We start from the raw sequence: 288,358 nt of genomic DNA, 5'->3' as shown, positions 1-288,358 counted from the left end.
AGGGGTAGATGCATATGTACATGAACATAATAACTTATAGTCTAACAAAATGAGTACTAGGAAGCTTGAACTCAAGTTGTCACGTGGATTAAGGTCAATCAGGAGAGGTAAATGAATGAAAAGAGTACGAGAGGGAAATGCTGTAGTATATGCTGTAGTCAATGTATATATGCAAAAGTGACACTAGGAAAACTGAGGGTATGAGTAGGATTGGGAGAGATGGGAGAAATGGGAGAGAATGATGAAAGGGATGAGTGACATTGATCAAGATGCACTGTACTCACAAACTGACAGGTTGGATTGAAACTCTTTTGTTATTTAAAGATAATTTTAAGGAGGAAAAAGGAGAAATAATAAACTTTATAAAATGTAAATCTCATCTTGGCATTGTCCTGTTTAAATTCCTTCCAGGAAAATATAAAGCCAGGTAATATGTGGTACATCCCTCTAACACAGAGATGGCCTTTATTTAGACTTCCAGCTTCATCTTCCCCCTTCTCTTCCTCCACCCTTAGATTATAGACATATTAAGTGCTTGTATGTATATAGGTATATTTGAGGGAGTATGCATATACATATACATCACCATCACTGCCACCAACATACCCACTCTAGAGATCTGCACAAACATGCCCCCAGAGGGATAAAGAACTCTGGGTCAGAGGTTAAGAAGGGGTATGTGGAATATAGGCTCCAAATATGACTTCTAGTGAGCCATGTTTTCTAGTGTCCACCTGCTTTCTAGTCCTCCACACTGTCTTCATGCTACCCCTGTGATCCATTTTCACTAGTGGAAGTGGCAAAAGTGATGTGTTAAAACTTCTGAAACATTCTCTCAAAAGATTTAAAGTTGCCTTCACCACTTAGCATACACTATCTTGAACCTAACCTGTACTGCTATGGAGAAGATCAAGCAATGATATAAAGAGGACAATTTAAAGTAAGACTCATTTCTTAGCCAACAATCCCAGATTAGCTTCAAGCAAACATCCAGCATCGCCTTTATCACCTTGTGAATGATACTATTTTGGACCTTTTACCCATCCTGGCAACTCAAGTGACAACACATGAAACAAATCTATCAAAGCCAATACACAGAATCATGAAAAATAATAAATCATTCCTGTTGTAAGTCCTGAAACTTGTCCTTATGCCCAGAAAGACCAGAAGCAAGATAATGCTAGTGTTTTGTTAAAATTACATGGATTAGCTTCTTGATGTTTTAGAGTTTTTTTCCCCTTTAATTTCCTTACTTCTTATTCTAGAATGAACACAATTAATTTTTTGGCCAGTCCTGGAGCTTGAACTCAGGGCCTGAGCATTGTTATTGGGCTTTGTCAAGTCTAGAGCTCTACCACTTCAGCCTCAATACCACTTCTGGCTTTTTTTTTCTATGTATGTGGTACCAAGGAATTGAACACAGATCTTCGTGCATGCTAGGCACACACTCTAGCACTAGGCCAAACTCCCAGCCTCCACAATTACTTTTGTAAGTAAACATTTTTTGTGTGTGAGTAGTGAGGCTTGAACTCAAGGCCTTAGAGCTGTCCCTGACTCTTTCTTTTTTTTCTCAAGGCTAGTGCTCTACCACTTGTGCTACAGCTCCACTTCCAGCTTTTTGATGATTAATTAATTGGAGATAAGAGTCTCATGGACTTTACTGCCCATGCTGGATTTGAACCATGATCCTCAGGACTCAGCCTCATGAATATTTAGGATTACAGGCATCCTGAAGAAGTAAATATTGTATAATTACAACTAGCAGTCCTGTGGCAGTTTGAGTATAGTAGGGGCCAGAAATCTGGATGTTCAGCTTGCTAGATGACTGACCTGTGCTGTCTCTGCACAGGTTTTATTTTTCTGAGCCAGTATAGGACTGGTAAAATGCCTTTCTGAATCATATGAGGCCAGACAGTAGCTAGAGGCTGAATAAAGGCATCTCAAGTTATTTTGAGGTTTGGAATCGAATGGAGAAAGCACTGACATAAATTCAATAATACAGAAAGACACTTCACTGAGAGAGGCTGGATGTTTTATGTTCTTATTCAGAAGAATAGCTGGGTATTTTGGGAATAAATTGAAAGCCTGCTAGTAAGGGAAAAATTAAACACAGAGCCAAATATGTCACCAGACTCTGGCATCACTCAGTCCTCATCCCTCTGTTACTGAATTTGTTTGTTAAGAGACATGTACGTAAAGCAAGCAAATGTTAACTTCCCAAGTAAATAAATGAGAACAATCATTGCACAATTTATATTATTTATGAGACAAGAATCTGTTCTCTTGATGAGATGATATATAGTTCACAAAGAAGCTCTACAGCAGCAAAACAATATAGAAGACTTGATGCAAAAATTCATTTACTAGGGCCAGGAGTTTGGCCTAGTGGTAGAGTGCTTGCCTAGCATGCATGAAGACTTTGGTTCAATTCCTCTGCATCACATACATAGAAAAAAGCCAGAGGTGGTGCTGAGGCTCAAGTGGTAGAGCTCTAGCCTTGAGAAAGCCCAAGGACAGTGCTTAGGCCATGAGTTCAAGTCCAGGACTGGCCAAAAATAAAAAAAATAAAAAAATTCATTTACTTATCATTTCCCAGAAACACATTACAAGTTAGAAACTGAACAAGGTATCAGTGGCTTGTGCTAAGATCTGAGGATCACTGCTTGAAGCCAGCCCAAGCAGAAAACTCCATGAGACTCTTATTTCCATTTAGCCACCAAAAAGCCAGAAGTAGAGCTATGGCTCAAATGGTAGAACACTAGCCTTGAGCAAATAAACTCAGGGACAATGACCAGGTTCTGCGTTCATGACCAGGACCCCCCCATACACACACACGCACACTCACAATTTAACATAACTACTTCACTCTTAAAAGGGAAGAAAAAGAGCTTTCTTCAGATTTCCTCTTTTCGCAAAAGAGAAGTGAATTTTTTAAAGTTTTTTTCTCGTCTGTTATTCCATTCATTTAGCAAGTGACAACTCAGTTTTGTCTAATCTGTTGGTTAAGTATAAACATTCAAATATAGTCAATGAGCAATGCTGGTGATAGCCTCCTCCACAACTTGATCATATTTGTTTTACAATATATAAATTCTATAAGATCCAAATTAGGCACAAGCAATTGTAAAGCCAAGTTCAACATTCAAAGAAAGACTGCAATCATATAAAATAACAGGCTATGCCAGGAATTGGTAGTTCATATCTGTAATCCTAGATCCTTAGGAGGCTAAGATTTGAGGACTGTAGTTTCTAGCAAGCCTGGGCACGAAAGTCCATGAAATTCTTATCTCCAATTAATCACCAATTTTTTGAAGCCAGAAATAGAAGTGTGGCTCGAAGGGATAGGGTTTGTCAGTCTTATGTGTAAAAAGCTAAGCAAGAGCATAAAGCCCAGAGTTCCAAACCCAGTCCTAGCACAAAATAAAGAAATAGTAAAACCAAAGAAATACTTTAACAGTTACAAGACAGATTACCATTTCTAAATTTGTGGCTTGGAAAAAAAAAATGTTGCTAAAACCTAATTGTTAAAGGAGATGGCCAAAGAAATACACAAAGGATAGCAATGGTAGACTCTCATCTCATACCGTGATAATGTGGATTTTGTTTTACTCTTCATGACTTCCTGAGAGCAAAAGTACTGTGTACTGCTTTTCATGTAATCAACCATTGTTTGAAAAGTCTGTCTGCTACCATGCAGAGAAGTAACAAAATGGTATTAATATGGGCATGTGTTCAGTTTCCAGCAAATCTCTGTGAAGGCCAAAGCCTATGCAAGTAGATTTCCAAAAGGTTCTATGAAACCATGCCTCAGTGACAGCTAAAAAGGCTGATAAGGAGGTGGGTGAGACATAAGGAATCTTGGAGAACATTTCATTTCTTAAATCAATAATGAAGACTTTATGGCATGATCATTTCCAATATAGTTACTATAGGGGTTCATTTCAAAGGGGCATAGTTCTAAATGATTCTGTAGACACTAATCTGAAGAAGCTAGACTATTCCAAAGTGAACCAAAATTAAGTCACCACTTACTCATATATTTACTGAATTCTTATTCTAGGCCATCTCCTATTACAGGAGCAGGGAAATAGCAGTGAACAGAACAAAGTCTCTGCTCTCACAGAGCCTACATTTTTAGTAGCTCAGTTGAAAATGGCTAAGAAAAGTCTTAAATGGCCCTATTGTAGGGATCTACTTGTGAGTGATGCCTGTAATGTCAATTGCATCAGCTATATTGGACTTCTAAGCATCTCTAAATTCCTGTGGATGTCTGTATCAAATTCAATGAGCATCCCCAAATCCTAAAATGCTATACTTTAGCTTCTGTGTAACCATTCTTCATCACTCTGAGGCGAACATGTGAGGCTCAGGATGGGTTAAGAAATGAATAGTGACTCCACCTTGTAGATCAGCCTCCTCAGCTTTGGCTAGAGTTTCTAGCCTCAAAAGAAGCCCTGAATATCCCAAGTCATTGGATAAGAGAGTCTGGTGCGGATAAAGGATGGCCAAGATGTAGAGGATGAACCTGAATTTGTACTCCGATTGGTTAGTTTACACCTAAGAGTATCTTTCTGTTGGCTTGTAAAATCAAGAACAGATGGTACTGACTGAGGAAAAAAAAGAGAGAGAAATAGAAAAGAGAGAGATGGAGACAGGCAGAAAGAGACAGAAATATAGGCAACACATCATGACAAAATAGAAAGAACCAAAGACAAAATATAAATAATTGCGCTGTTCAGGTTCAAGAATTTTATGATCTCTTGGAAATATGCATACTTTTTTGCCTTTTTAACTCCCAAAACACAAAATCCATGCTGAAAAGTAAAGCAACCTTAGTCAAAGCTGGTACACATAAGTGTAGTACTTTCTTTAAAAAAAAAAAACTGACCAGGGGCTGGGAGTGTGGCCTAGTGGCAGAGTGTTCACCTCGCATGTGTGAAGACCTGGGTTTGATTCCTTAGTACCACATACATAGAAAAAAAAGCCATAAGTGTTGCTGTGGCTCAAGTGGTAGAGTTCTAGCCTTGAGAAAACACAAGGACAGTTCTCAGACCCTGAGTTCAAGCCCCAGAACTGGAAAAAAAAATCTGGCCTGGCGCTGGTGGCTCACACCTGTGATCCTAGCTATTCAGGAGGCTGAGATCTGAGAATCAAGGTTCAAAGCCAGCCCAGGCATAAAAAACCATGAGACTCTTATCTCCCGTTAAACACCAGAAAACCAGAAGTGGTGCTATGGCTTAGTGATAGAGTACTAGTCTTGAACTGAAAGTCTCAGGGACAGTGCCCAGGCCGAGTTCAAGCCCCACACACAACAAAAAGTAATCTGTACCAGGATATGTCTTGAAGTACAATTAGTATAAGAAAGAACTGGTACCATCAGATTCTAATGCCCTTGAAAATTTCTAGAAGTCTGCTTTGGAATTTCTATAAAAATCTCAATCTACCTCTTCATCTTCCTCTAAATAACCTGATTTTCTTCAAGCACTAAAATCCCAAACACATGAAATAATTTCTTCTTCTATTTTGTTGTTTTCACATTTGCTGAGTTTTGAGCATCCATTTTTACTTTTTTTTACTCCACAAACAACTAGAAACTTTAGCCACATTATAAACTCAATTGTTTTATGGACCAGCTTTGAAACCTATCAACCATTTTTAATAAAATTCTGTAGGAAAATAAATTCTGTACTTCAGACAACTGACATACAAATGAACTTTGCGTTTTAAACCATCTGTAAATCAGCACTGACATGTTTGCGATTGATAAATGTCAGATGATGTTGCAAACAATAAATATTATTAGAATTCAGATGAAAAGAACTGTATAAAGATTCTGGAAAGGGTTTTATAGATAAGTAAGAAAGTGCAAGTATCCTAGCCAGGTTAAAAGTAAAAAAAAAATCAGCAAGAGTGAGGACATGGATGCAGGGATTGCCCAGTGTGTTGTTATGGTTTGGGTGAAATACATTGGATGGAATCAGATTACAGAGACAGGCAAGGATCTAGAATTTCAAAGCAAAAAAAGGAATTGTGGGGGCCAGGAGTTTGGCCAAGTGATAGAGTGCTTGCCTAGCATGCATGAAGATCCGGGTTCTATTCCTTGGTACTACATACATAGAAAAAAAAGCCAGAAGTGGTGCTGTGGCTCAAGTGGTAGAGCTCAAGCCTGGAGAAAGCATAAAGACAGTGCTCAGGCCCTGAGTTCAAGCCCAGGACTGAAAAAAAATGGAATTTTGCAGCGGACCTGAATTTATATGATCTCCCATGTTAGTACTCTCAACTTGAATACACAACAGTACAAAGATGTGTGTGTGTGTGTGTGTGTGTGTGTGTGTGTGTGTGTGTATATGTGTGTGCGCACATGTAACTCAAGACCCTTCACTCTAAACTTTTGTCCACCATTTTACTATATGCATTTTAGTAAATAATACCACCATCTAACACACCAGGCAAAAGTATGGTTCATTTTCTTTGATATCTTTCCCTTTATTCGTTTTTTAAAAATTTTTGCCAGTCATGGGCCTGTAACTCAGGGCCTGAGCACTGTCCTTGGACTTTTCTCAAGGCTAGAGCTCTACCACTTGAGCCACAGCACCACTTCTGGCTTTTTTCTATGTGTGTGGTACTGAGGAATTGAACCTGGGTCTTCCTGCATTTTAGGCAAGCACTCTACCACTAGGCCAAACTTCTATCCCCGCTTTTATTCTTACATACAAGCCATCTACAAATTCTGACCTGATAAACATATTCCATAGTAACCCATACTTCAATTAATAACAACAGTGCTATCACAATAGTTCATATTACCATCTCTGTTTCTCTGGCTCTCTATTTCTGTTTGTCTGTCTCTGTCTCTGTCTCTCTGTCTCTCTCTGAACTTAGGCTTTTCTTTTGCCAGTCCTGGGGCTTGAACTCAGGGCCTGAGTGCTGTCATTGGGCTTTCTCAAGGCTAGAGCTCTACCACTTGAGCCACAGCATCATTTCTAGGTTTTTTTCTGTGTATGTGGTAACAAGGAATCGAACCCGGGTCTTCGTGCATGCTAGGCAAGCACTCTACCATAGGGAAAACTCCTAGCACCTGAACCTGGGCTTTTAGTATACTGAGTAATCACTCTACCACTTGTATCCCCAGCCCTTTTTTATTCATTTTGCATCAATTTTGGGGCTTGAACTCATGGCCCGAGTTCACATGGGTAGTTTATTTGTTTGGGAGAGGTTTGTTTGGCAGTACTGGAATTTGAACTCAGGATTTTGGTCTTGCTAGTCAGACATTCTACTACTTGAGCCATGCCGACATCCTTTTTTGCTTTTGTTATTTTTCTATTAAGACATTGAATATTTTTTTGCCAGTCCTGGGTCTTGATCTCAGGGCCTGAGCACTGTCGTTAGGCTTTCTCAAGGCTATAGTTCTACCACTTGAGCAACAGCGCCGTCTGGGGGTTTTTTTCTATGTATATGTGGTACCCTAGGAATTGAACCCAGGTCTTTGTGTACTCTACCACTACATCAAACTCCCAGCCCCAAGGCTTTGAATTTTTACCCAGGGATGGCCTCTGATCATGATCCTCCTGATTTATCTCCCAATTAGCTGCAATTACAAGCAGGAAATAACCACACCTATCCTGGTGATGCTTTTGAATGTGAATTACATGATTGTAGAGCATATCTTAAGGACGATCTTGAAAAGATCTATGACACTTGGCTGTGAAGAAATATTTCAACTTTTATCATCTTCCACGCACAATTGAAGTCATTCTCAAATAGATTTTATTCTGGTCTTCTCAACTGCTGTAGAGTGTAAACTCAAGACAAGAGAAGATTTCTAGCTGGTCTCAAAGAGAGACTCCATGTTTGACAAAGCATACAGAATGACCCCTGCTTAGGAAATGCTTCTGAAGCTTTCTCTTTACCTTTCCTAAGGTCCAGTCCTTGTCCTTTCTATGTTCTTTTGAGAAATTATTGGAAGTGGGGCTGGGAGTTTGGCCTAGTGGTAGAGTGCTTGCCTAGCATGCACGAAGACCCAGGTTTGATTCCTCAGTACCACATACATAGAAAAAAGCCAGAAATGGTGCTGAGGCTCAAGTGATAGAGCTCTAGCCTTGAGAAAGTCCAAGGACAGTGCTCAAGCCCAGGACTGGCAAAAAAAAAGAAATTACTGGAAGTTACAGAGAGAGAAGGGAGCTGTAATAATTGTTTTCTGACTCAAGCTGGGCACCCATGGCTCAGACCTAGATGCCTATTGCTACTCAGGAAGCTGAGATCTGATGATCCTAGTTCCAAGTCAGCACAGGCAGGAAAGTTCATGAGACTTTTGTGTCCAATTCAACACCAAAGACCCCGAAGAAGAGCTGTGGTTCAAGTTGTAGAACGCTAACCTTGAACACAAATGCTCAGAGACAGAGCCCAGGTCCTGAATTCCAGCTTAAGGACCAAGACAAAAAAAGGGCAGACTTGAAAATGAACATTCTCAGATGGATATGGATATTATTTGTCTACAATCTAACCAATTTGCCAATTAGAAAAATATAATAGAGATGGATTTCCTGAATCGTTGAAAAACTACAGATTCTGCTCATTGGAACCACAGAAAAATGAACTCTATAACTAAAATTATTTTCAGAAGCAAACAGTAGAACCAACTACAAGCTATACAGTAAAGTTCGTAATTAATATCACTGAATGCAAGGCCCCTAGAATTCATGTAATCTGTATCTACAGGCTCAGAGTGTGATTCAGACATCAGAGACCAAATACAAAGTGGACTGAAAAAGTCTTTAGCTTTCCTGAGGTTACTAGTTAATAAATCTGAGATTCTGTTTGTTTATCCGTTTCCTGGCTTGTTTATGGACTGTGTGCCTTTTCAAAAATCTTAAACAGAATATAATAGAAAAAAATAACTCTTTGTAATGACATAAATAGCTGAGGCTTGAGGTTTGTGGTGACTGTGAATCTAAACTATACCATTATTCCAACAATGAGGAAAAAAAGTAGTGGATGTTTTTTTCTTTCATTCTTGTAAAGATAATACATCAGTTGAATACTATCAGGATGCTGTTACAGAGCTGAGAGGAAGCTGCTATAGAAAGAAAAAAACACCACAATGTTCATCTTTCAAAGCCTTCAACCTATCAGGCCCATTTTTAATGGCCCCAATGTATGGGCATGGAATTAGGTGCCTCTCTTGGTAGTATGAATTAATTCTTTGTAGCTTCCATTCTTTTGTTATGATAATCTCCTCTCACATGCTATCTTCCTATTATAAGCATGTTCCAACATATGAGACACATTTTAAAAATGTTCCCAAGTATATAAACAAAAGTATGTCAGATATGAAATCAGGTAATGGAAAAGGTTTTGTTTTTCAAAGATAAGTTACCCTAGACAGGCATTGGTGACTCACACCTGTAATCCTTGCTAGTCAAGAAGCTGAGATCTCAGGATGTTGTTCAACCCAGTCCAGGCAGTATAGTTTGAGACTCTCATCTCCAACTAACCACCAAAAAAGCAAGCCAAAAGTGGAGCTATGGCTCAAGTGGTGACTTTGAGCACAAAAGATCTGGGACAGTGCCCAGGCCCCGATTCAAACCCTAGGATCTGCACCCCACAAAAGACAAGGCATCCTCAAATCCCAATCCCCCTGTGATGATTACTTGTCTCTTTGTACGCTGAAGTCTCGAGTAAAGGTACTGGATGCAAATCTCAGTTCTGTCATGTAAGACTTGAGTAAAATTAATTCTATGTCTCAGTTTCTTCCTCTGGAAAATGGGAGAATAATAGTAACTATACTTTGGGTTTCAGAGACAAGAGAGTAGGAGGAGTTTGTTCCTTTTCTTTGGGGGAAGAGTGTTAAGACAGGTTCTCACAATGTAATCCAGGTTCACTACAAGCTCACAATCCTTTTGCCTCCAAATCCCAGGTGCGGATTATAAGCAGTGATATTTACTAGATACTATGCTGGAAATCAATTATACAGCTTATGGGGGTGGGGTCAGGAGGGAAAAGATTGAGAAATTCAGGGAAGCAGTGACACTGTCAAGAAATAAATTGACTCAATATGTGTCTCATATAACTGTAACCCCTGTGTACATCACCTTTACACTTATAAAAAATGTTCATAAAGGACTTAAAACAATATCCAGCACGTATAACCTTAATATTTGATACAGGGCAATTATGACTAGTCAGTGTCCTTAGGTTTCTCTTCACACATTCCATTTATTTCTTCAACATGATTCTCAGCTAATGTCTTATTTATCTTTGTAGTTTCAAGCATAAGGCTTGGCAAGAAATAGGTATCATAAATATCTATTTAGTATATATTAGTTCCCAACTTAATCCACAATTTCACCTTGAAAATCAAGCTGAAACAAACATGAATCATGTTTAACGGATGGAATTAAGCAAGCTACTGGGGAGCAATCATCAATTGCATTACTCATTAGTGGCAGGGTGATGTCTGCATATCCTAGAACCTGAGATAAGCTTCTTCTGTCTTCCCGTCTTTCTTTTATCATTCAGTCATTCCACAAATTGTAGAGGTACAGCACACAGAGCTTGCTATAGGAGTACACAGTAAAGAATTGCCTGGGAAAGGAGTTGGGTGTTGGAGGAAGGTTTCTCAGAGGAGATGGATTCATTCAGCAGCCACTGAAGTAAACATTTCAACAAGTAGGTGCATAATAAATGGCAGTAATAATATCATTACCTAAATAAATAATAGAAATAGAAGTTGACAGACATGACTTGATTGACAAATTCCTAGTAAAGTAGGTTAAAGGCAGGATCTTGGGACTTAAGAAATCATGGGATTTGCCAGGGCTTGAAAGTATAAGTTGTTTGTAAAAGTTAAATGATATGGGAGAAAAAAAATCTCTAGTATCGGAAGTCTGCTAAGTGCTAGATGTTTTATCTACGTTACTTCATTTAGATCCCAAAAGAATCATATGATATCACTATTTACTCCTGCACCATGGAAATCGTAGAGAAAAGAAGTGACATAAATGGTGACAATTAGTTAGACTTTAATTTCAGGGGCTCTTTCCAAACCAACTGGGAGCAAGCTAGCTGCTGGTGACTCACCCCTGTTATCCTGGCATCTTGTGAGGCTGAGATCTGAGGATTATGGTTAAAAGCCAGTCAGAGCAGGAAAGTCTTATCCCTAATTAATCACAAAAAGCCAGAAGTGGAACTGTGGTTCAAATGGTAGAGTGCTAGCCTTGATTAAAACACACACACACACACACACACACACACACACACACACACACACACACACACACAGACACGCACATATCCATACATCTGAGCAGCAAACTTTCACACAGAGATCATTATGTACCAAACATATTTCTTAGGGTATCACATTTATAAGGTTACTTAATCCTTTCAACACCTCCAATGAGGTAGGTACTGTTATCATTTACTCCAAAGATAATGAAAATAAGATGCCACAGACTTGAGAAATATAAGGGAAGGGTCAAGGTGTTGAGATGATGACACAGACCAAGATGCATTGTATACATAACTGCTTTATTAAATGGCAAAAAATTCAATACATAACCTAAAAATCAAGAAAAGCAAGGGAAGGGGTTGAAGGGTTGAAAGTCATAGGTGAGAATATTAAAAGGGGTGGAACTGATCAAGATTCACTGTATTCATAACCTGCTTCAGTGTATGAAAACTCCTTGGTACAACTACTTAAAGATGATAAAAATATTCAAAAAAGGATATGATTATAATTTTGTTGCCAGTCCTGGGGCTTGAACTCAGGGCCTGGGCACTGTCCTTGAGCTTTCTCAAGGCTAGCGCTCTACCACTTGAGCCACAGCACCATTTCCAGCTTTTTTGGTGTATGTTGTACCAAGGAATTTAACCCAGAGCTTCATGCATGCTAGGCAAGTACTACCACTAGAAAACACTGCCGGTCCTATGGTTATAATTTTTCAAAGTCCAACTGACTGCAGCAGCATATAGAATTCATCAGATGAAAGGAGGCCTCTCTGCTGTCTGTTGCAAGAATGGAAGGAAATTCACTGATTGGTAGCTATCTCCAGCTTTCCTGAGCTCGTATACTTTAAGTCTGTTGTCAATGTAGAAGGAACAAAAGAGGATATGATGAGGATTGCTGATGCTCAGAGAAGCGTTTCAGAGTAGGAAACCAGGAAGTCCTGGGTTTGAAAAGTTTGAATTTATTTAAACCTCCATTTCCCTTTTGGTTAGATAGAGGTAGAACATGGGCTAGGTGAGAGGAAGTATGGTGTTATTTATTCCTGGTCTTCGGGGAAGTGACCCAATTTAAGAAGTAAAAAGAATATTCTGGAATGGATATTCTGGAGTATTCTTGATTTGTTCTAATATGGGTTGTCAAAATCAGTGACTCCTCTTACCAATCCTCTTCCTATCCAATTTACGCTTCATTTCTGTTGCATAAATCATTTTTAACTAAGTAGCTGTTAGGTCATTAACATTTGTAATGATCCTTTGGAGACTATGTTTCAGCGATGTTTGTTGGCAGGTTTTAGTAGATAGGCAAGAGTGCCTTTATTGTGGCTCTAGCCTAAATTATATCTCTTGAAGGCACTTCTCTCTGACTTAGGAACACATCTTGAGCATGCCAGTTAGTTAACACATCCATCTCAGGTTCTCCCACATATTTTAAATTGAGCTTATCATGCCAAAACCACCAGTAAAATGATTGAGACATCCATGCTTATAAGAAAGGCAAAAGGCAATTGAAGTTGGCATTCTCAATATTATTATAAATAGGAAATGAAGCATCTGCACAATTCCCTCAAGTTTCTGATTTGCAAGGCAGTCCAGAGGGTGGTTTATAATAAGTCAGAGAGGTGCTATTCAAGCTATTTCTGCAGCTTGACTTTATTACACCTTCAATTAAATCAATGTAGTTGGTATCCACTCCCAATGGAGGTGGTAAAAGGTAGTTAACTTGGACAATTTCTGAAAGATAAAGGGCTTCTCTAATCTGTAGGAAGATAACCAACCATTGGCTGTAATGAAGTCTATGACAACTGTTGTGAGAAATGAGTGAGAAAGAAGTAAGAGAAGAAGAAGGGTGATGAGAGGCGCATAGAGAGAGGTGAGAATGAGTGGAATACTGAATAGCAAAGACTAGAGAAAGCTGAAGGAGTCAGGCAGCAGTGGCTCACACCTGTAATCCTAGCCACCCAGGAGGCTAAGATCCGAGGATCATGGTTCAAAGCCAGCTTGTGTGCAAAAGTTGAGACTCTTATTGCCAATTAACCACCAGAAACCTGGAAATGTAGCTGTGGTTCAAAGTAGTAGAATGCTATCCTTGAGCTGAAGATCCCTAAGTTCAATCCCCATGACCAACAAAAACAAAGAAAGAAAGAGAGGGGGGGGGGAGAGAGAAAGCAAACTGAAGGATGGAACAGCTGCTGATCAAGTCCTATGGCCCAGACTTGAGATATCTGAAAAGGTATTTAAACATTTTCCCACATTTTATTACCACCAATGAATCGTACAATATAATTTCATTTTCATATGATCATATATACATATAATGTACCTTGATCAAATCCACCCCCTCCACTCCTTCTTCAACTCTCTTCCCTTATTCCTATGGGAATCTCAACCTTCATTATTCAATTTTACGTAGAGATACATAAAGTATTTTGACTACACTCCCCCTTCTTCATCCTCTCCATTTGCCTCGTCTACTCCAACGAACACTCATACCCTAGACAGGAAAAGTTTTACAATTCTTGGCATTCATTTTTTTAAAGTACATATTCATTATTCAAAGAGGTCTGAAAAGGGTTTTTTTCCCACACTGGAAAATAACCAGCACAGTGAGAATATTTAAGAAGCTCATTGAGCATCATTATGGCTACAACTATTGAAGGCATGGATTGGGGAGGGTAAATCACGAGCTCCTGAATATGGTAATTATTTGAAGCAGTCAGGAGTGGAGGAAGATATAGAATCAAAAGGGAAATGCAACAATTTCTAGGAGAATAGAAAAAAAAACATGAAAGGTAGACTCAGATGTTGACAGGCTTTTTTTGCTGTTCAGTGTCACGTTCTCACGGGGGAAGAAAGACCTGCACAATCCTCAAGGTGAAAGGAAGACACACGCAGAATCACTGAGGGGAAGAAAACATCAGTAAACCATTCAAATGGTGATTTGTTGTCAGGATTAGATACCCAGTGATATAAGTAAATATTCACACAGAGACTGTGTGGTGGGAACATTAATAATTCATACACTGGGATGCTTCCCAGGGATCTATTTGCTATGATTCAAATCTGAGGCATGACAGAATTTGATGTAAGTCGGAGGCCCCCGGGACAGCTGCATGTTGTAAGGTTAGAAAGAAAGCTACAAAAAAAAAGAGAATCAGATACATTTTAGAACTACAGAATCATCAAATTGAACCTTCTCCTTGACAGATGAAGACACTGTGGCTTAGAAAAAAAAGACTCATTTCTCCACTGAATTACTGCTGGGACAGGTTTTTAGGCCAGGATCTCATATTCATGCCCAAACAATTGGTCTCTGACGCCATCTGTTTGGGTCCATAACTGAGGAGAACCTGGACGAAGAGACACTGGAACCAAATGCAATTTTCACCCCAACTACCATTTCCAGGAATCTGGAGGTGGAGAGACTCTGAAATGAATAATAAACTAAAGGGGGAAAATGCCTGTGAAAGAATGGTTTGGCCATTATAACAAGAGCAAAATGGACTCTTTAGAGCATTATCTGAATTAATTAAGTTGATGCAGCACCGAGTAACAGGCAGACAAAGTAATTATTCAGCATTACCTATAAATAAAAGGGACTTTTGGAGATATTTCTATGTATTCCACATTATATGAGGCTGAGAGATAGAAGTATTATACTTAACATGTTCTCTTAACGGTCTTTGTATCTGCAGAAGAAATAGTCCTTTTAACTACCAAAAGGACTGAATTTACCAGTTCAGCTCTCCTTTAAAATTTTTATCTCTACAATTCCTTTGTATGTTTACTCATAGTCACAAAACAGTATCTTATGCACTTAGGTTAGAAATTAGGGGCACTTGTTTGTTCAATACATATTTCCTGGTTATCTGCTATGTGGCTAGTACTGCACAAAACTGCTGGATATACCACTGGGATTACGATAAGTTCCTGGTTTTATGAAGCACAGAGTGTGGTGAGAGACACAGGCAAATAAACACAGAATTGCAGTCATATGTGATAATAAAAGTTATCATGGAGTGAAACACATCCATTGCTATTGGAACAGAGAATTGACTAATTGCATGCCTTTTAGAGGCAGAGAAGAGCTTTTGAGAGGAGACTATGGTTAAGCTAAGGACTAAAAACAAGTAGAAATTAACAAGGTAAAGGAAAGAGTAAAGAAAGAGGAAGCACATTCCTGGTGAAGGAAATAGCATGTAAAAGTCTCAAAGGAAAAGAAGCAAAAACATGGAAGTTAATGTTGATTAAGTGACAAATTGTGAATGTCCAACATTGAATATATTATAAGGAGAGAAAGGAAGAACTAAAATTTTTTTTTGCCAGTCCTGGGCTTGAGCTCAGGGCCTGAGCACTGTCCTTGGACTTTCTCAAGGCTAGAGCTCTACCACTTGAGCCTCAGCACCACTTCCGGCCTTTTTCTATGCATGTGGTACCGAGGAATCGAACCCGGGTCTTCATGCATGCTAGGCAATCACTTTAACCACTAGGCCAAACTCCCAGCCCTAAAATGGTTTTGAAGAAACAAAAACATTTTAAAATAAAATTGAAAAATAAAAACTGGGAGCAATTCTGAACCATTCATAATCAGGAAATTTAATTATTGTTTGTGGGTCCTGGGGCTTGAACTCGGACTGGGCACTGTCCCTGAGCTCGTCAGCTTTCGCTTTTTTGCTTCAAGACTAGCGAAGTTGCTGGTGCATTTGACTGCCACGATCTCCAGCATTGCAGTAAAGAAGGACTATTTAGGAGAACAGGATCCTATTAACAATGAAATTTGGAAATGTGTACCCATATTAAGCATCAACACACTGGCCAACAGTTTGTCAGAAATCATTGTTTCTGTTTCAGTTTATTGGAAGTCAAATATTAAAATGATTTTGACAACTGTTGGCCAGTGTGTTTGATGTTAATATGGGTACACATTTCCAAATTTATTGTTAATAGATTGTTTTAAAATGTCTTTTTATGCATGTGGAGATGTGGCTCAAATGACAGAATTCGAGTCTTGAGCAAAAAAGGAAAGCAAGAGCACAAGGCTCTGAGTTCAAACCACAAGACTTCAATACATAAAACAAAATGCATTTATTCACATATGTTATTAACACTGTATCACCTCCTCCACTAATGACAATACACAAGCTATATCTGCTCTAATCTTCCAATTTGCAAAATATACCAAAGTCTTTGTATCCCTGCTTCCTGTAAAGTTTTGTCATGCCCTTTTAGAGCAATTCTTCACTTCTTTTTCTCAAGGCTAGCGCTCTTCCACTTGAGCCACAGTGCCACTTCTGGTGTTTTCTGTGTATGTGGTACCGAGGAATCAAACTCAGGGCTTTACTAGGCAAGCACTCTACCTCTAGGCTCCCTTCACATTTTTTAAGAAGTTGCTCCAACAACTAAGCTTAAGTCACTGAAGAGCTCTCTTTATCTAACAGTTACATAAAACTTCTCATACCTCAGAAAGTATTCTAAAATCTCTACTTGCATTAACTCACTTTATCTTTACAATTCCTATTATTATTATAATTTTAATGAAACTGTCAGGCATAAAGGAATCATACAATTAATTACTCTAGGCTCAGCCCCTCCAAATCCAAGTCTTGATTGAGTAACTCCTGTACATGATTCCACTTAACTCTAAACACATTTCTAATTCAGCATTTATCTCTAGTCTTTTTTGTCATCGATTCCCACTGAACAACATGATATTTAGTGCTCTCTTTGTGTCCCAACACCTAGCACAAGGTATTGCCCACTAGATGCTTATTTGAACGAATTAATGGGTTAATGATGATGGTGAATCTACTAGAGGCAACAGTGGGATATGACTGTCAAGATTCTAATAGACCAGCACCTTTGACTAGCTTGCCCTATCATAGCTAGAGTCATTAAAAGCTCAGCCCTCCTCTCAGCCTGCACCAGTCCTAGTAAGGTATATACTACATTTTAAGTCAAAGATGACTCAAGAGGAAATGACATATATATTTATAAAGCATCAAAATGAAAAAAATTATTATTTGAAATTATTAATTGAAAGATCTATTCTATTTTCAAAGATAGAAAAAAGTATGAATCTTAACTCTGATGGAAATTAGTATCTCTATCCATAGTCCCCAGTACTTAGTGGGACCAAAAATAGTTTCTGTATAAACTCTGATTTACAAAACCTCCTGTTTCCCTTTCTTGTTTCCCATAACTTCTTTCTGTTAGCCCAGGCAGTACATAAATTATTTGTCTATCGGTGTGTATATCCATATCCTTTTTTACCAGTCCTGGGGCTTGAACTCAGGACCTGAGCACTGTCCTTTGGTTTTCTCAAGGCAAGAGCTCTACCAGTTGAGCCACAGCACCACTTCCAGCCTTTTCTATGTATGTGGTACTGAGGAATCAAATCCAGTACTTCGTGCATGCTGCATAAGCACTTTACCACTAGGCCAAACTCCTGGCCCTATCCATATCCTTTTCAATCATTGGATTCCTCTGATGTTTGGGTACACTCTAAACTCTAGAGTGGATGAAACTCGACCCAGATCTCTGAATCCTCTATCATCTGACAATAAGTTACAGTAATAAGTTAATTGTCCTAAAGTTCCTGGCTTTGAAGATTCCTCTACAATTTAGGCTTCTGAATTTCCATTTGTTTTTTTCTGATGTCCTGAGCTTGCTTCACTCATTGGACCCTGTGCAGTGAAACAGTTGGTGGCCCCTCAAAGGCTGGCCTCTACAGTGCAGTTAGTGCTCAGATCTGTTACAAAAAGAAGCCTCACAGCTGCAACACGAGCAGCTCCAAAAAATACTTCATCATGGCTTGAAGCCTGCTGCAATGTTAGAAGCACATTCACTCTTTGAATCAGCCTGTGGATTGTGTGTGTGTGTGTGTGTGTGTGTGTGTGTGTGTGTGTGTGTGTGTGTGTGTGAATGAATTATCTGTGGACATTCAGAGCCCTAGTTTACCCCTCCCCCCAGTTGCACAGGCTGCACCCAGGCGCCTCCACTCTCAACCACCAGGCTCCTCCCTCCCTTTGCCTACAATTCATGTGTGCTCAGGAAAATGCAAACTCATTCTAACATCAATCCAAGCAAAACAGAATTGGGCATAGAAGTGCTGTAAAGCAAATACTAAATACATCTTGAAGCCCAAAAGAAATGATTCCAAGCTTATCAGTACCACTGATAACCTCCATTAGTGCCTATTATTAAGAGTGGGCTGGATTCTCTGAAAGCACTCTAAAACACATAAAAAATGTAATCTGATGAAACCCAAGCAGGAATATACATGCTGTCCAGAGGTAGATTGTGTTTGATATCTAGCTGAGCATAGTGTAGAAAGCAGAGAACTAAACAAAAAAGAAAATCTGAAATACAAAGGAAATGGCCTGAAAGCTCACTGCTATTGAACAAATAAGACATGGATGTTAAAAAGGTGAGGGAGACAAAGAACTAATGAGCATGATAAAAGAAAAGAAAATGAAGGCAAGAAAGTAGGAGCAGGATCTCAGAATCTTTGAAAATAACAATAATGAAGATATGAAAGAAAACCAGCAATGTTGGTTGCTTGCTTCTGTAGGACTAAGAAATGACAGGGGCTCATGAGTAGAATACTACTTGGCTTGCCTGCAGCTATGAAGGGTGGTTCAGGGAAGTCTTTGAGGAGGAGTTGTAGATATTTGCATTCAGTTTCAACTGGCTCTACTTAGAAAGGATAAGTGGTGGAGAAAATGGTAAGAAAGAAGTGACAAACGAAATAAAAACCAGAGGAGTGAGCCTAAAAAAGCTGAGGGAAGGGAAAGGGGATGCTAAAAAGTACTACAGGTCCAGCTATTTTATAGGATGGAAGCCAATTAAGAGAGCTTTCATTCTTTGATACTGACACATTGTGAGCATTCAAGTAAACTCTTTGTAGCCTACTGCTGGAGGCATCTCTCAAGAGGCTCAGATCTGAGGGTCTGTTTAAAGCCAACCCAGGCAGACAAATGAGAAACTCTTCAGTTACAATTAACCATAAACAAGCCATAAGTGGAGCTGTGATTGAAGTGAAAAAACTAAGGGCAAGTGACCAACTCCTGAATTCAAGCCCCAGTACAAGCATGTACATACAAAAAAAAGTTATTTATATGAGTCAGAATGTGTATGTATACATGTGCATAGAAAATTGGAGAGGCAGCTGGAAATCCCCATAGAGAGATAAAAAAAACTTGATATCTCTGAAAGTTATGCCTATCTTCATGAAGGCTTTGTCCTCTGCATTATATCAAGCCCTTCTCAGGACCCCTGCCTATGGGCATATCTCTTGCTGAACCTAATTATATGGAACATTGTGCACTTATTGAGGGTAGACACACACAGCAGATGTACAAAAATAGAGGATGTAGATTAAATAAGAAAATATAGTACACTTTTTAATGCTCTACTCATTTTTTGCTTAGCCACATGAGATATTGACAAGTTTTCTTTAATTTAGGTAACAATATAGCGGTTTCTCAAAAATAAAACACCTGGCTGGGGGCCAGTGGCTCACACCTGTAATCCTACCTACTCAGGAGGCTGAGATCTAAGGATCGTGGTTCAAAGGCAGCCTGGCTCAAAAGTCCCTGAGACTCTTATCTCCAGTTAACCACCAGAGAACCAGAAGTGGCACTGTGGCTCAAGTGGTAGAGCGCTAGCCTTGAGCTGAAGAGCTCAGCGACAGTGCCCAGTCTGAGTTCAACATGACCAACACAATAAATAAATGAATAAATAAATAAAACATCTAAAACCATATTCATATTCATATTCTATATGAAATCCTATTTTGAATTTGGAGACTACTTTGACCAAGAAACTGTCAAGGTAGCAAAGGGGAGAGGGAGAACTTCCCAACAGTAATGGCTGAATAGTCATTACTTTGAAGACATGTAAATTCCTGCTTGCTTTTCCCTTCGCTCTTCTCCTCTCAGGCAACATTCAGATGCTAAAGATCACATTGGGACCAGAATATTCTACTCCTGTTGTGTGTTTGTGTGTGCTATTACTGTGACTTGGACTCAGGGCCTCAGTGCGGTCCCTGACCTTATTCTCTTGAGGCTAGTGTTCTACCACTTGGGCTACATTTCCACTTTCAGCTTTTTGGTGCTTAACTGGGGATAAGAGTCTCATGGACATTCCTGTGCATGCTGGCTTTGAACTGTGATCTTAAGATCTCAGGCTCCTGGGTAGTTGGGATTATAGGTGTGAGAAACAGTACCTAGCCAAGATACACCACTGTTAATCGATCTACCTTGGTAAAAAAAAAAATCCATTTTTGCTGCATGCAATGTATGACATCACATTTTAGGACACTATTATCTCTTTTTTTGTTGTACAAGTTTACTAGCTTGCCTTTGCAAAGTAATTATTTTTTTATAAAAGAATTTATTAACATTGATTTTACATCATATTTCAAATGACAATTTAACAAACAAGTATTCAAGAAAAGAATCTCTATATACAATCACTGGCACTAAAATAAATGTATCCTTTCATATTCTTATTAATTGGTTTCAATTCTGTTTGCATGGATTGCCAGCTTGCATGCTCTGAAAAGATTTATTTAGAAATTGGTTAACAGAAACAAGACTAAAGATGATAAAGATGATAATGGCATTTGCATAACCATCTAGTCTGTAAAGAGTCCTCCTTTAATTCCGTCTGCACACGTAATCCTCACAGCAGCTTCGTAAATTACTCTACCATTTTATAGATTTAAAACTGAAGTTTGTTGGGGGGGAAGTGTAGTACTGGAGTTTGAACTCGGGGCCTTTTACATGTGAGGCAGACACTCTACTAGCTGACTCATTCTCCCAGCCATAAAAATTGAAGTTTGAAAATGCTTTTTGCCAGCCCTGGGGCTGGGGCTTGAACTCAAGGTTTGGGTACTGTCTCTGAGCTTCTTTGGCCAAAGGCTAGCACCCTACCACTTGAGCCACCATGCCACTTTCGGCTTTTTCTGTTTATGCAGTAATGAGGAATCAAACTCAGGACATCACTCTACCACTAGGCCCATATTGCCAGGCCCTGAAATTGGAAAATTTTAAATGACCTACTGAGAAATGATAAATGTAGAATTTGAACCTGTACACACACACACACACACACACACACACACACACACACACACACACACACACACATCAACTCTGCCTATAAACTCTTGGTGCCTAGTCCTACCAGCAAGTACATCTTTCTATACCCTCCTAAGAACTATAATTTGAACCTCTTTGCTTTGGAAACCTGTCCATGAGGACTCTGAGGCACAGACTAGATAATTCTCCTGTCAACACGGCCTTTTTTTTTTTTAGTGCTTCAGCTATGTGGCTCATGTCAGGTTTGGTTGGATTAATATAATTTATTCAACTACTGTACTAAGCCTCATTTGAGCTCCATAAAGCCATTATGGAGATAATTTATAACGATGCCAAGCAATTTTATTAATAAATGTATTTATTTATTTAAGCATGATCAACCCATTACTCAGAGTGCTAACACACAGTAGGGGCCTCATAGCTGTCTCTAATAGGAGAGCTTCCTGTGTGACTCATTCCACCTTCTCTACCCGTTTATTAACATCTGTCTCGTCCTACATTTGATTTAAGTTCCATGGTCCGATTGGTTAAGCAACTCATCATAGTTGCTTGCCCAATCCAATTTCATGGTTCTGTCTGGTTATTTCTCTGGCTTAGAATACAGTGGGAAAAAAATCATGTTTTTTATGACTTAGTTTTGAAAGAATCTCAGCACTCTGACTCCTGATCTACCATCATGTTTTTCCCATGCAAACATGTAAGAAACTTTCAAAAGCACAGTGTTGAGTGAAATCAACCAGAAAAGCATATTACATTTTATATAAAGTCAAAACAGTCAAAAACCAAACATGTACTGCTTATATCACATTATCTGTTTGTATAGTGTATATGCAATAATATATGTACTATAAAATATACATTGTTTTGGAATACATAAAAGTATTTAGTACTCCAAGGAAACTATTACCATAGAAGAAAAGCTGTTAAAGATAATTGTTGCTGATTCACACCTATAGTCCTAGCTATTGAAGATGATGAGATCTGAGGATTACTGAGCCAAACTAAGCAGGAAGTCTGTGAAACCCTATCTCCAATTAACCAAGAGGCCAGATCAGATGTGAAGCTTTGGCTTAAGTGGTAGAGCATTAGCCTTGAGCAATAAAAGGTCAGGGACAGTTCCCAGCCCAGAGTTCAAGCCCCAGGATGGACAAAAAGTATTCATTAAAAATACTTTTTGAAAAGCTAAGTTTTTTAATTTTATTTAGTGGGTAGGGATGGGTTTTATTTGGTAAAGACATAGAAGAGATAAGACTTCTAATAGACTGGCAATGACCTTTTTGGACCTGTGTGGAGATCAGGTAGTTGTTTATTTCACAATAATTTAAAACCATACATTTATGTCTCTAGTATATTTTTATATGTATTATATGTACATAGTATATATATAAATATGTACAATTCAATATGTACTTCTTGTATATAACACATACACATATATACATAGACATGTGTATATATGTATATATAGACATGTGTATGTATATCTACGTATATGCACTATATTTTACACACACACACACACACACACACACACACACACACACACACAGAATGTTCAAAAACTTTGTTTTAACCAGTCCTAGTGACACATACCTGTAAATCCACGAGCTTAAGTCCAACCTAGGCTACAAATGAGTTTCAGGACAGGTTGAGCTGTATAGCCAGACCTTTTTTCTAAAGGAGAAAAGTTCTATTGCTTTCAATTGATGTAGTAAATTGAGTTTTTCTAGGCATATTGAGATGTAACAAGGGATTGTAAAGCATTGCTTTTGTATTGTGGGTCATGGGACTTGAACTCAGCCTGGGCACTCTCCCTGAGCTCTTCAGCTCAAGGCTACCGCCCTACCCCTGGGTCTGGGCGGTGTCTCTGAGTTCTTCAGTGCAAGGCTACTGTTCCACCCTTGAGCCAAGCCTCCCTTCCCATTTCCTAGGGATTAATTGGAGATAAAATTCTCAGGTTCTTTTGTGCCTGGGCTGGCTTTGAACTTTGATCCTCAGATCTCAGCCTTCTGAGTAGCTAGGATTACAGGCATGAGCAACCTCGTCTGGCTAAAGCATTGCTTTTTAAATATTTTAAAGTATTGGTTTGTCTTTATCATATCTAGAACAACAGATCAGTGAATGATGAAGACTTTTATCTTCAAAGCCCATAAAAATCTCTACCAACTGAACTAGTTCTTCGAGCAGATTCACAAGGATTAGTTTGAAGTTCCCAAAGCAATATGTACTTATATGCTTGGAACAATCTCTAGAAAAAAAATGGTAGTGTTGTTGTCCTTTATGATTATGTTAACAATGCTGCCACAGAAGAAATTAATATTCTAGTGTGGTCATTTCACTCCTCTCTCTCAACCTATACCTAGTCAGGGATATAACAATGGTAATAGAACTGGGTGCTGTAGTTCATGCCTGTAATCTCAGCACTTGGGAGGCAGAGGCATAAAGACTGGGAGTTAAGGGATCAAGGAATCAGCCTGAACTACATAACAAGTTTGAAGCCATCTGGAATGACCCTCCTGTCAAATAATAGAAATGATGACAGAGTTACTGCACTATTAATTATAGATATTTCTTGGTTTTAATGAATCACCTTTGATTGCTTGATGGAAAAGAACATGATTGTCAGGGAGAAGTATACATCATTTCTTGGTATAGATACAAGGTGTGGTCTACCTAATAATATACCAATAAATGGTTTCATTCATAACTCTCCTCTGTTCATTCACCTCTCTAACACTTGCCACATGCTACTTTGCCTACAACATTGTCCCCAGGTTTTTGGGTGTGTGTGTGGGAGTGGGTTGTGACAGTATTGGGGCTAACAGAGCCTTATGATCTTGCTTAGCTTTCTGATAGGCTGGTGCTCTACCACTTGAACCATACCTCTACTTTCAGCTTTTTACTGGTTAATTGGAAATAAGAGTCTCATGGACTTTTCTACTCAGTCTGCCTCTAAACCTCAGTTCTCAGATCTCAGCCAACTGAGTAGCTAGTATGACAGGCATGAGCCACCAGTGTCTGTCCCTATAAGTTTTCACCCAAACAATTTGAACGCTGCTCTCTGAACTTTGATGATACTCCTTCCAAGAAACCTATGGTTGCAGGCACCAGTGGCACATGCCTATAATCCTAGCTACTCAGTATGTGGAGATTTGAGGATCATGGTTAAAAGCCAGCCCAGGGGGCCGGGAGTTTGGCCTAGTGGTAGAGTGCTTGCATAGCATGCATGGAAGACCGGGTTCGATTCCTCAGTACCACGTACATAGGTGCTAAAGTGGTACTGATGCTCAAGTGGTAGAGCTCTAGCCTTGAGAAAGCCCAAGGACAGTGCTCAGGCCCTGAGCTCAAGCCCAGGACTGGCAAGAAAAAAAAGCAAAACCAAAACCAGCCCAGGCAGGAAAGCACATGAGATACTTATCTCTAATAAACTACTCAGAAAAAGCCAGAAGTAGTGCTGTGGCTCAAGTGGTAGAGTTGCTAGCCTTGAGCAAAATGAAGATCAGGGACAGTGACTAATTCCAGAATTCAAGACCCCACCACCGCTGGGGGGAGCAACCTATGGTTAAACTTGCCCCCATAACACTGAATTCCCAGCACACCCTGTACTTCCTCTTACATGACCCCAAGCACACTAGGTCATATTGGTTTGTTTAAGGTCTTGCTTACCATGATAGTCCCATTATCTGTCATAGGTTCTGGTATATAATGGGTGGTTAATGAAGAATAGCAAATGAATAAAGAAAAGAAAATTATGCCTTCTCCACCTGTGAGAGTCAGAACAAATTGCTGTTTCTATGTTTCATAGCACCTTGTTATAGGCTTCTATTCTAGGCTGTCTCATGTTATAACTACTTGCATACACGTTTCATGCTTAAAAGGGGACAAATAATTAACCCTATTTTATCTTTGTATTTCCCCTAGATTGTATCATCTTCCTTATTTTGGCAAAGAAAACCCCAATAAATGTTGAACTGAATTGAATTTCTCTTCTCTTTTGCCTGTCACATGGTTAATGATTAGTAATGATTGGTTCATGATCTATAAACAAAAACTTATCTGCACTAGAGAAATTGCTATTTAAAAGAACAGGTTACTAACTAGGGAAAGCAGGAAAAAAGGAATGTGCAATGTGAACAATTATCTCCTAGTTCATTTGATTTGTAATTCCAAAATTTCATAAGTAAGGTTTTGGGGGATTATCCTGCAAATATAAGCGTATTATTGTGAGTACGAGTGTGTGTGTGTGTGTGTGTGTGTGTGTGTGTGTGTGTGCATATATTCTGGCGCTGGGGCTTGAGCTCAGGGCCTATGCACAAGGCTAGCACTCTACCACTGGAGCCACAGTTCCACTTCTATCTTTTCCTTGGTAATTTATTGGAGATAAGAATTTCACAGAATTTCCTCCCAGGGCCAGCTTGAAACTGTGATCCTCAGATCTCAACCTCTTGAGTAGCTAGGATTACACCAGTGAGCTACCAGTGCCTGGCTTGCAATTACTTTAATTATGTGATTTTCCTGGTTTTACTCTTTGAGATAGATATAAATTAGGTACAATCTGAGTTAATTTTACGGAACTAAATGAGAAAACTCCAAGTGTGTGTTTTGTTTGCATACCACATATGTATGCAAACACACATAAAAATACACACATACACACTCACATGGAAAAACAGGTTACAAAGTAGACCAACTTCTTTGGTCTTAACTCCAAGCTGAAATGATCTAGCTAACTAAGATGAGAGGTACTCTAAATAGACAGACACTTTTGCAAACTACCAATTAAACTTAAGGCATGTATATTCAGTTTTTAGAATTTGTTGCTTACATGACATACTTTTCTAGTCACTCCATGGATCTCCCAGTTTTTATTCTTTTCCTTAAAGTCCATTTTACACACAGCTTGCCCAGTATTCTTAGAAAATGAAAATCATATCATGCATGTTCATTGATTATAATTATCCAATGACGTTGTACTACATGAGAACTCAATGTACACTTACTTTGGCCTCTGAACAATATCTCCAGGCCTGTTGTTCTCTAGTTATTTTTAGGTTAGACTCTCACTACTCACACACACACACACACACACACACACACACACACACACACACACACACACACACATCTGAGATGCCATTTGCCTACTTTTAGGTTTCCAATCATTCCTGGGATGACAGGAGTACAGCACACTACACTATCTGGTTTCTGTTTGTGGAGATGGAGTCGCTGATGGACTTTCTTATCTGGTACTTTGATCCTCTCAATCTCAGCCTCCCACAAAGCTTGGGATGACAGATGAATGTCAGTTTACTTCACTATGGATTAAGAAAGGTCTCACAAACTTTTCTGCCTCACAACATTATTCTCTCAGTGTCCATGTACGTAGGACTAAAGACCCAAGCCAAAAGAGCATGGCTATTTATTTTTACTATTCACATTGGTTCCAATTTTCTTCCTGTCCCCTTAAACGAAGCCACACTAATCCCACATCAGAAATCTGGAAAAAAGTGTTACAGTGTGGAAACCTCTTCCTTGAGATTTGTCATGGCATAATTTCTTTCTTTCTTTCTTCCTTCCTTCCTTCCTTCCTTCCTTCCTTCCTTCTCTCTCTCTCTCTCTCTCTCTCTCTCTCTCTCTCTCTCTCTCTCTCTCTCTCTCTCTCTCTGCTCTCTCTCTCTCTCTCTCCTCTCTCTCTGTCCTCTCTCTCTCTCTCTCTCTCTCTCTCTCTCTCTCTCTCTCTCTCTCTCTCTCTCTCTCTCTCTCTCTCTCTCTCTCTCTTTCTTTTTTTTGCAGCCCTGGGGCTTGAACTGAGGTCCAGAGCACTGTCCTTGGACACATTTTGCTCAAGGCTAATATTCTGCCACTTGAGCCATTGCACCGCTTCCAGCTCTTTCTATGTATGTGGCTCCTGAAATTGAACCAGGGCTTCGTGCATGCTAGGTGAGCATGCTACAACCAGGCCACGCTCCAGTCCGTGTCATGCTAATTTTTTCCACTCCTTTCTGTTCTTAAGTCAAATCCCTTTTCTTGACTATTGAAAGGAGCATCTGAGGGGCCGGGAGTTTGGCCTAGTGTAGAGTGCTTGCCTAGCATGCACGAAGACCTGGGTTCGATTTCTCAGTACCACATACATAGGAAAAAGCTGGAAGCAGTGCTATGGCACAAGTAGTAGAGCTCTAGCCTTGAGAAAGCACAAGGACAGTGCTTAGGCCCTGAGTTCAAGCCCCAGAACTGGCAAAAAAAATAAAAGTAACATCTGAAGGTGTGGTAGCACATACCTGTAATACAGCCCTCAAGATTACAAATTTGAGGCCATCCTGGGCCACATGGCAAGACCCTGTCTCAAAAATAAAGTACATATCACCATAAGTCATGGTGCTTGTTGCCCCGAAATACCATTATATACTTGTTTATTGTATGTCTTACTGTTTTAAAGAAATTATTTCAGAAAGGCTTTACATACTGGGGTACCCTCAGAAGGTACAATATAGTGCTTCATGTATGGAAATTACTTTATAAAAATTTATGAAATAAGCTATTGCAAAAAGTAGTTGAGTGAAGCCAGGTGCTGGTAGCTCATGTCTGTAATCCTAACTACTCAGAGGCTGAGGTCTGAGGATTATAGTTCAAAACCAGCCCCAGCAGAAAGTCCAATAGTCCATGAGACCCTTATCTCCAACTAACTACTAGAAAATGGCAAGTGGAACTGTGGTTCAAAGATAGGGTGGTAGCCTTGAGATGAAGAGCTCAGGGACAGTGCCCAGAGTTCAAACCCCATGACCGACAAAAAAAAAAGTAGTTGAGAGTACTGAGATGCAGTACTGAGTTAATTTAGTGACTTACCCAGGGCTGAAACTTACCCAGGGCTGAGCAATTCAATCAGATTAGACTTAATCCAATTTGATAAGTATCTGTAAGTCAGGCACTAGTGGATCATGTCTGTAATCCTAGCAACTCAGGAGGCTGAGATATGAGCATTGTGATTCATAGCCAGCCCTGGCAGAAAAGTCAGTGAGACAGTTTTCTTCAATTAACCACCAGAATACCAGAAGTGTCACTGTGGCTCAAAGTGATAGAAGGGTAGCCTTGAATGAAAACAGTGCCCAGGCCCAAATTCCACATTTGAAAAAAAAATATGTATATATATATGTTTTATTTATCACTGTTTCTCTAGAACTATGAAACTATGTCTGGCACATAGTAAATGCTCAATCAAAAAGAATGAATTACTGAATGCATTTCAAACCTACTGTGTGCAACGCTGAGATAGGAACAGCTGCTTGGAAATGGAATCATAGTAATGAGTAAAGCATCCCAGGAGCCATTTGTTGACTGCCAACAGGACAGAGGTAAAGGCCAGGTCTGGTCTCCATGACAACCATTCAATAGAAAGCATAGGAAGGAATCTATCTTACACCTTATCCCCAAGCCAATTAGGAGTTATAAGGAAAATGAGAAAATAGAGAAGCATTTTTCTGAGGCCCACATCATCACTTCTTGTCACTAACAGGGCTTTGTAGGGTAGGTTTTGAGGAGATGCTTCCCCATCAATCTTGTTCCCACTGGAATGCACTGATACAGAAGTGCATCACCGAGCCAGTTTCCCAGAAAGGCAATTCTTTGGGGCCTACCTGACTCACTACGGGGGAGCAGTTTCCATGGAGAAGTCTACTTCCTTTAACTCCATTAGGCCTGGGTAAAAGGTGGGGATGTCAAGGAGAAAGGAGCCTATTCTGGATTAAAGTTGAAGCTTGTAAATCAGAAGACAAACTCTGTGCTTACCCTCTAGGTCCTTTCAGCTACGTCTCTACTGCTGCCCTCATCATTATTACTAGTGAGCTCTCTCTCTCTCCCCCCTCTCCCCCCTCTCCCCCCTCCCCCCCCCCCCCCCCTCTCTCTCTCTCTCTCTCTCTCTCTCTCTCTCTCTCTCTCTAATTTTTATTGTTAGAAGTGATTTACAATTACATAAGTCAGGTAAAGAGTACAGACAATGGGAGCTGGGAGCGTAGCCTAGTGGTAAAGTACTCATCTAGCATGTACAAAGACCTGGGTTCAATTTCTCAGTACCATATACTTAGAAAAGCCGAAATTGGTGCTGTGGCTCAAGTGGCAGAGTGCTAGCCTTGAGAAAAAGTGTCCAAGGACAGTGCCAGGCCCTAAGTTCAAACCCCAGGACAGGCAAAAAAAATGATTACAGACAATGTCAAACCTTCCCTAGCTCTCTCTCAATTTTTCCTCCCATCCCTACCCACAAGTTGTACAGTTCACTTTCAACATAGTGTCTAGTGAGTACCACTGCTGCATTTATTCTCCCTCTCTCTTCCCTCTCTCTCTCTCTCTCTCTCTCTCTCTCTCTCTCTCTCTCTCTCTCTCTCTCTCTCTCTCTCTCTCTCTCTCTCTCTCGTCTATGTGCTTGCTCTCTCTCTCTAAGTCTTGGTCTCCCTCCCTTAGCTTTCACTCCCTTAGCTTGCTTGCTTTAGGATTACAGTAATGCAACTAGTATATGGCTACTAGCAGCATCTTTCTGGGAAAACATCATCAAATATGAAGGATTCTTTCACAAAGCATCAGCTCTGGACTCTCTGTAGCACAAGATACATTATTTCCATTCCTTGAAATTCCCCAAAGTAAGATAACAATAGCCTCATTTTACAAATGAGTAAACTGGGCTTCATGTTGGGTAGAAGTTTCAAAGCTCAGACCCTCGATCCGTATTATCTGAGCTAAGCCCACCAAGTGAGGGTACTGGAGCCTGGGCATTCCCTTAGCTTTTTCATTCAAAGCTAGTAGTACTCTACCACTTGAGCCCGTTTCACTTCCAGCTTTATGGAGGTTAATTGAAACAGGAGTCCCATGGACTTCCTGTTCAGCCTGGCTTTGAACCGTGATCCTTAGTTCTCAGCCTCCTGAGTAGCTAAGATTATAGGCATAAGCCACCAGTACACAGTCCAATGAACATAATCGACCTGAACAATACGGAGATAAGATTCAAACCCAGGTTAATATAGCACCAAAGCCCAAATTCCTTCTGTAATACTAGGGATTCTCAGATTTCATCTTGACACAGAATGGCACAAAACACATCTTTGTTGGTCAGGGAGCTTGAACTCGGGAGCTGGGTGCTGTCCCTGAACTTTATCACTCAAGGCTAGTGCTTTAACACTTGGAGCCCACAGTACCATTTCCGGTTTTCTGGTAGTTAACTGGAGATAAAGGGTCCCATGTACTTTCCTGCCCAGACTGGCTTTTGAATCTCCATCCTCATCTCTCAGCCTCTTGAGTAACTATGGATTAAAGCCAAGAGCCACTAGCACCAATAGAACACATTTTAAGAGACAAGTCACAGGCTTCAACCCCAGATCTTGAGGTCTGGGTAGGGCCTGAGAATTTACATTTCTAACAAATTCTCACCTCCTCATAGTCTTCTTCTGGATGTTGCTGCTACTCTGCAAATGATGTTAAGGACCACAGCACAAAACTTCTAATGTTCACTGTCAAAGAGCAAAAGTAGCTTGAAAGATTTCAGATGAAACTGAAGCATTCAGATGAATGCTTCTAGAAAAACTGGATTTTGAAATAGGAGCTCTTATGGAAGCTGAGATACTGCAACTCTACCTACTTAGAAAGCTAAAGGCTAGTTTTTTTAGTGTGTGTGTGTGTGTGTGTGTGTGTGTGTGTGTGTGTGTGTGTGTGTGTGTGTGTGTTTGCCAGACAGCACAGCTATTCTATGAAATACTAGAAAGCCGTGGGGAAAATCTGTTGACTGATCACTGGAGCCACACTAAAACAACCAGCCCCGAGAAGCACTTCAGGTTTTCCCAGCCTCAAACAGCCATATTGTTGGTGCTAGGACAGCTTCAAGCTCATATCTTGGGGATTTTGGAGCTAGTAGGAAATATGGAGTTTATATATGTGATTTTATAATCCACTTGACTTCTGCAGACTTTTCCTTTCAGTGAAGAACTATGAAATAGTACCTCACCAATAATTCATTTTAAAAAAAGGCAGTGTATCAGTGGCTCATGACTGTAAATCCTAGCTACTCAGAAAGCTGAGATCTGGGGATTATAGTTCAAAGCCAGCTCGTGTAGAAATGTCTATGAAACTCATTTCTCTAATTAACCACCAAAAGTTTGGAAATAGAGCTGTGAATCGAGTGATAGACTACTAGCCTCAAGGTAAAAAAAAGAAATAAAAATAAATGGCCCAAGAAACCACAGTGGTGGCGCTTAGCTTAGATAATGAGGATCAAGGGTCTGAGCTTTGAAACTTCTACCCAACATGAAGCCCAGTTTACTCATTTGTAAAATGAGGCTATTATTATCTTACTTTGGGGAGTTTCGAGGAATGGAAATACTGTATCTTGTGCCAAAGGGAGTCCAGAGCTGATGCTTTGTGAAAGAATCCTTCATATTTGATGATGTTTTCCCAGAAAGATGCTGCTAGTAGCCATATACTAGTTGCATTACTGTAATCCTAACTACTCAGAAGACTGAGATCAGAGCCTGAAAGTGTGAGAATGACTAGGGAAAACAACCCTAGAGGCTCCCTTCAGAATAACTAACAAAAGACAAGACTTGGACACGAGGTAGAATACCAACTAAAGCAAGCAAGCTAAGGAAGTGAAAGGCCTCCAGTTCAATCTCAGATACAGGGACAGGGCCCAGTTCCCAAGTTCAAGCTTCAAGCCTGAGGACTTTCATAAAAACATACAAACCAAAAGTGTCCAAGGACAGTGCCAGGCCCTGAGTTCAAGTCCCAGGACAAGCAAAAAAAATACAGTGTCACCCCTTGCCTAGCTCTCTCCCAATTTTTCTTCCCATCCCTACCCACAAGTTGTACAGTTCATTTTCAACATAGTGTCTAGTGAGTACCACTGCTGCATTTGTTCTCTCTCTCTTTCTCTTTCTCTCTCTCTTGCCTACGTGCTTACTCTCTAAGTCTTGCTCTCCCTCTCTCACTGATATCTGAGCTTGAACTGGAGGCCTTTCACTCCCTCAGCTTGCTTGCTCTCTTTCTTAGTCTTGCTCTTGCTCTCTCACTGATACTTGAGCTCACATCTGTAATCCTAGTTACTCTGGAAGCTGAGAGCTGATAATTGTGGTTCAAATCCATTCAGGCAGGAAAGTCCATGGGACTCTTATCTCCAATATACTACCACAAAAAAAAATTAGATAGCGAGCTATGGCTCAAGTGGTAGAGCCTAGTGACCAGAACCAAGGCTGATTCCATATGTTAGGTATTGTACAGTAATAAATATGTCTCTGTTCTGTTCTTAATCGCCATCACCGACATCCACTCCTACTCTAGACTCTCAATCATCTAGTTCTCTCTACACCATCACAGATATACAAATTTCAATCTCACAGTAGATGACCTTTCCCAAATTTGTCCCCTCAACAGTAGTTTCTTGACTTCGGCTCCTGAAAACCCAAATCTATCTGCTAGAATAATGCCTTAATCACAGTAGATCTTACCAACATGTCAATAATTCTGGACTCTTTCCTAAGTATCAGAAAGCTAGGGAAGATAGGGGCATAAAATCCAAACTTCTCAAGGGTATTCTGTCCTATTTTCATAGTGTGTGAATTCTTTGGGCAAAACAAAGTCCATGTGCATTTGCTACTCAGTATTATATTTACCTCTGCATTATTAATGTGAACATTTTCCATTACTGTTCCAAGTCCACAATATTGAATTTTGTGAACAATAGACTACTTCCGAGAGGATGAAAAACTTCCTCTCCCCTCCTTCCTTCTCCCTCTCCCTTCTCTCAACCATTCCGTCTCTCCCTCTCTCAATCTCTCTTTCATACTCTCTTGTTATATGTGAGCTGGAGATCTCTTCGTGTTCACTTGTAATCAGAACTTATCAACTGGAGACATGTACTAGAATCAGCCAGGGCTGGGAGTTTGGCCTAGTGGTAGAGTACTTTCCTAGCATGCACCAAGACCCAAGTTCGATTCCTCTGTACCACATACATAGAAAAAGCCAGAAGTGGTGCTGTAGCTCAAGTGGTACGGTTCTAGCCAAAACCGAAGGACAGTGTTCAGACCCTGAGCTCAAGCCCAGGACTGGCAAAAAAAGTTCTTAAAAAAATCCCAGATACCTGGGTCTTACATTATATCTGATGAGGCCCCAACAAGGAGTTATGGGCATATAGATGTTCAAAATCATGTATTTTTTGTTTCTAATGCATACGTTCAGTTTATCCAGTTCAAATCCTCTTAAAAATGGAGAACCTAAAGTATAGAGACACAAGGGTCTTGTTGAAGATTATACTGCAAGGTTGTGACAGAATTGATTCCCTAATACAATATTGATTTTGCCAATTAATTTCCTTTATTCACAGCTAGGCCACAATTGGTCTTTGTCTATATGGTTTACAAACTTAAATGCTCCCATAAAATGTATAAAAAGAAAGGATACAAAATAAAGGATAGGAAAAAAAACATGGAAAGGGGGAAAGAAATACAGTGGATTTGAAACCATTGACGGCTTTGGATGGGGATAAGAACTTGAGAATATATGATATTTCCAATACTCACTAACTGGACAGAATCTGTACAGAAATTATTGTGGAATCACACTGCAGGCACTACTGGGGATTTTGTGATCCCTGAGCTCAGTTGCTGTCATTTGTATTGCTATTAATCACCCTGGGTTGAGCTTTCATTCCCTAGTAGAATTTCTTCAATTGTTCCTAGATTGTATCATGTGACAGTGACACTCCACACTGAATCTCACCCAGTCTTCTTTCTCTGACAGGCTTCAAGCCATTCTACTTGTAAAGCCACTCAAAGAAGGTCAGAAACAGTGGCTTTATGGGCCCACTTACCTTAGTTTCTTTTTCAGATTTCTTCAGGAGAAGAGGGAGTTGAAAACCTTCAAAGTCTTTTCTGCAAACCCATCAATGACATTCTAATCTGGAGGAGGAGAGAATTTTAGCTGTCACAATTGTCTTTTGGAAATTGTATCCTAAAAGAAATCAACTTCTCGTAAATTCAAGTTAATGAAAAGTATCTGAAAGTTTATAAAGCATTTTTTGTCGGTCATGAGGTTTGAACTCTGGGCCTAGGCACTGTCCCTGAGCTCTTAAGCTCAAGGCTACTGCCCTACCCCTTGAGCCACAGTGCCACTTCTGGTTTTCTAGTGGTTAATTGGAGATAAGAATCTCACAGAGTTTAGTACCCGGGCTGGTTTTGAACTGCGATCCTTAGATCTCAGCCTCCTGAGTAGCTAGGATTACTGGTGTGAACCACCGTGCCTGGCATAGTAGCAATTTCTCAGCTATCTTATCCTTCTGCAAATAGCACCCGTGATTTCTGTCCTTCTGAGCTTTGATACAAGAGGCCACGAAATGATATTTATATAGCTTTAAGCATATTTCTTTTGAATCCCCATCTAATTACCACAGCATGTCACAAACCTTCTCAACTATACACTGAATCACATCACCCACCTAACTGAAATGAAATCCATCCTTAGTAAGCTCCCTAGACTTCTCTCTTTCCTCCACTTCTACTTAAGCATCTATTTCTATCAGTCATTATCTTCTCTACAATGAATGTACACAATCTATCCTTACCACATTCTGCCTTCTAACCTTAACACTCTCTTAGATCCTTATGTAATCAATAAATCTTTAAAATAAGACAGCACTGATGGAGCATATGGCACATTTTCTGATGTAGATTAAATGTGCAATAACAGCCTAGGTCTTCGCAAATATAGATAAGCATTCATGTGGGTGTAGGCACAATTAAACTATATGTACAGCATATCAACTTCATTGGCTTTCTTTCACTTACTGTTTAAGTCTTCATGCCATTTGACACCACTGACTGAAAATTTCTCTCCCCTGATTCTGGGGATACTACCTATTAGTGAAGTGTCTTTTTAAATTTTTTATCATTTTCTTCAAATAGTTGTACAGTGGAATTTCCATCTAACATATCAGTTTATGTAAATAGTACATTTTGATAAGAATCACTCTTTCCATCATATTCATCCTACTCATCTCCTTAAGTGTCCATGCATAAAGATTAGATTTCATATGGGTACGATGAGTATTATGGCTGTATTTGCCCATCATTCCTCCTTTCTTTCATCTACCTCCTTTCTTTTCAGTTCCTATCCATCTTAGTCAAGATGTGTTTCAGGACTCAGGGGGTGACCTAGTGGTAGAGTGCTTGCCTAGCATGTACGAAGCCCTGGGTTTGATTCCACCATACCACAGACACAGAAAAAAAGCTGAAGTGATGTTGTGGCTCAAGTGTTAGATTGCTAGCCTTGAGAAAAACCCAAGGACAGCGTCAAGGCCCTGGGTTCAAGCCCCAGGACTGGCAAAATAAAAGATAGGTTTCAGCTTCCTGTTAATTATTTTGTTGAACTTAGTTCAGTCTCATTATTTCCTTCTTTTTTAATTCATCTTTCTCCTATGGTCACCTATAAATGTGATTGCATACCAACATTCACAATAGAAATCTCTTTTTTCTCTACATGCTTTTTTTATAGAACACTACTATTCAAATAGTACTCTGTATCTGCCCATCAGCAAACTGCCAGTTACAATGAACCATGGTGAGATAAGGAGCATGTCTAGAATTTAAATCACTCACATCACTAGCACACAGATTAGTTCAGCTGGCTTAAAAAAAAACCCTAAGGATTCTAGTTAAAGAAGAAGTACACTGATTTGCATCCTATCATAAATGCCTCCTCTTGACATGACCTGGTGCTTTAATAAGCATTACCTTTGTGGCACCTCAGACTCTTGGTTTCAGTACCATCCCTATTCAAGAAAATTGCCCAATCTTTAAATTTATCTTCTCTCCAGAACTTGAAATCTACATCTTCAGCTGCCTGCTCAGTACCAGGTATCACAATAACAATGTAGATATTCCACTAGCTCTTTCAGTTTTACAAATCAAAAACTAAATTTACATCTCATGTTCTTTTTATAATCACATATATGCACAACTCCAAAAAAGTCTTTCTTTCATATAAATTCTAATATGCATAATATATAAATTCATTTTCCTTCTAAGCATTTTGGAATGTGTGTATACATCCACTTTGCATATAGCCAACAATTAAGGTCCATTCCTCTTTACAACAGAAATAACTATTGTTGATAGTTTGAGTTTTTATATCCTTACAGACTTTGTTTCCACACATATTCAAACATACATCAAATATGGACTTAAATACAGGGCCTCCAGGGAGCCTACTGGTAATGTGCGTGCCTAGCATGCATGAAGACCTGGATTTGATTCCTCAGTACACGTAACAGAAAAAACAGATGTGGTGTTGTGGCTCAAGTGGTAGAGCGCTAGGCTTGAAGAATGCCTAAGGAGAGTGTTCAGGCCCTGAGTCCAAGCCCCAGGACTTGCAAAAAATACAGGGCTTTAACTTCTCAGGAGGCTGAGAGCTGAGGATTAGAGTTCAAAGTCAGCCCCTAGCAGAAAAGTCCTTGCGACCCTTATCTCCAATTACCCAGCCAAAAAACTCTACAAGTGGAGATGTGGCTCAAGTAGTAGAGTAGCATCCTTGAGCAAAAAATCCAAGAAAGAACTTGAGGCCCTGAATTCAAGCACAACACATCTAAGAGAAAAAAAAAAGAAAAGAAAAGGCATTTTTATTTAAAACAAAACAAAACAAAACAAAAGCAAAAACAGTTAATCATGGGACCGGGAGTTTGGCCTAGCGGTGGAGTGCTTGCTTAGCATGCACGAAGACCAGTGTTCGATTCCTTGGTACCACATACATAGAAAAAGCAAAGAGTGGTGCTGTGGCTCAAGAGATAGAGTGCTAACCTTGAGGAAAGCCCAAGGACAGTGCATAGGCCCTGAGTTCAAGCCCCAGGACTGGGAAAAAAAAACAATCAAAATGGCAAAGAAGCACATGAGGTAATGCTTATCATTCCTAGCCATAAAGGAAATACAAATCAAAACAACTCTGAGATTCCAGCTCACCCCAGTTAGATTGGTCAACATTGCAAATCTGAACAACAACAAATGCTGGCAGGGAAGTGGGGGAGGGGAGGAGAAAGGAACCCTGTTGCCTGGTGGTAGGAATGTAAACTAGTACAACCACTCTGAACAGCAGTCTGGAGATTCTTCAAAAAACTAAACATAGATCTTCCTATGACTGAGTCATACCACTCCTGGGCAACTACCCAGAACATCACAAGCCAGAACACCAAAAAGACACTAGCACATCCATGCTTATGACTATACTATTCACAATAGCCAAGTTGTGGGAACAGCCCAGATGCCCTACAATAGATGAATGGATGCAAAAACCGTGGTACATATACACAATGAAATTTTATACAGCCATTAGAAAGAATAATATAATTTCATTTACAGGAAAAAGGATAAACCTAAAACAATCCTGTCAAATGACGTAAGTCAAGTACATAGAGAAAAACAGTACATGTTTTCTCTCATATGCAGAAGCTAGATCTAAAATATTGGGACATAATACATTATACATATCTCTAGGCATTCACACATAATGAGACCCAAGGAGGATAATCTTAGGAGCAGAACAGCAAAGCACAATGCCTGTGTGCATTTGATAATACAAAGTAATATTTATTGACATGAACTCCAGGAAATGGAAATAAGAGGTGTTTTTCTTCCTTTCTGCTTTTTTCCCCTTTATTTTCTGTTTGTCCATTTATATGGCCTTGAGTGTATAAGCAGAGGCCTAGAAAGTGGAGGGACAAAGGATGAACAAATGTAGCAATGATACTCACTGGACACTATGTTGAAAATGAACTATACAAAGTAATACACCATCTATCTGGCGAATATCATGTAACCCTTCTATTAATTACAATAACAAATATATGAAAAAAAGAAAATGAAAAATGAACTATACAATTTGTGGGTAGGGATGGGAGAGAAAAAGTGGGAGAGAGCAAGGAAGGAGGTGACATTGTCCAAAAAAATATACTCTTTTCCTGACTTATATAACTCTGTACATCACTTTTACAGTAGCAATTAAAATAGTTAATGCTATTATACTGCAACATTTTATTTTCAATTATTTCTACCAAATCATTAAAATATTCTGCAGATATTTTCATTCCAGTATTCTTAAATACAGAATTGCATTCCACAGAAAGACACCTATAATTTATTTACCTATTTCCTATTGATAAAAATTGTTGCAGAAATGTTGCTGTCTGTTCAGCAAACTACTGTATTTTCATTCTTGGAACATGAGAACTCTCAGGTGGAATTTCCTTCTGGAAACATGAGAATTCACAGGTAGATGAGCATGGAAGGTGGTGGTAATACAGGAAGGGTGAACCAGATTTCTAGCTTATTGTGAGAATCCAAGGATCCCTTTCCTCCTTTATCACATTAGACTATGATGTAAGCAGGCAGCCTATCTTTATTATGTTAAGTCACTGAGATTTTTAGGATTGTTAATTATGATAGCTGTCATTGCTTTTCTTTATGTCAGTACTATGGTTTAAACTCGGCCTGAGAGCTGTCCCTTAGCTTTGTCACTGAAGGCTTGTGCTCTGTCATTTGACTCACATCTTGAAACTTTTGGCATTTGGTGGTTAATTGGAGATTAAAAGTCATGCAGACTATTTTGTTCAGGTTGGCTTCTAATGACAATTTTCAGATCTCAGCCTCTTGCGGAGCTAGTATTACAGATATGAAGCACCCACACCTGGACACTATTCATTTTAACTTTTATTGAGAAAACAGATTGGATAGAAATCAAAAGCCTAGTTAAAGGAGGTGAAAGAGTGATTGCTCTAGGTAACATAGATTAATGACAATTTTAACATTTTCTTCTTTATTGCATTCATGATTCAACCAAAATGTCTAAGTCAACAAGAATAAGAGCACTGCTTATGCAGCTAAATGAAAAAACATAAAGAACAATATGCTTGAAAGTACATTTAAACACGATGAACAACCTGGGAAACATCCTCTAAAGTTCTTGAAAGCGTCAAAAGTTCTATTCAGAATTGCCACAAAAGTAATCATCTATTTCATTTTCAGGATCTCTCTAAGTACCAGCACTTAAAATCCACATCTCATACAAAGTGATAGGGTTATTTTGCTTAACTATTAATATTGCACATAATTTAACACAAATTTTTATAGCATATACTATTTCAGCTATGCCATGGGGCAAATTAAATTTATGGATATACCTATAGAGGAACATAAAGTTCCCCATAGTAAGTAAACCTCAAGTTCTAAGCAAGTGCCTTATGATTCAGGCTTTACAACAGCTATTTTTTTAACTATTCAGTATCTTTTCTTTTTAGGTGCTGGGCCTGTGGCTTGAACTCGGGGCTTAAGCACAGTCCCTGAGCTTTATGTATGCAAGGCTAATGCTCTACTACTCTGAGACACAGCACCATTTCTGCCATTTGGGGAATTAAACTTGGAGCTAAGAATTTCATGGGTTGGCAGGAGTTGGGCCTAGTGGTAGAGTCCTTGTCTAGCATGCACAAACACCCGAGTTCAATTTCTCGGTACCACATATGTAGAAAGAGCCAGAAGTGGTGCTATGGCTCAAGTGGTAGAGCTCTAGTCTTGAGAAAGCCCAAGAGCAGTGCTCAGTCCCGGAGTTCAAGCCACAGGCCTGGCAAAAAAAATAATAATCTCATGGGCTTTCCTGCCCAGGCTGTGTTTGAACCACAATCCTCAGATCCCAGATCCTTAAGATCCTCTTTAAAAATAAAATTAAAAAAGTAGAAGCCGGGCACGGTGGCTCACGCCTGTCATTCTGTCTACTCAGGAGGCTGATAACTGATGATCGCGGTTCAAAGTTAGCCCAGGCACTAAAAAGTCTGGGAGACTCTTACCTTCACTTAATCACTAGAAAACAAGAAGTGGCACTGTGGGTAGGGCAGTAGCCTTGAGCTGAAGAGGCCAGGGATAACATCCAGGCCCAGAGTTCAAGTCCCATGACCGACACACACAAAAAAGTAGACAACTCATTTCCAGAGAAAAAGATAGGCTTCAGATAAGAATGCAATTGAATGGCAAACGAAGACTACCTTCTCCATCCATAGCTCCTCTTTTTTTTACTAGTCCTGGGCTTGAGCTCAGGGCCTGAGCACTGTCCTTGCACTTTCTCAAGGCTAGAGCTCTACCACTTGAGCCTCAGCACCACTTCCCGCTTTCTTCTACGTATGTGGTACCAAGGAATCGAACCTGGGTCTTCGTGCATGCAAGGCAAGCACTCTACCACTAGGCCAAACTCCCAGCCTAGGCGCCACCTTTTAAAGGCTCCACTACATCCTCAATAATACCAACGTGGGGACTAAGCCTTTATCATGTGTGCCTTTGGTGGACATTTTGGATGTAAACCATCCCACTCAACTCTGTGACTCAGTTTCTTTGTATCCTGAAAACATGGTGATAAACTTACTTAACATAAGATGCTGAAGACAGCATCTGGCTCATCAGGATTATCTCATCTCATGACTTACTATCAATAAGAACTGTTACTGATAGTGAAAATCACTTACTCCTAGGTGTGTAAGAATAAAAAAAAAACAGAAGTTGAATATCAGTACCTGAGATGGCATATCGATTCCAGATTTTAGTTTTCTTAAATGTCTTGAAGAACCTTGTTGGAATCAGTGTTTTTTCCCTGATTACTTTTTAGTTTGATTTGAAGTTTTCATACCCAATAACGGCATATGGGAATAGGAATGCTCCCAGCATAGGGAAATGCAAATACTTCATAAGGTCTATTTGCCCTGCATGGTAATGTTCCTATTGCACTGATAGGACTTGACAAACATGTATGAGGGGACAGTGAGTCAGCAGATATTTCTCTCTAGAAGGAAACTCCAAAAATGTGATTAATTGATAAGCTTATCAGAAATAAAAGATATACTCATACATGTATGTTGGTATGAACACAGCACAATTCACAACAATCTTAATAACTAGTTTTGGATATACAGCATCTGCTGCTAATCATTGTAGCTGTGTATATCAGTGTACAAGGAACATTTAAGACATAACTCATTGGTATTAGAATATTTGTGTATCTATATTTCAAAGGAAAAATAAGAAAGTGAATGTGAACCTCACTCTTGAACAAAAAAGATTAAGGAGAATGGGTGGGCTCAAGTTAAAATCCCAGGACCAGCACACAAAAACATCAACATAAAAAAGATATGCGTATTCAGTCTCCACTTTCTTTTCCTCCAAATTTGTGTGCATCCCACTTGAAGTGAGCTTCTCCAGGTTTTATCTACTGAATATTCTCCCCTTAGGATCACTAATACTAACACATATTAAATCAAGTGGTCTATCTTGATGCATATTCAATATTTGACCCTGTGGACCAGACCTTCCTACTAATTTTCCTACCTTCTCTCTAAGCAGTCGTTGTTCCCCTTCATCAAATTCTCTCTCTACGCCCACCATTGATATATTAGTGTTTCCAGAAATTTTTTTCATAACAGCTTTTTCATACCAAGTGCAGACTCAGAGAAATCTTCTCTATTCTGTAGGCACAACCACTAAGTTGATGATACGTACATTTTTGTCTTCAACACGCACATCAATCCTTTACTTGAGATCCTAACTCACTCAACTGTCTACTAGATTTTTTTCTAGCTAATTTCTATTAATGACATTGTCATCTATCAAGCCACCTAATTTAGACATCTAAACTCACATAAAACCTTTTTTCTTCCCAGTAATGACATTGAATTGGTAACAGAAAACCTGTTATTTCTTTGGAATTTCTCCCTAACTCATACTCCTCCCCATTGTTCCCACTGTCGATTCCTTTGTTTGAATCTCACTTAGATTTTACAATATCCTTCTTATGTGACTTCTTGCATCCATTCTCACCTCCTTTTAAATGGCACTCGAGGTGGATGCCACTGCCTCTCACCTATAATCCTCAGGTGACTGAGATGTGAATATCGCTGTTCCAAGCCAGCCTGGGCAGGAAAGTTGGTGAGATTCTTGTCTGCAATAAACTACCAGAAGAAGCTGGAAATGGCACCTTTTTGAGCACAAATTGGCTCAGGAACAGTGTCCAGGCTCTGAGGTCAAATCTCAGGATGTGTATGTGGTGATGGGGGGGAATAACCCTACACTCGATGTAGTTGCCAGAGTGAGTTTCGTAAATTGTGAATAAAGCTATGCTTCTGCCCAAATAATGTTCATTTCTAAATCCACGTGCTGTAGTTTGACAAAGAAGGTCCTTCAAAATTACCCTATCTTTCCTTATTAGAAAACAATCACTTGACAACAATCCAGTCAAACTGATTTTTTTTTACAGATCCCAAAACACTCTATGCTGCTTTACATTTTGGGTAGCTTTGAATATGCAAAAGTCTGGGATGATTTTTCTCTTGTATATCTTTGAAAGGTAGCTTAAATGTTACTTTTTTGAGAACACTTGTCTGGTTCCCCTAGAACAAAGTTACACTGTTCTTCCTTTAAACTAGCAATTTGTCCTAGAAGTACTGTATACCTCCACAATTCCTATGAGGCTCTGATTTGAAGGAAGATCTGTATTGTGGAGCTGTAAATACATCAAATAAAAGCAACACATTTCATCTATCTTTCTGTCTCAAATATCTACTATATTGCCTGGTAAACAGTCTGAGCTTAAAAAAGTCAAATAAAAAGATGGATATATTTGGCTGTCTTGAGAAACACTATCTACACTGTGATCAAACATATACTCTGTTTGGAACACGTTGGTTCGTGGTGAATGTCTATATGAACTCTGTTCTAAGGATGCTCAGGGAAATAAATGAAGGCTTTATATCTGAAAACTATATTATTGAATTATATATGGCACTGTGATAGCTTCTTTTATTCTTTGGTATGTTCATTCTTGGCACTAAAGAAGAAAAGCACTAGCCTCTGGCTAGCAGTGGAGGTAGGAGTAGAGGGACAGAAGAGTGAGAATTAGCTGACTCCTTCAGTCTCATTCACACGTTTCAGTTTCCATGGAGAGAGCAAGCACACACATTTATTTGATGGCTTGATGTCGTCAAGACTACAAAATCTTCCCTCATCATTCTTCTCTCTATATAAGTCAAACTTCTTTTTTACAAACTCTATTCTGCAAATTACTCTCACCCCCATCATTTGTCACACACAAAAAAGAACTTTTCTCCAGGGAGAAAAGTCAATGATGTCTTAGTATGTAGTCAGTCAATCTAGAAAACTTTTTTCCCTCAAATTATAATACCTGAAGTATATCTTAGTGAAGCTAAATATAACACAGAAGAGGATTTATAAATGAGTGAAAATCCAACCAGAACTCAGCAGAACAAAAGTGGTTAGAGGAAAAGAATCTCAACAAGACACGGTCATAGCTAAGGTCACCAAAGAAACACGATTCCGTGGGAATCTTGATTTATTGATTGGCTTGCTTGTCAATGTCCAATATTCTCAGCTGTATTAATACTAAGAGGAGTATCCAGCGAGGATGTGAAAAGAGGATGGGCATTGAGTTAAATCCTCTGAACTCCATATGTTGTAGCCCCAACTTGTTCTAGGATGGTACTTGGAGATGGGACCGTTCGAAGGTATTTATAGGTTTAGAAGTGATATGAAGGTGAAACATTCAGGATGAGTCTTGTCCTTAGATGAAATGACACCAGAGGAGTTCTCTCTGTGTGTCTGTCTGTCTGTCTCTCTCAGTCTCTGTCTCTGTCTCTTTTCTTTCTGTGTCTATCTGTCTCTGTCTGTCTGTCTCCTTCTCTGTCTCTGTCTGTCTGTCTGTCTGTCTGTCTGTCTGTCTGTCTGTCTCTCTCTCTCTCTCTCTCTCTCTCTCTCTCTCTCTCTCTCTCTCTCTCGATCTCTCACATTTGAGGATACTGCAAGAAAATGGGCATCTGCAAGCTAGGGAGAAGGACTTTTCCAGAAGCTGACCATCCTGACATCTTTATCTCAAATTTCCAATTTCTAAGACAAGGAGGAATAATTGTCAAGAGATAGTAATTAAGTAATAGTTTAAGTCTTTCCCCTGGCATTTTGTTGAGATAGCCTTGTCTGACTATGATATTCACCTAGGCTAGATGAATGTTGCTACTCCAAGAAGTAGCAACATCGTATACATGAATAGAGCATGTATTTGCTATGTAATCTCACCATCCTCACTTCTATTCCTCAGGAAACTCAAGGAAAAGGCTCAGACTTCATTTAACTCACTTTACTCTACTCGTTTGTACTTCGTCTAAACTATGATCCTGTAAACCATATAAGATACTTGATTCTCGTGTCTTTTTTCCCTAAAATACCAGACTTTATCAAGTTCTCCAAGCCTTCTCCTACAAAAAAAGTGGTAGGGTAGAATATGGATATAGTTGGAACAAAAGTGGACATTTGTGGGAAGGTATGTGAGCATAAGAGAAGTTTTGAGAGGAAACACAACTCTGAAGGAAAGAAATAGAAAAGGTAATTAAGAAGCAGGAGAGGCAGTACGACTAAAGAGCGGCTGAAGATGATTACAAATGTGAAGTGGACAGAAAATGACTAGAAATAGTAACAGGTAATGTGCTGTGCTCTCCGGTCATTTATAGTGCTTCTGACACAATTTGTTAGTGAACCTTTTCTCCACCGAACTTCATTGATTTGGAATAGGATCCATTTGAAGGACTCAATGGGTAATGGACTACAGATAAGTATCTACCTCATAAGGCCATGAAAGCATACAAAAACCATGCTAAGCATGGAACTGCTTACTCCATAAATAAGAGTTGTTGTAGCTCTTGTTGTTTTAGTAGACATTATTAGTTAAGTTAGGTTTTGTTGATGATGTTAATTATGTTCCTAGCAATGTTAGATTTTCTTTGAGTTGGTCTTGTGGTGGCATCAATTTTAGAAGTAAGGGGAAACACACATATTTAAATAAGTCCTGGAAAATAACACGGGAACAAGCATGGGTGGCTCATCCTGTAATCCTAGCTTTTCAAGAGACTGAGATCTGAGGATAGAAGTTTGAAACGAGCCTGCACACACACACACACACACACACACACACACACACACACGCACATTAATAAGATTCTTATAGCAAATTAACCATCAAAAATTCACAATTGGAGCTGCAGCTCAAGTGGTAAAGGTCAGTCATAAGTGAAAAAGCTAAGGAGTAGCACGCAGGCCCTGAGTTCAAGCCTCAGTATCAACACTTACAAATCTACACAAAAAAGAGTAAGAAACAGATAAAATTTGCATTCTGTCTTCACTGTACCACTTAGGAGTTATCAGTAACATAGTAACATCTTCCTCTCTGGTCTCTCTGCCCACTGCTCTCCATCCACCATCAAACTCTGTTTCTCCTTTTAAATATCTCTGAATCAGCTGCCTTTTCTCTCACTTTCCTCTGTTACTGCTCTCTCTCATACTCTATTATTCAGACAAAGGGTCAGAGTAATCTTTTTAACATATAAATTAGGACATCTCAATTACCATAACAATTTGAACATATGCATTTACCTCTATTCCTTTGCCAAAGCTCACTCAAATGACAGTAATTTGGGAAGAGAGGGATAACAATGTAATTTTTGAAGCTACAAGATGGAAATGCAAGGGTAACTGACTTAGCAGACCTCAGGAAATTGGGTCCCAAAGTAGCAGAGGGAAAAGTTGATAGCAACACAATTTGCCACAAATAACCTCCAAAAGTCTTAGGAATTGGTGGTATCATTACTTCTGAAAGTAAAACTGAAACCGAAGAAGATAATATTAGTTACAATTTGAAATCAGGTATTGGGTGATGTCTCTGAGCAATTTTGCTCTAAGTTGGTGTTCTGCCATTTGAGCCATAGCTCCACTTCTGGTTGGGAGTTAACAGTCTCACAGAGTTTGCTGCCTGAGCTGGCTTTGAATCCCAATCTGCAGACCTCAGTCTCCTGTGTAGCTAGGATTAAGAGCATAAGTCATTGGTACTTGGCTGAAATTTTTTTTGCCAGTCCTAGAGGTTGAACTCAGGACAAGGGCACTATAATTGAGCTTTCTGAAGTCTAGTGATATACCACTTGAGCCACAGCACCACTACTGGCTTTTTATGTGTATGTGGATACTGAGGAATTAAACCCAGACCTTTGTGCATGCTAGGAAAGCAATCTCCAAGCCCCTGGTTGAAATTTTAATTAAATACTTCAACACCAAGGTATCCACAACTCCACAGTTGGTGAATTTTGCCTTAAACCCCATTAGATGTGAGGATTATTCTCTCTCAAGAGTAAAACAAGAGCTGGGTCCCATGATGCAACCCTGAATCTTGGCTTCTCAAGAGGGTTTGAAGTCAGCCAGTCAGAAAAATCCATGAGACACTTATCTCCAATAAACTACCTGCAAAAGGTAGAAGTGGCACCAGCCTTGAGAACAAAGATGCTCAGGTACATCACCCAAGCCCTGGGTTCAAGTCCTAGGACCAGAACAAAAAATTTGGTAGAGCACTAGCCAAAGGTCAAGTTCTGGTCTCAAACCAAAAAATAAAAAGACTAAAGCAGAAGGTCTCTGTATTAGGAAAATTTTGAATACAGCCAAGGAAGAAATATAATGTGGAAGACTTTACCACGTTCTCCTGAGTTTAATTCCAAATCTTTATTTCTCCTACAAGTAAGTTGTAGGGTAGAATGAAGATTCAATTGAATATAAACAAACATTTGTGGAAACATAACAGCAAAAGAGAAGTTTTGAGAGGGAACACAACTTTAAGGCAAGAAATAGAGAAGGTAATTAATAAGAAGGAGAGGCAATATGACTAAAGATCAGCTGAAATTCCCAGAATGCCATATCCCCTTGTCTTAAAGGGAAAAACTCAACGGAAATTGCATGTGATTCCTATCTTTTGATTTTTATGATTTTTTTTAAATTCACTCTCCTTAAATACAGGTGGGATGTTTACTTCTAATCTGCCAGAATATGGCCAGAGTGCTAAATTATATTGCACAAGGTTCTACCTTATCAGACTAAAGCCAGGGTTTAGTCTTGAAGACTTGGCAGAATTAGAGGCTATCTTAAAGAACCCTACCTAGCAAAGAAAACCTTGCCAGTGACCTTAAGAAACTTTGAATGACCCTTGAGATTGAGAGTTGTCTCTACCCAATAAATAAAAGTCAAGACCTTCAATCATATCCACGGGGAAATAAATTCTGGAAATGACCTGAATGATCTTGCAAGTATTGTCTGCCCCATAGACTAGCACTTGTAAACCTACTTGCTCATAAGGATTGAGTCTGGATGCCAACCCAGGCAGATAAATCTGAGAGGTCTTACCTCCAATTAACCAGCAAAAAGCTGAAAGGGAGAGGAAACAAGGGGCGGTAGAGAAATGGAGGGAAGGAGAAGAACAAATGCAGGACTGGTATTCAGTAGATACTATATGGAGAATGAACTATGTGACTTCTGGAAAGGGATGGAAGGAGAAGCAAGTATGTGAGGCTTTGAGTATAAGCCCCAGTACCAGCACCACCCCCAATACTCAGAAAATGGAATGAAAAGCCACCTGCATGGCTCTTTTCCATCACAAAACAGGCAGCCGTACATTCACTGCTTCTAGCTTCTAAGGTTCTATGTTTTCTTACAAGCTCCACAGATTCCCAGTAAATTTACTGCCTATTATGTTTGCTTTCAATGACTAATTCTAAAAGCATGTTTTCTTTCGCAAGTTAGCCATAACATAATGCATTTCTTTCTCTCTGGTGGGATTTGAGGATGCAGCTCAGTCCCTACATCGTTGTGTGCATGTCTTTGTGTGGGAAGATGCTCAGCTGTCAAAGAATCTCTGTGGATGCCATTGTCCTGTCATTCAGTATGTTGCTGTAAATGTTACCAGGTGACCCCTTTTGCTACCTTGCCATAGAGTCATATGATCCCTGAACTCCTGAAGCACAATGGGACAAATTTAAATTGTCAATGTATATTGCCACTACATTTATGGTAAGTTCTTATGCTACAATATAAAAATGAATACACTCAGAGTCAACAACATCCTTTTTAGCGGTTTTAGAAAATACTCATAAACATCACCAAGGATGACAAAGTATCTTGAAGAAAGATTCTGATATCAATGATAGAGACCTAAACCAACAAACCAAGATGAACCTTAATCATTATCCTCAAGGAGATAAGAGAAGATACTGCATTTATCAAATAACAACAAGATAATAGTAAATAAAATACTCAGAAAATAAAACTTGCTCGTAGAATTCTTGCTCTTGAAATTCTTGTTTTGTTATATAATGAAAAAGTACATGTTTTGTCCCAGGTTCCTAGAATAAAACTTGTAAACCCGCGAGTCCTGTGGCTTGAACTCAGGGTCTGGTCACTGTTCTTGGACATTTTTTGCTCCAGGCCAATGTTGTGCCAGTTGATCCACAGCACCACTTCCAGCTTTTTGTGAGTTTGTGGTATCAAGGAATCGAACCCAGGGCTTCTTGCATCCTAGGTAAGCACTCTAGCACTAGGTTTTGCTCCTAGCCTTGGCCTTTCTTATGTGGTAGACATGACTATTTTTTAATCCATGCTGGGCCTCTGGGACCATGTTTGGATTTATGCCAATAGGATGAACCAAGATGGATGCCTGAACAGTTTCAGGATGAGAATTGGCAATGGTGAAAACACCAACTTTTTCATGAGAGGATTGGGCCTTTCAACCTGGTGATATCAGCCCAAACTGATCCTTCCTCAGAGATCAGTTTGAGGTGATAGCATCAGATTTAGGAGGGAAAGAGGAATTAGATATAAAATCCCATCACATGGCCAATGATTAAATGAATCAAATCTAACAAAACCCCAGTGAAGGGTGACATTGATCAAAATACACTGTATTTATACATTGCTTTGTTAAATGGCAACTCCTCTGTACAACTACTTAAAGATAGTAGAAATAAAATAGAAAAGAAAGAAAACCAGTAAAAATTCTGGACACAAAGGCTTGATGTGGCAGGAGGGCACATCATGGAGAAAATACATGGAAGCTTCCGAATTAGGAGCCTCACAGACTTCGTCCTATGGGTATTTTTATTACACTAGTTCTGATTGTGTCTTTTCGATTGAAAGTATCTGCATAAGCCTACCACTTTGAGTTGTTCTTGGGAATTATGGAAGCCCCAAATTGACAAACCCCAAATTTGTACTCATTTGGTCAAAAGTATGAGTATCTTAGGGTTATCTAGGAACTGCAGCTGGCATCTGAAGTGAGGACAATCTTATTGGGAACTATGTCTATAACTAGCATGAACAATAAAATCTGAAACATACGTGAGTAGCAAATGTCAGTATTCCACTATTTTATGCAGAAAAGCTAAAAGATAAAACTAAGGAAGTCTTTCAAAAACAGAGCAAATGGTTCAAGGGTTGGAAAATAGGAAGCTAAAAAGGTAAATAAGTTGCAGGATCCATGCAGGAAATCTAGGAAAAGAATTACATGTATTCTAGGAAAAAATCAATATATAATTTAAGAAAATTTCTCAGAATTGACAGTTTTGAGAGGGAGAGAGCCCACACAATGCCCAGCACAATGGAAGAAAATAGACATGCATCAGAAGATGCCAATGCATTGCCTCAAAATTAAGTCTATAAGATATTCCAGAGGGAAAAAAGGCCTCAGATTTCTCAGAAAATTAGTGACTAATTGGAAATAAGAGTCTCAGGTCCTTTTGTGATCCAGCTGGCTTTGACCCATGATCCTCAAATCTCAGCCTCCTGAGTAGCTAGGTTTACCGTGCCCGACTGAAGATTGCTGTTTGAAGCCAATCCAAGCGAGGAAGTCTATGAAACACTTATGTACAATTAACTACCAGAAAACTAAACATGGATCTGTGCCTCAAATGGAAGGGTGGTAGCCTTGAGTAAAACAGCTTAGGGACGGGGTCCTGTCCCTGAATTCAAGCCCGATGACTTCCAAACTAAACATAATCCATGATTCAGTCTTGTATAATAAAGAAACTATCCACAGTATTACTGGTATAATTAGAAAAAAACCAAATATGCATTGTTAGACAATATTAACTTATTTTCCTGAAAATGATCATTGTATTGTGGTGAAGAAAAATAGTGTTGCTGTTTATGAGAGGTACTGGTTGAAGTACTTGTGAGTGGTGTGTTATGATCTCTGAATTTAACTTTGAAATGGCAGAGAGGGAGAGAAAATAGAGATGTTATAGATAGCAAGTAAATGGGGGAAATATTAGTGATTGGTGACTATTAGTGAACATTATATGAAAGTTCATTTTATTAATCTTGAAACGTTTATGAATGATTGAAATTTTTCAAATTAAAAGGTAGTTAGATCTGAGTGCTGGGAGCTCACATCTGTAATCCTAGCTACTCAAGAGGCATGCATACACACACACACACACACACACACACACACACACACACACACATTGGCAGCAAAAATTTGAATGCTGTTGTTTGTATGATAAATTTAATTACAAACTGTTTTGGGTGTGTTGTAGATTATGCAAATGGTAGATAAATTGACCAGAGTAGTCCTCCAGGCACTCTGTTTCTCATCATCCTATTTTTTTATCACATTTATCGTGTTCTGAAACATTTTTCTATGTATAGATTTGTTAGTTTAATATCTCTGTTGCTTAAGAACCTATTTCATAATGCCATTTGAGCAGGGATATTCTTTGTCTCACATATTAGTGAGTCCAAAGCATTCAAACAAGTGCCTTCCATGCAATAGACAGATGTCCAATAATTGCTTGTGGAATGAACAAATTAATGAATGAAGCAATTCCAAGAAACTCTGAAAGCAGGTAGCTGCGACTTTGCTCTTAGGGCCAAGTTAAAGCCCAGAGAACCAAATGGGGAAAAAACCTCACTATTTCAGAGAATTTCAAAGCTAAGAGGAAAGGGGAGTTTAGAAAGTTATAGCTTGTGGAGTGTGGTTGAGGCATAGCAGTGACCCCAAAGGTATTAAATAGAGGAGAACTTTAAACCAAAGGTGAATGATGGCAAGAAAGTCCTGCAACTGACTGCTTAATACTTTAATCTCCATCTAAGACAATAGAGTTATGTGACATCTTGTCCTCATAAGTCACTTCAATTGTTTAAGTCTTTTCTCCAGAAAAATTCCCTCTTGTAGCAGAACCAATAAATTGTGCATTTGGACCTAGCTCTCAGTAAGTGAAAACTGCAGAGAAAAAGAGAAAGTGCTAGAACACAGCAGGTGGTTTTTAGGAAAAACAAAAGAATCTTCCTCACAGCCAAGTCTGCCCATGAATCCATTTTTCTTAAATTTTTCTCTTCTTCTATCACTTTCCTCCGTTGGTTTGATGTTACAAGTAAGTGTTTGTGAAGAGTGGTGAGGTAGTAATCCTATACCAAAACTGTTCTTACTTTTCCTTGAATAATAAAAACACAGCTGTGTGAGGTGGCTCATACCTGTAATCCTAGCTACTCAGGAGGCTGAGATCTGAGTATCACAGTTGAAAGACACCCCGGACAGGAAAGTCAGTGAGACTTACCTAAAATTAACCACCAGAAAACCAGAAGTGGCTCTGTGGCTCAATGTGATAGAGCACTTTAGCCTTGAACTAAAGAGACATCGCCAAGATCCAGAGTTCAAGTCCCATGACCAACAAAAAATAAAATAAATAAAAATATGCTTTACCTATTTTGAATATAGGCACAAATATGCAGGCAGGTTTAAATATTTAGGATGGGTTGCAAGTATCTGCATTTTAATAATCTCACACAATTAGGGTTTTAAGACAAAATTCTTTCTATACTTTCTAAACATCATCTTTGAGATAATATTCTTCACCACACATATATTTGTAAATTGCCACACTAAATTCTATCGCTTCCCTTTATAAAAAAAAAAAAGAAGTATATGGGGTTTGGAATTTGGCCTAGTGGTAGAGTGCTTGCCTAGCATGCACAAAGACCCAGGTTCAATTCCTCTGTAACACATACATAAAAACAAGCTGGAAGTGGTGCAGTGGCTCAAGTGGCAGAGCTCTAGCATTAAAGAAAGCCCAACGACAGTGCTCAGGCTCTGAGTTCATGTTACAGGACTGGCAAAAACAAGTAAATAAATAAATAAGTGTATAAGCATACATTAATAGTATGAAGTTTTATTTTTATTTTTTCCCAGTCCTGGGGACTGAACTCAGGGCTTGTGCACTGTCCTTGGGCTTTTTCCTCAAGGCTAGTGCTCTATCACTTGAAACACAGCACCACTTCTGGCTTTTCTACGTACGTGGTAATGAGGTATTGAACCTGGTCTTCATGCACACTAGGCAAGCGCTCTACCACAAGGCCACATTCCTGGCCAGTACGATGTTTTTATTTTGACAAATCCATAGATGTATATAGTATAAATTTAACAAGTCCATCTCCTCTACTATTCCTATTCTTTCCTTTTAATTTATTTTTGTGTTGATTCTGGGGCTTGAACTGAGGGTCTAGAAACTGTCCCTGAGCTTTTCTTGCTCAAGGTTTGCATTACACCACTTAAGCCACAGCTCCACATCCAGTGCTTTTGGTGGTTAACTGAAGATAAGAGTCTCAGACTTTCCTGCACAGGATGGCTTTGAATTGTGATCCTCAGATCTCAGCCTCTTGAGTAAATAGGTTTACATATGTGAGCCACTGGAATTACAACAATATTTTCTTTTAGTTTAGAACCTTGGAGGTTACTCTATTTATTTATTTATTTATTTTTATTTTTTGTCAGTTGTGGGGCTTGAACTCTGGGCCTGGGCACTGTCCCTGAGCCCTTCAGTTCAAGACTAGTACTCTATCACGAAGCCACAGTACCACTTCTGGTTTCCTACTGGTTAATTGGCGATAAGAGTCTCGGGTTCTTTTGTGCCTGGGCTGGCTTTGAACCTCGATCCTCAGATCTCAGCCTCCTGAGTAACTAGGATTACAGGTGTGAGCCACCGCACTTGGCTCCTTGCCCTCTTCCTTCACATCTAAGCTATAGTTCAACAAAGATTTGGCAAAGATTTATTTTTTTCTTATTCTCCTTCAAACTGTCCTTGATCTCCTAATCTGCTTTCAGATCCACAGTAATTCCATTCCTGCCTAACTAGAAAGACTTTTCTCTCCTTCTCTGGCCAGTCATCATCAGCTAGAATTTCAAATTAGTAATTTCATTAATATGTTGAATCCATAGAAGCCAAATGTCCCATTATGGACTAAATCCAAATGTATAGACAGGAGGTTAAGTAGGTTGAGTCAGCAGCCTCGGCACCAGCCTTGGCCATTCAATGCCAAAAACTAGAAGCAAAATTTAAAAAAAGAATCATAATTTTACAGGTGACCCCAGATTAATGGGATATCATCTTAAAGGAAGAGAGTAGATTTGTAGATGCTTCCAGGGCCAAGTCTGCACACTATTGTGCCAAGGACCATTTTTCTCACTTGTAGGTTTTATCATGGTACCCTTGTCTTATACTCAATACAACTTTTACAGGATCCCAGTTACCTTTAAAACCAAATCTTCTACACAATGGAATCCTATACTTCCATCAGAAAGAATGACATCACTCCATTCATAAGGAAATGGAAAGACTTGGAAAATATTATATTAAGCGAAGTAAGCCAGGCCCAAAGGAACATAGGCTGCATGGTTTCTCTCTTCTCTAATAACTAGAAAGTGCCTAAGATATTCTTATCAGAGGATCACAGTGGCTCAATAGCCATGTGCTCATGATCATATAAAATGATGCTAATCAAAATGAACTCCAAGAAATAGAAACAAGAGGGGTTTTTTAAGTGTACTGTTTGCCGTTCTTTGTTTATTCTTTCTTCCTTTACCCTTTGATTTATTCTCTTTTGACGTTGTTTCTATACCCTTCACCTTACATATGTTTGTCTGATTTGGGGAAGGAAAGGGAAATCCCAGAAACAGTGGGACAAAGGGTAAACTACTTACTGCAACAGTGTTACTTGACACTGTTGGAAATGAGCTTTACAATACAGGGGGGAAGGAAATGGGAGGTGGGAAAGTGGGAGAAACGAGGGATCTGCCTCCTGAGTAGCTAGGTTCATTTTGTGACAGCACTGGGCCTTGAACTCAGAGACTTTTACTCTTACTTGGCTTGCTTGCTTAGGACTAGAACTCTACCATTTGAGTTATGCCTCCAGTCCTACATTTTTATATGTTAATTGCAGACTGTGTCTCTGGAATTTTTTAGTCCCAGGGCCTGGCTTTGAGCTTTAGTCCGCTGATCTTAACTATCTGAGTAGCTAGGATTGTGGACTTGAGTCGCCTGTATCAATCCTGATTTTACATTTTCTTGAAACACTTTACAGATAAGATGAATTTATTGCCCATCTGAAGTATATGTAACCCTGTTTGGAACCTCAAGGAAGAAGAGGAAGCAGAAATATTTGACGTGATCCCTTCTCATTGGAGTACTAGGATTTGGTGGTTCAAATAAATCCAAATATTGGTAAAAATCAATTCAATGTGAGTACCAATTTATAATTATTATAACACACTTAATATTGTTCATGAGTGGAGTGGGAGGACAGCTAGGAGGGTGAAGAAAAAGTGTGACAGCTTGGGGAATAAACTGCAAAAGGATTTATTAATCTGCCTTCATATTGTGGCTCTATCACTTAATCCATATTCATAATTTCAAATTTTTTAGCTTTTCGGACTTTTTCTTTCTGAATACTGCAGTTGAGGATAAAACTGTATTTCAACAAGCTTGTTCTAGCACAAAATATCTGCGGTGAGGATGGATTATTGGCATGGAACATATCTAGAATGGGCCTAATCTGTTAACATGAATCAGCAAAGGATTGCAGGTTAGCAGAGTGAAAGAATAGAAACATGATGATGTTGAGGAAGGACAAAACTGCATTGAGGAATTGAGGAGAGATTAAGATAGAGCAGAATAACTGATGAGAGAGAGAGAGAGAGAGAGAGAGAGAGAGAGAGAGAGAGAGAGAGAGAGAGAGAGAGAGAGGAGATACAAATGAAAGTCACTGTTCTTTACAGGTTCCAGAAAGAAAGAGTATTAAGGCAGTTTCCCACTCTGCTACAGAGAGGATTTACACATCTTCTGTCTCACAATGTCCTGATCACCACTGTGCTCTGGTCTCTCTCAGCTGGGAGTTGAGTGACACAAGTTCTAAACGTCTGTTCCAGCACTAATTATCTCTGTGACTTAAGACATGGCACTTAATCTCACCGGATTTATGTTTTTTCATCTGCAAAAGGTTAGGGGGTGGGTATGTGCAATAGAAGTCCAGACTTATTTGACTCACACATTTGTTCTGAGGCTCAAGTGAGATAATATATGTGAAAGTACTTTAGAAGTCAAAAGGCACTATACAAATGCAAGGTTTTACCTTTATAACTCTCCAATCCTGTATCAATTAAATCCTCTGAGACCGGAATAAGTGACAGATAACCAGTTTGCATTTTATTGCCTTCAAAATGAATTGTCTGGATCTTCTACTTTTTCACAAATGGTACCCTTCACCCTTTCTCTTTATTTTATTTAAGCTAGCTGAGTGTGATGGCATGTGCCTACAATCCCAGCATTTGGAAGGTTTAGACAGGAGAATGGCTAGTTTGAGGTCCACTTGACCTACATAGTGAGACCCTGTGTCAAAACAGTTAATTTGATTTTATTTTATTCAGCTGTTTGTTATATATTCTAAGCGGGAAGTGGTGCTGAGGCTCAAGTGGTAGAGCCCTAGCCTTGAGAAAGTTCAAGGACAATGCTCAGGCCCTGAGCTCAAGACCAGCACTGGCAAAAAAAAATGGCTATTCTAGGTTTGCACATTTCTGAGCTCCAATTCAGGTGGTGGCTGGTAGCTACTAAGACTCCAGAAAGGCAGAGTCCTTCCCAAATTGCTCAGAAAGGGAGGTCTCGGGGAATTTGAAACTATTGGTTAAGGAGTAAAAAGAGGGGAAAATGCTTCTAACTCTTTTTCATTTAATAATGAAGAGAAAATGATAAGAGGGGGGAAAAGAGCTTTAATTTTCTATTTTCAAATTTTCCCTTTTGTTCCTTCTGGAATTCCTAGTATGTCTGATTTTATTTTTGGTGCGTGTGTGGGGAGGGGTACTAATATTGAGGCTTGAACTCTGGGTCTGGGCACTGTCCCTGAGTTCTTCAACTTTACCGCTCTATCACTTAAGCCACAGCTCCACTTCTGGTTTTTTGGCAGTTAATTGGAGGTAAGAGTCTCACAGACTTTTTTGCTCGGGGTGGTTTTGAACTACCATCCTCAGACCTCAAACTCCTGAGTAGCTAGGGTTACAGGCATGAGCTGAAACCGAAGAATTTTTATGCTGGTTTGGGTAGATTTTTTTGCCAGTCCTGGGCTTGAGCTTAGGGCCTGAGCACTGTCCTGGGGCTTTCTCAAGGCTAGAGCTCTACCACTTGAGCCACAGCATCACTTCCAGCTTTTTTCTATGTATGTGGTACTGAGGAGTCAAACCCAGGGCTTCATGCATGCTGGGCAAGCGCTCTACCACTAGGACAAACTCCCAGCTGTGGGTGGATTTTATTTGGGGTGGAATCACAATGTTGGAAGGGGAGCAAGAAGTGAAGCAGAATATTGCATACTCCGTAAACTGAACCCACTGTAGTGATCAAACTTTTATGCTATCCAATCAAGTAACTCACATGAGATGTCTATCAGTATCAGGTTAAAGAAGAACCTTGTCACCCTTGGGACATTCAGAACCATATCTCTGAGAAGACACACAAGACTGTGGAGGGCTGCCATAACTCAACTGGTAGAGTGCTTGCCTATCAAGTCAGATGCTTGAAATTCAAACCCAAATACCACCAAAAGGAAAAAGAAATAGTCATCATTCCAGGTATGCCTGATTGAAGAAATTCTTATGTAGATTTTGGTCATTTTAATTTCTTTTCGCCAGTCTTGCGGCTTGAATTCAGGGCCCGGGTACTGTCCTTAGGCTTTCTCAAGGCTGGCACTTACCACTTGAGCCACAGCCCCACTTGCGGCTTTTTCTATGTATATGGTACTGAGGAATTGAATTCAGGTCTTTGTGCATGCTAGGCAAGCACGCTATCACTAGGCTACACTCCTGGCTGCTTGGTCATTTTTCATAAGTATTGCCTAATTAGAAAATAGCCTTTGGCCATGGGGGAAAAACACCAATTGTTTTAGAATAAAGAACTATCAAGGAAAAAAAGAAAATAGTCTTTAAGGAGTTCAAATTATCCGAAATATCAAATACTGCTAAAAAGAAATACAGGAAAAAAAAACAGAGAGTAACCTACAATGAATCAGCCGTTGAACATACGTTTGTTGAATCCTTTCTATGATCTTAACACTGGCTTCTATTTTTGTTGCTGCTTTGTTTGTTTTTGTGCCAGTACTGGAGCTTAAACTAAGGGCCTGGGCACCATCCTTAGCTTTTCTGCTCAAGGCTGGAGCTCTATTTCTTGAGTCACAGCTTCACTTCCAGCTTTCTGGTGGCCTAATAGAGATAAGAGTCATAGATTATACTTCCTTGGCTGACTTCAATCAACAGTCTCCAAATCTCAGCCTCCTGAGTAGCTATAATTGAAGCTGTGAGCCACCAGTGGCAAGCTGTGTTAGGTTTTGAGCAAAATACAAGGCTTGGTTTTGCCTAAAGCAAAGCTAAACCTGGAGGAGATGAGTGGAGACGGGGATAGATGGGAGGAGGAGTGGTTGGAAAATGATGAAGGAGTGATATGGATCAAGATGTGCTGTACATTTAAAACTGAAAGTCCTTTGTACAACTATTTAAATGTAATAACAATTTCTTTAAAAACCAACACCTTACAAGGGAAAGGAAAGTGTACAGTAGTTACAGCAAATGTGCCTCCCTTAGTCAAGCACTAATCAACCATTCTGGTTGGGGAGAGATCAAAACAAATAGATAAAATTCTCCATGAAAGAAGGCTATAAAACAGCCTTAATAGGCCGAGGGCATGGCCTAGTGGTAGATTGCTTGCCTACCGTACACAAAGCTCTGAGTTCGATTTCCTGGTACCACATAAACAGAGAAAGCCAGAAATGGTGCTGTGGCTGAAGTGGAAGAGCACTAGCCTTGAGAAAGCTCAAGGACATTGCCCAGGCCCTGAGTTCAAGTGCCAGAACTGGCAAAATAAAACACCCTTAATATGACAGAAGGCCTACAATTGGCTGAGAAAAAAATAGAAACCCTCAAATCTAATTATAATACCATCTGGAATATATATATATATATATATATACACCTCCTTTATAGTGAGAACAAAAGTTATGCACAAACAACTTCAGATTGACCCCGTAGCAAGAAATTCATCATTAATTTTGTTTTCATCTGGGAGCTAGTGGCTCATACCTGTAGTCCTAAGTGCTCAGGAGCCTGCGATCGGATGATCTAGGTTGAAAGCAAGCCCTTGCAAGAAAGTCTGAGATTTCATCTCCAATTAACCTGCAAAACAGCTGGAAGGAAGCTGTGGCCCAAGTGGTAGAATGTCAGCTATGAACAAGAAAGCTAAGGAAGAGCATGAGGGTCTAAGTTCAAACCCCAATTCAGACACACAAAAAACTAAATAAATATTTGACTCAGTGTGATTGAGCATAGGATTAGAAATAAGAGTACGAATAAACATAGATAAAACAATAGCATCAATTTGTCCCCAGGTGGTGTTGTTCTTGAGAACACATTATGTCCAACCCCATCTTGTTTCTCTCTAATCCAAGGGGTCACACCTTATTCTGGGACTGTTCAGCCTCCAGTCCTTCTAAATACATGTTAGGATTTAGAGGAAAGTAAGATTTCAGTGTGGAACACTGTCCTCTTCTAAGGACAGGGATTTCACCAAAGGTGTGAAATCCTGAGAAATGAGCTCCAAGCCCGAGCTTACCTGGTCATATTTGGCAGCAATAGGTTACAGTTCTGAGCTCTCAGAGTTAATATTTCCTTGTGAGGTAGAAGAGAGGGTAAAAAGCCTAAAGAGAGTGAGAAGGTGGGCTCATTATTGAGAAGGTGGGCTCACAAGGCGAATTTACTGGAAGGATGCAGATGATCTGAGAGAGTTTAAAGCTCACCTCATCAGGGTTTGTTCTTCTCCCAGATGTTAAAGACAGACCTATACTTGCCTTGGTAGCTGTCATATCTCCATAAGGGAAGGCTTAGAATAAAATACTGCAGCAAGGATCTGCGAAAGGCAGAGATTCTGGTACTTGGAGGGGCTGGGTGAGACAGCTTCTGTGGGATTTTTTGCTGCTGAGGTGTCATATAGGGTACAAAAACCCCCTGCAGGTTCTAGAAAATTCCGAACAAGTCCTGTGTCAGTTGGCAAAAGAAGATGGATTAATGGAGGATGTGGTCTAGGAAGCGATTGCTAGAGGAGGGGCTGCAGATGAAGGGCTGCAATCCACAACTGCAGCAGTATGTGTGTGGAGGAGATAAATTCACTTGTTGTATTTCAAATTAGGTTTACAGGCTTTCTACCCAGCAGTGACTTCATGGGAAGTCTTAAATTTTATTTGTGATCAGTAGCATATTGGAATCTAAAGTCTATGTTTAAGGGACTGGTTTGTATGTATGTGTGCATGATTACCCACTGAGAGATCTTCTAAAGTCTCCTATAGTTCTTTCTGCGACAGAATCTCAGGTCAAAGAGCTTCAGGAGGTGCAAAGGTGTGGGTGTTGTAGTGAATTTTTGAATTTCCTCAACACACACACACACATACACACACACACACACACACACACACACACACACACACACACACACACACACACACCCTATTGGGGGGGGGAGCGGTCTTGCTAATGCCTGGAAAGCCCAGCTGAAAGCAAAAGACATTCATCTATTGCAAAGTCCAGACAGATGGATAACAGATAGCTGCAGAGATGAAGCTTGCTTTAGCTCCAGGGAGCACTTAAGCCTCCCAGCCACCAAGTAGCTACCAGGGCACTTGCTTTGGTCTTGGGGCTACCTCTGCAGGCTGCAGAAAACCAGGGCTTCTTGTCCTTTCTCATCACACTACTTTCCGGAAACACCATAAACCCCTGATCCAACAAGCAAAACTCGAAGGATCTGATAAAGCTCAGAAATGCAAAAACTGAAGCGGGGAGGGAACGGGGGGGGGGTGATGTGTGAGAGGGGCACAATTTTAAAGGAAGTGCCTTCCCCGAAACCCCTTGCACGTTCATTTCTTTTTCCTGGGGTTAGAGGAGAAGGATTTACTCACCCAGCAAGGCTTGGAGATGGGGCGGAAGGGGGAGGGGAGTTATCAGTTGTTCCCTAGCTCAAGTCACCTGCTGCTAAGAGGAGAGAGCATCCATAAGATGAGCAGCAGCTTGGCTGTGGTGGGTTGGGGGATTTCAAAGATCTTCAACTTTGCCTCTGATTCCCCTACACACACACACACACACACACACACACACACACACACACACACACACACTCCATTCGTGTCACTAAGGGGTTAAACGTAGCCGGGCATCAAATCCTCCTCCCAAGCTTCTCCACTCCCCCTCCCCTTTTTGCCTCCCCCCCTCCCCTCCCGTGCGTCGCTAGGAGGTCATCAAGCTCTCTGCCCAGTCCGCTTTCTCAAGCCCCTCTGTTTCCCGCCCATCGGGCTGGTGGCTGCTTACGGAGAGGTGTGCGCTCACCGAGGGGCGTGTTCCCACAGACAGACGCTCTGCGCCCCCAGCTTACACTTCAGAGCGGAGCCAGCCATGGAGCGCAACGGATGAAAGTTTGGCACCCCGCGAGGGGATGTCAGACTGGACTAAGTGGGGCGCTCCAGGGCTCTTTAGCCCTCCTAGCTTAGGGATGCAGGCTGCCCAGTCCTGAGGCGGCGTGTAGCTATGGACCGCGAAGCTAATGCGGCCCAGGGCACTGCTCTGCCTCAGGATGGAGAGCAGCCTGAAGAGTCCTCAGAGCCACCGCCGTGGCCGCCACCGCCGGCAGCTCCACCGTCTGTCCCTCTGCTGCCCGCTCCTCCACCACCAGCTCCTCCACCGCTCCCAGAGCCTTCGCCAGAACCCGAACCCGAGCCCTGTCCAGAGCCTGTTCCAGGACCCTGTCCCGAAGCGACTCCAGAACCAGCCACAGAATTAGACACCCATCCTGCCACAGAGCTGGCCCCAGAGCCAGTCCCAGAACTAGCCAGAGAATCGGTCCCAGAGCCGATCCCCGAACCTGCCGCAGAACCGGCCCCAGAGTCGGTCCCCGAAATAGCCACAGAGCCGGTCCCGAAGCCGGTGCCCGAATTTGCCACAAAGCCGGCCAAGGAGCCGTTTCCCGAACTAGTCCCAGAGCTGGCCCCAGAGCCAGCCCCCGAGCCAGCCACAGTGCCGGTCCCAGAGCCCATCTCAGAACCTGCCGCAGAGCCGGCCCCAGACCCTAGCCTAGGGCCAGTCCTAGAATCTGCCCCAGAGCCGATCTCAGAAACAGTTTCAGAAACAGCCCCGGAACCTGTCTCAGAGCTGGGCCCACAGTTCTATCCCGAAGCAGCTCCAGAATCCCGTCTGAAGCCGAGTCCAGCACCATGTCTATTGCAGTGTCCAGTGGTCCCTCAAGACAGGGGTCCAAAGACTTCGCCATTGCCATCGCCCCGAACGCCAGTGACATGGTCCAGAATAAAGGTAAGGACAAGAATGGGTGAGGGAAAAGAAGTAAGGGAGGTCGGGTGGCCATTTGAACAGACTCAGGGTTATCACATATATCCTCTTTCGCTGATGAGATGATCAGAAAGATGCAGGAATGGGGGAGTGGGAAGAGGTTGGAAGGCGGGAAGCAACATGTGGGAAGTGAGAGTGGGCTATTTAGGGCTAGGGATGGGATAGTGACCCCAAAGCTGGGAGTGAGTGCAATCCTCCCCCCCAGTGGGGAACCACAGTGCGATGAGTCTTAAAAAAGGTAGAAAATGCCCTGGGCCGCAGGACGCGGGGATGTGGAGGAGGGCGGCGGGGGGCGGAGGGGTGAAGAGATGTGAAATGTTTGTAGCTGACCCTGATACATAGACGATGGTATTGAGTGGGGGCAGTAGGACACACCTCTTAGCTATGGTCACTGCCGCAGAGGCCCAAACTGTGAAGCCACTGTCTGCTTGGCCCCTTTCCTGCAACTGAGGAGGGGGCACCCAACCCAGGCACAGCTGGCAATGTTCCAGGGAGGTGTCAAGCGCCTTGGCCAGCTGCTGGGAGCTGGTACTCCCATTGGGGATATGGAGATGGGCGGTGCCCACGCGCACTGCAGGGGAAGGGCAGGGTTCGCTGGGGGGAGGGGGGAGAGCGCGAGAGTGTGTGTGCTGAAGCCACCATTCCATCTGTCTGCAGGATTTCCCAGCAGGTAAGTGCAGTGATACAGTGATATATCACAAGCCGCAACTGGAATCCTGCAGCAAGACCATTTGGCATAGTAGCATGGGAGTCCTGATTAAGAGATTAAAAATAATAATAATAAGAGTTGGGGTTTAAGAGCTTGTAAGGGAAAACCCTTCAGTTACAGCTATGTCTTAGAAAACGTGGCACTTAGCTGAGGGGGGCGCGGTGAAGGACTCTCTTACAACAGCCCAAGAAGGGAAGAAGATTTTCAGTTTACCATGGATATTAAAATTCCTACATTTTCCAATGAGAGACTTTTTTTTCTATTTCTGGTCCCCCTACTCATTCTCCTAAACTTTGTTCCACAAAACTGTGGGTTATGCATACATACCCCTCACTTTAGCTTCCCCTAAAAGGAAACACACAAATGCACAATCACACATTAACAATGCTGTTCCATCAGGTTGCTTGGTTGGGCTTAGGGATGTGGTTTGGGAACCCTTTTGCTGAGGATGCACACTTGTAGAATGTAGATTGTGGGGGAGGGGAGCAGAGGAGCAGAGGTTGAAATCACAAAATGGAAGTGCTGCTTGCTTCCTGACTTCTGGGCTTTGGTGGGGGGGGATGCAAAACGTCTCATTTGCAATGGAAAAAAAAGACAAAGAAGTGGAAGGCGAAAGCGAAAAGTTTCACAGAATACACAATGTAGATTTTAAAAATAAATTAAATTAACAGTAGGAGACTCAAACATTTAAAAAGAAAAAAACAACTCATGTGTGCTTTCAACAGGGGAGGATCTTTCTCCTTCCTACAATCACCTTTTTCAATGGAACTTTCTAGAAAAGGAATGGTGGGGTAACTAGACAGGGAGGTCATTCTAATCCTGAGGCTTGCTCTAGTTGTTTTAGAGGAGTTATTAAGTTGGTGGGAAGGAGAGGAGCCAGAGTCACCTGAACTGTGGCCATCTTAAGTGAAATTTTGGAAACTTGGCAAAGACACTGACACCTTAATTACCTGGATGGCCTAAAAAACATCTTTTTTTGACCCCTGGAAGGCATCCTCCCACCCTCAACCCCAGTGAAAATTATCTTCCAGTGTAGTAGCATCTCCTATCAGCTTAGTAAGAAAATGTCTGCCATACAGATAGGGATGATAAAGGAAAGGAGAATTGTTTTAGCTTCTTCTCCAGAGTGTTCATTCAGATGTGCTGACCAGGCTGAGACACTGGCAGCACTGGTAGGAGACAGAGACCCCAGAACTTTGACTTTGTCCCCCAAAGAGCCAGACCCTACTTAAATCATTTATCTCTAGAAGGGAGTTAAGAATCCTATCTAACAATTCTGTCATTTTGATTAACTAATGGATGGCTCTGGAGGATTTTGAAGGATTTAGGTAAATGCTTGCATTGCCAGGAGTCCAACCCCTCTCCAGTAGCCTCCGTGTTGCTATGCAGTTGTTTTCTGGAGTACTTTGGAATATCTGATCTTCAGTGATAGGACCGTTGTTCCCTGCATCCACTTGCAACCAGCTGACTTGATTTTAACATTCAACACAAACAGGTTGCCATCTTAGCTGGAGTGACATTATTCTCAAACACTGCCTCCTTGAGGGCAACTTAGGGAAAAACAATTATACACCAACACACACACACACACACACACACACACACACACGCAGACACACACACACGCAGACACACACAAAATCAAGAAATAAAAAGTATATATATATATATATGCAGGTTGCATCATACAATGAATATCTACATGATAAGCACGAAAGTAGCCTGAAAATTCAAAAGAAAATAATTAACAAAAATCAAGTCTTTGTACAAGATCGCAAATTTCTACCAGGTAATTTTGCTGACTGATAGTGCAGTAAATAGATAAACAAATAAATAAATCTTTCAGCCTGCATTATGTTCTTTTTAGGGATTTCAATAAGATTTCAGATCCTGCTGTTCCTGCCGAGTCTGAGAGTAAAGAATGACTAAAGTGGGCTATGTTTTCTTTCAAATACCTACCGGGGTAACACAATCTATGAATCAAATCTGTCTATTTCTTACTTCTTAAAGTGCTTTAATTCCCAGGAAATGAGCCATGGTCTCCCACCTGGTGGCAGCAAGTGTAAGTAAGGATATGTGAATTGGTTCTTTAACAATGCTATCACTCTCTTGGGGGACATGGGGTTTATATGAAATAGACCATTATTAGAAATAGACCATATTAGACACTTCAGTTATGCTTGAAGAAAAACAATTGATGTTTTTATTTATTGGGTTTTGACTACATATGAAATTATGACCACACTGAAGAAATGACTGATAGAAATTTGGAATATGGTTTTGTGGCTTTCATTTGACAGGGAAGGAGTATGTATATTCCTGTTAATGATTATATATTAATTACCATTACTTAAAAACATAACAGGTTTTCTACACCAAACTGGCATTTTACATACATTTTCCTGTAAAACAGTTATCAACATTACATGTTTATATAATGTCTAGTATGTTTTTTACCTGAATATTTTATTACCTTACCTATTTGTGAGCTTATCGAAAATAGGATTTTCTAGGTGCTTCGTACTATACAGCTATCCCTGTATTGCTCAAGAAACACTGAAGCTTGAAACTTATGACCTCCATTTCCAGCAGTATAAAGGCTAGTGCTGGAAGTGAATAAAAATGTATTTCATCGGTTTCTGAGTTAAAAAAGAATATGTTTATTTAAATACTCTATACTATATACAGCCCTTAAGGAAATAGGTTTTTTTCAGAATGGATATCGGAACCACAATTAAGAAACAAATTGCTAACATTTTTTTAATGGTTTGTAAAGTGTCTTTATCCTATGCAGTCATGACAGCAGCAGACTAATGGTGATGTTGTTTGTTTCAGGAGTGGGTAATAAATTTTTCCCTAAGTGAACCAAATATCTGCAGTGACTGTAAACAGCTTTGGGATTATAGATTCAGACGTTTAACCTGTTGAGGGGCAGAATGAAATTACTTTCTTCTCAGGCTCTTTCCCCTTCCTTGCCAGGCTTTAATGGTACCATATGATTTATTTGGTATATTTGGAGAGCTCCTGGATATTTGCTGCAGGATGTTCTAGAAAAGACAATGAGGTCTTTGGTCAGTGGGTCTTTCTGGGTGTACAATTGATATGCATTTAAAGAAATCTAAAACTGCAGCTTCTGCCAATCTGCAGTCTAAAAGGAAAGACTGAGCCTTTTCCTAAAGTGCCTCCAAGGAAAGGTGAAAAAGTCTATAGAGGCCAAGAAACCACTCAGGGACATTATAATAAGGATTGTATAATCTTTTCTGCTAGTGTAGTACTTTATAATTTACAGAATGCATTGGTGCATTATTAACCCTTTATTTCTCCCAAACAAGACAGTATGGAGGGAAGGACAAAGATTATAACCTAACTTCTAATAGCATACAATGATTATTGTATGTATTGTGAATTGTTAAAATATCCAATATACAGCTTTCTGTGACATAAAGGATCCTCATTTGTCTAACAACAGTATTTTAGCTCAGATTTCACCAGCTGTAATTTTTTATAAGGCAATGCTTGCTAGTCTACTTCTAATATTCCCAGAGAGGGCCAGTATAGAACAGGAGCCTAAGAAAGAAAGAGAAGACACACCAAACCTTGGACCTATTTACTCCCAAAGAAAACTTTTTTTTTTCTGGAAAGGAAATAAATACAAATACTGCTAAGGATAGGGATAGGGTACCCAACAATTCCATAGCCTATTGATTGTAATTTCCTGAGTGAAAAAAACATAATTAAAGAAACCATTTTTATTTTATTTTATGTTTTATTGTCAGGGTAATGTATGGAGGGGTTACAGTTATATTCGCCAGGTAGTAGGTACATTTTTTCTCACACATTGATACCCCTTCTCATGCTTTTGTCCTCATTTTTCTTGTCCACCCCCTCCCAATCATCTTGTTTTTCCCCCTTCCCTTTCATATTTCAAATAAACATATATACAATACACCAGGTAACAAAATCAAATATAAAGAAATTCTTTAAAAAGAAAGAAAGAATCATTCCTACAGGAAGGTGCCCCATCCTCACCAAAGAAAATAAATCTTATTCTCAAACAGGAGAAACAAATTAATGGATTTTTATGAAGAAAAGAAAGGTACAGCCACTGTAGATAATAAAATTTCCTCTAAAAATTTTTACAAGAGCTGGGTGCCAGTGGCTCACACCTATAATCCTAGCAACTCATGAGGCTGAGATTTGAGGATCACAGTTCAAAGTCAGGCGGGCAGGAAAGTTCACGAGTCCCTTATCTCTAATTAACTACCAATAAAACCAGAAGTGGAGCTGTGGCTCAGGAAGTAGAGCATTAGCTTGGAGCAAAAAAAGCTCTGGGACAGTGCCCAGGCCCTCAGTTCAAGCCCCAGGAGTGGCACACACACACACACACACACACACACACACACACACACACACACACAAAGTATTAAAAGAACCAGGCTGTGTGGCTTATGCCTGCAATCTTAGGTACATAGAAGGCTGAGATCTAAGGATTGTGTTTTGAAGCCAACTCAGGCAGACAATTTTAAGAGACTCTTATTTCCAAATAACCAACAAAAAGCCAGAAGAGGAGTTGTGACTCCAATAATATAATGCCAGCCTTGAGCAAAAAAGTCAAATGAGAACAAAAGGCCCTGAGTTTAAACCCAAGTCCCAGCATGCACACACGGACTGTTACCAAAAAAAGCCTATGAATCTTCTATTACCAAAGAAAAATCATTTTAAAAAATGAGAAAGTGTTTGTTTTTGGTGGTGTGACCTTAGGGCCTGAGACTTTCCAAGCAGGCGCTGTACCCCTTGAGCCATGACCACAGAATTTTAAAATAAGCATGTTAAACATGGTCTAATCTTTAAATTTCACATTTATAAGCTTTATTTGTAAACTATGTCCCATGCCTATTTCCTGGTAAAAATTGGGGGACAAAAATAAATCTTCCAAAGGGGAGCCCCATCAACCTTATTAAAGCTACTTACCATTATTTCTTCTAATTCTACAAGATGTCCAGAAAAGACAAATCCTTAGAAGTGGAAAAGAATGAGTGGTTGTCAGGGTCTGGGAGGAAGCAGATGGAAATAAACAGTGATGGCTAAGAAGTACAAGGAAGGCTGCTTTAATGAATAATAATAATGTTTTAGCATTACACAATGCTCATGGTTGGACAATATTGAAAATACATTAAAACCCCTAAGATTATACTGATGTATAGTATAGTGTGTGAATTTCCTCTCTTCAAAAATAAGTAAAAGAATTAGAGCATTAGAACATACCTCACCAGTACTACTGGCTCATACCTGTAATCCTAGCTACTCAGGAGGCTAGGACTGAATAGAAAAGTCCACAAGACTTTTCTCTCCAATTAGCCACCAAAAAGCTGGAGGTGGAACTATGATTCAAGTGATAGAACACTCGAGTGATAGAACCTTGAGCCAAAAAGCTTAGGGACAGTGCTCAGGCCCTAAGTTCAAGTCCCAGGACTAACAAAACAAAATAAATCTCCAACAAGTTTACTACTATTCTCCTACAAAATGTAAATAAGCAAACAGATTGAACAAATATTTAAAGAAATTATTACAACAAGAGACTTTCTCAGGGTTAGGGCCTTATGAAATAAATAAAAGAAACAAATATATTTTTAACTTTAAAAAAACATAAAAGGAAAGCTTTTTAAGGACAGAGACTCCTAAAATTACCAGCCAATGAAATGTACTGCCCCCATACATGCATTTTAATTTTAAAAAGTAAATAAATATCAAATATGGAACCCAAATCTTATCAAATATCTTGAAATTTTAACTCCATACAAAAGGTAATAAAGCAAAAGAAATACCTCTGAAATAGCCAAAACATGGGAGCTTACTCTAAACGTATAATTTTTTAAGAAAGGCATGTATTGGTAGCACTGATATTATTAATGAAATAAAAACATATTTCTCTCCAAAAGAAGTCTTCCAGTCTCACAAAAACTCAAATTTTACTGTCAAAGCAAAAAATAAACAAATGTAATTTATTTTATAAGAGACAAAAGGGAAAACTAACCTCCAAAGTAACAACCATCCCATTAAAAAATGGGCCAAAGACTTAAAGAGAGTCTTCTCTGAAGAAGAAACAAAAATGGCCTATAGACACATGAAGAAATGCTCAACATCTCTGGTCATAAAAGAAATGCAAATCAAAACAACTCTAAGATTCCACCTCACTCCAGCTAGAATGGCCAGGATCAGGAAAACGAATGACAACAGATGCTGGAGGGGATGTGGCCAGGAGGGATCACTACTACACTGTTGGTGGGAGTGCAAACTCGTTCAACCACTATGGAAAGCATTATGGCAGTGCCTCAAAAGACTAAACATAGAACTCCCCTTGACCCAGCAATTCCACTACTTGGCATTTACCCAACCACCCAGAAACAAGGACATACTAAACCCACTAGCACAACAATGTTCATTGCAGCACTATTCACCATAGCAAAGATATGGAACCAACCTAGATGTCCCTCAGTTGATGAGTGGATCAACAAGTTGTGGTATTTGTACACAATAGAATTCTATGCTGCTGTCAGAAAGAATGACATTGCCCCATTTGTTAGGAAATGGAAAGACTTAGAAAAAATCATATTAAGTGAAGTAAGCCAGACTCAAAGGAACTTAGGCTCAATGGTTTCCCTCATTCGTCATAATCAGTAGAAACCTTGGGCTCTACTAGCAGAGATTTGCAATAGAGCAAAATCTTGATACATAAGGACATATAATGTGAAGCTAATTGAAAGGACCTCCAGGATAGTGAAACAAAAGCCATATAATGAATGATTGTTGTCCTTAATGTTCTATGTTGTCTCTCATCTCCTTTGCTGTCCCTTGGTTATCTCATATTGGTATAGTATTTCACTTTGTTATCTGATATATTGAATTTATTTGTATTTGGATATTTGAAATTTGATAGGGAAGGGGGGAAAACCAAGACGGGTGGGGGATCTGGGGGGGGGGAGGGAAACGGGTACCAAGACATGTGAAAGGGTATCAATGTATGTGAATTAATGCACCTTCTATCTGGCAAATATCATGTAACCCTTTTACTAATTACAATAAAAAAAAGAGACAAAAGGAAGCAAATTCTTCTAATGACAGTTGACCCAAATTCAAATGTTTTATTCTTAGTGTAGAATATTTTTATTAGAAGATGACTAGAAGAAGTAGAGGGGAAACAAAGGCAAGATTAGGTACTTGTGGGGAAAATACATCCCCAGACTCCACAAAGCCCCTTCACTGTTTTCTCAAAGTAAGTGAACACAGCTGAAAGCCTGGGGGTGGGGAGGGAAGAACAAGGTAGAGGAATAAATAAAAACAGTAATAAATTATTTTTTCTCTTTCTAGGAAACAGAAATGCCCCCCCCAACTCAGCAAAGTAATAGAAGCTCAAGTTCCTAAGTTCAAGCTCCATTATGGGCTCAAAAAATTGTGTGTGTGTGTGTGTGTGTGTGTGTGTGTGTGTGTGTGTGTGTGTGTGAACGAGGGAGGGGGGAGGAAGTTATAAAGAGGCAGACACTAGGGAAAGAGGAAGAGGTGGGAGGCAGAGACAGAACTGGGGAGAAGAGAGAAAGATAGACAGAGAGGGGTAAGATGAAGAGATGTTTGTGTGAGAGAGAGGTAGAGAGACAGAAGAGGAAGCTGTGGAAGAAAGGGAAAGAAACAAGGAGAAGGAAGAAAAATAGGGGAGAGGGACAGGGATAGAGAAAGGGAGGGGAGGAGAGAGCAAGAGGAAGGGAAATGGGGAGGTAAATAAAAGGAAAGAGTGGCAAGACAAAAAGGGAAGGAGGAATATTGGGGGGGAGGATGGAGAGAGGGAAAGAAGGAAGGAAAGGGAGACCAAGTAAGAAGAGGAAAAGAAAAAGGAGACAGGGGAGAGAGGAAGAAGGAGTGAAGGAGATTGAGAAAGACTAGAATGAGAAAATAAATAAAAGGAGCTGGGGTATCGCTCAGTGGTGATGCTTAGTGTGCTCAGAGCCCTGGGTTGGATCTTAAACATAGAAAAATAGGTACACAGTCAGCCAGCCAGAGATAATCCTTGAAAGATAAAGCAGAGGGAATACTCAGAATGCCCCCTTCCCCTACACACACCTTTTGCTCTGCTTTGTTTTTCTTGATTGAACTCAGTGTCTACTCTGGGCAGTCCTAGGATTTGAACTCAGGGCTTCCAACTTTCTTGACAAACATTCTATCATTCATGCCAGTCTTCACTCTTTTCTGCTTTAATTACATTTCAGATAAAGTCCCTTGTTTTTGTCTGGTAATGGCCTTGGACTACAGTCTTCCTACTTATGCCTTCCTCACCCCATAGCTAGGACCACAGGCCCACACCACCATACCCAACTTGTTTATTGAATGGGGTTTCGATTTTCACATATACTCGCCTATAACTGCAAACCTCACAATTTCCTTCCAGAGGAGCTGGGATTATAGCCATGAGTCACCTTGACTATGCTTTACAAATACCTTCTTGATGACATTTCATGTTGTTTCTGGTCAACTCAGTGTAATCCACAATAAGGAAGAAAAGTCTTGGGCTGAGAGTTTGGCCTAGTGGTAGAGTGCCTGCCTACCATGCATGACGACCCAGGTTTGATTCCTTGGTACCACATACTAGAAAAAAGCTGTAAGTGGTGCTGAGGCTCAAGTGGTAGAGCTCTAGCCTTGAGAAAGTCCAGGACTGGCAAAAAAAATCTTGTAGATTTTTCCTATAACCTTTTTAAGGGAGACTTTATCTTTCAGATTTCATTGTTTTTTTAAAGAAAAGAAAAAATATTTTTCAAGAAGAGGTACTGCTAATATAATTACTTCTAAACAAACTATTTCTGTTAGAAAAGTTAAAGCTTTCTTAGGAAGGCTTCCCAGTGGTCCTCACTTTTAGCTCCTTTTCATAATCTTTTTTTTAAACTTTCTTTAATTTTTTTAAGATAAGGTTTGTCTTTGTAGGCCAGGCTAGTCTGGAAATACGCTTGGAGCCAAGGCCTCCAGCCTCAGCCTCCTGAGTGCTGAGATTAGAGGTGTGTGGTACCATGTTCAGCGCCTATTTTTTTCACATGGAAATCTTCCAGGGTTAAAAAGAGCTGCACCAACAGAGTGTTGATGGTTCCTGTAAATCGCAGCTACTCAGAACTCTGAGATCTGAGGATCACTGTTCAAAGCCAGCCCAGGCGCAAAAGTCCCTGTGAGATTCTTACCTCCAACTAACCACTTAAAAAGTGGAAGTGGTGCAGTGGCTCAAGTGGCTTGAACTGAGGGCCTGGGCACTGTCCCTGGGCCTCTTTGTGCTCAAGGCTAGTGTTCAGGGACAGTGCCCAGGCCCTGAGTTCAAGCCCCACCACTGACAAAGAGAAGTATAGCTACTTCAACTCCCCTGAAAGCAAAGTCACTGCTTCACCACAGGTATCTGTTTAAAAGAAAAACCCTATTGTAACAGAAAATTCCTTCAACTTCACTAAAACCAATTAACTTTATTTATCCCCATACCTAAGAGGAAATTTTAAGAAAGAAGAGAAATCCATTTTTTGGTCAATTGTGGGCTTTAACACTGGGCCTGGGTTCTGTCCCTGAGCTCTTCAGCTCAAGGCTAGGGCTCTACCACTTGAGCCGTAGCACCACTTCTGGTTTTCTGGTAGTTAACTGGAGAAAAGAGTCTCACAGTCTTTCGTGCCCATGTTGGCTTTGAACCTAGATCCTCAAATCTCAGCTTCCTGAGTAGCTAGTATAACAGTCATGAGCTACCAGCCCCTGGCGAAAAATACTATTAACCCAAAGCAAATTGGTTATAATCTCACTAACACTAAAGAACTCACTTGCTCTAATAAGGCTTTTCAGAAACAAAGAGCAAAGAGAAAGTCCTTTCAGGCCTGCCTTCTAAACAAAAGCCCTCTCTCTACCTATCACCTCCACAGACTCAGGCTATTATACCAAAGAAAGATTATACATACTGTGTGTGTGTGTGTGTGTGTGTGTGTGTGTGTGTGAGAGAGAGAGAGAGAGAGAGAGAGAGAGAGAGAGAGAGGGGGGGGGGGGAGAGAGAGAGAGAGAGAGTGTATGTGTTTGGTCCTTGGACTTTTCCAAACTAAAATAAATCACTTACAGTTTAGTTGCATCCTAGTTTCTTCTAATATTGAAAAGATCCAAGACTTGATAATAAAGCCTATAGTATTAACAATTTTTCTATTGCTTACAATAAGACACATGCCCCTACCTAGCAGGGAAGGATGCTTAGGCACTTGTATCATGGGGCTGACAAACAATCTTACAGCAATTCTATTATGTCCTGGCTTTGAAGTCACTTCTTGTAGGGTGATAAAGGACTTGATTTTCATAGACCTATAAAACTCACATTTACAAGCAGAGACTAAGTCTCAGTGTTGGAAATAGAGTTGTGGGTCAAGTGATAGAACTGCAGCCTTGAGCAAAAATGCCAAGGGAGAGTACCATTATTAGCACACACAAGAAATAAGACTCAATGTTTTTTTTCTGTTTGTTTGTTTTTGTGGTGCTAAAGTTTGAATTCAGGACCTTTTCATACTTATTAGGCAGGTACTCTATCACTTGAGCCATGCGTTTTGCCCTCCAATTTATTTTGTGCTGGCCATGGGGTTTGAACTATAGGCCTGGGCACTGTCTCTCAACTTTTTCTGTAGAAGGCTACCTCTTGAGTCACACCTTGCTTCTTACTTTTTGGTAGTTAATAGAAGATGGGAGTCTCACACAATTTTCTGTCCAGGCTGGCTTCAAACCAGGAGCCTCAGATCTAAGCCTCCTGAGTAAGTAGGATTATAAGCATGTGTCATAGGTGCCCAGCTGTCCTCCAAACTTTAAAATTAATTTGCCACTTATTTTTTAATTTAATATTTGCTCTATGTGCCATGCTCTTAGCATGCACTAACACTGAGGATTCCTTATTCAACAAAATCACATGGGTGAGATTTACTTTAAACCAAACTGGTAATTAAAAGACCCAATTACTGAAACAAATATTCAAGTCTGTGGTGACTATTTTACCAGACACTTTGCCAAGGTATTCACTATTAATAGCTTCTTAGTATACCTCTTTTCAAACAAATAAATGTGATTAACATCTGTAATTCTAGCTACTTTGGAGGCTGAGATCTGAGGATCATGGTTTAAAGCCAGCCCAGGCAGAAAATTCTGTGAAACTTTCTCCACTAAAAACTACAAAAACAAACAAAGAACAGAAAAACCAAACCAGGAGTGGCACTGTGGCTCCAGTGGTATAGTACTAGCCTCAAGCAAAAGGAGTTCAAGGACAAATCCCAGACCCTGAGTTCAAGCCCTATGATGGCACACACACACACACACACACACACACGCATGCACACACCTATCACACAAAGTCCCAGAGACTCTTATCTACAATTTTAAAAAGAAGCTCAAAGTGGAGATGTGGCTCAAGTGGCAGAGTACCAGCCTTGAGTGAAAAAGCTAAAGGAGAGCACCTTGACCCTGAGTTTAAGTGCCAATATCAGCACAATAAAAAAGAAAGACAATGGAAAATTAAGAAGTTACCAAAAGGTAAATAAAAATTACAGTTAATCCCCGTTAATATCATGCTATATTTTTCCTTTTATTTTCTTGGGATATATACTTTAGGTCTACATAGTAAGACTTCAGGTAACATACACTTATGTCGCAGTTTTCCTCTTCCTGAATCATTTCTCCCCTCACCTATGCCACACATGTAATTACTGTAACTTAGTCATTATGCACATTGTTTTTAGGAAACATGTATTGATTTTAATGAAGTTTAATTTAATTTAGCATATTTAAGTTTAGGAAACATATATTCGTTTTTAAGTTTAACTCATTAGACTCCTATATGATTTCATTGGTAAACAAGTACTTAATGTGGAAAATGCACTATGCAACTTGCAGGAAGGGACAGGGAGGGAAAACTGAGGGAAAGCAAAGGAAGGGGTGACATTATCCAAAAAGAATTGTAGTTATTACCTGTAAATCCTTTGTACAACACCTTAAAAACAATGATAAAATATATAGACATATACATACAGAGAGAGATACACATATATAAAATCTAGGCATGGATGTGCTATGTAAAGCAATGAGTATTTACATTTGGAGATACGATTGTAGAGGCTCCCATATCAAATGCCAGTTTGATCTCATATTTTAACAGTTGGATATACAGATGACATATGTCTAGCTATTATGACTTGGTCTTGGAGAAGAGGATCTAGAATAAACTCCCCCTCTTTCCACTAGTAAGTTCCCAAAAGGAAAATTTAAGTCATAGTGCTGTTTGACATCTGATCAGCTGCTCACATCTTGAGCTATGCCCCTAGTGCTTTTATTCTTCAGTTATTTTTCAGGTAGTATTTTGCATTTAGCCAGGACTGGATTTTAACTTTGCCTAATCTCTGCTTCCCAAATATCCATGATAACATATAATTTAGGCTACCAAGCCTGGCCTAAATTTCCGGGCCTCTATTTAGATCACTTTTAACCACATGCAAAAAATAACTAATGTCCTTGTCTCTAATACAATTACCATATCATAATCAGGTGGATACTTCCTACTGTGAAGGAAAATATTTATGTGTGAAGACATGATCAATTATTAGAAGGAACTAGAACGTTCAATTCATCTACATTTTACTTTATTGAGTAAGATCAGAATCTTCAGCTTTGTCTGGGTAGCACTTAGAGATTTTCATCTTCCGAAGCATTATAGACATTTAGTGTTTAAGTCATTAGCTTTAAAGAGCCTTCAAAAGACATATTGGCCCCTAAGGACAGGGATTCGTACCTCTTTTCCCTCAAGCACAGGACCAGGGCCAGAAGGTTCTTAATCAATAACTGGTATTCTGGGAGATATATTTGCTTCTCCCTGGCTCAAAACTTTGCATATTTCTTCCAAATCAAGAGCCAGTAGTCCTGGGGATTAAAAATGGCCCCTTACCTCCAAGAACAGAAGGAGAATGAAAATACTACTTATAGGACTTAACTAGCAGCTTCTCAGTCCTGTTCATTAATTTGCCTTTTCTGCAGCTAATGTATCTGCCTGTTTTCTTCAGGGACATTTTTTTATTTTGTGGCAGAAAATTAATAGTACCTGCTGAACAAAATTGGTTAGGTCACTTGACTATGAATAGAGATTTGACTATTTCTATTAGTCCTAGGCTCTGTCAGTTGAGTCCTCACCTCTCCTGAAGCTAGCTCTAGCATCATGGTGCCAATCTCTGAACCCTAACTCTATCAGTAGTAGTCTCAGAGTCCCATTTGATAAAGACCTTTAGTGTTAATTTTCCTTTGATTAGTATTATTTGGATTTAATATGTACCTCTAACATTATTTCCTGGTTTATTTATGTCATTACACACATTCCCTGTAGGGTAAAAGAAAATATGGTACAGCTTTATTATAAGAAGTAAGCATACACAGTAAAGAAAAAAGTACATGATGGTTACCACTGGGTAGCCGTCTCACTAATCTCAACTAAGGCTTACAGTTACGATTTCTCTCCTGCTGACTGGAGTGGAACATAACTTTTCTCTTACCCCCAAAATTGGATTTTGTCCTACTTTTCTCCTATCCACCACCTCTAGCAGAAAACTATTGGACAATTAAGACTTGTTAAAATGATCATTTTGGTGTTATCATGTGGTCTCTTCTACTTTAATTTATTGGACTTGATGACAAGATCTCCAGATTTTATGGTGGAGGGATTTACTTTGGTTTCACATGGAATAAAGATACTAAGCTAATGGATCTTTTCATGGACTTCTTCTGTTTCACCACACCAGAGATCCCTAAAAAGGTTTTTGCTCTCCTTATATATTTTTAGTTCAGCACTAAACTTTTAAAGACGTTCTCCTATCTTTCCTTCTAATAGTGGAAAAGACAGATTGAAAAGACAGATTGCTATGAGGTAGGTAGAAAATGAACTCAGAGCCTGGGTGCTCCCTCTAAGTATTTTTGCTCAAGACTAGGGCTCGATCACTTGAACCACTGCTCCACTTCTGAGTTGCAGGATATTCATTGGCAATAAGAGTTTCACAGACATTCTTGCCCTAGTGGGCTTTGAACTGCAATCCTCACATCTCAGTCTCCTATGTAGCTAGGATTACATGTGTGAGTCAGTAGTGCCTAGCTGAGAGGTGTTCTTGTGTGGAAATAGAAAAAATATGTAAACTAAATTAAGCAATGACCATAAAACTCATCAGTAGACGTGGGGTTGTGCTTGAATTGGACAGGTAAGGCCAGGGCCAGGAGACACAAGAGTGAAGCTCTGGTGAAAAATTATTATGAGAGCTTCTTCAAGGGCATTGGGAGTTTGAGGCTAGCCTGGGCTACACAGTGAGCTCTGGTCTCACAAAAGTGGGAGCTTTTTGGAGTTGGTGATGTGATTCAGTTGTAGAGTGCTTGCCTAGTATGTACATGGCCCAGAAGTCCAGTCTTAGGATTGCAAAGAAAAAAAATTCTAAATATATATTTTTATAGAATCATAGGACACATACTGAAATACTGTGAAAAATAAAGTTAATGGGGCAAATCTTACTAAAATTATGAAGATAAATGTCAACATGTTATATATCTGATTGATGACATGTAACTATTAGAAGTCTCTTGATCAGTATAATGGAGCTGAACTGGGGTTGGGCTGATGGGGAAAATAATTGAAAATGAACATTCCAATGTTTCTATGTCACTTAAACCTAAATAAAACCAAACCAGGAAAACACAATTACATTTTTTGCCAGTCCTGGGGCTTAAACTCACGGCGTGGGCATTGTCCCTGAGCTTTTTTGCTCAAGGCTAACACCACTCTCTCCTTGAGCCATAGTCCTGGGCTTGAGCTCAGTGCCTGAGCACTGTCCTTGGACTTTCTCAAGGCTAGAGCTCTACCACTTGAGCCTCAGCACCACTTCCAGCTCTTTGTGCATGCTAGGCAAGCTCTCTACCGCTAGGCCAAACTCCAGGCCCTGACTTTTTTTTTTTGAGGGGGTAGTTCTTTTGGATAAGAGTCTCATGGACATTTGCTGCCCAGGCTGGCTTTGAACTGCAATAGGCAGAACTAGCCACCCCCCCCCCCCCCGCAACAAAGTTGCTCAGATTACAGACATGAGCCACTGATACTTGGTCATAATTACATCATTTCACTGTTTCAATCCTTCTTTGATACATATTCCACCTTTTGTAAATCTGTTCTATTTTCTGTTTCTTTTTTCTTTTTTTTTTTTTGCCAGTCCTGGGCTTGGGCTCAGGGTTTGAGCACTGTCCTTGGACTTTCTCAAGGCTAGCGCTCTACCACTTGAGACTCAGCACCACTTCTGGCTTTTTGCTATGTATGTGGGGTACCGAGGAATCAAACCCTGGTCTTCGTGCATGCTTAGCAAGCACTCTACCACTAGGCCAAACTCCCGGCCCCAATCTGTTCTATTTTCTCTAGGATATTTTTTCTACTTCATATCTCGGTGTTTTCCACAGTGAAAAAATGACACCACATTGGGGATCCAGTATTATATCATCAGTATTATAGATTTATAAAATGTACTGAAAAGGGTCTTTGAGGATCAGCTTTTCCATGTTTTTAAATCATTTTAGTACTACATGATTAGTTTTTTTTTCAGGATGAAATCACAAATGAAACTTGATACTTAACACAGAATAACTAGTATTTCATTGGTTCTAGTCTATGGTAAAATCGAGTTGCAATGGAATTATATTCCTAATTATTTGTTTTAGGCTAATAATGCAGTAGGGTTGCAGTGCAACCCACTGGCTGTTTATTACTGTCTCTTTAGCAAGAAAGCTAGTCATATAGGAGCATGTATTGGTGAGGAAGAAGAAGCAAGTCAAAACCTAAACTTTGGCTATCATATTCTAGAAAGTAGTAATATTTTCAGTACGGTCATTCTTGAGAGTTCCTTTTTCCTACCTCCCCCTGGAATGTATTATCCTACAAAGTTCCTTTTGCTTATAGAAACATTATTATTAAGTATTGTGTTCCTGAATAAGGACAGCACACCAAGTAAATTATAGTGATAACTAAAAATTTGTAGTAAAAGCCTGGATAAACATTTAAAACAACAAACTTGTTCCAAGTCATGCACAAATGCAGCCTACACATTGATTTTGTAAGATACCCCAGTGTACTATAATGCATACATGAAGTTCGTAAAAGAGCCAACTGTATATAAACTGAAACTATTGTTCAGAATTTATACTCTGTTTCATCCAGAAAGAATATATCTTACAAAATTATGTGTGTATCAGGACAATTAAGCCAAATAAAAACAGGACAAAGCAAATACAAAGCACTGTAGAGACTTGAAAATAATGTGTGCTGGTTATAATACACTCTAATTGCACATTTAATTAGCAGTACTTTTTTTGATTCATGATGGACTTTGGGGAATGGTTTGAATGACTCAGACCTCATAAAGTTGGTATCTGAGGAAGTTTGAGCTGATACCTCATTTTTATGCAGTGCATCTTCCTGTAGAAAGCTATAGCAACCACAAAAATGAAGAATGAAGGTTGCCAGGATTGTAGTATAGGTGTTAATTGGCTGTCCTAGAAAGCTGTAGGGTGGGGTTGGGTTATTTCAGTGTGCTTGCCACGTCCATTAGAATGGAACATTTTCAAATATATTATTTTTTGTTAGGGCTCCATGATACACTGTGACCAGTGGTTTAAGTGTTCTTTCTTTTCTTTTTTTTTTTCTGTAGGTCATGGGGCTTGAACTCATGGCTTAATCGCTGTCCCTGCACTCTCTTGCTAGCACACTAGCACTTTAAGCAACAGCTCCACAACCAGTGACTTTTTTGTTGTTGTTGTTGTTGTTGTTGTTGTTGTTGTTTTGTGGGGTTTTCTCTTTGAGTGATTAATTGGACATAAAATTCTCACAGGGACTTGACTTTTCTGCCCGGGCTGTCTTCAAACTGTTATCCTCAAATCTCAGCCTCCTGATTATCTAGGATTACAGGCCTGAGCCACCAGCACCCGGCAACTCTTTCTTAGATTAGGAGTCACTTCACTTTGATTCTAGCATTGTTCCATTTTGGAGAGTTGTGCAATATGAGTTAACTTGCTTGCTTTTCTCATGGCCTCTTTTAAATAATGCTTAATAGTGTGTCATTGATTAAGCTCAGACATTTCCTCTTGTAAGCTTTCACCAGTACCCTGTGTAGGCTAGATATCTTTCCACTAGGTTCTCAGAGCACCTGATGCAAACGCTTCTCATGTGCCATATACTGAGATTACCAAATTGTGAATAACAACAAGGCACTTAGGACCTAGCATACTGCCCGCCTATCAATAAATAGTCACCTGTCTCAGAAGAATACTATAAAGTCTAGATGAAAAAGGAGATTTCTATTGTTAACATGGTAATTGTATATATTTATGGACTAGTTTCATATTCCCATACATTACCCAGAGATTCAGGGTAACTGTCATATCTAACACCTCAAACATTCGTCTGAGAAATTAGATCTTATATATTTTAAAAATAAAAAATATGCAGATCCAGGAGTGTGGCCTAGTACTAAAGTTCTTGCCTAGCAAGCACAAAGCCTTGGGTTTGATTCCTTGGTACCACATACACAGAAAAAAAACAGAAGTGGTGCCATGACTTTAGTGGTAGAGCACTAGCCTTGAGAAAGTTCAAGGACAATGTCCAGGCCCTGAGTTTAAGTCCCAGGACTGAATAAAGAAACAGAAAAAATAATGAAAAATAAAAATGTTAGCTTATTTTAGTGTCATTTGTATATGGGCTATGACACTTACTATCTCAATTTTCTATGTTTAAGTATGTAGATATGTTTTAATATATTCACCTCTCAAAGATAGACTTAGCAAATCAGATACCTTACCATTATATGATAAATGGCAGGCAGGGTTATCTTCCACCTTCTTAGAGAGGTATAACTCCCACAGGTACATGATGTACTTGGAGTACCTGTGTTATGATTATATGGTCTTGGATTATTAGTCTTCAGTCATAGACATAGTTAATTTTGATAAAAATGAAAATAACTAGTTGGGTACTAGTGATTCATGCTGATATCTGAGGATCATAGTTCAAAGTCAGTCCGGGCATTAAAGTCCCTGAGATTCTTATTTCCAATTAAACACCAGACAATAGGAAGTGGTGCTGTTGCTCAAATTGTAGAGCTGAAGTGGTGCTGTTGCTCAAATTGTTGAGCTGAAGAGCTCAGGGACAGCACCCAGGCCTGGAGTTCAAGTCCTACAATCAACAAAAAAAAGAAAAGAAATTAAAAAAAAAAACCCAACTAAAAGAAACTGGCCACCAGTGATTCACACCTGCAATCCTAGCTACTCAGAAGCCTGAGAACTGAGGATAGTGTTTCAAAGCCAGCCCAGGCATGAATGTCCATGAGACTCTCATCTCCAATTAACCACCAAAAAATCAGAAGTGGGGCTGTGGCGCAAAGTGCTAGTCTTGAGCTGAAGAGCTTAGGGACAGCACTCAGGTCCAGAGTTCAAGCCCCACAATGCCAAAACAGAAAAAAAAGAGAGAAAAAAAAGAAAAGAAAAAAAAGAAATGTGTTTAAATTTTCTATGATATTAAAATTAAGGAATGTTATATTTATTTTCACACATGTATAATTATATATATTATTATAAAAAGTAAATATAAACAAATAACTATCATGTGATACTGATTTCATTAATCTTAACTGTTAATCATAATTTTATCCATTTAATTATAATTGAAAAATTTATAACTCATTACTTTGGTATTAAATTTCTCTTGTAGTCGGCACTTGAATTCTGAACTATGTGTCAGTGGGATTATTCCAAGCTTTCCCTGAAAACTGAGAAGTAGCAGCTAAGCTTTGATGTTCTTTTGGCAGTCCAAGCTGTATCTAAAATAGCTTTCCACTAATTATAGGAAAAGTCTTAACTTGTTTCACCAATGCTTCTGATCAGATTAGCACCCCTGATCTTGAAAATAGCCCAGTTAAGAAAAAGAACTTTGAATCACTCTAGACAGCACAGAACTCAGCCATGTTGTATCCAATCAAAAGGAACAGCTTTTCTTTTAGGTGAGACAGAGAATGTCTACCCTCCCTAGAATTTCTGCAGGGTAGAATTACCACATAATTATATAGGCTGCACTCTATATGAAGGAACCATTACCAAGGCAACATAGATCATAAATATCAGAGATGTTTATCCTCATCCTAACAATTTTATGGCAGAGGGAAGTCAAGTGCCTTACTGTAACCAAATCAATTTGATCAGAAATTGTACCTTTTGCTGATAGGCCAAAGGTGCCTTATAGGTTGACCTTGATACCAGTTCCTTACATGTAAATACAATGGCTTCCTTGACAACTTCCTGGAACCTAAGAAATAATATGCTCAGAACTGATTTCTCGAAACACCCACTGTATTTCATATTACATTTAATCTGAGCACCATTTAACAACAGAAACTTCTAACAAAGAGTCAAAATAGGAATTGAATGGAACACATAGCCACAAATTCAGAATGGTAAATTCAGTCTCAGTAACATACCCAGATATATGTACTGCAATTGCTGAAAAGCCCAGTAGCATGCAAATGTGTACCAATAGAGATTTGATTTGGGGGAGCACTTATTCTATTTTATAAAATACTGGACTATTATAGAATCACAGGAGGGTGGGGGGAGAGGTGAAATTTGAAGGAGCCCTGTCTCGAACACCTTGCTCAGTATTCCTATCATTTTCACAAGAAGTGAGTTTCTTAAAATTCGCATGCACTTATGTGACTTTAATTATGTAAATCTTTACTGATAGGTTACTCGTGATGAAGAACAGTGCTATGTAGAAATAGAAGCCATTCAGTCTTGAAGGTTGTCTGAAGAAGGCAATGTCTAAGTTATATATGAAGAGTAGGTAGGACTTTGATGGACACGAGAAAAGAGTTCCTTGATGCATACATAGCACCTTGAACATAGACATAGAAGAATCAAAAAGGATTCACATGAATGGAACTTTTAGTGTATTAGCAAGAAAGCTTGGAATGAAGGTGCTACATTGGAGGAGGACTTAAGTGCTGGGAGATGGAGTATGTGGTTTTTTTTTCCACAAGCAATAGAGAATCCTGTAAGGTTTTTCATTGAACTCATGCTGGTTCAGATCACACACACACACACACACACACACACACATATAGATATAGATATAGATATAGATATAGATATGAAGGGTTAGATAGGAAGACGCTCAAGAAAGTAAAAGTCTACATAGAAGATATCAAGAACCTAAACCTAAGGCAAGAGATTCAGGAAGAAATTATAGAAGACGCTGTCAGGATTTGGTTTGGTTTGCAGTTGGTTGATTAGGAAGAGAGAAGAGTGGTAGATGACTCTGTCCAGGTGCTGGTGGTTCATGCCTATAATCCTAGCTACCCAGAACTGAGAACTGAAATTTGAAGCCAGTTCAGGCAGAAAAAGCCATGATACTCTTATCTCCAATGAACTATCAAAAAAGGTAAAAATGAATTTGTGGTTCATGAGCACCAACCTTGAGTGAAAAAGCTAAGGAACAGTACCCAGGCCTTGAGTTCAAGCCACTGTATCAGCACAAAAAAACCACAAAACAAAAACAGTAACTGAACTTTCTAGTCTATAGTTGTAAAATCAACAACATGGGCTAGGAAGATGGCTTGGTGGTAGAGTGTTTGCCTAGAATGCATGAAGCCCTAGGTTCAATTCCTCAGTACCACATAAACAGAAGTGGCCCGGTGGCCAAAGTAGTAGAGTGCTAACCTTGAGCAAAAGAAGATCAGGTCCAATGCCCAGACCCTGAGTTCAAGCTCCAGAACTGGCAAATAAAGAACAAGGAGCAAGATCAGACTTAAGTAATAACTAGAACAGATTAGGGATTCGGTTTTGGAGAATATGAATTCAAAAGGCAGTGATTAAAGAGAGACTAGAACTTATGGGCTAAAGAATCAAAGTGCAGATGTTTTTGAATGAAAGTTAGGCATGTTGGAAAAAATATCTGTTTACCCTGAACCCACATCAAAAACAATATAACTAAATCAGTAGGATCATAGAAGAGAGATACATATGTAGGAAAATGATGTTAAGGGAATATACTTGAATTAGAGGTTGAACTATTAGAATATCAAGGAGAGGGAAAAATATAATATTTAAAAATTTTTATCTTCCCATGTGCCAGTGGCTCATGATGGTACTGCTCAGAAACCTGAGATCTGAGGATCAAAGTTCAAAGCCAACCCGAGCAGAAGTCTGTGAGACACTCATCTCCAGCTAACCACCAAAAAGCCAGATGTAGAGTTGTGGCTCAAGTGGTATAGTGCAAGCCTTGAGCAAACAAAGCTCAAGGACAGTGCTCAGGTCTTGAATTCAAGTCCCAGGGCCAGCACACAAAAAAGAGATCTTGAGTAATTTTTTTTAGTAACTTCTGCTTGACTTTCAGAAAAAAGATCAGTTTCCCTGACCAGTTCATACCGGACCAATTTCTACATAAAGTAGAGACTTTTCATCTCTAATTATCCAGTTTCCCTGACCAGTTCATACCGGACCAATTTCTACATAAAGTAGAGACTTTTCATCTCTAATTATCCAGCAAAAATGCTGGAAGTAGAGCTGTGATTCAGCTGGAAGTCGAGTGCCCCGGCTCTGAACAAAAATGTTAGGGGACAGTGTCCAGGCCCTCAAACCTCAGTGCTGGCCTTAGAAAGGGGGGCAGGGAGGAAAAGAGGGGGAGGGAGAGCGGAGTGAGGAGAGGGAGAAGGGAGAGCCACAGAGTAGGGGCAGAAAGGGAGGAGAAAGAAGAGGAGAGAGAGATGGAAGAGGGGAGGAGAAAAAGGAGGAGAGAATCAAGGAAAGAAAGGAAGGAAAGAGGGGAGGAAGGAAGGAAGGAAGGAAGGAAGGAAGGAAGGAAGGAAGGAAGGAAGGAAGGGAGTAAGAGAGAAAGGAAGGAAGGAAGGAAGGAAAGAAGAGGGGGAGGGAGGGAGGGAGGGAGGAAGGAAGGAAGGAAGGAAGGAAGGAAGGAAGGAAGGAAGGAAGGAAGGAAGGAAGGGAGGGATGTCCTTATCTTTAGAAAGTCGTGTCTTGCACGTAGAAAGTAATCCTTCTAATTTATTCTCCTTATGTGGTTAAAAAAATTGACATTCCAACTTCAGCATGTGATAGCTGTAAAATATAGTGGTCTTTCAAACTGTAATTTTTTTTGCCCGTCCTGGGCTTGAACTCAGGGCCTGAGCCCTGTCCTTGGACTTTCTCAAGGCTAGAGCTGAACCTCAGCACCACCTCAGTTTTTTCTATGTATGTGTACCAAGGGATCAAACCTGGGTCTTCATGCATGCTAGGCAAGCACTCTACCACTAGGCCAAACTCCTGGCCCTGTCATTTGATTTTTGTATCATACTCAATGGCCTTACAAAATATTTTCACATTTCCCGTATTCTATATCCTTGAATGCTCACCTAACCCTGGAATTAACCATATCAAATTTATCCTTATTTTGCATCTGCAAAAACAAAAGCCAAAGGTCTAAGGATTCAAGATTCAGGTTCAAGGCCCCTGACTTACAATCCCTATTCCATCTCAAGCTAATTAGTACCAGATTTTTTTAAACCAGAAATTATTCATTTCCTTTAACCAAAATGAAATAAATGGGGACCACTTACTTTCATTTTAAATATTAATTATCTTCTTTAAAGCTAACCAAACCTACTGACTTAAGATGAGATATAATTTTTTTTTTGCCAGTCTTGGGCTTGAGCTCAGGGCCTGAGCACTGTTCTTGGACTTTCTCAAGGCTAGAGCTCTACCACTTGAGCCTCAGCACCACTTCCGGCTTTTTTCTATGTATGTGGTACCGAGGAATCGAACCCGGGTCTTCATGCATGCTAGGCAAGCACTTTAACCACTAGGCCAAACTCCCAGCCCATGAGATATAATTTTAAGGTAGTTGTAATGAGTAGTTTTTAAGGTAAAAGCTTATTTTAAATACTTTTAATGATTTATCAGTTAAATGATTTTTCACTTCTTAAAATCAGCATTGTCAAAGAGTTCTATACTGCATAAAGGACTAAAAACACACTAGTGTAGTGGTTTAGGCTCAGAATTATGATTTAAGAGGCTGATTCTACCCCTAGCTGTGCCTTTGTGATTTGAGGTACATCTTTTCATCTCTTAGTTCTTATTTATCCACTTGTAAATAAGCTAACTTCTCACCATATACTACCTAGGATGCATTACAAATTCAGTAAAACACCTTGCATAACTTTAAAATAAATATAATGTGCATATAAACTTGGAGGCAGAGGCAGGAGGATGAAAAGTTTGAGGAATGCCTAGGCTATAAAGTGAGACCTACCTTTAAAAAAAGATAAATAAAAATGATAAAATAGGGGTCGGGAGTTTGGCCTAGTGGTAGAGTGCTTGCCTAGCATGCACAAAGACCCGGGTTCCATTCCTGGGTACCACATACATAGAAAAAAGCTGAAGTGGTGCTGAGGCTCAAGTGATAGAGCTCTAGCCTTGAGAAAGTCTAAGGACAGTGCTCAGGCCCTGAGCTCAAGCCCAGGACTGGCAAAAACTGATAAATATAAAGTATCTGGAGGTCTTGTTAGAGCAAAGATTTCTCTCTCCTTATTGAGTGTGTGTGGTTTTTTTTTGGTGTTTGTTTGTTTGTTTTTGCAGGATCTGGGGCTTAAACTCAGGGCCTGGGAAGTGTTCCTGAGTGTTTTTGCTCAAGGCTAGTGCTCTACCATCTGAACCAGAGTTCCACTTACAACTTCTTTTAGTTTTTAATTGGAGATGAGAGTTTCACAGACTTGTCTTCCTCAGCTAGCTTTTAACCACCCCAGTAGTTAGGATTGCAAGTGTGAGCCACTAGCATCTGGCTCCTCTACCACCGCTTTTGATAGTTATTTTGAATCAGCCTCCAAAACAGGGATTGCCTTGTAGTTTGAGACTGTAACATAGGAAACCTGGCAACCTCAGTTCCTGACTGCTTGTACTAAAGCTTGAACTCAGAGCTTTACACACTTGTACTACTTTTTCACTTGTGGCTGGAGCTCTGCTACTTGAGCCACATCTCCCATTTATGAATTAAAATACGTGAGTAGAAAACAAGGGGGATAAGGATATTGTGTCTAGTAATTGATAGCATAATACTTGCTAATATTAAGAAATCTGAACCATGACATCAGTTTGGGCTGCCCTGGAAATGTGTCCAAGATCCTACGGCTGCTAAGAATAGATAATACTTGTATCATTAATTAGCCACCACTAGATGAGACCACAAGAGATTTAGGTATTTAATCTATGGCATGAAGGATCCCTGAGATGTCATAGAGGATGATCATGACAAAGCATATCTGCTGTCCTCTGGATAATTCTTAGATTCACTAGTTAATATTTGCCCAGGTACTGATGGCTCATGCCTGTAATCCCAGCTAATCAGGAAGCTGAGATCTTAGGATCCCAGTTGTAAGCCATCTTAAGCAGAAAATTCCAAGAGGAAGCCAGAAACAGAGGTGTGGTTCAAGGTGTGGAGCATCAGGCTCAAGCAGAAACATTCAAAAGGAGGGCACAGGACAATCAGTTCAAGCTACAGAACTGGTACAAATAAAATTTAGTTCCAGGCAAATGGTTATAAGTGGTTGTACACTGTATATAGCTCTGTATTTCTGGGAAGTATGAGTAGACCTAGCTTAGGTTTTATCCTCCAACAGAATCAATCCGTCCACGGTTGGCATGCAGTGGAAAGCTGCCACTTAGAGCTCACTGATGGAACAAGATCAACTGTATCAGGCCAGCAACACCCAGGTTCCCACCATACCTTCTGAGTCGATGTGGTATGAATGATATAAAATGACCAGAAACTAATAGCTGGCATATGAAGAGATAAGGTCCTGAGAAGCCTAGAAGATGAATTAAAGCTTCCAAGACATAAAATGAATTTTAGCTGCAAAGGTGTGAAAACACTTGGCATGAGTAATAGACAAGGCTGACTTCAAGGATGGGGTTTGTGTGTAGAGGATAGAATGATCATCACTCTCACTCTCATCTATAGCACACTTCCAGCAGGAATAACAAGATATGTCCGTTGTTGCCAAATTCACATCTGAAAAGGCTGTGTGTAGTATGTTTTCAATGATTTATGGAGGAAAACTGAAAAAAATATACATATAATCCATCCTTGGGCTGGGAATCTGGCTTAGTGATAGAGTGCTTGCCTAGCATACACAAAGCCTCTGGTTTGATTCCTCAGTACCACATAAACAGAAAAAGCTAGAAATGGCTCTATGGTCCAAGTGCTCTGCTTGAGTAGAAGAAGCTCAGGGACAGTACCTAGGCCCTGAGTTCAAACTTCAGGACTGGCAAAAAAAATTATATATATATATATATATATATATATATACACACTTTTCAGGATAAAGTCAGTCTTACAAATCTTACAAACTCTATTGTGGTTGCCAGGGAACTATTTTTGGTAGTCCTGGGGCAGAACTCAGGGCATGGGCACTGTCCTTGAGCTTTCTCAAGGCTAGTTTTCTGCCACTTGAGCCACAGTGCTGTGTATGTGGTACCAAGGAATTGAACATAAGCTTCTTGCATGCTAGGCGAGCACTCTACCACTAGACCACACTCCTGGCCCCCCAGGGAAAGTTTTGTAAGGAAAGTTAAAGCAGTGAGGTTATAAAGAAGAATAAAATTGTGTCATTTGTAGGGAAATAGATGGAATTGGTGATTATCATGTTGAGCAAGATAACAAGTTCAGAAAGAAAAGACCATGTTTTTGCTCATGCATAAGCTAGGCTTTAAAAATGCAGCTGGATCGTAAAAAAGCAACTGTTTGTGGGTGGCAATAGTAGGGAAAGGAAAAAGAAAAGGAAGCAGGCAAATGTACATAAATTATGCCTAAAATAGCACAATTAAACCCTATAGAGCTATTGAAAGGAGAAGGGAAGTGGATTAAGAAAGATTAGTGAAAGGCTGAATTTGATTGAAGTACATTATGTGCATGTATGAAAAGATCACGATAAAACTCCTTTGTACAATTAACTAATAAAAAAATCCCCAGGTGCTGGTGGCTCATACCTGTAATACTAGCTACTCAGGAGGGTGAGATCTTAGTATTGTTCTAAGCCAGCCTTGGCAGAAAAATCCATGGGACTCTTATCTCAAATTAACTACCAAAAACCAGAAGTAAAATTATGGCTCAAGTGATAGAGTGCTAGCTTTGAGGGGGGAAAAGCTCAAGGACAGCCCCCAGACTCCGAGTTCAAGTCTCAAGACCAACGCGCGCGCGCGCGCGCACACACACACACACACACACACACACACACACACACACACACGCTAAAATTAATTACTATAGCTGGAGATATCATCCATGAAAGCTTCAACTCAGTTGTAGAAGCTATGAATATGAATGTATCATACCCATTGTATAAAGAGCAGTACAGGCGTGGGGTGGTAGTTGTGAGCTGACTCAACTCTTACAGCCAGAGTGTGATACTTTTTTCTAGGGAGTCTGGTAATTATGACCATCACCCACAATACACTTCTCAGTATGCACTATATGCTGTTCAGAAGCAGCATAAACTTTCTGTTCTCTGGCACGTTACTTCTTTCCCTGGACATAAAGAACAATTAACAAATAATCAAAGTAGTCATCTCTCACCTGTGTCTTCTACTCCCAATTCTTTTTGATTCTGTTTTGGTTAAGTCTTCCATCACAGTAGATCCATCATTTGAGGGATGGCTATTGATGGAACATTTGACAATGTCATTGTCCCTGAGAGGGTCCTTGCCAGCTTGCACTTGAGGAATAGAAAAGTGGGAGTAGGAGAATACAGGATGCTTCAAGTGGGTAATATCTCAGAGGCTATTACATAGCTCTCTCTACCTATTCCCTGAAGAGGGACACGTAGTTCTTAGAGGGTTTTTTTGTGTGCCATTATGTGGTTTGTTTTATAATTCCTAGTTGGGAGCTTGCTTGGATTTCCTTCCCAAGAGTATCAATATAGTGATAAAAAATGCTAGTAATATTTGTGAGAAACAAAAACTGGTTTGAGCAGGCTACGAAAGCTGACAACAATGAACTCTGCCTCACAATCCTCATCTAGGAGAAAAAGCCTAAAGATTCACCATAGGTAAGGATGCTACTTTTGACCAGTGGCTCACAGCTGTAATTCTAGCTACTCAGGAGGCTTGGATATGAGTATCGTGTTTCAACACCAGCTTGAGTAAGAAAAGCTAACAAGCAAAATGCTGGAAGTGAGGTGTGGCTCATGTGATAGACTGCCAGCCTTAAGTAAAAAAACTAAGGAAGGCCCTGAATTCAAGCCCCAATGTTGGCGCACACACACACACACACACACACACACACACACACACACACACACACACTATATACCACTTAGTTCATTTTCATATACTGACAAGTATTTTTGTTAAGATAAATAAAAACACATGCCCAATCCTCCGCAGGTCTCTGTAGTCCTCCGGGACAGTGCAAGTGATTATTCCCAGAAAACCCTGCAGGGGGAGTTCCAGGCCAGGGAGTCTTCAGCTTTTGTGGAATAAGATCTGTTGGTTCACTGTCAGGACACCTTGGACCATGACTCATAATTTGCACCTGATCTTCTGAGTCACCACTGTTAAGGGATGATGGTTATCTAGTGCTCATGGTGTGCTCTTGATAGTTAGCATGACCTTTTTAGGTCCTCAAAAGTATAGGAAAATCTATTTTGAAGCTTGTCATTTCCTACTTCACTTCCATCCATGCACTATTAATTCAGTTTGTATCTCTCTGTATGCTTATGCACACTCATATAAATGTATCCCTGCTGTTATAAGTATATTTCTATTCCAACCAGTGTTAGTATTTCTTTGTAGGAACATATGTATATATATATATGCATACACACATACACATACACACATACACATACATACATACATACATACATACATACATACATACATACATACGGCATTCTCAGGAGAATTGATGGACCATTTCTTACTTCCAGATGTCCTTAAGAAGACTAGGCTGATTACAAAAAGAAATCCAATTCAAATAAAATCCCTTTGGAGAACTCCCCCAAAATTAAATAACCCAATTTAACATCAGTCATCTGGGATCTAGGAAAAAGATACTGGAGTCAGAGCCTACAAGGTAGAGGTCCTGGAGATGGGAGGGAAAAAAAGGAAAGGTTTCTAAAAGGTTAAAAAACCCTTCTATGAAAAACGGATGTGATAACACTTGTCAGATGCCTAGTTTCTCTTTTAATGTTGGGAAGAACCACATAAATGGCTCTTGATTTAGAGCTAGTTCTGTGGCTGGAGACCTATTTAATTTGTAGTTAACAAAGGGTTACAGATAGAAGCTTTGCTGATATTTTGCTCAAGTATCCTAAATAAACTTGTACCACATTTATATTAATTTAAATTGGAGTAGTATATTGAATATTTAACTTGTTAAATGATCCTTAAGACACTACTTTGAAAGAAAGCATCATTTATATCCAGAAGTTTTTCCAGAAGGATTTCAGAAAAGAAAGATGTGGGCTATTGTAGCCTCATTCCTGAGAGAATTTCCCACATGGAATCCAAATAAATTACTTGGTCTTTCTCTTTATCCCAAACATAAGGACCTATTATGAAAATAACAGGAATCAACAGTTAAATATTAGTAGAAACCATGATATTTGTAATCCTAGCTACTCAAGAGGCTGAGAGCTGATCATCACAGTTCAAAGCCAGCCCACACAGAAAATTCTATGAGATTCTTAACTCCAATTAACTAACAAAATGCTGGATGTCAAGATGTGGATTAAGTGGTAGAGCCATAGCCATGAGTGAAAAGCTAAAGTATAGGTTCTTGATCCAAGTGCTAGGACAAAAAAAAAGTGGTTCAGTGGCTCACACCAGTGAACCTAACTACTCAGGAGACTGAGATCTGAGGATTAAGGTTCAAAGCCAGCCCGGGCACAAAAGGACCTGAGACTCTTATCTCCAATTAACCTATAGAAAAGGGGAAGTAGGACTTGGCTCAAGGATAGGGTGGTAGCCTTGAGCTGAAGAGCTCAGGGACAGCACCCAGGCTGAGTTCAAGTCCCATGACCCACAAAAAAAGGCTGTTAGTGACAAGTACACCGTGGTTGTTGAATCTCATTGGTTTTGTACAAAACATCTAAAACAAGTGTTTTGCTGTGAGTTCTACTTTACTGAATTTTGATTCATATAGGTGTCTTGATAGTTTGTTATACATCAGTCTCAGGGCTCAACTGCTCTAAAAGTATATATTATTTCTAAGAGAAGTAAAAGGATCTTTGGTTTTAGATTCTTTTGTTTTGTTTTGTTTCTGTATGGCCACATATTTTTCAAGGTAAGATATCACAAATTTATGTTACAGTGTTTGTGTGTGTGTGTGTGTGTGTGTGTGTGTGTGTGTGTGATAAGCTTCCTTATTTCTTTCATCTATTAGAGGGCAGCGTATTTTGAAGAGGAATTGTAACTCTATGAGTATGGTTTTATGGATTTTATATGTGCATTGTATACATGTATTAGTAATTATGTACAAGCAATAAGCTCTACTTTTTTCAGTTAGGCTACTCAATGCCTGTGTTCATATACATATACATCGCAGCATATGTGTGTGTGTGTGTGTGTGTGTGTGTGTGTGTGTGTGTGTGTGTGTGTGCACATACACATAAAGTCTCAAAAGCCTTGAAAAACAGCAGAAAAAACTTATAGGAAATATTTCTCTAAAGGGATAGCCAGTATATAATAAGATGCTACTAAAGGCGTGATGTAGAAAATAAAAAAAATTTGATAAATTTAAAACTTTTGGGGGTAGCAAGATCTTGTTAGCAGGATAAAAACATAAATTACAAGCTGAGAGACAAAATATGTTTAAAACACATATCCAAAAAAGGACCTTTGTCTAAATCTGGACACTGGTGACTCATGCCTGTAATCCTAGCAACTCAGGAAGCTGAGATCTGAGGATCATGGTTCAAAGCCAGCACAGGAATTCATGAAAGTCTGTGAGAGTCTTATATCCAATTAACCACCAGAAAAAAAACCAGAAGTGGTGCTGTGGCTTAAAGTGGTAGAGTATTATCATTGAGCTGAAGAGCTCAGAGACAGAACTCAGAATTCAAGCCCCATGACTGTCAAAACAAACCAACAAACAAAAAAAGCAAAACACAAAAAACATAAAAAAGGAGTTTTACCTAGAATCTGAGGAAGTCTAAAACTCATGAAATTCTGATGACCTAAAATTTGAATCATGATTATTAGACTTATTCAAGGTTGGAAAAAGGAAAATGGATTGAATGAGCAGATAAAGTGAGGCTGTGTTTGATTCATGTACATAGTATGTGTGTATGTAAATACCACACTTAACCTCATTAATATGTATTATTAGTATATATTCATAACTTTTTTAATAAGAAAGGAGTAAAACCATTTAAAGAGCAAAAGCTTGCTGGCACTAGTGACTTATGCCTAGCTATTTAGGTGACTAAAGATCTGAGGATTACAGTTTGAAGCCACTCTAGGCAGCAAAGACTATGAAACTCCTATCTTCATTTAACCCACCTAAAGCCACAAGTGGATCTGTGGCTCAAGTGGCAGAGGATCAGCCAAAAAAAATAAAGCTCAGGGAGAGCACCTAAGCCCTGAGTTCAACCCCCAGGACTAGCATAAAAATCTTAAGAAGCAAAAGCTCATGATGCATAATGTCATGTGCCTATAATCCCATCTACTCAAGAAGCGTAGGTAGGAGAATTGGGAAGAGGCATGAGACCCTATTTTTTTAATAGCTAAAGCAGGACTGGGAGTTTGGCCTAGTGGTAGAGTGCTTGCTTAGCCTGCACAAAGACATGGGTTTGATTCCTCGGTACCATATACATAGAAAAAAGCCAGAAGTGGTGTTGAGGCTCAAGTGGTAGAGCTCCAGCCGTGAGAAAACTCAAGGACAGTGCTCAGGCCTTGAACTCAAGCCCAAGACTGGCAAAAAAGAAAATAGCTAAAGCAAAAAGGGCTGGGAGGATGGCTAAAGTGGTAAAGCCCCTGCTTAGCAAGGATGCTCTGTGGAAACACATAGACATTTCATCCAAGAGTTATACAGATGCCAAAAAAAAATCACCATACAAGATGTTTAGTATTAAGAATTAAGGTTCATGGGATATATACTCTATAGGCATAATGTTATATTATATAGATTGATATGTATCTATGACATACAAACCCTCAGCTTAATTTTAATTATGTTCTAAAATCTATGTGCCAGTGATTGTATATAGAGAATCCCCTCTTGAATACTTGTTTGTTAAATGTGACATTTGAAATATGATATAAAAATCAATGTTAATAAAATCTTTAAAAAACAGTAGAAAAAATTCTCATACAGTTTTGTATAATTTCTTAAAGGTCTGCATTTACTATAGATTTTATTACTACTCAAAAGACTAGAAGAAATTTTAAAATGTCCTCACTGTGTTGTTCAAAGTGTTTAGTACATATAAATTTCAGAAAAACTTTCCTCTTCTGAAATGGATTAGGACTTAGGCTGTCAATAACCATGTCTCAAGATTCTGTAAAACATTTGTCCACAGCAGAGTATGGGAGATGATTAAAAACAAAGGCAAGGGATGATGAAATAATTGTTAAAATTGGGATGGTGTTTGTATAGATATACATGTTAAGGGAAGCAGGGAGTGTTAAGGGGAACAGGGAGTGTTAAGGGGAGCAGGGACTGGCGCCATCCCTAATGCCTAAGAGTGCCCCGCCTCATTGTAGAAGGTGGACAACAGTACAGCTCAGCCACCTTTGCCCTTCTAGGGAGGGGCAACCTTGACCTTCTCCCCACCCCCATGAGGAGGGATATCCGCTTGGGTGGGGGTGGGCCTGCTTTGTATGGAGACCTTTCCAATTTGCGAGCCAAGTCCAACTAAGGTGATAGGTAAATTCAAACACTTGGCTGTAACCCTATTGGCTACCTGCATGTGGCTGGAGCTGGTGGTCCCTCTGTGTATGTAACTATCCCATTGGCCACCTGTGTGGCCAGGTTCGGCCGCATGGGTTTTGCCCTTAAAAACCCAGCATGAGGGCTGCTCGGGGTCACAGTGTCAGCTCCCAAGTCTGCACTGTGTCCCTGGCTGGTCAGTTCACCATGTATTTCCCCTGGCTGGTCAGTTCCCCATCTACTTCCCCAATAAATTCACTTTTTTTATATGAGACTGTCTCTGTGTGGTGGACTCTGGTGGGACGTGGAATCCCCACCTGGAGGGATGTGGAATCCCCTTCCCCTGACCCCATAACAGTACACCAACCTATGTATTTAAATTTTGCCTACGTAAATTACACTCCAATAAAGTTTTTTCTTGTAAAAAATAAAAGGATTTAAGGCATCTGGTGCCAGAAGTTTGGCCTAGTGGTAGAGTGTTTGCCTAGCATGCATGAAGACCCAACTTCAACTCCTCGGCATCACATACATAGAAAAAGCCGGGAGTGGCTCTGTGGCTCAAGTGGTAGAGCCTTGAGAAAGCCTAAGGAGAGTGCTCACACCCTGAGTTCAAGCTCCAGGACTGGCAAAAAAAAAAAAGAATTAAGGCAACTGGCTATTGAGGAGGCTGAAATCTGAGGATACAGTTTCAAAGCCAGTCCAGGTAGGAAAGTTCATGAGACTCTTATCTCCAATTAATTACCAAAAGGGGGGAGTGGAGCTGTGGCTCAAAGTGTTAGAGTGCTAGCCTTGAGCAAAAAGGCTCAGAGACAGTGTACAGGCTCTGAGTTCAAGTCCCATGACCACCACCACCAGCAACAAAAGAATTAAGGCAATGAACATTAAGATTACAATAAGATATTAAAACATACTTTTTAGAATGGTTAAATTTTTTTAAAATGAGAGCAATAAATGCTGGAAAGTATATAGAGAAATGTATTATTCATGTATTTCTGTGGATATATAGAATTGTAACCACTAAGGAAAATAGTTAAAATTTAAAACGGACTTACCATATGATGCAGAAAATTTACCCTTAGGCATGCATTCCTGAAAAATAAGAATTCATTTTCATACAGAATGTGCAAATATTCAGAGCAGCTTCATTCATAAACATACAGTAGAAAGCAACTCAAATCACCTTCATTGTAAAATGTTTAAATAAACCATGGCACATCTGAACTATAGAAGTTTTTGAGCAACACAAAAAACTTTGATGACGTCAGGGAGATTGGCCTAGTGGTAGAGTGCTTGCCTAACATGCACGAAGGCCAGGGTTTGATTTCTTGGTACCACATACATTGAAAAAGCTGGAAATGGTACTGTGGCTCAAGTGGTAGATTAATGCTCAGACGCTGAGTTCAAGCTCCAGGACTGGCAAAAAACAAAAACCAAAACCAAACCTTTAATGAATCTTCAGGAAATTATGCTAAGTGTAAAACATCAGTCTCAAAAGGACATATATCAAATGATCCCATTTATGTAACAATTGTGAAACAAAGAATTATAGAGATGGGGAACAGATTTGTGATTGCCAAGGGTCAGAAGGAGTAGGTATGACTATAAGGGAACAACATTAGTAAACCTTGTGGTAATACAGGCAATATCTTTATATAATGGTCATCAAAAGCTATACATGTAGTAAAATTGCATTGAAATATATACAGACATATGTACATACTAAACACAGACACAAAGTGCAAAGATAACTGTAAAATCTAAATAAGCTTTATACCAATATCAATATCTTGCTCTTTTATGTCATCCTTATATGTGAGATGTGAATGCTGGGGAAATTAAGAGAAAGGTGCCTGGAGAATCTCTGTAAATTTCTTTCCTCTGGGTTGTTAAGGGTGTGTGTGTGTGTGTGTGTGTGTGTGTGTGTGTGTGTGTGTGTGTGTGTGTAAAGAGGCTTGAATACTGGGTCTTGGATCTGTCCCTTCGCATTTATCCCAGACTGCCACTCTAACAGTTGAGGCACAGCTCTACTTCTGACTTTTTTGATGGTTAATTAGGGATAAATTAGAGTCAGGGCCTCATCTCATTCAGCTTAGTTTTCACAATTGGTGCTTTATCACTGGAGCCATGCCTCCAGTCCAGCTTTTAGTTACTTAATTGCACGTAGAGCCTTTTCTTCCTGAACTAACTTCAAATCTCAGCCCTCATGATCTCAGTATCCTGAGTAGCTAGGATTACAGACATAAACCACTAGCACCTGGCTAATGCTTCAAAAAGAATTCAAAAAGAGCTACTTTACACTTGTCTTGCTGATCACATGTCCTGAAGCAGAGCCAGTTTTTCTTTGTAAAGAGGATAGCTACCTAGACTTGGATAAACCCAAAGATTTCCAATCTGTTAAACTGAATATTTCATTTAATAATAAAATATTTACTAAATCTTTTATTCTCTTTAAATAGTTGCACAAAGGAGTTGCTGAATGGACAATCTTGAGGTTGTTTGGTTAAGATTTTATAATAATCAGTTCTCAATTGGGGTAGAACTAATGAAAGTATATTTGTATTTGACTTTTAGAATGTTTTATACTTGCCCTTTAATATGGTTATGTGAGCTGCTTGATAACATATTCCATTCAGAAAATACAATTATATCTTAGATTTCATGTACTCAACTTAAGCAGAACATCTGTTGAAGCTTGATAAAAATGAGCATTTTACATATTTCTTAGCTTTTACTTGCTCTCCATAGTTATAGTTTATTTATGAAGAAATAGTCTTGTGACATTTACTTTTGGTAAATGAACATTCTGATTCCAAAAACATCATTGGGAGCTGTAGTTTGATTAGAATATAGAACTAAGGAAAGGAAAAAGGACTTTCAGCAATGGAATTTCTTAAAATCCTTTGGTAAATTCTATCAATCAAAACCTGAAAGCATTTTCCTCAGAAAATGGAATCATTTTTATTTATTAATACTAATTTACTAAAACATTTGTGTGTGTGTGTGTGTGTGTGTGTGTGCACGCATGTGTGCATGTGTGCTTAAAAGCTATTTTGCTCAAAAGCACTAACTCCTTACTTAGGCTCACAAATTAACTCAAAGCAAGATAAAAGCTAGGCATTCTTGCCTCCATTTTATACCTACATTCTTTGCACTATGTCACTTTACAGCCACCTTGGCACCGAGGCATGAGCAGACTGGAGACCAGATCACTTGCCAGGTACCAGTGACAGTGACACTCACTAATTCTGAGATAATGGATTGTCAAACCACTTGCCACGACCACCTCTAACCACCACAACAACATAAGTGTGTGATTGGGACTGTTCATGCATATCTCTCTCCCTTTGCCTCTGCAAAGCTCTTTTTTTTATTTAAACTTATAGTTCATATCTGTACCCCAAAGGTAGTTGAACATGGGTTGAATTGCTTGCCTTTCTGCGGCTGCCCTTGCTACCTAATGCACTTTCTTTCTCAGCCCTTCACCACCATCATCTCTTCCTTTGGTGTAGGGAACAAGTAGCCACACCTGATAGATAGACCTCCTGGAGTTTGGAACTTCAGCTTTAAAAATCTAGTTTCATAGGGGCTGGGAGTTTGGCCTAGTGGTAGAGTGCTTGCCTAGCATGCACGAAGACCCAGGTTTGATTCCTCGGTACTACATACATAGAAAAAAGCCGGAAGTTGTGCTGAGGCTCAAGTGGTAGAGCTCTAGCCTTGAGAAAGTCCAAGGACAGTGCTCAGGCCCTGAGCTCAAGCCCAGGACCGGCAAAAAAATCTAGTTTCATAAACACACACACACACACACACACACACACAGATGCACACATATACATACATATATAGTGATAAGGTGCTAACACGAAATGAACTTTCCGTATAACACATCTCACTTACTTTGAAATAGATGTTATTTAGAAAATATGACATTTTACCACACTTTAAATTTGGGGAAGAAAAAGCACTCTAAGTACATCTATTGAGGAAATGAGTTATAATAAAAGTGATAACCTATTTCTTCAATTGCCTTCGTAGGATGTGGAGAGGATAAACCAAGAAGAGTGTATAAAACATTTTAAGCTTCTTGGCAACTGTGTGCTTGACACTCATTTTCCATACACATTGAATTTTGACACTCATTTTCCATACACATTGAATTTTGCTTTCCTGATATCTCTTCACTGGCAATTTTCCCTCTACAGCTTCTGCCTTGGATGATACTATCTACTCCCTACAGAATCATCTCTCATTCAAGTATCCTAGTTTAAAGCCCTCAATCAGCACACCCTCTTAGTTCAGAACACACTGTTTGGATGACACGTACATGTGGGACTCAATTAAGTAACTGAAATAGACCTAAGGGATCCCAAGGTACTTCAGGGTCCTTTAATGAGAAGATAGTATCTTTATGTACTTCACACGTTCTGAGGTCAGAATGCGACTGTCCCCCTTTCATACTTACTTGAGGTTTATAACAGTTTCAGTTTACATTTCCCTTGGGATTTTTATTATTCAAGATGCAACTTCAGAGTAAATATAGTTCTTTGAGTCATGATGAACATGGAAAAGATTCTGGCCATGTTGCCAGGTAGGAAAGACCTGAACAAAAATTTAAAAAGCCAGCATCAACTTGGAAACACCAGGATGAAATTTTTTCTCATTTGGAAAAACCATTGAGATTATAAGAAAGAGTTCCGCTGGGTGTGGTGGCTCATGCCTATAATCCTAGCTATTCAGGAGGCTGTGATCTGAGGATTGCAGTTCAAAGCCAGCCAGGGCACTAAAGTCTGTGAGACTCTTCAATTAACCACCAGAAAACTGGAAGTGGTGCTGTAGCTAAAAGGGTAGGGCAATAGCCTTGAGCTGAGGAGCTTAGGAACAGTGGCCAGGCCCAGGGTTCAAGCCCCATGAGTGACCCAAAAAAGAAAGAAAGAAAGAAAGAAAAAAAGAAAGAAAGAAAGAAAGAAAGAAAGAAAGAAAGAAAGAAAGAGAGTTTCTTTATATCTGATTTCTCTGTAATAATGAGAATTTATCTGCCTGAGCTATGTCTGCCTACTAGCTCTGCATTGAAAATACACTTGATTTTCCATTGGTCTCATGTTTTTATAGCAAGTCTTCAGTTGAAATAAGAAATAAGTAGAATGAATACTTAGCTTCGTATCAATCATTAGAGGAAGAGAGAAATCTTTAAGAAAGTAAGCCAGACCCAAAAGAACATAGGCTCAATGGTTTCAATGGTTTCCCTCATTTATAATGAATAGTACAAACCTTGAACTCTCCTAGCAGAGAATAGCTCAAAACCTAGATACACAAGGCCATATAGGATGATGCAAAATGAAAGGACCTCTAGGATATGGAAACAAGAGCCGTATAATGTGCGATTGTTATTCTTAATGTACTGTTACTTCTCGTCTTTTTTTGTTGTCCCTTGGTTATTCTCATATTGTTACAGCATCTTACTTTGTTATCTGGTATATTGTATATATGATTATTTGGTTATTTGAAATAGGAAAGGGAAGGGAGAAAACAAGGTGAGTGGAGGGGGTGGGGGAGGGAAATGGGAACAAAAACATGAGAAGGAGTAGCAATGATTGTTAACTAATGCACCTTCTATCTGGCAAATATAACTGTAACCCTTCTATTAATAACAATAAAAAAGAATTACCAAAGCAAAAAAGAAAAGACCAGCTACTTGAGGAGATGGCTTAAGTACCTAGTTGACCAATATACCTATTTGATCATGTAGTCCACTCCAACCCTTTTAAGCTTTTCAAAAGTAGAGAGATAAAATAAGATGCAATAGCCAGCTTTCATGACAGAAATGTACATTCATTTATTTTGTCAGTCCTGGGCTTGAGCTCAGGGCCTGAGCACTGTCCCTGGACTTTCTCAAGGCTAATACTCTACCACTTGAGCCTCAGCATCACTTCCAGCTAATTTTTTCCCATGTATATGGTACCAAGGAATCAAACCTGGGTCTTCGTGCATGCTAGGCAAGCACTCTACCACTAGGCCAAACTCCCAGTCCATTGTACATTCATTTTGACTTCCCTGAAGATCCCAAAGCATGTGAATGACAAAGAAGAAAAATATTTTGTTTTAGTATGAGTCCAAAGCCATTATGTACATAGTCATAGACTTCTGAGTGACAAACTCACTAACTGTGCTAATCACCACTTGTTCTAACACTAGTTTCTATTCCAGGCTTAAATAGAATATTATTTTTGAGCTTACCTTTAATCTTCATACCTATGACAGAAGACCTTCTGTTGCTCTAGGTTCCGCCTTTTCTCAGGAAGTCATATATCCCAGCACAATGAGGGCCTTTTTAGGGACATGGTCACAAATTCCCTCCACAGACTTAGATTTGATTTTCTGTTTATTGGGTTTGTTTTCTTTCCTGCTGATCCTTTCTATTACTAGTGGGAAGAAAAGAATACTCACTTTTATGGACAATACACAAAGAATAAAAACACTCAGATCTCTATTAGCAAAGACCCCCTGGAGTTTGGACTATTGTATGTAAATTATGCTCCCAAATTTGGGGTAAAACATTGATTTCAAATGAAGCTCCCAAATCTTGTTTAAAATACCACATTTGAGAAGCCTTGCGTTCAAATTTACTGGTCCAAAGTATGATTTGTGTATCTACAGAAAGGAATATGAAATATGTATTACATTTTTACTTCATACTATGTACTTCCAGTGCTTAACTTGGTCCTCATTAGTGTGGAATATCATGGTATATATTTTTCTTCAGATAAAAACATTCTAAGGTCTGTATACAAAATGACTTTTCCAACTACAATAATTACAATTAGTACTGTAAGTAATTGAGCTGATTTTCAAGTCCTGTTTTACTTGAGTCCAAACACACTGCATTCCTTTTTATCTTATTAAATTGGATTTTGCCTAAATATAAGTTGTAGGAGGGCTAGGAGTGTGGCCCAGTGGTAGAGTGCTTGCCTAGCGTGCATGAATTCCTGAGTTCCATTTCTTGGTACTACATACATAGAAAAAGCTGGAAATGGTGCATGTGAGACTCATCTCCACCAACCTACTCAGAAAAAGGCTGGAAGTCGTGCTGTAGCTCAAGTGGTATAGTGCTAGCCTTGAGAAAGCTCAAGGACAGTGCCAGGCCCTGAGTTCAAGCCCCAGGAGTGGCAAAAAAATAATATGCATGTTTCTTGCAAGAACACTAGGTTTTAGGTATTAATTGATAAGAGCTGGATCCTCAAACATTTGAGAACACCTTCTCTCCTTGTCCTCTCTAAGTATGACTTTCTCCCATTCACAGCTATGATACATATTTTGATTTACTAAGAGAATTTTCTGCTGAAGTTTGTCTTCTAAACCTTCTTTGCTTAAAAATTCTATTTCTAAGCTCCAGATCTATCCACGCACTCTAAAACTCAGAATAAAGCTACTTTATGTCAACAGACTTCAGTGACATTATTAGAATTTTCTCTCTTATATCTTGGCTTCCATTGATGATTTAAATGCCAAATTTCACACTTTATCCATAATTCCTTACAAGAAGATAGCAGTTTGGGAAGTGATGTGACTTGTTTTTATGCATCTTACTACTGAGGGCCAAACTCCGTGGAATCCAGAGTCCATTGGGCCTTCATATCTCCCAGGTGCCTTATTGCTGTCAATATGGTACTTGTATAGAAATGCTGCTTTAAAACTTACAAATGGGTTTGTATTCATATCTTAAGGTTATTGGAACTATCCATCCTTGCTCTCACCTAAAATTAACCTTTATTTCCAAGAAACAGAGGCAGTTTATATAGCATATAGGGTGTAATAAATCAAAATCAGTCCAGGATTTGGAATCAGACAGACAAGTATAAACTCATGGCTCTTTGAAACTATAAATGATTTTTGAGAACCTGGGTTCATCATTCTAAACTTCCATGATTTATCAGAGAAAGGAGATACGTTCTCCTTCTTTACAATATTGTTGTATTAGCACTAATCTATATACAATCCTAGCAGGATGTTTCAGAAAAGGTGTGGTTATCACATGCTATTCTGATGAGAATATTATTTTAATAATTGGGATATGGAGACAGAAAGGGACAATAGAGGATAACTCTATGCTTCCGTTTTCCATTAGTGAGTTTGCTTCAAATTGGATTCCCTCCTGATCCTTCCCTGTGTGTAAGGACCTGTTTCCAATTAAAGGACAATTCCTTCTCCCTTTTCCCTTCCCATCCCCCAGGACAAATTTGCCTATGTTTATTTTTTTGTGTGTGCAATTCAAGACTAGCTGTTCCTCAGATTGCGGCTGATAAGGATTCTCTTCCCATTTTAGTCACTGCCGCCTTCTCCTTAGCTACTATGAACCAGGAACTGCACACACTGATTAGGGTATATAATCTGAGAGACTACAACATGGTAGTTCAGAGATTGTTCCAGGATCTGTGGGAATCCTATGCATCATTGGCGGGGATGTGAGCATCTCTTGACATCTATAAGACTGTGAGTGTTTGCCTAGCTCGCCAATTTAATATTCTTATTTCCTTTTATTCCTCATCTTCCCCTTTCCGGCCTGCAAGATTGAATTATAACACCACTGATCTCTTTCTTTCTTTTCCCTTTTCCTTCTTTAGTCAATTTGCATTTTTCTCACCATCCTTTTTGCATAGGCTAACAAGAGTCCATCAGCACAAATTCCTCACAGCAACTGTCAGCCTTCCTGTAAGGGCTGGCTGGTGGGTGTTAGAATTTAATTAATGTAAGTAGTGGCCATTTAGGAGTTGAGAAGTCTTAATCCTTTAAATATAACCTGCTAGAGCAGAGTAGAAGGTATGATTTTGCCAGATGTTTGTCAGCAGGGAGATGTAGATCTGTATGGTATTTGAAGAAGAAAGTACATAAAGGCCCCAAACCATGCAAGGATAGCAGGGGAAGGAAGACATTTTAATAGCTGTAGGAAGTAATCCCTAGGAGAGGAAGACGACTACAAGAGCGGAGCTCTCAATTGTTTTGTTGTTTTGTTTTGTTTTTGCCTGTCCTGGGGCTTCAACTCAGGGCCTAGATGCTGTGTCTGAGCCTCTTTGTGATCAAGGCTAGTGCTATACCATTTGAGCCACAGTGCCACTTCTGGCTTTTTTTGAGTTATTTATTAGCGATCAGTGTTTCACAGGCTTTTCTGTCCGTGCTGGCTTCAAACTTTGATCCGCAGATTTCAGCCTTTTGTGTAGCCAAGATTACAGGTGTGAGCCACTAGCAGGTATTTTTAAAATTTTTTTATTGTAATTAATAGAAGGGTTACATTATATTCATAGAATAAAGAGTACATTATTTCTCATGTTTTGGTCCCCATTTCCCTCCCCCCTCCCCTGCCCCTCATCTTGTGTTTCCCCCTTCCCTATCCTATTTTAAATAACCAAATAAACATATATACAATATACCAGATAACAAGATAAGATACTGTAACAATATGCGATAACCAAGGGACAACAAAAAAGATGAGATAACATAGTACTTTAAGAACAACAATCATACATTATATGTCTCTTGTTTCCATATCCTGGAGGTCCTTTCATTTAGCGTCATCCTATATGGCCTTGTGTATCAATATTTTGAGCTATTGTAATCCTCTGCTAGGAGAGTCCAAGGTTTCTACTGATTATTACAAATGAGGGAAATCATTGAGCCTGTGTTCTTTTTTTCCCCAACATAAAATATTGTTTTTTTTTATTGTAATGTATTGAGAGGTTACAGTTATATTCGCCAGATAGTAGATGCATTACGTCTCACACATTGATACATCTTGATTTCCCCCTTCACTTTCCTGTTTCATATAAACAAATAAACATATATAGAATATGCCAGGTAACAAAGGCAGATACTGTAACAATATGAGATTGATCAAAAGAGCCTGTGTTCTTTTGAGTTTGGCTTACTTTCTTAAAGATTTCTCTCTTCCTCTAATCATTGATACAGAGCTAAGTGTTCATTCTACTTAGTACTTATTTCAACTGAAGACTTGCTATAAAAACATGAGACCAAGGGAAAACCAAGGATATTTTCAATACAGAGCTAGGTGTTTTTTTTACTAAGATCTTTGTGGTATGCTTTTATGCAGAAGTTTCATGGCCAGAATGATTTATTCTTCTTACTGTTATTATTATTAGGACTCATCTAGATCAGAGAAGATTTTCCTTTTGGCCCAGCATGGTGATAACCTCACCAACCAAGGATGCTTATCAAAAGTCCACTTGATTGTGTTATACTTGTTTGCCAACAGGGATGGCAGAGAGTTATACTGCAGGATGGCAAAAAAAGTAGAATATAAACTGCTGATTAAAATATAATCTGCATAATATAAAATGTAGCGATGCTATGAAGAGTCTTGCACCAGAAGTGAAAAAGTGAGAACTAGTTTAACACAAAGTGATCATGTGAAACTCATTCACCTCACTTTCCAAATAATGGTGTTTTTACCTGAAATAAGAGCCATTAGCATTGCCTACCTGTGTATCACTTAAAGGTGTCTTCGGAGTCAAATGAGAACCTTCGAGCTCATTTTAGTTCGGTAAGTGCTATGTAAATTAAATAATGATTATCTCAATTACTGTAGTATTCACTATTAAAAAAAGAAGCAAAATATGACCAACATTGACTTAGAAAAGGGTATAACTTGCGAGAATAACAGTGACTTAAACCTTACTTTTTCATCCTGAGGAAATAAGTCATTTGTGTCCTGTGAAGCCCAAGAGGATTTCAGCTCTTCTACTTGGAGAAATTAATCTCTGCAAGATAATTTTAAATTTTTTTTCAGGGCCAGTAGTTTGGCCTTGTGGTAGAGTGCTTGCCTAGCATTCATGAACACTGGTCTTCGATTCCTCAGTACCATATATACATAGAAAAAGCTGGAGGTGGTGCCGTGGCTCAAGTGGTAAAGCTCTAGCTTTGAGAAAGCCCAAGGACAGTGCTCATGCCCTGAGGTCAAGCCCTAGGACTGGTAAAAAAAAATTCCAAAAATCATATTAAGTGAAGTAAGCCAGACTCAAAGGAAATTAGGCTCAATGGTTCCCCTCATTTGTCATAATCAGTAGAAACCTTGGGCTCTACTAGCAGAGATCTGCAATAGAGCAAAACCTTGATACATAAGGCCATATAGTATGAAGCTAATTGAAAAGACCTCCAGGATATTGAAACAAAAGCCATACAATGAAAAAAAAAGCCATACAATGAATGATTGTTGTCCTTAATGTACTATGTTATCTCTCATCTCTTTTGCTGTCCCTTGGTTATCTCATATTGTTACAGTATCTCACTTTGTTATCTGATATATTGGATTTATTTGTATTTGATTATTTGAAATTGGATAGGGAAGGGGGGAAAACCAAGACGGGGGCGGGGTGGAGGGGAGGGTAATGGGGACCAAGACATGTGAAAGGGTATCAATATATGTGAATTAATGCACCTTCTATCTGGCAAATATTATGTAACCCTTTTATTAATTACAATAAAAAAAGAAAAAAAAATTTCCAAACACAAAGTGAGGATTATCATGATAACTACATTTTAGTGTTGTTAGGATCTTCCCACATAGTAAAGGATTCACCAAGAGTTGGAAATTCATTGTTATTATTATTATTATTATTATTATTATTATTCTGGGAAGCTTGTACCTGGAGGCCTCCTTTTGCCAGTTGGCACGAGTTTCCAGCTTTGCTACCTTATTAATCATGTCTCTGGAACCAAGATCCACGATAGTTTATTCTACGACAGATTTTAGTATCTCCTGCAATTACAACTCTTCCTTCCCTTTCTTCATCTGCGTCTGACTCCATGCAATAGTGCCTATCCAGGAACCATCCCTTTCTCAAAGCCATAAAGGCTCACCACAACTTCTAGAATTGGCTTGAATCTTTCCTCAATCTAGCCCTGAGCCAATTCACCCCTGAGTTGTCATTACCTGATAACTTATTCATATTCTTACCTGCACACACACACACACACACACAGAGGCACACAGACACACACACACACACACACAGACACACACACACACAGACACACACACACACACCTCTTTCTAATCTTTCAGATTCAACCAGTAGTGAATTTGTGGATTTCATCTTCCCAGACCAGAATTGCTATAAGAAGCAAGCAGAATCAACTGATTTGGCATCAGTTGTTGTCTCCTGTTTTAAAGATCTTTGTCAATGTTTCTTCATTAGACTAAGAAAAAAAAATTAAGGCCAAACCCTGACATCCTCTATTATCTAACAGCTTTATCCCCAGAGAAGTTGTTAGTGAATATTCTCTTAGATTCTACATGGGCCTTCAGACTGATGACTGCATGGGACTAATTTGGAAATAAGGCAATTTAACTAATTGAGGAGCAAATATTTACTTCCTAAGTATATTTGGTTAAGCATATCAACTCAATACCTTCACAATCTGAGAAACATTTATAGCCATGATTGGCAAGACTAGAGCACAGAATGCACAAAATTTGATTCTTCAGTTTCACTGTTTGACTGAGTTGTAGCTAAATAGTTCCCATTTTAGTATTAAGTTTAAAAGACTAAAATTTCCAGATTTAATAGTTTCTAAGCATGGTATATCATATTGCTACTATTGATAGATGCAAAGTTTAGGATTATGACAGTTCAATTATATCTATCCAAAGTACTGTGATTTTACCCTAACCTATTTGTGAAACCATTTGCAATACATTGCCTTCAAGAAATTCAAGTAAACTAGTTGAAAACTTTATCTATGGCATTTCCTGCCAGGTACAACAGTAGCCAATCGATTTTTAAAAATATCAACTGAAGTGATCCCTAAATTAGATCGAATACCCAAGTATCATGTATGTGAGACAATCATGGTGGCTCACACCTGTAATCCTAGCTACTCAGGAGGCTGAGATCTGAGGATCGCGTTCAAAGCAAGCCTGGACACTAAAGTCCATGAGACTCTTATCTCCAGTTAACCACCAGAAAACCAGAAGTGGTACTGTTGCTCAAGGGGTAGGGTGGTAGCCTTGAGCTGAAGGGCTCAAGACAGTGCCCAGGCCTAGAGTTCAAGTCCCATGGCAAAAAAATGAAAAGCAAGAGAAGATAACATGCATTTGAAAGCCAGCAGTAATTATCTTCTTTGGAGGGGAATGATTGAAGAGAAACTTTTTTTTTCTTTTGAAAAGAAACTTTTTAGAAGAAATTGCTATATGATGTAAAAATCAATGTTAATAAATTCTTTAAATAAAAAAATAAAAAAGAAAAAAATTGCTGCTTCTAATGAGAATCTTCATCAGAGTCAAAATAGGAGTTACTGGTCTTATATACAGTATGAAGTTAAGAGAGAAGACAGGTAGCCTACTGGTGATGTAAGAAAGAACTAGTGATCTGAGGCCAGGTGTGCTGGCTCAAGCCTGTAATCCTAATTACTCAGGAGGCTGAGACCTGAGGATCTCGGTTCAAAGCCAGTCCAGGTACTAAAGCCTGTGAGACTCTTATCTCCAATTAACAACCAGAAAACTGGAAGTGGTACTGTGGCTCAAAGGGTATGGTGGTAGCCTTGAGCTGAAGAGCTCAGGGACAATACCCAGGCCCAGAGTTCAAGTCCCATCATGGACAAACAACAACAAGTAGTGATCTGAGAATCCCTGAGAAAGAAAACATGGAATAGAATGTTAGAACCTTCATCTCTGGTAGTTAATGGCTACTGGAAGGGTGGGGAAAGGCAGTGAGAAGCAGCTATTGTGCTGTCACTCATTGCAAGCTGATGGCACTAAATAATTTAGTTTTTATCATTGCTTAAGTGATCATACTTAAGGTAAGGACTAGAATCCAACTTTTTTTTAGGAACTTTGCATGACCATTGAATTTTCTTTCTTAGTTGGCAAGAAATTGCTGCTGTAGTAATAGAGGTCTTCTACTAGACTTACATTATTGTTTCATTACACTTCTTGATTCATAGGCATTGACTCTTCCATGACTCAAAAACAAATTTCCTTTGTCAAACAGTGAACTAATGCAGTAGTGATAATCACTAGACATTATGTTGGAAATGAACTATACAACTCCAGGGGCTGGGGGTCAGCATAAACTGAGAGAAAATTAAGGAGCGGTGACACTGTTCAAAAAGAAATGTACTCATTACTTGACTTATGTAACTATAATCCCTCTGTACACCACCCTTACAATAAATGAAGGATATATAGGGACTAATCTTCTATAAAATACATTTTCTTTTGTAGAAATCATTATAAAATGCATAGGTGTATAACTCAACAATAAATATTTAATTATCAACTTCAAATACCCTAGTTTTTATTTCCTTTTTTTGTGCCAATAATGGAGCTTGAACTTAGGGCCTCTCACTGCTTCTTAGCTTTTTTTTCCCTTAAAGCTGACAGTTTACCACTTAAGCAATACCCTCACTTCCGGCTTTTTGCTCATTAAGTGAAGATAAGAATTTTATAGACTTCCCTGCCAAGGTTGGCTTGGATGCATGGTTTGAGGCCCTGTTTTCAACATCTCTAATGAGGTAAGGAGATCTAAAATAATTTACTCATTACTAAGGTGAAGATTTGCTCAGAAAGTTAAAAGGAAATTTTGTGGCAACAGCACAGATTTGGAACTAAGTAAATCAGTTTATGTCCTCTCAAGCCAAGTAACTTATAACAGTAAAATGGCTTGTTCAGGGCTGCACAGCCACTAATGTGACCAAAACTAGCAAGGCTGTTGTTGAAGCCTCATTTGGGGCCTAAAGCAGAAGAGCCAGGTTCTTCACAGACAAGCACAGAGCCCAGGTTTTCCAAACGCCACCAGCCTTCCAGACTTCTTCCTCTTCTATAACTTAGACCATCTCAGGACAGGACAGAGGCATCTAGAAACACTCACAAGAAAACAAAATGTAAGCTCTGACCCCAATTTTACCCCCCAAGAGGTCAGCAGACCACCTCTTAGGGGCAGACCCCTGCTGCCCTGGTTTTCCTCAAATGTACATGGACTAGGAGGAGGCCAGACACAGCCTGTGTAGGGGGCTGGGAGCCCCTATGGGTCTGTCTGTGCTCCCACCTTGTCCTGGGTAGAAAGTTCTGTGACTGTACCCTGCTCTGGAACATTTGTATCTCTTTGCTTTGTAATAAATACTGTATACTTGAGAGGGGGGACAAATACTCATATTTGTGTATAAGTCATAAAAAGTCTCAGCTAAGCTATTCTCCTTTTGGATGCTGCTAAACCCAGATTGCTTACTTCCCCCTTCCCCAGCAATTAGTGGCCTTTACCTTTCCTAGGAAAGTCCAGTACTGGAAAAAGGAAAGGGGGAAGCATGGAAAGATTTAAGAAGGCACAGGCTTCTAGGCTAAGCCTCTAGTTCACACTGCTCCTTTCACTAGACCTCCTGCTTCTAAGATTTTTGCTCTCCCCGAAGTTATGAATTATTATCCCAGTCAACTATTTGTATTATTATCAGCACTTGATATTTGTCTTATCAATGTACTTACACCAGAGAAAAACATGACATGTATGTACAAAAAGTCAATGAAGTATTGCCTGTAATAGAATGAGATCTGAAATAATTACCCATTAAGAGGAGTCCATTTAAACAAAGAACATTATTAGCCATACAATGGTGTGTAAAGAGAGATGAAGCCTACTCAGCACATGCTAATATTGTAAGGGTTCCATAATATAGTACACGTGGAAAGCAAGAAATATTATACACAGGATACTGTTATTTATGTCTCTTTTTCTGTGGCTTGGTAGAATTTTGAAACATTAGGCTTGGAGGATTTTTTTACCCTTTCCTAGAAAAAACGGATCCTGTATTACACAGCTGGACTGAGTTCTACTTGTGGCTAATCATGGGATGGTATATTTGTGTGTATAAACTATTTTAGAATGATATGAGGGGAACTGGTAACAGTTTCAATATATCAAGGAAAAATCAATACGTACATCATCATCCTCAACCTTCTTTCATCTCCCTGATAAAGAGCTGACACACGGATGATCCTCTAGCCCTTTCCCAGCACAAAAATACAGAAGAGGATTCACAACTATAGTCTCTGTAGTCCTGGCAGGTAGGAAGATTCACCTTTCCAGGTAATCAACAGGTCTTATTTTGCTGTGGTTCTCTTGGTTTTAGTGCTGAAAATCCTAAGAAAACCAGACATTAGGTTTCTCATCATTTTATGCTATATCTACAGCCCTTAGGCAGCCAGGGAGGAGCAATTCTGATAGTGGTATGAGTGGACCTGTACCCCAGCCCCTACCTCCACAATCCTCATGTTACAAAGGATTACAGTGGTAGGCGTGCTCTTTATGGTATCTTCATTCAATAGACAAGAAAATTGAGGCCCAGAGAGGTTAAGTGATTTGCCCAAGGTCACACAGCTAGTAAGTGCCGGAGCCAGTCTGTCTGACTCCTGCCACGTCACCTTGACCCTGGGGAATGTAAAGCTTTCAGTAAAGCAGAGGGTCTGGCCTTTCTTAAAGTCTAAAGCACATGGAGTTGCATTTTAACTAAGTCAAACACTGTTGCTCTGAATCAACTTTGGCAGGTTTGTGTTGAGAAATGACTTTCTTCCCATCCCCTCCACCCCCAAAGCAAAGAGAACAGATAGTCTAGGTTTGGAGACCAAAGGAGCCAAACATCTAGCTGGCCTCTGCCGCTGTGCCCACAGTGGAAGTCCAGTTCTCATATAAGGAGTGATCATCCCCCCATCTTGATGCAGCTTCCCTCACAAGAGCAACAGGAGCGAGTAAAACCAGCCAGCTTCTGACAGGTAGCAGCAGTGCATGTCCTAATGCTTGACTACTTTTGATTGGGTGGGGGTGGCTATGTCATAAGAGCCATGAAATAGTAAAGATTTCCCTGAAGCCTCATATATTAAAACCCCACTAAGCCACAGGAAAAAAAAAAGACACAGAAGCTGTGAGGATTTGGGAGGGGCATAAGAAAAGGTCATGGCAGCAATGGTACTTGCCCTTTCCCAAGCAGCAGGCAGATATTAATTATATATAGAAAACTGGGCTATTTTAAAGACCCTGTTGAGATATTTTTAGCAGCTCTTTTGTATGTATGGGCTAAAGGAAATGCTTAATTTGACTGCTGGCACTTAATGTCTACATTATGAGTTGTAGAGAGCATCACAGAGAGAGACTACCTGTTGTTCAGGTGTGGGAGATTCTAGGAGAAATGGATTATGGAAATTGGATTATAAAAGATAATTGAACATAAACAGTTTCCCACAGCTCTAGCTTTTTTCTGCAAGTCTGCTACAATTTTTTGGCAGACATTTTGTGTGAAAGCTGTACACAAAGTTGAAATTGCCTATGTCTTAGAGTCTTATATTCTTTGATTTTGTGTGTGTGTTCTGGTACTGGGGATTGAATTCAGGACCTCATCCTCTCACTTGACGTTTTTATTCAAGGCTAACACTCTATTACTCAAGCCACATCTTGACTTCTTGGCTTTTTTTGTAGATAACTAGAGATAAGAGTCTCTTGGACTTTTCTGACTTTGAGCTGTGATCCTCAGATCTAAGGCTCCTGAGAAGCTAGGGTTAAATGCATGAGCTACTGGCGCCTGACTTTGAATGTTTCTTTAAAAAAGATAAAAAAAATAGGGCTCCTTACTAACCATGAAACATTAGGACTCTAGAAAGAGAAGATTTCTTTAGGTGAAGCATGAACTGAATTGTAGTTTACAGAACTTCCTTTTTCAGAAAAGAATTTTCATATAACTCCTTTTAATTCTTAGCTATCTAGGGCCTTGTCTTTCAGGACCAAGTTTAGTTGGAGGATAGATGTAGTCACTCTGTCCTGTACATACTAATTAACCAAGCACTTCTGGTTTCCTTGTCATGTGGAGAGAAAGCACAGAGTCCATCAGCATTTTGTAATTGCAAGTCTTTGAACGAAGTAGTGAAAAATGCTCAGGCTTTCAGATTTAACATTTGGAAATTGGAGAATACAGTCTGCTTTGTTGGTTGTGATAAAAGGGAAAAGGTTACTTGTTAAAAGCAGATGGAGGAGGAGGAAGAGGATGAGAAGAAGCCGCCATGGATAGACTGCTTTTATGGTTGTTTCTTCCACCTTTCCTTTCTAGTCCTTGTTAAATTTAGTAGTCTTAAGTAGGTAAAGATTGTTTTGCCTGCATATACTTAATTGATTGAGAAAACCCATTGAATGAGTGATTTTCAGCTTCTCTATATTCAAACTGGAGTCTTAGAGCTGCTTTAAATAAATAAACAAACAGGAGCTAGAATAGGCCTGGTTCATGACTATTCAGAAAGCTGATGTCTGAGGATTTCAGTTCAAAGCCAGGCTAGACAGGAAAGTTTGTGAGACTCTTATCTCCATTTACTCACAAAGAATCCAAAGAGGAGTTGTGGCTCAAGTGGTAAAATGCTATCCTTGAAGAAGTCACAGTACTGGCACACAAAAAAGATAAAAGCTGGGCTCTTGTGGTTCACACCTGAAATCCTAGCTACCCAAGAGTCTCAGATCTGATCGTTGCCATTTGAAGCCAGCCCAGGCAAAAATGTCCCTGAGATCCCTATCTCCAAAAAGCTGGAAGGGGAGCTCTTGCTTATGTGGTAGAGTGCTAGAACAAAGGCTCAGGGACAATGCCTGGGCCCTGAGTTCAAGCCGCAGGGCTATCCCCCACCCCCTTCACATACTCCCACACACAAATGTGCATGCTCAAGTGTTTTTTTTTTTGAATGGCTCATGCTTGTAATCCCAGCTATTCAAGAGACAAGGATAGTCAGGATCACCATTCCAGACCAGCACAGGCAAAATATTAGGAGAACTTACCCCAAGCAATAAGCTAGACATGGTGGTGTGTATCTGGGATGCAAGCAACACAGAAGGAATAGGGAGGATGATGATGGTCTGATACATATTGGGCTAAACAAGAAATCCTATCTGAAAACAAAAACAAAAACTATTATTAGGGCTAGGAATGTGGCTTAGTGGTACAGTGCTGGCCTAGCATACATGAAACTCTGGGTTTGATCCTCAGTAACACATAGCCAGAAAAAGGTGGAGATGGCGCTGTGGTTCAAGTGTTAGAGTGCTAGCCTTGAGCAAATTAATTAATTAATTAATTAAATTACAAAGATGTAGGAGGCTGTGAATGTGGCTTAGTGATAGAATGCTTGCCTAGCCCTGGGTTGAATTCCTCAGTACCACATAAGCAGAAAAACCCAGACATTGGTACTGTGGCTCAAGTGGTAGAAAAAAAAGAAGCTCAGAGACAGTACTCAGGCCTTGAATTAAAGTGCTAGGAGTAATTTTTTTTAATTTAAAAAGAAAGAAAATAAAAGAGGTAGGAATGGCCTCAAGGGTAAAGTGGCTATGTAGTAAGAATGAGATTCTGAGTCAAACCCAAGTACTGTAAAAAACAATAAGCAAACAAACAATAAAAACAAAACAAAAAGACCCAGATATTCAACAGTTTTCCATAAGTTGCTACTATTGGAAAATTACAAAATTTTGCAAAATTTTACAAAATACTTGCATCAAGAGGTTTATCTTGTGTGATTGTTGTTCTTAATGTACTATGTTATTTCTCTTTTCTTTTTTTTTGGCCTTATGGTGATTAATCTCATGTTGTTATTGTATCTGACTTTGTTACCTGGTACATTGTATATAAGTTTGTTTCTTTATTTGAAATAGAAAAGGGAAGGGGGGAAAACAAGATGATTGGGAGGGGTGGGGGAAAGGGGTGGGTGACAAAAACATGAGAAAGGATATCAATGTGTGAGAAGTAATACACCTACTACGTGAAGAATGTAATTCTAACCCTTCTATACATTATCCCAACAATAAAAATAGAAAAAACACTTGGATCAACAATTATGAGTAAAACCTTTTTTTTATTTCTTGGGCTATGCATCCTACGAAACTTGAAACTCATTTCATCCTAAGTGTGCTGTCTATGGTTAAATAATGCTTTTTCTGATGGAACTCACTTCCTCGTATTCACCCCCAACTTAAGTGACAGATATCGTCTGGTAGACAACTAATATTTCTGTGTGAGAGAACGAATTGATATGGTCCTGAAAATGGATTTAAACAATCAACTGCTTTGATTCTTGTCTTTTAGAAAATACTGAAGGAAGGACCTCTACTGAAGAACTGTACCTCCTTCAAGAGATGGAAACTTAGATATTTCTTAGTTCAAGGACAGAAGCTCTACTTTGCACATCATCCCGCGGTAATATATAGTATCTTATCACTTCAGTTAGTGGATAGATGCCAGGAAATGTATGGGTGGATTAGGAGAATCAATAGGTAAAGGCATATTGGCAAATGTTAAGATGTAAGTTAGAACACAACAGCACAAATGATTGTCTGACACAGGGAAAATCATGAGGAATAAAAACTCTCAGTAGGGCTCCATGGTTGTTGATGTTCCTTAGAAACATGGCCGCAACAGAAAGAACTTATATACATGACCCATTGTCTCCCGGAACTTCATTTGTAAAACACATGCTCAAAATTATTATTATTAATTTGAAGAAAATAGCAGAACATCAAACCAAGTATGAGGCCCTCTGAACACAGGGTACTACGTGACTGCACAGATTACTGTTGAAACTAGACTGTCTGTATTGATAGTATTGATTGCATGCTGCTGGCTGGGTAGTATCTATTACATCCAAGGAATGGAGAGACAGACTCAAACTGAGTGAGATAAGCAATATGATCAAAGGCTGCCACTCAAAATAATAGGAGTCAATAGCAATCTATACCATACCTTTTGCTAGACAATGTTCTATTATTTACTCCAGCATTAACCTTTATATTTGAATAATTCTGAACTGACCAACCAAACCTTCCCTATAAATCTACATAAAACATCTGGTAATACGGTGGTTTGGTTTACTTTTTTGTCAAAAATATATCCACAAAAATAATGGTGCTTAATAAATTCCAGCCCTCATGACCAAAAAAATCATGAATGCCCTAAAATTTCCTATCAGTATATGTATGTGTTTCCCTTTTGAATGTCTCTATTTTCCTAATTAATCAAATTGCCTCTTGTTTCTTTCTCTTTTATCTCTTTCCAGTTTGTTCACTTTGAAACAATTGATCTTTCGCAAGTCACCTTGGCAGAAAGCAGCTGCAGAAATCTTTGCCACAGTTTTTGTGTAAGTAAGATTTGGAATGATGAAATGGACATGAGTTAAGGGCTAGATAGGCAATCACAATGTCTAGGCAATCCAATAAGTAGATTACTATACCTACTTGTTCCATATGGACATGAAATTTCCCAAGTCTTCTTTTCATAAAGTATTATTACTCAAACATATTTCTACCAGTCCACTGCTAAAGGGAGAAAGTAATGGCCTTTTTGCATATTAGTATCCTGACATAAAGCTAAGCTGATTTAAAGGTTTAGGAATTTGTGACCATTATAAAATTCAGTTTTCCTGGTAAAGGTGATTTAGAAAGGTATCACTGAGAGTGTTTCAAGAGACTAGCATCAGGAAACATCAGGATAATCAACTTACATAACATCCTTTCCTTTGAGGAGTTAGATAAAAGTCTAAATCCAAAGTAAAATCTGCTCCATGCTGAGATTACTGATGAGAATACCTCAAAGAAAGCAGAGGATTTTCTAAGAAAGTGTTCAGGGGCTTATTGTGCTTAAAGTATCATGTGGTTTGAGTCTTTCAAGTGAATCAAAGACCATAAAATTCTGATAAATAATGAGTCCATAAACCCAGGACTCTCTCACCCACCTCCTCCAAAACTATCTTTTCTCAACTTAAACAGTGTATGAGAGACTAGTGTTATCTTTTGTGTAAGAAAAGTCTCAGACTCCATGCTTTGTATCTTTTTCTTTGCAAGTCCTGGGCTTGGGCTCAGGGCCTGAGCACTGTCCTTTGACTTTCTCAAGGCTAGAGCTCTACCACTTGAGCCACAGCACCACTTCTGGCTTTTTCTATGTATGTGGAACTGGGGTATTGAACCTGAGTCTTCGTGCATACTAGGCAAGCACTCTACCACTAGGCCAAACTACCAGCCACTCTATGCTTTGTTTCTTTTTCTTTCTTTTTTTTATTATGATTAATATATTCATATTATATTCATTACATTATATTCATCAGATAGAAGGTGCATAACTTCACAAACATTGATACTCTTTCTCATGACATGGTCCCATTTCCCTCCCACCCTCCCGCCACTTATCTTGATTTCCCCCCTTCCCTATCCAATTTCAAATAACCAATTAAGCACATATAAAATATATCAAATAACAAGGTGAAAAATTATAACAATATGAGATAACCAAGAGATGGCAAAAGAGATGAGAGATAACATAGTACATTAAGGACAACAGTCACTCATTATATGGCTTTTTTTCCTTATCCTGGAGGTCCTTACATTTAGTGTTGTACTATTTGGCCTACTGTCTCTAGATTTTGTTGTATTGTAAATCTCTGCTAGGAGAGCCCAAGGTTTCTACTGATTATGACAAATGAGGGAGACTATTGGGCCTATGTTCCTTTGAGTCTGGCTTACTTCACTTAATATGATCTTTTCTAAGTCTTTCCATTTCCTTATAAATGGGGCAATGTCGTTCTTTCTGACAGCTCTATGCTTTGTTTCTAAGGCTAGTCCACGTACTATCTTTTGAAATGATAGCAGCTAAATTGAAAAGAGAGTCCTAACTTTTGCTTCTTTCTCATTATATCAAATTGGCCCAGGATAAAGCTGATGATTCCCTTGATTGGTCTCCTCCTCCTTTGAATGGAGAGCCTGTAGGCTAATGTCTTTGATCTCTATTCTACAAGGAAATCTAAAGGCCTAGGCTTCCCCTCCGTCTAATGAAAACACAGAAGCATTGCATATAATCCTCAATTAAGAATATGTCTGGGGGGCCAGGAGTTTGGCCTAGTGGTAGAGTGCTTCCCTAGCATGCATGAAGACCAAGATTCAATTTCTCAGTACCACATATATAGAAAAAAGCTAGAAGTGGTGCTGAGGCTCAAGTAGTAGAGTTTTAGCCTTGAGAAAAGCCCAAGGACAGTGCTCAGGCCCAGAGATCAAGCCCAGGACTGGAAAAAAAAAGAAAAAGAAAAAGAATATGTCTGGACCAAGGGAATCTATGATCATGATCCCATTCAGCTGTTATAGTATTATCTTGTGCTACACAAGAAAGGAAAAGAAAACTTGCTGGTTGTTGAGGTAAAGCATTGGTAACAAATGCTAGAAAAGACCAAGTTCACCATGCATATGCTAGACCTTCACCCTGACTTTCTCATATTCTGAATTTGTTTGGGACTGAGGCAACTGTCAATTCTCTTCAGGTTGCCTCTTTTCATAAGAAATCAAGAAACTAGACTTAGAGACATCTCAGCACTCCCCAAACAGAAAGAAACAAGCTCAGATGAAATAAATGAACTTTTACCACCTCAGGTAGACAAAACAGCAACCTATCTTTGATAATAAATAGAAAGCACATGGCTTAATAGGTAAGAACATGGATTCAAGAGCCAAAAAATCTTGGCTTTCAATGCAGGTTTTGTTTTTTTATCTGCTAAGTGACCCTGGGATAGCATTTAAATTTTTGTCTAGCTTTCTTCTGGCTATAAAATGGGAAAAATAACAATGCCTATTTTATTGGGTTGTAATGAAATTGGATTTAAATAATATACCTATGAAATGCTTTAATAGTTCCTGGCACACAGAAAGGACCATTAAAGGCTTAATTATCATTATTTATTCGTTCTAGATGGCTAAGTTGCTGTGAATGGCCCTCAGTATTTGTGTCTTATATTGAAGAACTGATTTGGGTTGTGCTTGGTACATATGTCTACTTCCTAGGGAAGTATACAGACTCTGGAGGAAATGTAGTGGAATAAGAATCAACTAATAATGTGATTTTTTTCAGGTTATTACACCAGAACGAAAAGTCACCCTGGCCGCATCCAATCGAAAAGACATGGAAGAATGGATTAACATTTTAAAAACTGTCCAACAAGGAGAAGTTCACAAGGTAAGAGAAAGTGAAAAGAATGCATACAACTCTCATGAGTAAATACTTAATTGATTTCTTTAGTTAAGCTATTTTTCAAACAGAGAAATAATAAAATGGAAACAGAGATGATCTGGTCTGGAATTATTTATAGATATCATTAGGAAAATTGTTTACAATGATTCATGAATAGAGGTAACTCACTTAGACTCAAACCTTTACAAGTGTGTATACCTGTACACATCCACCTGATATGCAGACGTTGTCATATGATCAAGGAATGAAGCACTCAAAAGATATGTGAGCAGCTAAATTAGAAGCCCTTATATTAAGAAAGCTACAACCAGCGTTCTTGACTTGGGTCTGCTGAAGGACTATAGTAACCAAGAAAAGTACAGCTCAGAAAGAGAAGGAACCAGATAAACATGAAATAAATACTCAGTAGCAAACCCAAAATTTAGACCGAGGCTGTGTGACTCCAAAGCTGATGTCCTTAACTACTATGCAAGCCTCTTTGTTTTTTCTTATTTTTCCCCATCACCAATGTAGGTGAAAGAATAAGGTGCAATCCTCCCAAAAGCTTATCAGGGTTCTTTTTTTTTCCTCCATGACAATACCAAATCTTTGGTAACTGGTTCCTGACAATGTGTGGTTCCATTCAAACTCTTGGTTCTTCCTTCAACTTGCTCTTTTGTAGTTATATAGTTATAGAAGTTCCAAGAGGGTGATTTTGTATTACTGATTTACTTAGAAAAGTGCCCAGCACATATTGCTGTGTAATATAAGTAAGAAGAAACTAGCCTGGAGACACTGAAGCTAGTTTTAGGTTATATTTTGTCATACAAAAGCTATTAGTTACTCAAAGCTAACTTCCAAATCTAGAGCTGCAAATAATACTATAATATTGTTTCTAGCACAGTAAAAGCAACCGATTTTTACTTTTTAAATGTCCAGCACATAGCCAGGTGCTAGTGGCTGATGCCTGTAATCTAGCTACTCAGGAAGCTAAAATCTGAAGCTGCCCCAGGAAGTCTATATGACTCTTATGTATAATTAACTACTGAAATAAAATAAAAGCCAGAAATGGAAATCAGGATCAAATGGTAGAGCTCTAGCCTTAAGGGGAAACAAAGTCTGGGACAGCATTCAGGCCCTGAGTTCAAGCTCTAGGGCAAGCAAAAAGAAAGAAAAGAAAAGAGGCAAGAGAAGAGAGATTAATAAAAAGAAAGGAAGAGGAAGGAAGAAAAGAAGAATGAAAAAGAAATAAAGAGAGAGAGAAGTGCCCAGAACATAACAGAGACTCAATAAATATTTTAATGAATAAATGTCTTTAAGTTTGGAGCAGGAATGATGCATGATTCATCCTAAGGCAAAGTTCTTTGAGGGTCTAAGAGAAAAATGGGAAGATAAATACAAACTTCAAGGATCCTGATATCTTCCTGGGGACATAGTTCAGTGGTGGAATGCTTACCTAGCATGCACAAGTCCATAGGTCCTATCCCTAGTAGTGATAAAGGAAAATAAAAAGATCCCGAAGCTAAATAACTGGCTATGGACAGATTGAGAGCCATTTGGAACAAATCATTGCACACTGTGACTTACAAATAATGAAGCTTAGAAAAAAATAATAATGACATTGAGATGAACCATCTATCCCCATATACATAGGATTTCTCAGCTTTGGGGCTTTTTAGTCTCATAGCTACACACTTTGCTACCCTATGATATGGAACATGCCGTATTGTCAAGGCCTCTTGCAGGCCCATAAGGCATAAACTTCATTGAGAGATCCTTTGCTCAGTATCTGGTGATAGTTCTTCACATAACTAGTGTGTAGCAGTTCATTCTTTTGTAATTTTTATTCTTCTTTTCATGATGGAGAAGCACACCTTATCTCTGGCAATGTGGCCATTATGACATAGCATTAGAATAACCACAAAGAGTTGTACATTCTATACTTCATTTCCATCCTCATCTCTGCAAACCTTTTGTCCAAACAGGAATATTTCTTAAGAAGCATGTAACATTTTTCAGTCTGTGGTAAAAGTGCACAAAGTATACTTTTAATTTTTAATTATTGCTTCAGGAATACAAAAAATGTTATAGAATATCATCAGAGCTGGACACTGGTGGCTCACGTCTGTAATCCAAGCTAGTTCAGGATGCTGAGATCTGAGGATTGCAGTTCAAAGCCAACCCAGGCACGAGAGTCAGTGAGATTCTTATCTCCAATGAACCACCAGAAAACTGGTAGGGGTGCTTTGGCTCAAGTGGTATAGTGGAAGCTTTGAGCTGAAGAGGCTTACGGACATTGCCCAGGCTCAGACTTCAAGTCCCATGACCGACAAAATAAAAAAAGAACGTTATCCGAAGGCCGGAAGTGTGGCCGTAGTAGAATGCTTGCCTAGCACTTATGAAACCCTGGGTTCAATTCCTCATGACCACATTAACAGAAAAAGCCGGAAGTGGTACTGTGGAACAAGTGGTAGAATGCTAGTTATGAGAAAGTTCAAGGACAGTGTCCAGGCCCTGACTTCAAGACTCAGGACTGGCAAAAAAGAAAGAGAAAATAATGTCATCAAAGAATTTGTGTAATATTCCTGACTCTATTGAATTAAATGCCTATACATTAACTACCCAGCATAAAGTTGAAAGGGAAAAAGTATTCCTGCTTAACTCTCTTTAGAGAGTTGTTATCAGGTTGTAATCACAACCTCTGGGGAGCATTTTTAGCTGATAGAAAAATCTCTCACCATGAGCATTGTGGTAATTCATCTTGCTTGAGGTTTAAAGAGCTTCATAAGCTTTCTCCCATCTGAATCTTATCTCTGACAGTTCCTTCTATTCTCTATCATCACCAATGCCTGACAAATGGGATGAGGAAAGATTAATCATGGATTTAGTAGTCTATTAAAGTAGTGACAACATAATTGGATAATCTATTGGAAACTATTCAGCATACATTATTGAGAGCCCCGCATAGGTGCTCAGTTCTGTTCCCTAGAGATTGAAGAAAAGGTATCATTCTGACTTCTGGCTAGAATGAGAATTTACATAGTCGGAGAGACAAAATACATACAAAAGAAACTGTCAAATGATAGCGATCAAGATAAATTGTCTTTATAGATGGTGCAAGGTAATGCATGATTGACTTACAGATGAATAAAGCAAACAATAAAATGGTATAGAACTTCAAGGAATGAAAAATAAATATAAGGAATGAAAAATAAAGATAAAATCCTCAGGGAAGAGTTCATAGATAGGAAACTTGAAACTGGCCTTGAAAAATGGATAGAATCTTATTGGTGCCAAGGGATTGGGGAAGGGTAAAGTCCTAAGGAGGAAAACTGGAATAAGAAATGCAGAGTTACAGGTAAACAGAACATTTATAGAAAGCAGTGAAAGAGTAAATCCACTCCACTAGACTAGTTTTGGAATATCAGTATAAGAATCACACGTAGAGTGGTAAGGGAGATAGGCATTTCAATGCTAAGAGTAGGGAAATTTTGCAATATGATACCAATTCAGCTGAAGGAGGATTGGAGAAGGAAGACAGCTGGTTAAGGGGACCCTTTATAAATATACAATGAGTTAGACAGAGAGGCCAGAAGTCAGAAAGACGGCTACAGATCAATTTAGGCAACACAGTTAAGGTCCAAAAAGAGGATAGGAAAGAGACAAATAGTAAATAAATAGGATATACAAACACGGGGAAAAGGGAGAACTTAAACATAAGAGTGAGGCAGCTGGACAGGGTGGCTCACACCTGTAATCTCCATCAATCAGGAGGTGGACGTTGGTAGGACTGCAGTTAGAATGTAAGACCCACATCGAAACCAATACAAAGTGGAGAGGGGTATAAATAGGAGGACTGTGATTCAGGCCAGGCTGAGACCCAATTCAAAAAGGAAACAAAAGCAAAAAAGGCTGGAGATGTGACCCAAGTGCTAGAGAATCTGCCTGAAATGTATAAGGCCCTTAGTTCAAATTCTAGTACCACTAAGTACCTTAATGGAAGAGTGTCTGTCTCATGCAAGAATCCCTGAGTTTGACCCTATGTCTTGAGAGAGGGAGGGAGGGAAAGAGGGAGGGAGGGAGGGCGGGAGGGAGGGAAGAAAGGAAGGAAGGAAGGAAGGAAGGAAGGAAGGATGGGAGGGAGAGAGGGAGAGGGAAAGGAGTTACAAATAGGACTGGGAATGTAGTTTAGTGGTGGAGTGCTTGCCTAGCAGGCATGAAGGGCTGGGTTCAATTCCTCAGTACCACATACACAGAAAAAGCTGGAAGTGGCACTGTAGTTCAAGTGGTAGAGCAAAAGAAGCTTAGGGACTGTGCCCAGGCCCTGAGTCAAGCCCCTGGAATAGGGAAAAAAAAAGAAGTTACAGATGGAAGGTCAGAGACTGGGGGATTTAAACAAGGCTATAGAGAAAAATTATTGAAATAAGGAGCTACTAGGAAGCTTACATTATCAGGTTTGTTCTTCCCAACAAACTATTATAGAACTATTATAGATTAGAGAAACAGAAATGGTATTTTAAATTTATTTTACAGGTGGCTCACACCGGTAATCCTAGCTACTCAGGATAAGGCTGATATCTGAAGCTCAAGGTTTAAAGCCAGCCAAGGCAGGAAGGTTTGAGAGACATCTCCAATGGAGTACCAAAACACTGGAAATGGCGCTAAAGTTCAAGTGGTAGAGTTTCAGTCTTGAGTACAAAAGCTAAGGGACACTAACCAGGCCCTGAGTTCAATCCCAGGAGCAACACACACACACACACACACACACACACACACACACACACACACACACACACACACACACCCTTCAACCTTTCATTCTCTAAGACAATCCAAACAAGAGTCTTTTTGCCAATCCTGGGCAGTTACTTCCTAAGCCTGAGTACTTTGAGTCTGTGGTGAGGATGACATCCCTGATAATCTCTGACTCACTCTTGGGGCCCTTCTTTCCTTTGTTTTGAAGCACAGCCTGAATTTTCAGTCAAATATTTCTATTGTCCAGACCTCTATGGTCTAAGATGTCCTACAGTAGGGCTGGGAGTATGGCCTAGTGGTAGAGTGATTGCCTACCATCTACAAATCCCTGGGTTCAATTCCTCAGTGCCACATACATAGAAAAAGCTGCAGGTGGTGATATGGCTCGAGTAGTGGAGCACTAACCTTGAGAAAGCTCAAGAACAGTGCTCAGGCCCTGAGTTCAAGCCCCACAACTGGCAAAAGTGAAAGAAGTCCTACAGTATTCCTTTATTTTGTCCCATTTTCTTTTTCCTTTAGTCTCATCTGGCAATGTTTCTGCTAATATGATCTCATTCTATTATTGGCTTTTGTCCAGATGGTTGATTAACCTGACATTCATATCCTCACTAATCTCCCAATCAGATAATGAGTCTGTCACACCCTTCCAAATATACTTTCTCATTTTTTGTAATATGGGCTGAATTAGCCAAATCTGAAAATTCTACCTCCTATTTGCTGAACACGTCCACCTTAAATTCATCTCGTTTTTATCTCTTTTGCTTTTTATTTTAATAATTAATCAAATATGTATTCATGATGTTATAATTCAACTGTAGTCAAAATTAAAAAGATTCACAGAGTATTATATTTATTGTTGTCAGATCAGGGATGGAACTCAAGCTTTTCAAATAATAGGAAGACACTTTGCACTGAGCTTCATCATCAGTCTTATTAAACTTACTTTTTATTTAAAATATTACAAGCATTCTATGGGGAGGGAACTGGTCCTGGAACTGAACTCAGGCTTGGGGGCTGTCACTAATATGTTAACTTGTCTAATGATCTACCACTTAAGCCAGAGCTTAAGTGGAGCCACAATCCCACTTCTGGCTTTTTTTTGCCGGTTGTGGGGCTTGAATTCTGCCTGAGCACAGTCCTTGGACTTTTCTCAAGGCTAGCACTCTACCACTTGAGTCACAGCACCACTTCCAGCTTTTTTTTCTATGTATGTGGTATCGAGGAATCGAACCCTGGTCTTCAAACATGCTAAGCAAGCACTCTGCCACTAGGCCAAACTCCCGGCCCACTTCTGGCTTTTTTGATGCTTAATTGGTGATAGGACTCTCACAGACTCCTCTGGACTAGCTTTGAACCATGATCCTCATATCTTAGCCCGAGTAAGAACAAGGAGTTATATGTGTGAGCCACTGGCACCCAGCTTACTAATATTCTTTTCGATTGACAAATTCCAATTGTATCTGTGAGGAACAGTGTCATGGGGTTTAGGGAGGAGTTAAGAATATTTAATATTATAAATAAATTCATTTGTACTTTTATTTGTCAGTCATGGGACTTGAAATCTGGGCCTGTACGCTATCCCTGAGCTCTTCTGCTCAAGGCTAGTGCTCTACCCCTGGAGCCACAGGGGTACTTCCTATTTCCTGGTGGTTAATTGGAGATAAGAGTCTCATGGACTTCAATGCCTGGGCTGGCTTTGAACCTCAATCCTCAGATCTCAGCTTCCTGAGCAGCTAGCTTTAGGCATGAGCCATGGTGCCTGGCTACTTGTACTTTTTAATATTATTTTGGCTACTAATGGAGACTGAATTCAGAGCATTGTACTTACTTCTAAGGTAGATGTACTGTAACTTAGCCATGTTCCATTAAACCATGTATTTGTGTGTGTGTGTGTGTGTGTGTGTGTGTGTGTGTGTGTGTGTGTGTGTGAAGTACTGGAGTTTGAACTCAGGGTTTGAGTACTTTCCCTTAGCTTATTCTGTTAAAAGCTAGTGTACTACCACTTGAGGCACACGTTCATTTCTGGCTTTTTGCTGGTTAATTGGATATAAGATTCTCATAGACTTTTGTGTTCTGGCTGGCCTTGAACCTAAATTCTCAAATCTCAGCCTCCAAAGTAGCTAGAATTTCAGGGGCAAGCCTCCAGTACCCAGCTCATATAATGTTTTGGTATGTGTACATAAGCTAGCATGATTAAATAAAGGTGACTAACATACCAATCCCCTCACCTATTCTGCTCTTTTTATTTTTGTCAATCATGGGGCTTGAACTATGGGCCTGGGGGTTGTCCCTGAGCTCTTTGGCTAAAGGTTAGTGCTCTACCACTTTGGGCCATAGTGCCATTTCTGATTTTCTAGTAATTTATTGGACATGAGAGTCTTTTAAATTAATTAGAGATAAGGACTTTTGTGTGTGGGCTGGCTATGAACTGTAATCCTCAGATCACAGCCTTCTGAATACCTAGAATGACAGGTATAAGCCTTGGTGCCTGGCTGTGCTTTCTATTTTTTTTGCCAGTCCTGGGCTTGAGCTCAGGGCCTGAGCACTGACTTTGGACTTTCTCAAGGCTAGAGCTCTACCACCTGAGCATCAGCACCATTTTCCTCTTTTTTCTATGTATGTGGTACTGAGTTATCAAACCTGGGTCTTTGTGTATGATAGGCAAGCACTCTACCACTAGGCCAATCTCCCGGCCCCTGTGCTTTCTATTTTTATGAGTTTAATTTTTTGCCAGTCCTGGCTTGAACTAAGAGTCTGGGCACTGTCCTTGGTACCAAGGAATTAAACCCGGGTCTTCGTGTATGCTAAGCAAGCACTCTACCACTAAGCCAGACTCCCAGCGGCCATCTTTTTTGTTTTTAGAAAGGGTATTCTAACTTTGTCTGAGCTCGCCTTGAATTGGCAGTACTGCTTCCACTGCCTCCCAAGTACTTGGGCTTTATAGGTGTGTGCCATCATACCTGGCTAACATAATAGTTTCTGTTCCTTTTAATGATTATATATATATATTTATATATTCACATATATATTTCTTATATGGTAGTTCTATTTGAAATGTTTTTTTGTGGAACCTCTATATTGTTTTCCAAAATGCTTATGTTAGCTGGCATAGTATCCATGTCTCATGCCTGCAATCAAGCTACTCAGAAGGCTGACATGTGAGGATCTTGGTTCAGTCAATCTAGACAGGAAATTTCATGAGATTCTTGTCTCTAACTAACCACCAAAAAATCCCCCAAAGGCGGAGTGTAGCCTAGTGGTAGAGTTCTTGCCTAGCATGCACAAAGCCCTGGGTTCGATTCCTCAGTACCATATATACAGGAAAAGGTGAAAGTGATGCTGTGGCTCAAGTACAGAACACTAGCCTTGAGCAAAAAGTGTCCAAGGACAGTGCTCAGTCCCTGAGCTCAAGTCCCAGGACTAGCCCAAAAAAGAGAAAGAAACAACTCTAGCTGTGGCTTAAGTAGTAGAGTACCAGCCTTGAGTGAAAAAGCTAAGGGAGAGCTGGGCAACAGAAGCTCACACCTATAATCCTAGTTACTCAGGACGCTGAGGCCTGGGTTTCAGTTCAAAGCCAGCCTGGGCAGGAGAATCTGTGAGATTCTTACTTCCAATACACTACTCAGAAAAAAAAAAAAAAACAGAAGTTGTGCTGTGGTAAAGTGCTAGCCTTGAGCAAAAGAAACTGAAGGACAGTGCCCAGACTCTGAGTTCAAGCACCAGAACCAGAGGAAAAAGCTAAGAGAGAGTGCCAAAGCCCTCAGCTCAAGCATGTGTGCATGAGTGTTCACACTCATGTATGTGTGAACACACACATACACGCTAATGCCAATGCCAATTTACAGTACCTGAAACAGTATACAGAAGCTCTCATTTCTCAGCATCATTTCTAATACTTGTTTTAGGGACAGTTTTTCTTTCTTTTTTGCTGGTAGCCATTATCACTATGGTTTTAGCTTATTTTTCTCTGGTAATTGATGGTGCTGAATGTTTTTACATTTACCTATTGATTATTTGCATGTCTTCTTCAGAGAAAAGTTTGTTAAAGCCCTTTCTCCATTTTAAAAGTAGAGATATTTTCTTATTTTTGAATTATTTGGCTTTCATATACATTTTGGATATTAAATATTTATCACATGTATGATCTGAAAATATTTTATCCCATTCCAAAGGCTTTCACTTCTCTTTGTTAATCAATTACATATGTCTAGTCTCCCTCTCATTCCTTGTACTTTAGGGGTATTTCTTTCTTTTTTTGCTAGTCCTAGGCCTTGAACTCAGGGCCTGAGCACTATCTTTGGGCTTTCTAAAGGCTAGAGCTCTACCACTTGAGTCACAGCACCACGTCCAGATTTTTCTATGTATGTGATACCGAGGAATCAAACCCAGGTCTTCGTGAATGCTAAGCAAGCACTCTACCATTTGGCCAAACCCCCTACCCAGATATTTCTCTTTTGCTTTCTTTCTTTCTTTCGTTCTTTCTTTCTTTCTTTCTTTCTTTTTTCTTTCTTTCTTTCTTTCTTTCTTTCTTTCTTCTTTCTTTCTTTCTTTCTTTCTTTCTTTCTTTCTTTCTTTCTTTCTTTCTTTCTTTCTTTCTTTCTCCTTCCTTCCTTCCCTTCTTCCTCTTCCTCTTCTTCTTCTTCTTCTTCTTCTTCTTCTTCTTCTTCTTCTTCTTCTTCTTCTTCTTCTTCTCTTCCTCTTCCTCTTCCTCTTCCTTCTTCTTCTTCTTCTTCTTCTTCTTCTTCTTCTTCTTCTTCTTCTTCTTCTTCTTCTTCTTCTTCTTCGTTTTCTTCTCCTTCTTCTTCCTCCTCCTCCTTTTTCAATCACCGCCCAGAACAATGTCATGAAGCTTTACTCCATGTTTCCTCTTACAAGTTTTACAATTTCAAGTCATATTCAAGTCTTTAACCTACTTTAAGGGTTTTTTTTAAAAAAAATAAGATTAAGACCTACTTTTGTTCATCTGCACGTGGATGTACGGTTTCCTAGCATCATTATTGATAAAACTGTCTTTTTCTTACTGTGTATTCTTGACATCTTTGCAAGGATAAATTGACTGTAAATGCATGATTCCATTTCTGTTTTTTAAATTTATCCAGGTCTATTGGCTTATGGGTGTTTTTTATATCAGTACTGTGCTGTTTTGACTAGAATCACTTCATGTTTTGAAATCAGGGAGGGTGATGCTTTCAACTTTGTTTTTCTTGCTTGAGATTATTTTGGCTATTCAGAGGTATTTGTGGTTCCATACAAAATTCTGTTTCAGTAAAAATGATACTCGAATTTTCACAAGAATTGAACTAAATCTGTACATTACTTTGAATATGGTGGACATTTTCATAATATTAATTCTTGTAACCCACAAATATAGATATAGTGCCATTTCTGTTTTTTTTTCAATTTCTCTCACTATTGTTACAGTTTTCAGTTTTACCTCCTTGGTTTTGTTCAAACCGTGTATTCTTATGCTATTATAAATGGGACTATTTTCCTAATTTTCTTTTGGATAGTTCATGGTTTTTATGTTCGTGGTTTTTATGTTGTTTTTTTTGTATACTGCACCATTAATGAGTATCAGTTCCTTTTTTCATATTAAATCTATTTAATCCTAATGAACATAAAATGCAATCGTAATCACATTTGTTTTCAATCCTTTGTTCCTTTTCTTAATTGGAAAGCATGCAGCTATCGACAAACGTTCCTAAATAACGTATGCCTTTAGGTTCATTGCAAACATTCATCGAAAAACTTACAGAAATCAATGCAAAATCCTCCACAGTAAATGTCCAGACTGAATTAGTGAGGATAAATTTTATCTACAATATTTTGAAGATTAAAAAGTAGGTCTTATTTATTTAGTTTTAAGTAGAAGGATTTTAAAGTATGGGAAAATGAAAGAATAAAAGATCATTATCTTCTGCCTTAATAACAGTTTCTTATAAATCCAATATATATTACCCCACTTGAGAACATAGTTCCAGATACCTCTAGTTTGTTTCCATTCAGAATACAATTATGAGTTTAACAGAAAAGGGTAGCAAGCTTGTGACAGTCTCCTAGATGGAATCCCAGAAATTCTGAGGAGAGGAAACAATTTAAAAAATGCAGAAATAGGGCCGGGAGTTTGGCCTAGTGGTAGAGTGCTTGCCTAGCATGCACAAAGATCTGGGTTCGATTTTTTGTACCACATACGTGGAAAAAAGCCGGACGTGGTGCTGAGGCTCAAGTGGTAGAGCTCTAGCCTTGTGAAAGTCCAAGAACAGTGCTCAGGCCCTGAGCTCAAGCCCAGACTGGCAGAAAAAGTGCAGAAATATACTTATGGCAATATTCAGTCTCTTAAGCCATAAATTTAAAAACATGCTTATAGTCCTAATGTTTTTTTCTAATGTCTTTGTGAACAAACTATAGAATCAAATCAGCAAATAAAACACTTCTTTTTCTAATAGAATGTTGGTTGTTAATTGATTGATTGATTGATTGATTTTTGTCAGTCATGGGACTTGAATTCTGGGCCGTGTGCTATACCTTAACTCTTCAGCTCAAGGCCACTCCTCTACCACCTGTACCACCTCTGGTTTTCTGGTGGTTCATTGGAGATAAGAGTCTCATGGATTTTCTTGCTCAGGGTGACTTTGAACCATGATGCTCAGATCTCAGCCTCCTGAGTATCTAGGGCCAGCACCCGCCCTGTTATTTCTTTCTCTTGTCTAACTGCTTGCATACCTCTTTTGTCATTATACAATGATTTTCATTGTCTCTATGGTTTTTTACTTAAAGTTTGTTTTATCTAATATTAGCACAACTACCTCTGCTCTCTTTTAGTTTTCTATTTGCATAGAATGTCTTTTTTCCATCTTATTTTCATTCTAGGTATGTCCTTACTGTTGAAGTGAATTGCATATTGAAGCATAAGGTTGAAGTTTTCTTTTCTGGTCATTGACCAGCTTTATGCCTTTTTATTGAGGAATTGAATCTATTTACGTTTAAGATAAATATGTATAGGTAAGGTCTTGCTATTTTCATATAGCAATTTGTTTTCTGATTATTTTGTAGCTACTTTATTCCTTCCTCTTTCATTGTCATCTTTTGTGGTTTGATATTTTTTAGTGATCCTATTGTTTGAATCCATTTTTTCTATATTCTTTGCAACCTCTATAGGATTTTGCTTTGTGGTTAACCAGGAGACTATATAAAATACCTTATCCTTGGGCCAGGAGTGTGGCCTAGCGGTAGAGTGCTTGCCTAACATGCACGAAGCCCTGGCTTTTATACCTTGGTACCACATACATGGAAAAGGCCAGAAGTGGTAGAGCATTACTCTTGAAAAATCTCAAGAACAGTGCCCAGGCCCTGATTTTGAGCCATAGGACAGGCCAAAAATACTTTATCCTTAAACTAGGCTTCCTTAAACTAACCTGCCTTATTTGAACACACAAAATATATTTTCACTCCTTCTTTCCTCACCTTTTATGATTGTAATGTGAATATTTGCATTTGTCCTTTTTTAGTTCATCCATCAACAATGTATTTTGACTATGGTTGTTTTGAATAGCTTTGTTTTCTGACTCTCAGGTAGGAAAAAATTCTATTGTGCACTACCCTTACAGTTTAAGAGGATGTTCAGTATGACCATTATATTTTTAAATTTTCATGTATTTTGACATTAATAGCCGCGTGTGTTGTAGTTTAAAGGATCTCTTAAGTAACTGGTATCAAGCAAGCTTCATGATGATGATTTTACTTTGCTTTTGTTTCTCTGTGTGTTTCTATTTCTCCTTCATTTCTGAAGGACAGCATACTTGGGTAAAGTAGTTTTTGCTGGCAGGGTTATTTTTTCTTCATTATTTTTAGTAAATGATCTGTGATAGTCACATTTTCATCTCTGTGATAAAGTACCTGGAAAATAACTTAAGCGGGGGAGGATTTATTTTGGTTAATGGTTTCATTAGTTTCAGTCTGTGGTTGGCTGGCTTCACATTTTCGGATTGTAGCAAGGCAGAAACATTGGGGAAAAAGGACATGATGAAGGAAAGCTGCTTACCTCATGTTAGCCAGGAAGGGAAAGGAGAGAGAAAGATGGAGAATGAGAGTGAGAGAGCAAAGGACTGAGAGATGGGAAGAAGAATAAAAAGGAAAGGAGGAGGAGGGGAGAAGGAGGAGGAGGAGAAGAGAAGGAAAGAGGGAAGGAAGGGAGTAGGAAGTAGTGGTGGTGGCCAGGACAAGTTATACTCTTTGAAAGGACACCTACACCCCTAGTTACCTAATTCCTCCAACCAGGCCCCATATTGATGTGTGTGTATGTGTGTGAGCACGCAAGTGTGTGCGCATGCCTGCACCAGTACTGGAGCTTGGACGCACAGCTTTATACTCCCTTCCTCCCTTAGCTTTTCTGCTCAAGGCCAGCATTCTATTACTGAAGCCACATCCACGCTTCTGGCTTGTTTTAGTTAATTGAGATACAAGTCTCAGATTTATCAATTTGGGCTGACTTTGAACCGCAGTCCTCAGATCTCAGCCTCCTGAGTAGCTGAGATTACAGGCATGAACCACCAGTGCATAATAGGCCCCACCTCTTAATAGTACTTTTAGTATGAGTTCATAAATAGATTAACCCATTGAAGACGGTAGAGCCCTCATGATCCAAGCACCTCTCAATAGTACCACCAGCTGGGACCCAAACTTTCAACACAGAAAGCTTTTGGGGGCAAAAGGACATTTCGTACTCAAACCAGATTCTACCCTATCCTGATCTATTGACTGTCTGCAAAAAAAAAAAAAACCTCACTGAAAGCTTTGTTGCCATTTTCTTGAATACTGTTTGTGTCTTATATTGCTGCTTTCAGTATCAATTTATTATCCTTGATCCACTGATGTTATCTTGACTTCATTGGTAAACTCCTTTGGGGGTTGAATTTGATTGGGGACCACTGAATTTCCTATATACAAATATGGTCATTAAAAAAACACTTTCAGTGACTGGGAGCATGGACTAGGGGTAGAGTGATTGCCTAGCACGTATGAAGCCCTGGGTTCTATTCCTCAGTACTATATACACAGAAAACACTGGAAGTGGTGCCATGGCTCAAGTGTTAACAGTGCTAGCCTTGAATCAAACAAGCCCAGGGATGGTGCCTAGGCCCTGAGTTCAAGCCCAAGGATTGGCAAAAGAAAGAAAGAAAAAAACAAAAGAAAAAAACACACATTTTCAGCCTGGTACCAGTGGCTCATGCCTTATAATCCTAACTACTCAAGATGCTGAGATCTGGGGATTCTGGTTCAAAGCCAGCCCTAGCAGGAAAGTATATGAGACTTTTACCTCCAATTAACTACCAAAAATCTGGGAATGGAGCTGTGGCTCAAATTGGTAGAGTGGTAGCCTTTAGTCCAAAAGCTCAGAGACAGTGCCCAGGCCCTGAGCTTAATCTCCAGGGCCAACACACACACACACACACACACACACACACACACACACACACACACACAAACACACAAACACACACACACACACACATTAAGCCATTACTTCCTTTACTTCCTTTTATTTTCTAGGCTCTTTTACTTTCTCTTCAATTATGCAAAGTTTAGCTCATTTTATATTGTCCCATTGTATTCATTTGTGGCCACTGACTGGATAACGTCAAACCTCCTGTGGTTAAGCTTGCTGGTTCTTTTCTATACTTGATAAAATTTGCTATTGAACTTTCTGCAGAACTTTTTCTGTGATTATACTTTTTATCTGCAGGATCCTATCATATATATGTGTATATATATGCATTTTTATTGTTGTTGTTGTCCTTGGTGTGGTGGTGGTTGTGGGGCTTGAACTCTGGGCCTGGGTGCTGTCCCTGAGCTCCTCAGCTCAAGGCCACTACCCTGGGCCTGGGCGTTGTCCCTGAGCTCTTCAGCTCAAGGCTACCACCCTACCTCTTATGTCACAGTGCCACTTCTAGTTTTCTTGTGGTTAATTGGAGATAAGAGTCTCACGGACTTTACTGCCTAGGCTGGCTTTGAACCATGATCCTCAGATCTTAGCCTCCTGAGTATCTAGGATTACAGGCATGAGCCACCACGCCTGGCTATTTTTTTATATTTTTATTATCTTTAAGTAGTTGTACAAAGGCGTTGCCATTTAACAATGCTGTTTATAAATAGAATGTATCCTGAATTCTTAGTGGAGGAACATAAAGGCACAATGTCTCTGATTATGAAAAATCAAAAGGAAAAAATATATATCATGATTAATATCACCCCTCTCAATAGTCTCATCCATCCCTCTCTACCCACCCCTTCCCTCACTTTTGTTAATTTTATAGGATGTACATTGGATTCCTAGCCACATTCTCCCCGCTCCTCTTCATTAGTATACCCCTTGACTGCTTTGTATCCCTTTTGAGTACATACTTCCTGGTGATTTATTTTGCTGAAATTTGAATTTGGCCTTTCTAAGGAATTATTCTATTTGAGTTCTCCCTTGAATCTACTATATTTCAGTGAATACATTTGTATACCCTTTCATACCACCCAACATATTTACTTATAAGTTTCTAAGCTAAATCTAGCTTCCACATATATGGAAAAAACATGCATCTTTTGTCTCTGAGCCTGATTGACTTCACTTAGCATACTTTTTGCAGGTATTTTTATTTCTATTTCTTTACAAATGGTACAATATCATTTTTTCTAATAGACGAGTAAAATTTTATTGTGCATAGTCCGCATTTTCTTGATACATTCATCCATTTAGGGGAATCTGGGCTGATTCCATACCTTGGCTATGGTGAACAGTGAGTGCTGCAATGAACATGGTTATGCTGGTGGCTAAAGGATATAGCCAAGGAGATAAAACAAAACAGCCTACATGGGACGTTTGGACCGGCTGCACATCAGACAATAGCCTAATATCCATAATGCACAGAGAACTTTAAACATTTATTATTTATTAATTTTTGGTTTGGTCATGGGGCTTGAATTCTGGGTCTGAGCTCTTCAGTTCAAGGCTAGCTCGTTACCACTTGAGCCAAAACACCACTTCCAGTTTTCTGGTAATTAATTGGAGATAAGAGTCTCACAGATTTTCGTTCCTGGGCTGGTTTCAAGCCATGGTCCTCAGATCTCAGCTTCCTGAGTAGCTAGCATTAAAGGCATGAAAAATCATCATGCGGTGAGAACTTAAAAAAATAATATCATCAAAAATATCAATTCTGGCCGGGAGTTTGGCTTAGTGGTAAAAGTGCTTGCCTAGCATGCATGAAGATCCGAGTTCGATTCCTCAGTACCACATAGAAAAAATAAAGCTGGAAGTGGTGCTGAGGTTCACGTGGTAGGGCTCTCACCTTGAGAAAGTCCAAGGACAATGCTCAGGCCTTGAGCTCAAGCCCAGGACTGGCAAAAATATATGCATATACATATATATATATATATATATATAAATTCAATAAATAAATGGGCTATTTGGCTAAAGAGAGTCTTCTCAGAAGAAGTAAAGGTGGCCAATAGACACATGAAGAAATGCTCAATATCTTTGACTATAAATGAAATACAAGTCAAAACAACATAGAGATTCCACCTCACCCCCATTAGAATAGCCATTATCAAAAACAATGAACAATAACAGATGATGACAATGATGTAGCCAAAAGGGAGCCCTAATATACTGTTGGTGGGAATGTAACTTGTTCAACCCTTCTGGAAAGCAGTGTAGAAGTTACTCAAAAAATTAACCATTGAACGACTGACTGTATGATCCAACAATTCCACTCCTGGGCATTTATCTAAATATTTTAAACTATTTCTCTTTATCAAATTTCTTTTCCTTCATGAATGATTTTCTAAATTTTTGTGGATTTCTTTGTAGTTTTATGAACTTTTCTAAAAGGATTATGATGAATTAGTGCCAGTTATTTATTAAATATTTTGCTTCTTTTGAGGCTGTTTTTTGAAATTTTATTCATTTCTTTTGGTGGTCACATTACGCTAATTTTTCACAATACCTATACCTGTATGTGACTAATGATTTAGGGAGATGGCCAACACTTCTGGCCTCTGCACATATCTTTTGGTAATGATAAGTCTTTACTATAGTTCACCCTGTGGTTTTAGATGGGCCAACTGGTAGCAACTGAATCTGGCCAATCTTGGTATGGATTTCTCTACTTCGGCTTGGTTACTGCCTGGATTCAGAGGTCTGATGCTTTTAGTAGCTCTGTTCCATGGTCTTGTGAGGCTATTGGCATGATTCTGCCACTAGGTGAGGTTGCCGATTTGGTTGTACAGCCAGTCTGTAAGTGATTGCGCAGGGTTACATGTTTCCTTCCTTAGCTGTGCAGTACTATTGTTGGATTCTCTGGTCAGACAGGGCCATGGGATGAGTGGCTCTAAGGCTTGGTCTCTGGGGTTGTTACTCAACCCCATAGGGTGGGAAAAATCAGAAACTGGTCTCCAAAAATGTGGAGGTTTTGGCTCACCTCCAGGATTATGGTAGACTTAAACAAAGCACGGAGGCTTGGTTGAATCACCCGTCTGTAATAGTGGTTACATGGGGCCAGATGTGCCCTTAGCAAGTAATTGCTGTCCTGCAGTTGTTTCTTGGCTTGGGGAAGCGTTAACAGGAGGACCAGAACTGAGATCACCTCTCTGCTGCAAGAATTGCTTCCTCTATGGATAATCTCCCACCTACACTCTACCTGGGGAATACCCAAAAATTACCCAGGCACTGGAGGGAAGCTACCTAGATAGTTGAACCTGGAAGATTTAGGGACTATTTCTTCCAGTGTGGTGCTGTTGGCTAGTTCTCTAGTGCGATAATTCCACTGGCTAGGATCCAGAGCAACCATACACTGTGCATATGACCAGTCTCTGATCATTGTTTCGAATTGACCCCAGGTGGTTTTGCCCTGCATGTAGTTACAATGCTTCCAATAAGAAAAGACAGCAGTGAGCATTCTGTGAAAAGTCTCAGGATAGTGGGAAAGCTGAATATCCACTTCTAAAACTGTTCCCCACTACAGAAAATGTGTGTTCAAAGGAATTCCCCATAAGTGCTAATGCAATAGCTTGGGGCAGCAGAGTATAATTTTAAAAAATCCACCCTGCCCATCACAGATGTTTTCCAGTTCTGCACTTAAAAGTGGGGAGGGTAGCTGAGTCCTAGGGAATTCATATTTTTGCCTGTGAGTAGTTCTTAGTTGGATATTCTGTATAGGGAGTAAAGTTGAAGAACTGTTTTGTCATCTTGCTAGCACCACTCCTCTCACATTTTACTACAACAAATCAAAAGGAACCAATCACCTCAGCAAAAAATCTAGTTTGATCAATACCAAATTCTACCTTCCACAAAACTCTAGATCACAGACAGAATTTAGCCAAGTTCTTTGCCACTTTCTCCCATTCTCCAACAATGTGAGCTTCATTTGAATTAAGACCTCAAGAGAATGGCCTTTATTGTTCATATTCTTACCAATTATCTTTCTGAGCTCCCACCAAAATGATCTTTAAATCTTTTTTTTTTAATCTTTAAATCTTATTCCTGGAAACCTAGGCTTTTCCTATCATGTACCTCAAAACTCTTCCAACATCTCAGCTCCAAATCCATTTTGGGAATTGGTTACAATGGCACTCCCTTTTCTTCATTTATAGACAGCAGTCTTCTGTGTTCCCATGTAGCAAGAACAGGAGAGAACCATCTAGGGTCTTGTTTTTTGTGTCAGTCCTAGGGCTTTATCTAGGAGCCTGGGCACTCTCTGAGTGTGTTCAAGGTTAATACTCTGCCACTTGAGCCACAGCTCTACTGCTGGATTTTGGGGGTGGTTAACTGGAGATAAAGTCTCATGGACTTTCATACCTGACCAGCTTCAAACCTGGATCCTCAAGTCTCAGCCTCCTGAGTAGTAAGGATTAAAAATGGGTGCCACCTAGACCCGGCTGGCTAGGATCTTTTTTAAAGGGGCCAATAGCATTTATCACTGCTTCATCATCATAACCTAATGAACTCCCAAATGTCCCACCTCCTAATACCACCCTATTGAGGGTTAGGATTTCAGCATTCGAATTAGGGAAGTTCTACACAAACTTTTCTTTTTTTTAAGTAGAGATGATAATAATCAAACACAAATAGCCAATAGCAGCAAACTGAAAGCATTAAATCAACATGACTTACTTAGCATTTAGAAGTTTGTGGTTTATTTACATGCTACAGATTTGAATCTGTCTTCAAAATGGATTTCAAAATCTATATCCACAAACAAGCGTACCAATGTCTCATACCTGTCATACTACTCAGTAGGCTGAGATTCCAAGGAAGAGATTGAGGCCTAGACAGAAAAGTCCACTAGATTCTATCTAGAGTTAGCCAGAAAACTCAGCAAACTTGAAGGCGTGGCTGAAATAGAGTAAACAAGCTGAGTAAGTGCAAGGCCCTAAGTTCAAATCTCAGAACTACCTACTGGCATACTAAGTTTCCTAGGGTTACTGTAATAGATTACCACAAAATTTTTTGGCTTAGCACTGTGTCAGTGGCTTATGTCTATAATCCTAGCTACTTAGGAGGCTGAAATCTTAGAATCCTTGGTATACAGCTACTAGGACAGCCAAATCTGACACTTTTATCCCTAGTTAATGAGCAAAAAGCCACAACTAGAAACATAGCTCAAGTGCTAGAGCACTGCCTGTGAGTGAAAAAGCTAAGCAAGAACGCTGAGTTCAAATTCCAATACCAATACACACATGCACAAAATTTCTGACTCTAAAAAAAAAAGGAACAATCATTGCAGCACTATTTACCAGAGCAAAGATATGGAACCAACCCAGATGTACCTCAGTTGATGAGTGGATCAACAACATGTGGTATTTGTACACAATGGAATTCTATGCTGCTGTCAGAAAGAATGACATGGCCCCATTTGTAAGGAAATGGAAAGACTTAGAAAATATCATATTAAGTGAAGTAAGTCAGACTCAAAGGAACACAGGCCAAATAGTCTCCCTCATTTGTTATAATCAGTAGAAACCTTGGGCTCTCCTAGCAGAGATTTACAATACAACAAAATCTAGAGTCATTAGGTCAAATAGTACAATACTAAATGTAAGGACCTCCAGGATAAGGAAACAAAAGCCATATAATGAGTGATTGTTGTCCTTAATGTACTATGTTATCTCTCATCTCTTTTGCCATCCCTTGGTTATCTCATATTGTTACAATTTTTCAACTTGTTATCTGATATATTTTATATGTGCTTAATTGGTTATTTAAAATTGGATAGGAAAGGGAGGAAATCAAGATAAACAGGGGGAGGGTGGGAGGGAAATGGGGACCATGTCATGAGAAAGGGTGTTAATGTTTGTGAAGTTATGCACCTTCTATCTGCTGAATATAATGTAACCCTTCTATTAATCACAATAAAAAATTTAAAAAATAGAAACAAAACCCCTAGAATCTTAGCAAGGCACTGAGGGCACATACTTGGAATCCTAGCTACTCAGTGGGCTGAGATCTGAGAGTCAGAGTTTGAAGCCTACCAGGGCAAGAAATCCTTTGTGTTTTATTTTCCATTAAGCACCAGAAGAAGCCAAAAATAGAGCTGTGGCCAAAGTGAGTGGTAGAATGCTAGCCTCAAGCAAAAAAAGCTCAAGGACAGATCCTAGGCCCTGAGTTCAAACCCCAGGACTGGCACGCACAACACACACACACACACACACACACACACACACACACCAACATTATCATCATCATCATCATCGTCATCATCATCATCATCATCACCATCATCATCATCAATGACAACACACCAGAAACTTATTCTGTCAGTCATGGAGGCCAGAAATTTAAAATCATTATCTCTGTGAAGGCTTTAGGAAATTTGCCTTATCTCTGCTTCTGGTAGTTGCTAGAAATCCTTGTTCTTACCTTGTAGCTTGTAGACATAGCATTCTATGTGTGATCAAATCAGTGATCATACAGTGTCCCTCCTGTATATTCCCAAGTTGACCTCTTGGTGGGTTTCTTCAAATATCTCTCTTTTTATTAGGACACTAGTTATTAGCTGAGGGCCAAACTATGTGGCTTTATCTTAAATTGGTTACATCTCCAAAGATGCTATTTCCAGGTAAAAGAAGTCTGGACTTGAACTTATCATTTGGGAAGAACACAATTCAATCTACAATACTACATTCTCTATGTGCAAAGTGTATTCACCCTATCCTACTATCACCAGTGGATTTAGCCAATTATAGCATTAACTCTAAGTCCAAAATATTATTTTCTGAATAATATATGTGTGTAAGACTAAGTACAAACCTTCCTATGATAAAAATTCTTCTCTACCTGTACACCTATGATACCTAGAACACAATTCATTTGCATCTATAAAACAATGTTGAACATAGCATAGAATATACATTGCCATTTTGAAAGGGATAAAATAAAAGGATTAAAAGGGCTACTGGTCTAAAGAAAGATGAAAAAATCTGAAATGCAAATTTCCATTAGGTTTTCTGGCCTGGGCACAATTATCTGTGGGTTAATATTCTGTCCCCAGCTCCATCCTTTCAGCTCACCTGAATAGTATCCTCCTACAGTAACTAAATCGGCATCCCACCATCTGGAACCTAGAAAGCAATTTCATCTTCTGGAATTAAAGAGGCAGTGACACTGTTCTATGGACATACACCTCTGAGCCTCTCTTAGCAGACTTATTGCCTCTCAGCTGTACTTGTTAGTCATTGGTCCATTTCAATGAAGGATAATACAAGGGCAACCCTCTATAGTTCCATCATTCTGCTCCATGCTGTAGACTCTCACAAGTCTGTCTTCCTTCACTTTATCCTGTGCCGATCCTTTGCCACTCATAATGACAGTAATTGAATGAAATAGTTCATTAGTTTAAGGCGTCTCATAGCTAATCTCTCTAGTTTGTCCAGCTATATACTTGATGTTCTTTTCACAATATAATATAATTTGTTTTTGAAATATGACTAGATTAAGAATTTTCCAAATCACATTCCTCAATATAATAAAGGCTGTGTGTGACAAACCCACAGCTAGTATTATACTTAACGGTGAAAAGCTAAAGCCATTCCCTCTAAAATCAGGAACGAGACAAGGATGCCTACTCTCTCCACTCCTCTTTAACATAGTATTAGAATTCCTAGCCAGTGCAATAAGGCAAGAAGCAAGCATAAAGGGGATCCAAGTAGGGAAAGAGGAAGTAAAACTATCCCTCTTTGCAGATGACATGATCCTGTATTTAAAGAATCCTATAGACTCTACTCCCAAGCTCCTTGAGCTGATTCAAAACTTTGGAAGAGTAAGTATTAGGCTATAAAATTAACCCTCAAAAATCAACTGCCTTCCTCTACGCCAACAGTGAGAGGAATGAGGCAACAATCAGGAAAGCAACTCCTTTTGAAATAGCCTCAAAGAAAATAAAGTACCTAGGAATTACCTTAACTAAGAATGTAAAGGGCCTTTTTTATGAAAACTTTAAAACCCTGAAAAAGGAAATTAAAGCAGAACTGAGGAAATGGAAAAACCTCCCATGCTCCTGGATTGGAAGAATCAATATCGTGAAAATGACAATCTTGCCAAGGGCTATCTATAAATTCAACGCAATACCCATCAATATCCCAATGGCATTCTTTAAAGAAATAGAACAGGCAATCCAAAATTTCATATGGAATAATAAAAGACCCCGTATAGCAAAAACACTTCTTAGCAGAAAGAATAGTGCAGGAGGAATTTCAATACCAAACTTTAGACTCTATTACAGAGCTATAATTATCAAAACAGCTTGGTACTGGCACAAGAATAGGCCTGAAGACCAATGGAATAGAACTGAAGACCCAGATATTAAACCACAGACCTATGGCCACCTAATCTTTGACAAGGGAGCCAAAAAAATAGAATGGAAGAAAGACAGCCTCTTCAACAAGTGGTGCTGGCAGAACTGGTTAAGTACCTGCAGAAAACTAAAGTTGGATCCTTCTTTGTCACCCTGCACTAGAATTAACTCCAAATGGATCAAAGACCTGGAGGTAAAAGCCAACACTCTGAAAACTTTACAAGAAGGAATAGGAGATACACTAGACCTCCTTGGCATAGGTCGAAACTTTCTTAATACGGACCAAGAATCACAACAAATCAGAGAAAGGCTGGATAAGTGGGACTGCATTAAACTGCGGAGCTTTTGTATGGTGAAAGGACATAGCTAGTAAACTAAGTAGGAAGCCTACAGAGTGGGAGAAGATCTTCACCAACCAAACAACGGACAAAGACCTCATATCTAAAATATATCAACAGCTCAAAAAATTGAATCACTCCAAAACTAATCTCCCAAGTAACAACCATCCCATTAAAAGATGGGCCAAAGACTTAAAGAGAGTCTTCTCTGAAGAAGAAACAAAAATGGCCTATAGACACATGAAGAAATGCTCACCATCTCTGGTCATAAAAGAAATGCAAATCAAAACAGCTCTAAGATTCCACTCACTCTATTTAGAATGGCCAGGATCAAGAAAACTAATAATAACAGATGCTGGAGGGGATGTGGCCAGGAGGGATCACTACTACACTGTTGGTGGGAGTGCAAACTCGTTCAACCACTATGGAAAGCATTATGGCAGTGCCTCAAAAGACTAAACATAGAACTCCCCTTGACCCAGCAATTCCACTACTTGGCATTTACCCAATCATCCAGAAACAAGGACATACTAAATCCACCAGCACAACAATGTTCATTGCAGCACTATTTACCATAACAAAGATATGGAACCAACCTAGATGTCCCTCAGTTGATGAGTGGATCAACAAGTTGTGGTATTTGTACACAATGGAATTCTATGCTGCTGTCAGAAAAACATGACATTGCCCCATTGGTTAGGAAATGGAAAGACTTAGAAAAGATCATATTAAATGAAATAAGCCAGACTCAAAGGAACTTAGGCTCAATGGTTTCCCTCATTTGTCATAATCAGTAGAAACCTTGGGCTCTCCTAGCAGAGATTTGCAATAGAGCAAAACCTTGATACAAAAGGCCATATAGTAGGACGCTAAATGAAAGGATCTCTAGGATATAGAAACATAAGCCATATAATAAATGATTGTTGTTCTTAAGGTACTATGTTATCTCTCATCTCTTTTGCTGTCCCTTGGTTATCTCATATTGGTATAGTATTTCACTTCATTACCTGATATATTGGATATATTTGTATTTGGTTATTTGAAATTGGATAGGAAATGGGGGAAAAGAAGATGAGGGGTGGGGGTGGGGCGGGAGGGAAATGGGGACCAAGACATGTGAAAGGGTATCAATGTATGGGAATTAATGCACCATCTATCTGGCAAATATCATGTAACCCTTCTATTAACTACAATAAAAAATTTATTAAAAAAAAGAATTTTCCAAATCTTCAAATTCTGGTGACTTCACTTCTTTGCTCGTTTTCTTTTTTTCCTTCCTTCCTTCCTTCCTTCCTTCCTTCCTTCCTTCCTTCCTTCCTTCCTTCCTTCCTTCCTTCCTTTCTCTTTCTTTATTCCTTCCATCCTTACATTTTTCTCTTTCTTTCTTCCTCTTCCTTTTTCTTTCTCCCTTTCTCTCTCATCCTGTTTCTTTCCCTCCCTCCCTCCCTCCCTCCCTCCCTCCCTCCCTCCCTCCCTTCCTCCTTCTCTTCTTCCTTCCTTTCTCTCTTTCTTTCTTTCTTTCTTTCTTTCTTTCTTTCTTTCTTTCTTTCTTTCTTTCTTTCTTTCTTGCATTGAATTAGAAGTACTAGGATTTGAAATCAGGCCTTCATGCTTTCTAAGCAAGCAATCTACCACTTCAATAATCTCTCCGGCCCTTTGTGTTATGGTTAGCTTTTAGATAGACTCTTCTTTTTGTTCAAGTGCCTAAATAGTAATCTTCCTATTTACGCTTCCTACCAAAGCTTGAATGACAGGCATGTATGGTCATGCTTAGCCTATGAGTTGTTTGGTTGTTTTTTTTTTCCTGAGGTGGCCAGATCATTCTAATCTCTGCTTCCCAAACATTTGGGCTGACATGCATAAACCTAGCTATAGGCTAAGATGAATGGTTCTACTCTGGTTGGCCTTGGACTATGATCTTTCCGATTTCAGTCTCTTGAGTAGATGTAATTACAGATATGAACCACTTAATAATTCTGTTTAAGCCACTTAGTCTATATATATTAGTACTGAAGCCTGAGTGGACTAATATATCTTTCCTTAATGTGTGTCTTTCCTGTTGTATTTTATATGAAATTAGAGAGAAACCAGACTTTACTTTCCATATTTCCTCCATACTTTCTTCAGTTATGTATCCAGTTTTATAACTTACACATTCTACTTTTCACCAAACCATAGAATAAAATTGAGCCAGTTCTCTATCACTCTATAAAAAGAATCAGCTTTCAGCCAGTTTTCTAAAATGTTTCTCATTTCCATCTAAAATTTCACCAGAAACATAGGGTTTTTTATTCCCATTTCCTGGACAGAAATATCTTTAATTTTCTTATTTCTGGCAACATTCTGTTTAAGACAATCTAGGTTTTTATTCTTATGTGCCTCAAATTCTTACATCCTTTACCTATTACCCAACTGCAAAGCCACCTCCATATATTTAGCTGTCTGTTACAGAAGCATCTACATACCATACCAAACTCTTACTCATTTCCTGAGCGTTGTAAGAAATAACTTCAAATTGGACTATTTAAAAATCAGCAATGTAGTTTCATATTTCTGGAGTCTGAAAGTCTGAATGCAAGGTGTTGACAGGAACACAGTCTCCCTGAAGCCTCTACAGGAGGATCATTTTATGCCTCTTCCTGGCATCTGGAGATCACTGGCAAGCTTTGACATTCCTTGGCTTTCAGATGCATCACTCATGTTCTGCCTACATCATGATGTAGTGTTTGCCATGTATGTGAGCTCAATATCTTCAAAAGTATTTTCTCCCAATATAAGGGCACCAGTCATTGGATTAGAACTCACTCTGATCCAATATGATTTCATCTTAGTTTAATTACATACGTAAAGACTCTTTTTCCAAACAAGGTCATATTCATAGGTACCAGAGATTCAGACTTTAGCATATTTTATGGGACATAATTCAAACTAGCACATGTTCTTATCCAGGGTTGGATGAGAATCTTCTACAAATTTACTTATAAAATTAGATAAACACAAGAAATATAAATTCTATTTCTTCATTTGTTGAACGTAAGCAATGTCTACTAAATTCATTCCCTTATATTTAATTTAATACTATTCAATATTCTACGTAGTTAGAATTCTGAATTTCTTCTACCTGATCCTGTAGAATTTTGCAATTTCTGCTGGTACCAGCACTTTTGTTTAAGGCTAGTAGTGCCTGCCACTTCACAGTTCTACTTCAAGCTTTTGGTAGTTAATTGGAGATAAGGGTCTCACAGAATTTCCTGCCTAGGCTGACTTCAAACTCAGACCTCAGCCTCCTAATTAACTAGGATTACAGGTATAAGCAACCAGCACCTAGTTTGCTTGCACAGTTTTAAATCGTGCAAGTGTCACTTTATACTCGAATGATATGTTTCAGAATTTGTCTCCTCCAGCATACTATGAGGTCCTGGAGGGCAACAACTTGTGGCTTATTACATGATACATAGGAATCTTGTAGTAATTACTAAGAGGGGAATAGATTAGGAGGAAAGATGCTTCTTAGAGCTACAATACTGTAATTTGTGTAGAAAGAGACTGGGAGCCTTTAGTACCAAATCAAGACTACATCAGTTGACCCACTTGCTACTGTGATATTCTTTGAGCTTTCTAAGGTCCCAAGGTACATAAAATACGTTCCATTTGCAAAAAATTCCAGACTATTGGTCGATAAGCCTTTAGATAGATCAGACTAGCTTTTCCTTCTCGAAATGCCCAGGACAGTACAGCAACAGCTTAGTGCATATGCAGCATGCTAGAGGAAGAGATGAAGATCAGAGAGTGCCATGTGCAAGCTATGCCTAACTCCTATAAAATGACCAAGGTTTCAGTCTTAATGTGGTAGATGCCTCAATAATTCCCCTTATAATAGCCTACTACCAACTGACATTCAGAAGAATATATATTTTCATAGCTTTATACACTCAATCCAGTATGATGTGAAGAATAAAAAGCTATTTCTATGTCTATGTCTGAATTCTAAAGGCAGGCAGAGAAGGAGAATAATCAGACATTCACAGAAATTAGAGGAAGGATGAGAAAGTCCTATGAAAACGGCACACTCAGACCAAAGTCAGGGCTTTTCATTGATCACTCTTTCCTTTTTCTTTTTAACCGCAAAAGGATTGCTGGTATATACTACGCTTTCACCAATTATGAGAGTCAAGATGTGGTATACTGATACCCAATTCATAAGCATTTTCACAATAATGCTAAATTCATACTGTGGATGCCAAACAGAATGTCATTTAGTGAGGACAGGGACTTTGTGTTGTTCATTGCAATACCTTAATGCTTTGAAAAGTACCAAGAATGTAGTAGTCACTAAGCAAATGTGTGTTTAATAAATTATTAAACAAATTAAGTTGATTAACTGGAAGACTGCTGCAGGCAGTAAGAGCATGGTCTTCAGAAAAGACTATTTCAATCAGAAGTTCCTGAGACAGAAACTAAAGATCCTTTAACTGCTTCCCAGGTTAAGCAACCTCTACTCACCTGGAAGCAACATGTACCTCCACGAGGTATTTTGTTGTTGTTTTAATGTTGCCAGTCCTGGGACTTGAACTCAGGGCCTGAGCATTGTCCTTGGGCTTTTTTCTCAAGACTAGCACTCTACCACTTGAGCCACAGCACCACTTCCAGCTTTTTCTAGGTATGTGGCAATGAGGACTTGAATCTGGGTCTTTGTGTATGCTAGACAAGGAAATCTACCACTAGACCACACTCCTGGCCCCTCCAAGTTAAAACCTGACAAGTATTCCTTAGCCCACAGTCTGAGTCCTGACTCTTCCCTTTTTTTCCTGGACGGAGCACTTGGATATCGCTGAATTTCCAACTTCCCACCCCCTTCTTTGCTTTCTACTTAAAAGGAGCAAGGACCAAGACCAATAGAGCAAATGTCACATGTACTAAATAGCATTAGTTCTTTGCCAAGCAGTAGAAACATCATTGCTCCTGCCTTCAACTCCGATCTTAGAATCCTTTCCACTACTTTTCCCTTTCTAAAGCCACTAGCAAAACAAAAACAAACCAACAAAACCCAGACATTGGCTCCAACTTTCAGTCTTTTCCTTGACATGCTCTGACACCTGTATAGTAGGCCATTTTAGTCCTAGTAGAGTTTTCTGGCTTTTCTTAATTCATCTCTTTGATTAACCCTCCATTTTCTCTTCTCTTTTATTTATTCTAGATACCTACAGCAGAAAATAATCCTTTCCTTATCGGAATGCACTATTGGTATTCCAGTCACTGTCCCCGGATTCAGCACTGCAATGTTTGTCGAGAGAGTATTCCTGCCTTGTCTAGAGATGCCATCATCTGTGAAGGTACCTATCTGATTCCTTTCAATGAAACTCAGTAGATGGACATAGAAGTGAAGGAGTTCCTGTGCCCTTAGTATCATTGACTCATATTAAGTCACAGATTAGGTATGAGGTTAAACCTGGCCAAGAAAAGGAGGAACTAGTATGAAGGGAAGTTCTCATGAATAAAAGTAGAGAGTTGGGCATGAAAAGATGGGACTATTATAATCATAGGGATGGAAAGACAAAAAGTACTTCAGGCTGGGAATGTGGCTTCATTGTAGAATTCAAACCCCAGGATTGAGAAAGAAAGAAAGAAAGATAGAAAGAAAGAAAGAAAGAAAGAGAGAGAGAAATAGAGAAAGAGAGAAAGAGAGAGAGAAAGAAAGAGAGAGAGGAAGAACTACTTTATTCCAACCATTAAGTTCTATGCAAGTTAGAGAATACAGATTTTAACCACTAATAATCAAAAGGCCTATAAAGGAGGCTGAGATCAGGGAATCTCAATTTGAAGCCAGATCAAGCAGAAAAAGTCTACAAAACTCTTACTTATAATTAACCACCAAAAATCCAGAAGTAGAGCTGTGGCTCAAGTGGTAGAACATCAGCCTTGAGAGAAAAAAAAAGCTGAAGGACAGAGCCCAGAACCCAGGCCTTGAGTTCAAGTGTTCAAGTACCAGTGCCATCATTTAAAAAAATCACAAGGAACTGGTTTATATCAGAAGTAAGGCCATTGGAAGTGGGTTAGAACCATTTAGAATGCATGTCTGTTATAACTTTCAGTAACTTAAGGAAGGGAATTCAAATTGTTATTGTCACTTGATTGATGTCCATTCCTTTCCTTCTCTTCTCACAGTGTGCAAAGTTAAGTCTCACAGATTATGCGCTTTGAGAGCAAACAAAGATTGCAAATGGAATACCTTGTCTATTACTGATGACCTCCTGCTGCCTGCAGATGAAATAGTAAGTATTAGTTGTGCCCTTCCATAGTAATCCTCTCCCATGCCCTCCATATGACACACAGGAATAGAAAGATTTCTTCATAAGTAAAAAAACCAAGGGGCCAGGAATGTGGCCTAGTGGTAGAGTGTTTGTGTAGAATCCACAAAGACCCAGGTTTGATTCCTTGGTACCACATATATAGAAAACAAAGCCAGAAATGGTGCTGTGGCTCAAGTGGTAGAGCTCTAGCCTTGAGAAAGCCTAGGGACAGTGCTCAGGCCCTGAGTTCAAGCCCCAGGATTGGCAAAAAAAACCAAACAATAGTTTTTAAAAGCCAGGCGTGGTGGCTCACTCCTGTAATCCTAGCTACTGAGGAGGCTGAGTAGCCCAGGCACTAAAGTTCATAGACTTTTATCTCCAATTATCCACCAGAAAACTGGAAATGGGGCTGTGGCTCAAGGGGTAGGGCGATAGCCTTGAGCTGAAGAGCTCAGGGACAACACCCAATCCCAGAGTTCAAGTCCCACAACCAACAACAACAAAAAAGACTTCTTTCTGTCATTAGACAAGCAAAATAAGCCTCTTCCCCTGGCTGACCATCCAATCACACTCAAATAATTAAACCTCCACTTTATTCTTTCATTGGTTACTACCATTGGAATAGGGAGGACAGAATCACTAACTTCAGGGTTTGACCTAATGTTTTCCAAGCATAGTATAATTATTCCGGCTGGCCCCTCTTTCCTTTCATCACTAACATCTACCTTTTGTTTTTGTTCCTTTCAGCAAACAATGCCCCATCAGTGGGTAGAAGGAAATATGCCTATTAACTCTCACTGTGCTGTATGTCATGAGAGCTGTGGCAGTTATGAAAGACTTCAAGACTTCCGCTGTCTCTGGTGCAATTCTACGGTAAGACTCTTCCTATATCTTTGATAATGAATTTAGCTTGTAGAGGAGGGGTGGAGTGGAGATTCATAGTGCAGATACAGCTAGAAGTCTCAGAGTGCCTTATCCCAATATATTATATAGATTCCATAGTACAGAGTTCAATATCTTGTCCTTCCAGATCTATCTATAGAATCTTTGGGAGAAAGATTTAAGATGCTCAGATCTGATGATTCTTTATTGGTTGGATCTTCTAGAAAATAGGAAAAGGCTGAAATTTCTAATGGTGACAGAATGGGAAGTCAAATGAAATCTGAGTCTACCCTTAAGAGAAATTTCTTCACCCATTGAGAGAGAGAGAGAGAGAGAGAGAGAGAGAGAGAGAGAGAGAGAGAGAGAGAGAGAGAGAGAGAGAGAGAGAGAAACTTCTTCATTCAGTATGCTTTAAGGGCATGGAATCTTTTCAAACTAATAATAGTTCATAATATATGAACCCATTGTCATTGCTATTGTGCACCAAACATTTTTATATTCATTATATCAATCCTTAAAACAACTTTAAATTGACCTCATCATTTCCATTTTACCAATGAGGACAATGAGGGTCAGTAAGAAGAAGTGACTTGTCTAAGTACATGCAGCCAGAACACATGCCACAATTCTTACATAATTCTGCGCCTAACCACAAACACTGCCATGCCTCTAAACCAGTAGTAGTTGCTTTTTTTCCCCTTTTTGCCAGTCCGTGGGCTTGAACTCAGGGTCTGGGCACTGTCCTTGGACACTTTTAGCTCAAGGCTAGCACTTTGCCACTTAAGCCACGGCATTGCTTCCTGCTTTTTCTGTGTACATGTTTCTGGGGAATAGAACCCAGGGCTTCGTGCATACTAGGCAAGCATACTAGCACTAGGCCATGCTCCCAGCTCTCTAAACCAATATTTCGTTGACTGGGGGTAATTTTGTCCCTCCTCCCCCCAGTCAGGAAGTTGTTGGCAATGGTTAGAAACATATTTGATTCTTCCAACTTGAAGGGAAGAGTGTTGTTTGTAGTTTGTACTACCAGTAGTAGGCCTCTAACTACTTAACTAGTAGAGGCCTAGAATTCTACTAAACTTCCAACAATGTACAGAATAAAGCCAAGAACTCTCTGGCTCAAAATATCAATACTGAGGTTAAGAGATCGTAATTAAGGCTTTCTAACCTGTTAGATGCTTCCCTCAAATTGAGTTTTCTTTTTGTCTTTTTTTTTTAGTGTCAGTAATAGGGCTTGAACTCAGGACCATTCATTCTGTTTTTATTAGTGTGGTTTTTTGGGTCAGTTGTGGGACTTGAACTCTAGGCCTGGACACTGTCCCTGTTCTTCAGCTGAAGGGCAGCACTTTACCACTTGAGCCACAGCACCACTTCCGCGTTTCTGGTGGTTAATTGGAGATAAGGTTCTCACAGACTTCAGTGCCCGGGCTGGCTTTGAACCGTGATCCTCAGATCTCAGCCGCCTGAGTAGCTAGGATTACAGGCACGAGCCACCAGTGCCCAGCCCATTCACTCTTGCTTGGCTTTTTCCTTACACAGCTGGCACTTGCCCCTCATTTCCACTTTCAGCGTTTGCTGGTTATTTGGAGATGAGTCTCTTGGACTTTTCTTCCCAGGCTGCCTTCAAATTTCAATCTTCAGATCTCAGCCTCCTGAGTAGCTAGGATCACAGGCATGAGCTAGTAGTGTCCAGCTCAGACTGACTCTTCACTGAAGGCTCTGTTTCTCCATTTATTCTTTCTTAATTGCCATTGAATAACCCAGCTAGTTCCGGTTCTCCCCTAGAAATTGTCTAATTCATTATTTAGGACATAGTGCTTGGAAATGTCAGAAAACTACCTTAGCCAAGACCCGTTACCTCAGTGAGCTTTGGCATATGCTCATTTTCTAAGATGAGTCTAATAATGTCTTCTCTGCCATACTTTGTTGTTTTAAGGATTGAAATGTAAAACCATTTTACCAGGATTAGGACTCATACTGAACGTAAACTTCCCATTCTGTAGGTTTCTAAGATTGACCACAAGTGAAGGACTTCTCAATATTTGTAGATGAGTATCTTCTGAAAGCCACTTTTGAAAAAATCAATGTTTTGCACATTCAGAGCAAGCTCAAGATGGAGTAGAAGTAGTCAGGTGAATTAGAATGTATAAGGCACTAAAGTTCAGAAAGGGAGGTTTGAATATTAATGTTCTAATTCTTTGCATTGGAACTCGAAACTGATCAAAGCTCTTCTTTTCTCTCCCCCCTCCTTTTTTCTCTGCTCTGTTCTTGTCGTTTCAGGTGCACAGTGACTGTCGGAGACGGTTTTCCAAGGAATGTTGCTTCGGGACGCATCGCTCATCCATCGTCCCTCCGACAGCTCTGAGCGATCCCAAAGGTGATGGTGAGTAGCTAAATCTTAACTTTCAAAATATACAGAGGGAGGAGGGAGGGAGGAAAAGAGGGAGGGAGGAGGGAAGAAGAGAGAAAGAGAGGGAGGAAGGGAAAGAGGGAGGAAGGGAAGGAGGGAGGGAGGGAAGGAAGGTATAAAGGCAAAGAAAAAACCGTCAATGCATCTTTGTTGAATGATGAATGAATGTGTCAGAACTAGCATTACATCAACATTTTATGTTTGTTTAAAAACGCTGAAAGTACATTACTTGTACTCAGAGAAAGTAACTACCTCCAAGCTATATTACTAAAGGACACCCAGTAGACTCCTTTTGTTGTTCCAAGTCCTGGAATGCTCTGAAATTTTGGTGTATAACTAGTAGTTTGCTTTAGAGTGCCTTCAAACTCTACTGGCCAGTGAGTGGGAATTGGCCATAGAGAAAGACTCTCATAGATGGTTTTTCTAGAAAAAAAAAACCATGAAATCTCTTCAAGGAAATCTTCTTCAGGCTCCTTTTCATGCAGATTACAATGAATCATATATCTTAACCCACTCATCCTACTTTGAAATGAGCACATATTTGTGCCCTATGAATCCTCGTTTACTGGGGGCATCCCTGGAAATCCATGAGCTCAGAGGTCTGACGCATTGCTCTTTGTCCAGCAGCTCTGGCCTAGGAGACCACTGTTCCCTGCCTAGCTCCTTATCAACAGGCTCAAAACTGAGCTTATGAGCTGGCAGAGCGTGACTATTTAGTGTTACAACCCTACTTCTCCATGGGTGACCTCAATGTTGGGGATTATTAAAAGCCTCTCTGGTGTCCAGATAATTTCTCTGTAGATTTGTTTCCCCTAGCAGTGGTTTAATAAAACTGAATTGTACTGCCAGAGATGTAGAGAAGTGATTACAGTTCTTTGTTTCACACCATGTTGATATGTTCTCCCACTAACTCCTCCCTAAACAAAAGCATTTCTTTCTCCTCTCTGCTGTCCTGATTATCTTCTCGCTAAGAGAACCAAACAGAGGGAATGAGCTGAAGTGCTGATCTTTCTCCTGAGCACTCAGTTTTCTCCTTCCTTAGTTTCCCCACGAAGTTTCACTAACCTTTGGTGTGGCATACATTCCTTTACTCCTTGTGTTTTAGCACACTCGTTTATGTATGCATTTGTCTCCGCAGTTTGAGGAGTTCTACCCCTAGCAAGATTTAGCATGATGCCTAGTAGTTGCTCAGAAAACGTACTTTTGTCTAGAAAAAGCTGAAGAAGTCTTTCAAGTCCCTTTTGCTGGGGTTTTAGCGTTGCCCTTTAATCTCAAGACTAGGATTAATGCTCAAAAAGTTCTTGTAAACTAATTACAATCACTCATGCCTGTAATTCTGGCTATTCAAAAGTTGGAGGCTGGAAGGAATGTGACTCAAGGGTAGCCTCGGCAAAACTTTGTTGAGACTCCATCTTCATCAATAGTTGAAGGCAATGTATGTAGTGTGTGTGTGTGTGTGTGTGTGTGTGTGTGTGTGTGTGTGTGTGGTCTCAGCTATGTGGGAAGCATGCCCAGGGGCATAAATGTAAGATCCTATCCAAGAAATATCTAAAGCAAAAATGGCTGGGTTCTTGGATCAAGTGGTAGAGTAACTTGCCTAGTAAGCATGAGGTTCTGAATTCAACTTTTAGTACTGCCTTCACAAAATGTATTTTATTTTTTCAAAATGTGATGCTCACGCATTTTTTAACTCGTTTCCATCAAAAATGACCTGTTTTTTCCTCTTTTCCTCTTTTTTCTCTTCTGTCTCAGGCCAATTAGTAGTATCTTCAGACTTCTGGAATCTCGATTGGTCATCTGCTTGTTCATGTCCTTTACTCATCTTCATTAACTCCAAAAGTGGCGATCATCAAGGGATAGTCTTTCTCCGAAAATTCAAGCAATACCTTAACCCGTCTCAAGTGTTTGACTTATCAAAGGGCGGACCTGAAGCCGGGTAAGTGCAGTGTAAGAGATATATACCTTCCCTCTATAATATTCTAGACTAGACTAGGTTCCTAGAATCAATCCTTGCACCTGGGCAGGTACACAAGCATATAACTCCAGAGGATTTGGGGTGGGTTGAAGGACTTTTAGTTCTCTGTCAGAAATCCTTTCAAGCTCATGCCCTGCTCCCAAAATGGTTTTACCTTTTCTGGTTTAAAGAAATAAAACTAGAAGCTGAGAATGTGGCTTAGTGGTAGTGTACTTGCTTAGTATGCTTGAAGCCCTGGGTTTAATTCCCCAGTACCACATAAATAGAAAAAGCCAGAAGAGGCATTGTGGCTCAAGTGGTAAAGTACTAGCCTTGAGCAAAGAGAGGCTCAGGGATAGTGCCCAGGTCCTGAGTTCAAGCCCCAGGACTGGTTAAAAATAAATTATGCCCACTGACTTCAGAGGAAGAAGCAAATAGATATTTCTGTCCACCTTTCTAGTGCTTATTCTTTCTTTCCCTGGGGATTATACATATGCATCACTGCTATAGGCCTATTTAATTTTGAGTCCACCGGCTGCTCAGTCCTGCTTGCTATGAGTCCACTAGCACACGCAATGCATTCTTCCTGGGCCTCAGCAAATGGGTTAGAATAGGTTGCAGTAGAATGTGAGCTGAGGCAAGGCATAATCACTAAGATTGTGGATATACCCAGAAATAGAGGCTTAGGAAATGAAGGCAAGTAGGCTGTTAGTGGGCTATCTTAGCACTTGAGTCTTGATACACTATATGAGAAGTGCTTTGTAAAAATAAAGCTGTTCATGGAATAATCATTTCCCTATCTCGTTCCAGGCTGTGCATGTTCAAGAACTTTGCTCGTTTTCGTGTTGTGGTCTGCGGTGGAGATGGCAGTGTGAGCTGGGTGTTATCGCTGGTGGATGCCTTTGAACTACATGAAAGGGTAAGTGCCTGATTGACTCAGTTTAGCCATTGCTAGAGACATTTGGGGTACATAACTGCCCATTCCCAAAAGTCCTAAGTTTTTACTCTCCCTGACATTAAAATGTGTATATTCTACAAGGCCAAGAGCTTATTTGACAAATCTAGCCATTTTCTAGTCACTTCTCTATATAAAAGAGACTGGAAAGAAAAGGCAGCAAAGTGTGAGTAGTGTTCATTCCTTAGGCCTGAAAGTGAAGAGCCAAAGGAGAGGAGAGTAAATAAAACAAAGGGGCCATAAACTTTCTTTGATCTCCCCCCCCCCCAGTCTCTAGGAAGCCAGTCCCTCTGTTCTGATTCTAGTAGCTTTCTTTTCTGAGGAGTTTTTAACATATTCCAACAACTCCTTCCTTTTCTTAGTAGTTTATTACTAAAAGTGAGGTCTAACTCAACACAGCTTTGGATATCCTTCTATTATAATTCCTAGAATTTAAAGAGTACCCTCTGGGACCTTTCATGGGTGAAGCTTAATGAAAAGACTAAAGGGTTGTCTCCTCTGTTCTTACAGTGTCAGCTGGCAGTCATACCACTTGGAACTGGCAATGATTTGGCCCGTGTCCTGGGTTGGGGTGCATTCTGGAACAAAAACAAGTCACCACTGGACATCCTCAACAGAGTGGAACAGGCTAGCGTGCGGACTCTTGACAGGTGAGTTCCAGTTCATATCAGTTACTCCCAGTTCTATCATCTCCGTCAGGACTATTCTCACACAGACAGCCCTATGCCCCTTTTCTGGATTCAGTGTTTGCACGTTTGTCTCTTGGAAGCCAAATCTATCATGTATCTGTTAAATATCATTGAAGCCTCTCTTCAAACCTAAAAGGTGTGAGTAAAGGGGTTTCATAGGTAAATTTCAAAGGTCCTGTGAACCTCCTTTTAGCCAGTTAACTTTTGGAAAAATAGATTTACCTTGAGAAAGGATCAGATTCTCAAGGAAAGAAAAGGTTTGGTAATAATTGCAGGCAACAGAGAAGGTTGCCATACTATCGCCAAAAATAAGACTTTCTAGGCTAGCGAATATTTGAGCATTTGTTTTGTTTGCTCATAAGAATTTAGTGGGGTGCTCTTTTAAGATACTTATCTTGGCTCAATGCAAAGGACATCAGTATGTTACCAAAGCACCTCCAATGATCTTGATGCTACCTTTGGTTGGGAAATACTGTTCTCTGAGAGCTCTGGGAAGAATAACTTCCATTCCACTGGCCTAAAGTAACCACGAGTCAGCCTCCTCTTGGGTAGATCATGAGACCAAGTGGCCAGAGGTTGCTAAAGTACGCCTTATAACTCACCTCCCTCCACCACACAAACATTATAAGTTCTTTCCTGATATGATAAATGGATCCCAACTTGTAATAAAGCAGAACTCTAAATATCTGCCTTTTAACTTCATTTCAGATGGAGTGTGATGATCCGTGAGACTCCCAGAAAAGTTCCATTGCTAAAAGGACAAGTTGAAATGGATGTACCAAAATTTGAGGTAACCACTCCCCTGCTTTAATTCAGGCCAACATATTTATCACAAATGAAATAACAGACAGATTGCCAAATAAAGCTTTGTAATTCCATGGACTTAATAAGAGTGAAATCATTGAGGACGGGGAACAAGTTAATCAGTAGCTATTTACTAAGGACTGTGTTAGGCACTGGGGATAGAATTATTTCAGCTATTTTCTCATTTAAAATATTTATGAGGTAACTACTAAAGATACTGTTCTAGGAAATGTTCTTATGCTAGTGAATAAAGAAGAATGATGTAGTTTTTGCAGTCATAGAGCTCATAGTCTACTTAAAGACACAGAAAAATACTAAAGTAATATTAACATAAGAAAGTAGAAGTACACATAGAAGATAGAGAGGGAGACAGACAGACAGACAGGCAGGCAGGCAGGCAGGCAGGCAGGCAGGCAGGTAGACAGACAGAGAGATAGGTATAATATCTATCTGGGTGGGGTCTTCACAATCTTCTTAGAATAAATGCCACTTAAGAAGAGACCATAAAAAATTAACCAGGAAAGTAGTGGGGGGGAAATTGGGACAAAAACATGAGAAGGGGTAGCAATGATTGTTAAGTAATGCACCTTCTCTCTGGCTAAATAAATGTAACCGTTCTATTAATTACAATAAAAATTTAAATTTTTTTAAAAAATGCAAAAAAAGTTAACCAGGAAAATAAGAAAGTAGAAGACTGTCATTGACAAATGGAATAGGAAAGAATTGTTCTGAAGACAAGAATGGGTAGAATATTCACAGAACTGAAACATATTTCTTATGGCTAGGGAAGAGACAGGAGGAGAGGGAGAAAGAAAGAGGAAAGAAGAGAGCAGAGTGAGCAGAGAGAGGAGAGGAGGGAAGGGAAGGGAGGGAGGGGAGGGGAGGGGAGAGGAGAGGAGGGGAGAGGAAGGGGGGAAAGGGAGAGGAGAAATGAGATTAGACTAGACTAGACAAGAGGAAAGAAGAGATGAGAGAAGACTAGAGAGTCCAGGCCATGAAGGAAGTTTGGACTTTTATCCTAAAAAAATGAGAATTCTAGAAGGGGGTTCTTCTGTATATTATGATTTAAAAAAAAATCAAGGGTTGAAGATGTGGCTCAAGTGATAGAATACTCATTGGTCTATCAAGTACAAAGCTCTGAGTTCAAGTCCCAGTACCATCCCTTTGCGGGTGTGGGGGAAAAAAACCTTTCTAGACATTTCAGCAGGGGATCTGAAATGGTATATTCTATCATCAATATTTTCAGTCTATTTGATTTAACACATATCCAGTAACCAATCCATTCTGCTATATAACAGAAGAGCTTTAAGTGGAGAGAATCTATAGTTCTATAATTGTTTCTATAATCCTAGCGGCAAGAAGAGAAGCTAGGTGAGGCTAAAACTGCTTATGCAAGAGATGCTGATGATTTCAACTGCTGAAAAAGTAACAGTGTTAGGAGAAATGAACATATTTGAAACAAACTGGAAAAGGAGAATTATCAGGACTTAGTAAATTTTTGAATGTAATGAGTTACAGGGAGCATGAAGTAATTATAATAGGAGAACATACACAATACCCAGACTAGCTGGAATACAGTCTAATCTCTAACCCCTATTAATTTATTCTCTGTGCTTCAGGTTTTTCCATGTTGAAATGGGGATAGTCTTAATCTGTTAATGTAGTTATTGAGCTTACATTAAAAAATATATATATATAAAAAACTTGGAATAGAGCCTGGTACATATACTATATAAGTAGATATTGTTATCAGTAGTAATATTATATTTAAGAAATTTCATACTGATATTGAAACAATATGAATATAAATCAGATTTAATTACAAGCTATATAACATTGCTTACTCACCTGAAACATGGAACAAACAGTATCCCTTTTACATGAGGGGTTTTTTTTTGCCAGTCCTGGGGCTTGAAATCAGAGCCTAAGCACTGTCCTTGGCTTTCTCAAGGCTAGAGCTCTACTACTTGAGCCTCAGCACCACTTCCAGCTTTTTACTATGTATGTGGTACCAAGGAATCGAACCTGGGTCTTCGGGCATGCCAGGCAAGCACTCTACCACTAGGTCTGAGGGTTTTATTAATAATAATAATAATAATTTTAATCAGAAAAAGTCATATAAGAGCAGTTTTGGAATGACTAGAGATCCAAGATTATCTTCTGGTACCTTCCATGAGTGTTCTTTTGAGTGTGACTAAAGCTGAAGAGATAACTGAGTTGTTGATGAAGAGTCAGGATGGAGCAATAAGGCTGTAGCAAGTGAAGACGGACAACACACACAGTCCAAGGGTTAAGCTTCTTTGACTGAGAATGTCTTTCCCCTTAGGCTGCTGCTATCCAACACTTGGAGTCGGCATCCACTGAGCTGAACAAAATCCTAAAGGCTGAGCACCCCACAGAGATGATCATCGCTACCAGGTCAGTCTTCCTCTGGTGCTTTTCCTTGGCCTTAATGGGTCATTCCCAGGTCAGCTATGGGGCTCATTTGGATAGGGGGTCAAGGCCAAGGAAAATATACATTTATCTTTCCATGTCAGATTTCTCCCAACTCAAATCTCTGAGGAGAAAGTTTAGAAAAGCAAGATGAAATTCAGGTGAGGCTTCCTATTGCTCCACAAAAGACAAAATCAGAAGGCAGGTTACAGAAGAGAAACGTAACACGTATGCTAGACCCTTCAACAATATGGACAGCTTGCTTTCTATCTTTAGCACTGCAAAAGGTGTCTGCAGTACCTACTTAGAACTAGCAGCTCTTTTATAACCTAAGCAATACATCCTCTCTTCTATGTGGCTCATTCTTTCCTTCTAGAATTCTCATTTGAGAAATACTTTTCAGAAAACAGCTCTCCTAATGTCATTATGTTTATACTTTATCATCTCAGCTGATTGACCCAAAATAAAAACCTCTAACCTTAGATGAACCTGGAGTCAGAAATAGGATGAAGAGCCAGGCGCTGGTGGCTCACGCCTCTAATCCTAGCTACTCAGGAGGCTGAGCTCTGAGGACCGTGGTTCAAAGCCAGCCCTGGCACTAAAGTCTGTGAGACTCTTATCTTCAATTAAACACCAGAAAAATAGAAATGGTGCTGTGGCTCGAGTGGTAGAGTGCTAGCCTTGAGCTAAACAGTTCAATCAAGAACAGGGGCCCAGGCCCAGAATTCAAGTCCCATGACCAAATAAAGCAAAAGAAGAAGGAGGAGGAGGAAAGAGGAGGAGGAGGAAGAGGAGGAAGAGGAGGAAGAGGAAGAGGAGGAAGAGGAGGAAGAGGAGGAGGAGAAAAGAAAGAAAAAGAAAGAAAGAAAGAAAGAAAGAAAGAAAGAAAGAAAGAAAGAAAGAAAGAAAGAAAGAAAGAGGACTAAGGAATGCCAGTCACCTGTCTTAAGTACATCACTTGAGGAAACCTGTGAAACTTAGATGGAGATAGAGGTAATGTCACCAAAAGTACGAGAGAGAGAGAGAGAGAGGAGAGAGAGAGAGAGAGAGAGAGAGAGAGAGAAGAGAGAGAGAGAGAGAGAGAGAGAGAGAGAGAGAGTGAGAGAGAGAGAGAGAGGAAGAAGAAGAAGAAGAAGAAGAAGAAGAAGAAGAAGAAGAAGAAGAAGAAGAAGGAGGAGGAGGAGGAGGAGGAGGAGGAGGAGGAGGAGGAGGAGGAAGGAGGAGGAGGAGGAGGAGGAGGAGGAGGAGGAGGAGGAGAGGAGGAGGAGGAGGAAGAAGAAGAAGAAGAAGAAGAAGAAGAAGAAGAAGAAGAAGAAGAAGAAGAAGAAGAAGAGAAGGAGGAGGAGGGGGGGGAAGGAGGAGGAGGGGGGGAAGGAGAAGAAAGTTTGGGAGAGGACGAGGGAGGGGACTTTAGAAAAGAAGAGAAAGAGAAGGGAAAGAGAAAGAGTCTAATGATTTTATAAGATAGAAGGGCTCTGGGCTTCACTGGTACATGTTACCTTCAGGCAATATGCAATCCATTATATCTCTCCAGATTCCTGTGCTCATCAGCAGAAGATTTTATGATTGATATCGTAAAGACCTGGCATCAGATAAAGCAGAACAACACAGCAGTAGAGTCAGTGATTTTGAAAGTAAGTTTCCTTTCCTTTTTGTCTATATTCTTTATGAAATCAAGATCCTCTTTTCAATAAAAGTAAATATGCTTTTTACTGGAATTTTTTATTAAAGAATTTATTAACATTGATTTTTACATCATATTTCAAATGACATATTTAACAAGCAAGTATTCAGGAAGGAAATCTCTATATACAATCACTGGCACGATTTTAGAACATAACTGAAATTAGGCCAAGGGTTTGTATGTCATAGATACATATTAATCTATGTAATAAAACATTATGTCTATAGAGGCATAAATGTTTATGTCTATGTAGTTGTGTTTATATTTCCAATACCATGTCCATAGCATTGGGTATGCAAATATTGAGTCCTCACTCCTGTACTGTTTGGATCTATTAGCCACATATTAAGGATACCATTCGCCATTTGTTCCTTTGGTCTTGACTTATCTCACTCAACATGATTCGCTCTAAATTCATCCACTTCCCTGCGAATGCCATTATTTTATCTTGTCTGTTGGCTATGTAGAATTTTATTGTACCACATTTTTTGTATCCATTCAGATGCAGTAGGGCATCTGGGTTGTCTCTATCACTTGGTTATTGTGAATAGTGCAGAGATGAACATGGCTGAGCAGGTGTCCTTATCATATCTTGGGTTATGTTGTTCAGGGTAGATGCCCAGGAGTGGTATGGCAGGATCGTAGGGAAGGTCTATAAGAAACCTTCAAACTGCCTTCCAGAGTGGCTGAATTGGTTTACATTCCCACCAGCAATGCAGTAGGGTTCCTTTTTCTCCACAACCCCACCAGCATTTGTCATTGTCTGAATTCAGAATATTGGCCATTCTAATTGGGTGAGGTGGTATCTTAGGGTTGTTTTTATTTGTATTTCCTTTATGACCATGGATGATGAGGATTTTCTCATATATTTTCTGCCATTTTAACCTCTTCTTTTGATAAGTCTGTCTTTAGTTCCCTTGCCCATTTAGTGACTGTTTTTTGGGGTTTTGGGGGGATTAGTTTCTTGGGTTCCCTGTAGATATTGGATATTAAGCATTTGTCTGATGTATTATTGGTAAATATCTTTTCCCATTTGGTTGGTTGTTGTTCTACTTTGGTAGCTACACTTTAAGCTATGCAGAAACTTTTTATTTTTAGGTAGTCCCATTTGTCAAGTCTCTCTCCAATCTGTTGTGACCCTGGGACTCTGTTCAGGAATTTTTTGCCTCCAGTGTCTCTCCTACTCTATCATGTGACAACTTCAGGGTTTCAGGTCTGACACTGAGGTTTTTGATCCATTTTGAGTTAATGCTTGTGCATGACAATAGGCTGGAATCAATTTTTAGTATTCTGCATGTGGCTGCCCAGTTTTGCCAGCACCAATAATTGAATAGGCTGTGTTTATTCCACTGTATATCTCTGGCTCCTTTGTCAAATATAAGTTGACTATAGGTATGTGATTTTGTTTCTGGATCTTCTATTCTGTTCCATTGATCTTCTGGACTATTTTTGTGCCAATACCATGCTGATTTTGTTTTATGGCTCTATAGTAGAGTTTGAAGTCTGGTATTGTAATACCACCTGCATTGTTCTTTTTGTCTAGAATTATTTTGGCTATTCTAGGTCTTTTCTTGTTCCATATGAACCTTTGGATTGTATCTTCTATTTCAGTAAAGAATGTCTTTGGGATTTTGATGGGGATTGCATTGAATTTGTATATCAATTTTGGCAGTATGGCCATTTTCACTATGTTGGTTCTCCCTATCCATGAGCATGAGATGTCTTTCCATTTCCTGGTATCCTCTTTAATTTCTTTCATTAGGCTTTTATAGTTTTCATTACATAATTCCTTTGCATCTTTGACTAAGTTAATTCCTAAATATTTTATTATTTTGGGGGCTATTGATTTTGCCTTCTGTCTGTGCATTGTTGGTGTACAGAAAAGCTACTGACATTTTTGCAGGTTGATTTTGTATCCTGCCATTTTGCTAAATTGGTTTATTAGTTTTAGGAGTCCGGGTATAGGATCATGTCATCTGTGAATAGGGATGGTTTAATTTCTTCTTTCTATATGTGGATCCTTCTGATATCCTACTCCTGCCTTATTGCTCTGGCTAAGGTTCTAGCACTATATTGAAGAGAATGGGAGAGAGTGGGCATCCCTGTCTAGTTTCTGATTTTAGGGTAAATGATTCTAGTCTTTCTCTGTTTAGTATGATACTGGCTATACGTTTGTTGTATATGGCTTTAATTATTTTAAGAAGTATACTCCTGTTCCTATTTTGTCTAGTGTTTTCAGCATGAAAGGATGTTGTTTTTTTGTCAAATGCCTTCTCGGTGTTCAGAGAAAGAATCATATGGTTCTTAACCTTAGCTCTATTGATAGGATGTATTGTATTAATTGATTTGCAAATATTAAACCAGGCTTGCATCTGTGGGATGAAGCTAACTTGATCATAGTGTATATTATTAAAAATTTGTTTCTGGAATCTGTTGGCTAATATATTATTGAGGAGCTTTGCGTCCGTGTTCATTAGAGAGATAGGTCTGTAGTTCTCTTTTTTGTTGGGTCTTTCCCTGGTTTGGGGATGAGTATGACATTAGCTTCATAAAATGAGTTTGGTATGGCTCCTTCTGCTTCTATTTCTTGGAAGAATTTCAAAAGTATAGGTATTTATTCATCTTTAAAATCTTGTAGGGGACCAAGACACATGAAAGGGTATCAATGTATGTGAATTAATGCACCTTCTATCTGGCAAATATAATGTAACCCTTTTATTAATTACAATAAAAAAAATCTTGTAGGGGGCCGGGAATTTGGCCTAGAGGCAGAGTGCTTGCCTAGCATGCACGAAGATCCGGGTTTGATTCCTCGGTACCACATACATAGAAAAAGCCAGAAGTTATACTGTGGCTCAAGTGGAAGAGCTCTAGTCTTGAGAAAGCCCAAGGATAGCACTTAGGCCCTGAGCTCAAGCCCCAGGACTGGCAAAAAAAAAAGTCTTGTAGAATTCTGTAGTGAAACCATATGGATCTGGGCTCTTTTTGGTTGGCATGTCTCTGATTTCTTCCACTATCTCATTCTATGAAATTGATTTGTTCAGTTGACTTATCTCTTCTTGCTTCAATGTGGGTAAGCTATATTTATTTAAGAAATCTTCCATTTCTACTACGTTTTCCTGTTTCTTTCAATATAGGCCCTGGAATTACTTATTCATAATGGAATGAATTTCTTGAATATCAGTCATGATTGTTCCCATAGGATCCCTAATCTTGTTTATTTGAGGGTCCCCTCTCCTTTTTTTTGATTAATCTTGCCAGGGGTCTCTCAATTTTGTTGACTCTTTCCAAGAAACAACTTTTTTTTTTGCCAGTCCTGGGTCTTTTAACTCAGGTTCTGAGCACTACTCTAGCTCAACTACTTGAGCCACAGCACCACTTCTGGCTTTTTTTCCCTATATATGTAGTACTGAGGAATTGAACCGGGGTCTTCATGCATGCTAGGCAAGCACTCTTTCCACTAGGCCAAACTCCCAGCTCCATAACTTTTTGATTTATTAATTTTATGTATAGTGGATCTTATTTCAATCTCTGATATTTCCGATTTTATTTTTGTTATTTCTGTCCTTCTAGTTGTTTTAGAATTCACTTTTTCTTGCTCCTCTAGGTGCTTCAATTTCTTCTTTAGGTTATTTACATGCTCTTCTTCTGTCTTTTTAATATGCGCTCCTAGTGTGATAAATTTGCCCCTTAGAACTGCCTTTGCTGTGTCCCATAAGTTCCTTTGTGATGTATTTTGATTGTTATTACATTCAAGAAATTTTAAATTTCTTCTTTGATTTGTTCTGTAATCCAAAAGTTATTCAGAAGTGTGTTGTTCAGCTTCCAAGTGTTTGATTGTTTTTGACCCTTTACTATGTTGTTTAGAACTAGTCTGATTCCACTATGATCAGATAGAATGCAGAGGATTATATCAGTCCTCTTGTATCTGCTTAAGTTTTCCGTGTGAACTATTATACAATCTATTTTGGAGAATGCTCCATGTGCTGCTGAGAAAAAATGTATGGTGTTTTGCCATTGGGTGCAAGACTCTGTGTATGTCTGTTAAGCCCAGCTGGGCTATGGTGTCATTTAACTCAGAGATGTCTTTATCTTTTGCTGAGTTAATCTGACTTTTGATGAGAGTGGCATATTGAAGTCTCCCACTATGACTGTCTTTGAGACTGTCTTGTCCTTTATCTCTAAAAGAGTTTGCTTGACATACTTAGGTGCTCCTATGTTGGGGCAGTAAATGTTTATAACTGTAATATTCTGGTCATGAATTGATCCCATTACTAATATGTAGTGGCCACATTTATCTTTATGTATTGATTTTTCTGAGAAGCTAATTTTGTCAGAGATTAAGATTGCTACTCCTGCTTTTTTTGCACAGTACTGTTGGAGTGGAAAATTCTTTCCCTCCTTTCACTTTGAGTTTGTTTCTGTCTTTGCTGATGAGGTGGGTCTCTTGGAGACAGCATATTGATAGGTTTTGTTTCTTAATCCTATCTGCTGTTCTGTATCTTTTGATTGGATTGTTCAGCCCTTCACATTTAGGGAAATTATGGAGAAGTGGTTAGCGTCCTTTGTCATTATTTATTTTTCCTTCTGTGTTTCTCTCTCTCTTATCTCTCTCTCTCTCTCTCTCTCTCTCTCTCTCTCTCTCTCTCTCTCTCTCTCTCTCTCTCTCTCTCTCTCTCTCTCTCTCTCTCTCTCTCTGTTCCCTTTTGTGCTTATTGATTTACAGGTGATAGCTTCTTGCTGTTCTGTTCTGATCTTTGTTCTTGATTATTTAATATTTTTTGTAATGCTGGTTTAGTGTGCATATATTTATATAGCTTCTTTGGAATGAAATAGTCATGCTTCTCCCTTAAATGTAAATGCTAGCTTTGCTGGATATATCAGTCTGGGTCGGCAATTGTTGGTCTTCAGGGCGTGAATTATATTTTTCCAAGCTTCTCTTGCATTTAGGGTTTGCATGGAGAAGTCTGCAGTGATTCTAATTTTTTTCCATTATAGTATAGTTCTTTCTTTGATTTTGCAGCAGTAAGGATCAATTCCTTACTATTCAGGTCTAATAGTCTTACTACGATGTGTCTCGGGGAGTTCCTTCTGGAGTCCTGCTTATTGAGAGTTCTGAAGGCTTCCGTGATGGGAGAGAGATTTTCCCTTTTGAGTTTAGGGAAGTTTTCTATTATAATCTTGATGAATAAGTGTTGCATTCCCTTTGTTTGAAACTCCTCCCCTTCATCAGTTCCTATTATACGAAGATTAGTTTCTTGGCTGTGTCTGCCAATTCTTGGACTTCTCTTTGGTGAATTCTGACTGATTCCTCCAGACTGATGACTCTCTGTTCCAGCTCTTGTGTTTTGTCTTCTGTTTCTGATGTCCTATTCTCCATCTCAGTCAATCTGTTGCTTAGCACTTCCATTTTAGTTTGCTTTGTGGACATTGAACCCGTCATGTCTGCTCTGAGGGTATTTATCTTTCCATCTAAGGAAGTATGAGCTTTGTCTATTTTTGTCTCATTTCTCTTTTAAAATCGAAGAACTCCTTGGTGATTTCCTGCTTATATTCCTGGTATTGTTTTTGGAGTTCTGCTTTAATCTCTTTAGTCATGTCCGCAATCATCTCCTTGAACAGCATCATGTCTCACGTCTCTTCAGGTGTCATTTCTTTGGATGGTGACTTCTCTCTCATCCCTTCACTGTTATTTCCTTTTGGGATTTGTATGGGACTTTGATTATTTACATATTTCGTGATTTGTCTCTCTGATTTCAGCATTGGGAGTTCTGGCCTAGCTAACTATTATTGTAGGTTTGTTCTGTGGTCAGTAGGCGGTGGTCTTTACTTGGTTTGGGGCTGCTGTTCTCTTTGGGTATCTGTGTATATGTGTGGTTCTCAGCCCAATTCATTCCATTGCTGATTTCAGGTAGCTGGGTTCAGGTGTGGATTTGCACTTTTGTTGTTTCCGAGGTCAGGAGGAGTGTACAGCTGATTTCCCGTAGTGGCCCACAGTTATCTGTGTGTGTATTTGGGATTTGGCTGGATAAAGCTGCTATTGGGGCTTGTTCTTCAGGTTCTCATCAGCAGCGACTAGCTATTGATGTGCACCTTTGGTTCTATTGTGGTAGGGCACACAGCCGAATCCTGGTATGGTTAGATAGCTGTTGTTGGCACACTCGCCTATTCCAAATGGTGAATGGTAGTTGCTTTTTGATTGCGTCCTTGGACCTCAGCTGGGTAGCACAGCTGTGGTTGTCTTGTACACTGGTGACCAGCAGAAGGGCCCCGCTGTAGGTGCTTTCTTCTGGTGTTTCTGCCCTTAGGTGGGTGTGTACTCAATTCCCAATAGGTGTGAGCGGCTATTGCTGACAAGCCCACTGGTTCCCAGTGTATTCATGCAGTTGCTAGCTGTGCCAACACTTTCGAGTTAGATAGTGGGGTGGGGTGTACTCCCAATTCTGGGTCTGAGCATGCAGCCTTTGTTGATGTGCTCAGAAGTTCCCAAAGGCTGTCTGCAGCTGTGCAGCTATGTTTCAGCTAGCCCAACCCCTGGTTTGCCCGCTCTGCTCCCAGGGGCAGGGCCCAGTTGCAGACATGCGCTCTGGGAGTTTTTGCAGTAGGGCGAAGCCATGCCTTTCTGGTTGTCAGAGCAGGAGCTCAGCCCTTGCTAGTCTGCCCTCCAGTTCCCTACTGTGCTTCAGGGTTGCTATCCCTGCTCTTTCTGTTTTTCCGTACTAGAGTAGAGTGTACCCTGATTTCCACTGGAAGTACAGGGCCATTTTTGGCTGTATTTCTGTGACTCCGTGGGGGGCCCCCTGGTGCTGGCTTGCCAGAGGATCCTGGCAGGAGGGTGCCCCACTGAATTTTGGCTCACTCAGATGCAGGCATTGACGCACATATCCCCACCCACTGTTGGAAGGCAGGGTCTTAGCATGCCTCCGTCTCCAGTTTCAGTGGCCTGGGGGAGGGGGCTGTTTAGGAAGGGACAGGATTCTGAATTCCTTGACCCCACAACACTTGCCAGTCTTTCTTGGGTGAGGTGGGAGAAGTCTGGGTTTCGTTCTGTAGCTCACCACCAGCTCTGCTTTCCCAATGGGTTTGTGGGGGTCCTGGTGGGCTACTTACTCGTTGGGGTTTGGCTGTGAGCTGCTCCAGGATGTTGAAGGGTCATTCGCCTCCCCTCTTGTCTCCTCTGCTGTCTGTGCTGTCCGTGCCCAGTCTGTGTGTGAGATTCTTTTTTTTATTTTTGCTTTTCTTTCTTTTTTCATATATTTTTATTGTAATTAATAGAAGGGTTACATTACATTCGCCACATGGAAGGTGCATTACTTCACATACACTGATACCCTTTCTCATGTCTTGGTCCCCATTTCCCTCCCCCCACCCCCACCCTCATCTTGTTTTCCCCCCTTCCCTATCCAATTTCAAATAACCAAATATGCATATATCCAATATATCAGGTAACAAAGTGAAATACTGTAACAATATGAGATAACCAAGGGACAGCAAAAGAGATGAGAGATAACATAGTACATTAAGGACAACAATCACTCATTATATGGCTTTTGTTTCTATATCTTAGAGGTCCTTTCATTTAGCGTCATACTGTCTGGCCTTATGTATCTAGGTTTTGCTCTATTGCAAATCTCTGGTAGAAGAGTCCAAGGTTTCTACTGATTCTGGCAAATGAGGGAAACCATTGAGCCTATGTTCCTTTGAGTCTGGCTTACTTCACTTAATATGATTTTTTTCTAAGTGTTTCCATTTCCTTACAAATGGAGAGATGTCGTTCTTTCTGACAGCAGCATAGAATTCCATTGTGTATAAATACCACATCTTGCATCTGGATTCTGCAGCTTGCTGGAGTTCCGGGCTTCCTGGCCTGGCACCGCTTTTGGTGTGGGGGAGGGCTCCTTGCGTTTCAGATTCTTTGAGAGTTTTGTATATAAGCTTTATCTGTGTTTCTTTCCCCAAATGTATAATTCTCCATTGCTTCTTAAATTTGTAGTTGTTCATTTCTTATGATAGTTGGCTTGTGGGATTCCCCTATTCTCTCTTTTTGTGGGAGAGGGCTAGGCTGGGTCCCTATTGTTTCTGCACCATTTTTCTCCCTAGTCCCTTACCGGAAATTTTAATAGAAAGACTGTGAGGACCAGGAGTTTGTCCTTGTGGTAGAGTGCTTGCCTAGCATGCACGAAGACCCGGATTTGATTCCTCAGTACTACATACATAGAAAAATCCAGAAGTGGTGCTGTGGCTCAAGTGGTAGGATTTTAACCTTGAGAAAAACTCAAGTGCTCAGGCCCTCATCTCAAGCCCAGGACTGGCAAAAATGAGTGAGGGGAGAGAGACAAAGTGAGAGAGAAAAGGGGGGGGAGAGGGAGAGAGAGAGGGGCGGGGGCAGCTAGTAGCCTCCTTAATAGGGAAGTTTCAATTCCATCATTTTCCATCTCCTCAAATTGAAAAATTACACTATGCCATCCATACACAAGTGCCACAAACATCTGACCGCAACTACATAGTACATAAACCCAAGGAAATACGTGCCCACTGATTATACTTGGAAATAGATGCCTACAAATACACACCAGAAATATGCCTATATTCACTTCTATAAAACTAGCCAACCCTTATATAGAAAATATTCTGTACCAGAGAAGGTTGTGACGCTTTTTATGTGCTTGTTAATTTATTTAATTCTCAGAGATACTGTAGAATATGGATGAACAAAGGTTAAGTAACTTGCCTGAATCCATAGAGAAACAAAATAGATGAGTGGTAATATAAAAGGGAGGAATACTATTATCAATCTCTGCTAGAAGAGCCCAAGGTTTCTACTGATTTTGACAAATGAGGGAGACTCTTGGGCATATGTTCCTTTGAGTCTGGCTTTCTTCACTTAATATGATTTTTTTCTAAGTCTTTCCATTTTCTTACAAATGAGGCACTGTCATTCTTTCTGACAGCGGCATAGAATTCCATTGTATATAAATAGTATGACACTAAATGTAAGGACCTCCTGGATAAGGAAACAAAAGCCATATAATGAGTGATTGTTGTCCTTAATGTACTATGTCATCTCTCATGTCTTTTGCTGTCCCTTGGTTATCTCATATTTTTACAATATTTCACCTTGTTATCTGATATATTTTATATGTGCTTAATTGGTTATTTGAAATTGGATAGGGAAGGGGGAAATCAAGTTGAGCAGGGGGGGAGGGGAGGGAAAAGGGGACCATGTCATGAGAAAGGGTATCAATGTTTGTGAAGTAATGCACCTTCTGTCTGGTGAATATGATGTAACCCTTCTATTAATTACAATTAAAAAATCTAAATAGAAAAGGGAGGAATAGAGGATGACTGCTAATGAATACTAGGTTTCTTTTGCGAGTATGAAGTGCTCTAAAATTAGACAGTGTGATGGTTTTGTGAATATACTAAAAGCTATCAAATTGTATATACTTTAAAAGGATAGATTTTTTTGGTCAGGAGTTTGGCCTAGAGGTAGAGTGCTTGCCTAGCATGCAAGAAAACCTGGGTTCATTTCCTTGGTACCGCTTACGTTGATAAGTGCTGGAAGTGGTGCTGTGACCCAGGTGATAGAGCTCTAGCCTTAAGAAAGCCCAAGGAGCGTGTTTACACCCTGAGTTCAAACCCTGGGACTGGCAAAAAAAGATAGATTTTATGATATATTGAATCCCAATTAAGTTTTTTTTTTTGGTCAGTCATAAGGCTTGAACTATGGGTCTGGATGCCATCCCTGAACTCTTCAGTTCTAGGCTAGCCTTCTATCACATTGAGTCACAGAGCCACTTTCAAAAGTTGAGGTTTTTTTTTTAAAAAAGAGAATTTTGCCAGGGTCAGTGACTCATGAGCCTGTACTATTAGCTACTCAAAAAGCTGAGATCTGAGGACTCCGTTCAATGCCAGCCCAGGCAAGAAAGTCCATGATGCTCTCATCTCCAGTAACCACAAAAATCCAGAAGTAGAAGCATGGGTTAAATTGTAGAATGCCAGCCTTGAGCAAAAAAGCTAAAGGGAGATTACCCAGGTCCCTGAGTTTAAGCCTTGGTACTGGCACAAAGTAAAAAAAAGAATTAATCAGTCTGATAAAGGAACAAGTCTGCCAAACCTTTTTGGGAACTCAGTGCCCCATCTAGTTGGAGAAGCTGCTCTTATGTAGGAGAGGGAAGTGGGGAAGAGAAAGGAACTGTGATCAGTTTTTCACTAATTACAAAATCTGTACTTTCTATGACAAGTATTAAAACAATAAAAATTCAAAAACAAGCAACTTGAGTCCTGGAGCATGGCCTAGTGGTAGAGTGCTCGCCTAGTATGCACAAAACCCTAGGTTTGATTCCTTGGTACCACATACTTAGAAAAAGCCAGAAGTGGTGCTGGGGCTCAAGTGGTATAGCACTAGCCTTGAGAAAAGCCCAAGGACAGTGTTCAGGTACTGAGTCCAATCCCAGAACCAGCAAACACACAAACAAGTAGCTTACCTGACATTGGCTCTAGGAACCAATGCCTTAACTATGCAGCAGATTTACAACTTCAATCACATATACATACAGAGGCACATCCATAGCTATAGAAGCATGCTGTGAACATGCCAACATAGACATGTTTCTTTCCTAAACGTGGCATGGTTTATACATCATTTTACTAGCCAATCTGACCTGAGATAGATTAGGAAATCTAATTGGATATTTCAGGCTGCTCAGAAACAAATGTAATTGTTCCCCTATCACGAATTTGCTTTCACGTCTACCCATGTACTTTTTCCCCACTGTACTTCATCACCTCATACATGACTATGCATGCTCAGCATTTCTAACTAGTATCTTTGGCCACCTCTCTCAATACATCCACACTTGTCATTCTGTCAAGCACTGGTCCTTCATAACAATGTCCCATCTTGTTTCTGCCTTTGTAGAGTGACTTAATGTATGATAAACTCAGTGTCCTAATTGATATCCTGTCTGAGGAGGCAGCAGCTACCTCTGCTGAGAAAAGCACTACAGGCAGGGAAGATGATGGCGAAGCAAGCGGAACGTCCTTCTTCATCTCTCAAATGGACCACATAAACAAATGCAAACTGGACCTGGTCACAAGAGCCCAGAATCTCCAGAAATCCTTGAAACTCATCATATTCCAAGTTGAACAAGGTAAGGAAACCAAGTTTCTGGTAATTGGACAGGGGAAAAAATCAACTTTCCAAGGATGGTACAGTGATCTATTCTCTGGATTTGCTATCTGACCTCATTATCAAAATCTTGACTAGGTTCTGCATTCATGTTTCATTTGACGTCAGTCTTGAACAGCAATAAATAATTTTTTAAATGAAGTCAGTCCTCAGACAGCAGATTTGAAAAGCTCCAACCAGCCCTGACAGGCAGTTCCTTTGACTCCTTCTGCTTTCTAACCCCAGCTATCTCTACTTACTTATTTTTTGCCAGTCCTGGGCTTGAGCTCAGGGCCTGAGCACTGTCCTTGGACTTTCTCAAGGCTAGAGCTCTACCACTTGAGCCACAGCACCACTTCAGCTTCTTTCTATGTATGTGGTACAGAGGAATCAAACCCCGGTCTTCGTGCATGCTAGGCAAGCACTCTACCATTAGGCCAAACTTCCAGCTTACTTCCTTATTTTTAGAACATTCATTCTAAACAATTCCAAGTGCTAAGTGGCCTGGCTCAAAGCTCTGTGGGATTTCACCTGTACTTTGATTTTTTTCTATATATGCATCTCTTTCTAACCAACAAGTCTACTTATTGGCTGTGACTATTTTATTTTTTAAAATGATGCGCATAAACCCTCTCTACATCACCCTGAAGGCTGAAAAAATAAATAGGAAAAAAAACGATTCTCATTTCTGCATGTCTGACAGTATGACTCGGGCATGATGGCCCTGAGAAGTATCCTGGTGGCTCTGATATAGATTGCCATTGCTCAGAACACTGAACAGTTTTCAAACTCAGCATGAAAACTCTTTCAAATTCCTCACCTTCTTCATAGGACATTTTGGCGGCCATTTCTTCCCCATCGTACTTGAAAACCAGATTGATAAGATGGTATAAGACCAAGTGTAGTCTAAATAAGCTATTGAAATTAAGCAGAGGTCCCATAAAGCATTTCCACTGGCTGGCCTTTGACTTTTATTTGTGATACTTCCCCTGCCTTGATACAACCTTAGAAACAAACTCAGCTATGTTGACAAGAAAGAAAGGAAGCCTCTCTTCTTCAGTGTACAAGATTAAACAGATTACTTCTATTACTATATGGTGAAGATCAGATTAAGTTGACACAGCCATCACTCTGTCCCAACTGACACTCGGTGTATTTCACTAACACATGTTAGATTTAGAAGTGAGTCTTGTGTCTAAGGGACAAAATAATGCTTCCTGGTAGAGGTCAGATTGAATGTGTAAGCTTTGGTACAGGTCAAGAACCTGAACTATAAAACATGTAGATTGCTGAAAGGAAGAAGCTACCACAAATGTGCTGGGTATGGATGAAACATTTAAGTAAAAGAGTAGTGTGGTCCTATAGGCACATGCCTGGACAAGTCATATGACTCAATGAATGAGTGGGATGAAAATAGGAGGGCAGGGCTGGAAATGTGGCTTAGTGGTAGAGTGCTTGCCTAGCATGCATGAAGCCTTGGGCTCGATTCCTTAGTACCACACACAGAGAAAAGGCCAAGGTGGCGCTGTGGTTCAAGTGGTATAGTGCTAGCCTTGAGCAAAAGAAGCTTGGGAAAAGTGCCCAGGCCCTAAGTTCAAGCCTCAGGACAGGAAAAAAAAGAGAGTAGAAGGGCAGAGTATTTTCCACTCCATGACCCATAACCAGGAACTCAAGGTTCTACTCACAACCATGTGTGGTGGTAGTTAACAGAAAAAGAGTAGCCAGGGAAACAGAATGTACAGGCATGAAAAAAGACATGGAAACAATGCTGTAAGGAAGGCAGAAGTACTTAGAGCATCACTAAGGAAAGATGGTAGTGAAAATGAAGGTCTCCTTGTCTACATACTGATTCACGTGAAATACATTCAACAGATGCTTAATAAATGTTCAGTCAATGTGACCAATCCTCCCTCCCTGTCTTCTAGTTCTAGACAAAGAAATCAGACAAACAATATCAGTCAAAAATTTTACATCAACTTTCCTCCTGGGAGATGATGATTCAGAAGATTTTAACCAGATGAGCCCAGAATACCGTAAGGCTCCTTCTTTTCTTCTACCATTCCTGTCTTTATCACTGTCATTTAGTTCCCAAGAAGAAAATACATATTTGTCACGTATTCCTCTTTAGCCCTAATGCTACTTCCCAGTAGAGGAACCTCCCTCTTTTCCAGACACCCCAGGCTGTAAGATTTCACTATCAGATCTTATATCAGGCTGTCCTGATAGAGAACCAAGATTAGCGAATGCCTTCACTGCCAACAAGCAAGTAGTACAATGTTGGTATTCACTCAATTTAAAGCCACTATCTATTCTTTTAGTTTTACTTTTTCACATTTTCCAGTCTTTAGGCTTGAATTCTGAGCTTGGGCATTACTAAGCCCCTTTTTCTCAAGGCTAGCACTCTACCATTTGAGCCACATCACAACTTCCAGATTTTTCTGTGATTTAATTGGAAATGAGTCTCACAGACTTTTCCTGCCCCAGCTGGTTTCAAATGGTAATCCCCAGATCTTAGCTTCCTGAGTAGCTAGGATAGGTATGAGCCACTGGTGCCCAGATTCACTATCCATCTAAGAAGATCCCCCTTTCAAATGAGATCTCTGAATATTATTTAGGAGAAAGTCATTAAGTTTGACATTCCTCCAGCAGAGCAAACAGGGTTGAATATAAGTAAGGTGAAAAACTTTTGTTTGCATCAGACTCCATTGTGATATTTGTTTGTGTCTAGGTTCTCGTCATGGTACACTGTCGTCTATCCCTTCTCTCAAGAGTGAAGACCTAGACAACCTTAACTTGGAACATCTACATTTTACTCCTGAAACAATGTAAGCGTTTAGATTATATAGTGGCGTGTGTGTGTGTGTGTGTGTGTGTGTGTGTGTGTGTGTGTGTGTGTGTGCCTGTCCTAGGGCTTGAACTAAGGGCCTGGACACTGTCCTTGAGCTTTTTGTTGCTCAAGGCTAGTTCTTTACCAATGAGCCAGAGCTCCACTTCTGGATTTTTGGTGGTTAATTGGAAATAAGATTGTCACAGACTTTGATGATTGGGCTGAAGTCAAACCATAAATCCTGAGATCTCAGCCTCCTGAGTTGCTAGTATTACAGGTGTGAGCCACTGGTGCCTACCCCAAACTGTCTTCCTTTCTTTGGTTAAGAGCACAGTCTCAGGAACCAGGAGTTTGGCCTAGTGGTAGAGTGCTTGCCTAGCAGACACAAAACCCTGGGTTTAATTCCTTGGTTACCACAGTCACAGGAAAGGTCAGAAGCAATGCAATGGCTCAAGTGGTAGAGCATTAACGTTGGGAAAGCTCAAGGACAATGCCTAAGCCCTGAGTTCAAGCCCCAAAACTAGCAAAATAAAACTTTTAAGAGCACAGTCTCGGAATATCAAGTGTCAATTTTTATTTGTTATTTTTTAAAAATTCCTCACTCTTTTTTACTGTTTTATTTTAAATTTTTTATGAGAGTCAAGTCCTGAGCCAAGAGCATAGCCTAGTGGTAGAGTGCTTGCCTCGTAGGCACAAAGCCCTGGGTTCAATTCCTTGGAACTTAAAAACACAGAAAAAGCTAGAAGTGAGCTGTGGTACAAGTGGTAGAGCACTAGCCGTGAAAAAGCCCAAGGGACAGTGTCCAGGCCCTGAGTTCAAGCCCCAGGTTTGGCTGATAATAATAATAGTAATAATATTAATCATGAAACTTAACATGGAGCCTGCAATCCTAGTTACTCAGGAGGCTGAGGTCTACAGATCATAGTACAAAGTCAGCCAGGGCAGGAAAAGCCGTTAGTCTCCAATTCACCACCAGAAAACTAGAAGTGGAACTGTGGTTCAGAGTGGTAGAAGTGCTAACCTTGAGTGAAAGCACTCAACCTGAGTTCAAGCCCCACAACCAATAACTAAAAAAGAGTCAAATGTTGACTCTTCTTACTAGTTGTATGACCTAAATAATGACTTAGCCAGCAGTATCCTCAGTTTTCTCACGTACGATGACAATTAAACTGTCACATGGGTTTTTATTTTAGTGTTAGCAGTTACTAACACTATTATAAATAATGTTAATTGTTACATCAGAGAACTAATTTTCTACTATTTCTCAACTATAATTTTTTTTGGTGCTAGAACTGGGGTTTGAACTCAGGGCTTTGTGCTCTCACTGGGCTTTTCCCACTCAAGGCTAGTGTTCTACGTTTGAACCATACTCTCACTTCTAGTTGTTTTTTTTTTTTGCTGGTTAATTGGAAATAAGAATCTCATGGACTCATCTGACAGGGCTGTCTTCAAACTGCAATCTTCAGATTTCAGCCTCCTAAGTAACTTATCATTACAGGCAGGATCCACCAGCACTGCTATAAATGTTTAAAGTTTCTAAACAGCAAATGATTATTTAAGGGGTTAGATAGCAAATCTAAGGACATCTCTCTCACTTTCCTACTTCTTTATACTATTACCAGCAGTCAAATTCTGGGATATTCATTCATTTTGAGTCCATTTAACATTGGTATAGACACTAGGTAGAAAAACTCCAATGTTTGGTTTGTGGTGCAGGAAGGAAATTTGATAACTATTTGAAAAGATAATCAGTATTTTAAAATTAATTTAAAGTAAGCTAGAAATGTGGCTTAGTGGCAGAGTGCTTGCCTAGCATACATGAAGCCTTGGGTTTGATTCCTTAGCATCACATAAACAGAAAACCTGGAAATGGCACTGTGGTTCAAGTGGTAGAGTGCGAGCCATGAGCACAGAGAAGCTCAGGGAGAGAGCCCAGGCTCTGAGTTCAAGCCCCAGAACTGGCACAAAAAAAGAAAAAAATTAATTTAAAGTAGAAAATTTCAAAAGGGATCACACACCATGTTGGACGTGGGTATTAATGGAGAGAGGACCAATGGAGAAGGCAAATGAGAGTGAGTATTGTCAAAGTATTTTATGTATGAAAATAAAACAATGGAGCATGTTGAAATTGTTTTAATGCGGAAAAATGATGAGGGAGAAATATAGAGGGAATGAGAGTGATTATATGTATATATAAAAATGTCACAATGATACTCTTCCTTATACAACTAATGTAATGCTGACAACAATTTCTAAAATGTTACCTATGATTAAATAGCTCAACTGATTGGCTTTCAGTTTCTCAAAAGAACACAAATAGCCATTATTTATGTTTCCTTAAATAATCTAAGACAACTACTAACCTTCAACCCTCAACTCCATTGTTCTTCACCATCCGCTTATATTCATGGCTGAAGTCTCAGGGATCTTACCTAATGAGGCTTGATGAATAGTTCCTTGCAAGTGTTTCACAACCAGTTCTCCAGGTAGAGACGAACTGATTTATTACTGGTGTAAAAACCCTCCCATCATGAACTATTTCAAGCTATTGATACACATACATCTTTGAATTACAAGTTGGGAATAGTTGGGTATAATCAGTTGCCATGCACAGTGTGAACTAGCTTTATAGCACAGTACTAGTTTTAGTACTGACACTCTAGATGGATGCCAAACACACACACACACACACACACACACACACACACACACACACACACACACAGCTCGCTTTTTTGTTGTTGTGTGCCTATATGCCTCCTTTGATCAGTTCTTGTCCTCAAATATGTGGCTTTTGATGTGAAAGTGTTACATAGGAATCAGACATCCCTGAGAACAATAGTGTACATTTAACTCTCAAGATACATTTAAAAAAATTTTTTTGGCCAGTCCTGGGCCTTGAGCTCAGAGCCTGGGCCCTGTCTTTGGGCTTTCTCAAGGCTAGAGCTCTACCACTTGAGCCCCAGCACCATTTCTGGCTTTTCTGTATGCATGTGGTACTGAGGAATCGAACCTAGGTCTTTGTGCATGCTAGGCAGGCACTCTACCACTAGGCCAAATTCCCGGCCCTCAAGATACCTTTTATCTGGGATATATGCTCAAAAATTTGTCATGGGGCTGGGCATCAGTGTAATCCTAGCTACTCAGGAGGCTGAGATCTGAGGATGATAGTTCAAAGCCAGCCTGAAACATTTATCCCCAATTAACTACCAGAAAATTAAAGTGGCACTGCGATTCAAAGTGGTAGAATACTAGCCTTAAGCTAAAGAGCTCAGGGATAGCACTCAGACCCAGAGATTAAGCCCCAGGACTGACAAAAAATTGTCATGAGAATAATCTACTGATATTTCCTTGTATCTATATGTAGAAAAAATATGTGGCCATTCACTTTGAAGGGCTTCAAAGAATGCTAAAATCATAACTGTTGCCTCTTTACTGTAAGTATCAATCCAACTGAAACTTCCCAACTAACATAGGGGCCCTCTCTTTCAGTTAAAAAGTTAATTGCTAATATAATAGAACATCTCAATGTATCTCTCAAAAACATTGTTTATACATTGTAACAAGGCCTTCTTCCAGTTCATTTTTTTGCTGGTCCTGGGACTTGAACTCAGGGCCTGAGCACTGTCCTTGGGCTTTCCTCAAGGTTAGAACTCTACCACTGGAGCCACAAAACCACTTCCAGCTTTTCTATATATGTGGTACTGAGGAATCCAACATGGGTTTTTGTGCATGCTAGACAAGCGCCCTACCAGTAGGCCAAACTCTTGGCCCTTCAATGGATTTTTAACCATGCAGATGAAATCTGCAACCAAATGGCAAAAGCACTTTTTTCTTGAATTAATGCCTGTCCTTTTCCTTAACTGATTTCAGACGCTTCAAAGAAAAGTGTGTCATGAACAACTATTTTGGAATTGGACTGGATGCTAAAATTTCCCTGGAGTTCAACACCAGAAGAGAAGAGCACCCAGGACAATACAAGTAAGGAAAGGAAACTCCCTTCTTTACACAAAGCCACAGAATTACCCTATTTTATATGCTCCTATTTTCCCTATTTTTCAGAGAAACAACAGAAAGCCAAAGGTCTTTTAAAATTAAGTTGGTCCCAAAGATTAGCCTATTGGACCAATTTGTCCCAAATTGTGAACTTGTCTGAGGGGACGGCAGTGGCATCCAGAACTAGGAGTTCTTTCTAGCCTATACTTATAGATTAATGTGTAAATATACCTATTGCTGATATTGTTAGGGAATGTTAAAACCTTCAGTGAATTGTCCAGGTTTATTCCCTCTGCAAGAGTCACGATAGTAGCTTCAGGCCTAATTTTGCCTGGTAAGGTGAAAAAGTATTAAAAATTGCCTTACTATGTCAAGCAAAGGTTGTTTCTGCCTGTAATCATAGATACTCAGGAGGCTGAGATATGAGGATAGTGGTTTGAAGCCCGAATTGGCAGGAAAGTCTCTGAGATTCTTATTTATCTTCAGTTAACCTCCAAAAAAGAGGAAGTGAAGCTATGGCTCAAAGTGATAAGGCACTAATCTGAGTTCAAGCGTTTCTCTCTCTCTCTCTCTCTCTCCCCCCTCTTGGTATTTTATTGTTGGGGTGATGCATAGAGGGGTTACAGTTACATTCATCAGGTAGTAGTTTCATCACTTCTTGAATATTGATATCTTTCTTTGTTCTGCTTTTTTTGTTGTTTTTCTATCGGTCCAGGGGCTTTTGCTCTGGGCATGGGTACTGTCTCTGAGCTTTTGTTCAAGGTAAGCACTCTACCACTGGAGTGACAGTTCCCCTTCCAGTGGTATCTTTTGACTATAAAAGATGAACGTTGATGAGATCCAATTTTTTTGATACTGTGTGTGTGTGTGCCAGTACTAGGGCTTGAATTCAGGGACTGAGCACTGAGCTTGCTTGCTCAGGGATGGGGCTTTATGCCTTGAGGCAAACTCCACTTCCAGATTTTTACCTCGTTAATTGGAGATGAGAGTCTCATAGACTTTCTGTCCAGGCCGGCTTTGAACCACAGTCTTCAAATCTCAGCCTCTCAAGTAGCTAATATTGCATGGATGAGTATGAGTCACTGAATCCTGGCTGGCTTCTTTTTTTTCTTTTCTTTTTCTTTCTGTGGTCGGTCATGGAACTTGAACTCTGGGTCTGGGCACTGTCCCTGGTCTCCTTAGCTCGATGCTACTGCTCTACCACTTGAGCCACACTGCCACTTCTGGTTTTCTGGTGATTAGTTGGCTTAATTGGAGATAAGAGCCTCATGAAGGATCTCCAGGATATGGAAACAAGAGCATTATCTTACATGATGGTTGTTCTTAATGTACTATGTTATTTCTCTTCTCTTTTGTTGCCCTTTGGTTAATCTCATATTGTTACAGTATCTGACTTTGTTACCTGGTATATTGTATATACATTTATTTCTTTATTTGAAATAGGAAAGGGAAGGGGGAAAACAAGATGATTGGGAGGGGCTAGAGGGAGGGAAATGGGGACAAAAACATGAGAAGGGGATCAATGCATGAGAAGTAGTGCACCTACTATCTGGCGAATATAACTGTAACCCCTCTATACATTACAATAATAAAATAAAGAGTCTCATGTACTTTTTGTGCCTGGGCTGGCTTGGAACCACCATCCTCAAATCTCAGCCTCTGGAGTATGTAGGATTACAGGTATGCTCCCAGCTCTGACTGGCTTCTTTTTTTTTTCTTTGCCAGTCCTGGTCTTGAGCTCAGGGCCTGAGCACTGTCCTTGGACTTTCTCAAGGCTAGAGCTCTACCAGTTGAGCCTCAGCACCACTTCTGGCTTTTTTCTATGCGTCTGGTACCGAGGAATCGAACCAGGGTCTTCATGCATGCTAGGTACTCTAGCACGAGGCCAAACTCCTGGCCCCATGGCTGGCTTCTTTTGATACTACATATATTTTTTTTTATAACCCAAGGTCTTAAAATTTTTTTCCCTAAATATTCTTTTTTTTCTTTTTATTATCAGGATAATGTATAGAGGGGTTACAGTTACATTTGTCAGGTAGTAGGTGTATTACTTCTCACACATTGATACCCCTTCTCATGATTTTGTCCCATTTCCCTCTCCTATCCCCTCCCAATCATCTTGTTTTCCCCCAGTCCCTTTCCTATTTCAAATAAACAAATAAACTTACATACAGTATACCAGGTAACAAAGTCAGATACAGGAACCATATGAGATTAACTATAAAGGGGAGGGCCCTGAGTTTGGCCTAGTAGTAGAGTGTTTGCCTAGAATGCACGAAGACCCAGGTTCGATTCCTCGGTACCACATACATAGAAAAACGCCGAAAGTGGTGCTGAAGCTCAAGTGGTAGAGCTCTAGCCTTGAGAACAGCCCAAGGCAGTGCTCAAGCCCTGAGCTCAAGCCCAGGACTGGCAAAAAAAAGAGAGAGATTAACCATAAGGGCAAAAAAGAGAAGAGAAATAACACAGTCTGTTAAGAACAACAATCACACAAGATAAAGTTCTTATTTCTATATTCCCCTAATTATTCTTGTAAAGTTTTATTATTTTGGCTCCTACACATTAGTCTATGTTGTACTTTTTATTAATCTTTGTGTACACAAGGACATCTGGGTTATCTTAAGTTTTGTTTTGTTTGTTTGGTATTATTAGAGTTTGAACTTTGGGCTTGCTGGGTAGGTGCTTTTCCACTTGAGACATGCCTCCAACCCTTTTGTATCTGCTTATTTTGAGATACAGACTTGCTTTTTGTGAGACAGAGACTCTTCTTCAAATTTCCTGCCATAGATAGTAAGACAGGCACACTCCACCAGACCCAACCTTTTTGATGAGATGGGGTCTTGTGAACATTTTACTTGGGCTAGCCTCAACTCAGTCTCCTAATCTCTACTTTTGAGTAGCCAGTATTACAGACCTGAGCCAACTGGCTCCTGGCCAACACCACAGTTTTGATTTGGGTTTTGGTTTTGTTGGTTGTGGAGCTTGAACTCTGGGCCTGGACACTGTCCCTGAGCTCTTCAGCTCAAGGCTAGTGATCTACCACTATGAGCCACAGCACCACTTCTTGTTTTCTGGTCGTTAATTGGAGATAAGAGTCTCATGGACTGTGTGCCCAAGCTGGCTTTGAAATGCAATCCTCAGATCTTAGCCTCCTGAGTAGCTAGGAATACAGTTGTGAGCTACCAGTGCCCAGCTTGGTTTTGTTTGTTTGTTTGTTTGTTGTTTGTTTGTTTTTGTTTTCTTTTTTCATATATTTTTATTGTAATTAATAGAAGGGTTACATGATATTTGCCAGATAGATGGTGCATTACTTCCCATACATTGATACCCTTTCACATGTCTTGGTCCCCATTTCCCTCCCCCCCACCCTTCATCTTGTTTCCCCCCTTCCCTATCCAATTTCTTTTTTTTTCATATATTTTTTATTGTAATTAATAGAAGGGTTACATGATAAGTCATCATTTTCCCAATGAACTGCACTGATATATTTGTCAAATACCAATTGACCATAAATGTACAGGCCTATTTCTGGAGTCTTTTATCTTGTTGATCTATTTGTCCATTCTATGCACTGTCTTGATGATAACTGGCTTAACAGTAATTTCTGAAACCAGGAGAGAAAAATCCTCCAGCCTTGTTCCTTCCCACAACCCCCCCCAGAATAGTTTTGATTATTCTATTCATTTTACATTTCCATATAATTAAGCATCTGTTTTTATAAATGAGTGAATTAAAATGCCCAGAAAACATTTACTTTAAACCTCACTTCTGTGGCTCAGCTTTCAAAGCTCATCAATGATATCTACCTAGTGCTTGTAAGCTCCCTGTCTGCTTTTAATCAGAAATTCTACAATTACCAAGACCCTGTTCTTCCCAACTCCACTTCTAAGACTCCTGATCCTTTCTTTCCTTAAATTTCCTCCAGTGGCTGCTCTTCTAAATTCTTCTTACTAAGTTGATCTCTGTTCTACGACATTGAATTAAGTATTTAATATGTTGGTTTGTTATTTAGAAACAACTTCCACTTTGCCAAAAATGTCAGTGCTTCAAAATATTGCAAAGAATCAGATATTTAAAAGAAAATTGATTCCAGGAAAATAAAATCTTGGAAGGGCACTGTGAGGATAACTGTTGTGTATTATCCAGCTCTGTTCATAGATTTTTATGAGTATTGCTTTTTAAGTCAGGATCAATATTGGCAGCAAGGAGAGTGCATTTTTTTTGTCTGTGCTAGTAATAGGGCTTAAACTCAGGGCCTAACCACTCTCCCTTAGGTTTTTTCTTCAAGATTGGTACTCTGTTACTTGTGTCACAACTCCACTTTTGGCTCTTTGCTGGTTAATTGGAGATAGTAGTCTCATGGACTTTCTTGCCTGGGCTTCCTTCAAATCACAATCCTCAGAGTTCAACCTCTTGAGTAGCTAGGACCACAAGCATTAATCCCCTGCACCAGCTTGAGAAGTAGAAATTTCATTTAGCAACAGGATGCTATAAACTCAGAGAAGCTCATGAGTCAGTTTCCCGAATGAGACTACCAGGAATACTGTCCTAGCAGATCTCTTGTGACCAGCTATCATCTAACATGACTCCTTCTATAAGAAGGCACTTTTGAATAGTTTCCCTTTGCTTTTCCCCACTTGTTTATCTTTATATTATCCTACATTCTGACTATATTTTTCTACCTTCTTCAGTAGTCGTTTTAAGAACAAGATATGGTATGGCCTTCTGGGAAGCAAGGAACTACTGCAGCGATCTTACAGGAATCTGGGAGAACGATTGCACCTACAGGTTAGTAGAAATGGAAGTGGTCAAAACTGAACAATGAGACCTGTTGAAGGTATTAATCGGGACTGAAATGGGAAAAATGATGAGTGTAAGGCTGAAAGGTACATGATGTATACTGTGTGAAAATGTCACAGTTGAAACTCTCCTTGTGCAACTGATTTATGGTAATAAATAAAAAGCTGTCATACCATTCTTGGATAAGAAAAAGGAACTCTCATAGCCTGGGAAACTGTTTCTCCTATGATCAAAGACTTGACTTTGTGATCCTCACTCACCATGCATGAAAGAAAGGAAGGAAAGCATGAGGATGAAATTCTATTTTTATATGTATGCTGGTCCTGACACTGCCCTGAGCATTTTTACAAGACTAGTGCTCTGCTACTTGAGCTACAGCTCCACTGCCAGCTTTTTGGTGTTTAACAGGAGATCAGATTATCAGTGATTTTCCTACTTGTTTTGGTATCAAAACATGATCCGCAGATCTCAGCCACCTGAGTAACTAAGATTACAGGTGTGAGACATCAGTGTCCCACGCAATTCCATTTATGGATAAGAAAATGATAGCATGTGGGGCTGGGAGTTTGGCCTAGAGGTAGAGTGCCTGCCTAGCATGCACGAAGACCCGGGTTCGATTCCTCGACACCACATACATAGAAAAAAGCCGGAAGTGGTGCTGAGGCTCAAGTGGTAGAGCTCTAGCCTTGAGAAAGTCCAAGGACAGTGCTCAGGCCCTGAGCTCAAGCCTAGGACTGGCAAAAAAAAAAAGAAAATGATAGCATGAAGAAAAAAGAGGACTGAGATGTAGCTCATAGGCAAAGCAAGTGTAATGTCCTGGGTTCAATTCCCACTATCAAAAAAAGAAAAGACAAAAAAAAATAGAGAAAGCCCTTTTCAATTTCCTTAAATTTTCTCTGACAGGCTGGGGGATGTGGCTCAAGTGGTAGAACACTGGCCTAGCAAGAAAAACCCCTGTGGTCAAACCCTAAAATTGGCTTAAAAAGATATTTGGGGCTGGAGGTGTGGTTCAGTGATAAATTGCCTGCCTAGTTAGTGTAAGACACTTAGTTAAATCCTCATCCATGATACAGTATGTCCCTTCCCATTGGGACATTCCAGTATAAAAAGGAAGCATGCATGCAGATCCTTGCAAAAGATAGCCAGTGAGCCAGGCATGGTGGCTCACACCTGTAATCCTAGCTGCTCAGGAGGCTGCGATCTGATGATCATGGTTCAAAGCCATACTGGGCACTAAAGTCCATGAGACTTTTATCTCCAGTTAACCACTAGAAAACTGGAAGTGGCACTGTGGCTCAAGGGATAGGGAGGTAGCCTTGAGCTCAAGAGATCAGGGATAGTGCCCAGGCCTAGAGTTCAAGTCCTACAACCAAAAAAAAAAGAAAAAGGAAAGAAAAAGGATAGCCAATGACTGCCACACTTTTTTTTCTTTTAGTGTGATGGAGAAGTTATCTCCTTGCCAAATCTGCAAGGCATTGTAGTGCTCAATATTACCAGTTATGCTGGAGGTGTCAACTTCTGGGGGAGCAATACAGCAACCACGGTGAGTATGTCACGGAGAGCAAGATGGAAGGAGGACATGAACCTATCTCTCAGAAAGAAATTAGGATGGCTGTAGTGGGAAATGGCAAATGGGAGAAAAAGAAATGGACTGGAAATCGTTATCAACAGTAACTTTAGGATAATTTTTTTTGCCAGTCCTGGGCTTGAACTCAGGGCCTGAGCACTGTCCTTGGACTTTCTCAAGGCTAGAGCTCTACCACTTGAGCTTCAGCACCACTTCTGGCTTTTTTTTCTATGTATGTAGTGCCAAGGAATCGAACCCGGGTCTTCATGCATGCTAGGGAAGCACTCTTCCACTAGGCCAAACTCCCGGCCCGCTTTAGGATAATTCTTTAGACAAATTTCATCCCAGAATTCACTGAATAACTTTTTCTGGGCTATGGAGATTGTGCTTGATGGTAACTTCTTGGTCTCAGGGCAACTGAATATATATACCTATATATGTATGTATATATATGTATATATATATATATATTATGATTCAGCACAGCAGTTTAAAATCTAGGACTTGGAACTTGCTAAACAGGTGCTCTACCACTGCAGCCATACCCACAGGTCTAGGCAACTACCATCTCACAGCACAGAACCAACTAAAGATTTTAAGACTAGATCAACTCTTATGTGATGCCTAGGCTTTTAAATTTCCCACTCTGCTGCCTTGACACAGCCTCAAAAGGTTACAGAATGTGCTCTTTTTCCTAAAAGGGTCTACTGATAAAATTTCCTGGGAGGAGCTGGGAGTGTGGCTTAGTGGTAGAGTGTTAGTCTAGCATGCATGAAGCCCAGGACTCAATTCCTGTGTATGTGTACCACAGAAAAAGCTGGAAGTGGTGCTGTGGCTCAAGTGTCATAACACTAGCCTTGAGAAAGCTCAAAGAGAGTGCTCAAGCCCCAGGACTGGCAATAAATAAATAAACAAACTCTCCTGGGAAACCAGCCATGAACACTGCCCTCTGAGTTTATGCAAGAAGGCATAAGGTTAATAAGACTAGCTATGGATATTACTAGTGCTAGAGTAGACAGGGAAAAACCCAGCTCTATGCATTGTCATTTCAAAGGGCATTAAAGTTATTGCAGTATTAGTACCCTTTTCCCATATTAGCTTCCTCACCTCAACTTTGCCCTTTTTAATAAAGTTTTCCGTTGCTGGGCCTCTGTGGCTCACACCTATAAGCCTAGCTACTCAGGAGGCTGAGATCTGAGGATCACAGTTGAAAGCCAGCCCAGGCACTAAAGTCTATAAGATTCTTATCTCCAATTAACCACCAGAAAACCAAAAGTGGCGCTATGGCTCAAAGTGGAAGAGTGCTAGCCTGGAGTAGAAGAGATCAGGGGCAGTGCCCAGGCCCAGAGGTCAAGGCCCATGACCAACAAAAAACAACTAAATAAAAGAAAGTTTTCCCACTTTGCATGAACTAGAAAAATATTACCAGGAGTCTTCAAAGCATATTTGTTGGTTATAGAAGAAGTATGGTTTCTCAAAGGGGCTAGGAGAAATGTGATACCATTTGTCCTCTGTAGGAATACGAGGCTCCTGCAATAGATGATGGGAAGCTGGAAGTCGTTGCAATCTTTGGTTCTGCACAAATGGCCATGTCCCGTATCATCAATTTACATCACCACCGAATTGCCCAGGTATGCAAGGGGTTGGGGTGTCACCAAGAAGGGGTTGAGTTCTCATGGGTCTTGGGGTAATACCAGGAATCATTTGAATGTAAGATTTATAGGGTGGAAGAAAGCTAGTTATTTGGCAGGCAGGAAAATACTGTCAGAGGACAGAGATGGGAATCATAGGCACTAAAGAATAAAAGCTCATACGAATTAGGTGTTTCTCCCTGTGATAATCTGACTTATAACTTTGCCATTGCTACTTCAGATTCAGGGTGTGACAGTGAGAATTATCATACTAGTCTATTGTGGTTACTTCATTTTTCTCCCCTATTCTCTCTCTCCTTTGGCAGTGCCGTGAGGTGATGATAACCATTGATGGTGAAGAAGGTATTCCAGTGCAGGTGGATGGGGAAGCCTGGGTCCAGAAGCCAGGCCTAATCAAGATTAAATACAAGAATGCTGCCCAGATGTTGATGAGGGATCGGGTAAGAGGAAAGAGCTTTATCTTGGGCCTTGACACTGCTTTATTCATAGCTAACACATGAATGCCCAAGAACTCAGCAAAAGGAAGTCCTATGCCCCTTGCACCACAGTCACCTGGGATGCATACTTCTAGGTCCCACAGCAGACCCACTGAGCAGAATATAAAGGAGTGCTTCCTAGGAGCTTGTAGAGAAATCCAAGACATAGAACTATATACTGACATTTGCAAACCACTCTCCAAGAGAAAGAGACCAGGGGCCAGAAGCAGAGGTGTGGATTAAGTGGTAGGGTGCTAGCCTTGCGCCAGCGCATGCGCGCACACACGTGTGCGCACGCACGCGCACACACACACACACACACACACATTACATTTGATGGTTTTATTCTAAACTCTATCACAATGTATTTCCTATATTTGACAAAGAAGCAAGTATGAAAGTACTCTAAGCCAGGTGTGGTGGCTCATGTCTGTAATCCTAGCTACTCAGGAGGCTGAGATCTGAGGATTGCTGTTCAAAGCCAGCCCAGACAGAAAAGAATGTGGGAATATAATCTCCAATTAACCACCAGAAAATGGGAACTGGGGCCATGGATCGAAGGGTAGGGTGGTAGCCTTGGGCTGAAAAGCTCAGGGACAATGTCCAGATGCAGAGGTAGGGCGGTAGCCTTGAGCTGAAGTGCTCAGGGACAGTGCCCAGGCCCAGAGTTCAAGCCCCATGATACCCTCCAACAAAAAAGAGAAAGAAAGGTACTCAAATCTCTGGTCTTTTTTGTCATTCATGGGGCTTGAACTCTGGGCCTGGGTGCTGTCCTTGAGCTCTTCAGCTCAAGGCTAGCACTCTTACATTTTGAGCCATGGAACTATTTCCAGTTTTCTGGTGGTTAATTGGAGATAAGAGTCTCACTGTCTTTCATGGTCAGTCTGGCTTTGAACCATGATCCTCAGATTTCAACCTCCTGAGTAGCTAGGATTATAGGCATGAGCCACTGGCACCAGGCTATATCCAAGCTTCTTTAAAGCAGTTATCTGAGACTTAAGACTGATCTGTTATAACCAAGAATCTAAACAAAAAAAAGTAAAAGTGCCTAATACAGAAAAGATGCTAAATAGAGAAATATACAAGGATGGATATACAAGGAAATGAACAGGGGATCCTGCTTCTTTTCTATCTACTATACCTACATATTACCAACAAATGTCAGACTCAGATGTATCTGTCACAGTATACAGTAATCATTAGGCTATGCCACTGTACTCATCTACAGGACTTTGAGAATTCAATGAAAATATGGGAAAGCAAACATACTGAAATTCAAGCTGTACCTCAACCCCAGCTGGATTCCCAGGAATCTCAAGATAGCCTTTCTGATGAGGAGTATGCCCAGATGAAACACTTAGCTCATCTTGCAGAAAACCTCATTAGCAGGTAAGTGGACTGGCTAGATACAGAACTGGGAAATCCAAGAAGGAATAGTGAGAGACAGCCAATTTTGGTCTCTTAGCGTCTGAGGAATTTGGCCCTAGAGAAGTATCTTATCCAGTCCTCTAAAAGATTTACAGGCCTGATGATCCATGCATGAAATATTCTTTTTACTCAGCATTTAGCTAGTTTGGATATTTTTCCGTAGGTCCAGAGATAAATATTGATCTCCTCCTGCTGCCATAGACCCAATAGGACTAAGAAAATTTATCCTTGCCTTTAAATACCATGAGGGCCTTGGAGTTTCTTTGGGAGTAAGCTAACCTTCTTTATTGTAGCCTCTCACCCTCTTCAAGTTCTTATATATAAATTCAGGAGAATGAAACATAGACAAGGATGAATATTTATAGAAGAGTAGAAACATTTTCTGTCATTGGCAGCAACCTTGAGAAGAACAAAAATAACAAGAGGGAGTAAAGAATTCAAATCTAGTATCCAGAGCTTTTATTTCTACTCTTACCCATCAGTACATGTGCAACAAACTTAAAGCTTCCAGTTAATCTATTTTTACTTTATTACAGCCTCAATGACCTGAGCAAGGTCCACCAGCATGTATCTGTCCTTATGGATTCTGTAAATGCCAGTAATAGCATCCTGAATGATATGTTTTATTCACAAGACACTGACAATGAGGAAGCTGCAGTTTTCTGTTCTCCTATTGAGGTAAGGGGGAAGGGGCAGATGAAGGACAGGAGTCAAATTAGGTAAGAAAAGGTTTGAAAGGGAAGGAAGGTGAACCAGAGGTTGGATATTAACATATGGATCTAAAAGAGAAAGTAGATAGGAAGGAAGGCATTCCTTACCTTGTTGAAAGCCAAGAAAAAGGCTGCTTCTTTGGGAATCCGACAGCAGATTTCATCAGTCTGAGGACAAGTTTTTCTTTCCCCATAGCTATCCCTAGACTCAGGAAAACGTGGCCAATGTGTGGGTAGGAACTTACTCCAGGCAGTTTGTTGTATAACCTCAAAGGATGACATTTGCCACTATCACCAGAATGTTAGAGTACTTTGATTTCCCTCTTGTAGGAAAGGTCCAGATCAGACACTTAACTATTAAATGTAGAATCTCATGGCTTAACCCACTATCAAAGATCTAAATGAAGCTATAAAAAGTAACTTTAGCTCTGTATATCACCTTTACAATAACAATGAAAATTCCTTTTGTTAAACAATGAAAAAAAAAGTAACGTTAGAACTAGGGGATATTGCTAAGTGGTAGAACACTTGGCTATAATGCATAAGTCCCTGAGCCTGGTCCTAGGGGTTTGTGATTGTAATCCTATTTATTCAGGAGGCTGATATCTGTAGATCATGGTTCAAAGCCACCCTGGGCATAAAGTCCATGAGCTACTGATCCCCAATTAATTACTGAAAAGCTAAAAATGGAGCTGTGCCAAGTGGTAGCACATTAGCCTTGAGCAATAAAGCTCAGGGACAATGCCCCGATCCTGAGTTCAAGCCCCAGGACTGGCACAAAAAATAGGTAAGTTTAGAACTAGATAAAAATATAACACAGACATTAATATGTACTTATGACATACAAACCCCAGCTTAATTTTAAATATGTTCTAAAATCTAAGTGCCAGTGATTATATATAATGATTTCCTTCTCGAAGACTTGTTTGTTAAAAATGCCATTTGAAATATGATGTAAAAAATCAATGTTAATAAATTCTTTAATAAAAAATGTATAATAGGGTCAGAGTATGCTAAATGTGTGTTAATTATTTTTTACTATAACTTAGTTAGAGGAGGCTCAGAATCCAAGTCCTACATAGTTGGGCCTACTGATAGTCTCCTCACATTTGCTCTCTGGTTTACATATTTTCTATTTTCCTATATTCACTACACCTAATCAAGGATGCAAAAAGCTAAGTTGTGCTCTACCAATTTTCAGGACACACCTGTACTAGTTAAAGCTAGTATCAGTTTTGATTGGTTGGTTTACTAATTGCACAATATTTTGAATATGACTTTTTCATCTAAAGCCCACACCCTACTAGCCTGTGCCTACATTCCAACAGAGAAGCCAACTGCATGCTTACTAACCAACAACTCCTCTGTCTTTGTCCATTCCCTTCCGTTCCTTTCCTTTCTTCTCCTCTCAGACTCTAAGCAGAAATGACGCAGTAGATGTTACATTTAGTCTTAAAGGGCTCTACGATGACACCAAAGCTTTCCTGGAAGAGAACTTGGTGAGTGCAGGGGGTTGGAGCATGGGAGGACAAAGCATCCCTTCTGAAGATGGTCACAGTTTGTGCTTGATTCCAGGATATTGGAAACACAGGATTATTTTGCTTGCCCAGAAGTTTTGCTCTGTCAACCAGGATTGTCACTGATTTAGTTACTTCATAGATAATGTGAATCCATAAGGATTACATACCCTTGAAAGAAAGTCTCTCCCTTGGCAAATATCTCCTGGATAGATTAGGCTAATCAAAAGTAAGGTGTCGTTCTCTTTATACCTTATACAACATAAAAGAGTGAGTTCGACCTACTCTGTAGATCTCAAGTTACTACATACCTCTTACTCCATGTACAAAGAAGGCAATTTGAAATAAAGGGATGACTGGAAAAGTCTGGACTCAAATCCCAAATCTGCAACTTAATACTTATATATTCTTTTTTATAGTCCCAGGGCTTGAGCTCAGGGCCTGAGCACTGTCCTTCGGCTTTCTCAAGGCTAGAGCTCTACGACTTGAGCCTCAGCACCACTCCCGGCTACTTTCTATGTATGTTGTAACAAGGAATCGAACCGTGTCTTTGTGTATGCTAGGCAAGCACTCTACCACTAGGCCAAACTCCTGGCCCCTATAGTCTCTTTTTTTGCCAGTCCTGAGTCTTGAGCTCAGGAGTCCTGAGTCTTGAGCTCAGGACCTGGGTACTGTCCTTGAGCACTTTTGCTCAAGGCTAGCACTCTGCCACTTGAGCCACAGTACCACTTCTGCCTTTTGCTGTATATGTACTGAGGAATGGAACCCAGGGCTTTGTGCATGCTAGGTAAGCACACTACCTCTAGGCCAGACTTCAAGCCCAATACATATTCTTAAGGCTGCCATAACTAAGTATCAAGAACTTAGAACAACAGAAACTTACTGTCTTACAGTTCTAAAAGCTAGACATCCCAAATCAAGATGTAATCAGGGTTATACTCCCTCTGAAACTCATAGAAAAAATCCTTTCTTTGCTTTTTCTACTTACGGTGGTTTACTAGAAATCTTTGGTGTATATCACCTCATAGCTCTATCATTCTAATCTGTCTTCAGCTTCACATAGCAGTCTCCTTGTGTCTGTCTTACCATATTTTAAATTACACAAGTCATGTTGATCTGGGGTCTGCCTTATCCAATAGGACCTCAAAATAATTATATGTGCATTGACTTTAATTCCAAATGAGGTCAGATTGGGAATTAGGACCTCAGCATATTGTTTCTCTGAGGGGTCAAAATTCAGCCCCTAATACTAGTTGTGTGAAGCAACTTCACATTTTGAGTATTTGTTTTCATAACTATAAAATATGAATTAAAATCCATAATAGTCTATGTTGTTGTGAAGATTCAATAAATTATTATAAGCTAATGATGATGGTGGCTCATGCCTACCTACTCAAGGGACTGTGACAGGAAAATTGTAGTTTGAAGCCAGCCCAAGAAGAAGAGTTGGTAAGATTGTTCCTGTGTCCCTAGCTCATTACCTACTGGAATATAAACAATATTTTAAATTAGAAATTGTCTTAGAAAAATCTATTTCAGTTCTCCATGACATAATTTGGAGTTTATACTGTGGGTTCTGGTGGCTACTATGGAACACTTACGTTTACTTTCCATCTGGGACTTGTTTCGTAACTACTATGAACAAATGGCTAGAAGTTACAGAACAGCCTATTGAGGCAGGTCCTCTGTCAGAAAGGAAGTGCTTGAGCCAGTGTTTCTCTAGTCCTCTTTCCTCACTTTACAAAGTAGCTTTGAAATTATAGAAAGTGTGTAATACAGATTCTTCCAGCATCTAGCCACCCCATCTACCCTTCTAAAATAGTGCCATATAAAAGGAAGGATCTTGAGATATGGCTTCTGTTTAGTCATTTGATCTTGAGGACAAAAAAAAACCCTTTGTGTGTAGTTTCTCATCTATAAAATGAGAACCACAGCATAATGGTATGGTATAATAAAGCTATTTGGGGATACACATTAACATTACATGTGCATAGTGCCTAACATACACCAGGTACTAAAAGCTTGGTGGCTGCTATTCTAGGGGTTCTCTAGGATGGCTCCATGACTTTAGGTGAAGTGTGGGACTCTTGTCCTAGACCCTAAGCTATAAGGCAAAACTCAGTGCTAATTCATACTGGGAAAAAAAGAAAAACCTTACTTATCAAACTATGAGCATGCTCAGCCCCAAGGAGAGTCCCGCCTTTCTTGAAAAAGAAAAAAAAAGCTGATTATAGACCAAAGGAAGTAACCAGGGAAGATGGCAGAGGGAGTACAGGGAGGAGTCAGAGCTGTGGCAAAGATGGGAAACAGGCCCTGGCCCTACTGTAGGGTATGATTCTGGTGGTGACTTGGAAATGATCTGAGCATGGTTCAGGCTGAGATGGGCTTAGAGTAGCCACCTAGCCTCCAGGAGGCTCAGGAGAGCCCATGTATTAGCTTTCTCAATTTCTCCTGAAGAAATGTCCACCAGGACCATTGTGTCTAGTCTTGACAGAGATGTGCTCTTTGGCTAGGGGTGTAGCCACTAAGTCTGGAAAGCACTCTCAAATCGACTAAGTTGATGGGCACCATAGGGTTAAGTGGGTCAAAGTATAGCCTATACAAACTGTCACCCTGCAGTATCTTCACCACACGTAGGAACTGAGAGTGTGGAAGAGAAGAGAAGTTTATGAAGGCAGGGGTGCTAGGCATTGGACATTCACTGTTTTTCCTGTCTGTACTAGTTGAGAAATTCTGAGGACAACCTCACACTACAAAATGCCCTAGATGCCATGAATAGAGAGTTTGAAAAGCTGTCAGAGATCCCGTGGATGAATCCAATCCTTGTTCCAGAGGTGAGTGTCCTGAAAAGTGGAAAACAAAAAGAAAGATGGGAATTTCCCCGTGATCCCCTACCTTTCAATATGGGTCACTACAAAGTGCTGATATAATAGGAGTGAGTCACAGCTTTCAGCTTCAGCTAGGATGGAAAACCTTGTTCCCCTTAAGAAGGTAGAAAACATGAAAAGTTAGATGACTAAGGAAAAATAACCAGACCAACTCTATAGCAGAAAATGATCAAGAAGGAAAAGGGCCGGACACCAGCAGCTCACACACATAATCCTAGCTACTCAGGAGGCTGAGATCTAAAGATCGAGATTCAAAGCCAGCTCAGGATCCCTGTGAATCTTATGACCACTTAACCACTAAAAATCTAAAGGTGGAGTGGTGGGGAGAGAGAAAGAGAGAGAGAGAGAGAGAGAGAGAGAGACAGACAGACAGACAGACAGACAGACAGACAGACAGAGACAGAGAGAGAGACAGAGAGACAGAGACAGAGACAGAGAGAGTGAGAGAGGGGGGAGGGAAAGAGAGAAAGGGGAAGAGAGGGAGGCAGGAGGAGGAGGAGGAAAAGGAGAAGAGGAAGAGAGGAAGGAGGGAAGGAAGGAAGGAGGGAAGGAGGGACGGAGGGAGGGAGGGAGGAAGGAAGGAAGGAAGGAAAGGAGGGAGGGATGGAGGAGGGATGGAGGGAAGGAACAAAGAAAAAAGGGGGAGGGCTTGGCAAAGGTGGCTCATGCCTGTAATCCTAGCTACTCAGGAGGCTGAGATCTGAAGACTGTGGTTCAAAGCCAACCAGGGCAGAAAAGTCCACGAGACACTTATCTCCAGTTAATAACTAGGAAATGGGAAGTGGTGCTGTGGCTCAAATGGTAGAATGCTACCCTTGAGCTGAAGAGCTCAGTGACAGCACCCAGGCCCAGAGTTCAAGCTTCCCCCCAAAAAAATTCCCCACCACAGAACCATTCATTTCAATCTGTTAGAATCCCTGTCCCCATTATACTTGTTTCTGGTTCCAACACCAGTTATATGCTCATGAGCAAGTTATATGCACATTCAGATACATGTACTGCCATTTTCGAGGGAAAAACATATAAATATTGTATCTTAAAGAAGAAACCAATTTTTGTATGCTTTTGCTGGTGAACCAAGTACCTTAGTCCTTTTGTACCCAGTGATCTTGATTAATAATACTCAGTGGGAAAAAAATCCTGCTGTTATATATTAAGTGAGGTAATCTCTTTATTCCGTTATTGCTTACTTCACCTGTGCCTTAGCAAGCTCCTAACCCAGGTAAATGGGATAGATATTAAGATAAATGAGACAAATACAGTTTATACCCTGAGATCCCAATTTATGTGGGAATCTCCCTGGCTGGCAACATAAAAGCTCTTTTCTGAGCTCCAGAAGGAGGCTGTAAAGGGAGGCTGTAAAGATGAGGGTGGGGTTGGAGAGATCAGCCATTTTGCTGGAGAAAAACAGAATTAAGAATCAATTATTCATTGGGATGTTCAAGGCTTTTTCGGAGAGTACAGTCTTGTGCCTTTCCTTGAGGTTACTTCTGAAAGGCAATTCTGGAGGCTGTTATACATAGCCAGGAGCCAGTGGGTCATGGATCCTGGCCATGTATAGGAACCAGTGACATGGCACTAGTAGGGGAGCAAGTTGAGAAGCAATATTACTGTGTGGCCTTTATAATATGCCCACCAGGAAAGAAAAATAGAATAAGACAATTATAGCTATGCAGGCATGGAGGGTAAAGTGAGAGTCAGAGCAGGAAGAGGAGGAAGATGGGTTTATACTCTTCTCCTAATAGAGAGGACTGGTGGTATAAATAATCCTAAAAGGAAGATGACCTCAGTGCCTTGGAATGTGTTTGGCTGAATTTTTCTTTTTCTTTCTTTTTTCTTTTTTTGTGGGTCATGGGGCTTGAACTCTGGGCCTGGGCACTGTCCCTGAGCTCTTCAGCTCAAGGCTACTACCCTACCCCTGAGCCACAGCCCCACTTCCTATTTTCTAGGGATTGATTGGAGATAAGACTCTCAGTTTCTTTAGTGCCTGGGCTGGCTTTGAACCGATATTCTCAGATCTCAGCCTCCTGAGTAGCTAGGATTACAAGCGTGAGCCACCGCACCTGGCTTGTTTGGCTGAATTTTATAGCAATAAAGTCAGTCTCAGATTAATATGGTGAGACTAACAGTATAGTGATAGCAGATTGTTAGGAATGAGACTTAACCAGCAGGCTGAGCTGGAAAAATATATATGATATATATGTATATATCATATATATATATATAATCTGCAAAAAAAGAGAGCCCACATTCATAGAGACTTGTTTAAAGAGTCGTTTGCATTCCATACAGGGAAGTGGATAGCCTGGAAGGCAAGGTTTTTCCCTATAGGAGGCACTTGGCTAAGAGATTGAGTAGGGACTCATCAACATTATGTATGAAAGAAGGGGAACACTTTTCTGATTCATGTAGAAGTGCCATGAGCTAGCTAAGATCCTGATTATTTCACATTTCTAATCCTTAGTTGTATTTCACAGGCAATATTTAAACCTCCCTGAGCCTCTGCCTCATTTCTAATATAAAAATTACATGAAACACTTTGCCTGAATATTTTGAAGTTTATAGGAGACCATTTATTGAACTATCTAGCAAGGCACCTGGCACTGAGTAAGCTTTTGGTAATAATTCTCTTCCCAGTGAATAGGAGAATCTCCCATATTTAGATCAGCCTGCTTTGTGTAGCTCTCCTGGTCCCCTACTTTACTGAATCCATAGGAATTATTTTGGAATACTAGGTAACTAACATTTTGACCTTCTTTCTTTCGTTTCCCAGGAAAAGTCTTCAGATACTGACAGTAGAACCCTCAGGATGAGAGCTAAATTCTTTAAATTTGGGAAAAAGAAGTTAGAAGAGGAAGACAAGCCTAAAGCAGCCCCAAGATACCATGGTTTTCTTGGTAAGTCTCTTCTATAAGCATAGCACTCATGGAAAAATCCCCTGTAGCTTGTATACCTGCAAGGAAACTGATGCCTCCTTTTGAAATATTCATGGGCGTGGTGGTTATGAAGAATTCAAATGATTTTCTTTCTTTTTTTGCCAGTCCTGGGCTTGAGCTCAGGGCCTGAGCACTGTCCTTGGACTTTCTCAAGGCTAGAGCTCTACCATTTGAGCCTCAGCACCACTTCCGGCTTTTTTCTATGTATGTGGTACCGAGGAATCGAACCCGGGTCTTCATGCATGCTAGGCAAGCACTTTAACCACTAGGCCAAACTCCCAGCCCTCAAATGATTTTCAATATTTGTTAATGTCATGCAGTCTCTTAGCCAAGGGAAGAGTTAAAATGTGACATGGCACTAGTAGGGGAGTAACTTGAGAAGGAATATTACTGTGTGGCTTTATTATATGTACACCTGGAAAGAAAAATAGAATAAGACACTTATTTTTCTGCTTGAATCATTTCTAAGCATAAGGAACAGGTTATATTACCCATCTGAATACTCTGCAATCTAATATAGTACACCCTAGGAATAGGAAATAAAGTTTTCTACAGATTGGTTTGAATTTTGGTTCTGTCACTTAGTTCTTCATAATTGATCCTAAGCTTTGTTAACAAGTCAGTGCAATTTAAAGAAAGTTCTCCTGAGAGGTGTTAGTTGTGTCAATTCTGATATCTACAGCCTTAAAACTTTTGAGAAAATAATAGCAGTAGTAGCCATCAGAAAATTGGTTAGATGGTATCAATTTGTTTTGGTCTTGAAGGACTAGTATGTCGCACAGATATCAAGAGAAAATTTCTTGGACTGAGCTGTATTTTCTCAAGTATGATCTTGATTGCTTAAGAATCTGCCAGATTGGAGTTCATGGTATTTAATGGGAGTTTTCTTTTTCTAAAGACTGAAAGAAGTGATAGAAGTTCCATAGATTATCAGGTTCTAAAAATTCCTCCCACAAAAGGATTGGAGTTATTTTTGTATTTTGTCTCTATTATAATATATTTTTGTTAGTCATGGGGTTTGAACTCAGAACTTGGGCACTGTCCCTGAGCTTGTCTGCTCAAGGCTAGTGCTCTGTCACTTTGAACCACATCTCTAGTTCCGGTAGATAAGAGTCTCACGGACTTTCCTGCCCAGGATGGCTTCGAAACACAATCCTTAGGTCTCAGTGAGTAGCTAAGATTACAGACATGAGCTATTAGTACCTGGATTAAAATGTTTTTAGATTCAAAAAATTCCTCCCATTTGTGTTTAGCTCATATGATATCAGCCAGCCTTCTCAATGATGCAGATGGTTGATACAAAAGGAACAAACCAGTCTGTCCTCTAATAGATTATTTAGTCTTTGGGGTTCACATGTTTGAGCATCTAGCCAAGTACTAACCTCATTATCTCTATCCTTGTTTTTTGTCCTATGAAGGGAATCTGTGGCATCGCAGGTATCGCAAAAATGAAGCCAAGAGTGATGATCTTCCAACATCATCAAGTTCTCAACTGTAACCCTTGACATCTGGAAGAACTCAGAACACTTAGAATTCTACTAAACTCTCAAAACCTCAATATAGGCTAGACTAAATTATTTCTGAACATGAGCACCACCAAGAAAGACCCTCCAATCCCTTGCATTAATCCATTTTCCCTGGACTTAATCATGTCTCCTTAGAGGTTTACATTTTCTCATTGGCCAAAGATTCTTGTTCCGAGTTGTCTTGTTCAGTTCTCCTTCTCTTTGTGTATCTTGAGCAACTACTATAGTATGTATTTGGATGAGCTCTTTCTGAATGGCCAGGAGTCTATAGGGATTCAAGGAGGATACCTCATCAGGAGTTTGGGAATGGCTTTTTCTCACTGGCAGAGCAATAGTTAACCCAAAGGAACGAATGAACAAACGAATGAATGAATGACTCTTGGACAAGATGAAAATACAGGACAGCTAAACTTGGTTGAGTTTCTTCCTCAACCCCTACCAGTTACCAATTGAAACTTCAAAAGATGTCCCCTAGTTGAATCATTAAGATGATCTAGGTCCTAGGGGCTTTTCTGCTTGCCTGCTACAATGATCATGTGAAATCTTTCCTTGCAGACAAGGGAGTCACCTGCTTTCATGCTCAATCTTTCATTTACTCTCATATTCTCTCTCCTGTTATACTTTCTCACTCTCCTTAATCCTCTCTATTGCTCTCTAGTGCTCTCACTTTTTCTCCTCTTACTATCTCACATACTTTCTTCTCTTACTTTCTTCTATATATATTCTCTTTCTCTCTCCCTTGCTCGCTTGCTCTCTTTTGCTCTCTGTCTCTCTCCCTGTCTCTGTCTCTCCCTCCCCCCCCCGCAAATCTTTGTTTTTCCATGTGTGCATGTGTGTCATTGCACATGTTCAGGTGGTGCTCTGGTGGCTGGATGGGTGCATTGGTTGAAATTCACCCCTCAAGTCCACCATACAGATTCCCTTCCTGCTGCCTCGCATGCCTCCATTGAGTGTTTCCCTTCATATGTGCTGGATTTTTAACGTAATGTTTTGCCACTTGTGCTGCCGTATAGATTATATAGAAACATAAAGATGTATATTATATATAAATATATTTTTAAGAACTGAAAATACAACTCAACCTCTGAGCGACCCTCTAATTTATTGTGCTAATCCAAGAATCCCTCCCTACCCCCATTATTCTACACACGCATACATTTTTACCAACTGCCCTAGTTCTTGGTGGAGCTTCTAATTTTTGGTGCATTTTTAGTGTCTTAGAAGTAGCTGGGATCCATCTATATCCCAGTTGAGTATGACACCCACTTCAAATTCTGAATCAGGCCACGGAAGGGGAACAAAAATACTAATGTCATACAGAAGAGGCTAAGAGGGCATGCTGTCTTTATGCTCTATTTGGACCCAACATCAGCAATTGCCCCAATGTGTACTTCCCTTTTTCCTAATAAAAAATGACTATATAGAGCAACAGATTAGATGCCTGAGCTAGGGACTGTCTTACAATCAAGTCACAGCCTACACCCTTTCCAAATTCTCTTCAAATCTATCTTGTCCCTTTCCCTTGAGTACCAGAAGCCCCTTCAGAATAACATAGAACATGGACCTGGGGAAATAAAAACTTTTAAAAAAGCCTCTGCTCCTTCATGATTCTAAATTACTCATAAAAACAAATTAGGCCTAAATTGTTCCAAATCCTAGATAGTTCTGTTTTGTTTTTAAATGTGTGTTTCTAGTCAGGCAATCTAATCAAAACCCACTACCAGAAAGGTTTTCTCTGGTCTTCTTAGTCCCACCTCATCCTCAATTCATATCTTTGGAGAAATTATCCCTTCCCACTTCTCAAGGGAAATTCAGGAAACTGGCCTCTCCTCACTTCTCAAACTTAGTGTCTCATTCCCCTGACAGTCTAATGGCTGGTTCACTGAGGTGCATAATCTTGACGCCAAGCACTGGTTCTCAACTCTAGAAACACCAGCCTAACCCACTTAAACCAGCCACCTGGGTTCCACTTCTGCAGGGGTAAGGAGAAAAATTCTAACAAAGGGATAGTCCCCAAATGTCTGATGGCTGTGCCAAACCCCAAAAAACAAAGTCCTAGCTCTACAACTAAAGAAGAAAATCAGTGTGAAAATATGACAGAACACATGTTAAACTCAGTTAAGCATCAAAATGTGTTAAATTGCAGTATCTGAGTGGGGAGTGCGCTGTTGCTGTGACTTTTGGCTTTCTGCGCACTTTTTCTTCACAGGAAGAGGAATTAGATCTAATTAGCAAGATCTCCACTGAAGCTGACTTGGCTCCTCCTTGGCTGCACAAATTAACATCTGCACACACACTCACAGAGTTGGAAACCAAGTTGCACACTATTCAGAGGAACTTTTTCCCATAGGGAGAACTTTCAGACAAACTTAAGGAAATAGAAAGAAGTCTTATCTTGACAGTGACTAGGCAGGGCTATGTCTTGTAATTATTTTGATCACTGATGATAGTGAACCATAATAAGAATCCATCTCTGTGCTTACTTTGCGGAAATATTTACTATAGATCAATGTACACTGTAAATGCTGATATTGCTCTATTGTACCATCTGCATTCCCTTTCATCCCTTCTGTCCTTCCACCTGATTCAGAATGATATTGAATCAAACCACTCAGATTTGGAACTAGAGCTAAATATGGAGCAGAACTGATAGATGACAAGGCCCAGGAGCAGGCATGGCTTGCTAAATCAGTTACCTTCTTATTGAATTCCTGCTCATGTGTGTACTAAATTGCACACAAAGTAAGAAGTGATGCTTCTCTTTAGAGTGTTTCCTTGGCCATTGAGAATATAAGCTCCTTTCAGGACTTCATTGTTAACTATGATTGAAGTAATGTGATTTTTCAGGTGGTGGGACAATTCACCAAACATCCATATCAGTTATGCCCAGAAATCATCAGCAAAGTTCTGAGGTTTGGTTGCATCTTTGATACCACTTGAAAAAGAATTGACTAGGTGGGTAATTCCTGGTTGAAATAAAAGTAGGAGAAAAATGCTAATACATTTGAGTTAACACCAATGACTTCTGGTATCAATACTATAGGAGATAAGCAGTTATCCATAAAAAGCCCTGTACTGGATTTCATATGACAAGGGAAGAATAAGAAAGAGATTTTGATTAATAACAATTGATTAGAAGAAACAGTTCAGGTCAGCATCATCTTCCCTAAGAACACAAATAGAATCTGTTTCATAACAGACGGAAACTAATACCAAAGCAACCAAACCATTCACGCCACTCCATCTTATAAGGGACTTTGATTGGCTATGTGGTTTGTGGGATTATATTTATTAGTCTGCAAATCTGTAATTCATTATATTCTGTTCTGTGGCTTTGATTTTGTTGTTGTTTCCTCAGAGGCCTCTGCAAATAAGCAGTAGGGCCAGGGGCTGGCTGGGGGAGGAAAATGGGAATAGTATTGGAATAACTGGAACAAAACAGAAAGAAAAGAACCATAACGTGTGCCTATTCCTCTCCCTACCCCCACCCCGAATGGAACACCAGTCCTCAAAGTTAATGATGTATTGCTTCTTAAACTATTTTAATAAATGAATAAATATAACCAGTGCTAATGCCTCACCATTTACTTCAATATGGGTGGTGGGTGGAGGGGGGCTGTTGAATAGCTAGCCAAAATAAGGGATTGTGCATGAGTAAACTTTCAAACTCTAAACAAGCCACATGTAAAAAACTATGACAAGTGAGGCTGGGCAACAGGAAGATTGAACATTAGAGTTAATCGTAATACTTTCACTAAGAATCCTCAAACACATAAACTCAAGACAATAGGCTGGGAGTTTGACCTAGTGGTAGAGTGCTTGCCTAGCATGCACAAAGACCCAGGTTCAATTCCTCAGTGCAACATATATAGAAAAAGCTGGAAGCGGTGCTGTGGCTCAAGTGGTAGAGCTCTAGCCTTGAGAAAGCCCAAGAGCAGTGCTCAGGCCCTCAGTTCAAGCCCCAAGACTGGCAAAAAAACCCTTAAGACAATAGTGTGGGTAAATGTCTGCTACTGTAATTTTCCTAGAAGCCAATTCTCTACAGGATACAGAGCTCAATAAAGGAATTAGTTATCAGAGATGTGAGGTGAGTTAAAGGAATACTGACCAGGCTGTCAGAGTCAAAAATACCTTGAAAAAAAATTCACAATGCAATCTGTACTTCCATCACATAGTTTCACTACATAGTCTTAAAATAGCTTTGAATCCATCATAATCCTGTCTCAATCTCCCTAGTGCTGAGATTACAAACATGTGCCACTTCGTTTGGCATCTAATTCCAGAACTTCTTACAGATCAATAGTAGTTGAATTTTATATGTCAGTTTAAAAAAAAAACAGGCATCTGGGTCTTAAGCCTGTAATCCTAGCAACTCAAGAGGCTGAGATTTGGGGATTATAGTCAGACCAGGCAGGAAAGTCCATGAGATTCTTATCTCCAATTTACCACCAAAAGCCAGAAGTAGAACTGTGGCTCAAGTGAGAGTGCTAGTCTTGAGCTAAAAAGCTCAGGGACAGTGCTCAAGCTCTGACCAAAACTCTGTGAGTGCTAGAGATGTAACTTGGGTGGTAGAGTGCTTACCTAGAATATGCAAAGCTGTAGGTTCAATTGGCAGCACCACAAAAGAAAAAAGAAAAGAATAAAAACATTGTGGTACTGGCATAAAGACAGATACATATAGTAAACGAAATAAATGGAATAGAATTAAGAACCTCAAATAAGCTTTTCATTTATAGTTAATTTCCAAAAATGATACTGAAAAAAAGTGGAGAAATAATTTTGTTCAAGAAAGGGGTAGAAAAAACAACACTTAATATTTACACATAAAAGACTGAAGTTGGGTTGGGAGAGGGAAATGGGGACTAAAACATGAGAAGGGGTATCAATGTGTGAGAAGTAATGCACCTACTATCTGGCAAAGTAACTGTAACCACTCTATACATTACCCCAACAGTAAAAAATAAAATAAAATAAATGTAAAAAATAAAAATAAAAGAATGAAGTTGGGTGCTACTTCAAACATGTATCAAAATTACTTCAAAATTGATCTAAAACGTAACAGCTAAAACTTTTTCAAATCTTATAGAAAACATACAAATTAAAAAATTGGGAGGTAGAGCTGTGGCTCAGAATGGTAGACTAGTAGCCTTGAGTGAGAAAGCTCAGGAATTGCATCCAGTTCAAGCCCCATGACTGACAAAAAATAAAACTAAAAATATTGGAGAAAGAGGGCCGAGAGCATAGCCTAGTGGTAGAGTGCTCGCCTAGTATGCACAAAGCCCTGGGTTCGATTCCTTAGTACCATGTATTCAGAAAAAGCCGGAAGTAGTGCTGTGGCTCAAGTGGCAGGATGCTAGCTTTGAGCAAAAAGTGTCCAAGGACTGGCAAAAAAAAATGAAGACAGGGTCTCACTATGCTGCCCATGCTGGTCTTAAACTTGTGGGCTTAAATGATCCTCCAATCTTAGCTTCCCAAGTAGCTGGGACTACAGGCATGTGCCACCATGCCCAGCTTCTGTATAGTTTTATTATCTTGGATTACATGATGATTTTCAGCTAAACTTAAATATCAAAAATTTAAATATCAAAAGGTAAACAGATTTGGACTTTGTCTTAACTATAAGCTGCTATGTTTTGAATAACATTATGAAGGAAATGAAAAATTAATCCATATAATCACAGAAAAATTAAACCATACATAGGACTTTTATAAAATTCATGTCATTCAATAATAAAAGATGCAAAAGCCCATTTTATTCCAGTCCTGGGCTTGAGCTCAGGGCCTGAGCACTGTCCTTGGACTTTCTCAAGGCTAGAGCTCTACCATTTGAGCCTCAGCACCACTTCCGGCTTTTTTTTCAATGTATATGATACTGATAAATCAAACCCAGGTCTTTGTGCATGCTAGGCAAGCACTCTACCACTAGGCCAAACTCCTGGCCCCAAAAGCCCATTTTTTAAAATAAATATAATATCGAGATAGAGAAACACCTCTCAGCACATACTCTCCTCAACCCAACAGCTTCTGACATTCTGTCTATAGGATTTAAACATAGGATTCATTTTTCCACATATGGGAGCCAATGTCCAATTGAGAAAAATGATCAAGAGAATCCTATCTTTAAGCATTAAATAGCCTCTATATAATGTATGTGGCAGAGTCAAGCGCATTTGTAACTTAACAAATGTGCCAGAAAGAAACCACCACCAGGCCCATTTTTTGACACATCTGGGACTTGAACACAGAGCCTGAGCACTATACTTGGGCTTTCTCAAGGCTATATCTCTACCACTTGAGCCACAGCAACACTTCTAGCTTTTTCTATATATATGGTACAAAGGCATTGTACCTGGGTCTTCGTGCGTGCTAGATGAGCACTCTACCAATAGGCCAAACTCCAGGACCCTCTTAATTCATTAGTAGTGAGTAGTATAAATTTTGAGGCATGTAATGGTTTCATTAACACTTAGAACAGACTTGGAAAGTAGGATAACTCATTTGCTTGATTTTTTTATAATATAAAGCTCCAAAATTTAAAAAGCAGGACAAAGATACTTATTTTTAGTGAGGCTGCAGATTTATAAATCAGCCTTCATTTCTATGCTTTTAAAACAGTTCTGCAAAGTTAGGTATGTCAGCAGAATCACTGCCAAATGACTCAGATCTCTTTGGATATCCTTCAATTATATTTCAATAGGGTGACATGGGGCAGGTCGGAGCCTAATTGGAAACTAGTCTCCAAAGCAAAGCAAGTTGGGAAGGGTAATAGGAAAGTAGTGTACAGAAAGCAATGAGATACCCAAAGACCAGTGTGTGTGTGTGTGTGTGTGTGTGTGTGTGTGTGTGTGTGTGTGTGTGTGTGTGTGTGTGTGTGTGTGTGTGCTGGCACTGGTACTTAAAGGCCTGGGCACTGGCCCTCACACTGTTATATTTGAGCCACACTTTCACTTCAAACTTTTTGGTTGTTAACTGGAAATAGTCTCACAGGCTTTCTTGCCTGGGCTAGCTTCAAACTTCATCCTCAGAACTCAGCTTCCTGGGTAGCTAGGATAATAAGTGTGAACCACCAGTGCCTAGCTCCCCAACAACTTTTCATCCTTATACTCCTACACCATTCCATCAGAAAAAGTGATGTGACCAGGATTATATGAGGAGTCTTAAGCCAGAGTTGGAGAGGCATTTCTCCATAGTATCTTCATTGATGTCTATCCCAGAAGTAAAATTCAAAATATATGACAGGTGGTAACAAATAGACATATATCAATGAAGAGAGTTGCCAATCATAATACTAGAGTTTTTACAATTGGATGCAAGGATAAACACCTGTAACATAGCTGTAGCAAACTGTGACAGGAGCTGAGACAGAGAATCAAAAGTTCAATGCCAGCCTAGGGAAATTATTGTTATCTAATCTCAGTATAAAAATATAATCCTAGCTGCTCAGGAGGCTAAGATCTAAGGCTCATGGTTCAAAGCCAGCCAAGGTAGGAAAGACAGTCTATGGGATTCTTACCTCCAAGGAACTACTAGAAACCCAAAAGTGGAAGTTTAGCTCAAGTGGTAGGGAATCGGCCTTTAGCAAAAGAAAACTATGGGACAGTACCCAAACCCCAAGTTCAAGCGGTAATGTCAGCACAAAAAATAAAATATAAAAAGATAGGGATATAGCTCAGTGATGAGTAACTAGTATGTACAAGGCCCTGGGCTCAATCCTCAGCACCATGCATACAAAAAATAATAGTGTCATAAAGGTCTACTGCTCTATCAAACGTCATTCGCCTATGACGAGTTCCTAGACAAAGAATAAAAAAGTGGTACCTGGCATAGGAAACATTCAACTTTTCTCCTAGCAAATGAGCTTAACTATCCCAGTACACATCACTCTGAAGAAACACAAGAGATTGAGAAACACAAGAGATTCCTTAGGTTTTATGAATGAAACAAGAGACTTGCATTTTGGGGACTCTTGCTTGTTTCACAGCTATATATTCCTTCTCTTAGAGAAGGTAAGGGCCAAAAATATTTCTAGACTCTAAATTTTTAGACTATAAACAGCTGCCTAACTATGAAAGTGGGGCTACATTTGAATTCAAAACCTTATCCACATTTTTCATTATCAAAGTAAGTAAACAAATAGAGATTAGACCAACTAGTACTTCCCCTATAACATGATCATCTACTCCAGCTCTAAACACTGAGGCCTACTTTGTGCATGGGAGACAGCGGGGGAAGAGGTGCTTCTTTTTCAAAACTGGGCACCATTCCCAGGATATTCCTTCTATAGACATAGCTATCAATTTGCATTTAGCGCAATTTCTCTTCTCATGGCAGGAAAACTTTAAAAGAATTGGGAAAACTAAATAAGCTATTCCTTGAAACACAGACTTTACTCGGCAAAAAAATTAATTTCTTGAATTATACATGTTACTCCTGAGCAATAAGAGGGGAAGTGAGACACTTCAATAAACATCATTTTATTGAATTTTTAGACAAATATAACAGCAATATCTTCTTCTTATAAAACAATTAGATACAACATTAGACATTTGGGAAAATATAGAGCAAAGTAGGAAAACAAGGAAAGGTGAACAACTTCAAGCATAGAATAAATTCAATATATTTGCTTTTTCTTTCTGGTAATGGCTGCAGCCAGAGTGCCAAGACATCATTCTTATCAGTCAGTGTGTAACATTTCCTCCAGGTCCGACATTTTCAAGGGGCCTATTTTAGCAACTTCGTAATAAACCCTGAAAAAGAGGGGTTTTATTCAATATACAATAGGCCAAATGGACTTCATTGACAAACAAGACATAGGGCACTTTGTTTCCCATCTTGTTTTAGCTCTAGACTAGAAAGGAAGATGAAAAATGTCTGGATCCTCTAATGAGGCACCTCTCTGATCCAATGTTTTAAAGCTTTCCCATAAATGACCACAAACAACGTCAGACAGCTTGATACTTACTCGCTGCTGTACTTGTTATACACAGTCTTGAACTCGCAGTATGGTTGTAAAGTCACCAGTACATTCAGTTTCCTGACTAGACAGTAAAGATCAGAGACAGTGTAGCCACTGTGACGTTCCAGGGAACGAATCTACAAGAAGAAGCATGAACAGTGACTTCTACTACAGTAAGCATATCTTATGCATATCTATGCTATTTCAAGTTCCCCCCTATGGTGTAAGCAGAGATGATATTCAAAACATTGCAAAGATTCATACAGTACAGACACTGGCCAATAATTATAGGGTAAAATGTTGGGAAACCACTTTTTTCCTGCCAAGGGTCATTTGAATATAACATTATTTGCAGATCAAACCAAAGTTGTCAATACAGGATACAGGCAGATATGCCATATAAAGCATACATATCTGTCCCATAATTGTACCCAATAACTTCCCAGGATGTACACAGCTACAGAACAGACATTCTCTACCCTAGAATTCTACTTCTAGAATTCTAGAATTTCAGCCACAAACTTCTGGGATGACTATATGCACATGTACCATTTATATGCTAGTTCTAGATCCAGATGTTCATAGTGAGCTAAAATCCCTGAAGTTGTAAGGAACAGAATTTATCTCATTTTATTTCATTTCATTTTTGCTGCTCCTGGGGCTTAAACTCAGGGCCTTAGTGTAGTCCTTAAGCATTTTTGCTCAAGGCTAGCACTGTTATTTGAATCACAGCTCCACTTCTGGGTTTTTGCTGGTTACTTGGAAATAAGAGTCTCCGGGACTTTCCTGTCCAGGCTGGCTTCAAACTGTGATACTCAGATCTTAGCCTCCTGAATAGCTAGGATTACAGACATGAGCTGCTGGTTCCTGGCTCTGGTTTTATTATTTAGTCACTAATAGACCTAAAGCCAATGGCCAAGCAAACCACTAACAAATTCTGAGTCCTAAATTAACATCTAACAGAACTATTCCTCCTCCCTAATTCTGACATCCATCATTCCATACATTTATATTCTTACTCAAACATAAAAATAACTTGTATGATATTGACAATATAATTAAAGATTCCTAAGTAAGGCCATTAAAAGCCTGGTACTGTTCCAAGCACTATATGTTTTTCTAGTTAATGTAATTGCCATAACAACTCTAGAGATAGATATCATTTATACTTTGTGTTTTACAGATGAGGGAACTAGAAGCTTGAAAAATAAAAGAATAAAACAAGATAAAATAGATAAAACTTTAAAAAAAAGAATGTCGTATATGGTCTAAAAAGCATAACAATGTTTAAGAGCAAAGGTTCTAAATTCAGACAGCTTCAGTTTAAATTCAAACTCTTAACAGCATGGATTGGAGCCAGTTATTAAACTTCATGGTGTTTCAGGTTCCAAATCTTCCATATGAGGATCCTTATAGTAATTATGTTTTTTTTCTAAAATGTCTTATTTTTCCTGAACTCCTTTTATCTAAGTATCTTATCTGGAAGTAGGGATGAGGATTAAGAAGCCTACTAATTCACAACCCTTTATCTTTTATCTGAGACATTTCTAAAAAATAAAACAACCCCCCAACTTTCCCCTAAATACAATGTAAAAAAGTACTACCATCAAGAAGTGGCAGTCATTAGCATGCTGATCAGAGAACTAACACAGTATGCTGGGCATGTTAACTAGATTACATAGCTCCACTGCTACTGTCACTTTGTGCCCATGATACTTCATTTGCCTATAATATCCTAGTCCCTAGTGCTTCTAGTTTTAGTCTCCTTCATCCCTTCTATTCTGCCACAGCAGTACCGTTTCCAAATCACAAAAACATGAACATGTCACTTCCTTTCCTAAAATAATGGCTTAGTGCAGAGTGGGTATCTTGAAGTTGGGGTATATAAAATTCAGTGGTAAAATGCTTGCATAGTATGCATGAGGCTCAGGGTTTGATCTCTAACACCAAATTTTTAAAGTTAAAGTAAGTACTCAGCCTGGCATACATGATTCTCATAGCCTCACATTTGGTTTCATCCTTATTAATGGACCCTTTGTTCCACCCCAAACATCACTGTCCTTCCTTTGGGCCTTCTGTTGTTTCCATTATTACTCCCTCCCCCTCAAACGTCTCTTTTCATAAGTTCCTGCTCATCTTTAAAGATCCTGCTCAAAGTCACCTGATTTGTTAAATCTTTTTTATCTGTACAAAAGGCAGTGTAGTAACACAATGGACTGCTCAACTGAACTATATGAGTTCAGAGTAGGGCTGACATTAGCAGATTCTTTCAGGTTTATTCAGCTGTTATGAGAACATTGAACTGGGGTAGCAGAAAAATCACTGAAGACAGGAGTCTGATCAAGATGCATTATACACATAAATGGATATGTTAAGTTGAAATATCCTTGTGATAAGTAAGATACTAAAATTATTTTTAAAACACTGAGCTATTAGTATCCTAGTTGGCCCAGTTTACTGTCCTGAACTACACATCCATTCCCCTTGGGACCCACTATACGTCTTTGGAGTCCAATGGTCAAAACTTGGCTCAACATGGGACCTCCAAGACCATAACTTCAGAGCTAGGGACAAACAGCTTTCATTATACAGATTTTTGAGTTCCAAATCTAGTTCCTTCCCTCATTAGTTATATAAACATAGCAGTTATTTCTTATCTATGACTTAACTGTAACAGTATTTATCTTGTGGGTCCAATGCATGAGTTTAACATGCTATGTGTTTAGATCATTGCTTAAGTACTCCATAAATGCTAATAACCATTTTGACTTATTTTTCAACAAAATCATTGCAAGCACACCCTTTGTTCTCAAAAATTTCAGTATCACTTGTATAGGCTCACATAACTTTTTTTCACATTTCTTTTTCACCATGCAGAAATTTTCCCATCAGCAATGGCTCAGGGCTTCTAGACAGGATGAACTTAGCAATGGTTGGACAGGAGTTGCTACATTTGTGAGCATAAATATTTCTATTCAAACTGTAGGTTATGTAGCCATAAGAATTCAAAGTTATTTAAATTTTATTTAATTCATATTTTTATAAAATTACTTAAAGCATCAAATAAGAGTTTTACTTGTAGGTGGGTACAGAGTTTTCAAGGAATTTCTCTTCAGAGAACATCATTAATAGGCATGTTTCTGAACATATTTCTATATACATGGACAGTTACTATTTTATATTCTCTGGATTAATGCTTTCCAAATCTGCCTCTACCAAGGTCTTTAAGAGGTCTAATCTCCAATGGGACATGATAAATTACACAAGACTCTAGGGATTCATACACAGTGAGGCCAACTCAGAGGCACAATGCTTGTGTACCTCTGATTATATAAAATATTTATCAAAATCAACTCCAGCAAATGGAAATGAGGGTTTTTTTAACTTTTTGGTTTTTTTCTGTTTATTGTTTGTCTTCTTTGTTCGCTTATCTGTTTTGGGAAGAGAAAGAGCACAGAAATGAAGGGACCAAGGGACCCACCTCAGCCTCATGAAAAACAAAGTAACCTCACATTAGTCTGTCTTGCAATATTAGGCTTTCAGAGAGCAACATTTTTCCAGAGAGGTATATTTCTTCTGAAATGAAGAATACTGTCACTTAGAAAATGCAATAAAATATTTTAGTACCACTGCCGCAGAAACAATTGTCCATCAGTTGTCCAGATGTTAAAGAATTCCTGAGAATACATGGCAGCTTTGCCATAGACTTCATTTACACCCAACCCCTTCCTCCTATCATAACTACTTACCAAGTGTCCAAGATTCTTCATGCAGAGGGCCAGGAGGAAAGAGCCAGCAGCTAGCTTTGAAGCCCTCTCAGGGATATAGTGACTTTCTTGCAGGGTTATCTCACAGATGTATCGGGACAGTGTCAGTGTTGTCATGCTGGACTGCAGACACTAAGGAAAGAAATAAGACTGGTTCAACAATAAATTTAGGAAAACAACACCAGGCACAAGACCTTTCTTCCAGTTATCCTACCTCGAGCTTTCTGCTCAAGCAGAAAAGCTCTCCAGCCACAGCAAAAGCACAGATTCCAAAATTGGCATTGGGATTTGCCAGCTGTTAGGTGACTTGGTTTTGGAAGGAAGGGTATTAGTGGTTTTGAACTCAGGATCTCACAGTTGCTTAGCTTGCTGGGTCAGCTGGTACTTCACCACCTTCTACTCTTTCAGCCTTGCCTTTTGCTTTTTCATGGACTTTCCTGTCTAGGCAGGCTTCAAACCACAATCCTGTAGATCTTAGCCTGAGCAAGTAGGATTATCAGAGTGAGCCACCAGAACCTGGGCAGCTTTAGGGATTTTTAACCAAATTGTCACATGTATACCCTCTCACCTCCCTGTTCCATAGGAATTTTCTACTGAATAATCAGTCTCCTAACTCTGACCTTGCTACTGATTCCATCACACGTGTTCCATGCTCCAGAACAGCTCTTTCCCCTTTTCTTGTTAGAAAACAAATTAATTTATAACACACAGATAAAAGTACACAACACACACTTGTAGCATACAATGAATAATTAGGAAGTGTTGGTCCTTGTAACCAATAATCAAATAAGAAAAGAGAATATTGCCCATATTCCCCTCAAGCTTTTTATGTATCCTTTCCTGATCGAAAAATGTTTTCTTCCTTCCTTATTCTGCCTTCACCTTAAATCCTCTCCTCTATTTCATAGACTGCTAACTTTCAACCTAAAGGGTTGGCAGATACTCGGGATATAAAGAAACCTTGGCAGTAACATAACAACATGCTTTCGTCCTCTTACCATAGCATATCTTCTCAGAAAATGATAGGGGATGGGAATGTTGATGTCATAGTCAAGGGTTGTTAGGACGCTGGCTTCCATATCAAGCATATCTCTTCGTTGATAAAGATCTTCACAGATGTACAGGAATTCTTTCAAAGAAGGTGGGTAAGGTTCCTATAGATGGAAAAGAAAGGCAATTACAACCAATTACACGGTTTTAGATGAAAGGCTAAGGAGGACAAAGATAAAGTATATGAGGTAATGTTTACTTCAGTTCTTTAGAGCAGCTCTGAGAGCTAAACTTCTGGTTTCTCTGAGTTGTCTTATAGAAGTATAAAGCCAGAGAAATGAGAGGAGAGGCCTCTCCAAAGACTGTATCATCAGATGAATGACAAGGCCTATTGGGGTGGTCTCTGATAGTGTGAGAGTAATATAACAGGTGTCAGAGTAGTTATCTGCCATCCTGGGGAGAACAAGGAATGGAAGGGAAGAAAGACATAGATAACTGAGCTAGGGAGAAGCTGCATGAGGTGGAACTGGTACAGGCTAAGGATTGAAGGAACCACTGTTTTGGAAGCTCTGTCCTGTGCCTTGTTATCTGAGGGTTACATATTGGTTTGGGGGAGAACAGGAGACAAGAAGACTATTGTCCCTTTTCCTTACTTGGAGCTCACTGACCAACCCAGTTTGTTTTCTTCCTTCCTTCCTTCCTTCCTTCCTTCCTTCCTTCCTTCCTTCCTTCCTTCCTTCCTCCCTCCCTCCCTCGCTCCCTCCCTCCTTCCTTCCTTCGTTCCTGCTTATTTTTGTTGGTTTTGGGGCTTGAACTCTGGGCCTGGGTGCTATCCCTGAGCTCTTCAGCTCAAAGCTAGCACTCTACCACTCTGATCCACAGTGCCACTTTCAGTTTTAGATTAAGGATGAGTCACCAGTGTCTGATTCCAACTCAGTTTTCTTCCCCCATCTCTGTTTCTTCTCTTCCTCTGCCTCCTTGGAAATGACTTGATCAGATTCATACACTACTTCTTTCTTCTCTTTTCATTTCTATAATCCACTTATGAAAGTATTTCAATACTTCATAGTCCTATGAGAGGAATTCGTCCCTTTGCTATAGAATTTAGTAGATATCCTCTGTTGTGGCTACCAAAGGAAGGGTACTCCTGGTTTCAAGATTTGCTTAAAAAGTGCTCCTCTTTCTTTTCCTCCTACTCCCTTCCTTTTTCTGTGGAACATGGTCGAACTCAGAGGCTTAGGGTATATCTATTTACAAGTGAAAATAGGGCAGGAGCATGAAGAAGGAGAAGGCAAAAAGAAGAGGGAGGAAGGGAGCAGTTACAGCAGGAGTCAGCAAGGAAGATAATAAAGGTGCCAGAATAAAAACAGATCTAGCTGTAAAGTTCTTCAAACTTCTCCAAAGGCACTACCTTTCTAATCCCATGCCTTAAAGTTTCATACAACTTCATAACATAAGGGAAGGAAAAAATGAGAGTTACACAAGATTACTAGCACTGAGGGAAAGGGAAGAATCAGATGGGATAGGTGAATAGACCATGGTTATGAAAAAAAGGCGAGCTACCCACTTTTATACTAATATTTAGACTCATTACTATCTACACCAAACCATTTGCTCTTAAATATCTCCTGCATTCTGATTTTGTCTATATGAAGATTCTACTAGTTTTTGAACAGAGTTGCCCTTGAGGAAATCAAGGATAGAGAATCATGGACCCAAAGGAATTTTTTAAATATGTATTTAAATAGGCACATGTCCATATAAGGCATCTTCAGAGAGGAAAAAGAACTTTGCTGATGCCCAGAAACAAACAAACCACTATTAACAGCCAACATTAACTTTTCTGATTTGAGGAAATAGAAAAATGTTTGCATAATTGAATACACAGGTAGATACTGTATACAAATTCATAACACATATGTGTGTGTATCCATAAATGCATGTGCTCGTTCTCTGTTTTAGGTAGATATCTGATCAGTTCTCTCTAGGGCCTTAGAGACTGAGACTTACCTCAAATTTTGCTGCAATAAAAAAGGCAGTGGAACCAAGAAGTTGTAGATTCTCTTTCTTGCACAATGACAAGGTTAAATAGTGATCCACCAGCTTTACGGCCAAATACAAGGTCTCGTGTCTCATCTCAAAGTTCATCTGGAGGAATACACAAACAGGACACAAGTCTATACATTGTCTAGCTCACTGTCTGTGGTATCAAGGACAGTCTTAATAAGCTGGGATTCTGCTAAGAATGTAAGAGCATCTCCAGGTAATTACTTGCATGTATTCCCAATACTTTAGCCATGGCATTATATGTCTTTACACACTTGGGTAGGTGAGTACCCTTACAAACCAGAGAGAATCTCTGTGAGTGATCTGAGTGAACACATCCCCTCTTCTTCATCTCTTACACTCAGATTCCTGCTTTCTCCATTTGTTAGTAATTTATATAGTAAACTCTCTCCTAAGAAATATATTTCTTTAGTTCTAAAATCCAGACGCTTGTTTGTTTGTTTTTTTTTTCAAACTAGATACACTGTTAGAATAGCTCAATTGGGTACAAGCACTGATAGCACAGGTTGGAAGATAACTATAGAGTAGAAGTAAGAGTGAGGTTAAAGCATTAATAGTATGTCTCTTCTTTCCTTTTCTCATTTTGTCTTCCTTGTCTTGCCTCTACCAACTATAACAGACCATTTCCTGTAACCATAGTTTCAGGGTTTATGCTGGCTCAAACACCTTTGTGTGAATTAGAAAAATAAAGGTATCTACTTTAGGTGAATGAAGCTTCTAAAATCACATATATTTTCAAATAGATAATACCTTTACAGGAATCAGTAATAGGTGTCTTAGGATCCACAACCACTACAACAGGAATATACAGCTGTGGAAAAACAAAGCCACTGGCTATTTTTGTCTTGTGTAAACAAGGTTTGCCTATCAGTACATATGTGACACATCAGTCCTCATCGATAATTCTCACTTATAACTCATTAGATTCTTAGGCTTCAAGAAATTATAAAAGCCATCTTCATCTAACATCTCAATGGATGCATTAATATTCTTAATGCTTTCACAAAATGTGTAAATTGCTAGCTCCTGCCTTGAAAAAAAAAAACAACTCCAAATCCAAACAAGATGCTGGTGGCTCACACCTAGCTACTCAGGAAGCTGAGAGCTGAGGATCTTTGTTCAAAGCTAGCTCGGGCAAGAAAATCTGTGAGACTCTTATCTCCAATTAGCCACCAGAAAACTGGAAGTGGCACTGTGGCTCAAGTGGTAGAATGGTAACCTTGAGCTGAAGAGCTCAGGGACAGCACCCAGGCCCAGAGTTCAAGCCCCATGATCAAAGAAGAAAAAAAAAACACCTCTAAATCCAGCTTCGTTACTCTTTCAGTTTCTTTAATGGAAAATTCTTCAATATCTTAAGTGAGTCCACTCTCCTTATTATCTCTGCTTCACTGGGCATTCTTTTGTATAGAGTGTGTGTGCATGTACATCCATGTCCTGATACTGGGCCTTAAACTCAGGACCAGGGGACTACCCATTAGCTTTTTACATTCAAAAATGGCACTTGAGCCACAACTTCACCTCTGGCTTTTTGTTGTTTAGTTGGAGATAATCTAATGGGGTTTCTTGCCAGGCTGGTTTTGAACTCCAATCCTCAGATCTCAGCCTCCGGAGTAGCTAAGTTTACAGGTGTGAGCCACTGACTCCTGGCTTAAGCTCTTCTTATTTACTATTTTTTAGATGGCCCAAAAGAAGGTTATTGATAAGCACTGTTAAACCAATGTATGCTGGTATAAGCAAATGAGAATAGATGATAGTTGGATATAATTTAATAATACACATATTAAATTTCTGATCAAATGTTAAAAAAGAATTCTGTTGCTGAAATATGGCTTTAGATATTTTCAGAAATTTGTATGAGTTTCTTATTACTGCTTTAGTAAATTAGTATACACCCAATGGCTTACAATAACACAAATTCATTACATTACTGCTCTGAAAGTCCGAAGTCAAAAATGGGTATCCCTGTGATAAAAATCAAGGTGTCAAACAGGTCTGTATTCACAACTTTCTAGAAATTGCAGTAGACAACTTATTTTTTTCTAGGTTCTGAAGGCAGCCTACATTCCTTAATTTGTAAGTTCCTTCCATTTTAAAAAACAGCCATAGCCAGCTAATTCTTTCTTATGTAACATATTTTCTCTCCCTTTCCTACAATTAAAAACAATTATGATTATATTGAGCCCATTAAAATGATTTAGGGACCGGGAGTTTGGCCTAGTGGTAGAGTGCTTGCCTAGCATGCACGAAGACCCAGATTCGATTCCTCAGTACCACATACGTAGAAAAAAGCCAGAAGTGGTGCTGAGGCTCAAGTGGTAGAGCTCCAGCCTTGAGAAAATCCAAGGACAGTGCTCAGGCCTTGAGCTCAAGCCCAGGACTGGAAATAAATAAATAATAAAATAAAATAAAATGATCTAGGATAACTGCTCTATCTTAATTTCAACTGATTAGTGACTTTAATTCCCATTTCTTGTGTGAAGAAATAGCTTTACAAGTTCTGAGAATTAGGATATAGACATTTGATTTCATTTTCCACACTATCTAAAGGAATGTCTTAAGAAAGGGATAGTACGTTTTCAAGAAAGAGGTAAAAGCTACTATCTTAAGTACTAAAAATTGATGTTGGGTAATTACAAAAACTTGAAGTAAAAGATAATAGGAAAGGAAAATAGAGGGCCATGATTCTGCAAATGAATGACACAGTCAGTACTCATATAGCTTTCTTTAGTACCCTAATAAGAAGAACATGGCCACTCATACTGTTTTCAATATTAACATTAATATGCTTATACTACATTGAGTCATTTTTTTTATTTTAAATGTACTGGGGTTTGAACTCAAGGCTTCATACTTACTAGGCAGGAGCTCTACTTCTTGAGCCATGACCCCAGTCCTTTTTTGATTTAGTTATTATCCAGGTTAAGTTTCACACTTTATACCTGGCCAGCCTCAGATTGTGATCATTCTACCTATAACTCCTGCTTAGGTGGGACCACAGAAAAAAACCATGACACCTAGATTAATTGTCTCACTAACTTTTTGCCTAAAGTTGCTTTGACCCTCTGTTCTCCCAGTTATCATCTCCTAAAGAGTTGAATAAATATTTCTGCTAGTAATTTTCCCTCCTTGAGTATAAAATAATACCATTCCGACATAATTATACCACTTGGAATTACCTGTAAGAGTAGTATAATCCTTCTGGTGGCAAGTCCTCTGGTTGTTTTGTTTTGCTTTGTTTTGGTGCCAGTCCTGGGGCTTGAACTCAGGGTATGGGCACTGTCCCTGAGCTGCTTTTGCTCAAGGCTAGCATTCTATCACTTGAGTCACAACACCACTTCTGTCCTTTTCTGTTTATATGGTAATGAGTAATCAAACCCAGGGCTTTATGCATATTAGGCAAGCACTCTACCACTAAGCCACATTCCCAGCCAAGCCCTTCAGTTATGAAGACAGTTTATTATAGATCCAATAATCTTCCTCAACTCAGACCATATAACTTGACTTTCATTCATTAGGCTATACACAATATAGTTTCTATTCCTCTTAGCACTAGCCTTCACATTAGGATCTTTGTGCCAATTTGGAAAAAAAAAGTAGTGATTCAGCTCTTTAGCATTATACCAGTATTCTCTACACCCCGCACAACTGCTTCTACTAAAAGCACTCTTTCCAATACTTATTTAAATGTTCTCCATATCTAGAGAAAGATCCAAACGTATAAAAAGTGCTCAGGGCTGGGAGTTTGGCCTAGTGGTAGAATTCTTGCCTTGCATGCACGAAGACTTGGGTTCGATTCCTTGGTATCACATACATAGGAAAAAAGCCAGAAGTGGTGCTGTGGCTCAAGTGGTAGAGATCTAGCCTTGATAACGTTCAAGGACAGTGCTCAGGCCCTGAGTCCCAGGCCTAGGACTGGCAAAAAAAAATGCTTAGTCTTGGACTGATTAGAAATATCTAATTTGAAAAGTAACTAGTCTGGAACTAAGTTTAAAAATCTGATTAAAAAATCTAATCTAACTCAAAGAACATCTTCTATGAAGATGAATAAAATGGGTAAATCAACCAGCTATATGAAAAATGTTCATTTTTATAGAAAAAAACATTTTTAGGAATCAGCAAGTATCTACCTACATAAACTTTTCATTCTCAAGAACCGGAATAAACTTCTAAAATTATACATACATATATACATATGTATATATATGTATAAACACACACACACACACACACACAGCACTGTCCTTGAGCTTTTTCAAGGCTAGAATTCTACCACTTGAGCCGCAGCACCACTTCTGACTTCTACATATGTGGTACCTACCCTAAGAATTCAAGCCAGAGCTTTATGCATACTAAACAAGAACTCTACTACTAGGCCACACTGCAGCCCATAAAATTATATTTTGAAGATGTAAAAGAATATAACATCTATGAAAACAGAATCCTCTGGAATCCAGGAAGACTAGTTTTGATTAAAAACTAATCAATTAATATTTTAAATGTAAGAGAGATGAGCACTGATTGCTCATGCTTAGAAACCTAGCTACTAAAAAGACTGAGATCTGAGAAACAAGGTGCCGGGCACCAGTGGCTCATGCCTGCAATCCTAGCTACTCAGGAGGCTGAGATCTGAGGACCCTGGTTCAAATCCAACCCAGGCGCAAAAGTCCTGAGACTTTCATCTCCAATTAACCACCAGAAAACCAGAAGTAGCACTGTGGTTGAAAGGGGTAGAGCTCTGCTAAGAAGTGTTTTTGCTATATGGGGTCTTTTATTATTCCATATGAAATTTTGGATTGCCTCTTCTATTTCTTTAAAGAATGACATTGGGATATTGATGGGTATTGCGTTGAATTTGTAGATAGCTCTTGGCAAGATTGTCATTTTCACAATGTTGATTCTTCCAATCCAGGAGCATGGGAGGTTTTTCCATTTCCTTAGTTCTGTTTTAATTTCCTTTTTTAGGGTTTTAAAGTTTGAGGAATTTCAATTCCAAACTTTAGACTATATTACAGAGCTATAATTATCAAAACAGCTTGGTACTGGCACAGGAACAGGCCTGAAGACCAATGGAATAGAACTGAGGACCCAGATATTAAACCACAGATCTATGGCCACCTAATCTTTGACAAGGGAGCCAAAAAAATAGAATGGAAGAAAGACAGCCTCTTCAACAAGTTGTGCTGGCAGAACTGGTTAAGAACCTGCAGAAAACTAAAGTTGGATCCTTCTTTGTCACCTTGCACTAGAATTAACTCCAAATGGATCAAAGACCTGGAGGTAAAAGCTGACACATTGAAAACTTTACAGGAAGGAATAGGAGATACACTAGGCCTCCTTGGCACAGGTTGAAACTTTCTTAATAAGGACCAAGAATCACAACAAATCAGAGAAAGGCTGGATAAGTGGGACTGCATTAAACTGCAGAGCTTTTGTATGGCAAAGGACATAGCTAGTAAATTAATTAGGAAGCCTACAGAGTGGGAGAAGATCTTCACCAACCAAACAACGGACAAAGGCCTCATATCTAAAATATATCAACAACAAAAAATTGAATCACTCCAAACTAACCTCCAAAGTAACAACCATCCCATTAAAAAATGGGGCAAAGACTTAAAGAGAGTCTTCTCTGAAGAAGAAACAAAAATGGCCTATAGACACATGAAGAAATGCTCAACATCTCTGGTCATAAAAGAAATGCAAATCAAAACAACTCTAAGATTCCACTCACTATATTTAGAATGGCCAGGATCAAGAAAACTAATAACAACAGATGCTGGAGGGGATGTGGCCAGGAGGGATCACTACTACACTGTTGGTGGGAGTGCAAACTCATTCAATCACTATGGAAAGCAGTGTGGCAGTGCCTCAAAAGGCTAAACATAGAACTCCCCTATGACCCAGCAATTCCACTACTTGGCATTTACCCAACCATCCAGAAACAAGGACATACTAAATCCACTAGCACAACAATGTTCATTGCAGCACTATTCACCATAGCAAAGATATGGAACCAACCTAGATGTCCCTCAGTTGATGAGTGGATCAACAAGTTGTGGTATTTGTACACAATGGAATTCTATGCTGCTGTCAGAAAGAATGATATCGCCCCATTTGTTAGGAAATGGAAAGACTTAGAAAAAATCATATTAAGTGAAATAAGCCAGACTCAAAGGAACTTAGGCTCAATGGTTTCCCTCATTCGTCATAATCAGTAGAAACCTTGGGCTCTACTAGCAGAGATTTGCAATAGAGCAAAATCTTGATACATAAGGACATATAATGTGAAGCTAATTGAAAGGACCTCCAGGATATTGAAACAAAAGCCATATAATGAATGATTGTTGTCCTTAATGTACTATGTTGTCTCTCATCTCCTTTGCTGTCCCTTGGTTATCTTATATTGGTATAGTATCTCACTTTGTTATCTGATATATTGAATTTATTTGTATTTGGATATTTGAAATTTGATAGGGAAGGGGGAAAACCAAGACGGGTGGGGGGTGGGGGGGAGGGAAATGGGTACCAAGACATATGAAAGGGTATCAATGTATGTGAATTAATGCACCTTCTATCTGGCAAATATCATGTAACCCTTTTACTAATTACAATAAAAAATGCAAAAAAAAAAGTGGTAGAGCTCTAGCCCTGAGCTGAAGAGCTCAGGGACGGCACCCAGGCCCAGAGTTCAAGCCCCCCAACCAAAAACAAAATAAGAATGAAGGTTCAAAGCCAGCCTAGTCAGGAATCTCTGTAAGACTCTTATCTCTAATTAACCACCAAAAACCCAGATGTGGATCTGTAGCTAAAGTGGCTTAACACCAGCCTTGAGCAAAAAAGCTAAGGTACATTGCTCAGATCCCAAGTTCAAGTCCATATAAGCACCAATTAATAGACACAAACCAAATAACTAATTACAATGGCTACCTTAAGAAATTCTCCCAAAACAGAAAACTGCAGCGGTGGAAAAAAAAAACTTGAGAGATGCCAGTTGTCAATGGCTCAATGTCTGTAATCCTAGCTAATTAGAGGGCTGAGATCTGAGGTTTGTGGTTCAAAGCCAGGTTAGGCAGGAATGTCCATGAGTCATTTTTTTGCAGTCCTGGGGCTTGAACTCAGCACCTAGGCAATGTTCCTGAGCTTCTTTTTGCTCAAGGCTAGCACTCCACCACTTGAGCCACCATTTCTGGCTTTTTCTGTTTATGTAGTAAACAAGGACTCAAACCCAGGGCTTCATGCATGCTAGGCAAGCACTCTACCATTCGGCTAAATTCCCAGGCTTCTCCATGAGACTCTTAACTGCAATTAACCACCAAAAAACTTGAAGTGGTATTGTGGTTGTGATAGAGCACTAGCCTTGAGCAAAAAAAAAAATATCTCATGGACAGTACCTGATTTCAAGGCCAACGACTAAGAAAAATAAAAAGAAACTTGAGAGTCAGTGAATAGAATACAAAGATATGTTCTCCTCTTTCTTTTCTTAAGTAGAAAAGGTCAAGATTCTACCCAGGCAAACTTCAGCAGCACTGAAGGAGCCTTGATTGACCTGGAATAATCAGACCCTGCCTTACTGATGGCTGCATAACTGCATGTGACAAACTCTTCACGTGATTGTACCAGGGTCCAGTGTAAAGTGCCCTTTATCTGGGAAAATGGGGTATGGCTAGAAAGGGCTTTTTCATGAACCATTTGTAAACAATCTGTTTCTGAGTGTGAGGGAGCTCGTAGTGTAGAGAAGAGATCCAATCCCTCTCTGCAATCTACTGAAAGTTAGCAATGGTCCCACTTATTTGTAGGAAAAATTAATAGAAAATAAAAGGAGAGAAGATAGAAGGGCAGCAATATCAGAGAAATAACTAATAAAATTTCATGAAGACTGAGCCTTTAAAGTAACTCACAGTACACCAGACAAAATTAAAGAAAACAGATCCACATGAGGGAATGTCACATATATGATGAAATAGAATTATATTCACAAATAATAAGATACACTAAATCACATATTAATATACATTAATATATCTTATAGAACTTTATAAAATATGTGTGTCTGGCTAAAGTTATAAGCACAGCCATGTTTACTATAGCATTGTTTACCAAGATATGGAATCAACTCAAATGCTCTTCAGTGGATGAATGGATCAAGAAAAATGTATACACATGGAATTCTATGCTTCCTTTGGGAAGAATGACATTGCCCCATTCATAAGTAAAGCAAGCCAGACCCAAAGAAACACAAGGTTCATGCTTTCTCCCATTTGTAGTAATTAGACCGTGCCTATAAATCTACAAGTGGACACAATGGAAGACAAAAAAAATTGCGCTTCATCATGATAAATTAAACAGCATTCTAAACATTCACACAATGAGAAAAAAAGAGGATATAGGAGTATATCACAAGGGTTCAATAGCACTTTGCATATGATCATATGAAAGCAAGTTTATTGAAATAAACTCCAAGAAATGAAAACAAGAGGTTTTTTACTTTTCTTTTGGTGATTTTTCCCCTTGTGTCACTGTTTTGAGTTCTGTATTTTTTGTCTTTTATGTAAGTTTAACGGATTGAGGAAGGAGAAGGGGAAGCACAGAAATAGTTAGACAGGGTGAACTAATTCAGCCTTGACACGAAACACTATGTTGACAATGAACTATACAACTTGGGGAAGAGAGGATTTAGGAGGGAACTTAGCTGTTCAAAAGGAAAAGTACTCATTTAGTAACCTAAATAACTATAACCCCTCTGTATGTCATGTTTACAATAAAAATAATTTTAAAAAACACAGGTGCCAGGGCCATATCCCATTAAAGAGAACAACAGCTCCTTAAGGTATCAGTTGTCAGGCTTACCTGTACCTCCACTAACCAGTCCACAAGAAGGGCCCTCATATCACAGCTGAGATCAGTCTGTTTGTCCATGTAATTTGTAAGTATGAAAATTTCCTGGTGACAATGAGAAAGAAACATTAAAAGTTCTTCTTGTAGTGCAAATTATAATTTAAAAATTAACTTCTCTTTCACAGTTCTGATCCATTATTTTCAACTGATAACAGATAAGGACAGATCAAAGTATCTATTTCTAGATAAATTCTAATTATACCTGAGAAATATTCAAGTGTCAAGTCAAGCACTAATGGTTCATGTCCATGGTCCTAGCTATTCAAAAGGATGAAATATGAAGGATGTGGCTGGGAGTTTGGCCTAGTGGTAAGAGTGCCTGCCTAGCATGCACGAAGACCCTGGTTCAGTTCCTCGGTACCACATACCAGAAGTGGTGCAGTGGCTCAGGGTAGAATACTAGCCTTGAGGAAAGCCCAAGGACAATGTTCAGACCCTGAGCTCAAGCCCAGGACTGGCAAAAAAAAGAAATATGAAGGATGTTAAGAATCATAGTTTGAAGCCATACCCAGCAAGAAAGTCAGTGAGACTTTTATTTGCAATTAACCACCGAAAAGTTGGAAGTGGAGGTGGACTCAAGTGGTAGATTTCCAGCCTTAAATGAAAAATAAAAGCTAAGATATAGTGCCTAACCCCTTTACCATCCCACAAAAGAAAGATATTCAAGTGTCAGAATGGAAAGTTACAAATCTAGGAGGAATCAGAGCAAGAATATACCTGTGTTCATAGACAAACACCAAACAATTCAGTTTAAAGCACAATGCCATGCTATGCTCAGGCTGCCAACTATAGAGTAATTCCTCTCAAAAATTAACATACATATACACTAGCTGGAAATCTTGTAACACCAAATTTTGACTTAGAAGGTGTGAAGTGGGAATAGGTTTCTGCATTGCTAACAAGATCCCAAGTTAAACTGGTATTTCTCAGCCACGGCTTACATTTTTAGAAAAGTACAATTGTCTCTCGGGTATAGGTAGTTCTTTTAAATTTTATGATGGGAAAGAAAATGCAAATCAAAACAACTCTGAGATTCCAGCTCACCCCAGTTAGATTGGTCAACATTGCAAATCTGAACAACAACAAATGCTGGTAGGGAAGCGAGGGAGGGGTGGAGAAAGGAACCCTATTGCCTGGTGGTAGGAATGTAAACTAGTACAACCACTCTGAACAGCAGTCTGGAGATTCTTCAGAACACTAAACATAGATCTTCCTATGACTGAGTCATACCACTCCTGGGCAACTACACAGAACATCACAAGCCAGAACACCAAAAAGACACTAGCACATCCATGCTTATGACTACACTATTCACAACAGGCAAGTTGTGGGAACAGCCCAGATGCCCTACAATAGATGAATGGATGCAAAAAAAATGTGGTACCCATACACAATTAAATTTTATGCAGCCATTAGAAAGAATAATATAATTTCATTTGCAGGGGAAAAAAGATGGACCTAAAACAATCCTGTTAAATGACATAAGCTAAGTATACAGAGACAAGCCGTTTATGTTTTCTCTTATATGCAAAAGCTAGATCTAAAATTTTGGGACATAATACATTATACATGTCTCTAGGCATTCACACAAAGTGAGACCCAAGGAGGATAATCTTAGGAGCAGCAAAGCACAATGCCTATGTGCATTTGATAATACAAAGTAATATTTATTGAAATGAACTCCAGAAAAGAAAAAAAGCATTTTGTTCTTTTTGCTATTTTTTTCTTTCAGTCATGTTCTGTTTTTTTTTTCATTTTTTATGCCTTTGGAAATATAAGGGGAAGCACAGAAATGGAGAGACAAAGGGTGAACAAATGTATCAATGGTACTCACTGGACACTGTGTTAAAAGTGAAATATACGGCCGGGAGTTTGGCCTAGTGGTGGAGTGCTTGCCTAGCATGCACGGAGACCCAGGTTCAACTCGGTACCATATACATAGAAAAAAGCTGGAAGTGGTGCTGAGGCTCAAGTGGTAGAGCTCTAGCCTTGAGAAACTCCAAGGACAGTGCTCAGGCCCTGAGCTCAAGCCCAGGACTGGCAAAAAAAATGAAATATACAACTTGTGGGTGGATGGGAGAGAAAAACTGGGAGAAAATGAGGAAAGGGATGACAATGTCCAAAACAGGAATGTAATCTTTTTATCTGACTTATATAACTGTAACCCCTCTGTACATCACCTTTATAATAACAACAAAAACAAAATTTTATGATGAAGAAAAAGTAATGTACATTCAGTAGAAACTGTACCTTGGGACTTTAAATGGCATGTGGAACAATCCTTTCTCTCAGTGCTGGCTAGCAGCAGCAGTCAGCCATGTCAACATTAAGAAAAATCAATCTATATTCTACAGTGTAGAATGTAGTTAAGCTAGGATATTTCAACCTATGATATAAATTTATCTGCTTATAACTTCTCTCATAAATTGAGGAGTATTTGTATACTAGGAAAAGCATAGAGTCTGAAGTCAATTGTCTTATTCTGTACAGGATGAGACACTCACACATCCTCTTATGTGGATCTGTGACCTGCTTAAAAATTTAGTTGGTAAATATCTAGTCCTTATCTGTTTCACTAAGAAAGAAGAAAATATGGAGTTGATAAATACAATCAGTAAAGGCAACTGGTGGATTTCAAAGGGAAAAGAAAACTCCAGGTTGGAGGAATCAAACAAACAACATGAGTTTACATATGATGCCAGGAACATTTACAGAGGAGAAAAAAATAGCTATTCAGAAAATACTACTTGATGACTTATATGTCTGAGACTTTGTTGTTCTTATTTTTTTGCCAGTCCTAGGCTTGGGCTCAGGGCCTGAGCACTGTCCTTGGGTTTTCTCAAAGTGAGCCACAGCACCACTTCTGTCTTTTTTCCATGTATGTATGTGGTACCAAGGAAATGAACCCGGGATTTCATGCATGTTAGGCAAGCACTTTACCACTAGGCCAAACTCCCGGCCCCTGTTGTTGTTATTATTATTGTTTGATTTGGAGTAGTACTGGGGAAATATTTAAGGTCTCCTGTTTGTTAGGCAAGTGCTCTGCCAGAGTCATGCCTCCAGCATTTGGGGAATAGTTGCTTTCTAAGATAAAGTCTTGCAGCTCTGGACTGCAACATATTTTAGGCTTTCTATCAACACTGGGATTATAAATCCAAACACTATACCCAGGTCCTTCTGTTAAAATGGAATAGTGAGGATTTTTCTACCTGAGGCTAGCCATCTGATCTAATCCTTCATGAAGCTAAGAGGACAGGTGTGTGCCATTGCTATGGGTTGAGAAGGAGACTCACTTTTTGTACTTGAGTCACAATCCTTCTGTACTTAGCATCCCAAGTAGTTAGGATTATGGGTTGAGTTATGAGTATCCAGCTATGTCTAAAACTATTTATTCAGAAACTCCACATGTTGATATATAGTCCTTAAGATAATCAGACTTTAATCCTACTAGCTCAACCATATATACTAGTTTTTGTTACTCTGGCAAGTTTCTACTATTATGTAAAAGGGAGGTAATAATCTTTATCGTGAGATTATTAGAGAATTGAGTTAATGTCTATAAAACCTAAATACAATGTCCCACTCACAGTAAGCTATAATTGTTGCTATTATTATGACTTTTTCTGCATCATAATTACTTCCCCTTTCAAATTTCAAGTTGAAACACAGAATGATGGAAGAAACAAGACTAGAAATCATTGTCCATGCTCAACTACTTACATATATACATACCTCTCTTTCCTTCAAGTAAGCAAAGATATCCTCAGCATATTCTAAGCTTAAAAACGAATCATTATTATCCTCTTCAATAGCTTCCAGTTCACTTTTCTGCTAAAAAAATCACCAAGTGACCTATTAGGAGGAGGCCAAGGAAAGCTAGCTCATACATATCAAGAATGACTCTTTTTTCCCAAATCTTATTCTACTAACTCTCCTTAAGTTTCATGTAACACAGAGCACCTCATGGCTCTGCATTCATTATAGAGCTGAGTGAACCACCAGTGGCTCACACCTATAACATCAGGAGGTTGAGATCTGAGGATCACTGTTCAAAATCACCCTGATCAGAAAAGCCCATGAGACTCTTATGTGGAATTAGCCAGCAAAAAACCAGAAGTTGAGCTATGGCTCAAGTGGTTGAATTCTAGACTTAAACAAAAAAAAGCCAGGCTGTGAGCTTAAGCCCCAGCACTGGCATGCATAAAAATGTCTAATATATGCCTGTTCTACTCAGGAATAAGGCACCCTACTTACAAGTAGGCTCAAGCCTAAGAAAGACATTATTTTATTATTTCAGTTATACTATACCACTTGCCTGCTTATGTATCTTATGTTTCATTCAATTCTTTCATCTTAGTAGCCCTTTCTTCTGTTCTACATTTTAGCAGGCTGTTTCGCCTGTACGAAGGGTATTTATCCTCCAGTTGTTAATTTTCATCCCTCATTCTTGTAAATTACAACTTGGAGAGCACTTTCCTTATGAGTTGCCACTGTGACCTTTACCCATCTTTATTTTTGAGGATAACACTACTAAGGTTTGAACTAGGTGGCTCAGGCTTGCTATGTAGACACCCTATCATTTGAGCCGCTCTGCTAATCCCTTTATGTGTTAGCTATTTTCAACATTAAGTTGTCACTTTATGCATAGGCTAGCCCAGACTGCTCTCTTGTTTGTGCATCACCTTGTCACAAAAATGACAAGTGAATGCTACTGTAGCAAGCTATTGGTTTAAAAAGGAGTCTCACTAACTTTTAGTTTGGGGTAGCCTCAAACCATGATCTTCCAATCTCTAAGTAAGTAGGATTACATGTTTGAGCCACCATGCCCAACGACTTTGCCCATCTTTGACAGAATCCCACTCCAATGCTAATGAAATAACAAAGATATAAAATCCCAAATGAAACAGTATAATCACTGCTACAAAAATCTAAATATACAGCACAATATTCTAGATCACCATAGATATAAATACTTAATGACTGCTTTAGGTTTATGACTATGTCAATCAAAAATTCAAGATATCAAGGCTAGCTTGATATAAAAGAAAAATGCCAAAGACCCTGGTAAATGTATCCCATATTATAAGTTAACCTTGGGCTGTGAAAGATGAGATGAGATGATTCTGTATTGTCACCTCTTATTAAATAAAACTAGAATAAGCCCCCCAAATTATTATCCTCTCATTAGATGGAGGGATCTCCCTTAACTTAGTTTATGCAGCTCAATCATATAAACAAAAGTTCAGTGATAGAGCATGTATTTTGCATATGCAAGGCTCTGAGTTTAACACTCAGCACTAAAAACAACATCTCTGCTAGTGGCTACCTCCAAGAGCACAAAGAACACTTCATTTAATTTAAAAAGAGTTATAATTACCTTCTGCCAGGATTTGTTGTTCTGAAAGGAGAAAGGTTGTTTTGAATTCAATTCACAGGTACTAGCATTGCTAGTGATGTTTGGCTTAGCTGCATTGGACACGTAAACAGTGTCTGAAATGCTTGCTTTGGATGAGAAGTCATTGCTGGATGCACATGAACTGTTCTTAACTTCAGGAATCAATTTTTTTAAAAAAGTGTTCTCTTTATGTGCAGAATTATTTCCCAAAGCCAATGGTTGCTTAAGGGATGATTGTTTCTGAGTGGCTATTTTTTTACCCTTGGCTAATGCCTCCTGAAATAAAACTCTCTTATCACTGATGGACTTCTGAAAGACTAGGGGCTTTGGGGGAATGTCTCCCTTCTCAGGAACGGGCTTCTTATCTAAGGCCACAGGCTCATTTAGGGGAGCCTCCTTTTCATTGTTGGATTTGTCTTCCAAGGGCAAAGGTTTATTGAGCTGAGCCCCTGTGTCAGTAATGTGTTCCACGACGGCATGATTCATATTAGCAGACTGCTTCCTCAGAATCAGTGGTTTCTTGAAGACGGGCTTCTCAGTGCTGGGCTTCTGTAAGTCATAGGGCTTCATCTTGGTAGCCAGCTTGCTAGCAGAGACACTCAAGTCCAGTGGTTCACTAAGAGACTCATCATTGGTGTACTCACACAAAGGTAGCTGCTTCTTTAAGATCTCTTGCTCTTGAAAAGTGGGATTCTTTAAAGCTAATTGCCCCTGTAGGCTTGTTGCTGCTTCAGCAGTGGGCACTCTATTCCAAATAAAGGGCTTATTTAAAGGTAAATCTTTGATGGTAGGGTTCTTCTGAAAAGCAGGCTGCTTTTTCAGAAAGTCATTGTTTGTATCAGTCTCCAGAAAGTTGAATGTGTTCAGAAAACAAGATTCTTCTTTATCAGGCTTGTAATCAAAAAGAAATGGTTCCTGACAATAAAGTTTTTCAATGATAGGATTCTCCAGAAAAACCATGGGTTTCTTGCTATGTGATTCTTTTTCAGTGGTGGTCTTCTGTAAGATGCATGGCTTCTTTGAGGGGGGCATGCCCTGTAGAGTGGTATTCTCTTGAAATGCAACTGAATCCTGAAAGAGGTCCTCCTCTTCAGTTTTAGGCTTCTTTTTAAGTGGTGGCTTCATAAAAAAGGAATGAATTTCTTCAGTAATCATCTCTTTCCAATCTGACAGTCCTTGACAGTAGTGTGAGTTGGTACACATTTTATTCTTTAAAGGTACAGTTTCTTTTTTAAAGGAAAATGGCTCCTGAGTACGTGAATTCTCTCCAAAGGTGGTAGTTGGCAATAATAATGGTTTCATGTAGGACACTATCCCTTGAGTGGAGGGTTGTGGATTCTTCAAGGGCACAGGCTTCTGGATGGGCGTGGCCTCCTCCAGCACACACTTCTTGGACAAATCCAAAGCCTCCTGTTGATATGACGCCTTAATGGGAAACTTCACTAGGCAAAACATTTTCTCAGAAGTGACTTTATTTTCCATGTTGGTGTACTTCCTTTGGGATACAAATGACTTCTGGAAACGGTCATCCTTCTCAGTGGAAGACTTCCAGAAAACTGGCGCCTTATTGTACAACTCATCTTCAGGTGTGATTTCCTGAATTTCTAGTGGCTTATAGCCAGCCGTCTTCCTACGAGTGTTACATCTCTTCCTTTTCACAACTGGTAATGTCTTCGTGTGAGTTGTCTTCGTGGTAGTATGCTTCTTCTTATACATAGCTTGTTTCAGGCAAGTGTTAGAGTTGTCGCGCAAATCCGTTTCTAATGACCATGGCTTCTTCAAGATGCTGATTTGCCCTTGAGTGGTTTTCTTCTTCTGCAGGAGAGATGGCTTCTGGAATTCCTCAGTAGTAAGAGGTCTTCCTATATCCTGAAATACTAATGGCTTATTTGAATAGGATCCCTTCCCCTCAATAGTGCTCTTCTTCTCGGTAGTATGGTCCTTCTTTAAACATAATGGCTCTGTGATGAGGTCTTCCCCCTTAGTTGTAGATTTCATCTCAAAAGCTGATGACACTGTAGATGGGATCATCTTCTGCAAAGGCAATGACTTCTGCAGCTTGGATCCCTCTCGCTCTATGCTGTGCTCCTCTTGCAACGAAGCTGGTTTCCAAAGAAGGCATTGCTCCATGGGCTCCATAGTTAAGACATTCTCATTAGAAATGGTATCCTGTAACATCAGAGGATTCATTGAATAGATATTCATATCAGTGGTACATGTCTTCTCACTTAAAGGTAATGAGTTATTAGTGGAAAACGAATCTTCAATTTTAGCCTTCTTCCCAAAAGTCATTGGTTCTATACTAAACTCACTGTCGCTCTCCTCCTCCGAGGATAGTAACTTCTCAAACATGGACATCTCTTCATTATATGTGCACTTCTTCACTGCCTTCTCCGTAAGGGTTTGTTCCTTGACAGCACATCCCTCTTTAGAAACGAATGAGTTTTTGATGAGAAATGCCTCTTCAGTGGATGATGTTTCAGATTTGCTCAATGTATCCAGACTAAGTGGTTTCTCCATTATGTTTGACAAGGTAGCAGGATGTACCACTGGTACAACATCCAACTTACTCCTGCAAATGCAATAATGTCTTTGTAAGAAAAATAAAGTTTATATGTTCTTACCCATTATCACATTCTATTATTGCATTAACTAAAATCATGGAAGTGAAAAGAGATTCAGCCCAAAAGACAGAATAGAGAGTAAGTGGGGGGAGAGGGGGAGGCACCACAGCACATCAAATAAGAAGTATGCTGCATAGTTGCTATCTAGGTCCCAAGAATTTTCTACAGTACTTCTGAAATATATATTATAATTTCTTACATGTGATTATCACTTTCTATATACAAAGGCTTCTATTGTAATACTTATCACAATGTGTAAGTATCTACTTAAGTATCAGTCTTTCTTACTAGTTGCTTTTACTCTTCTTTATCAGGCTTATGGTAAAATGTAGATTGAAATTGAATATTATTTAAAGAGTAATAAGACTGGCATCCTGGTCACTAACTTTGGTGACATCTATTCACATTCTCTACAGCCAGGAATCTTCACGAGATATTTACCAAAGAATGAATAAAAAAGACCAAAATTGAAACCTGTCAAATATCAGGCTTCATCCTGAAGATAATTCTATAGCCAATTAAGAGTGTCTGCCTAAAGAAGCAAGCATAAAGGGGATCTAAATAGGGAAAGAGGAAGCGAAACTTTCCCCCTTTGCAGATGACATGATTCTGTATTTAAAGAACCCTATAGACTCCACTCCCAAGCTTCTTGAGCTGATTCAAAACTTTGGAAAGGTAGCAGGGTATAAAATTAACTCTCAAAAATCAACTGCCTTCCTCTATGCCAACAGTGAGAGGAATGAGGCAACAATCAGGAAAGCAACTCCTTTTGCAATAGCCACAAAGAAAATAAAGTACCTAGGAATTACCTTAACTAAGACTGTAAAGGAGCTTTTTCATGAAAAATTTAAAACCCTGAAAAAGGAAAGTAAAGCAGAACTGGGGAAACGGAAAAACCTCCAGTGCTCCTGGATTGGAAGCATCAGCATCATGAAAATGACAATCTTGCCAAGGGCTATCTACAAATTCAATGCAATACCCATCAATATCCCAATGTCATTCTTTAAAGAAATAGAAGAGACAATCCAAAATAGCAGAAAGAACAGCGCATGAGTTATTTCAAAACCAAACTTTAGACTCTATTACAGAGCTATAATTATCAAAACCGCTTGATACTGGCACAAGAACAGGCCTGAAGACCAATGGAATAGAACTGAGGACCCAGATATTAAACCATAGACCTATGGCCACCTAATCTTTGATAAGAGAGCCAAAAAAATAGAATGGAAGAAAAACAGCCTCTTTAACAAGTGGTGCTGGCAGAATTGGTTAAGCACCGCAGAAAACTAAAGTTGGATCCTTCTTTTGTCACCCTGCACTAGAATTAACTCCAGATGGATCAAAACCTCGAGGTAAAAGCCGCCACACTGAAAACTTTACAAGAAGAATAGGACATACACTAGGCCTCCTTGGCACAGGTCGAAATTTTCTCAATAAGGACCAAGAAACACAACAAATCAGAGAAAGGCTGGATAAGTGGGACTGGATTAAACTGCAGAGCTTCTGTATGGCAAAGGACCTAACTATCAAACTAACTAGAAAGCCTACAGAGTGAGAGAAGATCTTCAGTAACCATACAACAGACAAAGGCCTCATATCTAAAATATATCAACAGCTCAAAAAATTGAATCCCTCCAAAACTAATCTCCAAAGTAACAACCATCCCATTAAAAGATGGGCCAAAGACTTAAAGAGATTCTTCTCTGAAGAAGAAATAAAAATGGCCTATAGACACATGAACAAATGCTCGACATCTCTGGTCATAAAAGAAATGCAAATCAAAACAAGTCTAAGATTCCACCTCACTCTAGTTAGAATGGCCAGGATCAAGAAAACTAATAATAACAGATGCTGGAGGGGATGTGGCCAGGAGGGATCACTACTACACTGTTGGTGGGAGTGCAAAGTCATTCAACCACTGTGGAAAGCAGAATGGCAGTTCCTCAAAAGACTAAACATAGAGCTCCCCTATGACCCAGCAATTCCACTACTTGGCATTCACCCAATTGTCCAGAAACAAGGGCATACTAAATCCACTAGCACAACCATGTTCATTGCAGCACTATTTACCATAGCAAAGTTATGGAACCAACCCAGATGTCCCTTAGTTGATGAGTGGATCAACAAGATGTGGTATTTGTACACAATGGAATTCTATGCTACTGTCAGAAAGAATGACATCGCCCCATTTGTAAGGAAATGGAAAGACAGAAAAAATCATATTAAGTGAAGTAAGCCAGACTCAAAGGAACATAAACATAGGCCCAATAGTCTCCCTCATTGGTCATAATCAGTAGAAACACTGGGCTCTCCTAGCAGAGATCTACAATAGAACAAAATCTAGAGACATAAGGCCAAATAGTATGAGACTAAATGTAAGGACCTTCAGGATAAGGAAACAAAATCCATATAATGAATGACTGTTGTCCTTAATGTACTATGTTATCTCTCATCTCTTTTGTTATCCCTTGGTTATCTCATATTGTTACAATATTTCACCTTATTATCTGATATATTTTATATGTGCTTAATTGGTTATTTGAAATTAGACAGGGAAGGGGGAAATCAAGATAAGCAGGGGGAGGGTAGGAGGGAAATGGGGACCATGTCATGAGAAAGGGTATCAATGTTTGTGAAGTTATGTACCTTCTATCTGGTGAATATAATGTAACCCTTCTATTACTCAAAATAAAAATATATTTTAAGAAGGGTGGGGGTAGGGGGGAGGGAAATGGGGACCAAGACATGTGAAAGGGTATCAATGTATGTAAATTAATGCACCTTCTATCTGGCAAATATCATGTAACCCTTCTATTAATTACAATAAAAATATATGAAAAAAGAAATATGATGTAAAAATCAATGTTAATAAATTATTTAATAAAAAATAGAAAATATATATATATTTTAAAAAGAGTGCCTGCCTAACACATCTGAGGTCAAATTCAAATCCCAGTATCACTAATACATACACATACACATATACATACGTACACACACATATGTACACACACATACACATTTACATAATGACTAACCAAGTATGGCCAAATCACTGAAAGACTCTAAGTCAGCACGAGAAGAGAATTAAACGCAAACAGAATCATTAGTTTAAACAGTGGCAGCAAGCAGCACTGAATCATATGATTCAATTTACCCTAATCATCCAAAATGGATGAGAGTACACAAGGGGACTAGGAAGACAACGCATTCCTTATAAATATATCTTATTTTTATTGCCAGTCCTGGGACCTGAACTCAGGGCCTGCGCATTATCCTTGGACAATTTTTGCTCAAGGGTAGCACTCTGTCACCTGAGCCACAGTGCCACTACTGGCTTTTGCTCTATATGTGGTATCAAGGAATCGAACCCAGGGCTTTGGCAAGTGCTTTACCACTAGATTGCACTCCCAACCCTAAAATATATCTTATATAAATGAGTTTTCTTTTTTTTTTAAACAGTATCTTGTTATGTAACCCGAAATCAACTTGAACTCATTTTGTAGCCCAGGCTGGCCTTGAATCTATGATTCTTCTGCCTCACAGCCTTCTTGAATGCTAGAATTATAGGCATGTGCTACCAGCAGTGCACAGTTGTTTTCAAGGATGTTTAAAATATTCTGAAATGAATCCCAGTAGGTGAATAAACTGGTTTTTATAGGAACCAGGTCTTGAACCAGCCTCTCCAGGTACACTTTCACCTGCCAGTCATGCATGACTATATTAGCTGGAGGTGAAAGTCTACTCTCAGCTCTAGATGGCTGCCTCTCCATCTTTAGTGGGCCTTCAATCCTTCACAAAGACACTGGTGTTTTTTGTTTTGTTACCAATGTAGTATTTTTAGTAGTTTTTATATTTTCTCCTGCTGTCAGGTCTTTGTAGGAACAAATCTTTATTATTAAATAGTGCAAAGCAAGAACCAATGTGCAGTACTTTCCCTATGGACTTGCTCTTTCTTGCTCCTCCTTGCATCATACACATGTACATAGAATAACTCTCAGTCTCCTCATTTAATTTGCCCTACTAGCTTTCATTTTACCTGGTAAGGTGTAAGATCGCCTCTTTCAACACATGGTGCTGGGAAAACTGATTATCCATTTGTGAGAGGCTGAAACCTGCCCCCTATCTCTCACAAAAATCAGCTGAAGCCCTGCATTGGTGGCTCATATCTTTAATCATAGGTAATAAGGAGGCTGAAATATGAGGATCATTGTTCAAAATTAGCCAGGGAAGGAAAGTGAATGAGACTCTTACATCCAGAAATAGAGATGTGGCTCAAGTGATAGAGTGCCAACCTTAAATGAAAAAGCTAATGGTCAGCTCCAAGTGAAAAAGAACTCAAAACTTTAAAGCGTTTATCCCCCTAAATTTTAATCTCAAGTTTTTTAAAAAAAATTGAAATGCTTTTTCCAAAGTAAAAAAAGGGGGTGGGGAACTACCCTGGAATTCACAAGGAGAAGTAATTATTTATTAGAGACTCAATAGTCCCAAAATAGGAATAAGAATTGATAAATGAATGGGGCAGGGAATGTTACCTAGTGGTAGAGTGCCTGCCTAGAATGCAAGAAGCCTTGTGTTTGATTCCTTGGGACCACATATACAGGAAAAAAAGCCAGAAGTGGTACTGTGGCTCAAGCATCGTACCCAGGCTCCGAGTTCAAGCCCAAGGAATGGCACAAAAAAGAGCTGACAAATGAAATTCCATCAAATTGAAAATATCCTTCACCACAAGAGAAACAATTACCAGAACAACCCAGAGAAAGGGACTCAACAGATAAGTGATTAAGAAAGAAAATAAACACCAAAAAACAGGACTGCAGTGTACCTCTTGTTGTAAATCATCAACCTTGCAAGTGCAATGTCTTAAGTTCAAACTCCAGTACTGGAAAAAACAGTGCTCAATAGTAGTATTTCTCTAAGATGTGCAAGACCCTAGATTCCCTCCCTAGCACCAAAAGGGAAAGAAATATAAGTCTTTTTAATTGTGAGTAGCTTTGACATTACAGAAAAATTTCAAAGATAATAGAATTTGTCTACCCAAATAAAAGGCCATCTTTATTTTGCCAAATGCTTTAGTGGACTCTCATTTGTTGCAGGAATCTAGAGCTTTGACTGGCTTCTGTTAGTGACATATGGAATATGGAATATGTCACTTTAGTTGAATTATTCTTCAAAATGTGTAGTTTCTTGGAACAAATCAAAGACTAGAAGTGGCAAAAGTGAGGAGAAGCTTGTGGAACTAATCAGAATTGACCAAGAGAATGCTCTGAGAGTAAACAATGAGGCAGAAATGTGGGAGGAATTTCGGGGATAGTGCTCAGCATACTGGCAAACAGGATTTCTAGGAGGTTGGCCTTTGTGTAATCAGGGAAAATGTATATAATTTTTTTTAATGAGAGCTCTTAGATGAGTGAAAAGTGACTGAAGATTTCAAATGGAATTTGTTTTTATTGATTTATTGCATGATAATAAATTATGTAATTTAGACACATTTCTAGGAAGACTCAAATTACTAAAAGTTATTCAAGAAGAATATAAGCCAGGTGCTACTGTAGCTCATGTCTGTCAGTTACATAGTAGGATGAAATCTGAAAGATCATGGTTAGAAGTCATCCCTGTTAGAAAACTCCATGAGACTCCATCTCCAATTAACCAGCATAAACAGAAAAGGCTGGACTGGAGATGTGACTCTAGTGATAAGAGTACCAGCTGTGAATGAAATGCTAAGTAAACCCCAATACAGGTGGAGGAGGAAGAAGTGGTGAGGAGGACAATGTAGAAGAGACTAAAGGGAGAAGAAACGAAGAGGAAGAAGAAGAGGTAAAGAAAGGAGGAGGAGAGAACGGAGGAAGAGGAAAGGAGGGTATGGAGAAAGGAGGGAAGAGGAAGGAGGAAAGGGAGTAAAGGGGGGCATGGGGGAAGTGGAGGAGAAAGGATAAAGAGGAGAAGGGGAGAGGAGGGAAGGGGAGAAGGAAAAGGAAGAAAAGGGTAGGAAGAAACAGAAAAAGAGGAAAGGAGGAGATGAGGAGGGGAAAGGGAAAGAAAGGAGGAAAGGGGAGGGGGAAGTGGAAGGAAGAGAAGGAAAAGGAGGAAGGGAGGAAGGAAGGGAGGAAGGGAGGAAGGGAAGGAGGGAGGGAGGGAGGAAGGAAGGAAGGAAGGAAGGAAGGAAGGAAGGAAGGAAGAGGAAATGAGGAGATGAGGAGGGGAAAGGGAAAGAAAGGAGGAAAGAGGAGGGAGAAGTGGAAGGAAGAGGAGGAAGGGAGGGAGGGAGGGAGGGAGGGAGGGAGGGAGGGAGGGAGGGGGAGGAAGGGAGGAAGGAAGGGAGGGAGGGACGGAGGGAGGGAGGGAGGGAGGGAAGTGAAGGAGGGAGGGAGGAGGGGAGGGAGGGAGGAAAGGAGGGAGGAAGGAAGGAAAAGAAAGAAATCCAAATAGACCTATAATAAAGGGATTCAGCAAACTATCTGCAAAGAGCCAAGTGAAGTTGCTAAAGCCTGTAATCCTAGCTACAGAGAGATCAAGGGTTTTAGGTCAGGTGAAAAGATGTTCTTGATACTCCATCACAAACAATCGCTATACACCAGGTACAGTGGTATGCCTGTTTTTTCATCTATGGAGAGGCACAATGAGTGGGCACAGTGACACACTCCTGTCAGTGACATAGGAAACCAGGGAAAAAATGATCACAGCCAAGGCTGGCACAGGTACAAAGCAAGACCCTACCTCAAAAAAGCCAAATGCAAAAAGGGACTGGAAGCTTGACCCAGGGGATAGAGTACCTGCCTAGCAAGTGCAAAGCCCTTAGTTCAATCCCCAGTATTTCCAAATAAAATTCTAAAAACTATCCACAAAAAAGTACAGGCTCCAATGGCTTTGCTATTGAATTTTAACAAACATTTAAAGAAGAATTAATTTGATTTCTTCGAACTCTCCCATGAAATAGAAAAGGTGGGAACACTTTCCAGTTCACTCTTTGTGTTACTCTACCAAACAACACTGATATTGCAAGATAACAAAAACACAGAACAACACCTCTTGTACAGAGGCAAACATTCTCAACAAAATAGTAGCAAACCAAACCCAGAAACATCTAAAAAGGATTAATCACCATAACCAACTGGGATTTATCCAGAAATGCAAGTTACTTTAATATCCAAAACATTTCATATCCTATACTATACTGTACTGCACTATACTGTACTATACTAACAGAATAAAGAAAAAGACAGGTGCTGGTGGCTCATGCCTGTAATCCTAGGTACTTAAGAGGCTGAGATCTGAAGAACACAGTTCAAAGCCATCCCAGGCAGCAAAGTCTGTGAGACTCTTATCTCCATTAAGTTACCAGTAAAGCAGAAATGGTGCTGTGGTTTAAAGAGGTAGAGTGCTAGCCTTGAGCAAAAAGAGCTCAGAGACAGCACCTAGGCTCTGAATTCAAGCCCCATGACAAACAAAAAAATAAATATAAATATAATGCTTTTATGATAGAAAGCACTCAGAATGGAAGAATCAAAATAGATTCCCATTATCCTCAACACGATAAGGGGAATCTCAAAACAAAAACCCAGAAACTAATATCATAATTACTGTGACAGGATGATGCCTTCTCCCTAAGATCATGGAAAACAAAAGTACAGCCAACTCTAGATATTCCTAACTGAACATAAGGTTCTAGCTAAGGCAATGAGATGAAAAAAATCAAATAAAAATCATCTCTATGAAAAGTGACAAAATTATATTAGCAGATTGCATCTTATATAGACAGTCCTAAGGAATCCACACAAAACTAATAGATAACAATGGAAATCAGCACAATTCTAAGATACAAGATCAATTTACAAAAATCAAATTTGTTTCTATACATACTTGTAACAATCTAAAAATGAAATTGAGAAGACAATTCCATTAACAATAGCATCAAGACAAAATCTTAGAAAATATTTGATGAAACACATGTAAAATTTATACTCTGAAAAGTGTACAAAATTGTAAAGGAAATTAAACATCTTAAGCAACAGCTTAAAAACATAATATGTTCATTGGAAGATGTAGTACAGTTAGAATGGAAAAATTCATAAATTGATTTACATATTCAACATAATTTCTACAAAAACTTCAACCAGTTTATTTGTAGAAAGTGACAAGCTGTTTCCAAAATTCATTTCTAAAGTGAAATTGCAAGGAACCCCCAAATAGCCAAAACAATCTTGAAAAAGAACTAGAATCAGTTTGTCCTACTTCAAAACATACTATGTAGCCCAGTGCATGTGGCTCACACCTACAATTCTAGCCACTCAGGCAGAGATCTGAAGTTTTCAAACGTTCAAAGCCAGCTGGAGTGGGAAAGTCCACAAGTATCTTATCTCCAAAAAACTACCAAAAAACTGGAAGTGGTGCTTAGCTCAAGTGACTGAGCACTAAACATGAGCTAAAAAAAACTCAGGGACAGCACCCAGACCTTAAATTCAATCCCTAGGATGATGCAGGTACAGGCATGGGTGCACGTGCGTGCACACATGCACACTCTTGCACACACACACACACACACACACACACACACACACACACACACACAAATATACTACAAAGCTACAATAACCGAGCCAAAATGTTCCTGGCTTAATGATTTTTTTTTTGCAGTAACAGAAATTGAACTCAAGGTCACATGCTTGATACCACTCAAGTCACATCCCTAGTCCTATGGGCAAAATGATAATGACCTAGAGATAGATGGAAGAAAAATGAGTGCCCAAATATAAATGCTTACATTTACAATGAATTGACTTGACAAGAATGCTAAGACATTTAATTAAAGAAAGAAAAATTAAGCTTCTCTTGAACCATGCCTTGTGTAGGTTGTAGAGGGGAGATAGGCAGGTCAAATGCAGAGGGACAAAGGGAAAATATGGGGAAAAATAAGTGTGAAAATGGAACAAGGAAGCTTAAAACTAGTTTGAGAACAGGGGTGGGGAAGTGAAAGAACGATAGAATGATTAGGAGCAAGTCATATATACATAAATGACCATAATAAAATAAAAACTTTAAAAATAAAATAAGTAAAATAAATTTCCTTGTATGACTAATTGACACTAATTTTTAAAAAAATGACAAGAAAAATTAAAAACTGAAAAAAAAGCAAAAAGACTAATCATTTCAATGGTTCTGGAAAACTTGGAAATACACACGCAAAACAATGATATTACACTACTAGCCACCAACAAACAAAAATTATCACAAACAAAAATTAACATAAAGTAAGTTTTTTTAAAAATTCTAAATTTTTAAGCACTAATGGCTTACATACATAATCCTAGCTACTCAGGAAGCTGAGAACTGAAGATCAGGGTTCAAAAACAATCCAAGCAGAAACGTCTCTGAGAGATTATTAGCTCCAATTAAGCACTCAAAAAAACTGGAAGTAGAACTTTCTGCTCAAAGTAGTAGAGTGCTGGCCTTGAGTAAAAGTGCTCAGAGCCAGCGCTTAGGCCCAGAGTTCAAGCACCAAGACAAAAATAAATAAATAAATAATCTTAAATTGAGCTGACACTTTAAAACTCATAGAGGGGAAAGTATTCATCTTAGTAATCTTGCATTTAACAGTCGTTTTTAGATATGACATCAAACAAATCTAAGTAGTAACAAAAATTAGTTGAATGTAATAAAAATTAAGAATTCATATATTTCAGAAGACATCAGCAGCAAAATGAAAGAATGGAATGAGTAAAATGTTTACAATTCAGGAACTTGTATAGAATATATAAAGGACTCTTCTAACTTAAAATAAATGAACATTTAATACAAATGATAAATGAACATTTAATACAAAAGAATTAGAAACAGTTATTAACTACTATCAATAATCAAAAGATAGAAACAAGTCAAACATCCATCAACTAATCAATGCATAAATATACAGTAAATAAATAAAAAATAGAATATTATTTGGCAATAGAAAGAAATGAAGTACTGACATCTGCTATATTATGACTCTTTAGAGAGCCAAAGAAACAAAAAGACATATGTTCCATAATCTCGCATATAAAAGAAATCTTCATAGAGACAGAAAATACATTAGTGAAGGTTTAAATCTAGGAAGCCTGGTGAGTTTGAGAGGTGATAGTTAAAGGTTTAGAGTTTCTTTGGGGTTAATGAAAATGTTCCAGCCAAGCACAAGTGGTTTATACCTGTAATCCTAGCTACTAAGGAGGTTGAAATCTGAGGACCAAGGTTCCGAGCCAACTTGAGGAGGAAAGTGCATAACACTCTTATCTCTACTTCTATCTGGCAAATATCATGTAACCCTTTTATTAATTACAATAAAAATATTTAAAAAAACAAAAACAAAAACAAAAAAGACTCTTATCTCCAATTAACCACTAAAAAGCTGGAAATGGAAATATGGCTCAAATAGAAGAGCACCAGCTTCGAATTAAAAAACTAGAGAACAATGCCCAGGCCTTGAGTTCAAGCCCCTAGTACCTGTGTGCACACACAAGAGACATGTAAACTGTGATTCCTGCATAATTGTGAATATACTAAAATCTATGAGGTGTACATTTTATATGTTTAAAATGTACATTTTTTAAAAGATTAAAAATTGTAAAGCTATGAATTGCATTGCATATGAATTATATCTCAGTAAACAAGATACAGAATGATGCATGACTACAGTGAGTTCTCAATAAATGATTAATTTACTAGTTCTATTACTATCATTAATATCTCCACTAAACTCTGACTAAAGAGAAAAATGTCTCTGGTAAAATTAGAACAGTAAAATAAATTCAAAAGAAAATAATGTAGAGAATTAAGGTCTTATATGTACACAAATCACAGAGATTCCATTTCAGCAGGAAACCACTTAAGGATATATGTTAATCTTCTAGTTTGATTTCTTAGTGTTGAGTAATTAGTAGGGTACCCTGTAGACCCTGCAGGTTACTTTAATTGAGTTTCCAACCTTTTACCTGACTTATGAAAAGCCATACTTATCCGGCTGTAACCATCTATTTAATTTATTCAAATGCAGATTGCTTAATTCCTGAAAAAGTAATTCCTATTAAAATAAGGAAACATATAAAAGTTTCATTCCATTTTCTAATTCTTTTTTTTGCCAGTCCTGGGCTTGAGGTCAGGGCCTGAGCACTGTCCTTGGCCTTTCTCAAGGCTAGAGCTCTACCACATGAGCCATAATACCACTTCCGGCTTTTTTTCTTTGTATGTGGTACTGAGGAATCGAACCCGGGTCTTCGTGCATGCTAGGCAAAACTCCCGGCCCCATTTTCTAATTCTTATTCTAGTAAAAGCTTTCCTAAGGATAAATTATTTTTCCAATCCTATATGTAAATACTCAACCTTACTTGCAGAACTTGTGATCAGTTACCTGTAAAGAAGGTACATGTTTCTGGCTCATGGAAACAGTAAATTCCCTCCAGTAACAAAGGGCAAAGCTCTCCCAAAAGCTTCTAATGGTGTAAACAGACTGATACTACAAGTCAGCTGAGTTTGTGAAAACTTAAGATGCTTCTATGCTCCCATGCACAGACACAAACAAGGGATGAATTACTAAACAAGAAAAAAAGCTGTTCTTGATTATAAACAACAGTTCTATATGCACACATATCATGGAAGAAGAGAGGGAGGGAGAGGGAAGGAGGGAGAGCGCCAGCCCTGTAAATACATTTTAACCACACATGTGGGCCCATCTCAGCACCCAGGGTTAATGAGATAGTTATGATTAAGGCCAAGAATAAATATGTTCGAGGAGTCCAATTGTAGAACCCCTCTGAACAGCTAATAGACTGTTTAACAAAATGAATGCCAGGAAGCTGACACATGTTCTGTCTGGAGGGAGGGGAAGTGAAAGAGGAGGCACTCAAATGGAAGGAGGAAGAGTAAAAAAATGCAGTTATTATAGTCAATGTGCATTGAAAAAAAACATTGAACTTGAGAGTAAGGATGGGACAGTGAAAATGGGAAAGAACAAAAGAAAGGGTTGACATTGACCAAGATGTACTGTATTTATAAAGTAATTTGTAAAACTGAAACCTTTTTGCCCAACTATTTAACAAAACAAAAAATATATTCTTACTGGGGACCAAATGGTGCCATCTGAGTCCCTCTTACTCACCATTTTCTTTTTCTCCTCTTGTTTCTTGCTACCCCAAGAGTGCATGTATTCCAAGAATTGTATTTTACAAACTCCTTATTGGCTTTTTTTGTTAACTGAATAGATTGATTTTGAATAGCCTAGGGAAAAAAAGGGGACAAGAAAATGAAGAGAAGGGCTGGGAATGTGGCTTATAGGTGAAGTGTTTGCCTAGTATGCATAAAACCCTGGGTTCAATTCCTCAGTACCATAAAAACAGAAAAAGCCAGAAGTGATGCTGTGGCTCAAGTGGTAGAGCACTATCCTTGAGGGGAAAAAAAAAGCTCAAGGACAGTGCCCAGGCTCTGAGTTCAAGCCCCAGGACTGGCAAAAAAGGAAAGAAAAAGAAAAAAAAGAAGAAAAGCATATAACTCCAATAAGTGGTTCTTACAAGAAAGCTCTAACCCACATCTTCACGCTGAATAGCTTATTTGGTTGTTCCTAGGAGTGACAATCCAAGCATATCACAACCAATAAATAACCAGTACTGTACGCACTGGTATATAGGAGCTAAACAGCAGCTCTAAGTGTTTCCAAGGAATATAGTTCTGATCTCCATTCTAGGCAACTGCTGGCAAATGGAAAAGATGTTCTGATAACAACACATTTCACTTAGACTTTATAAGATATTTGGGGGGGGAGGTACAGAAGGATATTGCTATCTGAATATTTCAATCTGTAAGTCATCTTATCTTTTCTCTTTTAGTTATTTTTCAGTAGTTGTACAAAGGAGCTTCAATTCAGCATGTAAGTTTATGAGTACAGTGTCACCCCTTTCATCATTCTCCCCCCTACTGAACTCAACCCAAACCATCCCTTTAAGTTACCAGCTTTTCAAGGCAGAACTCTGACAAAATTCTACCTGTTAACACAGGCTCTAATCCTGACTCCTTGTTAAATAGTAGAAGAAATCATGGAACTGTGAATAATGTCACTACAAATAAATTGAAAGTGCATGCCTTTAAATGAAACAAATGGACCTAACTACATTTCAAATAAATACTACAATCACACAAAAGAATAAAGAAAAGAAAAAGAAGGTAAGGCAAGAGAGAGTAAATCCAAATGACATTTTTTGCCAGTAATGTCACTTGAACTCAGGGCCTGAGAACTGTCCTTGAGCTTTCTTAAGGCTAGAGCTCTACCACCTGAGCCACAGCACCATTTCCGGCTTTTTTTTTCTGTATACATGGTACCAAGGAATCAAACCGCAGTCTTCGTGCATGCTAGGCAAGCACTCTATCACTAGGCCAAACTCCTGGCCCCAAGTAACTTTTAAACATAGTATTTGACCACGTTGCTTCAACCAGGATAAATTTGCAGAATGTGGATTTAAAAGTAAACCTAGAACTACTTTTGTTGAGTTTATTTAGGATACAAACATGGATATGGTAATTTTTCAACTCTTAGTTATTTATCGCACTGAGAAAATATGTTGATGTTCTTGGGAATCCAAGTTCTTTCTTGCTGGAATTAAAGTTATATACAAATATGAAGTAGGAAATGCAAGAAAGAATCTTTAACTAGAGCTGTAAAATTCACAAATTCCTCAGTAAGTGTGTGTGTGTGTGTGTGTGTGTGTGTATATCTCTTATCTTTGTAAATGGGTAGGTAGATATATGATAGATATAAATGTGGGCTTAAATACACATGTGTGTTATTTGTAAACTTGGTACTGATATTTAATGTCTGGGAAATAGAGATACTCACTGAGATCAGTCCTATATAATAAAAAAAATCTTTCTTACCCATTTTAGGCAACAGTTTAAACTGATAAACATAACCATAGACTACATGATTCCACCAAAGTACTTACCTCCAAAGCTGAGCCACATCTGGAATTTAGCTAAATACAATGTTTCATAGTCTTCACAGTGATCTACAATTATTTTTTATCTGTTGATTATTCTGCTATCCCCAGAAAACTCCACCTATTGACCCAAATGATATAGGCCAGAGGAAAAGCACCTATAGTTTCTGAAATCAGGTCACTGAATCTCAATAAATTCTGCTCTCAACAATCCAGAGAGGGTCAGAACACAGAAAAAATAGGAAGAGGAAAAGACTTGCAAGGTCTGTAAAAAATAAGAGCAAACAATCAAGCTAGCATACTCACGTTAGTGAGATCATCAAAAGCTGATCTCTTTTTGATTGTCCTCTGAGGTGAAAAAGAAATTTTTGCTTGATAATTCTCTTCCCTCTGAAAAATTAAAAATTGTAAACGAATATATTCAATTGTGAACAGCCTTTTCAGGAAATTCTGGTCATCTTCAGGGCTTGGAAAAATGATACAATCTCCGACTAACCAGATACATATAATAAACTCCATAAGCTACAACAAAATGATAGTTTAGCACTCAGGGTTCTTATAGAGTTCCCAGAGGAGACAGACATTGATAATGGAGATAAGATAATAGTATAAAATGGAGAAAGTATAGCAAATACAGTCATAATATTCAATGCACATATGTGAAAATAGAACTGAGTAACTTAAAGGGATGGGCTGGATTGAGATCAGAAGGGGAAGAATGCATTGTACTAATAAACTTACATGTTGAATTGAATCTCCTTTGTAAAACTACTTAAAATAACTTTAAAAGAGAAAAGACAATAAAACCTTCAGTATAATTCTCAGAAGAGACAAAATAGCTTATTGAAGCCAATTTTTCCCTTCCTCCTCTCATGGTTATAGCTACCTTATCCAGGATTAACCATTATCGCCACAATAAGTCATAGGTAAATCAGTTCAATAATTTAACAAATATTTAAGTGTTTCTTATATTAAAGTAGCTGATTCAAGATATTTTCAATAAAGACAATAGTGTCAAACCTAGATAAGGTTCCAGTATTAGCTGTTTACTAATTGTTGATCATGGATAAGTCACTTAAACTCTGAACCATGATTCTGTCATCAGTAAAACTGAAATGATAACCTACGGTCCAGTATACTTAAGGATTAAAAAGCAATATACTTTTTACTGTTACTAGAGGTTTTTGACTCAGTGGCCTTAAGCTCACTTAGCTTTTTTTGCCAGTCCAGGGGCTTGAACTCAGGGCCTGAGCACTGTCCTTGGGCTTTCACAAGGCTAAGGCTCCACCACGTAAGCAACACAGCACCACTTCTGTTTTTTTCTATGTATGTGGTACCAAGGAATCTAATCTGGGCTTCATGCATGCTAGGTAAGTACTCTACCACTAGGCCAAACTCCTGGTCCCTCACTTGGCATTTTTGCTCATGGTTGGTACTATGGAGGCACCACTAAAGTGGTGCCTCCAGCCCAGCTTTATGTTGGTTAACTGTAGATGTCTCTCAGACTTTTTCTTTCCAGGCTGATGGCTGCTTATCAAGCCAAAGACCCATTACTACCAAAAAAAAATCTGTGTAAACTGTGAATGTAGCCAAGTGTCAGTGGCTTATGCCTGTAATCCTAGCTACTCAGGAGGCTGAGATCTGAGGATCACAGTTCAAAGCCAGCTGGGGCAGGAAAGTCAGTAAGATACTTACCTTCAATTAAACACCAGAAAACTAGAAGAGGTGCTGTGGCTCAAAATGGTAAAGCATTAGACTTGAGCGAAAAAGCTCTTTCACAGTGACCAGACCCTGAGTTCAAGCTCCATGACCAAAATAATAAACAATGAAAACAACCACAACAAAAATCTGTAAATGGGAATAGGGGTTTTTGTTTTTGGGGATTTTTTCGGCAGTACCAGGGCTTGAATTCTGGGCTTCACTCTTGCTAGACAAATGATTTACCATATTTGAACCATATCCCTAAGCCTCAGATACAGTTATTTTACAAAGTGTATAATCTGCTGTGTGTTGATGGCTCATGCCTGTAATCCTAGCTACTCAGAAGGCTGAGGCCTAAGGATCACAGTACAAAGCCACGAAAGTCTGTGAGACTCTTATCTCCAATTAACCACCAGAAAACTGGAATTGACACTATGGATCAAAGTGGTATAGTGGTAGCTTTGATCTGAACAGCTTAGGGACAGTGCCCAGGCCGAGTTCAAAGCTCATGACATATATATATATATATATATATATATATATATATATATATATATATATATGGTATGATTATAAAAACTTCATAAAGAACAAAAAAACTGACCATTTTAGTAAAACAAGTCAAAGTGGGGCCGGGAGCATGGCCTAGTGGTAGAGTACTCACCTAGCATGCACAAAGCCCTGGGTTAGATTCCTCTGTACCATATACTCAGAAAAAGATGGAAGTGGTGCTGTGTGACTCAAGTAGCAAGGCACTAGCCTTGAGCAAAATGTGTCCAAGGACAATGTTCAGGCCCTGAGTTCAAGGCCCAGGACTGACAAAAAAAGTCAAAGTGTTTAAAAAGTTTATCTTCATTGTGAAAAAACTGATTGAAGATTTTTCTCTTTTTTTGTGGGGGGTGGATTCTAGGTATTGACGTGGGCAAGGTATAGTGTTATGTAAGAACTACTGAACTACATAGCCAGTGCAATCAAAGAAATTAGGCTGACTAATGAAGTTTGCTACAGGAAATACTCTCTTGATGATAATCCAGCCATACTAACTAAATTCTCATCTCAAAATGTATGATGACACAGAACATATTATGAGCTGGGCACCAGTGGCTCATGTCTATAATCCTAGCTACTGAAGAGGTTGACATCTGAGGATTGTGGTTCAAAGATAGCCCAGGCAGGGAAATCCATGAGACTCTTATCTCCAATGAATTACAGAAAAAGCCAGAAGTAACACTGTGGCTTCAATGATAGCCTTGAGCCAAAGGAGCTGAAGGATAGCACCTAGGCCCATAGTTGAAGCATCAGGACCAGAAAAACAAAGAATTTTTTAAATACTATGGTCAGGTGGCCTGGAGTTTGGCTTAGTGGTAGAGTGCTTGCCTAGCATGCACAAAAACCCAGATTCAATTCCTCGGTACCACATACATAGAAAAAAGCCAGAAGTGGTGCTGAGGCTCAAATGGTAGAGAGTTCTAGCCTTGAGAAAGTTCAAGAAGAGTGCTCAGGCTCTGAGCTCAAGCCCAGGACTGGCAAAAAAATACTATGGTGAGAATGGCAATGTCAAATTATGCACAAGGTCAAAACAGAAGAGTTAATATATATTCATGATCTTCAAGTTTAAAATACATTAGGTATCACTCTATCACCCATTCAAATGCGGGTATTTTCAGATTCTTTCACAGTTTGAATATTCATAAACATAGTGAGACAGGTATCTTTGAGTTGAGACCAAAGTTTAAATACTGTTTATTATTTGCATTTCAAATGTTCCTTAAAGATATATCCTGAAAGTACTTTTAATGCAGTAATTTTAGTGTGTCTACATTTTTCTATACTCTATCACAAGATTAGATGTCAAATTTACTACTTGTAGAGTCAGGTGGGAACGCAAAAAGTTCCAGACTAAAGCATTGCAAATTTTGGATTTTTCAAATTAGAGATGCACAACAACCTACATTTCCAAAAATAATACTTGCTGATATAACCTTCACATTCACCCTCAAAAAGTACTATAGCCTCCTGGCAAGATGCTTAAAGTTTCTCAGACTGTATAAACATAATTATCAAGTAGAATGAATACTGTTTTGTTTTAAAAGATGTGGAAAGAAACTTTCATTTGAAACACATATTTATAGGAAGAATTCATTTTCCTTTTTTTCTGGTGCTACAGATAGATCACAGGGCTTTGTAAATGCTAAATATCTTGGAGGCTGAAATTAAGATGGTCACAATTCAAGGTCAATCTGAGAGAAAAGTTCTTAAAATTTCATTTTAATCAGGGCTGGGAGTTTGGCCTAGTGCTAGAGTGCTTGCCTAACATGCACGAAGACCCGGGTTTGATTCTGCCTTACCACATACATAGAAAAAAATCATTTTAATCAATAAAGTTGGGCAAGGTAAAGACCTAATTGTCATTCCAGTCATACAAGAAGACTAAATCACAATTCTGGCTAGCCTGGGCAAAAAGTGACAACTTATAAGGAAAATAACAAAAGAATAAAGGGGGAAGGGTGGGGGAAATGGGGGTAAAAACATGAGAAGGGTTATCAAGGTTTGGGAAGCAATGTAGCCATTACCTGACAAATGTAACTGTAACCCCTCTAAACATTACCCCAACAATAAAATACAATTAAAAAAAAAGAATAAAGGCTTAGCTCAAACAATTGAGAATCTGCCTAGGAAGTGTTGGGCCCTGATTTCAAACACCAGAATTTAAAAGGAAAAAAAATTCAATGATGAGAATTGTAGATAGTCCAACACAGGAGAATACACGAGACATGGACGGGGAAGACAGCTTGCTCTAACCTTTTTAGATTTCTCATGGTCACTGGGCATAATTTTGCTGGACTGAATGTTCTCAGTCTCTTGTGTGGAAGTTTGGGGTGATAATGGCAGTGGCATCTCCTAGATATTCAGTAGTGTCTTGTCCAAGGCAGAGCTGCAATCAGAAAGGAATGCTTTAAAACACCATTTACCACAAACAAGACAGTAACACTTGACCAAACTCAATCTCTTTGCAGCATCCCTAGGAAAAATATATCTTGAAGTGTAGAACTGGGTTCAAATCTGGATTTATCACAATTAAACTTGGGAAAATGATTTCAACTCTCCTAGCGTCAAAAAGAAATCTAGTTCTGGCCACTTAAATATAATGACACTACACACAACACAAGAAAATGCCTGCAAAAATATATATGCATAATAAGACAGGCAATATGCCAAAGCTATATTCAATCATAAGATACTATGACATAATTCTGGACAGCTAGTAGGGATAACATTCAAAAGATAACAACAAAAGAAACTAAATCATGGAAAATCATGTCAAAAAAATTTACCAGTCATTACAGCCTTACGAGAGTTCTACCTTTGGTCATCTCAGTGTGGGACTTCAGTTTACATTCTTGAAAGTTCCTTTAGTTGGTGAGTCCTCAGAAATCACTATATATCTCAAACAAAAACATTACCATAAAAAGTAATAATTACCGGATACACAAGAGAGCCTTTTCAATTCCACCTATATCCAATTTGACAAAGAATGAATAGGCTTTTCTTCGTGAGACTTTAAGGGTAATGCACAAACTTACCACTATGCAGGAAAGAAATACAAACAAAACACAAATCTTACCATAGAAGTGTTTATATGCACAATTATAATATTACCATGAAAACATGATAAAATTTTAATATAGGTAGAATACTTGAGGATATAATTTGTTAGTATCTTCCCACCATCAAATTCATGTGTTGACACAATAACCTCCAATGTGATGGTATTAGTAGACATGGCCTTCAAGAGGTGATTAAGTGATAAAGGCAGAGCTCGCCTGAATTAGTGCCCTTGTAAAAGATCTCAGAGAGGGCTGGGGTTGTGGATCTAATAGGCGTTCTCCTGTCCCTTTCCACCACTTGAAGATACAAGAAAATGACAGCCATCTATGAACCAAGAAGTAGAGTCTCACCAGTTATTGAATCTATTGGCACCTTGATCTTGGACTTTTCAGACTGCAAAACTGAAAAATAAATGTTTATTGTTTAAGCCATCCAGTCTGTACCCACTTTATTTTAACAGCCTGAATTAAAACAGTACTATAGACTGGTAATGGAAAGGGTTGAATTCATAGAAGAAGTAATATTTGATCTGGTCTTAAATGACAAAGAGGTTCCCAAGTAAACTAAGAAGCATTCAGATATAGAAAGGCCCAAACTGGGAGAAAGAAAAGGAAAGGGTGACATTCCTCATAAAGAAATGCACTCATGCCAGGTACAGGGGCTCAGGCCTGCAATCCTAGCTATTCAGGAGGCTGAGATCTGAGGATCACTGCTCAAAGCCAGCCTGGGCACTAAAGTCTGTGAGACCCTTATCTCTAATTAACCACCAGAAAACCAGAAGTGGAACTGTAGCTCAAGGGGTAGGGCAGTAGCCTTGAGCTGAAGAGCTCAGGGATAAAGCCCAGGCCCAGATTCCAAGTCCCACTACAGAAAAAAATACACTCATTACAACTTGGGAGGAGGTGGGGGAAGAGAAACTGGAAGAAAAACATAGGAAGGGTTAACAATGTTCAAGAAGCAATGTACTCACTATCTTAAGAATGTAACTGTGATCCCTCTATTCATCACCCTCACAATAAAATTATTAAAAAAAAAAAAAAAGGAATGTAGGGGCCGGGAGTATGGTCTAGTGGTAGAGTGCTTGTCTAGCATACACAAAGACCAGGTTTCGATTCCTCGGTACTGCCAGAAGTTGTGATGTGGCTCAAGGGGCAGAGCACAAACCTTGCAAAAGCCCAAGGACAGTGCTCAAGCCCTGAGTTCAAACCCCAGGACTAGCAAAAAAAAGACAAGAAGGAAAGAAATATACTCATAACCTGACTTAAGAAACAATACCCCTTCTGTACATCACCTTAATAATGACAATAAAAAAATAATTTGTGGGGTTGGGAGCATAGACTAGTGGTAGAGTGCTCCCCTAGCATGCACAAAGCCCTGGGTTTGATTCTTCAGTACCACATACACAGAAAAGGCCAAAAGTGACACTGTGGCTCAAATGGAAGAGTGCTAGCCTTGAGCAAAACGTGTCCAAAACAGTGCCCAGGTCCTGAGTTCAAGCCCTGGGACTGGCAAAAATAATTTGTTACTTTATCAAATCTTGGTAAAATGGAAGTATGTAGTAGATATGTCTATTTCTGCTACCATCAGCACTTCCATTGGATGGATATTTTACAGCATTGTGCTTGTATTAATTTCAAGACAAAACATAATAGTAAAGAATACAATATTAACAAGTTTACTGAAAGCAAATAAAAACAGTATTTAATTTTGACAAAAAATGGGCAAGCCCAGAGAAAGATTAGGAACATCCCAGTTATCTAGAATATGGACCATAAGGAACAGTTTTGAAAGTAGTTAAAATAGAGCTGAAAGTTAGACTTATGTGAGGCTGGTTAGAAAGGGGAACAGAGGAGACTGTAGCGTAAGAAAAAAGCTTATGAAAAGAAAAAGGAGGGGGCCGGGAGTTTGGCCTAGTGGTTAAAGTGCTTGCCTAGCATGCACGAAGACCCGGGTTCGATTCCTTGGTACCACATACATACAAAAACGCTGGAAGTGGTGCTGAGGCTCAAGTGGTAGGGCTCTAGCCTTGAGAAAGTCCAAGGACAGTGCTCAGGCCCTGAGCTCAAGCCCAGGACTGGCAAAAAAAAAGAAGAAAAAAAGAAAAGAAAAAGGATAATTTGGTATTGTTTGTAATGGATATCTTATTTTTTTTTCTTGTCAGTCCTGGGGCTTTAACTCAGGGTCTGGGCACTGTCCTTGGACACTTTTTGCTCAAGGCTAGCACTCTGTCAATTGAGCCACAGCGCCACTTCTGGCTTTTTCTGTGTAGGTGGTTTGGTGAAACTGAAACTAGGGCTTCATGCATGTTAGATGAGTACGCTACCACTAAGCCACATTCCCAGCCCTTGAATTTATCTTTTAAACATGTTATAGAGTGAGGAAAGGCTAGTATACATAAGTTCCCTCACACTTATTATTTGTTGAACCTCATGACACAACTATAAGGGTAAGGAGGCAAAGTATATTACTATTTTACATTTCTAGATAAGTTAAGTGACTTACCATCTGAAACAAACTATTAAGTATCACAATTCACTACACAAGCACTCTCAGTGTCTCAGAGCACATTAAACAGGAAAGAAAGAAAGAAAGAAAGAAAGAAAGAAAGAAAGAAAGAAAGAAAGAAAGAAAGAGAAAGAAAGAAAGAAGGCCACAGGCTGGTAGCTCATGCCTGTAATCCTAGCTACTCAGAACTACTCAGAACACTGAGATGTAAGGATCATGATTTAAAGCTAGCCTGAACAGTAAAGTCCATTGAACTCTTATCTCCTGTCAATCACCAAAAATGCTGCAAGTGGAGCTGTGGCTCAGGTGGCATAGAATGCTAGCCTTGAGCAAAAGAGCCCACAGACAGAATTCAGAACCTCAGTCCAAGCCCCAGAGCCAGCACCAAAAACAAAAATTCAAAAAAGGCTACAGTGTGGACGGATAGGTAAAATGGGCACACATTTTAGAATCTGAGGAATTACACTTCTAAATCATCTTAACTCTTTGAGTTGTTTCCTCATTTGCAAAGTAGTTATTATACTACATAAACATGAGTGATTCAGGTCAAGTATAAATCTGTGTACCAAGCACACATGGTAGTAGGCACTCAGTAAATGATGCACTCTAACCTCTTCCCTCAAATCTTAAATCTATTTTCCATCTCATCCTTAAAAACTCAGCCAGACAACAATAAAGCTACACTATATGCACCTACCCTTAATTACCCTGTGTAAAAACTACTTTCACCACTATTATTGGCCATGCCTCATACAATTTTTTAATAGATGAGTAAGTTTATGCTTGGAAAATTTTTTCATAGAATCAACAGGCTAGAAAATTTCCAGCAAATGACATTATGTACTAACTAAACTTCAGAGAAAATAAAGTTACTCCAAGTACAATATAGCACATTCATTTATCTTCCAGAATACTAAATACTTGCTGGGAGAGGGGCATATAGTGACTTGGGTAAACTAATTTCCCTGCCACTGGGATTGAGGGTGTACAGGGCTAACACTGCCAAAAAAATTATTTCCTAAAAGGATACTTTTCTACCACCTAAAAAATCTCAAGCCTTACAGCTGACAGTGTAGACTAGTGGTAGAATCCCTGCCTAGCATGCACAGAGCCCTGGGTTCGATTCCTCTGTACTACATACACAGAAAAAGCCAAAAGTGGTGCTGTGCCTCAAGTGGTACAGTGCTAGCCTTGAGAAAGCTCAAGGACAGTGCTCAGGCCCTGAGTTCTAGCCCCATGATTGCCCCCCCCAAAAAGAAATATCAAACCTCACTTATTGGACAAGAAAATCAGAATTCTTTTCCATTTAGACTTTCTCTTTCCAATATACGCATTGATAATTATCAGAGGCTTACACTTGGCATCCTAGGGCTAGTGCTCAAATTCATATATAGGCAGCAGAAAGAAACTTGTCAAAACAGTCTATCAGAAAGTGTAGCAACTTCATTTTAAGCATAAAGACAGATTATATACATATACACACTAAAGCACTGGTGAGAAAACATAATATGGTATCAATAAACACATGAAACACATAATGGATATGCAACATTAGCATCACCTGGGAGCTTGTTACCAATTTAAAATCTCAAGCCTAACAAATCCAAATATGCAAATTATCAATATCACCAGATGATCTTAGACTCTGGAGTTCTTTTGACCCATGACCTTCTAGAAATCTAAGTGGATTTTAGCAGAAGCCAGTAGGAAAACTAGAGCTGAAGGGGGTTGAACAGTATAGATAAAAGGAAAACAGGGGAGAATGGAGGATTCTATTTTCCTATTTTTTAATTTAAAGTATGCTATTCGAATAACATTCTCTTAAGTAAATATACATCAGATCCTACAGTACTTGTGAATTAAATTGACCCTGCACATTTTCGCTTGTAAAAAACATTTGTAAACATACCCACATTCAGGCACACGTACTAGTAGCTCCATTAAAGATGGGACACACTGTATTTTTCCATCTCACCCCCTACTACACTCTCTCTTCCCAGTCTTGTATAGGCTTATCTGAGTGACATAAAGAAGTGATAAAGATTTTGTTGCAAGTGTATTGTGCATCCCATCAAGTGAAGTGAAGACATAACAAGGGGCCACAGTAACCACTTGGTTTGTGACAAAGCCAGATACAGAGCCTACAGGACAAGGAACTTACCTCAAACTGATATTGAGGACTGGGAAGTCTTAGGACTTGTCCCTAGACTAGGAGAGCGCGGGGTGGGGGTGGGGGTGAATGGAGAGATGTGTCATATGGACCTGGTCTGTGTTTGCTCCAACAGGTTCAGCAGATTTTGAAAACAGCAGCCCCACTAGGAAATGCAGTCGTGTTTGGCCAGCAAGTGGCCAATCAGCTTAAACTGATATAATACTACCTAACAAGGAGCTAGTGCTTAACAAGGGGAAAAAGGTGGGGCTTAAGAAGGAGAGCAGAGGAAAGCAGCTGAAAAGTGGTGTCCCAGGGAAATCGGTACTTTTAAATTGAAATCTTTGACTAATGGACTTTGTATTAAAGCATAATTTTGAGTACAAGCCTTTGTGGAAGATTTTGTGATAAGAGAAATATATGGATCTCTAGAAAGAGTGGATTTCAGTTAAATAATCGTGCTAGAAGATGATGAGAGAATAGCAAGTAAATGATGGTATGTCATAGTGATTAAAACATTAATACCCTTTAAAAAGCCAAATACTAATTCCTGTAAGATTTCATAAGCACCCTCATGAAGGAAACAGGGGAGAAGTTATCCTTATTTTATGAAGGAGCACTCAGGTGCAGGGAAGCTAATAGAAGTTAAGATTGGTTAAATACATGAGTTTTTTATTGTTGTTTTTTTTTGTCTGTAGTGGGACCTGAACTCTGGGCCTGGGCGCTGTTCCTGAGTTCTTCAGCTCAACGCTACTGCCCCACCCTTGAGCCACAGCATCACTTCCGGTTTCTAGTGATTAAGTGGTGGAAAGAGTCTCACGGACTTTGTGCCTGGGCTGGCTTTGAACTATGATCCTCAGATCTCAGCCTCCTGAGTAGCTAGGATTTCAGGTGTGAGCCACCATGCCCAGCTTAGTACATTATTTTCTTTCTTTCTTTCTTTCTTTCCTTCTTTTTCTTTCTTTTTTTGCCAGACCTGGAGACTGAACTCAGGACCTAAGCACTGTTCTTAGGGTTTCCTCAAGGCTTTCCAGTGCTCTAGAACTTCAGTCACAACACCACTGGCTTTTTCTATAAATGTTGTAGTGAGGAGTCAAACCCAGGTCTTTATGCATGCTTGGCAAGCACTCTACCACTAGGCCAAACTCCCAGCAATAAATGACTTAAGTGTTTTAAATCCTGGCCAGGTCAAGAGGCATGCTCAAGTCTATTGTCTTAGCAACTGTAGAGGTAAATATCTGCAAAATCCAATTCTAAGAGAGCCCAAGCAAAAAACAAATAGGGACAAAAACAACCAATAAAACCTGAGTTTGGGGGCTGGAAGTTTGGCCTAGTGGTAGAGTGCTTGCCTAGCATGCACAAAGACCTGGGTTCAATTTCTCCATACCACATACATAGAAAAAAGCCAGAAGTGGTGCTGAGTCTCAAGTGGTAGAGCTCTAGCCTTGAGAAAGTCCAAGGACAGTGCTCATGCCTTGAGCCCAAGCCCAGGACTGGCAAAAAAAAAAAACTGGGCATGGTGAAGCCCATGTGTCACCCCAGATATTAAGGAAATATAAAGTGGTTACTGGTCCATGGGAGTCCAGGAATAAACCATAGACTCTATTCAATAAATAAGCCAGAAAGTTCTGGAGGATTGGCTTAAGTGCTATTCTGCTAGGCAGAGTGCCTAGCAAACTTGAGATCTTGAGTTAAAATCCCAATATTATTCAAAAAATGGATATAGCTGCACACTGATGGCTCCAAGATACTCAGGAGTATGAGATCAGAGGATCAAGGTTCTAAGCCAGATTCTGTTCAAATAAGCCGAAAGAGATGAAAGTAGAGGTGTAGCTCCAGTGATAGAGAAAAGCCTTGAGGGAAATAAAAGCCATATGATAGTGGGAGACCTAATTTAAGCCAAGCCCCCAATATAAGGAGGAGGGGGAGGAGAGGGAGAGGAGAGGAGGAGGATAGCAGGAGTAGGAGGAGGGAGAGGAGGAAGGGAATAGGAGGAGGAGGAGGAGGGAGAGGAGGAAGGGAGGAGGAGGGGGGGAGAGAAGGGAGGAAGAAGAAGAGGGGAGAGGAGGAGGTGGAGTGAGCAGGGGGGAGGAGGAGAGGAAGGAGGAGGGAAGAGAAAGAGGAGGGGGAGGAGGAGGGAATAAGAGGAGGGGAGAGGGGAGGAGGGAGGAAGAGGGGGGAAGAAGGGGGAGGGGAGGAAGAGAGAGAGAGAGAGAGAGAGAGAGAGAGAGAGAGAGAGAGGGAGAGAGGGAGGGAGGGAGAGGGAGAGAATTGAACTGTCTGTGAAAGGAAAATCAAGACATTTTCAGATAAAGGAAAATTAAGAGAAATAGGAAAAAATTGGAAACTGGAGAGGACAAAACTACATCTAAATACAATATACTTTTTTTCTGATCCTGAGTTTCATCAGTGTCCTAAGACATTGATTTCTATTAAGCAGAAATCAATGACATTCAAAACATCAACCCAATACTGAAAAATAAATGCAAAAAATCCAGTACTTTAAAAAGATTCCCTTGAGATACCACTAGGAAGTATGACAAAGTAAACTAAACACAAAAATGAGCAAAATACAGAGATGGTTAACTTAACAGAGATTTGCTGATCAATACAGGGATGGTTAACACTATGGTATTGTGAGTTTCAAATTTAAGATGTTATATTTCATGTTAAGTGTCCTTACAAAAACTAAAAACTGTAACAACAATGCTACCTATATACGGTAGCAGATAACTAATCCTAGCACTCAGGACGCTGAGGTAAGAATTTGAAATGAATTCACTCTCGGATAGATAGATAGATAGTTAGATACCTGTCCCCAAAAGAAGCTGAGTGAGGGAAAGGGTGACATTGTTAAAAAAAAAATAGTACTCTTGGGGCCTGGGAATTTGCCCTAGTGGTAGAGTGCTTGCCTCACATGCACGAAGACCCGGGTTTGATTCCTTGGTACCACATATGAAGAAAAGAAGCCACAAGTGGTGCTGTGGCTCAAGTGGTAGAGCTCTAGCCTTGAGAAAGCCCAAGGACAGTGCTCAGGCCCTAAGCTCAAGACCCAGGACTGGCAAAAAAAAGTACTCTTTATTGACTTATGTAACTATAACCAATCTGTGCATCACCTGTATAATAACAATTAAAAAGTTTAAAACAATAAGAAAAAAAAAGTCATGTGGAAAGCCAAAATGGTAAAGAGCCTCCTGCCTGAGCTTTAGGTACTGACTTCAAATTCCAGTACCAACAGAGGAAAAGGGGTATAAATCCTTGATTAAAAAAAAAAGGAAGGAAAACAAGATGAGGGATGGGGGAGGGGGGAAGGGAAATGGGGACCATGACATGGTATCAATGTGTGGGAATTAAGGCAACGTTTATCTGGCAAATATCATGTAACCCTTCTATTAATTACAATAAAAAATATATTAAAAAATCACACACACACAAAAGATAAATATGGGCCGGGAGTTTGACCTACTGGTAGAGTACTTGACTAGCATGCACAAAGACCAGGGTTCAATTCCTTGGCACCACATACATAGAAAAAAGCTGGAAACAGTGTTGTGGCTGAAGTGGTGGAGCTCTAGCCTTGAGAAAAGTCCAAGGACAGTGCTCAGGCACTGAGTCCAAGCCCCACAACTGGCAAAGAAAAGATAAATAATTTTAATATTTCCATTTTACAGATGACAAAAGTGTAGCTTGCTAACTACCCAATATCAGAGTTAACCTGCACCAGAAAAGCACTACAATCGAAACATTCTTATTAATTATATTTATGCGTTAATTCATTTATTTAATAACTACTAGCCAGGATCCTGTAGGTCACACTATAATTCTTGATACTCAGGAAACAAGCCAAGGTAAAAATGGCTCTAGACTGCATCTCCCAGATAAACATCAAAAAACAGAGCTGTATCTCCAAGACCATGTCCATATCCTTGGGTACCCAAATATTGAGTCATCCCTCTTGTACTGTTTCGATCTAATATCCACATATTAAAGATAACATCTGACTTTTGTTCCTTTGGTCTTGACTTATCTCACTCAACATGATTCGCTCTAATTTCATCCACTTCCCAACAAATGCCATTACTTTATCTTGCTGTTGGCTATGTAGAATTTCACTGTATAAATGTACCACATTTTTTGTATCCATTCATGTGCAGTAGGGCATCTGGGTTATTTCCTTCACTTGGCTATTGTGAATAGTACAGCGATGAACATGGCTGAGCAGGTGTCCTTATCATGGTCTTGGAGATATAACTACATAGACATAAAAATCTATGGTGGGCTATATTCTCTATAGACATAATGTTTTATTACACATATTAATATGTAAGTATGACATAAAAACCCTCAGCTTAATTTTAATTATGTTCTAAAATCTATGTGCCAGTGATTGCATATATAGATTCCCTTCTTGAATATTGTTTGTTAAACATGACATTTGAAATATGATGTAAAAATCAATGTTAATAAAATCTTTAAAAAAAAAAAGATGAATCATTCAGCTACTTGGGAGACAGGATTTTGGGGTTTTTTTTGTTGTTGTTGTTGTTGTTTTTGCCAGTCCTGGGCTTGAGCTCAGGGCCTGAGCACTGTCCTTGGACTTTGTCAAGGCTAGAGGTCTACCACTTGAGCCTCAGCACCACTTCCAGCTTTTTTCTATTTATGTGGTACCAAGGAATCGAACCTGGGTCTTCATGCATGCAAGGCAAGCACTCTACCACTAGGCCAAACTCCCGGCGGGAGACAGGATTTTTTAAAAAGTTATCTCTTAAAAAAAAGCAGAGCTATAGAGAAAGGGTATCAATGTTTGTGAAGTTATGTACCTTCTATCTGGTGAATATAATGTAACCCTTCTATTAATCACAATAAAAATAATTTAAAGAAAAGCAGAGCTAGGGGCCGGGAGTTTGGCCTAGTGGTTAAAGTGCTTGCCTAGCATGCATGAAGACCCTGGTTCGATTCCTCGGTACCACATACATAGCAAAAAGCCAGAAGTGGTGCTGTGGCTCAAGTGGTAGAGCTGTAGCCTTGAGAAAGTCCAAGGACAGTGCTCAGGCCCTGAGCTCAAGCCCAGGACTGGCAAAAAAAAAAAAAAGCAGAGCTATAGATGTGGCTCAAGTAGCAGGCCAGATGTTAAGCAGACAATCAGATGGAGAATGAGGTCCTGAATTCAAACTCCAGTATTCATATTCTCTCTCTCTCTCTCTCTCTCTCTCTCTCTCTCTCTCTCTCTCTCTCTCTCTCTCTCTCTCTCTCTCTCTCTCTCTCACACACACACACACACACACACACACACACACACACACACACACATACATATATTCTCTCTGTATGTCTCTATGTCTGTCTCTGTCTCTCACTTACCAGTACTGAGGCTTGGACTTAGGTCTGGGCATTATTCCTGAGCTTCTTTGCTAAAATTCAGCTCTCCACCACTTGAGCCATAGCTCCACTTATGGATTTTGGGATGCTTAATTGAAGATAAGATTCTTAAGAGGGGAAAAAAGAATCTCAATGACTTTCCTGCCCCAGCTGGCTTCAAACCAGGATCCTCAGATCTCAGCATCCTGAGCAGCTAGGATTACAAATGTGAGCCACTGGTGCCTGGCTTTCCTTTTTCTTTGTTCCTTTCTACTCCCAGTTCCTCCTTCTATCCCTTACTGTAAGCTTAGTTCAAATATTAAACTCCTGCAAACTCCTGTAGTTTAAAATACTACAGCCAAATATTTTAAATGACATAATACAAAAAATAAAATAAAGAGAAAAATTTTAAATGCAGAATGTGCAGGATGCTTAGGTCTATTACCCTAGCTACTCTGGATGTGAACTAGAGGATTCAAGGTCAAAGCCAAGGTATAAAATTCTGTGAGAGTTATTCTCCAAAATAACCAGCACAAAGCTGAGTTAGATGCTTAAAAATTACCGCGAAGATTTATTTCCATCTCATTCATATTCATTCTCTCTCTCTCTGACTAAATTTTTACACCAGCCAATTAACTAAGCCTAACAATTTCCCAGCCCCAAGTTCAAATCCCATTATCTCAAAAAAGAAAGTAAAGAAATTTTTTTATATTATATCTTTTATCTCTACCCCCTTGCTTTCCTCCCTGTCTACCTTCTTCCCTCCCATCCTGCCTTTATTCCTCTCTTCCTATCTGGAAACTTAGCTCAAAAAGAATACCTGCAAGGCAAATGCTAGGCCCTAAGTTCAAACTCTAGTAGGAACAAAAATTGGGTTTTTTTGTTTTTTTTTTACAGATGACATACACTGAGCCTTCTACTCAAGGCTACTCTGGAGGGTGTGAAGTAGAAGCTACTCAGGAGAATGTGAATCAGAAGATCCTAGCTCAAAGCCAGCACACATTGAAAGTCTTTTGGATATTGTCTCCAAAATAACCAGCAAAAAGCTGAGTTAGCCAGGCATCGGTGCCTCACACCTGTAATTCTAGCTACTCAGCCTGAGTAGCTAGAAGGCTGAGATCAGAGGATCATAGTTCAAAGCCGGCAAAGGCAAGAACGTCCGAGAGATTCTTATGTCCAATTAACTACAAAAAAGTCAGCAATTGTGCTGTTGTTCAAAGTAATAGAGCAGTGGCTTTTAGCACAAAAGCTCAAGGACAAGGCTCAAGACAAGCACACAAACAAAAGTGAGGCTGGAGCTGTAAAGAAACACAATCATCATCTAAATTACACACACACACAGAAAAAAGACTTGAGAAACCAAATCTCAAACTCTCTCTCTCTCTCCTCCCCCAGTCTTTCTTCCTTCACTTCCTTGCCTTTTCTTCTTGGAGGTTTGGCTTAAATGGTTGAGCAAAGGGGATGAGAAGGTGGTTTAGTGGTAGAATGCTTGTCTAGTATGCATGAAGCCCTGTGTTCAATGCCTCAGCACCACATAAACAGAACAAGCTGGAAGTGGTGCAGTAACTCAAGTGGTAGAGTGCTAGCCTTGAGCAAAAAGAAGCTCAGGGACAGTATCCAGACCTTAATTTCAAGCCCCAGGAAAAAAAAATGGTTGAACACCATTCAAGTGAGCAAGTGTAGCAAGTTCAAGGCCCTGCGGTCAAACCTAATAACACTTGAAAAACAAAAACAAAAACAAAATAAAGGAATGCCACAGAGAATTTTCATTTCCTTTTACTTCCCACCATACTGCCATCCTTTCTTCCCTCCCTTCTCTGGAGGTGTTTAAGTGGTAAAATCAACACAAGGCCTATAATAGGTCCTGAGTTCAAACTCTATTACTGGCAAAAATTGTTATTTATTTGTGTCAGTCTTGGAGCTGGAACTCAGGGTCTAGGCAATCTTCTTCAGCTTCTTTTGCCAAAGGCTAGCACTCTAGCCAGTCTGGCTTTGAATTATGATGCTTAGAGCTCAGCTTCCTGAGTAGCTAGGATTACAGCCTTGAGTCAAAAGCAACCACCTAACTTTTCAAACATTTTAGGCAATGAGAACTGACACTTGTAACCCTAACTAAACAGGAGTGAGAGATGTGGAGGATTATAATGAGTTGGTGTATGATAGCTAAGGGGCATAGGGTTTTACTTTTTCTGCCAGTCATGGGGCCTGAACTCAGGGGCTAGACACTGTCCCTGAGCTTCTTTTTTTGCTCCAGATTAGCACTCTACCACTTGAAGCATAGCACCACTTCCAGCTTTTTCTGTTTATGTAGTACTGAGGAAACTTAGGGATTCATGCATGCTAAACAAGCACTCTATCACTAAGCCATATTCCCAGCCCCTCTTGAGGGAGGGGAGTTACTTTTTGAGTAATAAAAAGTTATAAATTGATCGTGGTTATGGTTTCAGCTAACTGTACACACTTAAGAGGGCACCTTAACCTGGTTTGTAAATTACATCTCAATAAAGCTATTATAAAAACAATAGCACTGTTTTAACAAATACATAAATTCCATTTTTAAATATTATGTTGAATATTGACAAGAAAAGCTTCACTGGTTCCAGCTGAGAAGATATTACAAGGTTCTACCTACCTTACCACGCTACTCAGAATGCTGAGATCAAGATGCTAACAGTTTGAAGCAAGCCTAGACCAAAAAAGTCTGCAAGGGCAGGGAGTTTGGCCTAGTGGTGGAGTGCTTGCCTAGCGTGCACGAAGACCAGTGTTCGATTCCTCGGTACCACATACATAGAAAAAAAATCCAGAAATGGTGCTGTGGCTCCAGTGGTAGAGCTCTAGCCTTGAGAAAGTCCAACGACAATGCTCAGGCCTAGAGTTCAAGGCCCAAGACTGGCAAAAAAAGTCTGCAAGACTCTGTATTGAAAATAACAAAGAAAAAACAGGGCTGGAAGTGTGGCTCAAGTGGTCAAGTGCCACCAGAACAAACAAGCCTAAAGGAGCTTAAGGCCCTTAGTTCAAACCCCCAATACCTCAAAAGACCAAAAAGTTGAGAGAAACCACAGACTTCATTCTCTTTCCCTTCCTCCCTTTCCCACCCCCCTTCTTCCCTTTCTCTCTCCCCTCCCTCCCTTTCACTTCTCCTTCTCTTTCATTCCTCCATCCCTTGGAGGTAAGGTTCAAGTGGACGAAAACTACCCTAACCAGCAAGTGGATGGAATGCAAACAAATTACAGAAAAACTGCAGTTTTCAGAATGGGCTGTGCTTCTAAATTGCCTTTGGAGGAATGGCTTCTTATAGGGCTTTCTCCACTTCACTTTTATTTTTTGTCAGTCATGGGGCTTGAACTCAAGGTCCTGGGTGCTCTCCCTGAGCTGCTTTTTGTTGTTTTGCTTTGGGGTTTTTGTTTGTTTTTTAATTTGTTTTTTTTCTTAATTCCCACATCTAGATGTTTTCCTTTTATTTTGGGGGGTGGGGATAGGTAACTTTAGATATGTGTCATGGACTTTCCTTCCTAGGCTTGCTCTGAACTACAATCCTCTGATCTCAGCCTCCTGAGCAGGTAGGATTATAAGCATATATTAATTGTACACAGGGATTTCACTATGATCTTTTCATCTATGTATAGATGTACTTTGATCAAACTCATCTCTTAATTTATTCCCTTTCTCTTGTTTTCCATATGTGGACATGACATCACACACACACACACACACACACACACACACACACACCCTTCACTGTCTCCTTAGTCTTCCCTCTTTTATTTGCTCCTTCAGCTCCACAACCTGCTAACAGTACTGGCTTTTTCTTCTTTTTTTTGCCAGTCCTCCTGGAGCTTAAACTTAGTGAGCACTGTCCTTGGGCTTTCTCAAGGCTAGAGCTCTACCACTTGACTCAAAGCGCCACTTCTGGCTTTTTCTATGTATGTGGTACGGAGGAATCGAATCAGGATCTTTGTGAAGGCTAGGCAAGCACTCTACCACTAGGTCAAACTCCTGACCCATCTTTCTTGTTTTTCTTTTGTTTCTTTAGCGGGTGAGTCATGAGACTTGAACTAGGGAAATGGGTGCTATGCCTAAGCTCTTTTGCTCAGAGCCAGCAGTTAACCACTTTGAGCCACAGCTCCACTTCTGGCTTTTTTAGAGGCTAATTCGATATAAGAATCCCATGGTCTTTCACGCCCGGGCTGGCTTGGAACCGCCATCACCAGATCTCAGCCTCCTGAGTACCTAGGATTTACAGGCTCTGAGCCACTAACGCTCCCCCAGTGGCGGTTTTTTTTAGCTGTTTTTTTTTTTTTTTTTTTTTTTTACAGTTGGGACTTGGTTGTACCGCACCGCCCCCTAGTGGCCAAACTTTCCTTGATTAGCTAGTGAGCCAGCGAACCAGCTGGCGCCGGCCCCGCCCTGATGGCCCCAAGCGAATCTCCACAGCTCCAAAGTGCGACTTCGCGCCAGAGCTAGAATAGTCTCCCGCCCCTTTTAAAGTTCGACTTCGCTCGAATCTCCACAGTTCCTTAGAGCGACTTCGCGCCCAAACCCGATTCGGCTATCTCCCCCCACCCGAACCCCTGTTTCCAAGTTCGGCTTCCCTGGAATCTCCTCCCACCGCTCCTCAGCGCGACTTCGCACCGGAGCGGGGTTAAGCTATGCTTCATTCTACTTTAAAGTTCCTAGAATCATAAAAATGCCCAAGAATCTGCTGAACTCTGTGGAGAGGATTCCCCACAAATGTTTTGAGGGAACCCGAAGGCTTCAGGCTTCCAAATCCCCTTCGCGCTTTTCTGTAACTGTTCTTTCACTGACATCCCGCCTCCCGGAGACCGGCTACGCCCCCCAACCCCTCTAAAAAAGACCTTTCTCACCAATTACTACCGTACCTAAGTACTTTTTTAGTCACAAGTTCCCGTTTGTCTGTCAGGAAAAAAAATTCCAATTAACAGGCTTGTTCCCTCAGCCGCTTCTCCCCTATCTCTCTCTCAGGGAATGCATTTATATATTTATAAAATTCCTAAGTATATGAGGCAAAGCGCTTGTAATGCCTAATAAAACAACTCATGCTTTTACCAAGCCACTGATTAAAAGTTCCACCCTGGAAAAGAAGGGTTTTTTTTTCCCTCCCCACCAAAGGTGAGACCGTAAAAAGCCAAAATTAAGGGGAAATAAGGGTGAGGAACCGAGTAGCGGGGACAAACCACCTCAGCGACACGTTCCCGCCGGCAAAGCTTCTTCAAATGCGGGGGGGGGGGGGGGAACCGCCTCAAACTGACTCTTCAGCCCACGGGTCGACCCTACCACTTTGACCAGTAGGGGGGATAATGAATCAGTGCTCTGTTCACTCTGACTTAAAGCCACCAGGTGGGGTTACAAGATCGCAAAAAATACTCATTCGTCTTATTCTCAGATCATTTCTTTCTGGATTCTCAGGCTGTGCAAGCAAAAACAAAGGTGTAATCTCTGGGAGCACATACAGGAATTACGCCCCCCCCCCGTTACCGCCAAGACAATGGATGCGACCAATGCTTGAGCTACCCTGCCGCTAGGGGGCGTACAGTAGGGTGGGGAGGGGGGAGGGGAGGCGATTCCCCTACTACGCACTTAAAAATTCTTTAAGGTGGCACTTCTTTGGAAGAAATTAAAATTAGTATTCTACCGCCCAGTGCGGTGACTGTAGGTAACAGTACCATTTATCTCAAAATTGTTAGGAGTTTTAAACATTTTTTTAATTTTTTAAAATTTTATTTTGAAAATAGGATCGAGAAAAAAAAAATACTCCCTTTAGCGGCTTGTCAGGGGCTTCGCCAGTGACTCAGGCCTGTAATCCTAGCTACTCTGGAGGCTGATATCTGAGGATAGCGGTTTGAAGCCAGCCTGGGCAGGAAAGCCCGTGAGATTTTTGTCTCTAGTGTTAACTATCAGAAAACCAGGCGTCACCAGTGATTCTTAAGTGGTAGAGTGCTATCCTTGAGTGAAAAAGGGACAGCACCCAGGCCCTGAGTGCAAGCCCCACAACCGACATTACGACATTAAAAAATAATTCTCCCGTCCCTTTACAGATAAATTACAAGCATTTAAAAGTATGAGTTACCTGTACCAGACCACTAATCCACTAATATATATACATACATATATGTATATATATGTATGTATATATATAGGCAAGCATCAATTGCAGCCATTAATTTTCTACAATTATTTATAAACAAAAAAATAAAAAAGAGTACCCTTTTCATAAGGCCACATAGGAATAAAAACATCATGTAATACAGTACATGCAAATTCTCAGGCCCAGCTCCAGGCCTAAAAAATTAGAAACTCTGACATTGGACCCAAATATCTTGTTCTAGCAAAACCTTCTGGGTGATTCTGACACTCTTAAAGAATGAAATTTGCTGCTGCGACGAAAAATCCTACCCTCTCTGATAAATGATCAAGTTCTCTTTTATAATTATTACAGGATTCCTTGTCTCCATGGCTTCTGAATTATGTTTACTGATGTAATGTCAAGACTATTGATCTCTATGGTGTTTTATTTTGAGTTTTTCTTTGTTTTATGTGGTACTAGGGATTTGAACTCAGGGCCTGGCCCTTTTTGAGCCTGACAGTCTACCCCCTGAGTCACCCCTCTAGCCTATACCTAATTTTGTTGATTTATTCTGCGGATGGAATCTAGTGAACTTTTCTGCCAGACAGGCCTCTAACCTCAGATTCTCCAGATCTCTGCATCCTGGCAAGCTAGAATTAAAAAGTATGATCTCAACTTATAGAGCCCAACTCTGCTTAGTATTCTGGCATCTATTGAAAAAGGAGACAGAAAACCTACCCTCTAAGCTTACAATGTAGGTGATCCAGGCATGAGAAAACTTAATTAACTCTACAAGGCCAGATCTACTAAATGGCAGATGAATTATCCTGACAATAAACAAATGTTCTAGGAAACTAAGGGAGGAAAGTTTCACAATTTTATACGGAGATGTCTGATTAGAAATAGTCATGGCTAGATCAAGTCTGCCTCTCAAAAATAGCTCTAAGTTATTTTCTAGAAGTTAACAGAGCAGTCCTTAGCTACCTAATTAAGCCTCTTCCTATAAAGGAATTTCCATTTACCTTAACAGCTGCCCCCTGAGGTTTAAAAAATGAGAATATTTATAGGTTTTAAAAGCCCTTTAGTTTCTCCCTTCACTCTTCCAATCCTTTATAAGAAAGGACAGATATACACAAAACAGACATAACATAAATGCCTGACACAAATAATTATGCAGCACAATCACAGATCTGTTTGGAATAGCCATCTTTTTTTTTCACTTTAGTTTGGCTTCAGAAGCTGCGCTAAATAATACTGTGCATACACAGAATGGAAAAACAAGAGAAAAAGAAGCAGCATTCCCAAATTTTATTGCTCTACACTGAGCCCTGTCTGATAATCAATGGCATCATTGCCTGACATCCAAATAGCTGCACTGTGTCATCACATAAACCAAATAGATAGGCTAAATCTGAGCCTGGAAGATACCAGCAGGAATAACAGGCAAACAGTGATTTCATGAAGTCTAATGGTTCATTTTATTTCATTTCCTTTTGCCTCTTTTTCCCCAGATAACTGCATTACAGACACAGGTCCCATTTATATTATCTTATTAGCTTTTTCAAATCAAATGCAAATGGAAAGTATATTTCAGATATCGATATGTATTATTGTGTACTATTATTCACAATAGAAGAGAGGATGGATAGGTACAGTTAGAAAATGATGGTGGTTTGGAAAAAATAGGATGGTCAAGGATGGGGTGATGTTATTGTTTTGTAGGTTTTGTTTTGTTTTTTTGATACAGGGTCTCATTGTGTAGCCCAGGTACATCTCAAATCTATTACATAGCCCAAGCTGGCTCCTAATTCATGAGCACCTTGCCTTGGCCTCCTGAGTGCTAGGATTACAGGCAAGTAGTACCATGCCTAGCTAAGCTAGCATTTGTGCTTAACATCTCTCTCACAGTCACACACACACACACACACACACACACACACACACACACACACACCTATATGAGAGAGATATAAAGGGATATATTTGTATATATATATACGTATACATATATACATATACATATATATATATACGTATACATATATATGTATATGTACATATTTTTTTACCGGTCCTGGAGCTTGAACTCAGGGCCTGGGCACTGTCCCTGAGCTTCTTTGGCTCAAGACTAGCACTCTACAACTGGAGCCATAGCACCACTTTCAGTTTTTTCTGTTTATGTGGTAGTGAGGATTTGAATCCAGGGCTTCATGCATATTAGGCAAGCACTTTACTACTAAGCTATATTTCCAGTCATATACATATATCTTTAAAAATAATTTTATTGTTATTAATGTGTTGTGCAGACAGACTACCATTTCATATGTCAGTTACTGAGTACATTGTTTTGGACAATGTCACCCCTCCCATCTCTGCCCACACATTATATAGGTCATTTTCCACATAGTATATACTGAACAGCATGTTTGCATTTGTTCACCCTCCCCCCTTTTATATGTCCTTCTTTACAGTATAAAGTTTTAAATTTTTTTTTGCCAGTCCTGGGCTTGAGCTCAGGGCCTGAGCACTGTCCTTGGACTTTCTCAAGGCTAGAGCTCTACCACTTGAGCCTCAGCACCACTTCCGGCTTTTTTCTATGTATGTGGTACCGAGGAATCGAACTCGGGTCTTCATGCATGCTAGGCAAGCACTTTAACCACTAGGCCAAATTCCTGGCCCCCTAAATTTTTTATATTTGTCACTTAAAGACTAACCTGAATGCAGATTGTTCACACATATTTCTTTGTTCACAGAGCATTTTGGCTCTATGAATATATCTTTCTCTCTTTGCTCTCCCATACTCAGTATAGGCTAGTTTGAGAGTCTTAACACCTTAAGAGGAAAAGCGGACAGTAGGAATACTGCGACCCATGACCAAGCTATGTCTGCCTTGATCCTTTCCTTACATTTTCCTCCATGGCTTTGTATCCAAATGCTGCTCTGGTTTGTTCCTGGATATTCTCCAGCATGACAGGATAGGGGTGCTGTGGGCAAGCACTCTAATCACCCACAGTTCTCTTTCTTGTCACTTAGGGATTTTATAAGATATTTTCCAGGCATGGATCACAACTATTCTATTCTGTCCTGGGAAACAGTTGGCCTTTAAAAAATCTCTTAGGGACATGTGTTCCTGTGCCTGGAGAATATATAAACATTTTCTTCCTTTGCATCTTATTCCACAGAGGAGAGCCAGACATAGGTACTCCAACTTTGTAATCATCAAAATTCTCCATTTGGAGTCAGTTATATATTTGGATATTAACCTCTTGTTAGATGAATACTTTTGCAAATATTTCCTCCACTATATAGATTGCCTCTTCACTCTGTTGATTATTTCCTGGCTATACTATAACATTTTATGTGCCAGTTCTGGGTAGGGTTTTAACTCAGAGCCTGGGTGCTGTCCCTGAGTTTCTTTTACTCAAGACTAGTACCCTACCACTTGAGCCACAGCTCCACTTTGGCTTTTTTTGGATAGTTTCCATTAGAGGTAAGAATCTCATGGAATTTTCTACCCTGGCTATCTTTGAAACACGATCCTCATATCTCAGCCTCCTGAGTACCTAGGATTCCAGGCATGAGCCAACAGCATTCAGTTGTGCTATGGCATCTAACTTAACACAATCCATTTGCATGGATCTTGTTCAAAACATCCTTGCCCATTTCAATATCCTGAAAAGTTTCTAAATTTTAGGCCTGACATTTAATTCTTTGTATCTGTATGTATGTGTGTGACTCTGTGTGTGTGAGAGGGGGGGGAGGGAAAGAGTTTGGTAGGGCTTGCACTCAAAGCTTAGATACTTTCCCTTAACTTTTTCACTCAAAGCTGGCACAACAGTACTACCACTTAAGCCATCATTTCATCTCTAGTTCTCTGCTTATTAACTTGAGATAATAGTCTCAGCCTCCTGAGGAGCTAGAATTGCAAATGTAAGCCACTGGTGTCTGGCCTTTAATTCATTTTTAAGTGATTTTTCCAAGTGGTAAAAAATATAGTGTCATATTTCATTAGTCACCTGAACAGCCACTTTTCCCAGCGTTATGTAATGAAACAGACATTTCTCAAAAGAGGACATATAAATGGCCATTTTAATGGTCATTATCACTAATCATCAAGTACAAATCAAAACTACAAAATACAGCTTCACACCTATTATAATAGCTATTATTAAAAATTGATAAAATTGACTAAATGGTTGTGAAGAAAAGGAAATTCTTGCACATTTTTATGAGTATGTAAATTGATAAGACAGTATGGAAAACCATATAAAAATTCAAGCTAGCTGGGCACTGCTGGCTCACACCTGTAATCCTAGTGACTCAGTAGGCTGAGATCTGAGGATCACAATTCAAAGCCAGCCTGAGAAGGAAAGCTAGTAAGCCTCTTATCTCCATTAATACACACAAAAATAAAGTCCAGATGTGGAACAGTTGCTCAAGTGGTAAAACACTAACCTTGAGCTCCATAACTCAGAGACAGTGCCTAAATTTTGAGTACAAGTTGCAGGACCAGCACAAACACACAAAAAGATTCAAGCTCTACCAGACATGAGGGCTCACTCTTGTAATCCTAGACACTCCAAAGGCAGAGAACAGTAGCACTGCAGTTCATGGCAAGCCTAGGAAAAAATTGACATGACCCTATCTCAATCAAGAAAAAGCTGAGTAAGCTAGGCACAGTAGCTCACACCTGTTATCTTAGCTACTAAGAAGCCTGAGATCTGTGGATCAAGGTTTGAAGGCAGCCCAGGCAGGAAAGTCCATGTGACCCTTCTGTTCTGTGGCTCAACTGGTAGAGTGCTAGCCTTGAGCAAAAAATAAGCACACAGACAGTGCCCAGGCCTGGAGTCAAGCCCCAGCAAAAAAAATTAAATTAAAATTAAACAAAAGAGGAAAGAAAAGGAAAAACCTGGGTACAATGGTATTTACCTTTTATCTAAGAAACATAGAAAATATAAATAGGAGGCTCATACTCTAGGATGTCCCAGGAAAAAATATCAAAGCCCTATTTGAAAAATAATGAAAGCAAAACGGGATAGTACTATGGATCAAGTAGCAGAACATTTGTCCAGCAAGTGTAAGGCCCTAAGTTCAAATCTCAGTACCACAAAAAATTAAAGCTAGAATTCAGATGCCAGTAGCTCACATCTATAATCCTAGCTACTCAAGATATTAATATATGAGCACTGAGGTCCAAAGCCAGTTCAGGTAGACAAATCTGTGAGGTTCCTAATTCCAAATTATCAGGAAAAAACGCTGAAAATAGATGTGTGGCTAAAGTGCCAATCATGGGTGATAAAATAGAACCAGAGCATGAGGTCCTGAGTTCAAGCTCCAATAGCAGTGCAAAACAGAGAGAGAGAGAGAGAGAGAGAGAGAGAGAGAGAGAGAGAGAGAGAGAGAGAGAGAGAGAGAGAGAGAGGGAAATTATCAACTGATCTACTCCTAGGATATATCCAAACGAAGTAAAATCAGTGTGTCAAAGAGTTATTTACACTCCCATGTTTACCACGCACTATTTACAGTAGCCAAAAAATGGACAATTGTTGGATGGGTGGATTACAAAATGTAGTACATATACTGAATAGAATACCATTCAGCTATAAGGAGAATGAAATCTTATCATCTGTGACAATACAGGTAGACTGAGAAATCATTATAACAAGTAAAATAAGCCAGGCACAGTAAAACAAGTACCACATGATCTCACTCATGTATGGAATCTCAAAGAGTTGATCACAGAGAAATTGAGAATAGAATGATAGTTAACAGAAGTAGCAGGACAGGCTAGAAGTAAGAGGCTGACGATTGGCCAGTAGGCACTGTTCTAGGTAGAGAGGGAAAAAGGGACAAGAACTTCTGATGTGCTATAGAATAGTAAGATAATTAGAGATGACAATAAGGTACTTACTCATTAAAAAAAAAAACAAAACACTAGAGGGGCCAGGAGTGTGGCCTAGTGGTAGAGTGCTTGCCTAGCATACACGAAGCTCTGGATTTAATTCCTTGGTACCACATACAAAGGAAAAGTGGCGCTGTGGTTCAAGTGTTAGAGCATTAGCCTTGAGAAAGCTCAAAAACGCTGGGCGCCAGTGGCTCACGCCTGTAATCCTAGCTATTCAGAAGGCTGAGATCTGAGAATCACAATTCAAAGCCATCCTGGGCACCAAAGTCCGTGAGACTATCATCTCTAATTAACCACCAGAAAACCAGAAATAGTGCTGTGGTTCAAGGAGTAGCGTGATAGCCTTGAGCTGAAGAGCTCAGGGACAGAGCCCAGGCCTAGAGTTCAAGTCCCATGATCTACCAAAAAAAATCATCAGAGAAAACTCAAAGATAGTGACTAGGCCCTGAGTTCAAACCCCAGGACTGGCAAAAAAAAGAAAAAAGAAAAACTAGAAGATGCCTGGTGCCAGTGGCTAATGCTTATAATTCTAGCTACTTAGGAGGCTGAGATTTGAGGATCAGGGTTCAAAGCCAGTTCGCAGTTTGTGTGGAAAAGCCCATAGGACTGTGGCTCAAGTGGAAGAGTCCTAGCTTTCAGCAAATAAAGATAAGGGACAGTGCTCTGCCCAGGATCTGAGTTCATGACACAGTACCAGGGGGAAAAAAAACTAGAAAAGCAATTTTTTTATGTTTCACCAAGAAAACAATAAATCTAGCCTGGTGCTTGTGGCTCACATCTGTAATCTTAGCTACTCAGAAGGCTGCAATCTGAAGACTAAGTTCAAAGGCAGCCCTGGTATAATTCTATAGATTCATCTCTAATGAATCATTGAAAAGCCAGAAATAGACCTGTGGTTCAAGTGATAGATCTCTAACCTTGAGCAAAAAAACAGGAGTGCAGAGACTTGAGTTCAAGCCAGTATCAACACATAAAAGAAAGGTAAATCCTTGAGGAAATAATTACATTTAATTTGATTTTAAAATTGTTATATTTAAGCATAATTAAACTCCACATGATATCATATAAATATATTGTATGATTTTCATGTTTTATATATTAATTGCTACATATGTGTATTTTTAAATCCTTGGGGGGAAAGGGTGAAAAAGAAAATGTAGATCCTGTACTGAGAATTAGCTGATCACCATTGTTAAAGACTCCTCAAACATTTAACTCCATTGAGCCTTATTTTCAACTAGATTTCAAAATTAGCCTATAAGATCTTTGATATCCAGCATATATGATTTCATCTACCACCACTCATACACATATACAAGCACTAAGAGAGTTGAACAAATACTAGCACAGGTTTTATAAACTTATAATCATGTCCCCAATATGACAAGCATGACAACCTCCTGAAATGATTGCCCAAGCTAGTCACCAGTGGCTAACACCTGTAATCCTGAGCTTTGAGGATCATAGTTTGAAGCCAGCCTAGGCAAGAAAGTCCATAAGACTTTCTCTTATCTCCAATCACTCACCAAAAACCTGGAAGTGGAGCTGTGGTTCAAATGATAGAGTTCTACCCATGAGCAAGAAATCTCAAGGACAAGCTAAGTGTAGTGCTCACACCTGTAATCCTAGCTACTCAGAAGGCTGAGATCTGAGGATCGCAGTCCAAAGCCAGCCTGAGCATTGAAGATCGTGAGACTCTTGTCTCCAATTAATCACTAGAAAATGGGAAATGGTGCTATGGCTCAGCTCAGCAGTAGGGCGGTAGCCTTGAGCTGAAGAGTTCAGGGACAGCACACCAGCCCAGGGTTCAAGCTCCATCACACACACACACACACACACACACACACACACACACACACACACACACACACACACACACACAAACTATACCTAAGAAAGTTCAACACTGCCAAAACAGTTTACTCTCTGTTCTAGCCAAGATCTGACTACAAGCACTGAGACCATTTTCTCAGATCATAAACTTTAGAAAACTTGAAATTATAAATCATTTCTCTGTCTCTTTGAAATATTATCATCTATAACCCTGGAGCATATTTTTCAAGAAACTGGAAACCATACCTTTGAAGGGTAATCATTAAGAAAGATTAGGTCCATGTGTCCTAAATCTAACCTCTGTGGGAGAGTAAGAATCCAATTGATCATCACCAGTTAGCAAACACACAGATACTGTAATCACTTTGAACAAATACCCTAATCAATTTCACTAAATACCTTGGTATTTTTCTATCAGCACATCCTGCCTTTTGTTTCAATGGTGTTAAGCACTGAGCTTTGGTCATCCAAAATCAATCTCTCTCTCTCTCTCTCTCTCTCTCTCTCTCTCTCTCTCTCTCTCTCTCTCTCTCTCTCTCTCTCTCTCTCTCTCTCTCTCCCTCCCTCTCCCTCTCCCTCTCCCTCTCCCTCTCCCTCTCCCTCTCCCTCTCCTTCATGTGGTAGCTTAAACAGAATCTGTCTTACTACCATTAACAAATTATCAGCTATGTTTCTCTCTGACATCATGAGCTAGCAGTACTAAGAGATGAAATTTCAAGAGTAGTAGGGAAGGCCTGGAGTTTGGCCTAGTGGTAGAGTGCTTGCCTAACATGCACAAAGCCCTGGGTTCAATTCCTCGTACCATATACATAGAAAAATCCAGAAGTGGTACTGTGACTCCAGCCTTGAGAAAGTCCAAGGACAGTGCTAAGGCCCTGAGTACAAGCCCCAGGACTGGCAAAAAATAGAGCCAAGAGTTTGGCCTAGTGCTTACCTAGCATGCACAGAAACCCAGGTTGAATTCCTTGGTACCATATACATAGAAAAAGCTGGAAGTGGTGCTGTGGCTCAAGTGGTAGAGCTCCAGCCTTGAGAAAGCCCAAGGATGGTGGTCAGGCCCTGAGTTTAAGCCCCAAGACTGTCAAAAATGTGTAGTAGGGAATTGAAGATAGGACCAAGAATATGAATCTCTATTATTTAAGGGATCATATTTAAGGGATACATATTTAAGGGATACATCTTTTGAGTGAAGATGTATTCATTCACATACATGAAGTGAAAGTGGAAACATAGAGAAAGGATGAGGAGAAAAAAAAGTGTGACCTGAATAAAGAAGAGCCATTTGATGTTTACTAATATTTTTAACTTAAATAGAAGAAATCCCAAAGTGTAATGCATAATTCTTCAAAAAAGACTGTAACCAACCAACAGCAATAGGAAGAATGGGAAAGAGTAAAACGGCTTAAGTCTTCTCATGACCCTGTCCCAACAGGATCAGCCTTTCTCTGGATACATTAAGTTTCCTGGTAAAGGTCAGAGCTTTCCAGAACGCTTAAATGAACTAGAAGTGTAAAAACCAAAACTTTATGCTGTCACTATGCTCTATAGAGACAGTGATGTCACGAAGTTGAAAATCAAGTATCATCTTGCAGTTAAGGCTTTAGGAGAGTATGGAGAGTTGAGGAAAGACCTAACTAACATCTTGAGGCAAGCTGGGTCATCATAACATCCTTATCACCAGAAAACACCATCTAAAGATCATTTCTCTCTGTGAAACTTCAAAGGTAGACACATTTTATGACTTCTTTTTACCAGTTAAAGAGGTATTTTGGGTCCAGGAGCATGGCCTAGTGGTAGAGCGCATGCCTAACATGAAGGAAGCCCTGGGTTCCATTCCTGGGTACCACATAAACAGAAAAAGTGGGAAGTGGCACTGTGGCTCAAGTAGAAGAATGCTAACCTTGAGAAGGCCCAAGGACAGTGCCCAGCCTCTGAATTCAAGCCCCAGGACTTGCAAAAAGAGAGGGGGATATCTGTTGGGGAAGAGGTACTGGGGATTGAACTCAGGGCCTCATGCTCTGCTGTACTTCTTGGACCATGCCCCAGCTCTTTTACTTTTAGTTTGCTTTTTTTTTCAGACAATATCTCACACTTTTGCCCAGGCCATCATCAGACTATGATCATACTAACTCTACCTCCAGAGTAGCTAAGATCCCAGGCATGAACCACCACACTCAGCTTGTTTTTGAGATAGACTCTCACCTTTTCCCTGGCTGGACTTGAACCATAATCCTCTTGTGTCTGCCTCCAGTATACGGGCATTTGGTATCTTGGGTTCCAATGTAAAATGTCACATAACCCTGAGAAATTCAAAGAGAAATAATCTAAAATGTAAAACAAATACTTTCATTGATAAAGGACTGGTGGGAAGTCTGAATGTGAAAAATATAGTTCTCCACCAAAGTGGTTATTGATGCAATTAGATTTTCCTTGAGGTCTAGAACAGGGGTGAATGATTTTGAAAGATTCTGAATTGTGGAATGTTTGTACATATCTAAACATAGTGTGAAAAATGTGTCTTAAGCAGGCAGCCTGTTGTGCTTTAGATATGAAAAGGTTACTGAATTTTCCAGCATGCCACACCTTGGCTCAGGTTGCTATAGCATCGACATTGTGACCAAATAAACCCCATGACATACCCCAGGGTTAAAGCCAGCAGATATCAGCCTGGCACCTCAGTCTGGCCCAACAGCTGCCAGGGGTGGAAGCCAGCTACAGGTGCCCAAGAACTTGGCACAGCCCAGTTCCATCTAAAGGGGCACATCTCCCTTCTGGGTGGCACAATTTCTGCCAAAAGACCTAAACAACTTCATTATCAAGGTAATGAGTTGATACATTTTATATTTTATAGGTTTTTTTAAGATTTGAATTGAGATTGGATTCAAATCACTGAAGGAACCTCACTGCTCCCTCTTTCTCTATGCTAGTGTTTATTCTTTTTTAAAAAGGATAACTCTTCATTTGAAGGAATAGGAAGACTTTTTGTACAACTTTTTAAAGATTTTTTTCATAGAGATTCTAGAAGGGAAAGTCCAAAACATCTTGGGGTCAGCCAGGTAGGTAGTAAGGGAATGTAGTGTTATGAGAAAAAAAAGTCATTAGGGGATAACTTATGAAACTTTCATAATAGAAGTGAGAAAAAGAGAAAAAAGGGATGAATGAAAGAGAAAGAAGAGAAGGAAGAGGGGAACAGAAAAAGAACAAAGAGCAGGGAGGGAAAGGAGGAGTCAGAGGGAGGGGTAGGAGGATGAAAGGAGGGGGAGTGAAAGGCAACTGAGGGAGAGAATTGGAAAGGAAGAAGAAAACATGAGACCCTTTTGAACACTAAAGGAAAATGAGATGTAAATTTTGAGGAAAGTTAGGGGGAATAGAATATATAGGGGTTGGAATTCAACAGCTCTCTTGAGTGGGAAAAAGGGGTTTTCTTGTTAATTTCTACAGAGATCAAATTTAAGCCCCAGATACCAAAACAAGTCTATTTAGTCCTTAATTGGTCATACATAGCAAAACCCCTTTACTAGCTTCTTTTTACTTTTAGCTCCAGATGAAGTTGGGAGGAGGCAGAGAGGCCGAAAGAAGTTGTCAGATCTATTTTTTTTTTTTTTTTGCTTTCTTGGGAATCAAGGCTAGACATTTCCTCAGCTAATTATCTCTTGGTGGTAGATGTATGACTGCTGGGTTGAATTTTTCTTGAAATTCAGAACCTCCTTTTGTGTTGGGAGAGGGTTAATTTACTCTAGTAATATTAATTTTAGTGCTATTTGCTCTAGTTTTAGTCTAATTTAATGAGACTAATTGAACTGCATTTAACTACAATTAAAGGGGTAATGTGAGCTCTTTACTCGAGTGGGTAAGGAAAGGTAGTGGGTAAGGATTTTGATATGGAACTGAGTAGAAGTGAATCACTAAATGTAATCCCCAAAGTCTTTTTAATTTCTTCCCAGTCTACCACTTTTCCTAACTGGTGTTCTCTCAAGTCAGTGAGATACTCCCATGGATCCAAATGCTTGGTGTGGTAAGTCTAAATGAAAAGCCATAAATTTTGGTAAAAGTTTCAATAATTCGATGCCTGCCTCAACTTCAAATGTTTCAAGAGTGTCCTTCCCTGCTGCTCACACCTTTCCCTATAGTTCCTATAAACCACAGATAACTATTTCAGAGTTTTCCTCTCTGCAGATGTCTGATGATATTGATTGGCTACATAGTCGCAGGGGCGTTTGCAAGGTTGATCTTTACAGCCCAAAAGGACAACAAGATCAAGAACGAAAAGTGGTAAGTACTATACCACTGCCTACCAAGGAGCAGATAAAATTGGTTTATTAATACAGAAATACTGGGGTTCAAGATAAATTCATGGAGGCCAATACAGTGACCTCTCCAAGCACCAGGGACCAGCACAGATATACATCACACAGGGATGAATCAGGGGCGGGGCAAAGTGAGGAATGATGTAATGGAGTTGGGGAGGGGACATTCAAGAGTGACCCAAGAGAGGTGCACGAGGGGAGGGGCCTCACGGGAGGGAGGGAGTGAGAGGAGGGAGGAGCATGAGGGGACCTGCGAAAAGGGCGGGGCCTGAGAGAAGAGAGGCGGGAGGAGGGCGGGGCCCTAGGGAAGGGAGGGGCCTGAGGAAAAAGGAGGGTTCTGAGGGAACGGAGGGGTAAAGAGAGGGCTTGAGAGAAGGGAGAGACCTGAGGGAAGGGCGGGGCCTTAGAGAAGGGCGGGGCCTTAGAGAAGGGCGGGGCCCGAGGGAAGAGGGACTTGAGAGGAGGGAGGGGCTACAGGGAGGGGATGAGCCCGAGGGAAGGGAGGGGCCGAAGCAAAGAGAAGGGCCTAAGGCAAGGGAGGAGCCTAAAGAAAGGCCAGGGGCCTGAGGGAAGGGTAGAACCTGAGAGGGAGAGGCCTGAAGGGAAGGAGCAGCCTCAGCAGGAGACTAAGGTAAGAAGGGGCTAGGGAGAGGGAGGTGCCTTTGGGGGGGGTGCTTGAGTGTGGGAAGGGGACAGAGGAATGGGGCTTGTAAGGGCGTGAGGGAAGGGAGGGGCTTAAGGTATAGAAGATCCAAGGGAAGGTTGCGGCCTGAGGGGTGGGGACTAAGGAAAGGAAGCCTGCCTAGGGTGAGGGAAAGCCTGAGGGAAGAGGAGCTTGTGGGAAGGTAGTGGTCTAAGGGAGAGAAGGGGCCTGAGGAGAGGAAGGGGTCTAAAGGAGAAGGAGGGGCCTGAAGGAAAAGATAAACTTGAGGGGAGGGAAAGAGGCTCCAGTTCTGGAGGATCCTGAGGGAAGGTAGGGCCTAAGGGGTGGGGCCTAAGGTAAGGAGGGGGGGACCAGGGGACTTGGGAAAGGTCTGGAGGGAAGAGGTGCCTGAGGGAAGGTAGGGGTCTAAGGGAGGGTGAGGACTGAAAAGGGAAGCTTGAGGGGAGGGAGGGGTGCAAGTTTTGGGGCGTGAGGGGTGGGTCCTAAGGTAAGGAGGAGCCTAGGGAGAGGGAGGGGATGGAGGTGAGAGGGTTCTAAGGTGGGAGGAGCCTGAGGAGAGGGGTGGGTTTGAAGGGAGAAGCAGGGCTTATGGTATGAAGGATTCTGAGGGAAGGGCGGGGCCTGAGAGGTGGGGCCTAAGGTAAGGAGGGGCCAAGGGTGAGGGGAGGGCCTGAGGAAGGGCCTGAGGGGGAGGGCCCTCTCTGTAGGAGGAACATGAGGGAAAGAGAAGCTTGAAGAGAGAGAAAGAGTCCAAGGGTAGGGAGCAGCAGTTTGAGATAAGGGAAGAGGCCTGGGAGGAGAAAGGGAGGGCATCTTTAGAAAGGTAGGGTCTGAGAGGTGGTAGCAGCTTGAGATAAGGGAAGGGGCCTAACAAAAATGTAGGAGAGGTCTAGAGGACCTAGGGGCCTGAAGGAAGTGAGGAGCTTGAGGTGAGGGAGGGGGCCTCAGAGAAGGGAAGGAGTCTTAGGGAAAGGAGGAATTTGTGGGAGAGGAGGGCCTGAAGAGAAAGGAGACTGAAGGGAGGTCCTAAGGTAAGAATGGGCTGGGAGATGAGGGACAGTCCAGAAGGAAGGTGGGGAGGGAGGGTTCTGAGGGAAGGGAGGGCTCCCCTGCTTGAGAAGTAGGGGTCTGAGGGAAGGGAGGGCCTGTAAAAGGTTTGAGATAAAGGCCCTGAAGAGAAGACCGGGCCTGAGGGGAGAGAGAATGCTGAGGGGAGGAAGAGGCTTAGAGAAAAGGAGAAGCCTTAGGGAAATGAGGGGCTTGAACAGAAAAAAAAGGGGGGGTGTTCTAAGTGAAGGGAGGAGCCTGAGGGGAGGGAGAGACTTGAAGAGTGGGAAAGGGGCCTTAGAGGAGTGAGGGGCCTGAGAAGAAAGGAGTGGTCTGAGGAGAAAGGAAGGGGCCAGAGTGGAAAGAAGGGGCCTGAAGGGAGGGAGGGGGGGTGAGAGAAAGGCGGGACTTCAGGGGAGGGGGGAGGCCTGACAGAATGTAGAGACCCAAGCAAAAGGAGGGGTCTTTGGGAAGATAGGAAGCTGTTGCCTAGTTACCTGCCTAATGTCTAGCTACAAGTAAGTTACACTAGTACCCCTGAGGATAGCAAAATATACTTCACATACTTCATAGTTCTGGTTCCCAAAGTTCACATTTTTAGCATGTTAAAATACCATCCATACTATTAACTATTTTATGGGTATTTTTCAATGTTTTTAAAATTGATTTACATCTTAAAAATAGTCATCACTATCCATAATATCCACTAGATTGATATTCTAGGACAATATACCGATTAAGCACAGGTATTCCTTCCTGTGCTATCAAAAGATTTTTGGTAATATCATTTTTGGTAGTGGGGTCAGAACTACATTTACTAATAAGCAGGCACTCTACCACTTGAGACACACCCCTATGGCCAAAAAATCCTATTTGCATATTACATATTATCTGGGCTCATTCCTATAATCTTAGCTACTCAGGAGGCTGAGATTTGAGGACTATGTTTTGAAGCTAGCTCAGGCAGAAAAGCCCATAAGACTCTTATCTCCAATATACTACTCAGAAAAAGCAAGAAGTAGCACTGTGGTTGAAGTGGTAGAGTGCTAGCTTTGAGTAAAAGAACCTCAGGAATAGTGCCCAGGTCCTGAGTTCAAGCCCCAGCACTGGCAAGAGGGGAAAAAAGTAGACATATTGTTTCTCAATAAGTTAAGTTCCAATACAAGCTGAGTTTATGTTCCTTAGGCAAGACACATCACTTCTCAGGGTTCACAACATGCGGATATTTTTTGGACCTTTCTTCTTCAGGTTGGGGCTCACATTTATGAAATACAGCCATGTTATGATTCTGTTTGTCTTATTAATACTCCCAATATTAATATTTATTAAATACTTGCACATGTCACATTCTGCAAAAAATTTTACAAATGCTATCAATCATCACAAGAATTCTATGAGGTAAGTGGCATTATCACCTCCAAAAGGAGAAATGATGGGCTTTCTCTGAAGTTTAATATAAATTCACCCTCCTAATTTGATGCAGATATGCTTCGTGGATGTATCCACCTTGAATGTGGAAGATAAAGATTCCAAGGTATGTATTTTCTGCTCAGAGTTGAATGGAATTGGGAAACTTCTGAAGATGATCAATGAAGTATAAGGAAAGGGGAAGGTTGTGGCAAAGGATAGAAAGGTGGAGGAAACTCAAGGAAGAATGACACTATTTTTAGGAACTTAGAGTCCCTGGTTCTGAATGTCTTTTCATTCTTATGGCATTTTTCTGTATCAGGGCTTGAGTTCAAAGCATGGACAATGTGCCTTGGCTTACTCACTCAAGGCTAGTGCTCTACTACTTGAGCCACAACTCCACTTGTAGCTTTTTGGTGGTTAATTGGAGATTAAAGTGGCATGTTCTTTCCTGCCTGGGCTGCTTTGGAACTGTATTCAGAGCTCAGCCTCCTATATACCGAGGATTACAGGCATGAGTCAATAGTGCGTAGCCTATTGTCACACTTGATACCAAATCTCATTTCAGAAGCCACTTAAACAGTGGGTTAGATTAAAGTAAAGCATGGAAGATAGCATGTGAGAAAAAAATTAAATTTTAACTTATGGGCCAGGAGCATGGTCTAGTGGTAGAGTGCTCGCCTAGCATGCAAGAAGTTTTGGGTTCTATTCCTCAGTATCACATACAAAGAAAAAGCTGGAAGTGGTGTGTGGCTCAAGGGTAGGGTGCTAGCCTTGAGAAAGCCCAAGGACAGTGCCCAGGCCCTGAGTTCAAACTCCAGGACTGGCTAAGCACACACACACACACACACACACACACACACACACACACACACATACATACACACCCTATCTAAGAGTTGTGACTGAGTGGGTATGGGTCTTGGGATCGATGATTTTGTAAGTATCCTGAGACTAATAATTCATAGAAGGAATTTCTTTTTTCAAAGACTAGTATTACAAGCCTACTGCTTGTGCAGAAAAAAGGGTAATAGACATGACATTCATGATCTAAATCCTCAACAAACATCTGTTCACGAGAATCTACCCTTAAGCTGGACATCAGTAGCTCACCCCATTGGTAGCTACTCAGGAGGTTGAGATCTAAAGATGGAGATTCAGGGCCTGGAATGTGGCCAAGTATAGAGTGCTTGCAAAGCACACAAAGTCCTGGGTTCAATTCCTTGGTACTACATACACAGAAAAAGCCGGAAGTGGTGCTGTCGCTAAAGTCGTAGAACACTAGCCTTGAACAAAAAGTGTCCAAGGGGACCAGGAGTTAAGCATAGTGGCAGATTGCTTGCCTACCATGCATGAAAACCCGGGTTCAATTCCTCAGTACTACATACATAGAAAAAAAACAGAAATGGTGCTGTGGCTCGAGTGGTAGAGCTCCAGCCTTGAGAAAGCCCAAAGACAGTGCCCATGTGCTGAATTCAAGGCCCAGGACTGGCAAAAAAAAGTATCCAAGGAAAGTGCCCAGGGTCTGAGTTTGTCAATGCCAGGGCTGACAAAAACAACAAAATAAATATCGAGGTTCAAAGTCAGCCCAGACAGGAAAGTCTAAAGCTCTGTTTTAGACTTCAATCCACAGTACAACCAAAGAAAAACAAATTAACCCTTTAATTTCATAGGGTGCTGCTGGTTCCAGGGCAGAAGGTGACTTAAATTTAGAAAATCTGGAAGAAAAAGAAATTATCGTGATCAAGGATACTGACAAACAAGATCGATCTAAGGTAGACTTAGTGTCTGAGATTCTACCACTCCTAATTACTGGGATCCAATATTGAGTCTGAGGACTCTGGCTATCCAGTGTAGGTCATCAGTTTGTATATTATGACATTCTAGACAACATAGAACTGAGTTCAACATTCAGGTACCTAAGTACGGTAAGTTCAAAACCTAGGTACTCAAAACATGGCACAGTGTCTCAGACTGCCCTCTTCTTATTTCTAGGTACTCACTCGAAATGTAATCTTGCTAATCTTTATTCTAACAAAGATGTAATTTTTTGTGTGTGGGTTTTTTTTTTTTTTTGCCAGTCGTGGGGCTTGAACTCATGGCCTGGGCACTGTCCTTGGATATTTTTATTCAAGGCTAGCACTCTGCCACTTGAGCCACAACGCCACTTCCAGCTTTTTCTATGTATGTGATACTGAGGAATTGAACCCAAGGTTTTGTGCATGCAAGGCGAGCACTCTACCACTAGGTACTAGGCTACACTTCCGGCCCCAAAGATGTAATCTTATAATAGAGTTGTGTGCTTTATATTGCCCAAAAATCTAGAAAAGGAAGGAAGAGGAACATAGAATGGAGAGAACCTATAACAATGAAAATTTTAAGTACTTGGTTCCTATTCTTTTGTCTCAGGGATCACTCAGGCTGTAGAGCAGCTTTGAGTTAGAAGCAAACAGATTTGAAAGCCAAAGTCACATGCCAAATCCATTCTTTTCTGTATGTTTCAACTTTTCTTTTAACCTTTTGGTTTGAGGAGGGCCACACAAGAAGGCAGACTTACATTCCCAGGAGCCTAGAGGGGCTGGCATAGGTGGTACAGAGGAGTCAACTGTTCTATGTCTTTATGTTATAACTAATATCTTTCTGGCACCAAACACATTTGAAATGAGGACAATAACCCTCCCCAAGGAAGAACAACAAGTTATACAACATTAACTCAAAAAGAATTCGATTCAGACCAGAATTACAGTTTCCATTTAAGGATCTATAGAAAGGCATACACTATATAGTTGGTGTTTATTTTTTTAATCAGTCCATTACAGATCACCTTAACTGTAATTTAAGCCCATATGTAAAAAGTTGGTCTCATGATGACCTTGTTTCCAAAATGTAAGTGTAAAGAGATAAATATTGGAATGGTAGAGATGGCAGCATATACAGAAAATTAAAACACATCAATAATACTATTTAAGTTTATAATTTATTATATGATATATAAATTTATAAATTATAAATTTATAATTTATACTATTTAAAAGTGATATAGTACCAGAGCACAGGTGGCTCACACTTGTAATCCTACCTACTCAGAAGGCTGAAATCTGAGGACCATGTTTGGAATCAGCCTAACTAGGAAAGTCCATGAGACTTTATCACCCATGAGACTCATCTCCAATTAACCAAAAAGCCAGAAGTGGAGCTGTGGCTCAAGTGGTAGAGTGCCAGCCTTGAGCAGAAAATCTTAGGGACAGTAGTGCTCAGGACCTGATTTCAAGACCCAGGTTGAAAAAAGTATATATATATACACAGTCATCAGATACGGTGACATGCTCACATATAGCACACATAAACACACATAGTCACATTCGCATATACAATGTATAAGACCACACACATACATTAACACACACATGCCTTAATGAAAGCACAGTAACCATACAAATTTAGTTTTATCTCACCAAATCCTATATAGACATACAGAATAATCCAACATGCATATACAAAAGCTTACTTAGCCAGGTGTGGCTCATGCCTATAATCCTAGCTACTCACTAGGCTGAGATCTGAGGATTTAACCACTAGAAAACCGTAAATGGGGCTGTGGCTCAAGGGGTAGGGTGGTAGCCTTGAGCTGAAGAGCTCAGGGCCAATGCCCAGGCCCACCCCGCCACCAACCAAAAAAGTTTAACCTACAGTGACAGACTCACTAACACACTTGTTGGATGCGCTGATGCACATTGACACAACATTCAACAGTGATATACAAATCATTAAACACTGACATAAGTTGTAGCAAAAACTGACACAAAATTTATTGATATATTCATTATACATATTCATTATATAATCACCAATATCCATATACCCATATATTAGGTCTTGATGAATAAAGTAAAGAGATTACTCAAATCCACACTTTCTTATTTATATACTCAGAGACATACACAACCAAATTTTGACATTCACAGACATGTACAAAGAAGGTGCATATTAACATACACATGTTAGCCTACACAGCAGGCATGCACATATATAATACCACATTATTCCACCTCATTATACTTGGTCATACATATGCACATGAATACCCAGAATGGCACTCTTTCACACACCAACAATACAGATAGACACATTTGCAAATATGTTCACACCACACACACACACACACACACACACACACACACACACACACACACACACACACTGCTATACTGGTATGCACATGTACACAAAACTACATTTCTTGTACAGGAACTTGGGCTTGAACTTAACGCCTGGACACTATCCCTTAGCTCTACCATTTGAGCCATGCCTCTACTTCCAGCTTTTTGGTAGTTAAATGGAGGTTAATAATCTTACAGGCTTTCCTGGTAGGCTGGCTGCAAGCTTCAATACATAGATTTCAGCTTCCTGAGTATCCAGGATTACAGCCATGAGCTACCAGCACCTGGCTAGTTTAACATATTTTTGCCACATTGTGACAAACACATATGTGAACTCAACCCACTGATAACACTTGTATACAGTAAAGTAAAAAACTATATATACACTTTTTGTTGTTGTTGGTAGTGGGGCATGATCTCAGGGCCTGGGTGCTGAGTTCATTTTGAGCCATAGCTCCATGTCCAACATTAATGTATAAAATTGGATGTTATGACCCATACAAATTCCCTAAACTCAAATATCTCTATCTTTTAAATAAAATAAGGGAAAGAATTGACCTACCCAACCCTTATGTGTAGGTATTTTTCTCTTTTTTAGACGGAGGGTTCAGTATGCCTATTCAAACAAGCTCCCTCTGATCCCCTCTGTGTCCTGAATTGGCTTCTCAATGATCTCCAGAAGTATGCCTTAGGTTTTCAACATGCTCTAAGTCCCTCATCCTCTAGCTGTAAACATAAAGTAGGAGAATCAGAAGGCGAATATTCTCGTGCAACCCCTGAAAACTGCTACAGTGTATATGCTGATCAACTGAATATGGATTATTTAGGCAGTGGATCTCAAATGACAGCATCCAAAAACACCAATAATAACCAAAGTCCCTCAAATCCTGCAACTAAATCTCCTAGCAGCCAGAGAGCAGGTAATTCCTCTGAAGGAGAATGCTCTATGGATGACCTTTCCTTTTATGTCAACCGGCTATCTTCTCTGGTGATCCAGATGGCCCGTAAAGAAATTAAGGACAAATTAGAAGGTGGAAACAAATGCCTTCATCATTCAGTATTTCCACCTCCTGGAGAGAAAGGGAAAATAAGTCCTAGAAGTGCTGTTAGCAAGATTGCTTCTGAAATGGCCCACGAAGCTGTAGAATTGACATCCGCAGAAATGCGTGGACCTGGAGAGGAGGGACGGGACTGTGGCCGGAAAACCTTTCTGTACAGCGAATTATCCAACAAGAATAAAAGTGGAGAAAAGCAGATGTGCCAGAGAGATAGTAAAGAATTTGCGGATTCCATCAGTAAAGGGCTTATGGTTTATGCAAATCAAGTGGCATCAGACATGATGGTCTCTGTTATGAAAACTCTGAAGGTACACAGCTCTGGAAAACCAATTCCAGCTTGTGTAGTCCTAAAGAGGGTATTGTTAAAGCACACCAAAGACATCGTGTCTGATCTGATTGATTCTTGTATGAAGAACCTGCATAACATAACTGGTGTCCTCATGACTGACTCAGACTTTGTTTCTGCTGTCAAGAGGAATCTTTTCAATCATGGCAAACAGAACGCTGCCGATATCATGGAAGCAATGCTGAAGCGGCTGGTCAGCGCTCTGCTTGGTGAGAAAAAAGAGACAAAGTCTCAGAGTCTAGCATACGCAACTTTAAAAGCTGGGACACATGATCCAAAGTGCAAGAATCAGAGCCTTGAATTCTCAGCTATGAAAGCTGAGATGAAAGGAAAAGATAAATGTAGAGCAAAACCAGACCCATGCAAGTCGCTGACCAGCGCTGAGAGAGTCAGCGAACATATCCTCAAGGAAAGCCTGAATATGTGGAATCAGAAACAAGGATGCCCCATCAAGTTGCCTCCGAAAATATGTCCTAATAAAGAGGACAAAAGAGAGAAGATCAGCCCTTCCACCGATTCACTAGCTAAAGACCTGATTGTATCTGCCCTTATGCTGATTCAGTACCATCTGACCCACCAGGCTAAGGGAAAAGATCCATGTGAGGAAGAGTGCCCTGGTTCCTCAATGGGCTACATGGCCCAGAGTACCCAGTATGAAAAGTGTGCAAATGGCCAAGGTGCAAAATCACTCTCAATGAAACATCTTGAAACTCGTGGCGGTTGTGGACCATCTACATCTGCAAAAGAGAATCAACAGCTGGATTCACAGAAGATGGACATGTCAAACATCGTTCTGTCCCTGATTCAGAAACTTCTTAATGAGAGCAACTTTAATTGTGATGAACTATGTGAAGGTGAGAAGCGTTGTGAACCCAAACCATGCAAACCTTGTACCCCCAAGAAAACAGACAAAGACGAGTGTCCAGACAATCTAGACTTGGATTTCGCCAGTGGGATGAAACAAATGAACCGCCAATTTATAGATCAACTAGTAGAATCAGTGATGAAATTATGCCTGATCATGGCTAAATACAGCAATAATGGGGCCCTCGCTGAGCTAGAAGAACAAGCCTGTAGTTCCAGATGCCATGAAGGTGGGGTGTCACAGAACTATCAAAATGCTTGTGGGCCAGAAGTCATCGTCAATAATCAGTGTTCAACAAGCAACTTGCAGAAACAACTCCAGGCTGTCCTGCAATGGATTGCAGCCTCCCAGTTCAATGTGCCCATGCTCTATTTTATGGGAGATGAAGATGGACAATTGGAGAAGGTAAGCAATGGATCAAGGCAAAAGAATTAGAATGAATAGGGGTTAGAAAGATCAATACAAGCCCACACACATTCACATTCACACACACACACACACACACACACACACACACACACCCCACACAAACATCCCACACATATCCCACAATTGTATTCTGCATTAGATGAATTCCAGAAAAATCACTTAGCCAAGTTTCTTTCAGTTCAGGAACCAAATCTATGTAGGTAATCCTGCCTATCCTCAATCTCACACTTTTTTTTAATAACTCTAAACCCTGACATAGCAATCAGCACGGACTAAGTTAAGGACCTTAACACCTGGTGAGAAGTATTGGTGAACATAAGAATTTGTGATCCATGTCACTAGAGAAGCCTTAAGGGAAAAAAAGGGATTCCATCCATTCCTGGATCTGTGACACATTTTACTCCTTTAGAATCATGGGTGGCAACAGAGACTGAGACCAGGGGGACTAGAGGGTGGCAAAGTTGGGGATAGATTCTTCCTCTAAAAAGCCTTGGATAACTCAAACTATAACTGCTCTTTCCACAGCTTCCTGAAGTTTCAGCAAAAGCAGCAGAGAAGGGTTATAGTGTAGGAGATCTTCTTCAAGAGGTCATGAAATTTGCTAAGGAACGCCAACTGGATGAAGCCGTGGGCAACATGGCTAGAAAACAACTTCTAGATTGGCTGCTGGCCAACCTGTAAGCTGAGAACTCCAACTCCTCTCCATCTTACTCCTCCCCACCCCACACCCTTAGCAGCATTTCACCCCAGCTGGAGCCACTGCTACCATCAAGCAAACTGCGATTGTATTGCCCAATACATCTGAGCAGTTGCACTGCTCAAATACCGGGTGCCCTGCTGGGCAAGATCGTGAATAAAAAAAGAAAAAATTAAAAAAAATGTCATTCTCTTTCTCTCTCTCCCTCCTTCCCCCCTCCCTCCTGTGGGGGTTGAACTCTGGGCCTGAGCTATGTCCTTGAGCTTTTTTTTTGTTCAAGGTTAGTGCTCTACCCCTTGAGCAACAGTACCACTTCTTGACTTTTCTGAGTAGTTTATTGGAGACAGGAGTCTCATGGATGGGCTAGGAGTGTGGCCTCATGGTAGAGTGCTTGCCTAGCATGCATGAAGCCCTGGGTTTGATTCCTCAGTACCACATA

The 288,358-nt window shown here is 39.7% G+C and overlaps 3 protein-coding genes and 1 non-coding gene across 14 annotated transcripts; 2 read left to right on the top strand and 2 right to left on the bottom strand.

Annotated features, from left to right (window-relative positions):
* Nucleotides 1–61,118: 61,118 nt before the first annotated feature.
* Dgkk (diacylglycerol kinase kappa) lies at nucleotides 61,119–197,120 on the top strand. Of its 2 annotated transcripts, XM_090326065.1 has the most exons (29): nucleotides 61,119–61,596; nucleotides 61,717–61,898; nucleotides 114,731–114,841; nucleotides 115,698–115,778; nucleotides 118,529–118,633; nucleotides 146,752–146,887; nucleotides 147,720–147,826; nucleotides 148,592–148,717; nucleotides 151,007–151,109; nucleotides 152,889–153,072; nucleotides 153,901–154,009; nucleotides 154,556–154,695; nucleotides 155,443–155,524; nucleotides 157,865–157,956; nucleotides 159,506–159,605; nucleotides 170,577–170,808; nucleotides 172,751–172,858; nucleotides 173,554–173,650; nucleotides 177,526–177,633; nucleotides 182,340–182,436; nucleotides 183,884–183,991; nucleotides 185,533–185,646; nucleotides 185,973–186,107; nucleotides 187,372–187,532; nucleotides 188,108–188,249; nucleotides 189,694–189,780; nucleotides 192,522–192,632; nucleotides 195,460–195,583; nucleotides 197,041–197,120. In XM_090326065.1, the coding sequence occupies exons 1-29, from the start codon at nucleotides 61,119–61,121 to the stop codon at nucleotides 197,118–197,120; spliced, it is 3,840 nt and encodes a 1,279-aa protein (XP_090182191.1). The 2 variants fall into 2 exon arrangements, with proteins under 2 accessions (XP_090182191.1, XP_090182190.1); XM_090326064.1 differs by having other exon boundaries at nucleotides 61,119–61,898.
* A 6,096-nt stretch (nucleotides 197,121–203,216) lies between these two features.
* LOC150040749 (small nucleolar RNA SNORA12) lies at nucleotides 203,217–203,359 on the bottom strand. Its single transcript, XR_016533949.1, has one exon. It is a non-coding gene; the product is annotated as a small nucleolar RNA SNORA12 (small nucleolar RNA).
* A 2,315-nt stretch (nucleotides 203,360–205,674) lies between these two features.
* On the bottom strand, nucleotides 205,675–275,420 carry Ccnb3 (cyclin B3). Of its 8 annotated transcripts, none has more exons than XM_090326697.1 (14): nucleotides 264,315–264,330; nucleotides 249,455–249,505; nucleotides 248,831–248,933; nucleotides 248,298–248,430; nucleotides 244,101–244,184; nucleotides 241,967–242,085; nucleotides 227,198–229,787; nucleotides 225,553–225,651; nucleotides 221,773–221,865; nucleotides 212,872–213,009; nucleotides 210,870–211,025; nucleotides 209,854–210,003; nucleotides 206,111–206,241; nucleotides 205,675–205,895 (listed from the first exon to the last, which is right to left on the bottom strand). In XM_090326697.1, exons 4-14 carry the CDS (start codon nucleotides 248,391–248,393, stop codon nucleotides 205,823–205,825), a joined length of 3,729 nt encoding a protein of 1,242 aa, XP_090182823.1. In that variant the 5' UTR covers nucleotides 248,394–248,430; nucleotides 248,831–248,933; nucleotides 249,455–249,505; nucleotides 264,315–264,330; the 3' UTR covers nucleotides 205,675–205,822. The 8 variants fall into 8 exon arrangements, with proteins under 8 accessions (XP_090182823.1, XP_090182825.1, XP_090182822.1 ...); XM_090326699.1 differs by having other exon boundaries at nucleotides 248,860–248,933; XM_090326696.1 differs by lacking the exon at nucleotides 248,831–248,933 and having other exon boundaries at nucleotides 264,315–264,344.
* Akap4 (A-kinase anchoring protein 4) lies at nucleotides 274,544–288,101 on the top strand. Of its 3 annotated transcripts, none has more exons than XM_090326706.1 (6): nucleotides 274,544–274,663; nucleotides 277,116–277,211; nucleotides 280,441–280,491; nucleotides 282,038–282,139; nucleotides 285,123–287,198; nucleotides 287,748–288,101. In XM_090326706.1, exons 2-6 carry the CDS (start codon nucleotides 277,116–277,118, stop codon nucleotides 287,901–287,903), a joined length of 2,481 nt encoding a protein of 826 aa, XP_090182832.1. In that variant the 5' UTR covers nucleotides 274,544–274,663; the 3' UTR covers nucleotides 287,904–288,101. The 3 variants fall into 3 exon arrangements, with proteins under 3 accessions (XP_090182832.1, XP_090182831.1, XP_090182833.1); XM_090326705.1 differs by lacking the exon at nucleotides 274,544–274,663 and adding an exon at nucleotides 275,605–275,759; XM_090326707.1 differs by lacking the exons at nucleotides 274,544–274,663; nucleotides 282,038–282,139 and adding an exon at nucleotides 275,605–275,759.
* Nucleotides 288,102–288,358: the final 257 nt, after the last annotated feature.

Source organism: Megascapheus bottae, chromosome X, assembly GCF_031878675.1.
Source record: "Megascapheus bottae isolate mThoBot1 chromosome X, mThoBot2.hap1, whole genome shotgun sequence".
In the NCBI taxonomy this organism is placed as follows: domain Eukaryota; kingdom Metazoa; phylum Chordata; class Mammalia; order Rodentia; family Geomyidae; genus Megascapheus; species Megascapheus bottae.
Note: the sequence above shows the minus strand (reverse complement) of the source record. Positions and strands in the feature narration are given on the sequence as shown.

Bases quoted from the DNA above. Each gene is read 5' to 3' on its own strand.
- Ccnb3 (XM_090326701.1), bottom strand. From the start codon at position 248,393: ATGCCACTGCCATTATCACCCCAAACTTCCACACAAGAGACTGAGAAC. The intron at 225,652-227,197 runs GTAATTATAACT...TGATTTTTTTAG, and splicing joins ACAACAAATCCTGGCAGAAG to CAGAAAAGTGAACTGGAAGC. The intron at 211,026-212,871 runs GTAAGTCTCAGT...TTCCATCTATAG, and splicing joins TTATTGCAGCAAAATTTGAG to GAACCTTACCCACCTTCTTT.
- Akap4 (XM_090326706.1), top strand. From the start codon at position 277,116: ATGTCTGATGATATTGATTGGCTACATAGTCGCAGGGGCGTTTGCAAG. The intron at 277,212-280,440 runs GTAAGTACTATA...AATTTGATGCAG, and splicing joins AAGATCAAGAACGAAAAGTG to ATATGCTTCGTGGATGTATC. The intron at 287,199-287,747 runs GTAAGCAATGGA...CTCTTTCCACAG, and splicing joins AAGATGGACAATTGGAGAAG to CTTCCTGAAGTTTCAGCAAA.
- Dgkk (XM_090326064.1), top strand. From the start codon at position 61,119: ATGGACCGCGAAGCTAATGCGGCCCAGGGCACTGCTCTGCCTCAGGAT. The intron at 182,437-183,883 runs GTTAGTAGAAAT...TTTTTCTTTTAG, and splicing joins GAGAACGATTGCACCTACAG to TGTGATGGAGAAGTTATCTC. The intron at 188,250-189,693 runs GTAAGGGGGAAG...TTCTCCTCTCAG, and splicing joins TTTTCTGTTCTCCTATTGAG to ACTCTAAGCAGAAATGACGC.